At 40.7% G+C, this 245,998-nt stretch overlaps 11 protein-coding genes and 2 long non-coding RNA genes across 31 annotated transcripts; 10 read left to right on the top strand and 3 right to left on the bottom strand.

The window, feature by feature from the left end:
- The first annotated feature begins 1,170 nt into the window (after positions 1 to 1,170).
- Positions 1,171 to 12,451, top strand: kcmf1 (potassium channel modulatory factor 1). The gene is made up of 7 exons (XM_037752136.1): positions 1,171 to 1,379; positions 4,818 to 4,985; positions 5,529 to 5,668; positions 8,446 to 8,547; positions 8,660 to 8,843; positions 9,618 to 9,912; positions 10,846 to 12,451. Exons 1-7 carry the CDS (start codon positions 1,364 to 1,366, stop codon positions 11,108 to 11,110), a joined length of 1,170 nt encoding a protein of 389 aa, XP_037608064.1. The 5' UTR covers positions 1,171 to 1,363; the 3' UTR covers positions 11,111 to 12,451.
- Positions 12,452 to 18,397: 5,946 nt separating this feature from the next.
- On the bottom strand, positions 18,398 to 38,037 carry ntrk2b (neurotrophic tyrosine kinase, receptor, type 2b). Of its 4 annotated transcripts, none has more exons than XM_037753619.1 (18): positions 37,824 to 38,037; positions 34,494 to 34,568; positions 34,331 to 34,402; positions 34,176 to 34,244; positions 33,949 to 34,100; positions 33,635 to 33,771; positions 30,594 to 30,726; positions 29,804 to 30,103; positions 29,694 to 29,711; positions 29,558 to 29,566; positions 27,790 to 27,824; positions 27,331 to 27,430; positions 26,039 to 26,227; positions 25,225 to 25,355; positions 24,928 to 25,100; positions 23,131 to 23,371; positions 20,078 to 20,236; positions 18,398 to 18,982 (listed from the first exon to the last, which is right to left on the bottom strand). In XM_037753619.1, the coding sequence occupies exons 1-18, from the start codon at positions 38,033 to 38,035 to the stop codon at positions 18,797 to 18,799; spliced, it is 2,391 nt and encodes a 796-aa protein (XP_037609547.1). In that variant the 5' UTR covers positions 38,036 to 38,037; the 3' UTR covers positions 18,398 to 18,796. The 4 variants fall into 4 exon arrangements, with proteins under 4 accessions (XP_037609547.1, XP_037609549.1, XP_037609550.1 ...); XM_037753621.1 differs by having other exon boundaries at positions 29,694 to 29,708; XM_037753622.1 differs by lacking the exon at positions 29,558 to 29,566.
- LOC119478707 lies at positions 20,254 to 38,286 on the top strand. 2 transcript variants are annotated; one of them, XR_005204487.1, is made up of 5 exons: positions 20,254 to 20,726; positions 23,209 to 23,418; positions 25,035 to 25,129; positions 37,864 to 38,040; positions 38,167 to 38,286. It is a non-coding gene; the product is annotated as an uncharacterized LOC119478707 (long non-coding RNA). The 2 variants fall into 2 exon arrangements; XR_005204486.1 differs by lacking the exon at positions 38,167 to 38,286 and having other exon boundaries at positions 37,864 to 38,064.
- A 4,870-nt stretch (positions 38,287 to 43,156) lies between these two features.
- Positions 43,157 to 63,082, top strand: hnrpkl (heterogeneous nuclear ribonucleoprotein K, like). Of its 5 annotated transcripts, none has more exons than XR_005204307.1 (16): positions 43,157 to 43,270; positions 46,115 to 46,221; positions 48,182 to 48,279; positions 48,406 to 48,462; positions 49,283 to 49,326; positions 51,505 to 51,577; positions 53,347 to 53,460; positions 53,621 to 53,749; positions 54,462 to 54,769; positions 56,352 to 56,405; positions 56,723 to 56,762; positions 58,823 to 58,838; positions 60,594 to 60,626; positions 60,742 to 60,809; positions 60,910 to 61,173; positions 62,783 to 63,082. XR_005204307.1 is itself a non-coding variant. In XM_037751849.1 (16 exons), the coding sequence occupies exons 2-16, from the start codon at positions 46,164 to 46,166 to the stop codon at positions 62,811 to 62,813; spliced, it is 1,287 nt and encodes a 428-aa protein (XP_037607777.1). In that variant the 5' UTR covers positions 43,157 to 43,270; positions 46,115 to 46,163; the 3' UTR covers positions 62,814 to 63,082. The 5 variants fall into 5 exon arrangements, 4 of the variants coding, with proteins under 4 accessions (XP_037607777.1, XP_037607775.1, XP_037607778.1 ...); XM_037751849.1 differs by having other exon boundaries at positions 53,353 to 53,460; positions 60,910 to 61,079; XM_037751847.1 differs by having other exon boundaries at positions 60,910 to 61,079.
- Positions 63,083 to 65,011: 1,929 nt separating this feature from the next.
- On the top strand, positions 65,012 to 81,326 carry LOC119477746 (guanine nucleotide-binding protein G(q) subunit alpha-like). Of its 2 annotated transcripts, none has more exons than XM_037751852.1 (8): positions 65,012 to 65,229; positions 65,598 to 65,738; positions 70,539 to 70,723; positions 74,195 to 74,349; positions 74,631 to 74,759; positions 76,706 to 76,835; positions 77,325 to 77,478; positions 79,887 to 81,326. In XM_037751852.1, exons 2-8 carry the CDS (start codon positions 65,603 to 65,605, stop codon positions 80,075 to 80,077), a joined length of 1,080 nt encoding a protein of 359 aa, XP_037607780.1. In that variant the 5' UTR covers positions 65,012 to 65,229; positions 65,598 to 65,602; the 3' UTR covers positions 80,078 to 81,326. The 2 variants fall into 2 exon arrangements, with proteins under 2 accessions (XP_037607780.1, XP_037607779.1); XM_037751851.1 differs by having other exon boundaries at positions 65,018 to 65,420.
- A 2,404-nt stretch (positions 81,327 to 83,730) lies between these two features.
- Positions 83,731 to 92,571, top strand: LOC119477747 (guanine nucleotide-binding protein subunit alpha-14-like). The gene is made up of 7 exons (XM_037751853.1): positions 83,731 to 84,047; positions 88,408 to 88,592; positions 89,682 to 89,836; positions 90,024 to 90,152; positions 90,648 to 90,777; positions 90,881 to 91,034; positions 91,159 to 92,571. Exons 1-7 carry the CDS (start codon positions 83,927 to 83,929, stop codon positions 91,347 to 91,349), a joined length of 1,065 nt encoding a protein of 354 aa, XP_037607781.1. The 5' UTR covers positions 83,731 to 83,926; the 3' UTR covers positions 91,350 to 92,571.
- Positions 92,572 to 92,998: 427 nt separating this feature from the next.
- On the top strand, positions 92,999 to 107,816 carry prune2 (prune homolog 2 with BCH domain). Of its 3 annotated transcripts, XR_005204308.1 has the most exons (12): positions 93,004 to 93,587; positions 96,138 to 96,204; positions 96,320 to 96,520; positions 96,847 to 97,023; positions 100,100 to 100,202; positions 104,109 to 104,240; positions 104,384 to 104,470; positions 105,042 to 105,140; positions 105,254 to 105,292; positions 105,756 to 105,806; positions 105,932 to 106,061; positions 107,683 to 107,816. XR_005204308.1 is itself a non-coding variant. In XM_037751856.1 (11 exons), exons 2-11 carry the CDS (start codon positions 96,150 to 96,152, stop codon positions 105,963 to 105,965), a joined length of 975 nt encoding a protein of 324 aa, XP_037607784.1. In that variant the 5' UTR covers positions 92,999 to 93,587; positions 96,138 to 96,149; the 3' UTR covers positions 105,966 to 106,973. The 3 variants fall into 3 exon arrangements, 2 of the variants coding, with proteins under 2 accessions (XP_037607784.1, XP_037607783.1); XM_037751856.1 differs by lacking the exon at positions 107,683 to 107,816 and having other exon boundaries at positions 92,999 to 93,587; positions 105,935 to 106,973; XM_037751855.1 differs by lacking the exon at positions 107,683 to 107,816 and having other exon boundaries at positions 93,005 to 93,587; positions 105,932 to 106,973.
- pcsk5a (proprotein convertase subtilisin/kexin type 5a) lies at positions 107,098 to 136,205 on the bottom strand. The gene is made up of 36 exons (XM_037751846.1): positions 135,738 to 136,205; positions 132,948 to 133,052; positions 132,166 to 132,339; positions 131,880 to 132,023; positions 131,507 to 131,583; positions 131,170 to 131,258; positions 130,907 to 131,079; positions 130,528 to 130,734; positions 128,400 to 128,500; positions 128,175 to 128,278; positions 127,715 to 127,835; positions 127,298 to 127,486; positions 125,847 to 125,983; positions 125,583 to 125,705; positions 125,308 to 125,410; positions 124,840 to 125,030; positions 123,820 to 123,904; positions 123,267 to 123,370; positions 122,644 to 122,782; positions 122,307 to 122,422; positions 121,844 to 121,946; positions 120,721 to 120,857; positions 120,431 to 120,631; positions 120,225 to 120,293; positions 119,695 to 119,838; positions 117,728 to 117,928; positions 115,843 to 115,926; positions 115,511 to 115,709; positions 114,182 to 114,396; positions 113,680 to 113,922; positions 112,199 to 112,429; positions 111,915 to 112,092; positions 111,048 to 111,265; positions 110,435 to 110,535; positions 109,916 to 110,123; positions 107,098 to 108,268 (listed from the first exon to the last, which is right to left on the bottom strand). The coding sequence occupies exons 1-36, from the start codon at positions 135,882 to 135,884 to the stop codon at positions 107,811 to 107,813; spliced, it is 5,619 nt and encodes a 1,872-aa protein (XP_037607774.1). The 5' UTR covers positions 135,885 to 136,205; the 3' UTR covers positions 107,098 to 107,810.
- A 4,945-nt stretch (positions 136,206 to 141,150) lies between these two features.
- On the top strand, positions 141,151 to 162,578 carry LOC119478293. Its single transcript, XR_005204414.1, has 3 exons — positions 141,151 to 141,161; positions 153,591 to 153,605; positions 162,486 to 162,578. It is a non-coding gene; the product is annotated as an uncharacterized LOC119478293 (long non-coding RNA).
- On the bottom strand, positions 147,516 to 204,100 carry LOC119478291 (proline-rich protein 36). 6 transcript variants are annotated; one of them, XM_037752932.1, is made up of 6 exons: positions 203,962 to 204,100; positions 203,259 to 203,370; positions 196,107 to 196,315; positions 175,323 to 179,093; positions 171,165 to 171,239; positions 147,516 to 147,870 (listed from the first exon to the last, which is right to left on the bottom strand). In XM_037752932.1, exons 4-6 carry the CDS (start codon positions 178,262 to 178,264, stop codon positions 147,681 to 147,683), a joined length of 3,207 nt encoding a protein of 1,068 aa, XP_037608860.1. In that variant the 5' UTR covers positions 178,265 to 179,093; positions 196,107 to 196,315; positions 203,259 to 203,370; positions 203,962 to 204,100; the 3' UTR covers positions 147,516 to 147,680. The 6 variants fall into 6 exon arrangements, with proteins under 6 accessions (XP_037608860.1, XP_037608859.1, XP_037608861.1 ...); XM_037752931.1 differs by having other exon boundaries at positions 196,107 to 196,244; XM_037752933.1 differs by lacking the exon at positions 196,107 to 196,315.
- Positions 198,779 to 208,163, top strand: zgc:73226 (uncharacterized protein LOC402792 homolog). The gene is made up of 6 exons (XM_037752936.1): positions 198,779 to 199,012; positions 204,033 to 204,183; positions 204,418 to 204,499; positions 205,046 to 205,119; positions 206,483 to 206,629; positions 207,424 to 208,163. Exons 1-6 carry the CDS (start codon positions 198,970 to 198,972, stop codon positions 207,470 to 207,472), a joined length of 546 nt encoding a protein of 181 aa, XP_037608864.1. The 5' UTR covers positions 198,779 to 198,969; the 3' UTR covers positions 207,473 to 208,163.
- Positions 208,164 to 216,176: 8,013 nt separating this feature from the next.
- thbs4b (thrombospondin 4b) lies at positions 216,177 to 234,949 on the top strand. Its single transcript, XM_037753347.1, has 22 exons — positions 216,177 to 216,479; positions 220,822 to 221,019; positions 222,255 to 222,505; positions 222,593 to 222,695; positions 222,844 to 222,926; positions 223,041 to 223,092; positions 223,197 to 223,348; positions 224,784 to 224,921; positions 225,138 to 225,215; positions 225,335 to 225,487; positions 225,571 to 225,675; positions 225,760 to 225,867; positions 226,768 to 226,927; positions 229,020 to 229,138; positions 229,894 to 229,946; positions 230,040 to 230,233; positions 231,609 to 231,787; positions 232,013 to 232,061; positions 232,142 to 232,338; positions 232,499 to 232,671; positions 233,768 to 233,907; positions 234,186 to 234,949. The coding sequence occupies exons 1-22, from the start codon at positions 216,401 to 216,403 to the stop codon at positions 234,242 to 234,244; spliced, it is 2,823 nt and encodes a 940-aa protein (XP_037609275.1). The 5' UTR covers positions 216,177 to 216,400; the 3' UTR covers positions 234,245 to 234,949.
- Positions 234,950 to 235,189: 240 nt separating this feature from the next.
- Positions 235,190 to 243,890, top strand: LOC119478532 (urea transporter 1-like). 3 transcript variants are annotated; one of them, XM_037753349.1, is made up of 10 exons: positions 235,190 to 235,391; positions 239,615 to 239,731; positions 239,832 to 240,021; positions 240,198 to 240,326; positions 241,231 to 241,360; positions 241,445 to 241,513; positions 241,632 to 241,779; positions 242,010 to 242,144; positions 242,766 to 242,815; positions 242,921 to 243,890. In XM_037753349.1, exons 2-10 carry the CDS (start codon positions 239,620 to 239,622, stop codon positions 243,155 to 243,157), a joined length of 1,200 nt encoding a protein of 399 aa, XP_037609277.1. In that variant the 5' UTR covers positions 235,190 to 235,391; positions 239,615 to 239,619; the 3' UTR covers positions 243,158 to 243,890. The 3 variants fall into 3 exon arrangements, with proteins under 3 accessions (XP_037609277.1, XP_037609278.1, XP_037609276.1); XM_037753350.1 differs by lacking the exon at positions 235,190 to 235,391 and adding an exon at positions 238,977 to 239,414; XM_037753348.1 differs by lacking the exon at positions 235,190 to 235,391 and having other exon boundaries at positions 238,977 to 239,731.
- Positions 243,891 to 245,998: the final 2,108 nt, after the last annotated feature.

The following is a 245,998-nucleotide window of genomic DNA, read 5'->3' as shown; positions in this document are numbered from 1 at the left end:
TGTTTATTTAATTTATTTATTTATCTATTTATTTATATTTATTTTTGTACACTTGTTTTTTTTTTCAGTGCCCTCTGGGTATTGCCATGGGTGGGTTGGATATCTATCAGTCCAAACATGTTTGTGCAATGGATTGTCAAAGTTGTAAAAAACAAAATTCAGAAATGAACTCTGTTTAAAAAAGTTCTGAAGTCTCTACACTGGCTGCCTGTCTCTCAGAGAATTGATTTCAAAATACTGCTGCTGGTTTACAAAGCACTAAATGGTTTAGGGCCAAAATACATTTCTGATCTTCTGCTGTGTTATGAACCATCCAGACCTCTCAGGTCATCTGGATCAGGTCTGCTTAGTGTCCCCAGAGTCACAACTAAACATGCAGAAGAAGCATTCAGTTTTTATGCACCAAATATCTGGAACAAGCTCCCAGAAAACTGCAGGACCAACTCCAACTCTCACTTCTTTTAAAACAAAGCTTAAAACTTTCCTGTTTGCGGGTGCCTTTTATTCTGACACTGCACTATAACTTTTACTCTTTTGAGTTTTATGCAATTTTAGCTTCTATCCTAGCTTTTATTTTTAGCTTGTTTTTATTTTCTAATCTTTAATGTTTTAATGTTTTTATAACTGTTTTAATTATTTCTTAATGTTCTTTTGCATTTTGTCGCAATGTTCTTGAATGTTTCTGTAAAGCACTTTGAATTGCCCTGTTGTTGAAATGTGCTCTACAAATAAAGCTGCCTTGCCTTGCCTTGCCTTACTGTACACATGCACACATCAGAATCAGAATCAGAATCAGAAAGGTGTTTATTGCCAGGTGTAAGGGGTATACACGAGGAATTTTCTTTGGCTTTGTTGGTGCGAGACAAATAGTATAATAACAAGAATTAAATAAAACGTTAGAATAAAATAAGAATAAAAATGTACCACACACAAACATATAGATATCCTTCCTTTTATGTGTAGAGCAATGGGGGAACAAAAAGAAAAAAAACAAAAAGAAAATAAATGAGTAAAATATATATATATAATACAGTATATATATGTATACACATATATATTAATGAAGTATGTAGTATTTATTTGGTGAGATTCCTGCGAGGCAACAATAAGGGCACTAAACCCCACACACACAGTGACTTCATGTCTGAGTGTCGCCTCCTAGTGGTCAACACAGAGAGATATAGCGACTCTCTCTGGGAGGGGAAGCAGAACAAACTGTAAGCTGCTGCTGGAGGATCCATCTTTGCTCGAAAAAGAGGCGAGGGGTGAAGGCTTTTAATTCTCCAGTTTACTACCTAACATACTGTATTAAGTGAACCACGCTGGGGAGCCCTCGGAGGGGCTGTTTGCCGCTGTTTGTAGGATGTCCCGACATGAGGGTGAGTTGATAAACAAGATCCAGCACACAGCGCCTTGCTTACATTACCTGAGCACAACTAAGCTAACTATGCTAAGTGCTTATTTTCGCGGCTTGTTTTCAGGCTTATCTTAACACACACATGTTTACTGTCTTTATCTCTATCTAATATATATCTCTCATATCCTCTAATGTTGATATAAACGGGTTAAACTTCACCTGCTCGCAATGATACGGCAACATTGCGGAGCCGTTGCTAGGTGCTAGCTGCTAGGTTACCTTGCGTTAGCTTGGGGCTAGCTAGTTAGCACGCTAACACTAGCTAGCCAGCATGCTAACATAAGGAGCAGCTGCCACTTAATGATGCTTGTACTGACTCTCATAACCACATTAGTTGTACTCTATGACTGTACTCTATGTCTTTTGCTTACATGTTAGGTTAGGTGTTATTTGAAAGCTCTAAATGTGAGTGTCTGGTCACATAACCCTACTGTTGTTAGCTAATGCACTGTCATCAAGAAGAAAGTCCTGTGAGGCCTCAGACCATAAAGCAATCATTAAGGTAGCTTAGCTGGCTGGCAGGCTACTAGGCAGCTAGGGTTAGGTTACTGTTATGTATAAGTGTAAACAAGATGTGGAGGGTAAATTCGGCTCACTTTATTCTCAATAATAATGTTAGTTTTAGTGTGTTATCCTGTTTTAATCACATCAAAAGTTGGTGTTCTACAATGCAAACATGAGCACAATACAGTAAGATAGCCCCAGTAGGACCATGGGTAACTAACTTGTTAAGTTACTGTATGTATAAGTGTAAACAAGATGTGGAGGGTAAATTCGGCTCACTATATTCTCAATAATAATGTTAGTTTTAGTGTGTTATCCTTGTTTTAATCACATCAAAAGTTCTACAATGCAAACATGAGCACAATATACAGTAAGATATCCCCAATAGGACCATAGGTAATGCTTAACTAACTTGCTTTAGGACAACAAAGGTTAAATTGTCCTATTGTGGGCACTCTGTGTCAGTCAAAATACCTTGTGCAAGGGTAAATTTGGCTCATTTATTCTAATAATAATGTTAGTTTTAGTGTGTTATCCTGTTTTAATCACATCAAAAGTTCTACAATGCAAACATGAGCACAATACAGTAAGATAGCCCCAATAGGACCATGGGGGTAATACTTAACTAACTTGTTAAGTTACTGTTATGTATAAGTGTAAACAAGATGTGGAGGGTAAATTCGGCTCACTTTATTCTCAATAATAATGTTAGTTTTAGTGTGTTATCCTTGTTTTAATCACATCAAAAGTTCTACAATGCAAACATGAGCACAATATACAGTAAGATATCCCCAATAGGACCATAGGTAATGCTTAACTAAATGCTTTACCTTGTTAAAAGTAGGACAACAAAGGTGTCCTATTGTGGGCACTCTGTGTCAGTCAAAATACCTTGTGCAAGGGTAAGTTCGGCTCATTTATTCTCAATAATAATGTTAGTTGTAGTGTGTTATCCTGTTTTAATCACATCAAAAGTTGGTGTTCTACAATGCAAGCATGAGCACAATACAGTAAGATAGCCCCAATAGGACCATGGGTAACTAACTTGTTAAGTTACTGTATGTATAAGTGTAAACAAGATGTGGAGGGTAAATTCGGCTCACTTTATTCTCAACATAATGTTAGTTTTAGCAAGGCCATCCAGTATGTTATCCTGTTTAATCACATCAAAAGTTCTACAATGCAAACATGAGCACAATACAGTAAGATAGCCCCAATAGGACCATGGGTAATGCTTAACCAACTTGTTTTACCTTGTTATAAGTAGGACAACAAATGTAACTGGTTAAATTGTCCTATAGTGGGCACAGTCAAAATACCTTGTGCAAGTCGAAGAAGGTGTTTTTTTTTCCCCCCAGGTGGTAATAATACCTCTGTTTTTTTGTCAGCCTCTGTAAATCTTGCTGTGGTGTGGCCAACCTTTAACACATACAGCTGATATCTGCACATTTCTCAGTTGATTTGTTTGTTCAGGCCTGGGTTTGGTCAATAAATATCTCTTTTATATTTTTAAGCTTTTTGTTGCAAGATGCCAGATCAGTCTCAACAAAGGAAATTTTTCCACAATACTTGCATACCTACTATCAAAAGCTTGCCAAATAAGGAGTTTTTTCCCCCTTCAGAGGAAATGTCAGATAGGCAGGAGTTGGAATAATGTGTGTAATGATAACTATGATGTGTCATAGAAAATAACTGGTTGTGTCTGCAGAGTAGTGAGCCAATGCTTGGATAGTTCTTCACTGTAATCACGTTGTAAAGAGAGTGGACAAGTAGATGCAGTAGTATTTGATATAATGACTTGTGAATAGTAATAAGCTATTTGGAGAATATAGAAACGGCTGACATTTTGTCTGCTGTCTGGCTCCACTTTACTTTCTCTTGACTCTCTCTAATTTGATTCATGTAGACCTAGATAAATACAAAATGCAATATGCTACCTGAAATATGTGGACAGTGCTACAAATGAGTAACAAAAGCTGTAATGAAAGCTGGGGCTGTGACCAAAGAAATTCTTAGTCGACTAACACTCATACGATTTTGTCGACAAATCGATGAGATGATTTAATCAGTAGATCTGTAAAACTGAGTTTTACCGAAGATGTGCTCATAAGTTTCTTGGAAATAAGTCATTCAGCATGAAAAACGTAGGGCTGTCCCGAATACTCTTATTTGGGTTTCGAAACTTTGGTGAGAAATATTCGAAGTTATTCGAAGCTTCGCGGCGCAGCGCAGTAGGCTGACATGTTCTCCTGTCTGTCTCCATCTCCCCCATTTCAGTGCCGCTGCCACACTACTGTACAAACACGCACCTCTACACACAACAAACAGCGATATCGTCTGAAAATAACTAATAGTAATTATTGTTGAATATGAATAATGAATAATGTTGAGGGATTATTCCTTATTTCGTGAGCTATTTGGGGATTTATACTTTATTATTACACTTATATAAAAAGAAAAGCATTCAAATACTGATTTGGAGGTCGATTACCATGGCAATGGTCAAAAATTCGAAGCATTCGGGTCAGCCCTAGAAAAAAAGCATAAAAATCGACTAAAGAAATCTTAGTCGCCTACGAGCAAAATGATCGATAAGTCGACTAAGAGGCGGCCGCCTTAATGAAAACAGCCTCCAGATGTTTAATGGATGTGGCATGCCTCTGAGTTGTTGCTTTGAGATCTTGCATGTGAATTTCACTGGAATGCCAGAGTTCATTGCTGGCACTTGTGGGTTGGTGCCACTCCAAAACACATGCTCATGTAAGTGAGACTGGCCTGCAGATAGAGAGATTGCTTTCCCACTGTCAGACCTGCAGACGCAGTTATATAAGGAATTTGTAACTTTATTGTCAGGTCCACAATATTTGACTTTACATTCCTGTTTTCTCTGTTGCAGGTGTGAGCTGTGATGCGTGTTTAAAAGGGAACTTTAGAGGAAGACGGTTCAAGTGTTTAATTTGCTACGACTACGACCTGTGCGCATCGTGCTACGAGAGCGGAGCCACAACAACAAGACACACCACAGAGCACCCCATGCAGTGTATATTAACCAGGGTAGACTATGGTAAGAGCCTGCCTGAAAGCCCAGACAGAAACTTGTGCGGCTTACTGATCATACACAAACTCATCATACCTGTGTCATGCCATGATAATCATGTTTTATCCAACTCCTTCAAAATTACGTTCCTATACAACTAAACTCCATTCTCAATTACGTTTCGAGGGAAACATATTTTCTCCCGGATTACAGCCATAGTTTTAAACCGTTTTGAACACGTGGTTAACGTTGTAAACAAAACAAAAAGGCAAGAAAACTACTTTGTTAGGTTGAGTAACAAAACATCATGGGTTGGCTTAAAATGACTACGCAAGTGAACGTTGATTTTTAGTTTCACACAGGGCAGGAACAGCGGCCTTGTTTGCAGTTTAGTTGTATGGGAACATAACTTTTAGAAGACAGGCCTGATTTTATGACTTACAAATTATTCATTGTACATGATTAATGTAATATATTGAGTGTACTTTTGTACTGAGGCTATTTTATTTGCATTAATGATTAAAATATCGATTGACAATAACGGTTGCTCTGTTTACTTTCCTCTTGCAGACTTGTATTATGGAGGAGACACTTTTTCAGTAGAGCAACCCCAGTCATTCACATGTCCTTACTGTGGCAAGATGGGCTACACAGAGACGTCCCTACAGGAGCATGTCACCTCCGAACATGCAGAGACTTCCACAGAGGTGGTGAGTATACTGCACACATTAAGGGATTGTGGCACTGCTTTTAAACTCTCATTGACCCTTCGCTAAGCCCCGCCCCACAGTGCTACTCCGTCAAGCAATTAGAGCTACCATAGAGCCACACTGTCACTAACTGCACTCCCTGCTTAAATATTATCTAATTTTTGGGAAAAGCGATTTCAGAGAGAAGCAGACAGAAGGGTCTACAATATGCATTTAGAGGACATATCAGGATGTCAAATTGATTCAGCAACAAAAACAGGTTAAAAAGATAAAGATAGAAGCTAAATCTTACAGATCACAGTGTAAAAGTGAACCACCACCATCACGATCGAGACAGAAGACAGTGAAATTAAGGAACAACACTGTTCCAGTAAAGCTGGGTAGGTCTTTATTCACTGTTACCATCATTACAAAACAGAAGCAGCATGTGTATACATTCAGTATACCTTCAGTAGCTACCGTAGCATAGTGCTACCACTAGTTAATGATGTGCTAACGCACTCTGCTAATGTTAGATCCACAGTTTTTTATGTTGAAACGTAATGTTTTAGAAACATATATCTCCTTCCAACCTCTTTTGGTAATGAGTATCACTATTACACAACGCTTAAACATGACTAACTCGAAATCCACAAAACATCTGCAACGATTGCATGAGAGTCCATGGAGCACAGCTGTATAGTTGTACCCTGGTCGAAGCTGGCTGATGCTACACTATGATTGACCAGTCTGCGTTTGAGGGGCGGGACTTAGCAAAGGGTCAATTGTATGTATTGGTCATCAATAATGTGTCAATACTTTCAAAATGTTGTCTTTGTTGCTGTAGACAGCTCCAGCAGCATAGTTTACCTCTGCCATCCACTGACGTACTTTTGTATTGAAGTCATTACATGCAGGGATGATTGTTTTTTTTTCTACTCTCGTCTGTTGGCATGACTACAATTCAGTCTGCTGTTGCTGTTGAGCGCTGCACTTCAGTCAGCTAAAATGACTTCCCAGAATGTACAAGCAGAGGACATTTATGGATTACTTGTTGTCAGAGAAGGATTTTTATGAGTGTTGTCCACTGCCGAGTTAAAATGAGCAAAGGCAAGGCAGAGGGTCAGACAGCTGCTGACAGTGCTGACATCGTCCTGGCTGGCCAGCAGGTAGTCTGTCGGACATCGGCAGTGATGGGATAGGGGAAGAGACTCTTGTAGTCCACAGGTAGAGCCATCTAGTAGTAGTAGTAGTAGTAGTAGTAGTAGTAGTAGTAGTAGTAGTAGTAGTAGTAGTAGTAGTAGTAGTAGTAGTAGTAGTAGTAGTAGTAGTAGTAGTAGTAGTAGTAGGCTGGCGTTATTCTATACTTCTCTTATTATAAACAAAATCCATGAAAAGATCAAAATCAACAATTATTCTATCTCCCAATACCCTGTCTATGCATGCAGCCCTAATGCCATTTGTTCCTAATGAAGATGTAAATATTTTAAAACTTTAACTTTTTAGGAAAGCTAAGTCATTTCCTAGAACAGCTGAGCACTGTAGTTTTTTTTTTTTTTTTTTTAGCAAATGTCACTCAAACATTAAGAAATGGAGCTTTTGTTTGGGACTATTTTTAGCTGTGGATTAATTTGGTGCACTAATGAGTATTTACAGCAGTAGGATGGTGTATGTGGGAGTACAGTGGCCGTGTCCATCATAATGAAGAAACGCGTCACCCAGTGCAACAATGTGGTTCATTGATGTGTTTTTAATAGTTTTTAGACAACAATGGAGCTCTATGGCACAGTGGAGTAAGATATATTCACTCATTGACGATAAGGAAAATGTAGAACAATGCTATCCTTGTCTTTTAGATCATTTTTCATAGATGAACGAAAAGAAAAAAACAGCAGTCAAAGGGGAAGTGTAGCTGTGTTTGTATACGGCAATTAATGTACAGGGTGTTTGCTGGGGTTTTACATTGATAATGTGATGCACAATAGACACTGGTGTGTACAGTACGTGCTCTGATACAGACAAGAGAATGTGATGTGTAGTAATTCCCTTAATGGACTCATTTGTGGTGACATTTTCTGTATGAATAACATTTTATGGTCTGCCATGCAGTGTGTGCAGACTGCACAGTAGTACTGCCTCTACACCTTTTTTCAGTGTGCTTGATTTAAAACGATTATTTTCATAATCTGCCCTTTATTTTCTCCGTGAATTGTTTTGTCTATAAAAGGTCATAAAACAATTTTAAAAATCCTGTCATAACTTCCCACAGGCCACGATCATGTATTCAGATGGCTTGTTTTAATTGTCCAACAGTCCAAATTAACCCAAAGGTATTCAGTTTACTATCATATATGACAATGAAAAGTATCAAAGAAGCTGGAACAAGGGAATGTTTGGTTGGTCCATTTCAGAGATTTTTTCATTTTTCATTTTCAACCACAGTTAAATGATATTACTACTTACACAAAAGAGACAAGGGGATATACTGTACCATCTTTAGGACATTCTTCAGTCAAAACTGCTCAACCGATAAACATGTCCTCATTGTACATGGGACAATCTGCTCACACTGGTACATTAAACATTTACTCATGACCACCCATTCAGTCTTAAAGGGGAACTCCACTCCCGGCAGTTTAAACTTTTAGTAAGTACAGTATGTACAATATCTGCTCTCAGTCGTGACACTTGTTATGTTGCTTTGTACTTGTTTCATTGTGAGTTTTTTGACCCAATTAAATTTAGTTCAGGAAAAGAACAGTCTTGTTAAACAGAAACCTCTCACTCTCTGGTTTCAGATCTGTCCAATATGTGCTGCCTTGCCAGGAGGGGACCCCAACCACGTCACAGATGACTTTACAGCTCACCTGACACTTGAACACAGAGCGCCAAGAGATTTAATATCCTTTCTGTGTGTCCACATCAAGATATGTTTACATATATTGTTTAAAAAATGTTGATACCATACATTGTGTCACATAACTGCATTTAACCTTAACAGTGCTTGTTCACGATGAGTCCAGCAGTGTTCGACATGTACGCAGGATGTTCCACCCTGGAAGAGGACTGGGCGGTCCCAGAGCACGACGGACAAATATGCACTTTACTAGCGGCTCCACGGGGGGACTCTCATCCTCCTCATCACAGAGCTCCACTTACACCCCCAGTAACCGAGAAGCAATGGACCCAATCGCAGGTGAGAGTCTGCAGATTATACTCTTCACTCACAAGTAGAGTTGGTATCTCAAAATAAGTTGAGAACAGTACAAAGCAAAATGTATACTTCCATAAAAATAATCTACATTTTAAGATCTCTCATATTTAGAAAAATCTGAAAATATATCAATCAAACTAGGGATGCACCGGTCCAGATAGCGATACCTGGGCTTAGGGTATCGGCCGATACCGAGCACCAAGCCGATAAGTGTTTAGATTAAGCAATAAGCTGTATGCCTCACTGTGTGGAAGTGACTGGGATCATTCTTTTATGTGTATGGCAACAACAGGTCTGACTTAAACATTACTTTCTTAACTTTTTAAAACAAAATGTAACAGACAAATACATAGATATAAATTTACTGAATTGTTATTTATTATTAAAATAATAAATTGTACACCAGCAATTTAGTAAAAAAAAAAAAACTTCAAAATTAAAAGTGTAAACCGTTTTAATGCAGCAACAAATTGTTTAAAACTTACACAGGAATTAAAAATTCCAGTATGTATATTGTATATAAATATAGAATTGAATAGATCGGCCCCATTGTCACCGATATCCGATCCAGCTATTTGAGTCAGTATCGGTCCGATATTGATATCGGTATCGTTGCATCCCTAAACCAAACCCATAATGACTCCTCATGTTGGTAACTTGCTTGCTTTGTCTCTGTCCTTCATATCTTCTTACAGGTATCTTACACTGACTAATTTAGAAACCGCAAACCGTGACGCCTGTTTTTGTCCCCTGCAGAGTTGTTGTCTCAGCTGTCAGGCGTGCGGCGTGCGGCGGGGGGCCAAATAAACTCATCAGGGCCTTCAGCCTCGCAGCTCCAGCAGCTCCAGATGCAACTGCAGCTGGAGCGGCAGCAGGCTCAGGCGGCGCGGCAGCAAGTGGAGACGGGCCGCCACGCGACACGGCGCGGCAACAACCCGGGAAACTCCGGCACCGCCATCCCTCCACCCAACGCAGCAACTGCCAACACCGCCGCTGTGGGTGAAAACAATCCCTCATCCTCGTCCCACAGCTCCCAGTTCCTATTAGCACGGTGAGTGTGGCCAGTTGCTGTTGATGTTGGCTCGATAATGAATGGTTTTATATCAGCTAATGTGCTTTACTGTTCTTTTGACCATTAATTTTGCCTTCACGAAGTTTTGTAGTGACAAATGTTCAAACAGGACAAATAGATCATTTATTGGGGACTATTTCAGCTGCAGATTTAGTGTGCTAGCGAGTGTTTACGACAGCAGGACAGTGTTTGTGGGAATGACTCAAAATAAACTGCAGTGTGTTCATCATAATGAAGCATTCTCACTGATGTGGTTTTAATAGTTTTTGGACAAGAATAGAGGTCCAAGTCTCAAAGAAATAAGATTAAAAAAATAAAATCTTTTCATTGGATTTGTTGACAATAAGAAAAATATAAAATATCAACCATCTCAGGGCGCTTTCAGAAGCCAACATTCAGTTTGTTTTAATCGAACTCCGATGCGGTTGGTTTGGGCAGTTGTGAACGCAGTAATCGTACTCTGGCGAGGACCAAAACAACTGTTCCAAGGCTGCCTTAGAGAGGTGTTTCCAAGCATTGAGGACATAATCCGACCCAATTGCAGGAAGTGAACCAAACCGCAGGGGATTACAAGCTGCCTGTGTGGACATTTGTTGAGATGGACACAGGTAAATGTCAGGGTAACATGAGTGGGAGAGGACTGACCTGGACTTCTGCAGAAGTCTGATGTTTGCTTGACATCTTGGCCAAAGAGAACACAGAATATGCTAAATAAAGTCCACAATAAAAGTGACATCTATAAAGTCATTAGAGATAAACTGGAGGAGAAGGGATTCCTGCCCACAGTAGATCAGTGCCGAATCAAAGTGAAACCAGACCAGACCAGCTTATGTTCCCTTTCTATTTATAATAGAAAACATTTTAACTGTACAAGTGTATCATCTGAATGTATCTAAATCTATTTTTCTCCAGGTTGAATGAACCTAAGATGTCCGAAGCGGAGCGGCAGTTTCTAGAAGGAGAGCGCGCCGACCGCAGCCTGTTTGTCCAGGAGCTGCTCCTGTCCACGCTGATGCACGAAGAGAGCTCTTCCTCCGACGAGGAGGAGCGCCGAGACTTCGCCGACTTCGGAGCCATGGGCTGCGTGGATATCATGCCTTTAGATGTGGCGCTGGAGAACCTCCAGCTTAGAGAGCGCAGCTCTACGGGGAAGGAGCCTCCGCCGCCTCCTCTTTGATGTCCGAGCATCAAGCAGACTGTGTCCTCTCTGCTGCAACTGTCAGTGATGGACAGCAAAACAGCAGCAGTCCTCCCTGGCCTCACCCTCCTTTCCTCCCTCCTCCATTTTCTGAGTTTGTTTTTGGTGATTGTAATTTCAGGCCTGTCACCATTTTTGTTACATTGTAAACAAAAATAAATGAGAGCAAGTGGGATAAATGTGCGAGTGCGCAATAGCAACTGAGTGAGCGAGCGAGAGAAGAGAAATATATAAATATATATATATAAAATATATATGAAGTTGATAATCAATCCACATACCGTTTCTTTTTCTTTATCAGGTAAATGTTGCAGGCAGCTGTGGCAGACCTTTTGCTTCCTGTGACATGCAAACGGCTCTCCGTATAAATACTCCACATTCAAAAAGTCAAGAGGGCATAGGCTCCTCTGATGAAGCTGCTGTGTGTGTTTATGACTATTAATAAATAAAAAGTGCTTGGATGGGTTACCATAACTACTGCATGCAGTTATTTGCAGCGTGCATGACTTTTAATGACCCTGTCATTAAAACTTTTTAAAAAATATCCCAAAGCTTTCAACTGTTTTTAAATGGCTATTTCAAACATGGTTAAAAATTTGAGTAGTTTTCAAAAACTGACATGCAGAAATTTAAATCTTAACAATCTTATTTTGTTAGGTTTTCTTTTGAATGAGTCGATATAATGAAGAGAGTTGGGATTCTGCAGTATAGCTTTTGAAGACATGCTGCGATGTGTCTCCAGAACGCCTTTTTCTCTGTGACGACTACATGCATCAGATGAATACTAGGAACAGAAGAAAAGAGTTTCCTAGATGTTTATGTTTAGTGATAAGCTGTTTAGGCACAGTATACTTTATAATTTATAGATAAGTACAGACGCCCAACTACAGTATGTCCATCGCTCCTCCACACTAGTTTCTGGCGTTCACTCTGCTAATGTACAGGCCCAGAGTCAGACCACATGCTTTAGATGGCTTGTATGAGTTTCTTTGCTAAATAACAGGAGCTTGAGACTTTCCCACACTGCAGTTTTGTTTCTTTTTTAAAAGAAGGCATTCTTTATTTCTTCTGCTAAGGGTTAGCACTTTCTATTTATTCATGTTTTGTTTTTTTCTGATTCTTCTGATTTGAGCCTTGATATGAATCGTGCCACCTTCATGCCTATACTTTTACCCCTCTGTGTAAAAATACAATGAGATGTATATTGAATTTGTGCGTTAACTTTCATAATGGTTCTAAGACATGGGCGGACGTTTTTTTTTTAAAATGTAAAAAATTTAGAATACAATAAATATAAACTGCGCACAGCTTTTGATGAAACCAAGAGACCCGTCACACGTTTGCACGTTTTGTTGTTGTTGTGATTCCACAGATGTTTGTGTTCAGTCCGGCACAATTTCATGACAGTCTGTTGGTACATAAACTTGGAAACGTTTGCAACTATTCAGCCTTTAACATACTTGTATAAATAGTTTATAACACACTATAATGTAGTTGTACGTAGGGCTGCCCCTCACGGTCGATTAGTCCACTAAGATTTCTTTAGTCGATTAGTCGTTTTTTATGCTTTTTTCATGCTGAATGACTTATTTTCAAGAAACTTCTGAGAACATCTCTGGTAAACACAAGATTTAAAATGGTGCTTTTGTGTGATTTTTATTTTATTTTATGTTTTTTGTGGAGAATCTCCGTCGATTAAATCAACTAATCGATTAGTCGAGTGTTAGCAAGGAGAGTGTAAGCAGAGATAAATGTTTATTAATGTGTTTGTCTGTGTCATAATGAATGACAATATAGTAAAACAAGTGTACAAATATAAAAGGAGAAGTCATTTGTTGACAAATGCTGCACATTAATCAACTCTTTTATGACATATATCTGATTACAACTATATTATAATGTGTTATAAACCTTTTATTAAATGTTAATTTACTGCTTATATGTATGAAAGCAGACGCTAAGTCAGAATGATCAAATTAGAAAAGCCATAAATGTACTCAGTTGAGAATTATTCAGTCTTTTTGGTTATTAATAATAATTCATTTTATTTGGTGGCGCCTTTCAGGATACGACAAACAGATAAAACAGCAAAATGTGACATGTAACATAACATGTTAAGGAAGCACACAGAAAAGATGGACACTACAGTGAATAGGCCAGTTCAAACTGGTTAGTAGTGGTGTTGATGAATGGGTTATATTATTTATTATAATTTATTCTTCCTGCAGCAGACAGACAGACAGACTGAAGCCTCCCTCAGAGCGTCAGTAGGTGATCCCTTCATGAAAGACGGGAGATTAATCTGTTAAGGAAGACGCCCTTGATGGACCGACGGGCCCAGCAGCAACTGTCCCACCAGTCTGAGTGTGGAGCTCCTCACCAGTAACATCAAACCACACAGAGGTAGGTCACATAGCTTCATTATTCAGTCTGTAAACTTGTGTTTGTGTGTCGACTGACGATATAACACCACAGAAATACACCTTAGCACAATATACAGTTAAATAGCTGCTGCCAATGTTTGTCCTTGTGTGTGTGTGTGTGAGAGAGAGAGAGAGAGAGAGGTCAGCTGTTCTCGTCACTCCTCAGTAGTTATTGTTAGAAACAAATGGTGCCCATGAGATACCTTTCACAACACATGTTAGTTCCTTTTAAAGTAGCCCAACCCCCCCCAACCAAACGCCAAACAGACTGACTGTCAATCATCTTAACAGATAATCTGCCAGTGTGGTGGAAAGTTATTAGTCTTTTTGAATGCTGATTGTTGTTGAATGGGATTGTTTTATAAAATACTGCCCTCTGATTGGACGCTCAGCCAAATCCTGCAAAATGTAACACATGAAAAGTCAAATTAAAAAATGTTATTTGGAAAGACGACAGATTAAATCTACAAATTGACCCCCAAAGGGTCACAATACAAGTTAAATTAGAGGGGTTTAATTTGTATTATCTTTATCAGTGCAGTGTAGTTTATAAACTTAATGTGTTTTTTAATGTCAAATCTTAATCTGTAAAATAACTGATATATATGTTGTGTAAAAAGTTCAATATGTAGTGGAGAAAATAAGGCATCAACTCGCGATTATTTTCATTAAATTAAAAAAACATCAGTAAAGTACTAAAGTAAAGTGCAAGTATATGTGTAATCAAAATAAGGCTGCAACTAACGATTATTTTCATTGTTGATTAATCTGTTGATTATATTCTCCATTAATCGATTAGTTGTTTGGTCTATAAAATATAAAAAAATGTTGATCAGTGTTTCACAAAACTCAAGACGAAGTCCTCAAATGTCTTGTTTTGTCCACAACTCAAAGATATTCAGTTTACTGTCATAGAGGAGTAAAGAAACCAGAAAATATTCTCATATAAGAAGCTGGAATCAGAGAATTTTTTACGTTTTTCTTTAAAAAATACTCAAACCGATTACTCGATTATTAAAATAGTTAATTTAATAGTTGCCAACTAAGAGGCCACAAGCCAAAAAGTTGGAAACCACTGGTTTTATTCTTAACAATGCAGTGTGGTTTATAAGCTTAATGTGAATCTTAATATGTAAAATAACTGTCAGATATATGTTGTGTAAAAAGTACAATATGTAGTCGAGTAGAAGTATAATGTAGGATAAAATAGAGATACTACTAGTGTAGCGACTGCTATCAATCAAAAAGCAGCTAAGAGGCTAAGTACTGGGCTCTTTACTGTTACGCGTAATACAAATCCATACTTAAATCCATATGTTTTTGACTGTTTATTAAATTAAAAGAATAAGCAACAACTGTTATGGATAAATTAAAGTAGATAGAATAGAGTAAATGGAAAATATCCTAGCCAAACCCTCTTTGTCTAAAACCCCGCGGTCCAGGTGTAGAGGTAAAATAAAGTGAAACCGCACCCCTGTACCAATAACCGGAAGTCATACTAACCAAAAGAACAAGTATATGTGTAATCGAAAGGTTCCATTGCTGAGCTAAGCTAGCCGGCTGCAAATTCTACTACCAAACTTTGAAAAGAGACACAAAGAGTCGCGAGGACACGAAGCGTATTGTAAGACATACCACCTTTATTAAATGCACAGTATCACAAGGAACATTTCCATTAATTGTGGATAAGCTACTCACATGATGCACAAAGCATTGAATTGATTGATAGAACTGGCTGATTAAAGCAGGATTAAATCTGCCAGGAGAGCACACACACACGCACACACTCACAAACACACACTCTTGCATACAAGATGTATGTGCCAACGCACACACACCATCTCAGAGACATTAGTCACACACAAACACATACACACTCTCTTTGTATTCACACAGTAAGTAAAATTTGTTATCTGCACAGGAATGAAAACTGTAATCTTTTTTTTTTTTCATTTACCATATATTTACAAAAAAATCATTACCACCCCCCCGCCCCACCCCTCAAGATAGATTACATTCAAAAAAGGTCCCGACCCTTCTAGATTACATTCAAAATAATATACTATTCATGATGCAAAGTCACAGTTATTCATCTGAAAGAGGATCAAAATAGGCTACAGTCAGTCAGAGGTTGAGTGGTGGGGTTGGCCAGGAGGCGACCTTTGACCTCCTCGCCATCGGCCACACGTCTGCTGGGACGCCTGTCAGCTAGGAGAGATCCCGATGTTGAATCAGATCCAGAGTCTATGGTCCTCCTGCAGACAGACGGCGTCTCCAGCAGCCTCTGTGTGAGCTCCCCATCACAGTGGAGAGGAAAGACAAGATCGTTTTTCTTTTTTTTTTTTTTTTCTTCAGAGAAAAAAAACACATTGTTCAAATAAAGTCCTCCGCAGATCAAAAAAGTTGCCAAAAAAGGATTGTATTCTCACTGGTATTATGAACGAGCACAAAGAAATCATACAATGTAGCACAAATAAAATTGTATTTACATATAGTATGTATTGCCAGTGGCCCATAACACTTCAATAGATGTCACACAGTTTTTGACATGATACCTGCTTAAAACAGATTATACTATTAAACGTAGCCTACTATTGATATAGACAAATATCAGAGCTGTACAGAATGGACAGCGATTTATGTACAGCAGACACGTGACTATTATACAGAACTGACAAATAAAAACATAGAGGGACACTGACTCATTTAAGGACGAGTTGCCTCAGTTGAGGGTGAAATGTTCTATTTGTTATTAAGTGCAGTTGAGGTCGAGGCGGAGAGAGCGGACAGCCGCTCGGGTTGTGCATTAGGGGGTTAAGTAACGCTACAAAGTGCACTTAACATAACTTCTTGTCTCAGCAAAGAGCCTTACTGCGTTATGCCTCCATATGGAAATACATAACGGTTATTATGAAGGAGTTGTTTTTGCAAAGATTAATACATTATGTACTAAACACTTGGACCACCAGCTTTAATATTTTTTTTTTTTAATCTCAAACCGAACAATTGAAGATAATTTGGAAAATGAACGACAAGATCAAGCAGACTATACAAATGTGCTTTAGCGATGCCCAAAGTGAGGAGCTGTATCAGTCACCACCCGGCTGACTGGGGCCGCTCAGAGACATGAAAGCACCCCGGGGACACTTTGAGGGCAGTCAGACTCTTAATTAATCCTTTTTGCCGTGGCCTCTTAGCCCACTATGTTGAATTAAAGATTACATCTTCAAAGTACGCTCTTGTAATGTAAATAAATTACAAATAAACAAGTAGCAATTTCTATACGTACAAAAAACAAAGTGCTGAAAACAAATAAATCCTCAATATATTCATCAGTGCACAGTAAACTGCATCAAAATGCAAAAACGTCAATGCCTCTTAGAAATTAATCTTCTCTTATCAAACCATACTCTCATCAACAGCCTCTGAAGATGCATACAAAAGCACATCACTTACAGATATGGGCCACCGAACAACAAAGATTTGCTAAATGACTGCTGGTGAATGAAAAAAAATAAAAGCAAAACTGTGCTCATCTTTTTTCTTTTTTTTTTTTTTTGAGCTCAACACCGCCGAGTCCTCATTCTCTGTGCTTTAGATACATCAAATGAAATGAGTAGAGCACTCCAACAACGTTTAAAACACCACTTTGTAAATATAGATGACCTCGTGTGTGGGTATTTACATAAAATATGACAAATGATGATGGCATTATTGAGAAAATAAACGGTGTAAAATGCGGTATGCCCTTGTGTTTTACAACCTCGACATTGATTTTACATCAGGAAGTCCTTCAGTGGACTTGAGTAGGTTATATATAACAGACACAGGCATCTATGAGAGTCTATATGGGTTTCACGCTGTTTCTTAAACGTACATGTATAATAATAATAATACACATGTATGATGTAAAGAAAGTCATAGTTTAGTATGTCGAAAAAAAGTAATAAAAAAGTCATAGTATTTTGAACAAAAAAATAAATAAGTCATAGTATAGTATATCGAAAAATAATTAAAAAAGTCATAGTATAGTATGTCAAAAAAATAATAAAATAGTATAGTATGTCTAAAAAAATAATTTAAAAAGTCATAGTATTGTATGTCGAAAAAAATAATGAAAATAGTCATAGTATAGTATGTCGAAAAAAAATATTAAAAAAGTCATAGTATTGTATGTCGAAAAAATAATAAAATAATGAAAATAGTCATAGTATCGTATGTCGAAAAAAAATATTAAAAAAGTCATAGTATTGTATGTCGAAAAAATAATAAAATAATGAAAATAGTCATAGTATCGTATGTCGAAAAAAAATATTAAAAAAGTCATAGTATTGTATGTCGAAAAAATAATAAAATAATGAAAATAGTCATAGTATCGTATGTCGAAAGAAAATATTAAAAAAGTCATAGTACTGTACGTCGAAAAAATTATAAAATAATAAAATAGTCATAGTATAGTATGTCGAAAAAGGTAAAAACATCATGGTATTGTATGTTGAAAAAAGTCATAGTATAATATGTCGAAAAAAAAAGATTAAAAAAAGTCATAGTATTTCAGTAAAAACACTGATTGAAATCAACAGCTTGGTATGAAAACACAGTCGACATTTAAACAAATTTTAAAATAGTCTGTGACATATAAAAGAAAAAGCTTCAGCTGTACTTGATTATTTTTTTTTATCTTCCTGCAGAATATGTGTTGAAAGAAGAGAAAGCTCTATCTACAAAGTTGTGTCCACACACTGTCCATTATGGAGACACATTATTTTCCCTTTCATTCCCAGCACATACAGGAGATTATTTAATACGATCAATGTAGACAGAGTAACCCGGTAATCAATGGTTCTGACTATCGGGTTTCATTTATTTTTATGCCTTTCACATATAGGAGGAGTGTTGATGGTTTTTGGATAAAGTTACATAATCCTGTATGCATTTTGGTTTCCATTTGTGAAACATGCCTCAGTAACGTCCGCAAATGAGTAAAGAAAAGAAAAGCAAAAAACAAAAATCACTCAAAATTTAAGGCTTTTTCTCAATGTAATGAGGACACGGACGATAGCATTTACAGGAACATTTACAGCCAGGTACTGTACACACACACACACACACACTCACACAGTCGCACGTACAACCTTCACTTCTTCCTTTCCTCTCCGTCTCCTCATGTATCCACAAGCACTCATCCCAAGCCCCAGCTCACACACATGCACGCAAAAGTACATACAAGAAGACGGGTGCATCAGCCCAGTATGTCCAGGTACACAGGCGAGGCCTTGGCGAGGCTCTGGAGCATGCTGTGGATCTCCTTGATGTTGAGCCTCATGTAGGGCTCCCTCTGCCAGCAGCCCAGCATCAGGTCGTACACCTCTTTAGGACAGGTACGGGGCCGCTGCAGCACGCGGCCCTGCGTGATGCACTCGATCACCTGCAGGATACAGGAGGGACAATACATGGTTTGTCTGCTGTTTGGCGTTCAAATGAAAGCAGTGCTCTCCAGATGTTGCTAATGAAGTGAAACATTCGGTGGGTTGAGGGGTGCCCTGGTGGTCTTAGGGTTAAGGTGCCGACCATGAACCACAATGTCCCCAATTCATGTCCAGCCAGGGGTCATCTCTCCATGGTCACTATCTCATAAATGCCCCTCCCCAAAAAAAATATATATATTCATTAATTTTTTTTTTATTATTTACAGAAGAACACTGAGATAAAATTAAGGAAAAAAACATAATTTTTCTAAAAAATCTTAATTGGAAAAAGGGATCTGAAAACAGTACCATGTATAAAAAAATACTTTATTAATATGTTTTTATATATTTAAGCAACTTAATATTGCTATTCCATGAAGTTGGGAGAGTCAGAAGATTAAAAACAGAATGGTCAAAATCCCCAAAAAACACTGTATACTACATTTCCCACAATGCAACCAACAGTGCATTTCGCATTCATGTCATATCGGAGTTATGGTAATTACGAGTTTCTGACTTGTACATAGTGTTGACATCAATATCCAAGTCATGATTACGACTCGGGAAGTCAGATTTTTCGGAAAGTTTTGATAGATGCAAGTTGACACTTACTGATATAAAACAAAACAAATATGGATGCCTCGCATCAGCCAAAGACCGTCATTCAATATAATTAAATCAAAATGTCATGAATTTATTACAACTTTATATTACTTCATCTGTTACTTCAACTATTATAGATATAGATATCAGTTTTTCCAGTAACATTTACAGTCAAACTTTGAATCTTTAGTTTAAATAGTTAAACGTTTTGATTGGTCCGAGTGCTGGACTTCATTCCCATCATCTATTGGGCCTGTGGTTTGGTGATAGTTGCAAAACTGAAAAACAACTTTAGACTTCTGCTATCACAAGACAACCAGTAGAAAAGCCTCAGTGTTTAAGAGTATAGATCATGAATAGGTGTAATTTAAAGTGTCTCTGACCTCTGAGAGCATTGTCTGACTGAGTGCTAGCGTTGACTAAAGTATCTGCAGACCTCGTGTGACTCTGACCTCATTGTTGGAGAGCTGGTACCAGGGCTGCTTGCCGTAGGTGAAGATCTCCCACAGCACCACGCCGAGGCTCCACACATCACTCTCTGTGGTGAACCGCCGGTACATGATGCTCTCTGGGGGCATCCAGCGGATCGGCAGCATCGTATGACCGCCCACCTGCAGAGAGTAGAGAGAGAGAACAGTCTCCATTTGAAAACCAACACCATAAGGCCTGCTGAAGAGTTAAAAGCTGCTGGTTAGACTTCATTGCTTTATTGGGATATTTTTAGCCAAGCTTGTGGTCCGGCTCTCTGGATGGCAAAGTCTGTTGGTCGTTCCACCACTTTGATCGGAAATATTTCCAAAACTATTGAATGTATTGCCATGAAATTTGGTACAGACATTGATGGTGCCCAGAGGATAAATTCTAATGTCTTTGATGTGTCATGAGGACTGTTCTTTCTTTGTTATAGCTGGCCCCTGCTCACTTCCCTTCAGGCAATGTACTCTACTCCCCAGACTTGCCATCCTCAACCCATCCACTAGATGCCCTCAGACTTTCTTGCCAGTCCCGGTCACCTGACATCCCCTCCCACCTACAACACATGTTCCCACTTTCCTCATCAGCCCTGCAGATATATACCAGCACATTTCCATTTGTTCTAAAGTAAGTGCTCCAGCCGTTCTTTAAATGCCTGCTTGGTTTTACTGACTCCTGCCTGTTTCTCGATTAAAAAGTAAAGACAATCTTTTATGTTTGTCTGCTTGGTCTACAATCCAGGGGCCAGTTGCATAAAAATAGACTTAGCCTTTAGTCTTTAATGTAACTTTAAGTCAGACTTGCTAGAGACACTTCAATGTATCTGTTACATAAAGCTTCCCTATGACGGACTAATGGAAGACTGACTTAGATAGCCTGTTGCACAATGCATTATGGGTGAAATAAGACTCTTCACAGAAGAGTAAAAGTGGCGGATACAACAGCGACACCACACCAAGTAGGCTATTGGAGAACATAACAGAAAAGGTAGTTATAAATCTATGGTCGTTAAACCATTAAATGTATTTATGAGCAATTCAAGACTATGGTAACGTTACAAGAATCTCCAAAAAGTAATGGCTAAACAGTTGTAATAATTAGCAAAGTCAGCCAGAGGGAGAGGTGTCTAACTCTCCTACCTCAAATTAAGTCAGTCTGAATATTTATGCAACAGACAGGCTTAATAACACTAGTCTAACCTGATGATCTAAGACCAGTCTAAGGCCAAGACTAGTCTTAAACTAAGTTTATGCAACTGGTCCCGTTGCTTTTCAGTCCAAACCTGTGATCACCAAGTCATTACATTGTGATTCTCTGTCTTTTATCCTTCAGCCACCGTGAGGTTGACATTTGTGGTTGTGAGTGACGTACCTTGACAACTATTTGATGGCTTGTTGGGAAATTTGTTATTAAAGATATTCAAGGTCCATATAGAGGATGCATTCTAATAAGTTTTGTTGATCCTCCACTTTTCATTAGGCCCTTTTGTTTATTACCAAATACCTGCAAAACTAATGACAACCCCATCACCATCAGCTGTGGCCTACTTTGTGTTTAGAGCCGATTAGTGAACATGGTAATCATATATCTGCTAAACACCAGCATGTCAACATTATTATAAGGGTTTCAGCTCAAAGCACGGCTGTGACTCTGTACATCCCATTATACAGAGAGGTGTTTCTTTTATTTAACATACCGTTATTGATTTAAACTGGGTGAGTGTCAGTATAACAGTTCAACAGCACCGCAAACTGCATCCTCCAAAATGATCATACAGTTGAACACCTCTCTAAAACAGTTTCAACATTATAACCTTCATGAACTGTTGCGTTAGACTGCATTAGCTTTAGCTAGGTGTACCTAATAAACTGGCAACTGGAGTGTATTTCTTTTTTTTTTTTAATGTGAGCAATTAAGTTTAGTCACACTGGCATTCCTGAAACACGGCTGTTATTACATCAAAACCTTTTATCCAGCCAGCGTCTTCCCGTCTTCTTCCATCAGATATTTCCTGTCTACTAAATGCATTTCCTCCCCTCACTGTCTCCTCTTTTATCTAATCACCATCCTTTCACGTTCATCACCTCACCTACTTACTGTAAACTCACATGCACCATCACACCGTCATACATGATACTCTTTATGACCGGCAGATCCACAAAGGTGCACGGGTGTAATTCTAGTTTTATTCACCACTAAACTAAATGTGAGTTTTTTTATGTAGTTTTATATTCCTGGTTGATATAATTTATTGTATCACATGATTCCTTTTGATTTGCAAATTGACAGCAGCATTATAACAGATGAGACAGCCTCATATTGTTAGCTGTGTCTTGCTTACTATTTGTTATTTTGATAAAAAACGTTTGATATCAGGAGTTGATGACAGGCCCTCTTTATGGTGATCTTATCTGATGCAGGGAAATGCATCTGGGAGATATTTTGTTGTGTTTAGATTTCTGACTCGGGCAGCAGAGGGCACTGTGGGATTCAAGCTGTGATTTGAGACAGAAAGGATGAGGGAATAAAATGCATCCATCTGTTCCTCAACATGACAAATTGTAGTCTTTTCTTATTTGCCTGTATTGTAGCGTCTTACAACAAAGTGCAATCTTCTTATCAGACCGTATACTGTACCAGAACTCCTCTATGGTTGAATATAATGCCGTTCATGTAGAGTGAAAGGACGTATTAACTCCTTGCCCAGTTAAAAAGAAAAACTGCCAATGCATTTTTGCACTGTTGGCCCTTATTACCATGGAAACAGTAATTTTATGCAGATTATAGAATTTGCATTTAAATGGTATTAAAAATAGATAAAATACCTCTGGTTAAAATTGTCATTTCTGCAGCTACACAGTTATTTCAGGCCAAAACTGGAATAAAAGTCTAATTACATATTTGAGACTGTGCGTATGTGGCTACATTTCCATATTTCTGTGTATATATCAGAGGGTTGTGTGTGTGTGTGTGTGTGTGTGAGTAAGAGACTGAGGGCAAGAAGAGGTGAGAAATAATCAAAAATACTCACTCTGTAGTAGTCTGTGCTGTAAACGTCTCTGGACATGCCAAAGTCTCCTATCTTGACCAGCAGGTTTTCTCCTACCAGGCAGTTCCTGGTTGCCAAGTCTCTGTGGACAAAGTGCTGGGAGGCCAGGTAGACCATGCCAGCAGCAATCTGTTGGGCAATGTGCAGCATCTGGGACTGGGTGAGTTCCACCAGGATACTGTGTTGACCGTCTGCCATTAGCACTGCATCAGGACCGTGGGACCTGCACACAGAAACACTCCATCAGAGCTTCAATCAATGAATGACCAGGTTAGAAAATACAATGCCAAATATTCACATTTGAGAAACTGGAACAACTGAATTTTTGTCAATTTTGCACCAAAAAAAAAAGAGACTTATACAATCAATTAACTATCAGAATTGTTCATTCCAGCTGTGTACTCAAAAGATTTCTAGATTACTTCACCAGATGGGATTATCTGTTGTTGGCTAATCCAATTGATTAAATACCTACTGAATATCGGAATTATGCAATCTGAATAAAAGCCATAAAGCAGGCCTACTTATTTACCAGTGGACACATTTTTTTTATCAACTCACAGCTGTACCTTCAATGCACATTGGACAATTAAAGGAATATTTCTGACACATTGGAATATGTAAGGGATAATGTACAGCGAACTGGTCATTGTTGTGAAATAAACCTTGACAGGGCGATGCGGAACGTGAAGCCCTGAAGGGGTTTATTTCAAAACAATGACCCGCTAGCTGTACATTATCTCACTTATTACACGGCTAGTTACTTAAGAAATCAATAATTTCACACAAAAACGGTCCGCCAGAGTCCGACTTCAGAACTGCGCCCATAGCAACGATCTACTATAAAGAAATAACAGACCATAGAACGCCGTGATTGACCAATCAGAGTCGAGTATTCAACAAAGCCGTGTAATAAATATACTTATTTGCTCTCTTGCTGAGAAAAAGGGGAGTAAATTGTTACCACTCTCATGTCTGTACGCTAAATATGAAGCTACAGCCAGGAGGCAGTTAGCTTAGCTTAGCATAAAGACTGGAAGCAGAGGGAAACAGCTAGCCTGGCTCTGTCCTAGGGTAACAAAAACTAACACACTAAATCTTGTTTGTTTAATCCGTACAAAAACCAAAGTGTAAAGCCGACAAATTGTGGTTTTATGGTAGATTATGTGCTGGACTATCTCTTGACAGAGAGCAGTGACTTCCTGGAGTCTTTACTGGTTGCCTGGAAGTCACTGCTCCCAGCCAAGAAATAATCTGGCACATAATCCCCGTAAAAATCACAACTCGTCGTTTTTACATTACATTTCATTCTTTGTACGAATTAAAAGAAGATATAAAGTATTAATTAGTGAGACATTTTTTTTTCTTAATCTTTGTAGAAAGCCATGCTCGCTGTTTCCAGTCTTTATGCTAAGCTAAGCTAATTAGCTGCTAGCTGTAGCCTCATATTGAACGCTCAGACATGAGAGTGGTATCGATCTTCACGTCTAAGGGCCTTTACACACCGGCAGCGGTTGGAAAGCGGTTGTATTTTTTCGAACTGTTGCTTTTGTCATGAATACTTTCATAACATTTGGGAATATTACGTCGCGGCAGACAACGTAATTTATTTCCGGAACAAGGCAGATTTTCTGAGCTTTCGCACTGCGACCGATCACATTGTGCGGAACGGGTTGAGTTGCGCTTATATTTATGAAACAACAACGCGGAGGCTCCATAGTCCGAAACTTAAAATATAAAAAAAAAAAAAAAATGCTGAGATAGTCAAAATGATCCTACCTTAAGAACTTGTTTAGGTCACCATGTTTCATGTATTCAAACACCATGATGAGCGGGTCGCTCTCTACACACACGCCGTAGAAAGTGACAATGTGTTCATGTTGCAGGTTGGTGAGGAGCTCGGCCTCTCTGTAGAAATCTGCTCGGCCGCTCTCGTTGGCCTCTTTCAGCGTCTGACGAAAGGCAAAGACACAAAGACGAGGTGAGGAGCACTATGTAGAACGTACATCTAGTCAATAGAGTTCACTAACTGAATGACAAGTTGATTATTTAAGCGAACGGCTTCCTGATCTGTACCTTGACTGCCACATGGAGCTTCTCCTGGTCTGGTGTCAGGTTGTAGCACTCGGCGAGAAACACCTTCCCAAAGGCTCCCTCTCCCAGCTCCCGCTTCAGTACAATGTTGTGTCTCTTGATGTGCTGGACAACTTAAATGCAGAACAGGACAAATCACTGTCAAAGTCACGAGTGCGTCTTGATTATTCAGTGGGAGTTTAGGTGATTTTTAGTCAGGAATAATTCAGTCACAGTTATGCAGGTCAAATAAGTTTGGGGCTTGAAGGAACTGGCCTAATAAATCCAACAGGCTGCAACTAAAGAATATTTTCATTATTGATTTGTTTGATTTAGCAATGAATAAATTGGTCTATAAAATTTCATAAAATAGTCAAAATAATGCTCCTCATTATCTCCCAGAGAACAAAACTGAAAGATATTCAATATACAGTCAAATAAAATTGACAAAATCAGCAAATCTACACATTTGAAAGGCTAGATCTATCAAATGCTTGACATTTTTGCTTGATTAATGACAAATAATTATCAAAATTGTTGATTCAACCAAGCACTGATTAAGATTCCCTAAAGTATAATAAACCACATGCATGTGTGTGTGAGAGAAATAAAAACATTCAGGTTCTGCTGAGTTGAGCCTTCTGGAAACAAGCTTGTGTTTCTGAACTAACCGTCCAGTTGCCCCGCAGAGCAGGAGTCACTATCACAATGCAGCAGGATGCTGATAATAAATATGGCATCCGGCTCTGACCCCTGCATGGATTTATCAGAAAAGGTCCGGGTTACAGGCCATTTGTCGAGCGAGGCGGTAACTCACACGTGTCAGATTTCAGCATGCTGCCGGAGTTGCGGAAGTACTGTGGGTTCTCAATGACAGGAATCTTTGTCATCCCAATGATCACTGCGTCTGGACCCATCTCCGAGGACGACGGGGTGTTGTTGCCATTGGAGACGTGATGAAGAGGGCTGGCAGAGTCATCGTCATTACTGATTACTGAGGAGGAGCCTAGGGAGCCACAGAGGTGGCGGAGGAGGAGGAGGTGGAGAGGAAAGAGAGGCAGGAGAAGAGTGAAGAGTAAGGATGACATGTGGAGAGAAGAAAGGAAATAGTGGTCATAGAGGAGGAGGAGCGTTGGCGGGAGAAAAGAGATAGAATGACTTGTAAATACAAGTTGTACATAATGACAAAAATATATCACAAGATCAGATGTCATCCTAAATTAACATGAGACCAAAGCAGGACTTACAAATTCCTATAGTCATTTTTATACCAATATAGTGGAAACAGAAATGAGCTTTGAATGAACGCTAATTTTAACCCCTCTGTTTAAAAGTAGTATATAATCACTTAACAACACACTATAATGTAGTTGTAAGCAGATCTAAGGACATTTTAAGTGTTTATTAATAATATAAATCCTCTTATGAAAAGCATCCATAACTCTGTAAACAGTTGCTTGATGAATGATATGTTGTCATGAGTTTTGACCACATTTATAAACACCTGCCTGTGAATGATTTGTACATGTGTGTATATACAGTTAATGAATGCTTTTTTTACGTGCAATCATACAGCTACGTTATGTAAGGGATAATGTACAGAGAGCCGGTCAGTGTTGTGAAATAAACCCTGACAGGGCAAGGCGGCGGAGGGATCTTGCATCGCCCTGAAAGGATTTATTTCATAATAATGACCTGCTAGCTGTACATTATCCTGCTTATTACATGGCTACTTACTTAAGAAATCAATAAGTTGACACAAAAACGGTCCGCCAGAGTTCGAGATCAGAACTGCGCCCATAGCAACGGTCTGTTATACATAGCAACGGTCTGCTATAAAGAAATAACAGACCTTAGAATGCCGTGATTGCGTTTATGTAACGTTATCAACTGTTTACACATCAGTTATCGATGCTTCATTAGAGGATTTATAATTGTAAAATAAAAAACACTATGCATCAAAATAATCTAGGCTTTAAAATGTCCTTGTATTTAACTACAACATGCTAAGTTACAGTGTGTTAAAAAACATGTATTAACTCTGGGCAAGATATTGAATAGGTGTATTTCCCAAAATGTCGAACTATTCCTTTAAGAAAATTAGTTCACCTTTAATGCCAAACTTGGAGTTTCTTCCATATTTCAAAATGATCACCATCAGAACGCAGCCAGTCAAGGCAACTCCCGCGATTCCCACAACTACATACACCTGGGAAGACAAAAAAAAACAAGATTGTTTGAAACATAATTTTCAACAAAAAACATATGGCATGCTTTTAGACCAGCGGTTCCCAACATGCGGGGCAGCAAACTAAATGTGAGGAGTCATGAGATTATGTACATGATAGGAAAGCAGAAAAATAAAATATATATATTTATTTTCTGACACTTTCCTTTAATCTTTGTTTTTTTCATTTCAAGATGATTTTCTGACCTTTTTAACAACAATTCAAACAAAACGGTGAAGCAGGCTAATGAGTGAAGCATAATTTGTTTTAAGGGGTCACCAGCCAAAAGGAAAATGAGAGCGGCTGCTTTCAAGGGTGAGGACCAATGAGCATCACTTACTGCAACACTGTCGTCCAGCGGAGGGAGTGGAGGGTCTGAAAAAAATGAAAATGCTTGTCAGAACATTTGAAAATAATAACAATTAAAGCTGCGAGCAGCGATGAACGGGCCCTCGCACCTCCCCGCGCGTCGGGGGTGCTGGCGGGTCACCGACTGACGCGGCCAGGCACAGTGAAACCGAAACTCTGATGAGCGCCATGACGCCTGCCACAAAACTCTACGACAAACGGTTCACGAGTTATGAAAGGTGGCGTGGCTAATGTGTAGGGGGCGGGGATAACCTTCACCAATGAAACAGGAACTCTCTGTTGAGTGATATGACACCTCCCACAAGACTCTATGACAAACGGTTCATGAGTTATGAAAGGGGGCGTAGCTATGAGTATATTTTTTCGTGTTAATGTCCTCAGGCCTGGACCACCATCATGCCTGAGAAATCTGGGGCAGATCGGACTATGTACAGTTCAGTTACAACAACTTCCTGTTTCATGGCGAATAGCTCAAAATGGCCGCCATGCCACCGTCAGGTCGTTCAGTGAAAACTCACCAACTTTTCACCCTCAAGGTCTTAAGATGGTCCTGACCAAATTTCAAGTTAATCTCATTAAATCTGTAGGAGGAATTCGTTAAAGTACACGACCTATAAAACGCTAAAAATTGGCAAAAATCGCACAATAAATTCAAGATGGCTGACTTCCTGTTGAGTTTTGGGCATACCTCCAAGAGGCTTTTTTGTGCGTCTCCACATGTTACATCTGTCTGCCAAATTTCATACATGTAGGTGAAACCGGAGCGCGTGGCTAATTTTTTGCTAGCGAGCCCTTTTGCAGCAGCCGAGCCAGAGACCCTTAAAATATAAATTTTTTCACCGCGTCTGATAAGTGTGCCAAGTTTAACAACTTTTGGGGCATGTTAAGGTCGTCAAAAAGGCAATTCATCCGAGAGAAAAAGAAAAAGAAAAAGAATAATAATTTCTACAGTTTCAATAGGGCCTTCGCTGGTCCGACGTTGTCGGTGCTCAGGCCCTAACTATTAAAGGGACTGTTTGTAACTTTTTAAGCTTATAAATGTACCAGGTCTGGACACATGCGCGCTCGCGTGTGGCTGGAGTCACTGCTCCTCTGCCTGCCTGCCTTCACTCAGATAGCGCGTGCATCTCGCGTACTCGCTCCACCTCTAGACGTGAACGCGTGCTCACTCCACACTGCAGAAGATTAGCTCTGAGAATATCTAGTGAATGTACAGTGGACGTTTGTGCAGAAATAACTGCTGCAGCTCCTCCAGACTAACAGAGGTTTCCCGTGTCTTGTGAAGTGACGGGGCTCCGCAGAGAGAAACGTTATCGTCTCCGACCGGGTGCCGGTGTCTCCCTGTTCACTCCGGCTGCAGGCGGAGACGATAACGTTGCTCGTTGCGGAGCCCCGCTGCCTCAGAGCCCCGGCACCGACGCTGAAGCGGGAAAAGCCAACACTAGGATCAGCAGTGATTCATGGAGAGACCTTCGTCTGATCAGCTAACATTACTGCCAAGCAGGTGAAATATAGAGTGATATTGTGGTTTTAACTGATGTGTGTCGCCTCACTGTTTTGAGCGATGCTCGTTCAGGTATATTTAGAGCGAGCGAGCAAGCGCGAGCCCGACGCTGACTTTCGTTGACTTAACGGCCACAGGTGTCGCTGTTAATAAGCATTTCTGAAAGTTACAAATAGTCCCTTTAAGTGCAAGCAATGCTGACTGTTATATAATGTGTAACCCTTCAAACACCTACCAGTGGTGTCTGGGAAGAAGCATGATGCAGTCCATAGGAGGAGAAACAGATCATGAAAGAGTTCATATGAACTAGTTATTATCAAGCTAATAAATATAACGATTGTTGTTTTTTATAAAGCTGAATCATTACTCACAGTCGTAGGTGGGATCTTCTGAAAAGAAGGAAAAAAAGTATTGTTCGCAGTCAACTTCATAAACAGAAACGTGTTGACTTGGTACTGAATGTACTCCTGTGAAAAGGCACCTGTTTGGTTGAAATCCATGAACTGGGCGGAGACTGTCTTCTCGTCCCAGCCGTACTTGTTCTTCGCCACCAGCCTGTACACGCCGTTGTGGATGTGCGTGGGGTTGACCAACTGCAGGCAGCCGTGGTACACGCTCAGGATGGACTCGTGGATCATGGTGCGGATGAAGTCCTGCTCCAGGAGAGCCACGTCCCCGTGGTACCACTGCAGCTCGGGCTTGGGGTTCCCCGTCATGCTGAAGGGGATGCACCAGTGGTGGTCCTGCACGGGCTCCAGCAGCTGCTGGATGGTGGGGGCAACTGACACGGAGGCAACAGTAGAGGAAGAGTAATAACGGGATGATAGGAAATCAACACCAGGAGTAAACGCCAGTAGGAAGAGCAACATTTATGGGCTCAGAGGGGAGATGCAGTCGGGAGATGAAAATTGTGGGGGGGAAGAGAAGAGAGACAACATTTAAACGCTGACATCAGGAAAACGTGGAAGAGGAGAATGAAGAGAAATGTGGCACTGAACAAGCAGAGGAGTGTGGTCATGAGGAGCTTCACAGGAGGAAGAGTTACGGACAGGAAACACGGAGAGTCAATAAGATTTGCCAAGAGACAGTAATGATAACAAACTGAGGAGCCTTGTGTTTCCACTGGAAAAAAAACAAGGTTTAGAAGAAAGCGTTTAAAAGTTCATGAGAGGAAATTAGACAAGCTTACCGATAATAAATACAATCTCTAAAGATGCATGCAGTTTGTTAACATTTACAGTCTATAATAAGAGAAACGTAAGAGTCCTTACAGAGAATATTGAGCTCAAGGGTGGCCTCGGTCTGACCGACAATGTTCTCAGCGCTGCATATGATCACCTTGCCATTATCATCAGGAGACAGGTCTGACAGGGTGATGCTGCTCTCCGTATCCGAAGGATCAATCTGTAAACAACATCATTATTTCATTATATGCCCTATGTTTATGTAACATTGGTGCGATGCTGATCTCTAGTACATGTACAATAACCAGCTGTGACTGTACAGTGTATTCTCATCAGTTGTAACACCACATATTGCAGCTGACAATAAGGCTAGTCATATTTTCTATTCTTGTTAGACTAACTGTGCGTTCCAATACCCATAATACCATACTATTTAGTATGCCAGAAAAAAAATGTAGTATGTCCCAATACATAGTATGTTAAATGCAGTATGGCAAAAATACCAGGATGTCCTACTAAATCCGATCGCATTTTGCAGTATGCAAACCAGCCAGGGGCCGGCTTGAGGCTTAGGCCATATAGGCGGTCGCCTAGGGCACCACCTTCTGGGGGGCGCTGGTCAACCTCTAAAAAAATAAATAAATAATAATAATAATTTCTTTAACAATGCCGGTGGGTCCCCTTCGTCATTTTCTACATTGAGGTAACAAATGAACAAATAAAGAAAGAAAGAAATACACTTGAAACTCTGAAACTCTCTTTCTCACACTTTGTTATCTGGCTCCAAATCTGAATTTTGACTAGGGCATCAAAAAGGTTAGAGCCGGCCCTGAAGCCAGCATGCTTTTCTGGCTATTCTGACCCACAATCCTCCTCCGCAGCGGATATATGAGCAAGAGGGCCAAAGTTCAAGGTGCAATGTTATGATGAAGTAGTAATGGTGCCTTCAAATGGGGTCGTGTTTACCGTGTTCACCAGAAGAGTCCATATGAACGCCCTCCTCTTGTGGTATTCACGACCTTGTAAGTGGAAAGTTTCTGAAAGCTTTGAGTTCACGAGTTGTGACGTGTTTGTTGACGTTGACGGAAGTTCATTTTTCGGTGCATAATAGGTTAATATATTGTAATTTTAGTCGTATACTGTTTTTCTTTGTAATTATATATTATCTCTGAGGAAAATGTTGATATTCCCAACAGCCTCATCTTTTTCCTCTGTCATTATGCCTTTGCATTTCCTACGTTATGTTACCCACTTGCTAGCTTGCCTAATTGTTAGCCTCTGTGGCTTCTAGACGCCGACAGTAACGTTAATATTGCCGTTGCTTAGCAGCGGTGTTCTAACAACTTAACCACTTGAACGCCAAGGATTTGTGTACACGACTTCCCCTGTTGTAAACACAAGCTCACGAGTTTCATTTCAAGACACCATATGTCCCAATTGTATGCATACTGCATGCAACAGTCCGTACTTTGTACTGGCAGCTGCAGTATGTACTAAAAGTAAAAAGAAAAAGTATGTGATTTTTAACGTAGCCTCTATTTTTCTTATTATCAACAAGACCAACAATGTGTTAGTCCGTCTCTCAATGCTTTCCTATGCTGTGGCTCTCAGCCCTGAGTCCATTGGTTCCTGGTGACCATGTGAATCTTCACAGGAACCAATAGTTCCATTTGAGCACAAACATATGGTTTCATTTCATTACAATCATCGCTGATGTGTTTTTAATAGTTGTCAACAACAATGGAGCTCTATGAGAAGAAGAAGAAGCAATTCGATATTCGTTTTTTTCATGGGATTTGTTGATGATTAGAAAAATATAGAATCAAGCCTAACTTTTAGGGCTGTCCTCGACCAAAGAAATTCTTAGTCGACTTATGATTATGATTTTGTCGACTAATCGATTAGTATTTCACAATGAAATATCCAACTGATTAAAGGCTTTTTAACTTTTTACTAGAAGATCGCCTTATACCTTTCATTCTTTTGTCAACGTTTGTGTTCCCTACCAAACAGCACCTTCATTACACTTAGGGATGCACCAATCTGACTTTTTCAGTCCCGATACGATACCGATACCTGGGCTTTAGGTATCGGCACGATGCCAAGTACCGATCCGATACCTGTGTTTAATCAATCAGCTGTATGCCTTGCATTTTTTTTATGTGTAAAGCAATATCAGGCTTGATTTAAACATTGCTTTACTAACTTTGTAAAACAAAATGCAACAAAAAAATACATAGATATAACTTTACTGAATTATTTATTATTAAAATAATAAATAAGGCGCCCCCCGGTAGCTCACCTGGTAGAGTGGACGCCCATGTACTAAGTCTGAGTCCTCACCGCAGCGGCCAAGGGTTCAAATCCGACCTGTGGCCCTTTGCTGCATGTCATCCCCCGTCTCTCTCCCTTTCATGTCTATACTATCACTATCAAATACAGGCAAAAAGCCCCCCCCAAAAAAAACGTTATTTCGTCAAAACGTACACGGGAATTAAATTCCAGTATATAATGTATATAGTATATAAATATATAACTGAATTGAATAGATCTGCCCCATTGTCACCGATCCAGCTATTTGAGTCAGTGTCGACTCGATATCCGATCCGGTATGGGATCGGTAGCTATCGGTATCGGTGCACCCCTAATTACACTTGTTTGAACTTCCGAGCACTCCAGACGTTTTCTCTTTTTTTATTCCATTAGTTGATTTAATCAACATATCTGTAAAACTGAGTTTCTCCACAAAGAATCACACAAAAGCACCGCTTTAAATCTTGTGTTTACCAGAGATGTGCTCATATGTTTCTTGGAAATAAGTCCTTCAGCATGAAGAAAACGTAAAAAAAATGACTAATCGACTAAAGAAATCTTAGTCGACTAAGATCACAACGACCTATTAGTCAAATAATCGACTAAGAGGGGCCCTACTAACTTGAGTCCAAGTCTCAAGCCTACAGCTCTACCGTGACCTTCATGTCGTTCACTGCTTTGAAGCTTCATTGGAGCTCATCTCATAAGTAGTATTTTCAAAAAAACGACTCCTCATGTTGTCCACTCCACTCAAAGAGTACAACCTGAGTGGTGGACCTGTAGCAAAGGTTTAAACAGGAAGCTGTGTGGCTCACCTCGTGGTGGGTAGAGAGCCAATCGAGGTTCCACAGGATCTCAGGAGGAGGGGAGCCTGAGGCGCTGCACACTGCTTTGACATCACTCCCCTGCATCTCCGTCACGGTGCTCGGGGTGACCTCTACTGTGGGAATCACTGCGATGAGAAATGAGCAAACAGCCAAATTAAACATCCGACCAGAACTTTTACATCGATTGATTTTGTTTACAGATTTATTTCCGTCTTTCCTGTCTCCCAAGAAGCGATCAGCTCTCTAACCGTTCAATATCAGATACCCAGTGCTGCTTATTATAACGTATGGTTTCACATTACCACAGTCTGTTGGGGTGAGTGTGGCAAAGTACTGTGGCGCTCCTCTCTCGTCTATGCACGTCAGCTCCGGACTGTCGGCTTCTTCGAGGAGCCTCAGTTTGATCCACAAGTTCTCACAAACACAGTCCAGAGGGTTACCGGACAGCAGGAGCCTGGAAACAAAAACATACTACATGAGGAACTAAAAAAAAACTAAGAGATGCACTGACACTTTTCTGTACACTTACGGGAACGTTGCGTTAAAGTTCTGAAATGTTCTCCATGACAGCGTCGATAGGTTATTGTCTCTGAGATTTCTAAAAGGGAAAACAAAAATAACAATCACAATCCAAACAAGGCTACTCACGTGAACATCGATGACACAACTAAAGAGGCTTCTTACACATATTGGAGTCTCGTATTGTTGAAAAATGCATCTGATGATATAGACGTCAATCTCGTCTTCATCACTGTTCTGTTGTGAGGTTAAAATGTCGAGTTATCAGGTAATCTACAACGAGTTATACATTGTGATTCCATGTGAAGACATACTGTATGATACTTACAGGTTTCTGAGGTTGATGTAGTGCCTCAGACTGTTGTCAGTGATGTCAAACAGTCTGTTTTGATTCATAATGTATCTGTGAACGAACAGGAAAGAAAAACCTGTTAGGACACACGTGTTCATTTAATGTAAGTAGATACTGGTGGTCAGCTAAATAACTTGATCTGAGACTAGTATGTTTGTATGTGTGTGTCACAATGACCGTGTGAAACAAGAGAATCAGTTGTGTGTGTGTTTTTAGGAAACTAAATCTGACATAGTCAGCTAAATGTGATATACACTGTCATTTTCCTTTGCCGAGGGAATTTGGTCTGTAGCACTTTTGATTGTCGATATAATGTGAAACAGTACAACAGCATGTGTTTGCACACTGGCAGTATGTTGAAACTTTTGCATTGTTGTGATATTGTTGATATTATTAATGTTATTGTAAAAGCAGAAGTTTTATGAAATATTTTAAGTCGGTGGAATCTTTTTTTTTTTTCCTAATATATAAATGAAAGGTATATCATTGAGGAGTTTGAGTAATAAATGAAAAAGAGTTCATTACAATTAAATATCAACATATTGCTGAAGTAAACAAACCTTTCACAGCATCAGAAAAGATTAATAACTGAGATTTAGTTGTGTTTAAAAACCTGCGAATCAACTTCAGAATAACTGCAGGTTGTTTTAAATGTTGTTGGGGAGACACTTTAGTTTACATGTGATTTTAACAACACAAAGCTGCAATACATTACATGTTAAAGTATCTTCTACGATCTAAAGGGATTGTGCTGCTTGCTTCAGGAGTTTTGTCACAAAAAGGGGCTTTGTATATAAATATATATATATACCCATCATGAATATATAACCTCTGAAATCAGTATGATCAGCTTTATGCATTTTACAAAGAAAGATTGCATTTAGATTTTGATGAATCTTATAAATGTAACTTAAACAATTGTTAAAATTGTAATTTTAATTGATTTAGCTGTGAAAAACTTCTAGAAAAATATGTAAAAATATTCCTTAGAGGAGGGATGGACACAATCTTTACAGGTTAGTATAAAACTTTTTTATGATAGTGTATTACTATGTTTCGGTAGTGACACATTTTGGGAGAAGAAAAACATTCCAATCCAGTCTGAAAATACAATAACAAAATTGACTGTACTTTCATTACACTGTTAAGAATTCCCCAGTAAAATAAAAGTAAAGAACTGACAGAAGGTTTGCCTTTATGTTACTGTAAAATTAACATTATTATACTGTCGCTGAAATTTACAGCTTTGTGCTGTTAATGAAAAATACTGTTTGAACTGTTTTTTTTAATTAATTTCACAGTATTTTACAGTTTATTTACTGTTTAAAGATACATTATATAGCTGTTTTTCACCTTTCTTTTACATTATCTTTCTGATTTGTTTTAATGCACTATTTAGGTTGTATTTTTTGGCACTTGATAGGAAAAAGGCTATAATAGACTTGTTGACACTTTTCCCAAAATGTCTGTCAAACCATAACAACATGTGAGTGAAGAACAGAGCACTGTTTTTTAGCAATAACAGGTTAATACTGTTGAAATCCTGCTGTAAATTAACAGCAATTCTTTACAGTGTATATATGTATACCCTCGATATGGTACAATATATATATGGACAAAGTTTTGGGAAGAAAAGATACAAATTTCTAAATGTTTACAACTCTGACTTTGCACCAATTCGGGCCCATATATGTGACACCTAGTTCCAGTCAATCAGAAAAGATTAACAACTGAGATTTAGTTGTGTTTAAAAACCTGTGAATCAATTTCAGAATGACTGCAGGGTTGTTTTAAATGTTGTTGGGGAGACACTTTTACACGTTTACATGTGATTTTAACAACACAAAACTGCAATATATTACATGTTAAAGTATCTTCTATACGATCTAAAGGGATTGTGCTGCTTGCTTCAGGAGTTTTGTCACAAAAGGTTTGCTTTGTTAGGATTTGTTTTTTAAATTCATGGTTAGATTTTGAGAAGGTGCAGCTGTCATTGAAATGTTCTATTATTGAAATATGATACTTCACATGTCATTTATTTGCCAAAGCTGCACAAGATATCCCTTTAAGGGCTTTAAGGCTGCTACAAGACTTCCATTTGTAAAATGAAGAAAACATCATTATGTTTTGTAGACGCCTATAATATTCCTGAAGGGTATATATTTATTTTTTTATTATAAAACATAAAACATTTGTGTTTGTAATATTTCCAAGGCATAAGGCATGTTATGAGTTAATATTAAGCAATAAGGTTGAGGGAATATGATATAACCTTGCAAACAAAACACTGTGGTCACTACCGAAACAGTGCAGTCACTACCGAAACAATGGGTATTTTGTAAAAAATAAGGTATATTGAGTCATCAACTAAAATGTTATGATACTGATTGGTTAAATGTATGTTCAATTTAATCAATCCTTCCCTCTGAAATCAATATGATCAGCATTTTACAAAGAAAGATTGCATTTAGATTTTGATGAATCTTATAAATGTAACTTAAAAAAATTTTAAAATTGTAATTTTAATTGATTAAGCTGTGTAAAACTTCTAGAAAAATATGTAAATGTGTATTTTTTTTTGCATATATATATATATATATATGACACCTATAGTTCCAGTCTGTCTGCCTCAGTAAAACTCAGTCAGTCTCCTCTCCATCCATTCTGGTGCCATGCAGTTGTACACTTGTGCAGGGTTGTAGCAGGTACACTTCGACACAAGCCTACACACTGACGCAGATACAGAGCTGTGGGCAGCCTAGTATACAACCGATGTGATCTCGTGTGTAATCTGGCAACAATGTGCTCTTTTTTTTTTTAGGTGTTGAAATGTTGGAGGTTATATATGATATCACACCGACGCCCAAAAAAAGATGAGCAGCTCAGAGAGAGAGAGAGGAGGCTGCAGTCAGGCCTCAACATTTTACTCCATCACTATACCTCTGGAGCTGTTTTGTAAAAAGGAAACACCGACTAATCCAAATAAGCCTGACGCGCACTCTCACCACCATTACGCACACACACACACGCGCGCACATATATACTACATGATCTGACAAACCCAATGGTTATAAGGGAGAAAAAAAAACATATTTTGTGTGTTGACATGCAGAAGGCAGATCTTTATTGATCTAAGAGAAATAAGATCAGGCCTGTTATTATTATTAATATGATCACCTTAATTATGATCCTAATCCTATAGCCCTTGGGTATTATTATTGCGACCTATAGGTAGTTCTTTTTACGCATTGCATCCTATAATAAGTTCTGTTCTTGCACGACTCATTTTTTTTCATTCCCACTTACATCTCGGTGATGTTTTCCATGTCTTCTAACGCGAGGACAGGGAAATCCTCGATCCCCGGTGCAGAATCAATACAAACAATCCTTGAGATGCTGCAAGTGCAGGATGCTGGGCAAGCATCGCTGAATCTCCACAGCCCCATCATGAGAAAAAAAACCCAAAACAATCCAAGAAGACGAGCCATGCCATATTCCCCCGCGCTGGAGTCCATCATCGCAGGTCCAGTAGAAATCCCCCCAACCACCACCAACCAAAAAAAAAAAAACAGAATCAAAATTGTAAAGATTTTTCCTCCCTTCGCTTGCTTTTATCTGGCAGAGTTAATCCTTTTTTTCGACTCTGCAGGAAAAAGGAGACGTCGATGAGGAATGCGCAGAAGAGCCCTGCACGGTTTTTAATATCAAGATGCCATGGACTGGCCTTCTCTGTCTCCGCAGAGCTGCTATCACACTACTGCATATCGATGTCGTGAAGCAAAGGTGTCAAGTGGTCCTGATGCTGCTGCTGCTGCTGCTGCTGTCTCACTCCTCCTCTCTATCTGGGCACACACAGACTGGTCGCCTCTGCCTTCCTTGTAAAAACAAATATGAAGGTGTTCCAGATGTTTAGAGAGATCAATAGGCAGGAGCGATTCCTCATATATGCGTGGTGGTGTGTGGTGGTGATGGGGAGGGAAATATAAGAGCGACTGCACAGTGGAGTAAAGGATGCGTGGTGATGCTGCTGCGTGTGTGTGTAGAGGAGGAAGGCTCTACCTGCATGCGTCTATCGATTATCACCGAGGACGAGCACTGGGGATCTGGTTTATCATAGACGGGATGATGGTTGTGATCATACATCCTGGAGATGTATTCATGACTAATTGTATTTATAGGAATTTTTTTTTTTTTTTCTCTATACAATAAAACCTAAAACATCACATGCTGCAGCCTCTGCACGAGCATCCAGCTGTGTGGGTCAAATGCACAACAACAATATGGATGTAAACTCTTGTGTTGTAGTTGCTCTGAAGCCATGCATTGGATGAAAGCAGCGCTTCTTTTTTTTTCTCCCCCCCCCCCACACACCAACACTGTTGTACGGTTGGCCATTAGGCCTATAGTGTGACGTACGGTTGACGCACTAGACGGGGTGCATCTATGAAAAATAATTACCTATACTATGTCTGCAAGCTTCAAATGGGTCTCACTCCAATCACTGGTCAGTGTGCGATACAGGTGCAAGATAAATGATGATATTAATAAAAAATGCAATATTAAAAAAAAATCTATATATTCCTGATAAAAAAAAGCATTTTGTCAGAAATAATGTATTTTTTCTATTAAGTTTGGCACAACAGAATATATATATACAGTATATATATATATATAATATAATAAAATATAATAATAAATAATAATAAAATTATATAATAATAATATAATATAATAATAAAAATATAATAAAATAAAAATATAATATATATATATATATATATATATAAATATAATATAGATATATTTATTATTATTTTTTATATTTATTTTCTTTGTAGTACTGGCATAATTTGATTAAAGTTTAATAAACCCTGACCTTTTAAATATATTTTAATTGCTCAACAATATTTAGGGGCTAACCTGCAAGTATGTTGGTGTCCACTCACTAATGTAAATATTAATAATATATACATAATTTAGACATTAATTGGTCAGTGTGCGATACAGGAGCACGATACAAATAATATTAATAAAAATGCTATATTAAAAAAATATCTCTATATATTCCTGATAAAAAAGCATTTTGTCAGAAATAATGTATTTTTTCTATTAAGTTTGGCATATACTATATATATATATATATATATATATCATTTTTTATATTTATTTTCTTTGTAGTACTGGCATAATTTGATTCAAGTTTAATAAATCCTGACTTTTTTAATATATTTTAATTTCTCAACAATATTTAACCTGCAAGTATGTTGGTGTCCACTCACCAATGTAAACATTAATAATATATACATCATTTAGACATTAATTGCAACATTGGCCTACTGTTGTTCTTTTTTACCTTTAATGCCCCAATTAAACATCACATAAATCCTTTATTTTTCAGTCCTTAGTGCTCAACATCAAGGTAATAACATGTTTCAAAATGATCAAATGAAATCTGTTTACCAGTGGATTCCTAAATTTCACTCATAATGAGGAGGCATACTCAGCTAGGACACATGATCTATGACACAGCCTGGATGGTTAGTGTCGCTATGGTGACTTGCTTTTTACAAATAGCGCTGACAATGTCAAGTGTCGCTATGGTTGCAGATGAAAATATGTACGCAGGCTTTTTTTTTTATGAGAAACATCAAGAACTGAATTATATCTGTCTCCATGGTAACCTCAGAGTATAGGAGAGGGAAGAGAGCTCTTTATTTTGCAATAGATCCTTGCCTATATCTGAAGGAGCATGACAACACTACGAGAAAAAAGGGATGTTTAAAATAGTGTGGACACAAGTCAGGCTCCTGATTTGCATTAAATGGGCAGTGAGGTGGCGGCTTCAGCTGCTGATGTCAGACTAGTGCATCTATATCTCATGGCCTTATCATGTTAGCACTGCAGGAAAGTGAATCAAGTTGCACTTAGAAAAGCAGATTTGTACATCTGTGTGTTTGTGTCTTGTGAATTCAAAGCATCTTTTTAAACTTTCTATTTCTTGTAGCCTATAGATGACGTTCTTAACTTTGAGGTGCAACATGAGTTTGAACTTTGCCTTGCACATGCAGAAAGAAGAGTTGCATGTTTAACGCTCTGAGAACCAATAGATCTTCCTCCTCTTGTGCATTTAGTTCGGTGCCACTTCATCCATCTCTACTCCTACCTCTTCTTGAACCAGCTGGTGGCAGACTTGTCTTGAACCAGTGATGCAGCTGTGACTCAGCCCACTGATCTACATCCTGTACTATCCACACTGTATCTCAGTGTATGCATAGATTATCAACAGTGTGCGCACTGTTGCACTGCTATGTCTTATCTGAGTGAATACAAACAATAGCTCTGTTTCGGATGTAATCAACACAACATTTTTGACCCATCTAGGAAAAAAAAACAAGATCAAACTCGCCTCCAATGGAGATCCAGCATAATTATTGTGAGGATGAAATAAGCCTGGTGATTGGACAGTGTCAAAGAGAACTGAAAAACGGACATTGATGCAATTCAGGAGGCCCCCATAAGAGGAGAAGGCCAGATAATAGCCCTGATAAGTCCCAGAAACAGGATGAGAAAAGCCCAGAGGAATCTGGATGCCTCCAATACCTGACCTGTCATCACCAAGGGGAGATCCACGGCTCAGCGAAAGGGAGGAATCACAGCAGGAAAACAACAGCAAGAAGAGATGGAAGTTAGATAGAAAAAGCGATTCTTAAAAGTAGTATAAGAAATAAATATGATAATAATCATTGAATGTGTATATAGGAATAGAAATGTTTGATTTATCAACCGATCCGACTGTCGACTAGGCAAGGTATGCAACATAGATGTTGGTCATTAGGGGCCTACTATGCCAACATTGTAAAAAAGTGAAAGTGGCACTTAAAAGCAACACGTTCTAGCTTGTTTTAAAACTGAATAAAACGTCCCGTTTTGAACACAAACAAAAAGGCTTCTTTAAATTAAGGCAACAAAACTACAACTTCTTTAGGTTTAGGCAAAAAAAAAAACACTTGGTTAAGTTTAGGGAAAAACATCGTGTTTTGGATTGAAATGACCACGAACACAAAGACAACTACACATTCTTGGTTTTCATACGGGATGCAAACTCCGGTTTCCTGGGTGAAAACCCTCACGCTGTCTATACTACAGCGCCTGACTTCCGCTTCTGCTCCTGTCATAATAACTACGGTCGATAGAGGTCGCTGTTTTGTTCTTTTCTACCTCCTTTCAGTGATCTACCATGTGAATAGATGATAAAACATACTAGAGGGTGTAGTAAGCCCTTATTGACCCACATCTATGGGGCTTATAGCGGCTGATAACGCCTATTTAACACAAACTACACGGAAGCACCAAAACCGCAAAGTTATATCTATAAGCCAGTCTTGCAGTGTTGGCCACTGTCTGAGGACGCAGGGGAGACCGTAGCTTTGGTCTCCAGGGCCGGAGTCTCTGCTCCTCTGCTCCTCTGCCTGCCTGCTTTCACTCACACACTGCGCTCGTTCTCGCTATTTCGCTCCACTCTCACGTTTATGCGCGCACGCTACACACTGTAGGAGACTTCGTAGCTCTGAGAATATCTAGTAAATGTACAGTGGACGTTTGTGCAGAAATAACTGCTGCAGCTCCTCCAGACCAACAGAGGTTTCCCGTGTCTTGTGAAGTGACGGGGCTCTGCAGCGAGAAATGTTATCGCCTCTGACCAAAACTCCGGTGTCTCCCCTGTTCCTTCCGACCGCGGTCGGGAGGCTGAGGCAGGAAAAGCCAACACTAGGATCAGCAGTGATTCATGGAGAGACCGTCGTCTGGTCAGCTAACATTACTGCCAAGCAGGTGAAATATAGAGTGATATTGTGGTTTTAGCTGACGTGTGTCGCCTCACTGTTTTGATTTTGGAGCGATGCTCGTTCATGTCTATGTAGAGCGAGCACAAGCGCGAACCCGACGCTGACTTTCTTTGACTTAACGGCCACGGGTGTCGCTATTAACAAGCATTTCTGATTCTTACAAACAGTCCCTTTAAAGCAACTGGGTCTGAAAACAGAGCCATGAGGAGGTACAGAAGTCTAGTTTTCTCTCAGAACACTTGAATTACAATATGCTGAAAGGTTATTATGGAATTTTTTTTCTGCCTACTGCAGATTAAATCAGACTTAATTTTGTAACTTTGAATGAACTTCATGCTGTACTCAAAACTGGTTAGATTTATGGTCATTTGTAGCATTAATAATAATAATAATAATAAATTGGACTTATATAGTGCCTTTCAGAAACCCAAGGACGCTTTACAAAGAAGGGCACACAAAATCATACTAATAAATAAAACAGAGGAGAAACTATAGCTAAGTAATTAAAAGAGTGATGTGTAGGAAGTGGGACCCACCTGTGGAATTCAAAGGAGCCCCTATGTATACTAGCCTGACAGTCTATACTCAGGGCAATAAAAACCCTTTTTCTTATAGTGGTTGGTTAGATAGTAATGAGGGTGTCAGCCGAGGGGGGCGGGGTTAAGAGGAGGTGCTGCCTGCGAGCCTAAACTTGGGACAAAAATACCCTAAATCCTTAAGGGGTGAGTTTGATAAACTCCTCAGCGTTGCTCGAGTTACATCAATTCCTCTCTGTGAATGTAATCTGTGTTAACCCCGCCCGCCCGTGCTGTCTTGGAAGTATAACTAAACAAACCACCGAGCTGTGTGTGTCTTCTCTCCATGCTGAAACCGTGGAGCACCGCAGTGAACGTGGCTGCTTTGCTGCAGGTTTGTGTGTTTTTCTAACTGTTAAATATTGTTGTCAGCTCTGTATTTAGCCTGTTTGTTAGCTATGGTTTGTATAAACATAGCTGACATTTACAAGGATAGCTGTGTTGTCCCATGTTAGTGAATGTTGCACTGTAATAGCTGGTCTGGTTGACACGCCTAGATCAAAACACACCTAGCTTAGCAGAGCTGGTAGCTCAGCAAAGTCATGACAACTTAGCAGAAGAAGATAGCTAACTTCTGACACAGCTCAGCTGACTAACACCCTTTTCTCTTTTGTGTTGTGCAGTTTCCTTTTTTGTGCAGTAGCTGTTTTGCATTTGTCTCCCTTTTACCTCCACCTAAATGCTTTCTGCACAAACTGCTTATTGTGTTTAACAATAATGCACCTATATGTGTTTTAATAACCTTTATGCATGGTAGTAGCTGCAAATGCTCTTGAGAATTAATTAAATGCAGTGCTGCTATTTCTTTAGCTATGTAGGCGTTGATCAGCATCTCCATGTAATTTAGCAAAGGCCTCAGTACAGTGAGGGATGCATGCAAGAAAAGTCCAACCTGCTTTTGCACATTGGGCATTTGTTTATTTGTTTATTTATTTTTGCACAATTTAAGACTATACAACATAAAAAAAAGAATAATATACAGTGCAGGAAGAGGCAAAAAAAAAACACTGGGCTTATCTGAAGCCTCCACCTAGAGACAAGATTAATATAAAGAAATAATATGACTACATAATAGTGATAACAAAACAATTAGGACAAGATATATATAATAACAATAACAATACAGTAAATATATAAAAAAGACAAATGTGTGTGTGTGTGTGTGTGTGTGTGTTGCATGGAAGTGTATGGTTAGTGTTTGTGAGGAGGATATTGATTTAAATATCTATAAAGACTTCTGGGAAATTGTAACCAAACAACATTGTGAGTGGGGAAAAATAAAAATGTTTTTTTTTTTTTTTACATTTATTCTTTGATACTGCAATATATTGTTATTAATTGTTTTTTATTTGTTTGTTTGTTTTATTGACACAACAGACATTGATTACTTCTTTATTGTTTTCTTCCATTTACCTGCATGTTCTTTCTAAATATCTATATATTGTAATTTGCTTAATGAATTGTATATATGTATATATTTTTTTTAATTTTTTAATTTTTATTTATTATTGAATTGACGCTTTTTGACGCAATATTGTTCACCTGACAGTCATGCCAATAAAGCAAATTGAATTGAATTGAATTGAATTGAATTGAATTGAGTGATGCTTGCAGAAGTCCAACCTGCTTTTTGCAGTGTTTAACTAGCATCAGTGGGCATTGCACGTAGGTGGGCTGCATAGGTACAGTAAGAGTTCATCTGAGACTATATTTAAAATGTTCAGTCCTAGATTTTGACTGCTGAACTACCCAGACAACATTCATGCTGCTGCATGCATACTTGACTTGTGATTTCATATGATTTGTCTTTTCACACTTTTCAGCTATTTTCAGAATTAGAGCAGAATTACTTACATAATAATGGTTTCTCTTTTCAACTTCTAATTTTCTGCTTTTCCTCATTTTATGTGGTAGTAGACCGAATATGTATTGGGTTTTAGACTGTTTGTTAGACAAAACAAGACATTTTTGAAGACATCACATGGACATTAAGGGTGTAAATCACGTTTCATCACGATACAATGTTATATAGATTTATTTGGACAATGATACGATATTTGCATATATTTCTATTCAATCCAAATCAGGGGCCTGCGATCGATACAAGACAATATCATATTCCCGATTTAAAGGGACTGTTTGTAAGAATCAGAAATGCTTGTTAACAGCGACACCTGTGGCTGTTAAGTAAACGAAAGTCAGCGTCGGGCTCGCGCTTGTGCTCGCTCTACATAGACATGAACGAGCATCGCTCAACACAGTGAGGCGACACACGTCAGCTAAAAGCATCTCACATAGCATATCACTCTATATTTCACCTGCTTAGCTGACAAGACGAAGGTCTTTCCATGAATCAATGCTGATCCTAGTGTTGGCTTCTGTGTAGTTTGTGTTGGAGTCTGAGTCTGAACAGCGTAGCCACACGCGAGCGCGCATGGGACACCGACCCGGTTTGATTTATACGTGTAAGAAGTTACAAACAGTCCCTTTTTAAAACAATCAGTTACATTTATATCAACACAAATATATGATTTGATTATTTTATTGCTGGGCTCCTTCAGATATTTAAATGAAAAAAACAATTTGTTCTTTTTAATAAAAAGCATAAAAACAGACCTGTTTGTTCACTATAAAGTGCCACATTTCACATGTTTAAGCAGTGAATGTTTAGGAATGAGGTGAGCTTCGATGGAAATGGTGACCCAGACATGCCATGGGAATTTAAAAAATAATTTTAAAAATGATGACTACTGAACACGCAGTGATATCCATCTGAGAATAATAACCAATGATGTGGGATTATTTCTTATTTCATGGGCTATTTTAGGATTTTTACAATATTATATACTTATATATAAAAAAATTCAAAAAAATAAAAAAGCATTCGAATAGTGACTTGTAGGTTGAATACAATGGCAACGGTTGAAGCTTCAAAGCATTTTGGTCAGCCCTACATCGATCCATATCGTTAAACCCCAAATGAACATGGAAACATGTGGGAACGGGACATTTTGCACTATTTTCTTATGTATTATTGGCCAAATCATTAATCAATTACTTCAGAAAATGATTGGCAGACTAACTGATCTGTAATCAGAAATATTTGATTAGATGTATCATTGCTTGTTCCGTATATGTAGCCCGGCTGATTGTATTATTGCCGTCCCCTCTCTTTTAGCAGATCCAGGGAGAGGAGCCTGTTTGCATTCCACTGCAGGTGCAAAACGATGGAGGTGAAACTCGATCAGCAGGACGAAGATATCTCATTCAGCACTGACACTAATGGTAAAATCACACACATCTTCATTTTGATCAGCCATGTGTGACCATAATGTAAACTGCATGAATTAAGTCATGCATTTAGTAGAGAATGAATTGAAATACAGTGTGAAATACGGTGTGTAGATGTACGGGGCTAATTAGTTCGCTCAAGGGAGGACAAAAGAAAAAACTGAACATTTCTGGCTGGCACTACATAGCATGTGGACATGTCAGATGGTTGAGGGACTCTCCTGTCCAAGATACTGCTGTTCGGTGGGCCCTGAGCAGATCTGCCCGTGTTTTAATCCAGGAAGGGTACATGGTGGTGCTGGACATAGTCCAGGATACAGTTGGCTGCTGAATGAAACCCATTCTTGGGGTGGAACATACTGTAGCACGGTCCGCCATGTATTCATATTTTTGTCACTTCTATTAACCCTTCAGTTGATGTGGCTACTAGTAATGATAATTTGGCTCATTTTATTTCTAAATATTATGGCGGCGTAGTCCTAAATTTTAGCCACCATGTGTTTTATAGGAGATGGAAGCAATATTTTGTTATTAGAAAATTAGATAAATCCTGGTGAATCATGGAAAGGTTTGAAGAATCAAAGATTGCTGTCTTTTATACTGCCATATAGGGCTGTGCATTGTAAGGTAAAGTATCATGATACAGGGATAACGATTCCATATAGTGCGATATACACTCTCCGGCCACTTTATTAGGTACACCTTGCTAGTACCGGGTGTTCTTTTGCTGCTGTAGCCCATCTGCTTCAAGGTTCGACGTGTTGTGCGTTCAGAGATGGTATTCTGCATACCTTGGTTGTAACGAGTGGTTGTTTGAGTTACTGTTGCCTTTCTATCATCTCGAACCACTCTGCCCATTCTCCTCTGACCTCTGACATCAACAAGGCATTTTCGTCCACACAACTGTCGCTCACTGGATATTTTTTCTTTTTTGGACCATTCTCTGTAAACCCTAGAGATGGTTGTGTGTGAAAATCCCAGTAGATCAGCAGTTTTTGAAATACTCAGACCAGCCCGTCTGGCACCAACAACCACGCCACGATCAAAGTCACTTAAATCCCCTTTCTTCCCCATTCTGATGCTCGGTTTGAACTTCAGCAAGTCGTCTTCACCACGTCTAGATGCCTAAATGCATGTGATTGGCTGATTAGCTATTTGTGTTAACAAGCAATTGAACAGGTGTGCCTAATAAAGTGGCCGGTGAGTGTATATGACGATACTGTAAGCAAGGCGATATATTGCGATTTTTTTTTTTTAAATCTGATTTTAGGAAAACGGTCATAAAGACACACCATATGTATAAAATCGTAGTAAATAAAAGTCACTATTTGAAAATGCTACTCTGGGGACTAACATCATCACACATGAATACAGTTGGACTCATTGGATCTACAAGAGTCTCAGCTTTACAGCGATACCCAATTTATGCAATCCCAAGACTGTTTAAGGACCCCAGTATGCAGAAATATTCAAATACACCATTTTAGAAACACATTTCTACTATATGCAAAAATCTACATGGATTTCGCCCAAAACTGCATGTGATTATCATAAAGTGGGCATGTCTGTAAAGGGAGACTTGTGGGTACCCATAGAACCCATTTTCATTCACATATATTGAGGTCAGAGGTCAAGGGACCCCTTTGAAAATGGACATGCCTGTTTTTCCTCGCCAAAAGTTAGCGCAAGTTTGGAGCTTTTTTTAGCCTCCTTTGTGACATGCAAGTATGACATGGTTGGTACCAATGGATTCCTTAGGTTTTCTAGTTTCATATGATGTCAATACCTATTAAGCGATACTCGCATATCGATATTTTCTTACACCTCTACTGCCATACTGGGGTGCCAGAGTTGAAAATTGTCAAATTCTACAGAGTGGCGTTAAAGTTATTACGTCTCTTCATCCAAATTGACTTCCTGGCTCAGATTTAACCTGAATTGTCTTCCCTCTCAGGTAAACGCCCAGCTGAGGACATGGACGAAGAGCAGGCCTTCAAACGTTCTCGCAACGCTGACGAGATGGTGGAGCTGCGTGTGCTGCTTCAGAGCAAAGTAAAGACTCATTCACACAGTGGGCCGCGTTAGTTGTCGGGCCACACTGCTGTTCCTCCACCACCCCCCCCCCACATTGATCAAAGCGATTATTACTTCTAAGGAAAACCTTCTTTTTCTTCACAGAATGCCGGCGCTGTTATCGGAAAGGGTGGCAAGAACATAAAAGCCTTACGCACAGACGTGAGTAAACGGATAAAATGCGGCTAACCCTTCTGCAGCTGTGGAGCACATTTAGTTGGGTAATAAAATTAAAAGGATCCAGACCTAAATTCCAATTAAGTCAACCCCCCGTATTCAGTGGATTCCCACAGAAACAATCCCAATTTCTTTCCGTCAGGATCAAGAATTGACATGCACTGTTAGTCAAAGATCAGTTTTTCTAAAACGATGAAACCAAGTAGGCTCATGTGGACAGAGAAGGAAGGTCCTTGTTAGACAGATCAGTTGGATTTCCAGTCCTCTTGTGAGTTTCAACCTGATTCCCTTACAGTGTTGAAGCTATGTTTGACCTTGAAGTGACAACGGGTGCCTGAAAGCCTGAGTGGATATTCAGGGACGTAAATCTCCAGACTGTTTTTTTTTTTAATCTTTGTCCAGGTCACTTCCTGTTCTTCTTCACTCACCACAGTTTCAAGTCTCTCATTTCACTTTTGGGACAACGTGTAGCGTGTATTCAATTAAAAATGTATTCCTTCTCCCCCCTCTTCCCTTCTCCTTTACTTTGTTGTTTTTATTTTTGGCCACCTTCCTCCGTTGCCCATGTACTGGATCGACATGCCCCTCCTGCGTTGCCCACCTTGACGTTGGCCCAACCTCCGCCCGCCCCTGAACGCCCGCCCGCCCGCCCGCCCACCTGACACTCCCGGGTTGGCCCCGCCCATAAACCGTGCCCCTCCTTAAATGGGCACCTAACTTGTGATTGATTGCCCCTGCCCAATGCCAACCTCCTCCACCACAACCACCACCACAACCACCACCACCACCACCTCGGCCCATGCAGTACAATGCCAGTGTATCAGTCCCAGACAGCAGTGGCCCAGAGCGGTATGTCCCACCAGTTATTGCCTCACTGCCTGATTAGAACAGTGAAACACTATGTCTTTGATAACCTGCCTTCTGTTTCATTTTTTTATATACATGACAGTATACTCCCCCCCCCCCACCCTCCCCCCAAACACCCCCCTGCTCCACTTGTAAGACACGTGTATTGTTCCTTTTGATTTTTATGTCCATTTTAAGCATCTCCATTGAGTTGGACTTTTTTGTCATTACAGTTTATTGTCCATGCAGCAAACCACTGACAACCCACTACCAAGTAGTTAATGGTTAGCAGCACCGCAGCTGTTGGATGTTGTTTTTCCTTGCTGTGATGTTTAATTTTACCATGAAAACTTGTGGACATCTTTTTTCTCGCTCTGTCCTCTGTGGCCCACCTGGCCCCCCCTTCCTCCACCTCCCTCCCCCACTGTTGTCAGCATCACTGTCCATGATTTCTGAGAGAGCACTGGCTCTTGCCTGGAGGCTCTGTCCCCCACTCTTGTCACTCATTAATGTTGTGTCTAGGGCTGTCAATCGATTAAAACATTTAATCGGGATTAATCGCTAATTAATCGCACATTTTTTGTCTGTTCAAAATGTACCTTTAAGGGAGATTTGTCAAGTATTTAATACTCTTATCAACATGGGAGTGGGCAAATATGCTTGCTTTATGAAAATGTATGTATATATTTATTATTGTAAATCAATTAAAAACACAAAACAATGACAAATATTGTCCAGAAACCCTCACAGGTACTGCATTTAGCATAAAAAATATGCTCAAATCATAACATGGTAAACTGCAGCCCAACAGGCAACAACAGCTGTAGTGTGTCAAGTGTGCTGACTTGACTATGACTTGCCCAAAACTGCATGCGATTATCATAAAGTGGGCATGACTGTAAAGGGGAGACTTGTGGGTACCCATAGAACCCATTTTCATTCACATATCTTGAGGGCAGAGGTCAAGTTACCCCTTTTTGAAAATGCCCATGCCAGTTTTTCCTCGCCAAAATTTAGCTCAAGTTTGAAGCATTATTTAGCCTCCTTCACGACAAGCTTGTATGACATGGTTTTCTAGTTTCATATGATGCCAGAATCTTCACTCTAGCTTCTAATCCGAGCCCACTACAACCTCAAAATCACAAGTTGCGTTAAAGATAATAGTAGAGATAACTTTGACATCCCTAGTAATTATACTTAATACAGAACCCTTTGAAAATGGCTAGGCCAGTTTTTCCTCACCAAAATTTAGCGAAGGTTGTGAGTGTTACTTAGCCTTCTTCGCAACCACCTAGCATGACATGGTTTGTACCGAGGATTCTTTAGGTTTTGTAGTTTCACATGATGCCAATATCTTCACTCTAGCATTAAAACTGTGTGAAAGAAATTAGTGGCGTTAAAACAAATTTGCGTTATCGCATTAACTTTGACAGCCCTAGTTGTCTTTATTTCATTGTGCTGCATCCCTTCTGTTAAATTTCTCTCAGGCTACACCGGATCAGAGCTGCCTGCCAAACCTTTCATAACTCTCCCCTCCCCCCCAACCCCTCCACCCCTGCTCCTGTCCTGTACCACAGAGTAGATGGTAACCACTCACATTTCCTTCCCCACCTCAACCCCTCTGCTCTGTAACTCTTCGTCTCCTCCTCACCTCAGCCCCAAGCCTCCCCCACCTCTCCCCTCCTCCACAACCCCTGGTCACAATGAGAAGGTGTGCTGGTGGCGCAATTGTAATGGCGAGCTTATGTTTGAGTTTGTTACGTTCCTTTTCCCCAACTTGCTGGTGGTGGGATGGTATTAGAAGATCTCTCTCCTTCTCTCTCTCTCTCTCTCTCTCTCTCACCCCTCCCCCCCAACTCTGTGTGGCCAGTCTCACGTTAATTTGAGCCGCTCTGAAGCTGCCCATCCTCCCAAGGCTTCTCTTATTTTGAAAATAATTTTAGATTGAGTGCATGTCAGCTTCTTATTTAATCAGTCTAGTGTTGGGGAAAAGTTATAATTGTGCGTAGTATGCAGCAGTCTTCATTTTTCCTTTTTGTATTTTGAAACCTCTCGTATGTTGCTGTTTACTGGACTGCTTCTCACGTGTTGTTTTTTTTTTGTCGAGGTTTTGCTTTGTGTTCTACTTTTTGTCCCCTTTGTAATGCCTTGCTTCCTTTTGACTAAAATGCCTCCTGACAGGATCTTGAGTGTGAACGCCAGCATCGACACCATTGGAGAGATTCTGCTGAAAATCATACCAACTCTAGAGGAGGTGAGCCACTATGTTAATTATGTGTACGTGAACAGAGGGCGGTTCAGGATGGTTAATGACATTGCCTGTAGGAATAAACAGAATTGTAAAAGTAGCTTTTTATAAAACTAGTAACCGTTTTATAAAAATAACTTTTTTTAATCATATTTGCTACAATTCTACCCACTGCTGCTTTAAAGGTACCCTGTGTGAAGCACACGCACAAGGACCTGAGAGCAAAGTTAGAAGCACTATTCGCATCCTTCTTTGGTTTTGAGCTCTTCCACTCTGACGTAGCGATGCGCCAACAAAGGCAGAGAAGATGAAGTAGTCTGCTAGCTTGAAAACATGGATGCAGAGTTAATTTCGTTAACGACACCTATGATGAAGTGTTCGTAAACAACCTTTTTTTTTTTTTTCCCATGACTAAGATGAGAAGACACCGACGTCATTAAACACTAATGGTGATGATATCAAACATGCAATATCGTTGATGAAAAAGAGCAGATTAAAATGTAGTTTAAAAAATAAAAACTTTACCAAAAGTTTGTGACTTTTGGGTTGTGTCGGGTTCGGGCGGTTGATTAAGGCATATTTAGGCAGTGTGGATGGGCTCTCATAACGGGCCGGGTGGGTGCGACTCACCGACCACACAGCACAGTCAGGAGGACTCGGAGTAGTAAAGCTGCATTCCTAATAATTCAACCTGTGTTTTTCATCAAATAATGATTATGAAGTTTTACTAAAATGACAAAATGATTGGTTTTGGCAAGACTAGATTGACTGAAATGTTCAATATAATCTGATGACTAAAACAGAACATTTTGTCTAAAACATTTTGAGTTGTCGACTAAAACTATGAAGGAAAAAAATGACTAAAATGTGACTAAAATCAATAAGCATTTTCGTCTTAAGACCAAGACTAAATCTAAAATAGCTGCCAAAATTATTACTGCATGGATCTAAACAATGCATGTATATATTAAAAAATGGCTTTGCAAATGTTTTAGAGTATAAACTGCTCCACAGAACAGATGCTGCATGCTCTGCAGTCCGTCATGATGAGAAAGGCAGCCCTGTCTCCTAAAAATTACATTCCCATACGATGAAACTGCATTGTGAGTTATGTTTCGAAGGAAACATATTTTCTTGTTTGTTTTTGACATATCACAAATATGTTTGTAATGATAATCCATGGAAGTCCGTATAGGGAGGAGGTCAGGGTGATGAATGGGTCAAACACAGAACTTCCATCCAGGAGGCTGCTGTTAATGTCCCGTGTGAAACCAGGTCAAAGTTGAATTATAGTTTTTCTTACGTAACTTCCGGACGCCAGTTACGTAACAATCGTACTTATTTTACGTAATAAACATACTTTACAGTTTTTCCTTGCTAAAATTTAGCGTCATTTTGGAGCGTCATTTAGCCTCCTTCGCGACAAGCTAGTATGACATGGTTGGTACTGATGGGTTCCTTAAGTTTTCTAGTTGTCTGAGCCTGCTACAACCTAAAAATCACAAGTTGCGTAAAAGAAATGAGTTTGCGTTAATGCGTTATCGCGTTTACTTTTACAGCCCTAATCTATACTTCTCCCATTCAAAGTGTTTTAACAGCACATATCATAAGCTTGTAATGAATTTCCAAGTTATTATCTCTTGTACAGACATTCATTTAGGATGGTCATCGTTGTTGTTTTTTTTTCCACATTTCCAATATAGAGTAAATGAATCGACGTTGGGAAGAGTTTCAGGCCCTACTGACATCACTGATCTAGCTTTGTGTTTCTCTAGTACCAGCATTACAGTGGGATTGATTTTGACTCTGAGCTTCGCCTGCTGATCCATCAGAGTTTGGCAGGGGGCATCATCGGGGTAAAAGGTGCCAAGATAAAGGAGCTGAGAGAGGTAGGACAGAGTCCAGATTAGCAGCAGCCTCGCCGTGATGCTCTGCACCAACAGTTGGCCTGGAGATGAATTTTTATTATCATCATTGGTTTTTTTTTGTGGCAATAATGACATTACATACATGTATGAAAAGAGAACTTTTCGTGTCTCCGTGCACTAGAACACCCAGACCACCATCAAGCTGTTCCAGGAGTGCTGTCCACACTCCACTGACAGAGTGGTCTTGGTGGGAGGAAAGCCAGAACGAGTCGTTGAATGTATAAAAGTGATCCTGGAGCTGGTGTCAGAGGTGAGTTTACATCTCTGAGATCTGCTGAAAGCCTCAACACACTTTATACAGTCATGTAGTTATAAGACTAGACGCTGAAGTCCAGAATTTTAACTTGATTTATCTTCTTTTTTTTTTTTTTTTTAAGATTTCTTTTTATAAGCGAAAGACTTATTTTACAATTCAATTCCAACGTGTATCAACATTTCTCTTTTATTTTTAAAACAAATATTGAAACCAGAAAAGTAAAATAACAAAAGAAATGAATAATTATAGAAAAAATGTGGTAATTATATATTATTGATAATGAACATTCCCTTGTAGCAAATATAATTTAACTGCATAATAATAATAATTATAATAATAATAATAATAATAATAATAATAATAATTATTATTATTATTATAATGAGTAAATAAAAATATAAGATACATTCATAGTAACGATTGAAATAATAAAAAAATGAATAGAAAATAAAAAAAACATGTTAAAAAAAAAATGTATATAAATAATAAACATATATCTAGTACACATACATGTTTATAATATGAATGCGTCGGTAGCAATCATGGTTTGAAGAAATCATAATAGTAGAAAACAAAACTGAATAAAATTATTATATATCTTACTTAAAATGTTCAGAATAGAAAAGTTGATGTGCTTTACAGCTAATTTCAACAGTTATTTCAGAACAGAGCAGCCTTTTACAATCTTTTCTCTTTCATTTTGCAGGCGCCAATCAAAGGTCGTGCTCAGCCTTATGACCCTAATTTCTACGATGAGACCTACGACTACGGCGGTTTCACCATGTTATTCGAGGAGAGAGGAAGACGACCGATCGGCGGCTTCCCCATTCGCGTGCGTGGGGGCTTTGAGCGCATGCCCCCCGTTCGCGGCAACCGACCCATGCCTCCCTCCAGAAGGGACTACGACGACATAAGCCCCCGTCGGGGTCCTCCGCCGCCGCTGAGCAGAGGTGGACGAGGGGGCAGCCGAGCACGTAATCTGCCTCTTCCCCCGCCACCGCCGCCAAGAGGAGGGTGAGGAGGGGCCTACTAACTGTGGATGCTTTCACACTCTAACCTGTTTGGTTTGTTAAAGCTGCAGTGGGTAGAAATGGAGCACGCATGATTAAAAACAGTTATTTTTATAAAACGGTCACTATATCCTGACGGTAGTGCATGAGACAGTTAATCTGAAAAAAATCATGTTCTTCTGTGTCCTCCGGTGCTCCTAATGGCATCTGCAAGATTTCACAGACCGGAGAAAAACAATCACTCAGAGCTGATCTGGAGTCTGCCTCTGACTCTGACCAAACGGTCAAACTAGGCAGCGCTGATCAAATATGAATCAATATTCTGTTACGGTGATGCTTATTTCTCGCTTCAAATGTTTTCAGAAACATCTTGTAGTGTACTGTTTAGCTGTAAAATGAGAAAGTTTGTGACCCGGAAGCCATGTTGAGATCTGTTGAGGAAATACCAAGCACCGCCCACCAGCCGGAGCACAGCCAATAGGAACGCTCCCTCTCTGAAGTGGCCTGTGATTTGTCAAAATCTTCCGCCACGGAAAAGCCTGAAAGCAGAGCCTTTTTCTTCCCATTATTGTGGGTTTGTCATTGATGATCTACAAGGTTCAGTTGCAGTTTCGACTAATAATGCTCATAATCAGTTATTTTTTGTCTGTGACACCAGATAAGATAAATATTCTCAAAAGGCGCATGCATGATTTTTTCCTTCAGTCACCAGAATTTGATTTCCCCACGTGGATCCATGTAGCGATTAGTGGTGCAACGGTTCAACAAGCCCACATTTGTACTGTTCGGTTTATTTTGCACATTGGGGAGAATAAAAACATAACCATTTCTAATGTGTTTGGACTCCAAAATATATAAATAGATAAACTGATTGGTTGATAGTAATGAATGATGTTTCTATACTATATGAAGCCATAATACTGATTTTTTTTTTTAGATGAAATAAGGCATGCTACTTAATAGTCAAGTAGGTCTATGTTCAGATAAATGCCTCTTCTATGTCTCTGGCACCTCATCAAATAATTAGCGGGCCTGTATTTAATAGTGTTGCAACGGTTCAACAAGCCCACAGTTTGGTTTGTACGTCATTGAACGTTTTTTGTTTTTTTATGGTCTGGTTTCGCAGCCCTAGTAGCGATGCAGGATGCCAGTTGCCAAAACTGTCCGATCGATGAGTTACCAGTCAGTCCAAATGACTTCATGCTCACAGCACTTGGTTAGTTTGTAAAACTTCTGTGTGAATATGAACTGTACCAATAGGGCTGCCCTCTCTTAGTTCATAAGTCGACTAAGATTTCTTGTGGATTCTTTATGCTTTTTTCATGCTGAATGTTGAAGAAACTTTTGAGCACATCTCCGGTAAACACAAGATTTAAAGTGCCGCTTTTGTGTGATTCTTTGTGGAGAAAAACTACAGAATCGTATGAGTGTTAGTCAAGTGTTAGTTAATTTCTTTAGTCAAGAACAGCCCTAAATCGGACCAGAACTAAAAGGCAAAAAATTATTATTTTTTTTATTCCATTGTTTAAACACAATTTTATATTTTATTTATCCAACACACTTTCCTTGTCTGTCGTTGTTTGCAGGGGAGACCGGTTCTCACATGGCAGCTATCACGGCAGCATGGACGACAGACAAAGGTGAATACGGAGCAGATTGTCAATAATTAAATGTTTGTCAAAAGCAGAGCGACAGAGATGAGTGTAAGTTGCTCGGTAGCAGAATGTCAACCCACCAGGCCTGATTCAGAGTCTGATCACAGGTCATCTGTACAGTCTGCATGTCCTTTCACACTCACAGCTTTCTAAATACCAATCTAACAGCGCTGACCTGCTTCATACAGAATCACTATCTGATTTATTGCCAAGTAGGTTTTCACATACAAGGAGTTTGGTGGATGCTGTAAGTGTCCTCTATGGTAGAGAAACTATATTAATGCCTACCTTTGTGTCTGCAGTGACAGAAGAGGCCGAGGAGGAGACCGTTATGACAGCATGGTGAGTGCCGTCTGTGTTTACAGGTGCTGCTTCATGCTAGGCTGTACGGTTGTGTGTAGTAGCTGTGAATTATGTTTCAGACGAGGTGATTGGAATTGCTTTTTCTGAGTGTAGTACAAGCACGGAGGCATGGACACTGTGCTGCTTTTTTTCACTGTGTATGCACACTGATCTAGGCCTGTTGTTGCCTGGCAACAGTTGTCTCCGTGGTTACCACAGAGCAGCCGAGTACGTAGTCCAGAGATCCACCGGGCTAGCAAATGAACTTGAGCTGCAACCAAAGCAATTCCTGAACAGGCTTCCTTCAAGCAAATGGTTTCAATAAGAAGGTGAAGAATACATTTGATTAAATAAACGCAGATAAATTCCTGAGATTTTTAGAACAGCATAAATATCAGACATGTAGCCTCACTTTTAAAGACCATTTTTCTTATCAAAATACAAATGAATTTCAGCAGTGAGAGCCTCGAGAGAGGAAACACACGATAAGCTTCTTTTATTATCTAAGGCTATCTTCTTATCACTGTTGTACTAATCTAAAAGCTTAATAAAGACAACATCTGGTTTACTGTTAAAGTGATTACATGCTCAAATAACTTCATTTTTATTTAGTTATGGTGTGACCTTGCTCTAATTTCCACTGCTCTGTTAACAGTTTTAATAGTCAATGGCTTTATGGGGTTAAGGTAAACTATCACTGTGCTTTTAAATGTCCTAAATATGAGCAATTAATTATTAGTTTAAATTATCATGGTTCACTATATTCTAAATTACTACATAAGTTTTAATATTATGAAGTCCAGATGTCTGAATTGCCACCGGTGACTACTTTAATGTGAAATAGTTCCATGACGAATCGTTCTTTTACAACCTTCATCTTTACATTGTACATTATTTTATTTGTTTTTGGTGTCCGTCTGTGCGTACTTCTGTACGTCCCATCCTCGCGAACGTGATATCTCAGGAACACCTGGAGGGAATTATTTCAAATTTGGCATAAACGTCCACTTGGACTCAAGGATGACCTGATTACATTTTGGTGGTCAAAGGTCACTGTGACTTCACAAAACAAAGTGTTTGGCCATATCTCATGAATTCATGTGCTAACACAAATGTCTAATAGGAATAGAAACTCATGCAGGATTAAATTCATTCATTATTCATTATCCGTAACAGCTTATCCTATTCAGGGTCTGTGGGGGGGGGGGGGGTGCTGGAGCCGATCCCAGCTGACATTGGGCGAAGGCGGGGTACACCCTGGCCAGGTCGCCAGACTATCACAGGGCAGGCAACCATTCACGTCCACACCTACAGGCAATTTAGAGTCATGGGGAGAACATGCAAACTCCACACAGAAGGGCCCCAATTGTAAAATATAAAACTTGCATACCAGCTATAAAAAAAATAAAAATAAAAATGCAGTCCTAACACTTATTGCCTGCAAGTGGCAAAACTGAAGAAGCTTTTCCTGTCCTTGCCTGTAGATGGCACACCAACATGTTTACATCAGGTGTTGCCAGTCTTGCTCATGCCAACAGATTGAACATGTTGGACTCGAAGTGCAGGTATAACTGCTGACGCTTTCAGGTGCTTTGCCAGGTCAGCCAAGCCATCGTCACATTATCACCATTACATTATTGCTGAAACACCCTTACATTGTCAGCTTTATCTTATTCAAATGAATGATCCCAGAAACACTTGTTGTCTCAGGGTGGATCCCAGAGTTGCTTCAGATTGTTTCAGTGGCCTGCAGGCCTCTGATTTCTAACCAATAATGTACCTTTCAGATAAAGTGGAATGGAATATTTGAAGCATGAATGTCACTGACAAAATGTGCAGGGACTACTTAATGCTGTGGAATCAGCACAGACTCAGAACCTGGCTGAATCCTGTTCTGGATACTAAATGATCCTCCCAGTACTGACCAGGATACTCCTAATATCATGTGGTGCTGGTTTATTTTTAAAGCTTCTGGTAGCACACTGTCATTATTACGTCATTAAAACAGTTTTATGTTTACCTTTTTTTTTTTTTTTATCCAATCGATCCTGAAAATGCAGAGTGGAGGTGGATATGGTGAGTGTTGATATTTGTTATTTCATCAAAAGAAAATAAACTTGGGTCTAATTACTATAGCTTCGACCACCATTTCTTTCAGACGTGTTATGTACAGTAGGGGCAACCACATACAGTAGTCTGTGTCATTGATTATCAAGTCAACAGTTGGATCATACACTCAGTGTCCTCTTTATTAGGTACACCTGTACAGTCAATTGCAGTCCAATACAACAGCCTTGACATAACATCTATCCTCACGAAGCTCATAATGTTCTGCTTTTGGTAACATTGTTGTAAATGTTTAAATTCAACCGCATGTTTATTACTGAGGTCATAGATAAGCTGCTGTTGTAGTGGACTACATTATATGATATCCACCCTATTTACATACATAAGGTATGCAGCTTTATAAATGAGACCAAATAAATGCATTTAGGCGGCGTTAACAGGCTCTCGTTTTTTCCCTCTCATTAGTAAAACAAACGATCTTTGAATTAACTTAAAACTTTTTTTTTTTATTTCTTTTTACTTTTTTTATGTTTTTTTTGGTTTTCACTTATTGTTGTTAGTATTGGTGTTATTTATTTATATGTATGTATAGATGTGTTTATGTACAGAATATGTGTATTTAAGAGTAGCTATATGTATTACCACCTAGCCTCATTCAATGCCACTCACATACACACACACACACACACACACACACACACACACATTCTTCACTCTGCTTTTGTCCCCTTGTTTTGTTTTTGTTCTTTGTTATTTGTCTTTCTCTATATAATATCTCTTGGTTTTTATATGTCCCTGCACTTGTCTTCACCTGTTTTGTAATAATTTTATCACACCATGAAAACAAACAGAATGTATGCTAGCCTTTATTATTACACGGCTACAGTTTATTTCTTTATAGCAGACCGTTGCTATGGGAACAGTTCTGATGTCGGAGGTTTATTTCACAACAATGACCGGCTCGCTGTACGTTATCCCTTGCGTATTCGATTCAGTGTTATCGGTAGGCTACAATTATCAGAACAATGCGAACATTCAGGCTCACTCATGTGGCTCAAAGGTGAACTGCAGATAATAAATGCTAAATAGAAGACTGGAAGGAATTCTGTTATAAAATCTCCCGACCCGGTCTTTGGGAATCACTGATCCAATACAGCTGTTCTGTTTCTAATATTCTGCCCACCTCATGTATGTAAGGACAAAAAGACTGTAGAGGTGTACCTAAGTGTATAATCTAAACCATTTAAAACACAAAAGTAAATCTTAAAGTTAATACCAAAATTGTGATTGCCTCTTTTTTATGCAAAACTGACTTCCTATTTCAGTTTTGACTTACTGCACATACAGTATTTATACTACGTAATGGGTGATTATAACAGACATTTCATTGAATGTTATTTTCTAGATGCATGTTTTGTAGTATTGGGTTAAACTGACATTTGTTTAAAACATTTTAAATAGAAAAAGTTGATTTAATGAATGAACTGTAATGCTCAGTTTAAACCTGTCTGGTTGCCTGATCATGTTGCTCGTGTCCTTTTAAACTCTATTGTTAAGCCGTGGCAGCAGGTTATGACACGTCACCACACCCTAGGATTTAAATCAAAGAATAAACATAATTTTCCTGTTTGTTAGAGCACACAGTGGGGAGACCTATATGTCTTTTGCTGTATTGCTTATTGGCTATCACTCTGCCTCTTGTCTTTGTCCCTGTGGTGTATTTTCATTTTTCACTTTCTTGTTTCCTTTCCAATGTTTTCAAAGACAACAATTCTTCCTGGGAGCACTTTCAGTCTGGTGAGTGGGGATGGATTATTCACACTGTCTTGTTTCCTAACCTAAAGGGTTTCTTCCTGTTGCATGCTTTAGTTAAAGGCAAATTTAAATGTTCTTTTCTCACCTCTGACTTTAGGTGGTAGAAGCTCATACAGTGACATCGGAGGCCCAGTCATCACAACACAAGTCACCATCCCAAAAGATGTAAGTAAGACATCTTATTCGCTCTCAAAAAAACAAAAACGTGACTCAGAAAAGACATTTTCGCTCCATTTCCTATCGTCCTGTTGTGGTTGTTTTGCAGCTGGCTGGCTCCATCATCGGTAAGGGCGGCCAGAGGATCAAGCAGATCCGCCACGAGTCAGGGGCATCCATCAAGATTGATGAACCACTAGAGGGCTCTGAGGACCGCATCATCACCATCACAGGAACACAGGACCAGATCCAGAACGCCCAGTACCTGCTGCAGAACAGGCATGTGCTCCGGTGACTCCATCAGAGAGCTCATCTCATTGGAGCAGTGTGGGCTCCACTCATGGCCTGCGTGCTTGTCCACCACTGTTTGGAAGTAAACAGTTTTTTAGTTGCTGCGTTTTAATAGCTTTGACTTAACTTTATTGTCACAGCCAGGTGAAACATACACACACTTAATCATAAAATACATAAAACGTATAATAACCCTTTTGCTGTTATGTTAATTGTACTATTATTACGACTACTTCCTATGTTTTTGGAGCAGAAGTTGACCAATATCAGTAACAAAAACATGCTAATTTAGAGCTGAAACTAATTCCTTTTGATAATTGATTTCTCTTTTTAATCATCTGTTAAGCAAAAATGGCAAAATATTTTTTCAGCTTCTCAAATGTGAGGATGTGAAGAATGAAAATAACCACTAGCCTCAGCTTAATTTTATTAAACTTAAGTGCAAACCTGACAGAAATAAGTGTCTTACCACTTCAGATAAATTTCCAAATTCTGCACATTATGCCAGAACATAAAGGTGTTGAGGTTTTTTTTCTTACACCAGTATTTCATCTTGAAGAGCTTTTCAGTTCACAGACATCTCCCTTCCCCCCCATCACTAAATGGCTAAGCTGGTCTCAGCAGTCATACTGCTTCTTGCAGACATAATTTATTTCCAGCCTTGACTTTGGCATACTTTTTATACCTTACAATTGTGCTCCACATGAAAAATGTCTGACAGTTTGCAGCATTAACAGCTCCTGACCCATGGCACGTTCCTGTTCAAATAAATGTTCTTAAAGGGATAGTTCGGGTGTTTTGAAGTGGGGTTGTATGAGGTACTTATCAATAGTCAGTGTATTACCTACAGTAGATGGCGGTTGGCACGGCCCCTAGTTTGGAGAAACAGACCGGATGAAGAAAAGCAAAGTACTGCTGTGGACGGTGCCGGCAGCAAAACATATTTTATCCACCTAAAAGAAATGCTCACCTAAAAAAAATCAAAATCAGTTTAAGTGTACGCTATATTTAGAATAGTTTCACCGGTTTACCTTGCCGTCAGACAGCCCGTTCCGACAGGAAACTGAAGCTGTTGTATCCATCTATGCTCACGCCAAAGCCACCAGACTCCATGGAAAAAAACTGTAATTTTTCCTCGCAGAACACAGGAGTTGCTGGTCTACCTGCTGCCTCAATCGGTTAGTTTGTTTGTGGTTAGTTTGGATTCACCAAAAGTCACACAATAGCACAAACTAACCGATCAAGGCAGCGGTAGACCAGCAACCCCCTGTTTTCTGCGATGTAAAATTACAGTTTTTTTCCATGGAGTCTAGTGGCTTTGGCGTGAGCATAGATGGATACAACAGCTTCAGTTTCCTGTTGGAACGGGCTGTCTGATGGCGAGGTAAACCGGCGAAAATATTCTAAATATAGCGTACACTTAAACTGATATAGATTTGTTTAGGTGGGCCTTTCTTTTAGGTGGCTAAAACATGTTTTGCTGCCGTCCCCGTCCACAGCAGTACATTGCATTGCTTCCGTGTAGTAACTCCTGTCTGCTTCTCCAAGCTGGAGGCGTGCTGACCGTCATTTAGTGTAGGTAATACACTGACTATGGATAAGTACCTCATACAACCCCACTTCAAGACACCCGAACTATCCCTTTAATATTATCACGTAATGCCCTAACCTCTATCTGTCTCTTGTTTCAGTGTGAGGCAGTACTCTGGTCGGTTCTTCTAGGACGAACGAGGGACGTGAAGAAGACGAGTGAAGCCATGCTGCCATACTGTTTCCTCCTTCTATTCAGAGCCTACATTCCTCTGCTTTGCCTCCTCCTCTCAGTATCACACACTACACCATCTATCTATACATATTTTCTTTTTTTTTGAGGAAAAATCTTAAGCTGGTCAAACAGCAAACAAGGTGTCAACAACATGTTTCTGTGCTGGTGTAGTTATTTTGAAGGAGATTTTTGTGCCGTCATTGGAGTAAACTCATCTGTGTGTTGGTGTTGTGAGCCGCCCTGGGTCCTTATCTCCTTATCTCCCTCATTTCAGTACAGCATGCAGAATGTAATCTTTTTGTAAGGAACATTATGTGAGTTTTAGTTTGTTTTACCCGCCCTCAGCACACTCTCTAAATGAAGATGCATGGTCTCAGAATGGTTAAAGAACCATTAACTTTAATTTTTCACAACATCCAATATCCTTTCCCACTGTCAAATTAAGTGCTTTCTTTTTCTTTTTTTTTTATTCAAATTGTGGCAGAGAGTTAGATGAGAAGATTGATACCCTGAAAGTGGACTTTGATATAGTTCAACAGAGTCAGGCTAGCTGTTTCCATCTGTTTTCGAGCACTGCAGTACGCCAGAAATGGAAAAATCCTATTTCCCCAAAAAATGTCACACTTCTTCTTTAAGTTGGGATAAATGTGCCAGTGTGATATTGCAAAGAGAACATTTTAAGATTTTTTTTGTTTTTCATAGAAAGACTGTATAAAGTATGTGTGTGTATATATTTACATAGAAACAGTAATTTCATGAGTGGTTAGATTAGGTTAGTTAGGCCCAGAACACTTTCTACTTTCTTGGAAGGAGATGGCGCCATAAGACAGGTTTGGTAATACTTTTTTGTTCTTTCTCTTTCTGTTGTTATTTGATTTATTTTCTGCCACTCATGACTCGCTATAGTGCAGCCTTAATATCTGATCTCTTTTGATCCATTTAATCTTGCATAAGTGTTTTTCATTTTGACAGGTTGGAAGCATTTTTAAAGTTTTTTTTTTTTTTAAAGGCTTTCTTAAAGGGGACCTATTATGCTTTTTCCCTTTAGTGTGTTATAGAGAGGCAAAGTCCCGCCCCCTCCGGTAGACCTCATGGGACCTTATTTTAAGGTCCCATGGTGGTCCACTGGAAGAGGCGGGACTTGGGCTCTCTATAAAGATTTTTGTGCATATTAAAGGTCTGCAATGTTACAAAGCCCTCTCCGGTCGTTGATCCCAACTTTCGTAGTGGCCAAACGACGGTACTGCAACTTCCGTGGCCGTCACGTGATGCCATTGGGCCCAAAAATACTTTTTCCCATAGACTTACATTGGGAAAGAGACGTCTGTAACTCAGCGGATAATTTTTTTTTAGGTAAATAAACTCCCCAGTACGAACACTCTAATAGCCCTTATTTAAATCATTAGGTTTTAATAGTTGTAAACCCACTAATAGCCGAATCCAGAGTAATTTCCCTTCCTCCGTTCATGTGAATGAGACCCAGACCGAGGGCTGGAGCGCAAGCCGTGACGATGGCGTGACGTTGGGACCCCGTGACCGAGCGGACGCTACTCCGCATGTTCCATGTGCCCTAGATCTGGGTACTTTTCCAGACGGAAGTCGAGCCATTTTGTCTTCATGCGCCACTGAGCAACTTTCATAAGAACTAACGGGGCCCCCGCCTCCAACGCTGTATCCAGTTCTCTTAAATACATCCATGGTTTAGAGCGGAGCTGGAGCGGAGTCTGAAGAGTTTGGTTCGGTTGACCAATCGGAGCACAGACTGGGCGCAGGAGCTCAAACAGAGCGTTTCAGACAGGAGGTGCTGCAACACATGAGAAAAATAGTGTTTTTTTGAACATTAAATCATGTAAACATGCTCAAGTAGAAACCCCAAATACAAATATGCACCTTAAAAAAAAAAAGCACAATAGGTCCCCTTTAAGATGAGCAAACAGCTGTGTGAGTCTATGAGCGGTTGGTCATATTATATCTGTATCTCATATCTGCAGGTGTTTAGTAAATAAAGTGTCTCAGCTCAAAAAATGTCTTTTTATTTTTTATTTTTCCATCAGAGGGATAAGAAATGTCTTGTGGATGTAGGTCTGATTTGGTTTCCAGTGAAATGTGTGTCAGCCCTGTCACATGCATCCGTAGTTAACTAGTTAACACCGGAAATTAGTTTCCCATAATGTAATAGTGGTGGTGAAAGCCCACACGGTTTCCCATCAGAGCACTGCCCTCTCTGCTCTGTCACATGGTGCACTTATACTGTTGGTTTCCATCCAGGACTACAGAGGACGGGACAAACAAACCATCAGGACGCAAAAAGGAAGATATAACACCGAGATTCACCTTTTGTTTTTACAGAAAAGACAAACAGACAACCTTGCATTGAGCTTTCTTTTCTTTGCCCTCTCTGTGGATGCTTATTGTCCAGGTTATTGTGTTGTTTTGTTGCGCTATGAAGTGAAACTCCGCCATATTCAGCCCACCACGCCCGCAGCGCAGTGAAAACACTCTCTCGGGCTTCTTTAAGTTGTTGCACAAACTTCATTTCCTCTTCACACAAGGAGAGGAACAAGGTAATATATTCAAACACCCTGGAGACTTCCTTAATTTTACATTTGTTAAACCTCGTTTCCAGCTCAGGAGGACATGTTTTGCGTGGATTCTGGAGTTAATGGAAATATACTGACTTTTGTCTTTTTTATATCCTGTTTAAACCACCTATGTGTGTCCGTGTGCTGTGTTTTGTCCAGGAGGAATGACTCTGAGCTCGGTGGGAGCTTGCTGCCTCAGCCCGGAGGCCAAAGAGGCTCGAAGGATCAACGATGAGATTGAGAGGCAGCTCCGCCGGGACAAGAAGGACTCCAGACGGGAATTCAAGCTCCTTCTGCTCGGTAAGAGACAGGAAATATACTCTGTAATACTTTTTACTTTACTCCTTTAAACAGTAGTGGAAGAAGTATTCAGATTTGCTACTTATTTAGTAGTATACTCCTGTAAAAATACTGCATTTTACTCAGAATTAAAGATTTACCAAAAAGTATCAAAAGTATAATAGTATAATAAAGTATAATAGTATAGTTATATCATTTTAGATTTTGTTATTGGATTAATACCAGTGTTGGGAAGGTTAGTTTAGAAATGTAATCAGATTACTAGTTACCCTGTTTGAAATGTAACTATTTCAATTACTTCATCAAAGTAACTTATTTCATTTGATTACTTTTCCAACAAATGATTTAAGCTTAAAAACTTTTTTACCAGAAATAAAATTTAATGTAACCTCCTTTGTAATCACCAACATTTTGATTAGTAACTGTAATTTGAATTACAGATTTTTTCCTAGTAACTGTAACAATTACTTTTATTTTGTAATTTAAATACATAACTCTGGTACATGTAGGTAAGTAAAGCTTTATCTATATAGCACCTTTTAAAACACACCGTTACAAAGTGCTTCACACACAAGAAGAAACATCAAACAATGAAAAAAAACAAGGACAAATTAGAATATGACACAGAAACGATGAGAAACAGATCAAACAAAAACAAACAAACACACATGTGGATGAGGCCTATAGAAAGGCAACGTAGAGCTGCAACGATTAATCGATTAGTTGTCAATTATTAAATTAATCACCAACATTTTGATTAGTTACTGTAATTTAATTACATATTTTTCTTAGTAACTGTCACTGATTACAATTACTTTTATTTTGAAATTTAATTACGTAACTCTGGTACATGTAGAGCTGAGACGATTAATCGATTAGTTGTCAATTATTAAATTAATCACCAATATTTTGATTAGTTACTGTAATTTAATTACATATTTTTTCCTAGTAACTGTAACAATTACTTTTATTTTGTAATTTAAATACATAACTCTGGTACATGTAAGTAAGTAAAGCTTTATCTATATAGCACCTTTTAAAACACACCGTTACAAAGTGCTTCACACACAAGAAGAAACATCAAACAATGGAAAAAAACAAGGACAAATTAGAATATGACACACAGAAACGATGAGAAACAGATCAAACAAAAACAAACAAACACACATGTGGATGAGGCCTATAAAAAGGCAACGTAGAGCTGCAACGATTAATCGATTAGTTGTCAATTATTAAATTAATCGCCAACATTTTGATTAGTTACTGTAATTTAATTACATATTTTTCTTAGTAACTGTCACTGATTACAGTTACTTTTATTTTGAAATTTAATTACGTAACTCTGGTACATGTAGAGCTGAGACGATTTATCGATTAGTTGTCAATTATTAAATTAATCACCAATATTTTGATTAGTAACTGTAATTTAATTACATATTTTTCGTAGTAAATGTAACTGATTACAATTACTTTTATTTTTGTAATTTAATTACATAACTCTGGTACATGTAGTTTGTATTAATTGTAATTGTATATTTCTATCGTGTGGTAACAATACTTCCATATTCTACAGTAGGCCATGTATGATAGAAATTAATTAAAGCTCCTCACAATAATTAAATAAATATACGTACAAATACTTAACTTAATTGGCCTTGAAAATACTTGAGTACGTTATGATGCATTTGTGGTTGTATATGAACAGCTAATGTGTAAACATGATGCAGCTATGTCTTTTCACAGTACCCCCCCACCACAGAAAGCTCTTCAGCAATATCACAGTGGGTCGAAATAATAATTAATATTATTATAACCAGTAGTGTAAGAATCACAATGTATTATCAGCGAAATGTACTGAAAACAATTAAAAGTTAAGGTACTCATGCAGGAAAATGTTCCACGTGAGAGTTATTGAATATATTATTACATTATTATTACTTATGCATTTATGTGCCAGTTGCATTTTGCTCTTGTAACTGGTTTAGGTGGAGCGAATTAAAAAAAAAAAAGTTAGCGTTTGATAGTTTTATCTGTAAAAATGCATCATATCTTCATCTGTTACTATAACTACAGCTGTCAGATAAATGTATTGGAGTAAAAGTACTATGTTTTTGTCTGCAAAATACACACCACACACCAGTCCCAACTGGTACATACATGTATGATAGCTGTATCATCTTGGGTGGCCACATTTTATATACGGATGTCTCAGCAATCTGTGACTAACTTTAAGGTGTGAGTTGGTCACGTTGGTTATTATAATTCTGCTTTCTGAAATGATTGACTCCTACTGAATGTGTAACCACTCGTTTAGGTTCAAAGGTCATATAATATAGCTATGAGAGCCGGCTGTCAATCACTCGCGAACTCCGACCAAACGGTCAAACTAGGCAGCGCTGATCAAATATGAATCAATATTCTGTTACGTTAATGCCTATTTCTCGCCTCAAATGTTTTCGGAATCATCTTGTAGTGCTCGGTTTAGCTGTAAAATTAGAAAGTTTGTAACGCCGCCGCCATTGTGAAATCTGGTGAAGGAACGCCAAGTTATGGTCACATGGCCGGAGCACAGCCAATAGGAACGCTCTCTCTCAATGAAATGACCTGTGATTGGTCAAAGTCTCCCGTCATGGAGCTAGATTTTTTAAAGCCTGAAAACAGAGCCATGAGGAGGTGCAGAAGTCTAGTTTTCTCTCTGAACACTTGAATTACAATATGCTGAAAGGTTATTATGGGATTTTTGCCCAGTGATGCCAAAAATATACTGCCTACTGAAGCTTTAAAATTTTAAAATGACACGACTTTCGTCTTCAAACCGTTGCTTTCATGTCAACTGTTTCAGCTACAGGGGGAAATGCTGCAACTTCTTCTAGTTCATCTTTTTACAGGCAGTCACTGTGAGATGACAAAATACTGTTTGTAAAATTTGACTCAAAGAATAAACATAAGACCCACAGGGCCCAAGGACAAGATAAAACCCAGACTATAGTTATTAATGTGCAGTAAGTCCAAGATTGCACAGGTGTGAGACGTGAAAGGACTTAACACACAGTACAGGCTGGTGATATTCTGTATTATCGTCAACAAATCTCACGAAAAGATCGAAAACGGCAAGAAATAGATCCTGCTTACAGTTCCGTGTATTGCCTCCGTAGCTCGATGTATCTTATTTCTCTGTGTCGTAGCCCTCCATTATTGTGTATGGCACTCTGCACTCTCTCCTCTGCTTTGGCACAGTGGTGCTTTGAGCTAAATACTAACGTCAGCATGCTAACATGGCTACAATGACGATGCTAAAATGCTGATGTCTAGCAGTTATCATATTACAAATGGTTATCCTAGTTTACATTTGATAATTAGACATGTACCCTCGGTGAAAAATGTTGGCCTTAAAAGCCCAAATGTGGTTCCTCTGGCATATTCTAATGCCACTATTCAATCATATACAATTATCTTAATCATTGCATATTGCCTGCCTGATTGGAAACATGTAGAGAATTTATTGTACAGGAGAATAAGGCTTCTTGTGCGTTTTAGTCCACCCAGTCTGTACAAAGCTATTAATAATTATGGGTGGCATCTTTCCTCTCCTTTTCTTCTCTATTGATATAATCCACACCCATGGGCAGGTATGATTTAAGAATGAACATTCACTTTGTTAGACACAAAACTGAACACAAATGTGAACCATGGATAAAATACATGATGTGGACAAAACATATTATATACTTGATCATAAATATTACTATAGGAAGTTCCATTACATCATAATTTATGTTTAAAACGTGATTTAGGGAATCTGACATTAGATTATAGATCAGCGGGTGTGGTGATTATTAAATCAGCCAGTCACATCACTGCTGTGAAACAGCTGAGCCAATCGCAGTTAAACGTGATAATGACAGCTCAGCAAACAGAGAGCTTCACCTCAGGAAATGTCCGTTTGGTTCAGAGCGTCGCGACATGAACACACACCACCTCAACAAATCTGCACCCAAAGACGGATGGAGGAGGATTTTCCATCAGGTAGTAACCGATAGAGAGATAAAGAAATTGATTTGGTGAAACCGTGTATCTGAGCTCGTATATGGTCACATAGTTTAGTAAATAATGTGACACAACAGCAGCTCTACTCAGAGCTCCCTCCGGATGTCTGAGCTCCTCACCCTATCTCTAAAGCTGAGCCCAGCCACCCTATGAAGGAAGCTAATTTTGGCTGCTTGTATATGCAACCTCATTCTTTCGGTCACTACCCAAAGCTCATGACCATAGGTGAGGGTTGGAACGTAGATGGACTGGTAAATCGAGAGCTTTTCCTTCCAGCTCAGCTCCCTCTTAACCACAACGGTCTGGTACAGCGCCCGCATAACTGCAGAGGCCGCACCGAACCGCCTGTACATCTCCCGCTTCATTTTACCCTCACTTGTGAACAAGACCCCGAGATACTTGAACTCCCTCGCTTGGGGCAGTGACTTACTCTCCACCGGTTTCCGGCAGAGAACCATGGCCTCAGACTTGGAAATACTGACTCTCATCCCGACCGCTTCACACTCGGCTGCAAACCACCCTAGTGTGTGCTGAAGGTAACGGTCGGATGATGCCAACAGAACCACATCATCTGCATAGAGCAATCAATTCTGAGGGTCCCCAAACCGGACTCTCTCCTCTTGAACAAAACCACTTTATTTTTTTAATTTGGGAGGATACTTGGCGTTGGTGGGGCAGGCAGAGCATTCGGGTGCCCATGCCTAGAACCAATTTCGGCGTGTACAGTAATGTTATGTATCTGTTGGTGTTTAGGAACTGGTGAAAGTGGGAAGAGCACTTTCATCAAGCAGATGCGGATCATCCATGGCCGTGGATACTCTGAGGAGGACAAGAGAGGCTTCACCAGACTGGTCTACCAGAACATCTTCACCGCCGTGCAGGCCATGATCCAGGCCATGAACACATTACAGATCCCCTACAAGTATGAGCACAACAAGGTAGACCAGACTCTTTGTTTCTTTGTCCTTTCTTTGCTGCTTCACAGCGACAGATTGAGAAAGAGCTTTTACCACACGCTGTCCAACAGAAGCATGGTTTACTGTGTCGGGCGCTGACAGAGCCTGCAGTGTGTATTAGGCTGAAGTACTTCTGGTAATTTGCAACGGTGTTTAGTTTTGCAATCCGGCTGCCAGACAGAGTTTTGTCTCCTTACAGAGCAGGCTTGTTTTTTGGAAAGTACACATGATGTTAGACCGCAGGCATGTAAAGACACGCAGGTACTCCTGAGCCAAACACAAGTAAGAGACAAAAGAGGACAGAGAATAATCACACAGGAATCTGTTCCTGTCATACAACCGGCAGGAGATTATTAATCACACGATTATGCTACATTAGTTAAAGTTCCAGGTAAGGATGAGAAGAGTCCACTTCCTGTGTCCTGTCATGTGGCTGTCGTGGACCTTTGGCAGCATTAACCAAGTCTGAGTCAGCACGTGGATTATAAGTTGTTTTCTTTTCCTCTGATTCTGAGTGAAGGTGATGTTCTGTACAAGCTCACAGGATGACACTGTTGGTCACTGAGCATGCAGATAATAGCACTGAGTGGCCGTAGGTCAGAGAGATCAAGAAGTGACCGTTCACTAACTAAACTGTCCACTGAAACACTAGAGGGCTTTTAATTTGAAGCGGATGCAAGAAGTGTTGAGTTTGTATTAACAGCATGATACGGTAACAAATATTTAACAGGGAGCAGATCGGTCTCTAATAGAGGCCTGCTTTAAGGGTGTCGCAATAACTGTGATATTTAAAAATTAAATATTGATATCATGTTAATAATACACATATGGTAATATCGCACTATAAACTAAGTTAAAGACGATTTTGACTGATAACATCATTATTTACTTTTTTCTTTTTTTTAAATTTTCTATGGATATCATGATAATATCGTTATTGGCCACGATAATTGTGTCGTCAAAATTTGATATTGTGAAAGCCTGCTACTATGGCCTGGTAATTTAAAGGACCAGTGTGTAACATTAGGGGGATCTATTGGCAGAAATGGAATGTAATATTAATAAGTATGTTTTCTTTCATGTATAATGTTTTAGGACTCATTCCTGCACCACTCTATTGGCATCTCTATTAGCAACAGTAACTAAGGGGGGCGGGGCTTAGCAAACGGTTAGTCGGATGCATTGAATATCTGTCAGGGCTGCACGGTGGTGCAGTGGTTAGCACTGCCGCATCACAGCAAGAGGGTCGCAGGTTCAAACCCAGCTTGGGGCCCTTCTGTGTGGCGTTTGCATGTTCTACCCTCGCATGTTCTCTAGTTTCCTCCCACAGTCCAAAGACTCTAAAGGTGTGAATGTGAGTGTGAATGGTTGTCTGTCTCTATGTGTCAGCCCTGGGAAAGTCCAGGGTGTACCCCGCCTTCGCCCGATGTCAGCTGGGATCGGCTCCAGCCCCCCCGCGACCCTGAATAGAATAAGCGGTTACGGATAATGGATGGAATATTTGTCGGAAGTAAGAGTGAACTTTTAGTAAATTGCTAAGAGTTTTTTGATTGATCTCAGGAGGTCAGAGAAAGGATTGGAAAAAAAAGTTAAAAAAACACAGACTGGCAGAGCAGCTTCTAAAGATCCCTTTAAATGTGTCCCATCATTTCTCCAAAGAGAAGAGTGGGAGTATGAAAGTGCTGAAGCAGGAGCCATGAAATCAATTTTAAAAGATGCACAAAAAGGGAAATGCTTTTGAAGGTATGGCTTCTCCCAGAAATGTAAAAAAAAAAAAAAAGTAACTAAAAATAAACTTCTCAGGTTGTTTTGAACACAACAAACAATCTCTGGTACCAGTTCCAGCCAAACAACAGAAAAACAGGAAAATGAAGTCTTACTACTTTTATTTTATTAAGTGTAGACAGCAAACAGCTCTTCAGATTGTATCGGTTTTATTGGAGTTAATAGTGGTGTAATGAAGTGGTCAAACCCATTTACAGTGCGTAAAGGTGTATTTCATAACATTGGAGTTTACCACAGTAATGCAGCAATTGCAGTGTGTCTGTGAAAGCACCTTGTACAATAAGTCTGTTTATTGATGCAAAGTTCCTCCTCCTTCCTCCCATGCTGATGATGATGACGATGCCAAAGTCCCCGGCAGCAGCAGCAGCAGCAGCAGCAGCAGCTGAGAGTTAACAGACTTGGAGTAATCGTTCACCCATAAATGACCATAAAAGTAGTCCAAACAGCTTGTGCAGATCTTTACGAGGGGTTTTCTGGCTGAACGATGAAGCAGTCAGGGAAATATTTATTATTAATCTCAGACATAAATTAGGGCAGAAAGGGTAAAATAGAGAGATTGGGAAGAAAACACAGGTTTACAAACCCAGAAGAACACAAAGCAGCATTTGTTTAGTTCTTTGAGTCTATGAATGCATATGAAAGAAAGAAAAAAAATAGCTGCAATAACAGTCGAGGCAGGGAGAGAAAATAGTTGTGTGCGTTACATCGCTGCTTGTGTTAAATGAATAGAGCCGCCATCAGAGAAGACAGTCAAAACGTTAGTCTTCAACAACCAATCGGAGCTGATCTGGAGTCTGCCGTCTCTGAGCAGCTGTCAATCACTCGCGAACTCCGACCAAACGGTCAAACTAGGCAGCGCTGATCAAATATGAATCAATATTCTGTAACTGTAATGCCTATTTCTCTCCTCAAATGTTTTCAGAAACATCTTGTAGTGTACTATTTAGCTGTAAAATTAGAAAGTTTGTGACGTTTGTTGAGATCTGTTGAGGAAATACTAAGCACCGCCCACCAGCCGGAGCGCAGCCAATAGGAACGCTCAATAGGAACGGTCTCTCTCTGAAATTACCTGTGATTGGCCAAAGTCTCCCGTCACGGGCTAGATTTTCGAAAGCCTGAAAACAGAGCCATGAGGAGGTGCAGAAGTCTAATTTTCTCTCAGAACACTTGAATTACAATATGCTGAAAGGTTATTATGGAATTATTGCCCAATGATGCCAAAAACATTCTGTCTACTGCAGGTTTAACTCTAGTCTGTTGGCTCAGAAATATCAAAATGCCACATTTGCTTACTTGTTATGGAAGTAGACCTTCCTAGTTTCAATCAGAGTTGGTAAATAAGGTATTATGTCTGCAACTTGTTGGACAGTGTTAGTGTAACATTAGTGGTACCAATCAGGTTCTGAATTACAGAGCATCCTGTTTAAAGCCATGAGGGTCAGCCTTTACCACCTATGACAACTGATACTGAGATCAGAGTGAAAAGATGTGGCACTGGTTGTAAGATGATTTTCACACTATAAGGGTATAGATGGGCATAAAGGTCTTTTTTTTCCCTGACTAATGAAATTACATTACCAATGCACAAGAACATAAACATGACATTATGTTTATGTATATTTGTTCTGAAAGTGTCTCTAATTTCAGCGTTGTCATTCTGTTGTTCAGGCCAACGCCAGTATTGTCCGTGGGGTCGATGTGGAGAGGGTCACGACATTAACGAACCCTTACGTGGACGCCATCAAATGCCTGTGGAGTGACCCGGGGATTCAGGAGTGTTACCATCGTAAGAGGGAATACCAGCTCTCAGACTCGGCCAAATAGTGAGTGTAAACAGAAGCGAAGAACTGCTCAGACGTTGCCAAATAGTTTCCATTGTTTCATCTGCTAGTTTAGTCTGTTTTAATTCGCTCAGAAGGCTCAGCGGTTATTCCATTTAAGGTTGTTGACAAGAGGCTTAAAAGCAAAGAAACACCATTTAAATTCTCACTTATAGTGAAGTGGCTGGAACAGAAACATAAATATTTTACAACAAATGTCTCCTCTGTCCTTTTTCCTGGTTCTAAATCACTCTATCCGACTGGGTGTCCTCCTGTGTTAATAGCTATCTGAATGACTTGGACCGAATTGCTGAAGCTACTTATCTGCCAACCCAGCAGGATGTCCTGAGGGTCAGGGTGCCCACAACAGGTATTATAGAGTACCCCTTTGACCTGGAGGATGTGGTCTTCAGGTGAGTGTTTGACATCCTTGTTTGCTTAGTCATAGTGAATATTCGCATGCTGATGTTAGTGTTTCGCTCAAAGCACCACTCACAGAGCTGCTATCATGGCCGTCTTGTTTCCTCTGACGAGACTAAAGAGCGTTGTTGTGGAAGTAGAGACACTAGGAAGCCATTACGTCTTGTTAGTCTTTAACAGTCTTGTTTGAGCACAGCTGGACCTCGTTTCATCATTAATTATCAGAGGTCCGTGGTCTTGTTTTGCCCGTTTGTACTGTCGTCTCTCGAGTTTCATTAGCTCTGTGAAATCAGGCCGGTTTTGGAAGTTGGTTTTAATGAATTGCATTACATTACTTTTGAAAGCAGCAACTTGTTTGTCATGGGGATGGACCAGGCATGTTAGCTAATGACAATAATACTGATGAAACTAGGCAATACGTTGATATATAATGATGACAGGGGTGGGGCCAAGTCATTGGTTTGCAGGTCACAAGTAAAGTCTCAAGTCTTTGCACTCACGTCCCAGGTAAAGTCACAAGTCAAGTCACAAGTCAAGACAGACAAGACACAAGTCAAGACTGACAAGTCACAAGTCAAGTCCCAAGTCAAGACTGACAAGTCACAAGTCAAGACACAAGTCAAGACTGACAAGTCCCAAGTCAAGACTGACAAGTCCAAGGTCAAGTCCCAAGTCAAGACTGACGAGTCATAAGTCAAGACTGACAAGTCACAAGTCTAGACTGACAAGTCCCCAATCAAGTCCCAAGTCAAGACTGACAAGTTACAAGTCAAGTCCCAAGTCAAGACTGACAAGTTACAAGTCAAGTCCCAAGTCAAGACTGACAAGTTACAAGTCAAGTCCCAAGTCAAGACTGACGAGTCACAAGTCAAGACTGACAAGTCTCAACTCAAGATTGACAAGTCCCAACTCAAGTCTAACAAGTCCCAAGTCAAGTCTAACAAGTCCCAAGTCAAGACTGACAAGTCCCAAGTCAAGACTGACAAGTCACAGGTCAAGTGCTAAGTCAAGACTGTCAAGACACAAGTCAAGACTAACAAGTCCCAAATCAAGCCCCAAGTCAAGACTGACAAGGCATAAGACAAGACTTACAAGTCCCAAGTCAAGACTGACAAGTCCCAAGTTAAGACTGACAAGTCCCAAGTCAAGACTGACAAGTCCCAAGTCAAGACTGACGAGTCCCAAGTCAAGTCCCAAGTCAAGACTGACGAGTCCCAAGTCAAGTCCCAAGTCAAGACTGACGAGTCCCAAGTCAAGTCCCAAGTCAAGACTTGACCACTGCAGAGTTTTTGTACACCAACTAAATTATCTTTGGTATCATTATTTCCAGGTTAGTTCTTCATGGTTTGCTCCTGCATATTGATTGGATGATGTCGGGTCGGTTCAAACAAAGTGGATCTGGGGAGTTAAGAGTCTACTTGCTGGGAATGAATTGCGTTAACGTTAGTTGATTAAGGAAATGAATTGATTTGCAGCACACTTTTTAAATAAACATACTTTTAATCTTTGGGCTTCGGGGGAATGCATCAAGTATTTTCAAGTCAAAAGGCTCAAGTCCAAGTGAAGTCACGAATCACAGGTGTTAAAGTCCAGGTCAAGTCTAAAGTCATCAAATTTGTGACTTTAATACACTCTGAATGTTTATATTGTGATATTAGACTAGATATAATTTGGAATGTTGGTGTTGATGCTCAAATGCTGCAGTAGAGTTAACTAGTGCAACCTTGTGAACTTATTACACTGTTAGGAGTCAAAAGTCAGTCGTCATCATGTCTTCATTACTCAATTCTCAAAAACCTCTCATCATATTATCTAAATTAAGCGAATTAATGATCTAATTAATAACTTCAGCCCAGCCTTAAATACAAATAATAAAACGGTCTTTGAAATTGGTAATATGATGATTTATTTTTAATGGTGATTGAACCTGTGGCTGCAGGATGGTGGATGTGGGTGGCCAGCGGTCGGAGAGGAGGAAATGGATTCACTGTTTCGAGGAAGTCACCTCCATCATGTTCCTGGTGGCGCTCAGCGAGTACGATCAGGTCCTTGTTGAGTCCGTCAATGAGGTGAGATGTGGGCTGCTGCCTGCAAAATAACCTGTAACAGTTACAAGCTGATCTCTTCCTATATATCTTGTTAGACTGTATATGGGGAATAAAGGGGCTCACTTTGGGATAGTCAAGAAAATCACTGGGAGGGACACAAGAGACATTGTTTCTTTTGTTTCAGGCCAAACCTGTTAGGTGGAGATGATGACCTAGATTTCTACAGAGTCCAGCACTAGTCTGCTTTCTCTATCTCTCTCTCCCTCTAAACTTCATCTGGATCGTCCTTTGTGGCAGTGCACATAGTTGACCTGCAGGGGGAGCTCTTTAGTCGCTCTGTTCAGCAGAGTGCACCACTCAGAGAGGCTTGTTCACTTGATGAGATTACAGCCAATAGAATTTGCTCACACAGACAATCCCTGCTGAAGTACTGCTGTCTAATACTCCACTACTGATTCCCATATTTCTGCTCATGCTTGGATGTTTTTTCTGTCATGTGTTTTTTCAAAGAACCGCATGGAGGAAAGCATGGCCTTGTTTCGCACAATCATAAACTACAAGTGGTTCGAGTCGTCCTCGGTCATGTTGTTCCTCAACAAGATAGACTTACTGGAGGAGAAAATCATGCACTCGCACTTGGTCGACTACTTCCCTGAATATGATGGTAAGAGGAAAAAAGAAATATCAGAAATGCAGCTGAGCATAATGTTACCTAGGTTTTGAATGCAACATGATAGTGTCTTAAAAGAAGAAATAAGACAGTCTTCCTTGTACAGATGAAAAGTTGAATTCATGAGCAATGAAACACAAAAAACTGTCCAGTGCGACTAAACATTTTCACTGGTCGCACCGGTGCAGATCTGTCTCTGTGTGTGCATTTTAGTGTTGTCAAATATATCGAAGTATCAATACAAATCAGTGGTGGATGAAGTACCTTAAAGGCTCACTCTGTAAAAGTACAGATATCTAACCAGAAAATGACTTTAGTAGAAGTTAAAGTCACCAATAGAATATCACTTAAGTGTTTGATATTTACCTTTCTTAAGTATCAAAAGTCATTTTCTGATATTAAATGTTCTTAAGTATTGAAAGTAAAATTACAAGTAAATGTTAATAAAAAACCAAGCAAGTCAGAATTTTGAGATTTATGAAGTTTATGGGGCGGTCACACATCCGCAAAAAATTATATTCACCTCCCGTTCACTCCCATTCTACGCGCGTGAAAGTGTGAAAAAACATTTGCTTCCAGTTGCGAAGCAAATTTGCATCTTTGCATTCGAAAAGCAGTTCAATTTGGTGAACTTTCAGTTCGAAAATCGCCTCGGTAGGCGATGGTCACTCGCCTGCATTCGCGCATGTGTGACCGCACCTTAAATATGGAGGCTACTTTACACTTGAAGAAAAACAAGGTCTGCACAACTTAAAGGATTTAAAGAACAAAGTAGCATCTGACATGCTGCCTGCCTGGACTTGAGTGGAAATCAAAACTTAACTACGGCTTTGAGAGCACTTTGTTTGCACTCATCATGTGAATGATGTAACTTGCAAGCTAGGACCACTGATTCACCAAACCTGCTTGCTTCCAATAGTAACAAGATGTTGACAGAAGTATAAAAACTTAAGTAAAGTACAGATACTCCCAAAAAATACTAAAGTACACTACTGATACATATCGATGCTGGGCATTTAAAACGGTTTCAATACTCATTTTCCAAAGTATTGATACAAGTGTACCAGCTGCGCTTTCTGCTCTCTCTTCTCCCTGACAGTGAGTTGACACACACTGCTATTTATCTTTTAGTAAAAATCTAAAATGTTATGCCCCCAATGTTGTGTCAATTTCCCCTGTCATCTTGAAAAATGGTATTGAATATCGATATTTGTTCAAGGTATTGTATCGAAGTTACAAATTCCAGTATTGTGACAACACTAACGTGTAGCGTTAGTAATTCCAGTAATTCAGAATGAAGAGAACTAGCGTTTTTTGTCAAGAAAAATGCTGCAGTGCCTGTTACACCTGTCCGCGACATCATCGGTGTCAAAGGTGACCGCTCCTCCACCTGTCTACTCAGTCCCAGGTAAGATACCTGACCCAACATCTTCGGCGAAGATGAAATTTGCACCTAAAGGAAAAAGTTAGGCGCACCAGTGCAACCAATGTAAAAAGTCAGTCTGGAGCCCTGACTCTCTTGCTTAATTCAATACACTCCTGGTTTTGCTGCTACAGCCCACCATGGTCTGGTATGACCGGGAGCTTATATTGGCTAATGTTAGCCAACTTTAAATATTCATGTGTAACTGACTTACTGAGTCAGTTCTTGTTTTGGCATGTCACAGATAGACATTTCAATGTTTTTTTTATCAATACAGGTAAACACACTGAGACGTTGTTGTTGTTGTTTCTGCTTGTGGTCCCGTTCTATTCGCTCTCACTCATGTTGCCTAATGGTGATGTCTTTTCTTTTTAAGCCTCCGCCGTGGCCGGAGGAATTATGTTTTCAGGGTTGTCAGTACGTACGTCTGTCCCATTCATCTCAGGAAGGCCTGCAGGGAATTTCATTACATTTGGCACAAACATCCACTTGGACCCAAGAATCATTAGATTTTGGTGGTCAAAGGTCACGGTGACCTCACAAAATACATTTTTGGTCATAACTCAAGAATTCATATGGTAATTTGACTGGTTGGTAGAGGCAAACAACCACGAGGTGGTAATTCTAGTTTTTATTTTTGGACAATTATTTAATATGAGCTGACTCAGTAATGTCTGTTGTGGAGCAATGTACGTTTATCTAGAAAGTTAGCTAACCATCATAAGCTACTGGTCATACCAGATTAAGTACAGCTATAGCAGCATGTATTGCATCGATCAAGGATGTGAGTTGTTGTTTTGAATTCAACTTTTCATTTTAAAGTTTGCAAGTTTGTGTCCTCTTTTTTTAAAAGTTACAGTCTCAAATGTTCTGCAATCATTTTCTATCCCAGCACTAGCCTGTCTTGTATTCTTGAGCTTTTATACTGAAAACACTTGTGACTTTCATGCTGTGTGTGCCCTCTGTCTCTCTCTACCAGGTCCCCAGCGGGACGTCAAAGCAGGAAAAGACTTCATCTTGGATATGTTTGTCAGTCTCAACCCAAACGAGAAAAAAATCATCTACTCCCACTTCACCTGTGCCACAGACACAGACAACATTCGGTTTGTGTTCAGAGCGGTGAAGGACCACATCTTGCAAATCAACCTGGAAGTCTACAACTTGGTTTAAAGTGGTAGTGTTGCTGCTGTAATTCAATCGGCTTTGTACAGCTGGCAGTCCGGAGAGCTCTGCAGTGATTCAGTTTTGCCTCACACTGCTGCTGAACACTATAATCCACAACAGGAAATTGAGAAGCTACAGAGCTTGTCGCCAAATGACTGTACTACTGATGTATTTCAAATTTCCCCGTTAGGCTCTTTGAAAGTGGATGTCTCCAGCTATAATGAAGTGTGTCCTGACAATTAAAGTGCTGCCTTAGTGAGCAGTCTATTATAGCATGCACTCTGAAATTTATGGAGCTCTTTTGCGAAACGTTTTTTCGAGCAGTAACTGTATAAATGCACATGGATGAATTGAGAGGGAAAAAAGTTCTTCAGTGGCCTCAAAAGCCTCCGAGGACTTGTAACGTACCAGGTCTCTCCTTCAGGGAATCTGTGGAAGTGAGTGTAGACTAACTGCAATGCAGCACCTCACATCACTAACCCAAGTTGGTCATAATTTATTATTTTTTTTTAACTGTTTTAAATACTCTAAACGCTTAGTCTTTGTCTTGACTTAATGGGAAACAAGTGATAATTAACACTAATGACACATTTACTCGCTATTTGTGCTGATATTCTGTTTGTGTGTAACTCACTTAGTCGGGTGTTATCATTTCCACAACCTCATTTCAAGTTTCATAAGACTTTGTGCACTGGTACGTATTTGTCTGTGATGGCATTATTCCGTCTTAAACCACTTTTTTTGAGCACAGCATTCATATATTTTATGTAACACATTATTTTGTCAAAGCTGTAGAATGAAGTGTTCATGCAGTTCAGGGACTATTTGATTTATGTAGTTTTCTCGCCTAAAAATCATTTGCTAAAATGTCTATAGAGCTTGATTCATATTGTAAATATCACGGTACATTACTGGTACACATTTTCCACCTTTGCTCGCGTCAAGGTCAGTGTTGAAAGGCTAACTGCTGAAGAGAGAACGGTTATGTTAAATAATCTCCGAGGTATTAAACTAGTGCATTCTTGATCTTTTTTTTTCACACGCTGTTCAAGGGTATCAAATGCATGAATAAATAGCTAATGAGAGCATAACCACGGCACTAATGTTTACACAACCCTTTTCATCTCGTTAGAAATAATTACAGCCTAATCCGAGCGCTTTAATTTATGGTTAGATTTCACTGTCACTGCGATCTCTTAATGCAGTCTTAGTGTTTTTAATGTGATTGGATAAATAAACAGACATTTGCTGCTCAGTTTTTTCAGTCTTTGTGTTTACAACCCAGCTCCAGCAGCTCACTGTTTGTTTAGCATTCGAGTTGTTTGTCTTCTTGGCTTCTCTGTCGGCTCATCTGGAGCGGTGTTGGTCCTGAAATCCTCCCCTGTGATACATCCATCTGGCTGGAGGCTCCAGCAGTGCTTCTGTTAGGGGTCCATAGTTTTATTGTTGTACACTGGGATATACAGTGTAGCAGAGAACCTCTAGTTTAGCATATGGCACTAGAAAACTGTACATTATTAATAGTTACATTATTTATTCAGTGTAATACAGGAGTGGCAAATAAACAACATTATAGTATGAAATAATATCAATAAATAGCTGTTATGTGTAACTTCAAATCGCCTACAGCCTCGCACAGATTATAAGACTATGGGCCCCTGGACACAGACATGTAAAAGGCCCCAACTCCTCCTGCATAGGAGCAAGACCCCCAGACTACAGGTGACACAAAATGACCAAACGAGTACAACCAACATGTGTCTCTTTGTAGTTGTTTTGTGTCTCTTTTTAGTCATTTTGCATTTATTTGTGGTCGTTTTTTGTCTCTTTGTGGTCGGTTGATTGACAAGAAATGTTAACACTTCATACAGAGGTTGATGCCAGTGGGCAACCTCAGGGTCTGAAAAGTGAAGCCAATGCTGAAGTGTCTTAAACTTGCATTCTTTCTAACAGCCAGCAGGGGGCGACTCCTCTGGTTGCAAAAAGAAGTCTGATTGTATAGAAGTCTATGAGAAAATGAGCAATAACTTAATATATTGTAATTTTAGTCGTATATTGTTTTTCTTTGTTATTACAAAATATCTTTGAGGAAAATGTTGACATTCCCATCTGCCTCATCTTTTTCCTCTGTCATTATGACTTTGCATTTCCTGCATTATGTTACCTACCTTACTAGCTTGCTAAATATTTAGCCTCTGTGGCTTCTGACCACTTGAACGCCACGCATACCATGTGCACGACTCACAAGCTCATGAGTTTCGTTTGAAGGCAGCATACCACAAGAAGGGGGCGTGGTTCATATGGACTCTGCTATTGAGTTGCATGATGGGAAATGCAGGAGCAAGTGTTTTTGGATCTTTACCATGGATGTATTAAGAGAACTGGATACAGCATTGGAGGCGGGGCCCCGTTCATTCCTATGAAAGTTGCTCGTTGGTGCATGAAGACGAAATGGCTCGACTTCCGCCTGGAAAAGTACCCGGCTCTTGGGCACATGGAACATGCGCAGTAGCGTCCGCTCGGTCACATGACTCTGTCACGGGGGTCCCAACGTCACGCTGTCGTCACGGCTTGCGCTCCAGCCTCGGTCTGGGTCTCATTCACATGAACGAAGGACGGGAAATAACTCTGGATTCAGTTATTAGTGCATTTTACAACTTTTAGGACCTAATGATTTAAATAAGGGCTGTTAGAGCGTTCGTACTGGGGAGTTTAATTACCTAAGAAAAAATTGTCCGCTGAGTTACAGACGTCTCTTTCCCAGTGTAAGTCTATGGGAAAAAAGTCTTTTTGGGCCCAATGGCATCACTTGATGGACACGGAAGTTGCAGTACCGTCGTTTGGCCACTACGAAAATTGGGATCAACAACTGGTGCTCCTCCTGGGGGCTTGGCTCTACCTAGCTTTGTTTGAGGGCGCGCCAAGCTAGCCATTATGCAAATATGTTACTTGGTGACATCACCACGTTACAGAAGAAAAGGCAGAACTTCAAGCAGGCGTTTCAGGCAGTTCAGGAGCAGCGTTTCTGTGGGAGAGAGTAACTAACTTTGGCGTGGACTTTGGGCTCTGTAACTTTGCAGACCTTTTATATGCAAAAAAATCTTTATCCCGTTTGAATTGCTCCATGAATCACACACATGATGTTTGTCAATTTAAAACAAATTTTTAAGTCAAGGAAATCGCAGTTTGTTGTCTCAAAAAGTCTTTTTGTGCCCAATGGCATCACGTGACGGACACGGAAGTTGCAGCACCGCCATTTGGCCACTACGAAAGTTGGCATCAACGACCGGCTCTCTTCCTGAGGGCTTGATATTTACCCATACTAGGGACTAAAAGTCAAGATATCTTGGCCTCTGCTGCTTCGATTTTGACGATTACTTTTAATAACTCTCTCTTGTGAGCTCCCCGACTTTATGGAAGTGCAATAAAAAATTGCTGGATTATCCCTTTAATCTCACTTGTATGTATTGGTCCATGAATGGAACCATTAGGCATTTAATGTAGACTAAGAGAGATGTTGTAGGTACAATGCACCTGGCTGTTCCCCCTCCTGTACTCCTCCTCTATATGTTGGGGACAGAGTTTTCCTTTCATGGCCCAGTGGGAGTCCTGAGCAGCTGTAAGCAGATATACAGGAGCCGTCTACAACCGCAGCCTGTCCGCCCAGAGCACCGCCTCCCCTCAGGATTGTGGAATGCACCTGAACTGGATCCTACACGAGGAAGAGATACACCTGTTCCGGGACATAATAAGTTTCCTTGGCAGCAGCAGGTCCGAGGAGATAAATAACCATTAACCCATCCATTTCTAAACTAAATCCCTGTCTAGGAGAAGCAGCTCTGTGACTTCACAACAATGGACGAGTGCTGCCTGCCTGCTGAGAGAGTGGAGAAACTGAGAGTTCACAAAGAAATAGAGAGACAACTTCGTCGAGATAAGAGAGACTCTCACAGGGAGCTGAAGCTGCTACTGTTAGGTGAGAGACAATTATAACTTCCACACGTTTTTATTGCCACCCTAAATGATTGCATATCATTAACTATACCACATGCTCACCTTCTGAGACACACACTCACAAATGTATATTCAAATGTGGATAATACCATTTAAATGTAGCTCACAATGTGACTTAATAGGCTGTTATACATTTCATGTTACATTTTAGGTGAATATAATTTATTTTTTTACCTAAAAAGTGTCTAAGTTGAACACTTTTTAAAAAAAAAAACATTTTTCTTATATTTTCCAGAAATGTGCCTGTAAAGGTAGAAGTGACTGTGATGTGGATTAATCCAGTTATCACTGTGATTTATGTTAAAATAAAACAGTTGTAGTTGGTTTGTGATGGAGCCTGCATGACTTATATTGGAGTTAAGAAGCTGTTACGAAAAAATATTTGATGTATTGGTTAATATATTTTTTTTAAACACAAAACATTTTTAATAACAATACTTTATTTTTTATTTTTTTAAAGAATTGTGACCACATTATGCAGCCTACTGAGTGGGACATTTTACAACAGAGCTCTGAGCTGATTTTAAACTTAAATTTAAACTTTCACCATCATAGTAGGGCTACAACTAACAATTATTTTCATTGTTGATTAATCTGTTGATTAATCGATTAGTTGTTTGGTCTATAAAATGTCATAAAATGGTGAGGAATGTTGAACAGTGTTTCCCAAAAGCCCAAGATGACGTCATCAAATGTCTTGTTTTGTCCAAAGATATTCAGTTTACTGTCATAGAGGAGTAAAGAAAGCAGAAAATATTCACATTTAACAAGCTGGAATCAGAGAATTTAAATTTTGACTCAAATAATGACTCAAACCGATTAATCCATTATCAAAATAGTTGGCAATTACTTTAATAGTTGACATGATTTATATTGGAGTTCAGAAGCTGTCTTTGTTATTCAAGAGTTAAAAAGATATTTTGTATATTGGCATTTAACAACAATGTTTTGGTCTATAAAATGTCAGAAAATAGGGGGAAAAAAATTGTTTTTGTGTTTCCCAAAGCCCAAGATGATGTCCTCAACTCAAAGATATTCAGTTTACTGTCATAGAGGAGTAAAGAAAACAGAAAATATTCACTTTAAAAAGCTGGAATCAAAGAATTTAGATTTTTTTTTTTCTTAAGTGTCTCAAACCGATTAATCGACGATCAAAATAGTTGGCGATTAATTTAATAGTTGACAACTAATTGATTAATTGTTGCGGCTCTACATCTTAGTCAGTTTTCCAATTTTTTTTAGTTGCAATCTCTGCTGTTTAAAATCCTCTACGACATCCGCTCACCTCTGTCCTGCTGTACAGACTAGAGGCGACTGGTCAAAGCCCCACCAGCTAAAGTATATTTATTTAGTGGTACTGAGTAACTTAGAAATTCATATAATTCTTCATTAATGCATAAATCCCTCGGTTGCTGCTGTTATTTATCTTTATTCTACAAGTTTAGGTCAGTGGCTGGATGGAATAGTTTTAAAATGGTCTGTTAATCTCATTCAGCTTTGTGGATAGCCTCACACCCGCAATGTCAAGTGCCCGGAGCGTGGGAAAAAACAACAACAGGCATGCTCAAAGAATTTGGCAGTGAAAGCGGGTGGCATTAATTTGAAGCCATGTGGAGCTGATTAGGGTGTTGCCCTGCTGCCATCTAACTGGCTGTTTTCCAAGTGCTGTTCTCATTTGCTCGTAGATGGTGGAAGTTATTTAGTTCTTTTAAAGAAGACAGTAACTGCGCTCACAATGAGGGATGTGGATTTTCTTCTACAGCACAAATGTCAAAGTCTGCCAGCTGAACAAAAACGTGAGATTAAACACATCTGTGCCCACCAGCTACAGGATATTGTTATTACCCACACCGCTGGTAATAAATAAACAGATTTAAAGGAATACTTCACCCACAAAATAACCATTAGTATATCAGTTACTTCTTGAAGAAAACCTTTTCTCGCATACCTCCATAGTGGAGGCTGAAAATGGAGTAAATCCTTGATGAATTGAAGTAAATGGAGGCCAAGTTTAACAAAAACTATATCAAAACATCTGTTGCATTGGAGCTCAAAGGCACCTGACTTGAGGTGAGTCCACCACTTTGGCCCAGACTGAAATATCTCAAACTTTTGGATGGATCATGGTCCCCAGACGATGACATTTCTGGTTTTGGTGAAATGTCTTAACAACTATTGAAGTCATTTTTTTTTCTCTGGAGAACCACTCCCTGTTAAAGGAATACTTCACCCACAAAATGACTAAGACTATATCAATTACTCACCACGTGTTACCTTGAATTCTTTTCTCACATGCCTCCGCGGTGAACGGAGAATAAGAAAACGGAGTAAAACCTTGACGAATTGAAGTAAATGGAGACCAAAAAAACATGTGTTTACACATTCTCAAACAACTCACGCAGTATAATTAAAGTCTTGTTTATCCAGTTGTATGCTCACTACTTCCCAAACACATGCATTTTTCTCTAAAATATTTAAAACACTTCGTCCACTACCGTGTCACGCACGGATCTTGCAGCAGTAAGATTTTGGCGAAAATGCATATGTTTGGGAAGTATACTGAGCATAAGACTGCATAAACAAGACTCGGATTATACTGCAAGAGTTGTGTGAGAGTTTGTTAATGGCTTTTTGACATAGTTGTTAAATCTGGCCTCTATTTACTTGAATTCATCAAGACTTTTCTCTGTTTTTTGACTCTTTGTTTTTGATATACCGATGGTCATTTTGTGGGTGAGGTATTCCTTAGACATGGAGTGGTTCTCCAGGCAAAAACTGGATTGACAATCCGTTCAATATTTGTTCAGACATTTCATTAAAACCAGAAATGCCATCGCCTGGGGTTCACCCAAAAGTTAGAGATATTTCAGTCTGGGCCAAAGTGGTGGACTGACCACAAGTTAGGTGAGACTGAGCTCCAACGCGTTAGGTTGAGCTGACAAATCCAGCAAATACAAAAGTATGTAGATAGATAGCAAGGCTCTGGTATGTGTTTTTGATTGCACTGTGCCTTTCTAAAGAAGTTACAGGTTACCTTCTGCATTCTTCAAATAGTTGGTGAAGCCCTGCTTCGTGTGCTGTTGTTTTGTTGCTTTTGTCTGAATTGTACATATGCAAAATACATTTAACAGGCAAGTTATAGTGCAGGACATATAAAAAGAGAATAAATGTGTCATTCAGTGCAGCAGAGCCACATTTTGACAACTATGATGATGAGTGAACACCAGTCATATGAAATATATCACAGCTTCACATGAGGTCTGCTTTTGCTCCCGGAACTATCAAAACAGCCCACTTACAAGAGCTTGACTGTTGGAAACAATGCATGAAGGACTTTGTTTAAAGGTCAGCGCTAATTTAAACTTCAACTTGAGTTTGGAGATTGGAATATCCTCCTTTTTTTAAAGGTCAGTGTAATGGTTAACATTTTTAGGCGTTTTAGGAGCTTAGCAGGCTCTCTTATCGAGAGTAATTTATAACCAGACGGCAGGCAGCTGCTGTTTCGCTCAAGGGCACATTGCTGTTGATTGACTTGCACGGATCAAACACAGACCTTCAGTGTACCTTTTTTTATTAATTCATATTGTGTACGTAGTCTTTTTTTGTTTTTTTTTGTTTGTTTTTTTAAGAGCTGTCCTCAACCAAAGAAATTCTAAGTCGACTAATCGATTAGTTGATTTAAGCGACAGATCTTTAAAACGGAGTTTCTTCACAAAAAATCACCTCTTTAAATCTGTTGTTTGCCAGAGATGTGTTCATAAGTTTCTTGGAAATTAGGTCAAATCAGCATGAAAAAAACATTTAAAAAAATGACTAATCAGCTAAAGAAATCTTAAATCTTACTAATCGACTAAGAGGGGGCAGCCTTTATATTTTGGTCCACTGTGTTTTAATCATTTGATGTGTTTGTTCTTCATCGGTTTTATGTTGTTTAGTGCAAATACATAGAACATAAAAACGAGTATATAAGCGTGTTTACAATGGGATGTTTTTATAGAAACACATGAAAGGTTGGCAGCTTGCATACACCTGAAGAAACCAAGTAGATATGCACCCACCAACTCACGTACACATACTCGCATCTATAGCCTGGGAAAAAACTATAAAAATCTATGAAATTTTAACTTATGAAAATTGTCTTGCATTCTTAAGAATACAGCCTTTTTTGTTGTTGTTTTGTTGCCGAAATCCTGTTAAGCTGCAACTGATTGATGTTCAGATGATTTTTCTTTTCTTTTTTTTTAGTGCTTGTCCTATTTCTGGCATTGCTTTGATCTTATTCCATTTTTCATCCTTCGGTCTCATTCATCTGGTTTGCCTAGGGACTGGTGAAAGTGGGAAGAGCACTTTCATCAAACAGATGAGGATCATCCATGGCAATGGATACAGTGAAGTTGACAGGAAAGGTTTCACCCGCCTAGTGTTTCAGAACATCATCACAGCCATCCAGGCGCTGATCCACGCCATGAAGACTCTACGGATCGACTACATCGATGACCAGAACATTGTGAGGAAAAAAAAAAGACTACCTTCTGTTTTATGTAGCATCCAATAAAGTGTGTCACTTACAGGTTAAAGGAACAGTGTGTAACATTTCGGGGGATCTATTAGCAGAAATGGAATATAATATTCATGACTGTGTTTTCATTAGTGTACAATCACCTGAAACTGATTGATGAGAATGTCTTTAGTTTTGCAGGTCATGAACCAAACCAAATTTTGACCTGGTGCTCGAGGGACATTAACGGGATAGTTTGGGTGTTTTTGAAGTGGGGTTGTATGAGGTACTTATCCACAGTCAGTGTATTACCTACATTAGATGACGGTCGGCACGCCCCCAGCTTGGGGAAACAGATAGGCGCACCGGAGCAAAGCAATATACTGCTGTGACGACAGAAAAACGTATTTTAGCCACCTAAAAGAAAGGGTCACCCAAAAAACTTGATATCCATTTAAATGTACGTTATAATTACAATATTTTCCGGCGAGGAACTGAACTGAAAGTGAAACGTATCTATACTGTTTTTTGCCATCTGAGCCTGCTGACTTTGGCGAGAGCATAGAGAAGTCTCACTTTCAGTTCAGAAAGGAGAAGGAAAGGGCTGTCTGACTGCAAGATAAAGCAGTTAAAATATTTTAAATATAGCGTATACTTAAATGGATATTAATTTTCAAACTGGTGGCGTGCCGACCGTCATCTATTGTAAGTAATACACCTACTATGGATAAGCAACCCATACAACCCCTCTTCAAAACACCCAAACTATCCCTTTAAAACATTTCACTCAAAACCACAAATGTCAACCTCATGGTGGCGCTGGAGGAAAAGTCAGGTGATCACCAAAGTCATTAGTATTCATATTTTGGGGACCGCGAATGTCTGTACAAAATTTCATATCAATCGATCCAATAGTTATTGAGATATCTCAGTCTTTTACCACATCAGTTTCTGTTTATTTCCCCAAAAATCCACCTAGTTGTAGATGGATTTCTGTTGCAGTTGTCATCCTCCTAATGGTTTATTAATAGGTCAGTCAAAGATTGAAAGTTTGTGTTTAGAATAATCCCCTGTGGTTGTCTTGTGTGTGTGTGTCAGAGCCACGCACAGAAGCTGTGCCAAATAGAGGGAGACAGGGTGTCCACTATTGAGGCTTGGCAGGTGGACGCCATTAGGCGAGTGTGGAACGACCACGGTGTTCAAAGATGCTACGACCGCAGGAGGGAATTCCAGTTATCGGACTCTGCCAAATAGTAAGACTTTTATATAAACCCAAGGCTCAACCAAAGCTTTTGCAGTGCTTCATGTTGCATTCATCAAATCAAATTCAAGAGTGTGGATTCATACTGATAAAACTTATTAATGTGCAAATTTCTGTTTGAACATCTCTTTTATCCAGTCAGGATATTAAATGTGGATGCATTGTTGTCAACTTTTCAGTTACATGAGTGACTTGGACAGAATCACAGCCCAGTTATACATCCCCACCCTGCAGGACATCTTGAGGGTCCGAGTCCCCACCACGGGCATCATAGAGTACCCCTTTGACCTTTCAAAAGTCATCTTCAGGTAGGCTATTCTACATTTATTACCTGCTACAGTCAAAAATATAAGGAAAATTTAGAAATTTTGTAAAAATGTGACAACTATGACAACACACAAAGAAGAATTGTATCTCTGATTTGGTTTTTATCACCCAGCATCGACTTCAAATCCTTCCAGGTTTCTGATGATGTTTTATACGACGGAGTATTAAGGCCACATTGAGGGGGGAAAAAAATCGGAGATTTCGAGAATAAAGTTATAACATTACGAGAAAAAAGTCGTAATATTCGGACTTTTTTCTTGTAAAGTTACGACTTTATTCTCGTAATATTACAACTTTTTTACTGTTTCCAGTATTCATGCTAAGCTAAGCTCTAGCTTCATTGTTAACATCTTCTCATCTAACTCTTGGTAAAAAAGTATATCTCTCAAATTAGCAAACTATTCCTTTAACAGTCTAGGAACTTTTATATTTAATTCAATCACTGGTCGTGTGTGTGTGTGTGTATGTGTGTGTAGGATGGTGGATGTGGGTGGTCAGCGTTCAGAGAGGAAGAAATGGATCCACTGTTTTGAGAATGTCACTTCCATCATATTTCTGGCGGCCCTCAGCGAGTACGATCAAGTCCTTTACGAGAGCGAGAATGACGTAAGCTCAAAACCTTTCAGTGTGCTTCAAAACTCTGATTTGATTATTTATTAAAAACGACTATTATTTCCATGAATTAGACTTTTCTCACCTCCTCCTTCAGAATCGACTGCGAGAGAGCCTCGCCTTGTTTAAGACCATCCTCTCGTACCCGTGGTTCCAAGAGTCCTCCACCATCCTCTTCCTCAACAAAACAGACCTGCTAGAGGAGAAAATCCTCAAGTCTCATTTGGCGACCTACTTCCCGGCCTTCACTGGTAATCACCATTTTATTTGAGTGTCTGTTTGAGTACTCTGAGTAGAGCTGATCACTATTAAGTGATCTATCAGAATTTAACTTTCTCAAAAAACTCTTGATTTTGACCACCTTCGCCTCCGCAGGCCCTCAGCATGATGCTAAATCTGCGAGACAGTTCATCTTGCAAATGTACCAGGAGAAGCACAGCGGGCATCCCAAGTCCCTTTACAAACACTACACCTGTGCCACGGACACGGACAACATCCGGGTCGTCTTCAAAGCCGTCAAAGATACACTCTTCAAAGAGAACCTCGAGAAGTTCAACCTCGGATAAGGAGGACAAAGTGATGGTTTCACTTTTCAGGAACAAGGAGCCTGGTTAAACAGTAACATGTTTTATGGACTTTTTTATCTGTTATTTGCTGTCCGTTGCAGCCTGTTCAAAGACTTCGAAGAGAGGCAGCGGTGTCAGGTAAGGGACCTTTATCTCAGCTCTGTAACACAGACAGTTTGCACCATTTCACCAAGTGGTAGAAAAGCATATTTTCTATTGCTACAGGAGAGAAATGGTCAACTGTAATGTCAGTTAAAGGTGCTATTGATAACATTGATAACATTCAGCCACTAGATGTTACGTTCTGCCTCCTAAATTTTTTATTATTGTTGTTCGGACGATTAAGCTAATGGTGCCTTCGTGTTTACCGAGTTCGCGAGAAGAGTCCAACAGTAACGTCGATATTGCCATTGCTTAGCAGCGGTGTTCTCACGACTTGACCACTTGAACGCCAAGCTTTTGTGTACACGACTTCTCATGTTGTAAACACAAGCTCACGAGTTTCATTTGAAGGCACAATAAGACAGCTAATATGTTCTAACGTCAGTTGTCTAGGTAAATATTCACTTATTCTGCAGCCTGATGGAGACACCAGTGTCAGTGCGGCTAGGCATGGCAGAGGCAGCCTCCTTTTTAACACTATTTATCCATTTTTCCCACTCTTAACTGGCAACTACATCACTGACGACACAAAGATACCACGTGACACCAACGTTGTTATGATATTGGCTCACAAGCCTTGTTAGAAGTGGGAACCGAATATCGGATATCTTTCACAGAGATAAACAAAACATTCATTTTGGACCCGCCAAAGTTTTTTTTTTAAATGATGAATTCAAAATCAGAATATTTTTTAAGCCATAATTTTAAAGATAATTCTAAAAGCTCTGTGGCTGTATTATTATTTTTTAGAAAATATTCGTCCACATAAAAATGTTATCAATAGGACCTTTAATGGTACTGAACTGTCACTGAGGTGTTCCCTTAATACCATTGCTGTTTTATAGACAATTAGTAAATGGTATCAAACTGGTTCGACGAAGTCTCATCTACTAAGAATGCAACTCAGCCTGCCTTACAGCTCTGGGAGGAGGAAGTGAAACAATAGCCTGCAGGGAACTAGAGTGCCTTCGTTTATATTTATGCTTTTTATGTGTGCAACATGTAGCCTATGAAATCACCTTTCACTAAAATGTAAATATAAAAAATGCAATTTTCAAAAATAACTGTTCCGTATCTGTCTTGTCACTTTGCACAGAACATTTTATTGACATTAAAAAATAAGTATATGAGAAACAAAACAGAAATTTCCCAATCCATCTCGTGATGTATGACAGCAGCTGCTTGGCGCTGATTAACCAAAAGCTGTTTTTGGACCGTGTCTGCCGTATGCTGGAGCTCCAGGCGTGGTCACACTGATTGGCATGCTGTGAACAACCTTTGTACTAAAAACAATGGTCAACAATGTGCAAAGGTCTGACAGGCTGGTCTTCCTGTCTTGCTGTTGGGACTGAACAGTGGTAAGTGAAACGAGTCGAGTTCGACCTGTGGAGAGAACAAAACCTGTTTCCACATGGAAGGAGAGTCTGTATAGGTACTGTTGATTTTATCTGCTTTGTGGCTACGGTATACAGTAGTGTGCTTGTTTAAGGGTTGAAAAGTTCAGTGCTAATATAGAGTATAAAAGGACACATTTGAAGTTAAGGGGAATGGTAAGCATCAGATATTTGCTTTGGATCCGTCTCTATTTTCTTCCCAGCATGTGGTAAAGTGTGTGAATATTATCAGCACACGAAGCTGGCAATGTTCTCGTTTCTGATTATTGCTTTTTTTGTACCCTAAGGGCTAATATAATGTTGTAGCTGCACAGTCAGCCTCACAAATCTCCTGTCAGGCATTAACAGCAGCCCACATTACTGGTAGTAATAACACAACGGCGCCTACACCAGTTTATCCCCTCCAGTCGACGATAATAATGACACACAAACATCTCCTATATCTCCATTCAGTTGCACTGCCTGAGGAAGCTGCTGTGCAGGGAGCTGTTATAGCAGGTGATCGTCCTTATTTGGTAATGGCCCAGATCATGTGACCACAAAATGGTGGAAGCTGTGAGCTGTTTGTAAGCTGAGCATCTCCACCAAGAGGCTGGGAGAAAAAGGAAACAGGCAGGGAACTTGGAAGTGCATCCATGCACTGAGACGCAAGAGGACACGAGATACCCGAGCCCCAGCAGTGGTGAGTAGACGGCTTCTTATTCTGTGAAAGATAAAAAGAAGAGAATATGTTCTTGTATTTCTGTTTTTTTTTCCTCACAGCCAGCAGACAGGAAGCGAGAGTGAGGGAGGGGCTGCTGTCATCAGCACTGTGCTGTGGAAGTGGATCTGAAGCAGCTCAGCATCCTCCATAGAGGATGCACATAACAGCTGATGCTAATTTTGTCATTCTGCAGTGTAGGAGCTTGTGCCATTGTGTGTTTGTTATCTCAGTGTGTGTGTGCACGTACTGTACATGTTTCTGGGAATCGTCAGCGTGATGTCATCCGTACAGGAGACAACCATTCAGCATTTTGTTTCTGTTGCAGCTGTTAATACAATCCCATCTTCCTTGTTCCAGGCAGAATCTCCCAGAAGGAACAAGGATGTTTTTTTTCTTTTTCATGCGAATGAGCGCACGTGACTCACTGTGAATTTGCATCTATGCCCAATCTGTGCTCATGCGAGCGTGCAGTCATTCGATTTGAATCAGCACTAGGAAAAGACAGCGAGGAGGGGGAATGGGCTTGTCATGATGTAACAATCCCCCTCCTCCTCCTCCTCCTCCTCCTCCTCCTCCTCTTCCTCACCCTTCAGCATCCTCCCCCTCCTCCAGTTTGAATGGGAGGATTATTCACAGGGGAAGATGACCTTTAACCTCAAAATCTTTCTCATTTCCCTCATCCCTTCCTCTCTTTTCTCCCCTTACCACCTTACCAGTCTGATCCACACCATGTGTTAACACATGCTGGTGTTTGAGGGCTTCTTGTGCTAATACTTTGTAGTATAGCCCAACTGATGCTGGACTTCTTGAGATACTGATATTGATATCTGATTACGATATATTGGCTGATGGTAATCTTTCAACATTGGCTACGTTTACATGCTCAAAATATTCTGTTTTTTTGCCCTTCTGAAAAAGAAAATCTGTTTACATGACTAATAAAATTTTATATTCCACTAGTAATACCCGTGTACATGCAGCTGTGCCGGTGGCGGGCTCGTTCGACCGTGCAAACACAGCCGCCGTCTTTCATTCCTTCAACCACCTTCTTAAAAAGGTCGGCGTTGTGATATTTGCGCTTATCCAAAAACCTGTAGATATGTGGTCAAATATTGTCTTTTCTTTTGGGCATGCATCTCTGCAAACTGTCGGCTAGTTGGTTTGTGTACAACGCACAGAGCTGGCCGTAAATAGGCAAGAGGCCGTGTGTCGCAAACGGCTGTAAAACCCCAAATTGAGACGCATATTCCAAATGTGCTGTATACATGTCCAAAGAATTCTCCTAAAACCTGAATAACATCGGCTTATCCCACATGTCTTTTATTGGAAAATGCTCCAATCAGAATAAGAACTATTTCAGAATATCCCAACGGAATATGCTGTTTACATGACACCGTATCTAATTCACAGTATTGTCATATTCAGAATAATAGTGTGCATGTAAACATAGCCAATGATGTTGATACGGATCTCTTAGATTTGTCTCTTAAAGAATTATGATCAAGATTCATACTAGGCAGCACATTATGCGGCTGATTAAACTTACCATCTCTCTCTGGTGACACTGTTTTCTAAATTACCTCAAACCCAGTTAGATAACGCTATTGGCAATAAACTAATATTGGCCCATTTGTCGGTCTAGCTCAATTTTGGGTTCCAAGCAATATTTAAGAAAGTAGTTTTCAGTGGTGGAGGAAGTATTCAGATCCTTGACTTAAAGGACCAGATGGCATAAATGGAATATAGTATTAATAAGTATGTTTTCTTTAGTGTGTAATCACGTGAAATTAAGAATCGTTGTGTTTTCGTTACCTTAGAATGAACCGTTTATATCTACATACGGACCGGGTTCTCTTCACGGAGCCGGCCGCCATGTTTCTACAGTAGCCCAGAACAGACAAACCAAACACTGGCTCTAGATAGACTAGCACCTTGGTAAAAGTAAGAAATACTGTAATATAAAAATACGCCATTACCAGTAAAAATCATGCATTGAAAATTCCACTGAAGTAAAATGTATGTAAGTATTATCAGCTAAATGTATTTATCAAAAATCAAAAGTTAAAGTACTCGAAAAGCATAAAATGGCCCCTTTAAGTATAATACTATTATATATTAGATGATTGTATTATTATTACATTAATGTGTAAGTAGCTATTTTAAGTATTTTATACTGCTGAGACGTTTAATCTGTAACAATGCATCATAATTTATAGGTTTATCATGTGTTGTATATGTAAAATCTTAATCTGTAAAGTAACTTGTGACTAAAGATATCAAATAAATGTAATGTAGTAGGAGTCATAATAAGTAATAGTCGTAAAAAGCAGTGGTTCTCAACCTTTTCCAGGCGCGAACGCCCAGAATAACTAGGTCGGTGTTCACGAACAAACTCAATAAAATCTTTTCGGCGGCAAATTATAACGCTGATTCAGATTAGAGGAATAACAGGTGATGCATTCCACAATAGTCTGGATGCTCTCCAGGTTTGTTGTATCATATTTAATAACTGTAATCATCTTCTCACAGGTCCTCCTGGGGATGGACCTGGCATCAGAGAGTAAAATGAACTCTGAGAGTGCCGAAGGCAGACCAGGTGAGTCAACCAATGCTCCGATTCAAAGCAAACCAACCGTTATTCAAAAAGAAACGTACAAAACCCACGATGATTGAGGTGTTTTTATGTACTGTGTTTTTTGTTGTTGTTGTAGTCCCTCCTACCTCTCTACCCCTGCAAGGAGGTCCCAGCCAAAGGAAAAAGCTATCTGCCCCTCGCATCAGCCTATCGCTGGACCAGAGCGAGGACGACTTGGGGGAGACACCAGATGATCTCGACATTAACGTGGACGACCTGGACACTCCTGATGAGGGGGATTACCTCGACTACACGGACCATGAAATGGACTGGGAAGGTGGGTCAGTCAGGATGCAAACAATCTTTTCTTGTGCTGTCACGGTTGTTTATTTTAATCACAGCAACTTTATAACTGATGTTATGTTTTATGGTATGTTTCTCCACACCACCAAGGTTGACTATGGATTTTCAATCTCTTTTTCACAGAAGGAAAAGCACAAATAAATAACATTTTTGATTGCTGAATTCTGTGTACCTGCTTCAGTTTCAGGGCCACACTGTCATGGCTTACTGGGACACTTGAACACAACACAGTCATCTCTAATGTTGTTAGTAAAACCTGTGCCTGCTGTATAACACAGTATTGTTCTTTTCTCCTATCAGACCCCAATCCAGCCAATAGGAGCGGGACAAATGAGCCTTACAATCCCATCCCGACGTACAGCGCTGAGGAGGAGCGCCAGGACGGCAAACTATGGAGGACGGTCGTCATCGGGGAGCAGGAGCACCGCATCAACATGAAGATCATTGAGCCCTACATGAGAGTCATCTCCCACGGAGGTGAGACTATTAAAGAGCATCATAACTACTAATATTATGTCCATTTTCAACATTACCTATTAGTATTAACAGAAGCAAATATTTTTCAATTACTCAATACTGACCAAGAAATCATTATTAAGTGGTGTACATCATCTGAAAGCTGTGAATCTGAAGATTAATTTGAGATGCAGCTCAGCACTTTGTGTCAAGTTTTTCTAGTCATAAATCTGTAATAAACATTAATTAATTAATTCAGTATATAAGAGTTTAGAACATTATAATGGAAGTGTATTATGTTCATCCCCATGCTCTATTATGTCTCATAAATTATTACAGCAATTTTTGGGTTGATAACATTTGTTACACAGATTTGGTGCTAAATTTAACATTTTTTTTCCACTCGAGAATTGATAAAAATGATCAATAATCTCTCCAAAATACCACAATAAGACACCAAGACCTTGAAGAACACCATAGAGAAAGCCATGCTGTGATTTGGTATCAAAAACCTTTGACTTTTGGAGATTTCTGCAAGAATTGCATTTTCCAGCAATTGGATGGCGAGCACTTCAGTTGTGTAAACTGCTCAGAAACCCCCTTATTGTCAGTCTAGCTAGGAAACCCATCCATCCTCTGAATGCTCTAGGTATCTAGTTTGTGGCTGTAAAGTTTCATGAGGCTGTGATTATCCTAGAGGTCACCACAGGTCATTTTATATAGTGAGGTTAAATTTTAAAAAATGGTCTCACTACATTGAAATGGCTACTATGGGGACTAACATCACCACACATGTATACAGTTGGGCTCATTGCAGACAATTACAGACACCAAAAACTGTTGCAATGCACAAGTATGTGAGTGTTGTTTAAAGATAGACCTGAAAATAAATGCGAACCTTTCCTTAAATACTCTTCCTACAATACCCAATAGTCATTGCAAGTTCTATTAATCGTAAGTCAGTGATGCTGGCACAAAGAAACAGAAGTAAACAACCAGTCTGATTGAAAACATCTAGAACTGGCCGCATCGATTCAACAGAATAAATACGGGGACTCATTGTTTGAGCACAGTAAACATTTTCAGTTCACAGCAGGCCTGAATATCTGATTCCAGAAGTAACAGCATCTTATAAAAGACCTAATCTCTGCTCTACAGTATCACAAGCAGCTATTGTTTTCAAGCTGGCTTCCGCCACTTCTCGGCTAACGAGATGGCACAATGATGTCTCATTTTGGAAATGCTTCATGTTACCTTGGAGGCCGGCCAACCAAATAAATGAGGAAATGCAGGCTGTAGCTGAAGCCAGCTGATGAGTATGACATCATCCAGCGGCCATCTGAGGGAACTCTCCACAAAACAACACAAGGTGGAAAATTCCACATGTCCTCTGCACATTAGAACAATAGGATTCAGGTTGAAAAGGAGCAAAGTAGCCACTTGATGATGATATAACTTGTGTGTTTGATGATGGGTGGCTGCTGCTGGTGCAGTTGTTTCCATACGAAAATGATGGGAATATGTTGGACAGCGCTCTCCACAACTGCAACTAACAATTATTTTCTTTAACGATTAATCCGTCATTAACTTTCTCGATTTATTGATTAGTCCATAAAATGTCAGAAAATAAAATAAAAGCCGCAAATCCTCACATCGGAAATGCTAAAACCAAAACATTTGTTGGCATTTTTGCTTGAAAAATGTATTGATTATTAAAATAGTCGCTGGTTATTTTTCTGTCAATCGAATAATTTACTAATCATTTCAGCTCTACAAAACACCAAGGGACTTGGGGAGCGTTGAAGCTTTTCTCATGATCGCCCAACCCTTCCTAAAACACTTTAAAGTGACAATCCGTAAGATTTCAGTCCTGGTTGATTTGGCGACACCCTGTTTACTGGTGGCAACAGCAAATGTGGTTTAATACTACAGGTCACAGAATACTGTGGGCAGCAAAACAAACTTTTGGCTTTTTAGTAAAGAAGTCAGGAAATCATTTCCATCATTCTGTAGTCAACTGCGATGACGGCACGAGTCTGTGAACAGTGAAAATAGTTGGTGACCTCGCTGAGAAGTTGTATATGTGCAGCCTGTCGCCTGCAGCTCTTCATCTAACAGCTCACTGCAGCTGCTATTTCTAGTTCCATTACTCCTTGTACTCCATAATATTGATTCATATCTGATCAGCGCGGCCTAGTTTGACCGTTTGGTCGAAGTTCGCGAGTGATTGACAGCCGGCTCTCATAGAGGGCAGCTGGCCAGCCGACCTCAGATCAGCTCTTACTGCTTGTTTTCCTCCGGTATGTGAAATCTTGTAGATGCCGTTAGGAGCACCTGAGGACACAGAGGCACATGATTTTGTTCCAGGTTACCTGCTTCATGTACTACCTTTACTTCTGAGTTTTATAAAAATAACGTTTTTTAAATCATATTTGCTCCAATCTCGCCTACTTCAGACATTTATTTAAATGAAAATGTTCGAGATTATTACTTTAAATGACCTTTTCTTTTAATTTGTCGCCCTGTATGTAGCTGCATTAAGTCTGCTGGGGGAGCTGGGTCTTAAATTGAGGCCGGACACAGAGTCACGCCATATTGGTTTCACAGGCAGAGGCCCCATCTCTGTCTTTCCTTTCTGTGGGGCCCTTTAAAACCCCGGGGTTTACACCCTGGTAAGCCTGTGCCTTAAGTAAGTACTGGCCATTGGTGGAAATCTGACCCCTAATAGCAGGTAGTGCATTTCCTCCCCACTGTGCTGTGGGCTTAAGTGAAACCCAGCCGTCCCATGGAAACAGAGACGTCTGTCACTGGAAATATCACAAGATCTGTCATTCAGATAAAAGACCCTCTGTCTGAGTGACACCAAATCTGGCGATGAATGGGTTGGTGAATAAAAGGAAATTATCTGAAAAGTAGTGAGAGGAAAGGGGACAGAGAGACAGTCAGACAAAAGAGACACAGATTGGCAGATAAATTGAACAAAAAAAGAGGAAAATAAGGGAGCAATCAAATTATGAAAACTATGCTAATTAAGGCTCTCAGCAGCAATTGAACAAGGTCAACTTAACTCTTATTATTTTAATGTGTTTTTATCAAGGCTACTATAGCAACGGAGTGAATGCCATCATAGTGTTTGCTGCCTGCTTCCTGCCAGACAGCGACAGCGAGGACTACCATGAGATAATGGAGAACCTCTTCCTGTGAGTTTCACACTGCACTGACGCACACACACACTTTCAACCAGTCGTTTATTTTTAACATGTTATACACTGACCCACTTTTTAAGTTTTGTAGAGAAATGTTAGTTATTGCTCTTTGCTCATTTGGTTTTTAGCCAAGCTATTGATGGTCCACCACTTTGGTCCCGACTCAACAAGACTAAACAACACCAGCTAACATTACATAATATGTAGGGGTGTCTGAAAATATCGGAAAAATCGAATATCGCGATATTATGTTTTGTGATACTGTATCGATTATCAAAAACACTATAGATTTTTAATTAATAGTTTGCATGCAAAGATGAACTCAGTCAATACTTAATTTCATTTTCAAAGAGATGCGTCCTCTCCGTATGTGTCCTCTCAAAGTAGTGCTATGATGTTGGATGTTACAGAGACTGTGATAAATGTAATTGCAGATCTCACTGTTTTTAGTTTATGCATATGATGGTGTGTTCTTTATACTAGGACGGTTTTCCTAAAAATAGATAATATCAATATATCGCCTTAATTACATTACATATCGCAATATATTGAATCGTGACCCCTGTATCACGACACGTATCGTATCACCAGATTTTTGCCAATACACAGCCCTAACAGCACGCTGATGTTTAGCAAGTATAATGTTTACTATGTTCACCATCTTAGTTTAGTGTGCATGCTAACATGTGCTAATTAGCACTAAACACAATGCAGCTGATGGGAATCTCATTAGTTTTGCAGGTATTTGGTCTAAAACCAAAATAGAAATTTTGACCTGATGATGTGCTAGATCAGTGGTTCTCAAACTATTCGAGTTGCGACCCTCCAGAATAATCAGTTTAGTGTTCGCAACCCCAACGCCTGGCGTAAACGGGCCTCTACGGACCTCCTGCTGTTTTTGAGTGATTATTGTGAATGTTCTTATTAATAAATGTAGGATATATAATATAATGCTTTGTTTGGGATGACAGTTCTGTTTAGTTTTAACAGCTAGCACCTAGGCATTGTCCAATGTGTGACTTCTTCTCTCTGTATGAAATTTCATGGCAATCCATCCAATAGTTGTTGAGACATTTCACTCAAAACCATTAATGTCAGCCTCTTGGTGGAGCTACAAAGAAGTCAGGGGATAACCTGAGTTGGATTTATCCTCTGGGGACCATGAATGTCTGCACAAATACATCTAGTAAATGTTGAGGTATTTCAGTCTGAACAAACTGACAGACCTATATTGCCATCCCTAGAGCCATGCTGCTATCGGATGGATAGCAGTGAAATGATGTGCTGCCATTCATGGTCCCCAGAGGACAAAGCCATTGCTTTGGTGGCAATCCTTTGAGATTTGAGGCCTGAATATCTGAATCCAGAAGTAATATTATAAAAGTCATATTTCCTGGTCTACTGTATCACAATCAGTTATTGTTTTTGAGCTGGCTTCTGAAACTTCTCAGTTTCTCTTCATTCATCCTCTGGGGACCATGAATGTCTGTACAATTTGAAATTTTGTGTAGTCATTCATGGTCCCCAGAGGACAAAGCCATTGCTTTGGTGATCCTTTGAGATTTCATCCAGCGACATCAGGTTGACTTTGTTGATGTTTAGTCTCCATATGGTACAGATATCTAAGTACCTGCAACAACTAAATGATTCTCTATAAATAGTATTTAGTAGTGTTATAGTACTTGACATTGGTCTTGGTCTTGAGACCAGTCCCAAGACCACTTTTTGAAGGTCTCGTCTCGGAATCAAAAAGCATTTTTACTCGGTCTTGGACAAAGAGGACCACAACAGCGGGGATATCACTAAACTGCCTGTTTATTGTCTGATTTATTTGTTAACAGCATTATTGCTCATAGGAAACAAAGAAAACTTCACATTTGCAATGCTGTTTGATTATTTTATCAAGACGATTTCATGGTACACTTATACATACACACATATACAGTAAATGGCAATAAAAGAGGTGAATGAAGAGGAATCTTCATTGGTTTTCTGTGGCTGTTTTTATGGAAATGTGGATCATTCAGATCAATTTGAAGAGAGCCGATGGTTTGCATGTTCCACATTTTATCTTAAGTGTGTCATGCAGTGTAGGACCCGCACTGGCCTGGTCTTGGTCTTGACTCGGCCTTAACTTGGTCTTGGTCTGGACTTGGTCTCAACCCCTCAAAGTCTTGGTCTTGACCCAGTCTCGCCCTGCCTTGGTCTTGAACCCTCAAAGTCTTGGTCTTGACCCAGTCTCGCCCTGCCTTGGTCTTGACCCCTCAAAGGCTTGGTCTTGACCCAGTCTCGCCCTGTCTTGGTCTTGGTGTTGACTTGGTCTCAACCCCTCAAAGATTTGGTCTTGTCTCTGTCTTGATAAACTCTGGTCCTGGTCGGGTCTTGGTCTTGAATCGGTCTTACCTTGCCTTGGTCTTGACTTGGTCTCAACCCCTCAAAGTCTTGGTCTTGACCCAGTCTCGCCCTGCCTTGATCTTGGTCTTGACTTGGTCTCAACCCCTCAAAGACTTGGTCTTGTCTCTGTCTTGATAAACTCTGGTCCTGGCCATGACTTGGTGTTGGTTTAGGTGGTCTTGACTCAAACGCTGGTATTTTGCATATTGAGGATGCTACTTAATTCTTTAAATAAGCCACGGCTCCTCTGCACAAGGAAAACTCTCCAAATAAAGTGACAGAAATAAAGTGATAGTCTAGCTTGTTTGTGGAGGCCTCCCATGTTGATGCCTTCACTGTGGTGCTGGCACACTTGCATTTCATGCTTGGACAGTGTGATTGGGATCCCACAGGCTGTTCTGTGGAAGATATTGAGTAAGCTGGCATATCTGAGAGTTTTGGATAGAAATGAAAGGAGGTAAACCATAGCGTCTGCACTTTGTGATGCCAGATGGCTCGAGGTCTGAATCCTCTCGAGGAGGAGTTAACTATAGCCGAGAGGTGAATGGTATGCAGCTTGATGTCAGTGGGAGATGATCACAATAGTCACGAAACAGAGTGGATCAGCGGTGTTGATTTGTAAGCTGGAGAATGACATTGGATCAGAAGGAGAGGAGAGTCGGAGGGGGACCAAAGTCATTGAAGTTAGAGGAGTTATTGAGGAAACTGGAGAGGACTGTGTTAGCTGAGGATATTGTCAACTATTTTCAAAGGAGATGACAAAGTTCCCTGCTGACTGAGAGGAGGTGGGGTGGTGGGATTTCAGGAGAGAAATGAGAAAGAGATAACAGTTTTCAGAGTATTGGATTTTATAAAGGTAGAAAGTCAGGGATGGATGCAAGAGAATGAAAAAAGAAGAAATTCAAAGCAAAACAGCTCATCCATAGAGCAACATTCGTACCAATTTCTCATAGCTGACATCAGAGAAGAGACATTTCTTAAAATGCGGCCAGTTTTTCAAACCGAGCAAGACGGTATAGGTCTCCTATTATTTCGTCATATTGTTGGCATTCAGAGTCACAAAACATGGTTCTACTGCATCTCTTGCATTTCACCATTTTGACATACGTAATGTTAAAGATAGTGACGTTTCTTTTGGGCTGTTACAGTGGCAAACTTGGGAGAGTTGCAAGAGGCATGATGTTGTGATGGCAGCATGATGTACATTTTTTTAGACAGCTTTAGTTACTAGTTATTTTGCATATTCAGATTAATAGAAAATAAATCAACCAATACATTATGATGTATTATCACAGGTTAAGTTACGCAGCAGTATACAAAGTACTTCACCTTTACCAGCTGCAACATTAAAGTGAGATATTAAATTACCTATATCGGGATAGAACATTTCACCCATTTAAGTACAATTTTTGGGTCAATTATACTCTTATTCCAGAAGATAATGGTAAATATCCCTAGGGTAGAAGTCAAGGTCAAGCTTTTAATTATGTGTGTGTTTGTCTTCAGCTATGTGATCAGCACACTGGAGCTGATGGTGGCAGAGGACTACATGATTGTGTACCTGAATGGAGCCACGCCCCACAGAAGAATGCCTGGCCTTGGCTGGTTGAAGAAATGCTATCAGATGATTGACAGAAGGTCTGCTTTGTTCACTTACATGATCTTGTGAAAGATAACAGCAGCATGACTTGTGATGATGATTTGTATCTCACCTGAATGAAAATGAAAATGCAACATGGACATAAATATACTTAACATGTGATATATTTTGTTGTTTTCAGGCTCAGGAAGAATTTGAAATCCTTCATTATTCTCCATCCATCATGGTTTATCAGGACCATTCTAGCCATAACCAAGCCCTTCATCAGGTAACAATGATCCTATTTTTATTCTAGGGACTGCAGTGTTAGTCAGTCAGTCGACAACTGTTAGATGGATTGCCATGAAAAGTTGTGCAGACAATTTTTTTTATAACCTACTATACTATAACTCTTTAATTACTTTTTTGACATACTATAGTATAACTTTTTATGACATTCTATATTTTGACTTTTTTGACTTCTGACATACTATATTATGACTTATGGCATACTATACTATGACTTTTGACGACTTATGACATACTATACTTCGGCTTTTTTGACATACTGTAGTATAACTTTTTATGAGATACTATACTATAAGTTTTTAATTACTTTTTTAACATACTATACTATGACTGTTTTACAACATACTACTGTAACCTTTATAATGACACTTTTGTGACAAACTTTACTATGCCTTTTTTTTACAATATACTATAGTATGAGTTTTTTCTTTAAACTTTAATGACATACTATGATTTATGACATAATCGAATTCTTCTGATGCCAAACCGGTTATATTCACTGTGTTTTTGTGTATGTGTGTGTGTGTACGTACATGTTGCTCTTGTCACAGCACCAAGTTCAGCAGTAAGATTAGGTATGTGAACAGTTTGGACGAACTGCAGGAATCCATCCCCATGGACTGCATCCAGATCCCAGAGTGCATCATTAGGTGAGTCCCTCCTAACCCCCCAAACACTGCAACACCCCCACCCCTCCTCCAAGCCTGAGTTGTCTTATTAAATGACTTTATATTCATCTTGTCATTTGAACTCTCACCTCTAGACTTGACAAGGAACTGAAGGTAGCAGCAGAGAACTCAAAGTAAGTATAGACTCTCCTGGCTCTCATTACTTGCCTCTGCGGAGGCAGTGGCCTCTGCCTCGGTTTTATCCTTGGCTGGAGCGCTCATTTATCAGATGGCTCACTTTTAGATCACAGAGGCTCTTCTGCTGGATGAGGACCAATTGGATTTGGCTATGGTTGCAATTACAGGAAGGACGGAGGAAAAAAAAAATTTGCTAAAAATGCTAAATGCATCGCTTTCATCTCATTTATCATTACAGTAAAATAAATGAGCCCGGCCTTATTGCAAAGTGATCTATTACACTGATAATAAATGTTGGAACGACACTGTAGAATTCACACGCTATTCTCTGGCTGATTAATTGTGCATATAATCATGAGTTGCATGTCTTCAAATTCACCAAATACCAGTGAATTACAACATTTCACAACAATAAATTCTGCTCTAACAACCACTCTATTTTTTTTTGTTTCATTCAAGACGGAATAGTTTTCTGCTGGGACCGGAGCCAACAGCAGTAGGCAGAACAGAGTAAGTCCTCTAAGACGTTTAAGTTCACACATGGAAGAGAAATGGCCTTGTGTCAGCAGTCTGTCACCCGTACATAAACATACCCGTTTTTAATGTCTCTGTTTTTGTTCTCTCGTCTTCCCCAGCAGACCAGATGCAGCCGGTGCCAGCAGCTCTTAAACCCAAACATCCTAAATGGATGGGTCACCTCAATGTTCTGAAGTCACTGTTGTATTGTACGGGTGAAGCTGGAAAACAAAGTCAAGGCTTGTTAAGGTAACGTGTGTGTGTGTGTGTGTGTGTTTGCCAATTAGACACTGGAGTTTAAAATGAAAAAAACAACTTGCAATAGTTCCTGTTAAAACTCAAGAGTTAGATCTCATTCTTTATGACTGCTGTAGTATCTACTGTACCTTTACACCTGCAAAACCAGAGAACTATATAGTCAAGTGTGATGCTTGGCAGCACCTACAGAGTAGCATTGTCGTTCACGGTAGGGTAGGAAAAGCAATTACACACCAGACAGTGCACTGCGCAAATCCATTTGTAGAGTCTATAGTGTTGTAGTTGTGTGCATGAGAAGCAGTGAAGCAATAATATCACCCTTTACTGGTCACACACTCTCAGTATTTCAGATAAAGAGGCGACTTGTGTGTCAGCAATCTACAATAAAAGCACATGGTGTGGCCAAAAAAAAACCTTGTGCCATAGATGACCAACTACTGCATTTAAGCAATCCACTCCTCTGTCTTAATACTTGTTCTAAAACTAGAAAAAAAATCTACAAATAGATATTTGAACTTTATAGAGTTTATCTGAAACCAAGGAGGATAAAGTTAAACATGAAACCAAGTTATAAGTGCAATGTGAGAGCATGTATTTTTAGCTCTGCAAATGTGTGTGTGAGTGTGTTTTCAATCTGTTTGTCAGATACATAAACTGGAAATCATCCCTGGAGCTTCTCCTGAATCATCAGGAAGAAACCTCAGAGTGAATAAAAGATGGGATTTCTGTAAAGCACAATATCTTCTATGTGTGTGTGTGTGTGTTTGTGCATCAGTGCATGTCCCCTCATAGATAACCAATTGTCCTCTTACCCATGAGTCTTCTTCTATGGTGTGTTGAGGATGTGCAAGGAAATGATGGATCACTGTCTAGTAATTCAATAAAAATGGACTGAAGTCTGAATGTTGTTTTCAGTCGTCATTTTCAATCGTGTTTTGTCAGTTGGACTTTGATTCGTCGCATAGCAATTAGTTAGTTTCCGCCCTGTGAAGCCATAACTTACTCTTTAGTACATCTGCATTTTTTCCAAGTCTTTATTTGAACAGAACACAATATAGAAAAAGCTAAAGAAAGACCATGATCAATCAAATTTAAAATCCTAATCCAACACCACAACAATTAAAAAGATGAATAATATGATTAAAGGTGCTAAATGCGAGATTGGGAGCATTTCTATTGCCTCAACATGGCGGCGGCTCGCTGCTAACAACACTGCTAACAGAGCTGATTGTAATTTTTAAATCGTCTTAAACCATGAATTCTAATTAATTGATCAAATCGGTTTATCGCCCGACTCTACTTCATTCTCTGCTCAGGTAGACATTACTGCTGTATATCTTTACATAGCAAATAGTTGTTTGCTGCTATATTAATGCTCTGGCTCTCGTATAGAGCACCTTTTAATTAAACTGTCAAAACTAGTAAATGCCTATGTTATATATGGGGGAAGTCATCATACTCCAAACAAATTCCAGAAATCCAAGTTGTAATTATGTAAAAAGTCCTTAAGAATGCAAAACATAGAATTATTCAGCAGCACATTTTGTGAATGGATAGCAGTTGTAAAAATGTATCTCATTATAAATTGCTTCTCATGTCTCATTTGGTTCAGCTCCTATTCAGTGAAGGATAAATGGGTCTGTCCCTCAGGGCAGGAGGAGATAAACAGTACAGAGGAAGGAGAGACAGAAAGAGAAGGAATCCAGAAGAGAAATGTTTCTTTTGAGAAATTCTTATACTTCACCGGAACGTGTAGCTCTCATCATCATACTCCAACTCATCCTCGTTGTCGTCTCCCAGCTGTCCATACCGGAACTTCCTGTACACGGTGCCATCCTGGCCCATGTAAACAATGTCCTCATCATCATCATCATCGTCATCATCATCATCCTTATTCCCTGTGCGACGTTCAGCAATGTCAACCAACCGGCCGCCGGAGGAGTTGGCGTGGCTGCTATAAGACGCAGAGGAAGCAGAGCTGTAGCCGCCTCCGAATCCCCTGCCGGAGCCCAGCTTCTCATAGCCACGGGGAGTAATGTCTGGGGGCGCTCTCTTGGAGCGGGAGTGCCTGATGATGAAGACGACAGCCACCAGTCCAAGCACCAACAGTATAGAGGCGATGATGAAGATTGCCAGGTTGCCTCCATCCTGCTCCTCCTCATTTCTGAACGCCAAGTTGGTGCTCAGGACACACTCTCCTAGAAACCCATATATAGTAGATAGCGAAATAAAAATAATAGAAAAACTCATAAAAAGTGAGAGTAAATTATGTCATAAGTCATTTTATAGTAAGTCGATAAAGTAAAAAAAGTCATATAGTGTGTCGACAAAAAGAAAAAAAAAAGTTATAGTATTGTATGTAAAAAAAGTCATAGTTTAGAATGATGAAAAAAAGGTCATAGTATAGTTTATCGAAAAAAGAGTAATAAGTCAAAGTATAGTATGTAAAAAAAAGCCATCAAAAAAATAGTAAAAAAGTGATAGTATAGTATGTCTTTAAAAAAGTCATATAGTATGTTGAAAAAAAGTCATAGTAAAGGATGTAAAAAAAAAAAGTCATAGTATAGTACTACGAAAAAAAAGTCATAGTATATCGAAAAAAAAGTACAAGAAAGTCATAGTATACTGTGTCGAAAAAAAAAAAGTAATTTTGTAATATGTTGAAAAAAAGAGAAAGAAAAGTCATGGTATAGTGTGTTGACAAAAGTTATAGTATAGTATGTCGTAAAAAAGTCATTGTATATTATATTTTATTAACTTATCTGCTGTCCCTCTACCGACCTCTTTTTGTCAGTTTTACTGATCTGTGCTTGACATAACATTTTGGATGTTGTCTGTGTGTTTGTGATGGGGAAAGGTGTGAATGAATTGCCGTTTTTGGAATCAATAAAGTTGTCTGAATCTGAATATGTCAAAAAAAAGAGTAAAAAATAGTCCTAGTATATAGTATGTCTCACAGTATAATGTGTCGAAAAAAAAGTCATAGTATGTCGAAAAAAAAGTAAAGAAAGTCGTATTATAGTTTATCGAAAAAAAAGTCATAGTATAGTGTGTCGGAAAAAAAGAGAAAAAAGTCACGGTAATGTGTGTCAAAAAAAGTCATAGTATAGAACTTTGAAAAAAAAAGTCATAGTATAGTATGTAAAAAAAGTCACAGTATAGTATATCAAAAAAAAGTCATAGTATAGTATTTCGTAAAAAAGGTAAAAAAAAGTCATAGTATAGTATGTAGAAAAAAGTCACAGTATAGTATGTTGAAAATAAGGTAGAAAAAAGTCATAGTATAGTATGTCGAAAAAAGTCACAGTATAGTATGTCGAAAATAAGGTAGAAAAAAGTCATAGTATAGTATGTCGAAAAAAAGTCATAATTTAATATCTCGAAAAAAGATTTAGAAAAAGTCACAGTATAGTATGGAAAAAAAAGTATGTCGAAAAAAAGGTTAAAAAAAGTCATAGTATAGTATGTCTAAAAAAAAGTCATAATTTAGTATGTTGAAAAAAAGTCATAGTATACTATGTCAAATAAGTCATAGCTTAGTACCTCGAAAAAAAAGTAAAAAAAAGTCATAGTATAGAACTTAAAAAAAATTCATAGTATGTCAAAAAACGTTACAAAAAAATCATAGCATAGTATATTGAAAAATGTCACAAAAATTGTAGTATAGCATGTTGAAAAATGTCATACAAAAGTCATAGTATACCATCAGAAAAGATAAAAGTATTTTGAATGTCAGCGTTAACAAAGTTCAGAAAAAGAGTTCCAGAAAATAAACACTTGACACCCCGTCATGTGCCTCTCCATCCTCCTCCGTTATCTTTCAATAAGCAAGACCTACAGCCTACCTCGAGTCTCAGTGCAGTTACAACAGTCCTTCTGCGTTGTGTCCGCATCCTCATCCTCCTCTTCATCCTCCTCATGGCGGCAACAAAGCAGGCAGCGCCCTCCAGCCTCTAAGATGGCCTGAGTGGGACACATGGTGCAGTTGGCCGGACCAGGACCCCGACACTCCATACAAGAGCCATCACAGCGTTCACAAACGTGACCTGAACGCTGATGAGACGGGAGAAAGGACTGATATTGACAAGACTACAGACCAAAACTCTCCAAAGATATGCAAAACTTTCATTTCTAAAAAGGACTGAATATCGGTGATGCACTGCCTTTCAGCTTAAATCAATTAATATGCATCTACCTGCCAGACACTTTCAGTCAGTTGCCTCACAGCATTTTGAACACAGTAATAATTTTCAGTCTGCTGTTTGAGATTTCTCCTGGTGCAGTAATAAGGCAGTCTGAATTACATTATAAGAACTTTTTATATATAAAAAGTTAATATTTGTGAAATTAAAAAGTGTGGTTACCGTTATTACAGGAAACAGGCCGATTTTGCACATGGACTCACAGATGCCATCTGAGAGCAGGTATCCCGGGTAGCACGAGTCACAGGACAGGGAATCTTTTCCTGCAGATACATGACAAGTTAGTCTGGGAATATTTTGTATTTTTATTATTGTCAACAAATCCCAAGAATATATCAAAACCAACAATGAATTGATCCTACCAACAAGTATTGTGTAGCCAAAGCCTGATATAAATTCATCTGGGCCATATTGATAAGAGTATTAAATACTTGACGAATCTCCCTTTAATTAAATTTTGAATAGATAAAAAATTAATTTGCGAGTAATCGCGATTAACTATGGACAATCATGCGATTAATCACAATTCAATATTTTAATTGACTGACAGCCGTAATGAAGTTGTTCAGGATATTCTTTTAAGATGAATGTCCCTTTTGTACGATATACAGTGCACATGAACCTGTACTGTATATAACATTACTATGGTCTATACACAGCACAGTCCAAGCAGTCCACCACTTTCACATCTGCAGTCCGTGGAGAATTAGCAGCATCAATATCTCATCACCTACATCTGCATGATATCAAATTACTGCTGAGTGGACACTCATACCTGAGCATGCTCTGCAGCTGGCGTGGCAGGGCTCGCAGGTCCTGTGCGCAGCGTCGTGGTAGTGTCCCTGAGGGCACGAGGGGAGGCAACGGCCTTCTTTCCGCAAGTAGATGAGACCCGGAGGGCAGCTCAGGCAGCTGTCCTCCTCGCCCCCGATACACTCGCCGCAACTCGCATCACACTTCTCACACATCCTTGAGTCTGTGTTTCCATAGTGACTATCGGATAGATGGTGAGAAAGTTATGATAGATTAGATTCAATTAAAAAGTGATGAGATTAGAGTTGTGTTTGTCCTCAAAGGAAATTCCTCACAGCTACTCAGTCACATACAGCTGTACACAACCACAAGTACTCAGACATGACATAGACCGAGACACCGTGACAGAGGGAACGCAGCCATAACAAAACACTTCAAACCACTGCTGAGGAGAGCGAGACACACGTTCTGCATTATAAATTCAAAGTGATATTTTCTTTTTTTTTTGTATATGCTTCTCTATGAAGTTCTGAAAGTGTGTAGGGTGGCAGAGGAATAAAAAGCCTTTGGATCCCTTTTGTGTTTTCTCTCGAGTATTTAACTGCACCTCAATTTACCGGCACATTAATTTAACTCTCTCAATCACCACACCCCAAATAAAATCAAGTCTAATTAGCATTTTACAGGCCACATGAAGGGCTATTTAAATCTCAGGCTAAATTAGCCTCCATCTCTAAACTGCGGCCCTGTCCAGCTAACTGAAGAAAAGCAACGGTTTGCTCTCCACAATGACATTATGTGACAATCTTTTATTAATGACAACACTGTGTGACCGCACTTTAATGTAATGGATGAGTGACACAGCTGGACGGTGAGCAGGTTAAACTACCTGTGCTGGCAGGTCTCCACACACTCTTTGCCCTCTCGAAATAGGTGGGTTTTACAGAAGAGACACTCGTGGCTGTGCTTTCCAACGCAGGACTGACAGGAAGGGTGGCAAGGTTCACATTTCTGCCACGACTCACCCTCATAGTAACCCGTGGGGCATTCATCCACACAGGTGCCATCTGTGCCAACAAAACACACATGATCATAGAGTTAAAACAAACAAGTCACAGATGCCTGAAGAGCTTTCCAGCAGATTTCAGAGAGCAAAGACCAAAGTGGACTCACTGAGCAAGAGATGTCTCTGGTTGCAGCTCAGGCAGTGAGTTTTGCCGGGACCTGAACACCGGTGGCAGTATTTGTGACACGGATGGCATTCCTCGTCCTGGTCTGCGTACTGGTAAGGCGAGCAATTGTTGGTTGATGGCACACAATGTCCGTGGCCCTCTAGCCTGTGACCCTCTCTGCAGCTGGTGCAGGAGCCGGCGTGGAGGCAGGTAAGGCATGATGCATCGCAGTCTGGAAATACAAGTAACTAGAATTACCGCCTCGCGGTTGTACACCTCCGCCAGCCAGTCAAGTTGCAGTTTACATCCATGTCTTTCCAAAATATCATCACTTCAACATTTTATTCTATCAGACATGTGTGTAAAATTGTCATAGTTAGCATATGAATTCTTGAGTTGTGGCCAATAAAGTGTTTTGTGAGGTCTGTGAGGAGGTCACAGTTGATCACCAAAATCTAATCACTTCATCCTTGAGTCCAACTGGACGTTTGTGCCAAATTTTAAGGAATTCACTCAAGGTGTTCCCGAGATATCGCGAGAATGGAACGGACGTGAGGTCACAGTGACCTTGACCTTTGACCACCATAATCTAACCAGTTCATCCTTGAGTCCAAGTGGATGTTTGTGCCTAATTTGAAGAATTTCCCTACAGGTGTTCCTGAGATATTGAGAATTAAGAGTGGCATGGGCGGACGGACGGACAACCGGAAAACATAATAAAAGTGGCCAGGGGCACAGCTGTCGCCGGTGCAGAGGCATAAAAACGTAACTGAGTCAAAGGATAATATCACACCTACGACTTGATATCTATCTGATATATAGTTGATTTGATAATAAAACATTATTAGGTCAAAGATGTGAATTATTCATTATTTTTCTGTAGTAATACACTTTATCTGATCTGGTTTGTGATCTGTGAAAACATTTTCTGCTGCCTGTTTTTCCACTTCAGATGAAAATAAACATTAAGAATCCCCCTCTGTCCATTGTGCAGTGCAGCAATGCACTTCCTTTTAAACGTCTTACTGCTGGCAGCTACTTTATGTAGCAACAAAAGTGGGCATCGCCTACAACATTTTCCTGGGAGAAACACACCATTCTCTGTGTTTTTGAATAACAAAACCAGAGTGCGTCTATCTCTAGGGAACTGTCTTTGGCATCGCTGTTCTGTTTTCAAGGTTTGACAGCTGCCTGTTAGCTCAAACTAAAATAGCAACGCTTTTCAGACGGCTAAAGTCAGGAAACACACTCACAGGCATAGTAGAGAATATAATTGAGAGAAATGCATGAAGGACGCTACACAGGACAGAAAATATTGCATCAGTGTTTTATGAGAAATGGAGCATCTCTGACTTTGTCATACCCAAACGGCAGGAGCTCTGAATATATAAATGTATAACATTAACAAAATAAATGGGTTTTGATCAGAGGAGTGCATCCATGCAACATCTCAAATTAGTTGCTGTCTGTTTTCTGTTGTACCTTTACATTCTTCTGTGATAGCGTCTCTATAGGTATGGGAGGGGCAGGCTGCCAGGCACGCTCCGTTGTACAGAGTGGCCTCGGGGTCCGTACAGCCATCACAGTCGTTGTTGTTCGGGCCGTCACACAAAGCGCAGTCAGGGTGGCAACGCAAACACTCCCTTTGCTCTTTGTCCTCAAAGAACCTCTCGGGACAGTCCGGCACACACAGACCCTCGTGGAGGAAGTGATGCTCCTCACAGCCTGCATAAAGAACATGGAAGAACTATTTAGTACAGGAAACTATACTAAGTACCCTAAAGTCTTGGAGAGGCATGTCAGGCATGGGTTTCACTCACTTTCAAAAAAACGACAAGACATGAATGAAAAATAGACTTGAGACAGATGAGTCAAATGTTGTCATTATGACGAGCACACTCACTTGATCACAGTAGATTAAATACAATGTCTGAATTGAGCATTAACAGCTGAATAAGTCCCGGTTTGCATTGTGTTTCAGTACCTGTGCATTGCCCTAGCGGGTTGCACTCCTGGCAGGCTGAGGGGCAGTGTTGGCACTCCCTGTCCCGGACAATGTGCGCCGGAGGACACTCCTCCACACACTGGTGCTTGTGTAGGAGGAGAGGTTCTTCACAGCTGAGGCAGTGGGTGGCGTTCTTCCCACAGGACGCACAGCCTGCTGCACAGCTACGACACACCTGACCTGCAGGGTAACCCCTGTGAGAACGCAAAACAGACGTCAGCAGACACACATGCAAAGACACAAGTAGGGCTGCCCCGTCTTACGGCAGGGCCACACTGGGTACATGAGCAGCGTGTGGCGGCTACCTTGCTGAACTACTGCGTCTCTTACGCGTGTGGTGTCCACACTGGCAGTGTCTCTGCTGCTGCCAGCTCTTTCTTTCTACATAGATTTTGCCTTTCATAATAGCCATTTCATTTCATTATAAATGTCATTTATATTTAAGACAGTACAAGATTAAGACGTGTGTGCTCATTTGTTATATAATCCACATTAAAAGCCTATACTTCAGATTTGCATCCTCGTCCATATCAGTTCAACCAGGCTGCATAACGGACATAAATTAGACGTATCACTAAACAGATGCATTACTTTCATATTCCAACTTAAGACCATGGCAAGTATAAACATTGATGTTGTATAAAGTCTCTTAATTAACTGATTAGTTTTCCTTGTAATATGTGTCAAGTTGGACTGCATATATTTGTATTTTTTCACTATGAGAAAAAACTGAAAGATGCTGTCATAATGTGTGTGCTTGCTGCTGCCGGGTAAACAAGATGACTGACATTTTGCTCTGCCCTTTGCTTCAGTCTACAGACGACTACTAATAATTCATCCAGACGATCATGTAGTACTTAAGTGTTGCTAAAAAAAAAAAAAGCAAGTAGTAAAAAGTAAAATAAAAATAAAGAGCCTCATGGCCAAAAAGTTCAAATAGTCGTCTCAGCGCTAATGGAGCTTCAACGACCTCGTCAGCAAGGACGGGATATTCTTTCAAACTCAAGGATGTCACAAGTTAATGGCACATAAACATCAAGTAGGAAACGTCAGAATCACGGCCAGCAAATACGTCTCCTGACATTTTATTTTTGGCTCTTCAGAGCTCATGCCTCAAACATCTGGCCTGATGTTCAAAAGATGCGATTTCAACATGATTTTGCCAGCAGGGTTAAATCCTCACCGTACTTCCAAACTGAGAATAATCAATTTCCAGATAGAGCTGCAGCACACTCATGTCCCAGTATGTAAAAAAAGCATGCACATACCTCCATAAATCAATTCATATTGATGTGATTGACCACCGACCTGACACACTGCTGGACACACTGTCCAGCCTGCAGGTATAATTGAGCTTTGCGAGTGCTCTGACAGCGGCTGCAGTGCTGAGCGTCGACACACTGCAAACAGCCTGGAGGGCAGGCCTCACACACACCGCTCAGCCGACTGGCAAAGAACCCCCCCGGACACTTTGACACACATGTTTGCTGTGTGGTCAGAAACCGCCCTGGAGGAGGAAGAACGAGTAAACATCATCACTGCGCTGCAAAACAGTTGGATACGCTGCGGTGTTACCACGAAAATATTAAACTACTGCTGCAGGTCTGAAAACATCTAATCTACGTGTGTGACTGACAGACCTTTTGCACATTTTGTACACTGGTTCTTCTCCTCTCCAGAGCAGGACTCACAGGATGGGTGGCAGTCCTCGCACTCTCCGTCATCTGGAGGGGAAACAACACAGTGAACAGGATGGAGCCACAGAGGGAAACCTATCTCTGCTCCAGGACTATTATGGTACAAATCAGTATCCTGACTAACAGGTGGTGCCCATCTGTCAGATAGTGGTAAGCAATGTTGTTAGCGACTCGCAGTATAAGGCGGGAAACAGAGGTTGCTAAATATCAACATTTTGAGAAAGACACTTATGAGCTTTCTTGTCAAGAGTAAGATGAGAACATTGATACCAACTTATCTATGTCTGTATGCTAAATATGAAGCTAGATCCAGCAGGTGATTATCTTAGCTTATCATAAAGCAGAGGCGTGGACTCGACTTGTGACTTCACTCCGACTTGAGCCTTTTGACTTGAAAATACTTGATACCTTCCCCCCAAAGATTATACAGTATGTTATTTAAAAAGTGTGTCAACATAGACGATCAACTGCTCGGTAGCGGAGGTAACTCCAACAGTGTCGGAGATGTTGGGTTTATTTACTTTTTGAGAGATCCTTTATTGATTTTGTTTGTGGGGGGAAAAAGCTGAACTGAACTAACTGAATTTCTCTCTTTTGCTGTTTATTGCTGAATCCCAGAAAAGTGTTTTTGTTGAACTCTGGACTCTTTCTTTTTGGTGAATATTATTGGGACTCGCATTTGATTACCTTACACTTCAGATCCACTTTGTTTGAACCAATCCAACAGCATCCAATCAAGTTGCAGGAGGAAACCATGAAGACATAACGTTACATTACTGAGTGCCAGTTACTTTGGCTCTCTAAAATGACATTACATTTGGTGAAGAGAGCATTAGGACTTGTTTAGGACTTGCCTTGCGACTTGCAAAACAATGACTTGGCATGGCATAAAGACTGGAAACGGGGGGAAACAGCTAGCCTGGCTCTGTCCAAAGTTTAAAAAAATCCAACCAACACCTCTAAATTGTACTCATCAACACATACTTTTTGATGTCTGGCGTAGAAAGCTGCTATATAAATATTACAGAAATCTGAACATGGCAAGCTTTTGTTTTACTGGGGTTCTGTGCACTAACTACTTCTTGGCTGGGTGCAGTGACTTCCGCAAGTCCAATCTTTAACTTCGGACATGGCTTGCAATTTCCCCCTGCTTTCAGTCTTTGTGCTAAGCTGAGCTAATTGCCTGCTGGCTGTGGCTTCATATTTAATGTAGTGATGTTAATCCTCTCATCTAACTCCCCGCAAGAAAGCATGTTTCCCAAAATGTCTTACAAGAACAGCATTTAGAAAAAACAACAACTAAGATTAGTACTTAAATCCACTCTTCACAACCTTAATCATCTGGTGAATACACAAAATCACAATTGCATTCTGCATCACTGTGCTATTCCACATTTTGCATAAAGGTTTGAGGCTTTAATCTAAGGCTTTGCTGAGATTCAAAGTTTAAGAATAACTTTACTTCTGTGTGTTCATTTTCAACCTTTGTATTAACCTATGTACTTTCCTCAGAGTTACTTTAGTTCCTATAATTAAGATGTCTTGCCTCGCACTAATTACCATATGTTGTTTAAAGGTCTGTCCAACTAATTCTTGGGGGGAACTAAATGTTCAGCATATACAATCAATTATTTCAAAGTCCGTATCTGGCCGACGTTCAGTAGTTCTGCCTGTTTCGAGTACTTAAGTTGGTACGGGATTCAGGGACGGTGGCACACAGACCAATTACCCTCCAAGATTTCTTTTCTGCCCCTGTGAAAGTGCCCAAATCCCTGATTCATTATGAACAGACAGTTGGATTAGTGGAATACATAAGTATTAGTCTCACCGCTGCGAAAGGTCTTAATGGGACAGACCTCATGGTCAGACACACACTCTCCGCTTTCTAGCATCTTCCCGTCCTCACAGGACAGACAGTCATCGGTCTCCGGGCCGCCACATGTCGCACAGTCTGAGTGACACTCCTCACAGTCGTTGGTGTCTTCGTCGCCATATGAACCATCGGGACACACTGAAACACAACTCCCCTCTGGGAAAAAGTAGGAGACGTTTCTCTGTTATTTGAAATCTATATTGTATGTAACCCACATAGCAGGGCAAATTCACTATTTCAGGTACTTGTACTTTACATAAAGGGGAACTCTGCAAACTTTACACAAAGTCTATTTATAGGTCGTGTGTCAAAACCCAGTTTTAATACCTTTAATAGATCGGTTGATATCAAACTTACAGGGTGCATGCTTTTAAAAAAGTGTGTAATCAAAACTAACTTTGGTGGGTAGATTTGGGAAGCACAGCTATTTTTTTGAATGCGGGTTAATCTGACCAGGGCTATACTAACTATACTACTAATCACTTTGGGAGATTAATATTTGAAAACGAGCGATCACCTTGTGAAATACGATGCATTGTCAGACATCGAATTACCCGACATGAAGTTGTATAGGAAGTAGATACAATTAGCTCGACCTGCCGTAACATTTAAATGCTGCATCAGTTCTAATAAAACAATAATATATATATAATATGGTCAGTATGGTAAACTGAGAGGGGACAAAATCTTCTATCAAAATTAGGTAATTTCTTATCTCGATAACGATATATATCACGATATAGCATGTTTTCTGTTAAATCAATACATAAATAGTGTATATGAAATAACCACATTGTAAAACCTATTTTTGTATACTCCTGTCTGAATTAAATACTTGACAAATGAAAAGCACTGAGTTTTTTTTCTAATTTAATTAAGAACTTTAGTGCAGAATGAACATAACTCTTTCAGTGAAATTAGCCTAACTGTGCTGTGTATTGATGAATCCATGACGCTGTCCGTGGTGCTGAAGTAGCAGACCGATTTGTAGTTCTCTCTGAGTCCCAGCCTTCTGTCAGTTTGGTCTTGGATCTATAATATTCTCTAAACTATATAGGTACTATATATAGCCTATTGAATATAGTATACATAATAATATAACATAAGGGGCCTTTGTGCATATTGATCACTTTTAATACCTCTGTATTTTTACTTAAATTCAGGACATCCCAATGTGTAGGATCTGGCAGTATCTGGTGGTGAGGTTGCAGATTGCAACCACCTGAAGCCTCTCCCGTGTGCCAAGCGTGTTAAATAACTATGGGGGCCGATGCAAACACACGAATGACCCTCTCCAGAGCCAGTTGTTGTAAGAGTAGAGTGCTTAGAGTGTGTGGCTACGTAGGAAGTGAGTGGTGAAGCCAGAGAGATAGCGAGTAACGTTATCGACTCCGGCCCAAGCAGGAAAAGTTAACAGTGTTTGGTTTGTCCGTTCTGGGCTTTAATGTAGAAACATGGTGGTGCAACATGGCGGACTCCATGAAGAGGACCCGCTCCCTATGTAGATATGAACGGCTCATTCTAAGGGACATATTGTACTTTCTTACTACTTTTTTTCACTACATGTATCCGACAGCTATAATTACTAATTTAGTTACTTTACAGATTAAGATTTTACATACCAAACATGTGATTATAAAATATGATGCACTGTTTTAAATTAAACTACCCAACAGTACTATATGCAATTAAAAAACAACTACAACAGTAAAATGCTACATACACATTAATGCATCAGTAATAATAATTCAACATATAATATACAAAAGTATAACACTCACATTTTAAGTAACACTTTTACTTGCAATGGAGTGTTTTTATATTGTAGTATTGATGTTTTAAGTAAAGGATTTGAATACTTTCTCCTCCACTGAATACACTGCTTCATGCCTTCATGTCTTGACCAAGTGGGGCAGTTGTACCTGATAAGAAGAGGTCGGTCTCACACCAGTAGCACTGATGTTCATCACAGCTCACACAGCTGTCATCACATGGAACGCAGGTCATCTCCTTTTCCATGCCGTATGTCTTAGCCGGGCAGTTTTTTGTAGCAGCCATCCTGAAAACTGATAATAAAAGCAGCAGTCTATACCGGCGGTTTTGCCTCTCACACACACACAAAACCACTCCACTCGCACAGCAAAAAAAGAGCTCTTTTCATTCTAGTATAGAAGTGAACTGAAAGGCGTAGCGAGTGCAGAGAGACGAGATCACACATGGCGACAGTGAGGCACACAGCCTTACTTGTAAAAGCCCTCAGTGCAGGAAAGGCAATGCCTGGGGTTATCTGTTGAAAGCAGACAAAAAGCTCAGCTCTCCTTTTAAACAGGAACTACCGGGAGAAAACCCTTGAACATGGTCGGCAACACGCTGACGAGGAGAACTCCCGTCTCCCGTAGGCAGCGCTCATTTTTGGGAAAAACTTTAGTATGGCTTCTGAGCTGTGACTTACACAAGACGCACTTCCTGCAGCCCTCCTCGCAGGCCATGCAGTCGTCGTAATCTGGATCCTCCACCTCCCCTGAGAGAAAAAGGAAAAGAGGGTGAGACAGCGAAGGGGACAGGTGTGAGACGATACTTTTCCAAGGTCATCTTTGACCTTGTAGCATGACGGATATGAGAAAACCAGCTCATAAATAACGCCGTGACCTTGTTTACCTTCTCCACACTCCAGCTTCGCACACACTCCATCAGAGACGTAGTAGGACGAGTTACACACGAGGCAGTGGGTGGGGTTGTTGCAGAGGCGGCAGTGGTCCAAGCAGGGCTCACAGCTCCTCTCCTTGGTGTGGTAGAAGGCCTCGGGACAGGCGTCCACACACAGGCCTCCATACAGGTAACGCTCCAGTCCAAACTTATCTGGAGGACAAACAGCAAAATCATGTGTGATGTTTAACTTCCTAGTCATGAATTTGGATTTTGTTTCGATTTACTTGTTCAGTCCTCACCAGTGTCACAGCTGGTACAGTTGGCCGGCCCTGCATCCACACAGGTGGCACAGGTGTGGTCACACAGGTGACACTGGCCACCTGACTGGTACTTGCCCTTTGAACACTCCACCACGCAGTGGCCCACATCCAGAGCCCTGTGGCCGACAACAACATACAAACCAGTTTTTCAGCAGCAACACCACAAAATCAGCAGATATGAATGATGAGCTGAACTCATTTTACATCCCAGCATGCAACATATGTCAGAGTTACACAGATGAAGCTGAGCGTGTTGACACAGGGAGGGGTGGGGATGGTTTAAATTGGGAGGCAATGAGGGATTTTTAGACTGATGATGATTATTTGAAAATCTAATTTCTGATATACAATCGATCTGCTGATGAGCAACATATCAGCAACACTAACACTGTATACAGTCAATTACTCTCATTTGTATTACATTGTTCATTGGTTAAATTTTCTTCTGACAACTGACCACAAACGGCACATTTTATGCCTTATTCATATTCAATTCAATCCAATCAATTAAAATGCTATTCCACTATTTTTACATTAATCAATAAATTCTTTAATCTATGAAATGTCAAAAAAACTGTGAAAAAATGCCGCAATTTCCCAGAACCCAACGTGACTTCTTCAGATGCTTTGTTTGTTGGACCAAAAGAACAAAAACTACAGATATCCAGTTTACAATTATTAGAAAAGCAGAAAATCTCTCCCTCCTGAGAAGCGAGAACCAGAGCCTGTTTGACATTTGTCTTTTACTAATTGTGCTTGAAAAATTACTGAAGCGATTTATCAATTATCATAATAGTTGCCTATTATTTTCCTTTCAATTGACTCATCAATTAAGTGACTGATGTTTTCAGCTGTGCATCATTTTCTTAGACATTCTGTTTAAAATTAGAGAAGACTCTGGCTTTAATAACACACACAATTAATGTTCTGTTTTACAGAATTTGTCAGCATCTTGCTCACTTTGATTGTTACCAACACATTTGTGAAATATGATTATTTGCTACTCTACATCCTGGTGAAGCACCGTTTTTCACTCAGAGAAACAGTGGGATGTATTAATTTCCCCTCTGACCCTGAATCTAAAAAGTCAAGACCAACTCACCGTGAAGAAACACAGCTGATGCAGTCTTCTGTTTGCGGCCCCGTGCACTTCAGACACGTTGCATCACACGCGTGGCACTCTCCGTCACCGTCCTGGTACTCTCCTGATAGATATGCAGCAAGAGAACGGTGCTGACTCAGACATGAATAACCATCTGAGGCGTAGATACCAAAGGACCCAAGCCACACATACAGCACGCCAAACAGCTCCATGCTAAACACTTTTTATTTTCTAAACACGGCTGACTTATGGTTGACTCAGAATGAAGATATTACATTGTAAATATACATATATAGATATAAAATGCCCATAAAACAGCCTTTATGCTCTCAAACATTAGCAGCTGTTGTGTATATATATAAAATTGTATTTAAGAAGTTAGAGAAGTAAGAACTAAATGTGTGTCACTTTCTCCAGCAGCAGTGAGCCAACACGTAATAGAGGAAGAAGATGGTTGACTGACCGTCTGTGCACACAGTGTTAACAACACACGCTCCCTCCTGCAGGCTGTGACCGCTGGAACAGCTGTTGCAGTTCCCCCGGCTCGGCGCCACACAGGTGAGACAGCTGGCGTCACACCTGAGGAGGAGAGCACCGAGACTGAACACACAAACGCACATATTGCCCACAAAAAAAACACAGAGGAATAAAAACAAACTACACCCATACAGGCACACAACTACAAACAGCATGAAAACGAGCACAAACACACACACACACAGGAGCCAAGCACCAGAATAAGGCCTGCCATCAGCAGATAAACAAACCACCCACACCTGAACACACACCAGTGAGCTCACCTCCTACATATCCTGTGCCCATCAGCTATCTCTGGGTTTGGCTCTGTGGCGTAGAAGCCAGCACTGCAGGAGGACACACACCTCCACTCCTCCATCAAGTAGCCTTCTGCACAATGGTTGCATGCCGCAACACCTGCACCTGATGTCGCATGACGCAGGAACAAATATGTTTTCAAAAGGATAAAAGACACAGAAGAGTACTGCAAACAATACCATGGCATGTATTTTAAAGAGGACCTATTATTCTTTTGTGCTTTTTCCCTTTAGTGTGTTATGTAGTTTTTTGTGAATGTAAACGATCTGCAAAGTTACAAAGCACAAAGCTTAAAATGTTCAATTATAACAGCATGTGGCAGAGTTTGATGCAGCTGACCAATCAGAGCAGACTATGCTTTTCGGGAGGGGGGGCAGGAGCTCAAACAGAGTGTTTTAGACAGAGGGTGAAAAGAGGTGCTGCAGCACAGCCGGTTTGAGAAGAAATATTGAACATTAAATCATGTAAACATTTTCTAGTAGAAAACCCAAAACACCAGTATGCACCTGAAAATAAGCATAACAGGTCCTCTTTAATGCCATTTAAAGATGTTCTCATACAGTTCATGACCCTTGACCTGTCCTCTCACCTGCACAGGTAGCGCAGGCCTTATGACAGGGCTTGCATGTGCCTTCCTGTTGGTCGTGGTAGAATCCCGCCGTGCAGCTCCGCTGGCACCGGTTCCCCTGCAGACTGGAGAGGGCGGAGAGAGCATGTGGCACCGTGACACACACAACCAATCATGTGATACCGTGAAGATGAATCATTGCCTTTTAGACTGTAGACTCAGTTTTCCAACCCACAGTACACCACCACAAGTACTTGACAAACTGAGTCAGTGAACACAGTAATCCGGAAACTTCTAACTCAACAATATGGTGACTTTGACAGGGAAGTTTTGTTTTCTTGGGATGATACTGCCAAATGGAAACCATTAAGAAACATTTTTCTTTTTGAGCTGTGTGTGGAAAGGGAAGGAAAACACATTCTTTTGTTAAAAACATTATAGTATTTTGTAATTGTTATGATGCTGCAGAGGGTGTGTGTGTGCACAGGGAGAATCAGTATTCTCAGCAGCTGGAAGAGAAGGAGCCGTGTTTACCGAGCAGTTAATTCAAGCATCATCGGAGAATTTGTCTCACCTTGTGTCTGGTTTGCATTCTGTGCAGATGCTGTAGGAGGTGCACTTCAAGCAGTTTTCACTGCACTTTCTGCACATATTTGCATCTGTGGGGAAATCAGACAATACACATGGAATGCACATCAGAGCGATTAATCAATCTTACTCACAAACCCCTCAACTGCAGTTACATCAACTGACTATTCATTAGCAGGCTCGTATGCAGCTGTTTTCCACACAGCTCTTCTGTAAGCCACAAATCCTTAAAAGTTCACCGGAGGATGCTCCTTCTGTATTGTTAAGTATAATTACTAGGGATGTCATAGTTATCTCTTTAACTCATTTCTTTGTTGTGATTTTTAGGTTGTAGCGGGCTCAGATTAAAAGCTAGAGTGAAGATTCTGGCATCATATGAAACTAGAAAACCATGTCATACTAGCTTGTCGTGAAGGAGGCTAAATAACACTTCAAACTTGAGCTAAATTTTGGAGAGGAAAAACTGTTATGGCCATTTTCAAAGGGGTGCCTTGACCTCTGACCTCAAGATATGTGAATGAAAATGGGTTCTATGGGTACCCACGAGTCTCCCCTTTAAAGACATGCCCACTTTATGATAATCCCATGCAGTTTGGGGCAAGTCATAGTCAAGTCAGCACACTGACACACTGACAGCTGTTGTTGTCTGTTGGTCTGCAGTTTGCCATGTTATGATTTGAGCATATTTTTTTATGCTAAATGCAGTACCTGTGAGGGTTTATGGACAATATTTGTCATTGTTTTCTGTTGTTAATTGATTTCCAGTAATAAACATTTGCATAAAGCAGCATATTTGTCCACTCCCATGTTGATAAGAGTATTAAATACTTGACAAGTCTCCATTTAAGGTACATTTTGAACAGAAAAAATGTGCGATTAATTTGCGATTAATCACAATTAACTATGGACAATCATGCGATTAATCGCAATTAAATATTTTAATTGATTGACAGCCCTAATAATTACAAAAACATGTGACAACACACAATTCATAAAAGCGTCTAACCGTGGTCGAGGTAGTAGTTATCCCCACAGGTGGCCATGCAGGTATTGGTCCCCTCAGTTAGATGATGACCAGGTTGACAGGAAGCGCACTGGTCACTGCGACTCCCGGTGCAGCTCTCGCAGGAGGAGTAGCACCTCTTACAACGCCGGCGGTCGCCCCAGAATCCCCTGGGACACTCTGATACACACATCCTATTGAATGGACACGGACCAAAGCACATAGAGGACAAGAGGTGTAACTCTCTAAATGAGAGGGAGTGGAGAAAATGACTGTCTGGGTTCATTTTCACCATCATATTGTGGCAACTATTTGTGTTAAGAATTTCACTTAATATACAAACATGTGGACTAAATAACAGATGATTCTTTTTATTTGCAATATGTGTGAGCTATATGCTCTGCAGCAACAGCATCACCACATACTGTACACTGCATTCTGGATCTACAAACGCTGTGTAATCATGCTAACCTTGTGTTGTTCTTGAACTTGAGAAAAAAGTTCAAACACGTGACACACTGCTGCGGGCTGGGCCCCTCACAACCATCGTCACTGCATTCTGGGTCGCAGGGTCCTGGAAGGGCAAATACTCGCAAAGTCACTGCACCATTATGGCAACAACAGAGAAGTTATTCAGATTGCTGATATTTACATTTAAAAAACGACCTAAACTAACATAACATGCTGTCTGAGAGGTCTGAGCTACAACATGGGGCAGCTTGATACCAGCTGAGTACATGACTCACCACTGTATTCTTCAGTGAGGTCACTCTCCATCGGCATCTCAGCCGATCGGGCTCGCACACGATGCCTGGGATACGGCGGCTCCGCGGTGCCATATATCACCAGGGACCACTCCTTTAGCGTCCCTATGAAACAACAGAGGAGCAGGAAGAGAGCGGGATGAGAGGCCTGTCCCGGGAGGCCTGCACTGTATTTTAGCTGCTGTTCTAGTTGAACTTCGATGTATGTTTCATAATACTGTGATGTTACAAAGAGGAAGAGCAGACCTAGTTTAGTGTTGTCTCTCTTCAGAGAGGAAGTATCCTGGATGTTCAAAGTCCATTCCCCCGCTGCCTGCTCCCCCCAGCTGTGAGTTGTCATCAATTCCCACCTCTGAAATCCCTCGATGGAGTCGTCGAGAGGCCTACAAATCAAAACATTACATAATCGCCATAATACTACCACTACTGCTAATTCTACTACTACCACTACTGCTGCTAATTCTACTACTACCACTACTGCTGCTAATTCTACTACTACCACCACTACTGCTGCTAATTCTACTACTACCACTACTGCTGCTAATTCTACTACTACCACTACTGCTGCTAATTCTACTACTACTGCTGCTAATTCTACTACTACCACTACTGCTGCTAATTCTATTACTACCACTACTGCTGCCAATTCTACTACTACTGCTGCTTCTAATACTACTATTACTTTTAATACTACTACTGCTGCTGCTAATACAACTACTACTGCTTTTAATACTACTACTACTGCCTTTAATAGTACTATTACTGCAGCTTAAACTAATACTATTGCTGCTAATTCTACTACTAACACTACTGCTGCCAATTCTACTACTACTGCTAATACTAGTATTATTGCTTCTAATACTACTGCTGCTAATACTACTACTATTGCTTTTAATACTACTACTTCTGCAGCTGCTTCTAATACTACTACTATCGCTTTTAATACTACTACTGCTGCTGCTAATACAACTACTACTGCTTTCAATACTACTACTACCTTTAATAGTACTATTACTGCAGCTGCTAAAACTAATACTATTGCTTTTAATAGTACTACTAGTGCTGCTGCTAATACAACTACTACTGCTGCTAATTCTACTACTAATAGGCTACTGCTGCTAATATTACTACTGCTAATACTACTACTACTGCTAATAATATACTACTGCTGCTGCTATTGGGGCTGCTGCTGCTAATTCTATTACTGCTACAACAACTATTACTACTACCATTAGGCTACTATTACTACGACTACATTCATTGTTGATATAAAATATTGATTAGAGCAGCTTCAAACAGAGTACTTGAGTAAATGTGCATATTTAAATCACAGAGTTATCAGTCTGTCTTGTTGCTATATATGCTGTATTTTTGACATTGCAGTTTGTGGAAAGTAAGAAACTGCTTTTAGTTGAAAATTGACAGAAATTAATTTTGCTCAGATTCCAGTTCCCTGAAACACCATATGAGCACGACTCCAGTAGTGTTTGCCAAAAATCCCATTTTTTCCCCCCCTCTAATGTGACAAGGTGCCAAAGTGAAGAATTTAGCACTGTGGCGAATTATGCTCTGCTTTAAACAAAAAATGTTGCTCATGCATCACAGTAAATGTAGAAACCATGAGGTGGGGCTATAAGGAAGAGGGCTGTTAATATTTCCCACACGTTCTGCCCGTGATTGAGCATTGCTCTAGTTACCTGTTAGCCAGCAGCTGCGACACGGTGCCTGAAGGTGACGTGAGAGTAATGGAAAGGTCGCCGCGACGACTGTGAGTGATGGTAACACGGACGACGACATGCTCCACATAAACAACGTGCTGCAGGGGCTCGCCGGAGCAGCCTGTACTCTCACACACGGACGTCAGCGCCAAGCCGGGATGAATAGTTCTGTCATGAGACGGAGACAGAGAGAGAATAAAGACACGTAGTGAGTGGCAGAGATAAGAGAGGAAGCAAGAAAGTTACAAGGAAAGGGAAATGAAAGTGTATGAAAAATGTAAGAGAAATCCATGCGAGAACGCAGACAGGAATAGATAAAAGGGTGATAAAAGCGGAGGAATCAAGGGAAGCCCCGACTCAAAGCGGCGGTGTCTTGCGGTGCAGTTGGTGTGATACCTGCTCAGCTGGATGGGAGCCTCCTCCACACACTTGTGCTGTGAGGGGACTCGTTTCCAACGCTCGGCCTCCTTCACCATGGCCTCAGCATCCAGCAGGCCAAAGCCATACAGGTGGCTCACTGACACAAACACACACACATATATATAGCACATTAGCTGGGGCATAAAAGGCGCTGCAGCTTATAAAAAACCATCACGCACTCCTGGGACTTTGTAGGCGTTTATTACTGTTCTGCTCACAGTATCTCATTAGTTTGTATACTCGCTGCTTGATAGTTTCCCTAAAAAGAGCTGAGAGAACAGTTACCAAAAAATATGCTTATCAAGCTTATCTTATTAATAATAAGTTTTGAGAAGATTCAAAAGACATTATGTACTGATTCATATTTGTCCAAACTACTTGCTAATACTGAAATCTGTTGGAAATTAGAAATTTAGTAGAAGTCCAGTGGGATCACCTTTGTATCCAGCTCCATTAACGCGCCAGTCAGGAGCAAGAAGATGATGAGATTTTGATGTTCGGACAATAATGTGCTGCACATCCCTCCAGGTTAGAAAAGGGCTGAGAAAAGGTCAAAACATCATGCTCTTATTGCCCGATCAAACCAATTAACGGTGCATGAATGTATGGATTGTGTGTGTGTGTGTGTGTGTGTGTGTGTGTGTGTGGGAGAGCTGCTTACTTGGCGTTCAAAGTGAGAGCGATGACGCCTGCAGCCATGGAGGAGGAGAGCGAGGTCTCTGGTTTAGCCCGGCTGCAGCTCTGCCGTGGACCCAGCGTCACCTGTCGAGGACACCAGATCCTTTTAGCTGTTCAATATTTAACAGAGTTCACCTGGCGTTACACAGAACTGTGCTTTTCTTCTGTGCTCGATGGCCTTAATGGAGCAGACTTACATGAGTTTTGGGCTATATACTGCAGCAACCATTAGATGCTATATTTGACAACCATACAGCTGTACCTTATTGTATGTACCATATTTTATGACATCATCACTAAATTAAATTGACATTTGTTACAAGCTGGTTTAAGTCTCAGGGACATGTGAGATCACTCAGAGACAAAACCAACACTGGTTTATTAAACTAATTGGAAAAACGTAGATTAAGCTGATGGGGTTTGGAAATGATTATTGCCAGGAATGCATGACTGTGTTGTTGGCATGTTGTCAGGTGTGCTAACAAAGAGATCCTGCAGAAGGAAAAGCCCTCGGTAAGCCCGAGGCCAGAGGAGCAGCTCTCAGTGTTCACCCAATTTACTCTAATGAGCCACCCAACTCTGTTTACCAATGACCCCTGCAAATCACATGAAGGGAGAGGTGAATCTGCCATCCTACACCCTCTGACTCCAAATTTATATAAATAAAACATTTTTTTTTCACCTGACAGAGATACTGCTTTAATAAATATGTTGAGTCAATTTATTTTTTTATTTGTTTCATTGATATGTTTCCCAAAAGCACTGCTCCTACACTACACGTAATTACATACTGTATAATTACAGTCTTTCTTCCTGGTGGGTTGCCGTGCAAAACAAAGATTACTGCCAATCAATCAGGTAAAAAAAAAAGTGATAAGTAGGTAATTATGTATTCCATTGAGGAATATCTCTTCCAACTTTAAGAAGCTTGTCATTTACCCATATTGTCTATGCCGTCATGCTACTGTAGGCCTCTTGAGTCATTGGCTTTCAGGATGTTTACAAAGGTTCCTACTGTATAATTAGACACGCTGCAACTGCTGGGGTACGTTACAATGCAGCTCCTCTTATGGTTTTCAGAGCAAATGAACTATAGGCTCCAAAAATACTCTGCGCCTGTTGAAGTGAATGGGAAAAAAAGCAACATTCCACATGAGATTATAAACCCCATAACCTTATAATATAGAGTCTAACTAGCCAATTTAACCTCTTATTGTGTCTAATTTCAAAGTTATTGTTGTACCAGAAAGAAAGTTCATAGAGAGTGTCTGGGGAGTATTTGCTTGATTGACAGGTGTCTCAGACTATCACACTCAACTGCAGAAGCCCCAAACACTGCTCCACAGAAACTGTGTATTTTGTGGCTTTAAGCAGCTGGATTGTTAAATCCAACAACAGACGTCCCTTAAAGTTCAACCAAAGTTACAAATATCATCATCAAAAATGATTCAAGCGATTTTCAGATTTTGTTGTCTTTGTAAATATATCAGTAAAAATATCCTCCAGCCTCACAGGTACTGCATTTAACATAAAAAATATGCTCAAATCATAACATGGCAAACTCAAGCCCAACAGGCAACAACAGCTGGTGGGCAAGTGGACATGTCTGTAAAGGGGAGACTCGTGGGTTCACATATCTTGAGGTCAGAGGTCAAGGGACCACTTTGAAAATGGCCATGCCAGTTTTTCCTCAACAAAATTTAGCACAAGTTTGGAGCGTCATTTACCCTCATTCGTGACAAGCTAGTTTTACATATGATACCAGTATCTTCACTCTAGTGTTAAAACTAAGCCGCTACAACTTAAAAATCTCAAGTTGCGTTAATGTGCTAAAGAAATTAGTGGTGTTAAATCTAATTTGCATTAACTTTGACAGCCTTAGAGAAAACGCTTTCTTTCTAAAATCTGAGATTAATTACAGTAAAGCAATGTGCAGATTGTGCTTGTAACTGGTGACTGAGATGGAGCAGTGTTATTTAGTCGTTTAGATGAAGTGAATACCACAACACAAACGTCCTCCTATTCAGACCCATCTCAGCACATCACGGCCCTTTCGGTACTTAACAATCGCACTGAAGGTGTCTCTTATGTTACGCACAGCCTCTACTCACCATCTCCTCTGTCTCCCCTCCAGTGGAAGCTGCCGCGAGTGTGGAGGAGCACTGCTCCAGGTAGTCTGGCTGGCTTCCACGTCGAGTGCTGCTGCTGATAGAGATAGTGTAGATACTGCTGCTGTAGCCGTCACAGGAGCAGTGGTCACCTCTTCGCCCTCCGTTTCCCGACGCCCAGACAAAAACAGAGCCCCTCCCGTGCCGGCCCTGAGATTAATCGGGGGAGCAGACAGAGGGGACTAATTTATTAATGATATTTACACATTGATAAGGAGAAAAAAAGATACGCCCTTGAAGTAAATATACAGCCGCAGGTAGGACACAGACATAAACAAACACACAAACACATGCAGCCTTTCTCACACACAAACTCGCTCACTGTTTTGATGCCATTCTGTAAAGCGAGACGAGTTAGAGGCCCGGGTCCCTCCAACGTGGCGCCGTCATCTTCTGGCCCCCAACTAGCTAAGTAGATATCAATATACTGCGGTCTGAAGCTCAGTGATTGGGCCTCCACAATGTCTGTCACATCTCCATCCAGCATACGGATGCCTACAGATGGAGATAATGTTTGAATATACAAAACTTTGTCCTCCAGAAGTCCTTCAGCATTCCAGCTTCACACCGCCACTTGGAACTCACCGCCTATCCGCGCGTGGAAAGAGACTCCAACCGTGCAAAGGGAGTTATTTGCAGCCGCGGCAACCATCCCCGCACACTGTGTCCCATGGCTTCAGAGAAAGGAGGAGAACATCAGAACATCAGGTTAGATGCATATGCATGAGGAGAAGACGGGCTATTTCCGTTACATCAAACCAGTGAGAGGACAGAATTCAGACTGGGGGATTTGCATATCCATATATGCATGTAATTACCGAAACATGGGAAGAAAAGCGTGCATTAATTAAAGTTGGAATTACGACGGAGGAAAAACTGCAAAACAGGTGCAAAGGGAAATCTAAGAATAAGAAGTACTCACTAGTTAGAGGCGTTGTTGGAATAATTGGGAGAAGGGTCTTCGTCTTGTCCGTTCACATCGTAACTGGCGAGAGGATCCTGAATCACATGGATAGTAAGCAGCAGCACATTATGAGACGCCGGCGGCTATCTGTCTCTGTTTCATCAGACAAATCACAAAGAGCATTATTCACCAGTCCGCTCCACAGTTAAGTGGATCAGACGTTTAATGTCCATTCCAATACTCTTGGCCGGCCTTTCCCAACCTTTGGCCCGAAAGCTCTGCCTGCAATATCTGTCTCAGCTCTGCGCTCTTACACTAAGAGCTCTGCCAAATAGCTTATGATTAATGCCCCCCCCTTCCCGAGAACAGCGTCCCATCCCAGGGCACTTACATAATTTGGCTTCAGATCCGGATGCTCTCTCTCAATGCCATCATCTAGGACAGACACCACCACACCCTTCCCAGTATACCCTCTCCTCCAGGCCCCCGCAATGTTCATGCGAGACTGGCAGCCTTTGGACTCATCACTGCAGTGCTGTGGAGCAAATAGTGGGACATTCAATTTAGCCCCTGGGAGTAAAGAATAAATCAGGGTCTATTCTAGGCTCTGTCTGTCTGGGTTTATGTGTCCGTATTTCAGACTTTAGCTCAGTAAAAGGAAAATAAATCTGACTCACAGTGTACCACAGGCTGCTCCACGCTGACTCGTTGTAGGGCAGCGTCTGGGTGCGGTCGGACTGAGGATGAGCAGTGGGAAGGTGTTTGGTCTTTGTGTCGATGGAGTAGACGTGACTGGCTCTGGAGCTCCTCTTTGCTCTTATCAGGACCACCTGCTGTTGGAGCCATTCCACCTTAAAAAGGAACACGCAGGGCGCAAATGTAGACAGATATATAGCTGCATGGCTCAGCCTCAGTGGGGTGGTAGGTCACCGAAATATCTCAGAATCTATTGTATTGATTGTCATGAAATTTGGTTCACACACACTCAGGATGAATTGTAATAACTTTGGTGATCACTTAACTTTTGATCCAGATCATCACAGAATTTTTAATTTGTCCAGTGTTTTGGTTTATGACCAAATACCTGCACAATTAACAACATTCAGCCTCAGCTGTACTTTGTGTTTAGCATTAATTAGCAAATGCTAAACTAAGATGGTTAACATGGCAAGCATTATACCTGCTAAACAGCAGCTGTTGCATTGGCTCTAAGAGACCTGTTACAGTAGCATGGCTGTAGATCTGACTGTTTTATTATGACCCTGTTTGGCATTTTATTCCCCTGTTAATGACTCTTGACATCTTGAGGGTTTTGTGCATGTGATGATGTGAGGAGATGAGTGTGTAGACGGGGCCAGCACATGAACATGTGTGTGCTCATGTGTTTGGAGGGAGGGAGGGAGGGAACATGCTGCTGATTAATAATCCAGCAGAGTCTCCTCATATCCCATTACTATACCTTGGTCTCCTTGGCGACGCTAACAGACACCTCTTTGTTGGACACGGTGGACCTCTTCGCCGTCTCGTGGTGGCGAAAACTGTAATAACTCTTCAGGCTTCCAATCTGGTGAAGCAGACATTAAATCCTGTAAATTAATTTGTTTTCAGGTGGAGGCGTGTTGCTCGTCCTGCTCTGTCACTGACTGTACTAAACAGCTGTTAAATTATGAAGCGGCCTTCACTGGGTTTCATTAAGGCGGCTACCTTACACCTGTGATAGTTTTTCAGGCAACCTGAGACACCAGCCACACTGCTGCTCATGTGTGTGTGTGTCCATAATGCCATGACGTAAACACATTTTTTTTTAATATATAAGAAAAGGAAGTCTGGTTTAATATAAAAAGTGTCATAAGTTGACTATTTTCTGTGACTGACAAGAATAAATGATGGTCCTAATTTCCTCCCTGAGGGTTCTGTTGTGTTTCTGACCTCAGTAATATAAAAGTATCAGAGGGTCTTCCTGGTTCATATCACCCGGAGAGAAACATGGACCCAAGACCTGCAACTTTCATTACAGCACATCTCCCCAGGGAGAACATGTGTTGAATTTTATGGGCCTGGCCTCTATACCTCGCTCTGTTTTATTTATTTGCTTTATTATTTATTGATTCGGTTTTTATTGGGTCATTCTGTGGCTATATTGACCTCTCAGGTTTGATTGATTTCTGTTTTTGTTTATTATTATTATTTCTTTAGTAGTAAATGAGTTTCTGACTGAAATGGCAATAACGTGCTGGATCTTTGAGGTTTAACTGTTTGGATAATTAATTTTATATGGTCAGGGGGGGGTTAGAATAATGAAATGAAGGCAAGAGGTGAGAGAATAAAATGTGATTTATTTTTTTTTTATTTGGCAGCTTGGTATCCCTCTCACACCGACCAACATCCCGGCAGGCTAGTAATGTAGATGAGCAGCTGCTGACTTCTGATATAAAAAGTTCTCCAGGACTCCTCCAAAGTAAAAACTTCCAGTCCTACTGTAATAATAATTGGGCTAATATTTTAACTTCATTCTGCAGTACTTTAGCGGCAGTTTAGTACTACCTCTACCAGTTAGGCTTATTACATTTTTATCATTTTAAGTAGCTCTAAAAATTAAATTAAACATAACTCTAGTTTCTGCCAAGCAGATGGCAGACAATGAATGTATTACATCTATAGAAAATAGCTTGTCCCTGTTGCTATAAGATACCTTAATTAGTAAGGACAGACACTTTTTGAAGCCAGCATGCTACCTCAGCTCACAGCATTTAATATCCATTTATTCAACCTTGATTCAGTCCTCACCATCGAGTACCTGCTGCTGCTGCCTCTATTGTGCATTGTGTTTTTTCTGTAAATATGTTTTAATATACTCTTTTTAATAACAGATTTTTGCACATGCAAACCAAAGACAGATTTCTGCCTTTTGCATAAGGATGCACCAGTGTTTTATTAATAATCTGTATGCCTCACTGTGTGGAAGTGACTGGGATCATTCTGTTAAGTGTAATGCACTGTCACAACTGGAGTTGTCTTAAACATTGCTTTCTTCCTAACTTTGTAAAACAAAATGTAACAAATGAATACATAGATATAAATTTACTGAATTGTTAATTATTATTAAAATAATAAATTGTACACCAGTAACCTTGTGATAAAAAAAATCTTCAAAATTAACAAGATTTACAAATTTTGCATTTTTTAATGCAGCAAGAAATTGGTCAAAACTTAAACAGGAATTACAGTATATAATTTATATAGTATATTAATATAGAATTTAATTAAATAGATTGGCCCTGTTGTCAACGATACCCGATCCAGCTATTTCAGTCAGTATCAGATCGATATCTGATCCGGAATCGGTGCATCCCTGGTTTTGCACATCAAAAAAGTAGACAATAAAGTATTCTATTCTACTCATTTATTGCACTTAATCTAATAAAAATAAAAATGTAATTTTTAATTACAATTCCAGTTGGATATTTGCAATAATATTGTTTTATATGACATTACAGATGGCTAAATAGGGCTCTGTTAACCTGTGATTAAATATATATTGAATACTAATCTTACAATTATTAAGTAGTGGTGAGTTAGAGAAGTTTTTTTTTTTAAGATTTATGACAATATTCTCAGCAACAATCATTAAATTGTACACTGGATTTAGTCTAGATGTGTTTGTGTCATTATTTGTGCTGTAGTGTGAATGTGATGAGGCCTGGAGCTGGTTGACTGAGAGGCCTCACACACACACACACTACAGCAGCCATTCACATCAACACACTGACAGACCTGAGGAATTAAACACTTTAAGAAGAAGATTAAAAACTACTAACACAATGTTGTTTGGTTACGATTTCCCAGAAGTCTTTATAGATATTTAAATCAATATCCTCCTCAAAAACACTAACCATACACTTCCTTGCAACACACACACTTGTCTTTTTTGATATATTAACTGTATATGTTATTGTTGTTTTTATATATATATATCTTGTCCTAATTGTTTGTTATCTCTATTATGTAGTCATGTTATTTCTTTATATTAATCTTGTCTCTAAAGGAGGAGGCTTCAGATAAGCCCAGTGTTTTTTTTTTGCCTCTTCACTTTATATAATTCATTTATTTTTTTGTTATGTTGTATAGTCTTAAATTGTGCAAAACAAATAAACAAATAAACAAAATTAAAAAAAAGACAACAATTGAGATCAAGACTGCGCATGCTCAGTGTGTCTTAGTTGGATGTTGGATGTTGGAAGACACTCACCTGACCCATATTAGTGAATCCATATTTCTGTGCTATCCTGTCCACAGACTGTCGGTCTCCTCTGACTCTCATCGCCCAGTCGTTGGTGTAGATGGTCGCATTACAGAAGTGGAGCAGAGTCCACAGCACCACAACAACACGCAGCATGACTGCACAGAAACCTTCTCTCCTCTAACTAGACGGAGACCTACAGGTGTGCGTCACGCGCCGTCCCTGCACACCTGCACACTGATGAGCTTCTGCCTGCCGAAAGTGCTTCTCATTGCCGGAATTTGACGTCCACTGTCGTGAAAAAGAAAACATCAGGTGTTGTGCAGGATCAGGAAGGATGTTGTCAAGTCTCCCCTTCATTGAGAACAAGCAAGATATCAAGTGACTGCTTCAACATGGGAGCCACGGATCAGATGTCCTTTATGTCCTTTATGTGGCTGCCTGCAGCCCAAAATGTCCTTATGTTGCAGCTTGTTAGAGTTTTAATTAAATAAACCGTCTTTTTCCTCATTAATTGTCCTTGTTAGTGACTGTAAAAACATTTTGCAGCATGGTTAAAAAGTGGGCAAAAAAAAAACAACCCAACAACTAATAGATAGCCTACTGCAAATTACAATAAAAATCTTTATAGGCCTCAATAATTTAATCATAATTTAAATTGACAAAGCAGCATAAAATGTATAGACTACATTAATAATATTGATTCAACATGTTTTTCAATAGAACCATCACATTATTAGCCCCCATCACATTACCTAGTGATATAGTTTTGTTTATCCTCTTGAGTCATTGGTGTACATGGTCCAAAATTATTTGTTTTCATAAATATAACAAAATCCAAACTGTTGCACTAGCCTACATATTTAGAATCATTAGAATCACTAGTTTATTTTTGTTTATAGCTTATTTTGTATATTGTATATTGGTAGAATTTAAATTTTTTTATTCTTAATTTATTCTAATGTTTTTATCTATTCTTTTGTTATTACACTGTTTAACTTGCACCAACAAAACCAAATCAATTTCCTAGTGTATACCTCTTACACCTGGCAATAAACACGATTCTGATTCTAGTGGAAAGTAACTAAATACATTTACCTACTGCAAGTACTGTACTTAAAGGGACAGTGTGTAGGATTTGGTGGCATCTAGTGGTGTGGTTGCAGATTGCAACCAACTGAGTACACCTCCGCTCACTCCTCCCTTTCCAAGACTGTGGTAACGAGAGCCGCCATGTCCAAAACCTTGGTAACGCTGTTCGCCTCGCTCAGAGGCCATCCATACCATAATAACACCACTTCAGAAGCAACGTTACGTTACCGCAGTTTCACAAGCTTGTCGGAGAACCTTCAGGTAACGTAAAAACGTGAAAGGCTCTCTCTAGAGCCAGTGTTTGGTTTGTCCATTCTAGGCTGCTGTAGAAACTTGGCAGAGCAACATGGCGGACTCCATGAAGAGGACCCGCTCCCTATGTAGATTTGAAGGGCTCATTCTAAGCTAATAAAAAAACGATTCGTAGTTTCAGGTGATTATACACTAATGAAAACATTCTGCTAATAGATCCCCAAAAATGTAACACACTGTTCCTTTAAGTACAGTTTTGAAGTAGGCTACTTGAGTATTTCCATTTTTATCTAAGCTATACTTCTACTCCACCACATTTCAGAGGAAAATATTCTACTTTCAACTCCACTACCTTTCCGTAAGAGAAGTAGCCTAGCTATACACATTGTTTAAGATTAATCAAATAGTTTTCATCTTGTGACCCCTCAAAAAAGAGCCATGTCTAGTTGAGGCGCCTTGTCACATGTTTCAGATGTCTATGAGTTGTAAGCATTTCCATCAAAAATGTATTTCCTATCTAAATTTCTCAGATGGTTTCATTTAACAGTTTGAGGCCCAATGAGTACTTTTGATACTTAAGGTACATTTTGATAATAATACTTCCATACTTTTTCTTGATTTTGAATGCAGGACTTTAATGGAGTATTTTTAGATGGTATTGAAACTTTTACTTAAGTAAACAATCTGAGTATGTCTTCCATCACTAGAGCACAACATTAGTATGAAAAGGTCACAATGGACTGATATTAATGATCTCTGTGTCATCATCAATACTCCGTCTCACAACGCTGTGTACTCAGTATTGAAGTATTTGAGCTATAACACCCTGCACATTCATTTTTCACCTCCTTTCTCCTGCGTGAACAAACCCTTATCATTTTGTGAAAAAGAGGAAAACAGCACTAAAGCATCTGTGGAGTGGCTGCTTTGTCTGCTGTAATATGAACCACATACATAATGATGTCTAAACTGATTGTATGGTCTGTGTGATTTCAGTATTAAAAAAAAGCTTTATCCTGAACCCAGAGGATGTGTTCAGGATTTTGGAGGAAAAAATATTTGAAAATAATATTTCCCCTGGAGGCAATGGAATATTTTTGTTGTATTATTTTTTGGCCACATGCCTTTCCCCTTGGCACCGCAGCAGTCTGTGCATTGTGAAGCGATATCCCTGCATTTAAAAAATCCACTGCTTTAACTGGGTCAATCTGAAGCAATCAGAAAAAAAAACTCCTTCATGGTGCGTAAGAAGACCATCACGATATTCTTAAATATTAATGTTGCAATTCTACACAGATGGGAAAGACTAGAAACTTGAGTTGTGATAATTTGCAGTTAGTGAATTGAGAAATCATTATATGTGTTGGATTATAATAATACAAATCTGTGGGTTGTTGACTGCTGCATTAACATTAATAATATAGTATTTTAAAGGAATAGTTCCATAGATTACAACTCTCATAAATCTTCTCATCTAACTTTCACAAAATGTTGAGTTCAATATTTTATATTAGTGCCCATACAGTATATTTTTCAAACTTTTTTTATTAGATATTTGAATAGTTTTTTTTTTACATCTATTTTGATACAAAGTCTGGCACAGGACAAGTCGCTGCTTTTATTTCCCACAACATCAAAACAGCCATTAAGAGGCTGATGCCTACAACTCCTCTTAATTAGAAGGGGATCCTCTGGACAACATGCATCATATTATATGAACCCCATCTACCTGCCACACACATAACCGGTCTCCACTGGCATCATTATATGACTAATGCTGTGGCATTAATTGGAATTACTGCCCCGGAAGAATTCCATTAGTAACATAACAGTAATGTGTACTGATGATCATTTTCACCAGGCTCGGTCTAACAGTTCTTCTTGAATAATCACACACAAAGATTCAGCTAAAATTAACAAACTGGGACATGTTGCATCACATTTTCTGGTAATCCCTAAATTTTCTATCAACTCCAGCCATTTGCATTTTCTCCATGTAATACAGTGGTAGCTGTAAACATTCAATATTAAGCTATACTCTGGCACTGGATGAGAAGTTAAAACTGGATTTCTCTGTAGCACGCTACAATATGAAGAGATGAAACAGAGCTCTGCAGCTTTGTAGATCATAAAATGGATTGCATTTAGTTCACCTCCTCCTCAAGTTTCTCCTCCACTTTCTCCTCACAACTGTTTTTCACTAATAACTCTAAGCAAAACAAGTTGTTGTTTACCAATACGCACTTTTTTTGCACCAGATTTTGAGAAATAATTTATTTATATGTATTTGTTTACAGATAATTCTCCTAAAAAGGCGCTAGAACTGATCATCAATCAAAGATAATGCAAGTAATAATAAGATAATGTTGAGTTTAAAGGTTCATTGGAAATGGTGGATTGAATATTATGTCAACATAAACATTTTTATATCAAAACTATCATGTCTCTATCAAGGAAATTAAAGGTGATTATTGGCTGAGTTCATTATAATGCATACTAAAATTATTATAGAAAGCGTGATAACCAATTAAATCATAATTTATTATTTGCAGGATGATTTGAATTAATACTAGTACTAGTCTGGAGAAGTTTTTTTATCAGGTAATGTTCGAAAAAGCAGGATATTGATTGCTAAGACCACTTCGGAGCTGTAACAGAAGACCTTCAGGTAAATGCAAGCAGCGACCCCAATAACAATAGAGTGCTCCAAGATGACATATTTTTGTAGGCCGACCAGGAAGTTAGCATCTCCCTGGTTCCCTCGACAAAAAGTTAATGGGATTGTTTCATTGGGTTTTCGATTATTGCAGAAAATAAACTCTGGGGCAAACACACATTTATGAGACTTTTACACATTTTGTTCAGTAAGATAATCTCCACAACTGAACACCACTTTTATGATTTTTGAAGCGTGAATGCAATCGGCAGAAGTAAAAAGCTAATGTTAGGCTATGAACGAACTACATCATGGTCGCATCAGCGCGAGTATACACAACGAGGCTGTAAAGGAGGACAAGTCGGCGTGATGACGTTTAGTAGTCTCATTTAGCCACTTGTTAGCAAACGCCTTTTTAAAGACACATAAAGGCTTCACAATTCACGAGTGGGGTATTGATGTATTTTATATCGTAGAACAACAACAAATCTCTTCAGCTTGTGTTAACCACAGACCTTATTTCAGGCATCTAACTAAAAACCAATTAAAAAACCCTGTTGACTTTCAAGAGAGGGAACCAGAAGTGCTAAATTGATAACTCTTTTCCAGGTTTTAGGACTCATTCCTGCAGCATTCTATTCAGGTCCATCACAGGCAGCCAAGGATCTCTATATGAACCACTGATCTGAAAGAAAATCAGCAATTCTTGGATGAGCTGTCTGTTGTGGATAAAAAAAAAATGAAGAGCCTAAAAGAAGAATGACTCATAGAACACTTCTAATTAAAAGGATAAATGTACAATACAACCGGAGAAAAAGTTTCAAAATGTTAATAATAAATCTGTCTGTTGCCAATTCATGGCAAGTTCTGAATAGGAAAAAAATCTGCATGAAAATAGTCTCCCCAAGCGTCCTGCTCGGAAACCAACCTGTCAGAATATAAAGTCATGTTCAATGTCCACTGTGACCTTGAACGGTAAATTACAAAGAACAGGTTCATGATGCAATATGCTCTCACAGTCTTTATCATCTGCTCCACAACGGAGTAGAAAACAAACTAGCTGAAGAAAACAAAGGAAAAACACCTCTCGGCAAAGCAGTCACAGGACTTTGAAGTTATCTAACGCGTCTTCAGAGAGACTGACTTTGATGTTCAGAAAACTCCTCTCAAACAGTGACACATTCCCCTGAAAATAATTGTCAAACGTGTTCCTGAGCACATCGACTGCCCCGCAGGCAGCACAGCCATGAACTCTTTATTCTTTGTTCACATTTTTTTTTACTGTTTTATAAACTCTTATTGTTTGGCAACATGAGTTTTGTTGCTTGACATGTCATGGTAAGTAGTTCACATTTTGAAGCTGTGAATACTGCCAGTGGATTTCTTTTATTTCTATTGTTTATGAGCTGTGAGATCTTTTACTTGTGTTTGGGGTCAGTGATTAACCCACGCAGTATATGTGGACTTAAACAAATTCTCACCAGCCTCCAAATGATGAGAGGCAGACTGAAAAACAGCCCTGTGTTCAGACAACACAAGGGACTGCTGCGTTGGTGGGGGTGATGTTGTGTCTGGTACTGTTGAGATGATAAAATAGGATGCAAGAAGACCAGTTTGAGTAACAGAAACATGAATTTAAAGTGGAAATGAAATGTTCAACCAAGTTAAGCTGGTTTACTAAAGGGATTTCCACTCTAATGATCTATTATATAAAAAACATGACAAATGTTAACGTTTAAGAGTAAAACGAACATCTATTTCATCTTTCCTGCAGCTTTTGTGGCAATTACGCAGCAGTCTATCCTGTGACATTACAAGGTTGGTTGGCTCGGCTGAGTTACACAGATACAATGGTATAGAGACCATGAAAGACAAAGACTGAGGAGACGCAGGACTGAAGAAAAAATATATTTATACAAATTATACAAATATAAAAGACCCCCGGGCACGTTTGCCCACGTGCAACTTGGAGACTCATGTTTCAGCCTTAGGATTAAAGCTGAAGTAGGCGAGATTGGAGCAAACATGATTAAAAAAAAAAAAAATTTTTATAAAACGATCGCTATATCGTGACAATAGTACATCAAACAGGTAACCTGGAAAAAAAGCAGGTGCCTCTGTGTCCTCCGGTGTCCTCCGGTGCTCCTAACGGCATCTGCAAGATTTCACAGAGCGGAGGAAAACAAGCAGTCAGAGCTGCTGTCCAATCTGCTGACTATGAGAGCAAGCTGTCAATCACTTGCGAACTCTGACCAAACGGTCAAACTAGGCAGCGCTGATCAAATATGAATCAATATTCTGTTACGTTAATGCCTATTTCTCATTTCAAATGTTTTCAGAATCATCTTTTAGCGCACGGTTTAGCTGTAAAATGAGAACGTTTGCGACCTGGCAGCCATGATGAGATCTCTTGAAGGAACGCCAAGCCTCGGTCACAAGTCTCCCATCACGGCTAGATTTTTTAAAGCCTGAAAACAGAGCCATGAGGAGGTGCAGAAGTCTAGTTTTCTCTCAGAACACTTGAATTACAATATGCTGAAAGGTTATTATGGGATTTTTGCTAAATGATGACAAAAATATACTGCCTACTGCAGGTTAAACTGATGTATGAGTGAACTTAACAGTGTACACACCATGATGCTGCTCACATATCGTAACCAAAACATTTAACACAAGTCATTAAAAGTGATGGAACGAGCACACAGTCAAAACTTTACTCACAGCTGTTGATGTTCCTCCGAAGTCCCATCTATGAGAGGTTCCTCGGATTCTTCTGAACCTCTTCCAACATCTCTGGTTTGAATTCAGTCTGGGCCCTTGTCGAATAGCATCCCACTCTTCCTTAAAATCTTCTCAATGTGTGTGTGTGTGTCTACTCTGAAGTTTTCTGTGGAGGCAAAATGTCCAAAACTAATCAAAACTTATACAACTTATTGACAAATTCAGCACTCTGGATTTTTTTCTCCTGCCAGAGAGCTCTTTTCATGTGTGCCATCTGGTCGTGTGTCTTGCTTCGTATGGAGAACCGCGGTGTCGCAGGTCTGCAGTGTTTCCGTCCTTCTCAGACGAGCCACCATGTATTTACATTTCATTGCCCATTTTTGCATCAGTGATCAGAAGTGGCAGGGGAGAATTTAGCTCATATTTTATTAAACCAATCTGCAGCTATCGCAGTTGACTCAGAAACTTGGCAGGTCGTCTTCAAATGGGCACTTTTTAATTCATTATTTACACATTTACACACACACAGTGCTGCAGTGCTACACATTTAGATATGACCGCTGTGTGTGTGTGTGATTCCTCTGAAATCTAGAGAGCCGAGCCAGAGGATACGCCCAGGCATTGTGTGTGTGTGTATGTGTGTGTATTTTTAATTTGGATCCCCTGGTCCACATTCAATCCATATTTTTCTTTTATTTGGTCACTAATGAGGCTCCTATCTCGGTTCAAAGAAAAGAAAATTCTTTCAAGTATCATTGCAACTTTAGGGGCTTGTTTATCGGCATCATTATTAAGTCATTGAGAAAAGATTATGTTGCATCATTTATTGCAGTGATTCTCAAAGTGGGGTCCGGGGACCCCCCAGGGGTCCGTGGCACTCTGTCAGGGGGTCCGTGAAATAATTTCCTATAACTTATAATATTGTTTTATATCATTAAAAAGTGCACATCTCCAGATGGGGACCATTTGTGCCAATAAAACAAGCATATTGTGTCCATTAAGACTTGAAACTTGGCTTGGACCTGCAAAAAATGTCTGCTTTTTAGTTCATGTATACTGTAACTTATAGGACTTAGCCAATGATTTATGTATTACATAAAGAGACTTGCTCCTTTTGCTATTTGACTTGATGATTTGTGATGAGATTTAAAAAAAAAATAATAAAATGTGTTGTTCTTGCATGCCTCTACGGTGAACGTATAATCCAAAAACTTGATGAATTGAAGTAAATTCATATCGAAACATCCTTTTACAAACTCTCACAAACTTAAATAGGCTACTCTATCAAAAAGTAAGCATAACTTCAAGCCAAGTATTCTTTTCTCTACGCTATAAGGTAAGAATACTCTTTATTTAACTCTCATAAACTTTTCTGAATACTTGTCAGTATAAGCCAAGTATACTTAAGTATACTGATATCTCTGATAAGTACATAAAAAGTAAACTGGAAGTATACTCTCTTATTTTAAGTTCAAAAGAAGTATATTAATAGCACACTTGATTAAACTTAATTTTGGTAAGGGTTACTCCCACCCACATTAGCTTTGGGCCAACAGAAACTCTGATATGATTGTGACACATCAGGTCAATCTGTCATGAATCAGTCACTTCACTCAGGGCGCAACCAACCGTTCCTGCTGCTTCTTATAGCTTAGCCTATTAGCCAGCTAGCCAGCTGGTGAGCATGGAGAAATAGGCTATGTGAGTCAGTCCATATTGTCAAAGGACACTAAGCCCAACCTAGCTAAATTGAGAAAATATGACAACAGATATATGGAGCGACAGCGACAGGAGACTAAAATGCGTCATGTGTCTTCAGGTGTTAACGAACGAAGCCATGAGCCTCTGTATCCTCCGGTGTCTTCCAGTGCTCCTAATGGCATCTGCAATATTTCACAAACCAGAGGAAAACAACCAATCAGAGCCGATGTGGAGTCTTGCCGTCTCTGAGCAGCTGTCAATCACTCTCAAACTCCGATCAAACGGTCAAACTAGGCAGCGCTGATCAAATATGAATCAATATTCTGTTACTGTAATGCCTATTTCTCACCTCAAATGTTTTCAGATACATCTTGTAGCGTACTGTTTAGCTGTAAAATGAGAACGTTTGGCAGCCATGTTGAGATCAGTTGAGGAAATACCAAGCACCGCCCACCAGCCGGAGCACAGCCAATAGGAACGCTCTCTCTCTCTCTGACCTGTGATTGGCCAAAGTCTCCCGTCACGGGCTAGATATTCTAAAGCCTGAAAACAGAGCCATGAGGAGGTGCAGAAGTCTAGTTTTCTCTCAGAACACCTGAATTACAATGTGCTGAAAGGTAATTATGGATTTTTTGCACAATGATGCCAACAACTTTCTGCCTACTGAAGCTTTAATCTAACTTATAATTAAGAGGGGGGTCCCTGGCCCTAAAAGATTTGAGAACCCCTGCTTTATTGTATTCAGCCTTCAAATAGTATGTGCTGGACGCGTGGACAGGTTGCGTCTCCAGCACCTTCCCGATCTGACTGACTGTAAAATGACCTCTTTAGTTGTAATGTGGTAAAGTGAAACATAATATCTCTATAGCAGCCTAAGCTCAATGACTCATGCAGTATTAGCTTTGCTGCTTCCTCTCAGCATGCAGAGGCAGTTGTAGTTGTTTTCACATGCCCATTATGCACGCTTGTTGATGCCTCAAGACATGGGTATTTCTTTTTTCTCCTTCATTTCAAGTCGACTGATGTTGCGCCGAATTGCGTGAGCCAACTTTGACCCTTGATGTTTCTTTGAAGAGGCCCTCTAAATGTTCTCTCTCTTCTCTCCGGAGCGCCATAATGACCACACAGCCCATTTACCTGATGTGTCAGTGTGACACACCGGCAGCCCGCCTTGCTTTCCATGTAAAGCCTTTCTCCCTTTTGTGTGTGCCAGCATTCTTGAATAGCACTGCAGCATTGCTGACAAAATAGTTACCTACCTCACCACACAATCCGTACACGCACGCGCACACACACGCACACACACACATACTAACACACACACACTTCTTTTCTCTTTATGGATTCAAAGCCAGTCTTCTCTGGCTCCTTTGTTCCCCACTCCAGGCTGGGCTCAGATCCTCTCTGCTCTCTGTAAGCCCGCTCTGCTCTGTCATCAGGATTACAGGCTGTGCTGTAGCAGATTAATGACTGACAACTCTACACTCCTCTCAGCATCGCGCGGCACACACTGAGCTACTAGGAGCGAGCGTGTGTGCCTGGTTGCGAGGGAGAGAGGAACAACTGCGGGGGAGATAATGCATTGTGTTGGTCGGAGAACAATATGTTAGCTCTGTGTGTGTGTGTGAAGTGTGTGGTGATGCGGTTTGTGTGTAAATGTGTTATTTTCAAGCGGCGGTACGTGCAGCACAAGCTTTTCAACTTCTACACTTCAGTGCAGCACAGCAGGACACACAGTTAAATTGAGGGCCTCTGCTGAGGTTCATGTTGCGTGCTCACGTGTACATATGCATGGTTGTGTACTGGTGTTTTCAGAGCCCTGAAAGAAAAAGTGGCAGCTACAAGTCCAGTACATAAAGGACTGTGGACATATTCCTTCCAATAACTCTACCCAACAAAAACAAAACGAACTGCTTTGTTTGAGGCAAAGTGGGAGCTGGCAGCGGTCGTACAAATCCAAACAAGCAGGCAAACAAACTGAGAGCGAACACTTTCCGAAGTTTGGAATAAATTAGGCCAGGATCTCATACCACCTCAGAGCCTCATAGAAGCAGCTTATGTGTGTCATGAATTACTAAGTAGTAATATTTGGGGCTTCTCACAGCCATCAAACAGCTGAGGCTTAATTTCCTGAGACTTGCCCTGAAGTGTCCAGGAAAGTGGGCTGTCTGAGCCGCCATCTGAGGACTGAGAGGCGACCGCTCTCTGCATCTTCGAAATGTATAACATGTTTCTGTTTTGCCATCATTTATATCCTTGTGTCCTAAAAGTGACTAATAGAATGGCTAATAATAATAGCCAGTGGTGGACAGTAATTGAGTACATTTACTAGATCACTTAAAAGGTGCTAAATGCGGGAGCATTTCTATTGCCTCCACAAGGCTCTCAAAATGGTTATGGCATACGGCCTTATCGGCTGTAACCACCGTACGATTTCAGTGCAGAGCGGTGGCCGTGAGCTAGCCAGTCACATGCAGCAAACAACTATTTGCTACGCACTTTCTTGACTTGCAAAATTATCTTTTAAATTGACCAACGTGTGATTTACGGCGCAATTCAATCAGAATCAAAAAAGTATTTATCTCTTGCTGTTGACTACCATTCATATTTTTTCTGAAATAAGGTCCCGTGGATTCCACTGGAAGGGGCGGGACTTCGCCTCTATAGGTTAGAAATACCTTACTGTATATACAGTAAAGCATTTAAAACTGCTCCACTGCAGCTACAGTAGCACCTGTTGAACCTAGAATGAAAACACACACAACCAGCTGTGGTAAAATATTTTTATAGAGCAGTAATCCATATCTGAAATATAGCTTCCAAGCAGAATAGCTCTGAACTCACTCGATTTCTCAATTTATATATTATGCCTTTTTTTGTAAATATGTCAATTGTTTATGTATGCGTATGTGTGTATGTGCGTGTAGACATGTGTAGTAGTTTGTTTATCAATTACAGTATATTAAAAGTTTTAAATACAGGTCATAATAATTCTTTTTAAATGTCTCTGGATATAAAAGCTGGTGTTCTGACCCTCATTAGTCCATTAATGAAGATGAATCCTCTCTCTTTGTTTTTCTCTCTTTGCCTATAAACTTTATTCATTTCATCTTTTATAAATATTCTCCCTCCTCTCTGCTGTATTGCCTCTTGTACGGTGCCCCTTTGCCCCGTTCCACCGCTATATATTCTCTTTATATCTCCTAATTGCTTCCTAAGTGTGAGTCATATTGTGGACTGAACTTTTGCTTTTATTTGACTTCAGCACTTTTACTTCCCTGCACCAGTATCAAACCTGTAAGTGCTGAAGAGGCATTTTAAGAGCAGCAACAACATGTGCGCCCCAGTCAACCCATTCTCATCAACTCCAACGGTAACATCATCATAGCCTTTGTAACCCGTTCTCCTCCCACAGTTTCATGTTTGCATTTTAATTCTCCAGTTGAAACCTCCATAGTTTATCATTTTGTAGTTTTTTTTCACGCAGTGCATTGTAGTATCAAAGTGTCTTTTTCTCCAACCTCTAGAACTCAGAGGAACCAGAAGCATTTCTTCCTGTTCTTCTTGGTGGTGGCAGGGGGTCGCACCTGCTGAGGGGAGTCTTGTTGGTCGGGCGTGGAGGGCTGGGGAGTCGGCGTCTGTGGCGAGCCCTCCGGAGGGTCGCCCACCTTCCATGTGCGAACCACCTGCCCTTCCTGCAGGCGAAAGTCATGCTCTACACTAGAAAGAGAAAGAGAGAGACAAGGCGGGGAAAATGTCAGTTATGTGTGTTAAAGCTGCAACGATTAATCCATTAGTTGTCAAATATTTAATTAATCGCTTACTATTTTGATAATCGATTAAACCTGCAGTAAGCAGAATATTTTTGGCATCACCAGGCAAAAATCCCTTAATAACCTTTCAGCATATTGTAATTCATGTGTTCTTAGAGAAAACTAGACTTCTGCACCTCCTCATGGCTCCGTTTTATAAGAAAAACTTTTTTAATCATAGTTGCTCCATTTCTACCCACTGCTGCTTTAATTGGTTTGAGTGGTTTTTGTTTTAAGAAAAAAAGTCTAAATCACTGATTCCAGCTTCTTAAATGTGAATATTTTCTGGTTTCTTTACTCCTCTATGACAGTAAACTGAATATCTTTGAGTTGTGGACAAAAAAACACAGATGTTTTCTGACATTTTATAAACCAAACAACTAATCGATTAATCAAGAAAATAGTCAACAGTGTAATTAACAATAGAAATAATTATTATTTGCAATACTGTTCTCATATTATCAGAATCAGAAATACTTTATTGATCCCCGGGGGGATATTGGGACGTTACAGTTCCTCTTACCCTATATAAACATAAGACAATTTAAGAAATATTGAAATAAAGGAGTAAGTAACATGCAAATTATGTACATAATACTACAATATACTATAACACAGTAAATAATAAAAAATATGAATAAGAATTGAGAATATACAACACTGATTTTTCACCATTTTCTGACATTTTATAGACCACACAACTAACTTAAAATAATCAACAGATTAATCGACAATGAAAATAATCGTTAGTTGAAGCCATAATGTGCGTTTAAACTTGCAATAACTGATTTGACTGACTTAGCTCTGGTTTTGGTCTCTACCAGAAATATCTGTCCGCTCCACTATGTTCACCCGTGAGTCTCTACCTGTGTCTCTCTGCTGTTCGGTGCTGAGCAGGTAGAGTACTGTGGCTTTTTAGAGCTTTTTTTTTCTGAAAACGATGAGCTGAAACTCGTTATAAAGCTCCATAAAGCCGAGGGGAACTGCAGATTCAAGTGATATTTCCCTGTAGACTCATCACTACGAGAAGCCCCTTTCATATAGTCACATTGTTGTTATAAAAAAAATCAATTAAAGCCACTTTAAACATTGCAGAAATAAGGAGTAATAACAAGAGCGCGCACAAAATACAAGAAAGAACTAGAGTGAAAAGCATGAAAGAGAAGCAGTGAAGACTCCCGCATCTGCCACCTTCTAGTAGACAATAATGAAGCTGTTGACAAAGTGAATCAAGGGCTAAAATGCTGAGTATCACAGAAGCGTTGCAGCACCAGGAGGGATCCCAGGACTGCAGTTGACACACACACCAAACGAAAAGTCAGCAAGGTGCATTGTCAGTAACATGACAGTATAGCTCAGGAGCTTCGGCGCCGAAATGAGATGTGAACTCTGATGCACCTCTGCAGAAGCTATAGGTAAATGTAAGCAATAATAAATGAATGCATCTGCAATAAACGTATAAGGACAATATTTGCTCAGAGAATTACTTTTGTCAGCAGTTACATGTTGGGTAAGCTTTCCCCCCTCGTGAACTGATTCTTTTCCCCCTCTTTTCTTTTTTTATTCATTTTTCTTTGCTGCTATTCTTGCTTATTATGCAGTGGCCTAGTTAGCTGGTGTTTCTCATCACAGCACAGATGCTGGAAATAAAGAGGACTCCCTCGGTTGAGGAGTGCTGCAGAGGAAGCGAGAAGGACTGAGCTCAGCAGCAGCAGCAGTAGGGCCTGGAGTTTTTTAGGCAACAAACAATGAGGGCTCCCACATTCATATCCATCTGGCTTCATCGCTCCCACTCCCTCAGTCACTCAACCACTTCACTCTGGATGTCCACTGGTATTCTAATGCACAAAATAAACAAATGAAACATCAAACTCCAGACAGGAGCACAGTGCAGGCATCGGGCACGGACAGTAAACAGTGAATAAGTGAGTGGGTACAAAGAGCAGCGGAGAGGATTTCTTTCCTCCGCAATATTTACTGCAGGTTGGAAAAAAGAGCCACTTTAACTAAACCTCTCTGTGGCAGATGGGACCGATTCACAGCTGGAAACAAACCTCCAAACCTGCGTAAAATGTGGCACTAGTCAGTAGGAAAGTCTCTGCTGCTCTACCGGCCTGAAATGAACAGAGTAAATAAAGTACTCCACGTCTTCACAGCCTCCCTATTTGTGCCACCGTACAGCTCAGCTCCCTATAGAGCTCCCCAGTGGCCCCCGCCTAGCGTCCGCTGTGTTCCCTCTTTGTGAAAATGAATAGCCCCGGTCCACGGCGCTGCCACAGCGGCGCTGTAGGGAGCTGTCCACCCTCAACCTTAATTATCTGCACACTGAGCCCACAAACTGTGGCAGGCAGGAAACCGTGAACCTAACACAGTATTTTCCGCTGCTCCTCTTTCGTCCTCACATCTTTTTTTGGCTATATAGGCTGATCCCTACCTCAGGGCCTGCCTGAGGGTAAATTACAGTAGGTGTGTTTTACAGAAGATGCAGGCCATAATTCACTAGTAGAGTGTCAGAGCTGTGGTTTATGCAGTTTGAGGCTCCGAGTGTGGGAGAGAATGATGGTGCTTGTGTTGACCTGAGCTTATAGGTGGCAGCTTCAACTAAAGTTGAAAGAAAAGTGTTTTCACAGTAGTTTCACAGTAAATGTGTTTACCTCATGGTCTGTAATAAAAACCATATAGCCTTGAAAAAAAGCGCACCTCACTGTGCAGAAGGAAGTATGCACAGAGTTTGACACTAGGGGCACTTTCACATGTCCTGTAGTACTGTGGACCCGCAGATACACCTACTTCCCCCTAGCGTCAGTTTTGGACGTGTCAGGGATGGCGTGTCGGTTTACGCTAGTTACATGCATACATGCTCTTTTCAAAATAAACTTCCATCGTAGCTTTACTTAGTATTTAGTTTTACTGATTCAACAAAACTACCTGGTTAGGTTTAGGCAACAAAAGCTTAGAAAAGAGGTGGTTGGGGTTAAAATAAGTATATTTGTTACATGAAATAATTAAGCTTGTTAAGTAACTGGCGTTAGTAAAGTAGGCTACGGAAGTTACATTACAAAGCTACGGTAAAATAAGTCAACATTAACATGGATTCACAGGGACATGAACAATGGTCTCCTGGGTGAAACCAAGCCCCCAGGAAGAGCGCAAGTCGTTGATGCCAATTTTCATAGTGACCAAACGGCGGTACTACAACTTCTGTGTCCGTCATGCGACGTGCCATTGGGCCCAAAAATACTTTTCCCCATAAACTTACATTGGGAAAGAGACACCTGTAACTCAGCGGATAATTTATTTTGAGGTGAATCAACTTCCCAGTATGAACACTTGAATAGATTTAACGTTAAGAACGTTTAACAAGTTAATTGAACTTTTTTTGTGGAAGAGCCATATATAGAGTATTTGTGTATGTCTTAAAACATGTCTGGATGGGATCGTTCCCTCTGAGTCTTGGTGACAATGACCTCAGAGTTTCAGTTTGAGGATCAAAGTGACTCCAAAGTCAACCACACATCAGCTGGAAAAGTTAATATATCTTGCTGTAAAACATGTGTCAGTATCACTATCCATTCCCACTGTGTGACCTTATTTGGTGCACGTCATTCCATCCTTAGAGATTTACTGTATAAATCTACTCTTTTTTTTTAATCATTCAATTTGGGAGACAGCGACCTTGCCCAAGAGCACTACCCCAGCGCATCTCTAGAGGGGATTGAATCAGCAGATTTGTAGTTAACAAATCATTTGCCTGGAATTCAAGGTTATTCACAAATGCCAATTTAAAACAATTAGAGTAAATTAGCATTTGATTCATCTAAATTATATAAAGTATATATTGCTGTCTATACTGTAGCTTTTACTACAGTCACACACAGTATAGTGTGCTGGAGGTCAGAATAAAGAGGGAGATACGAGAATTTTCTATACATGAGGATGTCAGGTGCAGTCAGAGATGTTACAGGCTGAAAATGTGACAAGCTGAAAATAATATTCTAAAACAGTATTTTAAAATAATAGAAGCATAGAGGTTGAGCAGGGCTTCATCTCTTTTTCATCCCTCCATCTATAAAACATTCATACAACAGCACCAGCAGGAGATCATCCTCTGTGCTTTTGCTGAGTGGTGGAGGAGAGACTTTCAGTAGAAATATAGCCGTGCAAAGGCAATCAACTCGAAATATCTTTGCAATTTTCTCTCCTAAAGGTTGAATATTCGTTTAAAAAAAAAGAAAAAGAGAGAGAACTTTTCATTTCAGCAGGAATTACATGAGCAGTCATTCTCTGTAGAGAGCAGTGTTCATCTGTGATGAGGTACCACGCCCACAAATGTATACGCCAACACACAATAAAACAGATAAATGTGCATGTGTGCATGTAGACACTCCACACACACACCACCTAGTGTAACCCCCCCAATATCAACACACACACACCGACACACACAACGACAACAACCTTCCTATTACTACTCAGGAGAACAGGCTGTCCCCAGAGGAATTACACTCTCCTCTGACTATTATTCTGAGGTGGTCCTACCAGCTGCTTGGCTGTCACACAGCGTCCCAGATTGTGGTCTGCCTTTAAACAGCCTTCTTCGATACTGGCATTGACAATCAGACTGGGAGTGTGATGTAAACAAATGTTTTTTGTGTATGTTTGAATCTAAAATTTCAGTCTTAAGATGGTAATTTATCCAACCCCGTGTGATTTCGTTCAGGCTATCTATTTTAATAAAATCTAAAGTATGATACTGAGCGCTTCAGAATAAAGTTCTTCCTCAAATACTGATTCCTGCACTGCCTCAGTACTGTATGTGTTTGTCTATTCACTGCATATATTTTCACTGTGTGATCCAAACTGAATTCTATTAATTAGCTGCAGGTTTGGCCGCAGTGCAAGCCTATTTTTTTTTTTATTGCGCTCGAGGCAAAAGGCAAGGTTTATAATGCCTTAAAGGAAAAGTAGAGGTGACAGGAGGGTGGACAGCATTGATCAGTACCGTAGAAGTCATTCAAGGCAGTCAGTTGAAGTCTGTGTCAAGCAGAAACTCTGTTTAGAAATATTGGACAGTAAGGGCAATTGTATTTTGCAGGCCTAGATTTTGGACAAGCAATTAGACCTGAATAAAACTCCTCACAAAGAGTTAAGAGCACCACTTGAAAAAACAAGGCTGAGAGTTTACAGGCATGCTAAAAGCTCTGAAAGGCTTTATTAAATGTTAAAGTAAGCTCACAATGCTAACATGGTGTTTAGTAGGTAAGGTTTACCACGTTAACCATCTTACTTTAGAGTGTTAGCAAGATATTACAATGAATCTTGAAGGGACCATGAATATCTGTACCAATCGGTGATCTACCTGAAAAGTGAAGCCAATGCTGAAATGCCTTAAACTTGCATTATTTTTAATAGCCAGCATCGGGCGACTCCTCTGGTTGCAAAAAGAAGTCTGATTGTATAGCAGTCTATGAGAAAATGAGCCTACTTCTCACTTGATTTATTACCTCAGTACACATTGTAAACATGAGTTTATGGTCTCAATCGCTAGTTTCAAGTCTTCTTCAATACAGCATGATGTTCATTTAGTAAATGATGGTCCCATTTAGAGTCGAATAGACCATAAAGCAGGGGATGTTTTAGGGTGTGGCTACCTTGTGAATGACAGGTTGCTACCATGGCGTGTGTTTTTCGTCTTACAACTTTAACCATTTCACAATTGGTCTCCAAAAAATGTCTTCTTCAGCGTTCGGTTGTGCTTAGCTCCACCCCTCAAAGTCAGTTCTGGGTGCAAAAAGCCAAGATGGCAGCAGCCAAAAACCAAGAGGGCGGCGGCCAAAAAGTAAGATGGCGACAGACAGACAAAAAAAAGATTGGGGCGCCCAAAAAACAAGACCGGGACAACCAAAGACCAATATGGGGACAACCAAAAACCAAGATGGGGACAACCAAAAACCAAGTTGGTGACGTCCAAAAACCAAGATGGGGACAACAAAAAACCAAGTTGGGGACAACCAAAAGCCAAGATGGCGAAAGCCAAAAACCAAGATGGGGACAACCAAAAACCAAGTTGGTGACGTCCAAAAACCAAGATGGGGACAACCAAAAACCAAGATGGGGACAACCAAAAACCAAGTTGGGGACAACCAAAAAACAAGATGGTGACAGCCAAAAACCAAGATGGCGAAAGCCAAAAACCAAGATGGGGACAACCAAAAACCAAGATGGGGACAACCAAAAGCCAAGATGGTGAAAGCCAAAAACCAAGATGGGGACAACCAAAAGCCAAGATTGCGAAAGCCAAAAACCAAGATGGGGACAACCAAAAACCAAGATGCTGACGGCCAAAAACCCAAATGGCGACGGTCAACATGCCGAACTTGAGGCTTCAAAACGGCAGTCCACAAACCAATGGGTGAAGTCATGGTGACTACGTCCACTTCTTATATACAGTCTATGGTACCAAATGTCATGATAATCCATCCAATTGTTGTTGAGATATTTTACTCAAAACCACAAATGTCAACCTCACGGTGGCGGTAGGGGAATAGTTGGGCGATCACTAAACTCTGTAGGATTCATCCTCTGGGAACCATGACTGTGTACAAAATTTCACATCAATCCATCCAACAGATGTTGAGATATTTCAGTCAGAATGGAAGTGATGAATCGACAGACAGACTGCATGGCTGAAAAACTGTCTGAAGACAATGAGTCATTTTCAATGTGTTCAGTGTTGGAACAGTGTCTGATATCTGGAAATAATGCAATTAAATCAGGATCTCAGGATGACAGGCTTAAAAACTAAGTATGAGCTCCAGATAATTAAGTTGTGATCATGAGAAATTGTCTTACATCTAAAGTTAATGAGATAATTAAGGTGTGATCTCAAGCCAGACACCCAGACAGCTAGTCTACAAGTTGTGTTGTCAGGTTCTCTTTATTGGCTGATGGCTTGAACTGATTGTGATTGAAAGAGGGTCTGTCTCAGTGTAACCAGAGCTGGAAAACAGTAACCTTGCCACACCTCCATTAAAAAAAAAGATATACAGAAGGCTTCACTAACAAGATAGTAGACTCGGGCAAGAACCAATAGAAATCGATGTCGGCAAAGTATAATTTCAGTTTGTATCGCTGGGAGGAGATTGTGTGACTGAGCAAGAAAAGAAAGACACTGACACTGTAAACATGACAAACACCTCAGGGACACGTCATTATATGATTTATGCTATCCACGTAGGGTTTGACTATGCGATATAATTTATGTTAATCAGAAATGCTAAAAGCTTAAATGCACATCACCAGCAGTCAGATCACATTACACGAAAACGCCTCTCAGCATAAGACAGAACAATATGTCGTATTGAAACTATGTTTTCTGGGATACAAATTCGGCCTTTTTCAAGGTCAATACATTTGGCTTTATAACTAAGTGCTGAAGTGCTTGGCAGCCATTCAGAATAAACAAAGGGAAACCTGTATTTTAAATAACCTTGTATAGCTTTAATGTTACTGTCTCTCCTTCCATCTCTGTCCTCTCGCTAGCATGTTTTTCCATTGTGTGATTATGAATGCCCAATATTTACATTTTCATAGCAATTACCCACATAGATTTTACTAATGTGACCTTATTAGCGACCTCTGGCACTTTCCCCAGAGCTTTGTTTTTCAAAAATCAACAGCACAGCCATTCCCAGCGAGAGAGAGAGAGAGAGAGAGAGTGCAGACTCTCACCTTGTTTGTATTTCTCTCCGTGCATAAATAACATAAAATGTTGTTTATTGAAGAGACCAGATGAAGAACCTGGGAGATTTAAGATCAGAGAAAGTCCTCTGCATCAAATAGCTTCGTAAATAAAGAGCAAGCGAGGTTAAGATTGATTACTGAGGAAGCATAAGCTAGGGATGAGGAAATAAAAGCAGATGCAGGCCAGGAGCTTACAGTCCCATCAGAGGTAGCCTGTACCAGCTTAAGACTTGACCCGCTATTGTGGTCTAACATGCAGTGCTTTGTTTACTCTGTAGAGCTTGTTTTACCATGGGAAGACGCTGTACAAAATGTATAAACGAGACAAGTTTGCACTGAACCAGCAGCCAAATGCGAGGCTGGTAGCATCCAGGATCTGCTGCAGTGGGGTAAAAGCTGTTCACTGTGAATTCACACTCATTACTTTTGGGAGTTCACCGTGCGTGCATGCTGCTATCACATCATTGTGTCTGTCAGAAGCTGCTATGAGCGACCTGATTATTAAATGTAGCATAACAGAGGGAGTGGTAGGTGAGATGTAGAGCGGTGACAACAGAAGTGTGAGATAAAGAGTGAGAAAATGAAATAAAGTGATGGTAACGTATTTCTTAAGCCTGCAATTATTGATTTTTTGGCCACTTGGGGGCAGTAGAAACACGCTGTAAACACAACATTGACATATTATCACCTTTTAAAGCAATAATTTGGGGAAATATTTGCTTTCTGGTGGAGAGTTAGCTAACAAGATACCACTCTCCTGTCTGTATGGTAAATATGAAGCAAGAGCCAGCAGCAACAGGGGATGTGTGCCAGACTATTTCTTGGATAGGTGCTGTGAGTCTCTAGTGGTTGCCTGGCAAACCGGTGACAACAAGACTACAGGAAGTCACTTGCTTGGGTCCAGACCTTTGAATCCACCCGCTCCACCGAGTTCGAGTTCACCAACTCGTCTGGCATCGTGACATGAAATTGTGTTTTCTCGGTTGGAAAAGCAATCAAACCAATGAACGCTGCGGGGGGACTAAAGAATAGCCAATCAGCTGCCAATCTGTTGTCAAGCTGTTGTGAAGCGTTGTCATGCTGTGCGCCATAGACAACATCGTAGTTTGTTTTTACTTCGCCCTGCTCCACTGTTAAAACCAGGCGGATACATTGGTCTCTGATGATTTGTTAGGAAAATCTGTTAGAGTGAATTGCAATTGAGAACCCATGAAAATCTGTTAAAGTGGAAGCAATGTTACAGTGAAAATGGAGTTGACAATTCTGTCTGATATCAGGCAAGGATGTCACTGCTTCTGGTGAAGAATAGCTCGGTATATAATTGTCTTTTTTTTTGTACAGATTGAACAAACAAGATAAAATGTGTTGATTTGTGATCTAGAGATGTTGGCATGCTAGCTGTTTTCCCCTGTTTCCAGTCTTTTTGCTAAGCTAACCGGTTGCCGGACATAGCATTATATTGAACAGGCAGACATGAGGGATGTCGGTGATGTTGGTTGTGACAATGTTTCACGGTGCTGGCTATTTGTGTTTATTTTGCTTGTATTTGCAATTACCTATTGTATTTATACCCACGATCTATCTATTTACAGTAGTGTTGTTGATTTAATAATTGATCCCGAATTTCAGCATTTCTATTATTGTATCTTGTAAATGGGACCACTGTTGTTTTTTCCCAAAGTACGAAAAATTCAGTGCCACCCCTCCTTTAATGTACCTTAAATAAATGTAAGCATTTGTATTCTTATTGTCTTACCTATTGCTTGATGCAAAAACCAATTGCCCTCCGGGAAAAAAATAAAGTTGAAAGTTGAAGAGTGGTGTTGATCTTCTCATCTAACTCCCCGCCAGAAAGTGAAAAAGTGTATTACCCAAAATCTTTAACTATAGTGTAATGACCTTGTTTGCAAACGGTTGAGACACAGAGCAACATTAGCATTCATTTGGAGTCGTGTTTCTGGCCACCTGATGAATATCAGTCCAGTAATCACTATGCTTTTGGCTCTGTTTTGGTCTCCACCCACTCCTTCGGGAATTATCTGTCTCTTTAGCTGCACTATGTTCACCAGCTGGTTGCTAACTGCGTCTGTCGGCTGTTTGGAGCTGAGCAGGTAGAGTTCAGTGGGTTTTTAGACCTTTTTTTTTTTAGCTAAAAACCTGTTGAGGCCGAACACAACTCCATGAGAGCAGTGAGAGTGAACCAAACAGTCAAATTGCAGGACGGGAAATCAACGAGATGAAAATGTTTGTACAGCTGAGGGCAACTGCAGGGTTGGGCGGTAGTGCCGGGTCTGCAGTTTGCCTTGCTTCTCAGCCACTGAGTAGGAAAGTTTGAGCTACTGTAGCATGGTTAACCTGTTATTGTGGGCCACGAACTGCTGAACCTGCAATTGCAATTCAGTCTAACTGTAAGTCTGCAGTTTCACAGTTTCAGTGCAGTTGGACTCCAGTCAGTGTAGATCTGAGTTGATAATAGCTGTGTGCTGGTATTGAGGAAATTGGACCAAAACTTAGTGTTCGGCCTCCCGGAGCTGTTGTGGGCCAAATTTAGTGCAACATATGTTATGAGGTGTGCTTACCCAGTCTGTCCGAACATTCAAGCCAGGATTTTTCCTAAGCGCCCGCCCACAGTGGATATTTATCCGACGCTCAGCGATGGGTAGACACTAAAGTACTGCAGAGTTTTTGTACTGTTCAAAAGTCACCTGGATGTATACCATGGTAAATGAACTGAACAGTAAGTCAGCTAAGGTGAATTAAAATGGAAAAGGTGATGGCTGGTTGCACGCAGTGGCTGTTTGTGCTCAGCACCACTGAGGTATTGAGTGATAGCTGCTGAAGCGGAAGGCTCTGATGGATGAGTGGCTGTTGAGGAGATCTGAGAGAGAGAGAGAGAGAGGTCTGACGGCAGGGTGGCAGCTTGCCACCTGAAAAAAACAACAACTAGCAGTTAGGATCCATCTTTATCTCTGTCGCACCCATTCAGAAACACACACTAACATATGGACGCTCTCCTCATATAGTTTTCTTTGCGTGAAAGAGGTGTGTTTTTCTGGTTTCAGCTCTCTTGCATTTGGAGGTGGGATGGATGAGGACAGTCTCGAGGGGTAATGAAGATTTAGGGCTGAGGTGAGCTGTGGGGGGGATCGTTTGAAGACGTGTGCAGAGATGCAGAAAATAGGGAGCAGATTAACACCAATGTTTATCTCCTCTTTCTTTTCCTTTGTTTTTCCTTGAGAGGTCAAAACTATATGACTGACATATCTAACAGAATAGCAGTTTGTTTTGTTCAGATTTGTTTCGTTGCCTCTGACAAGACATGTAGGTTTTGTAATCTTTAAAAGCAGCTTGGTTTAAGTTGTATCCAAAAGATTCATAGATCATTAGGTAAAGAAAAAATGTGTGTGTACATATACGTACTGTATATATATATAGTATAAAAGTGCAGTAAGATCTGGCGGCATCTAGTGGTGAGGCGAACTACAGTGGCCGATGCAAAAACGTGAAAACATGAATATGTGAATGTCCCTCTCTAGAGCCAGTGTTTAGTTTGTCCGTTCTGGGCTACTGTAGAAACACGGTGGCCGGCTACGTTAAGAGCTAATGTTGAATTATTTTACTGTAGTTTGTTATGTAACTTCCGTACTTTACTAACACCAGCTACGTAACAAACATAGTTATTTTACGTAATAAACATACTTATTTTAACCCAAACAATGATATTTTCCTAAACCTAAGCAAATAGTTTTATTGCGTAAGTAAACCTACATTGGAAGTTTATTTTGAAAAGAGACTGTATGCATGTAATGAGCAGAAACTGAAACGCTGTCCCTGACACATTCACATACACGCTAGAGGGGTACCTAGTAGGGGTGGAAATCACCAGATGCACAACGATACGATATTATCACGATACTTAAGTCACGATACGATCTTATTGAGCTTTTAGACATTTTACGATATGCTGAGTATTGGGATAATATACATATTGTGATATACTGCGATTTATTACCTTTTTTCAACTGCAAACTTGTCAACATCTGTTTTATAAATCTGTTCATCGTTTTCATTCACATATCTGGAGGTCAGAGGTCAAGAGATCCCTTTGAAAATGGCCATGCCAGTTTTTCCTTGCCAAAAGTTAGTGTAACTTTGGAGAGTTATTTATCGCTCTTCCCAACAAGCTAACATGACATTGTTGGTACCAATGGATTCCTTAGGTTTTCTAGTTTCATATGATGCCAGTATCTTCACTGTATAGCTTTAAGACTGAGCCTGAAACTTGACGTCCGTGTATCGATACAATATTGCCACTCAAAATATTGTGATACAATGCTGTATTGATTTGTTCCCCCACTCCCAGTACCTATCATCATAGTTTGAAACATAGTGCCACTGACCAAGCGTTGGCTATTTACATGTTTACCTGCAGACGAGGTGGGACGACATAAACTAATTGATTTAGAGCATACCCCTTCTTAATGCAGAAGAGATTTCTTACAATCTGGCAACCAAAAAAATGCTTATAAGGATCTAGGAAGCATTAGGAAAATGATTTATTAACCATTAATGAACGCGTTAGCATTCAGCATTTAATATCTCATCTATCGATCATCTCTGGTAATGACATAAGCTCGGTGCCAAAGCAGGGAGAAGATTGAGAGTGGGTGCTAGTGGAAGAGCTTTAGGGAGCTAATTTAGCTGTGGGTGTGATTCTAACGTGATTAGTATTTATATGACACATCATCCACATTAGGCAGTGCTTCGCTGTTCCACATGCCACTCTTGATCTTCCTCTCTCCTCCCCGTTCAAAGACATGGCACAATGGTGATGGGCACCATCTGGCACTCATTGTTGGCACGAGTTGGGCTCTTTGATTATTGCCAAAAAGCATGAACAAGGATTGTCGCTCTCCTTCTTCTCTTGGTGTGTCTCCCTCTCTCCCTGTGTTTCACACCTAGCCCTATATCTGTCACTTCTTCACACAAACAAACTCCTGGGTGGACGGATACACATTTGTAGGGACATGTAAGAATTTTACGGTTTCACATCTCCAGTGAATGGTCTGAGACTAATGTGTTTTTTCTAGATGTATGTACTGCTAACACTTCGCATGCCTGTTTTTTTTTTTTGTAACTGTCGTGCTGTCAGCAGAGACTATATGGAACAAATAATACTCTTCATTTCTATTTTCTTGTTTTCGTGCTGTGAAAATCCTGCGCTCCTGCTGGCTGAGCATTTCCTCTGAGTTCTTTCATATGAATGAGATGTGATGCCTTCGGTGTATTTTCTCCCCTCTCCCCTGTGAGGTGCCTGTTGCTCCGCGGCTCAGCCCTGAAGTAAAGATGGATTACTGCAGAAGAACTGCCTGCCCTGCCCTTTACACATTTCACACACACCACTTCTCCATTATCATCCACGGGGGAAGCGCACACACATACACACACACACACACACACACACACACACACACACACACAGGTCTGAAAGCTCTGACAGGGTTGTTAGCGAAAGGTCAGAGTCAAGAATCTGACAAATCTTTCTTTAGAGAAACGGAAACCTCTCATATCCAGTTAAACTGAAAACACACCAGCTCTTATTTTCCCGTCTTGTTGTCTTTCAGTCGGTTTTATACGTATCTCTGTCTCTCTCTGTCTACTCTCTGTCTCTATTATTGGTTTAAGATACACAGCAAGGAGGAAATCTGTTCGTGTCCGGATCAATTTCCTGTCAGATATGGACAACCTGGTGATTTGAAATATCAGAGAGAAGTAAATCCTGGCTCTGCAGTCTGCAGATTATCCTGATGTTGCCTGGCTGAAGGGACTTAACCTCAGGGTTCAATAAGTGTACCATTGACTGAGCTGGGTAGCTTTTCTTGCGATTGGCATTTTATTGAATTTTTGAAAGACAGAAATATACACAAACATAAAAAAAAAGAGTAAAGGACAATATATAGTACATAAATAACTTAAAATAGAGGACAAAGCATTAACTACTAAAAAGACAAATTAAAACACTAAAATAAAAGTAGAAAAGAAGCTAGGTAGTTTTTGATTATTTGATTTATAAAGTTTATTTTCTTTCTTTAAAGCTGCAGTGGATAGAAATGGAGCAAATATGATTAAAAAAACATGCACCTTTATAAAACGGTCACTATATCCTGACAGTAGTGCATGAGACAGGTAATCGGAAAAAAACAAACATGTGCCTCTGTGGTCAAATTTCATGTAGGTACATGTATGTATACAGTATGACGAATGTAAGAAAGTTTTTAAGCCAGTCGTCTAATCACAGTGGAAGAAGGGGCGGGACAAATACCACAAAGACCAACCGTCACATCCTACATGTAGCTATAAGTGCTGAACTGAACAACAACAACAACAGAAGAGCTAATTTTTTATTTAATATCATGAACTCACATAGTCCGGCGGGTCCGTCCTCTCTCTCTACGTGCTTCAACCTTCCCTTCTCTACCTTGTGCCGACATTTTTTACTTCGCTTTGGTGGACACAGGCCCCTTAGGATGTGAATCCTAGTCTCCAAATGTCAAAGACCCGCACTTAGTTTCTACGCCCACCATCCACCCCGACAACCTCTTCATGAATCATGTAGCGCTTCCTACTCTTGAAAAAAGTGTTGCTGGGGAACATAATCCAGCCAGCAATTTTGCTACAAAGAGTTTTCCTATAAAACATAATTAGAAGAACAATTGTCTGTCTGCTCTTTGGTGCTGAGCAGGTATAGTATACAGTATATAGTTGTTGTTGTTTTTTTAGCTTCCTCACCTAAAGCAGCAGTGCGTAGAAATGGAGCAAGTATGATTAAAAAAAGTTATTTTTATAAAACGGTCACTATATCCTGATAGTAGTGGATGAGACAGATAATCTGAAAAAAATCATGTTCCTCTGTGTCCTCCGGTGCTCCTGATGGCATCTGCAAGATTTCACAGACCGGAGGAAAACAACCAATCAGAGCTGATCTGGAGTCTGCCGTCTCTGAGCAGCTGTCAATCACTCTCAAACTCCGATCAAACGGTCAAACTAGGCAGCGCTGATCAAATATGAATCAATATTCTGTTACTGCAATGCCTATTTCTCTCCTCAAATGTTTTCAGAAACATCTTGTAGTGTACTGTTTAGCTGTAAAATGAGAAAGGTTGTGACCCGGCAGCCAGGTTGAGATCAGTTGAGGAAATATCAAGCACCGCCCACCAGCCGGAGCACAGCCATTAGGAGCGCTCTCTCTCTCTCTCTCTCTGAAATGACCTGTGATTGGCCAAAGTCTCCCGTCACGGGAGATTTTTTAAAGCCTAAAAACAGAGCCATGAGGATGTACAGAAGTCTAGTTTTCTCTCAGAACACTTGAATTACAATATGCTGAAAGGTTATTATTGATTTTGTTGGCAGAATAGTCCAATATGAGCATCATTTCTACTGATACAGGGTAGTCTGATTTTTAAGTTCCTTTTTAAAATTCATATTATGTCTTTGTCTTTTCCACACAAACACACACATGTTTCTGTCACTGTAATAAATATACTCTGTCCTGTTTCTTCTTTCCGTCTCTTTTGCTTTGCTGCTTCTTCAAATACAGATGCACTCTCCCTCGCCTCCTTTCTCTTAACCTCTGTATTTTCCCGGGATTTCATTTTATATTCTATTCAGTCAGGTCATTTCACTGCCTGTTATGATAATGGCAGAGTACTGTCAATGTTTAATGAATGGCTGGAGGCTGGATACAGGTTCAGAAACATCCTTGTGACCGTGAACATGAGACGTTCATCTATAATTTGCTCACACGTCACTGTGTTTCAGAGGAGCTCAGCTGAATGTGCCCACACCCATGCAGGCAGAGCTTTATTTGGATTATTATTTGATATTTAAGTTTCTGCTCATTTGCACACTGTAGTGCAGATGTTGGTTTCCCTGAATAAACTGTGCACAGAAACACCTCAGGTTCTGCTTCATTTGGCGGTGGAAGGGAAAGCAAAGCTGTAAGCAGCTGCCGAGGCAATCTTTCCTCCTCACCACCTCTCTGACGCTCCTCTCACCCCTCTTTCCTGCTGCTCCTACACACCCAATCCAGGGCTGTGAGTTTGCACCACTTCTCCTCATCCCCATTTAGGTGTGAAATGTATTTATATTCAAAGCGCAGAAAAACGGAGAAAAGGGGGGAGAGAGCGGAGGAAGTGACACAAGCAATCTAGTGGAAAAGGCGCCTCTTTCTGATGTCTGTGAAGCAGCGTATTCCTCTGGATAAAACCAGGACAATGAGGAGCTGTCAGTAGCTATGGGCCAGTGTTGGGACCATGTGGAGAGTATTTGAATTGGACTGCTATGCCCTTCTGGGCCACATGAGAAAGTGAATCAAAGGCGGTGAAAGGAAAAGTGAGCCCAAGCTGAGGAGTAGCACTCTGGAGACCGGGAAGTAGACAGAAGCACATTATAGAGGGCAGGAGTAGTGTGAATGAGGGCTCCATGCACCACAGCCCACAGCTCTTAACACCGACATGACTGACAGCAAAGACACTGTACATTGTTCTTACTAGAATCTCAACTTTAGAGTACGACTTCTCCATATTCCCTTGACTCAGACGCATAAAAACTACATGTTATTTCCCCACTCGCTGTAACGTAATCAGTTATTTCTAAGGCTGTGTAATTAATCGAATTTCAATTACGATTTGGGCTAATTATGGAAACAAGATAATCGACATAAAACGATTATTGTGCCACATTCCATTTCGCTCTCGTTTTGTCTTGTGTTATAGATTCAGCGCACCACTTTCCTTTACAGCTGTTCGCTTTCGCTCCGCCAAAAAACCTATATCACCAGGAACTGAAAGTCAATTGTTCGTTCGATTGCAATGTCAGCGCCCAACATCGAAGCTAGGCTTCTGCCATTTTGGACTGAAAGCAACTACGCCAGTAAAACGTCCGCCAAAAAAGTGCCTTACAAAAGTAAAACCAAATTATTTCTACTCTGTTGTCATATTCTACTGAAATGACCTGCGCTGAACAGTAAAATATTATAAATATAATAAGCATTTTCAGTCTAAAATGGCGGAAGCAGCTGTTGTAAAAAAAAACACCGGACATTAGTTTCTTTGCTTCTATACTCTTTGGCCCCGCTCGGCGGCTCAGGGACGGACGCTCGGTGTGGGAGGATCTCCTCGTTGGGACGGAGCTCCGTGCTCCCGGCGTGACAGTCCACCAGGACGGACTGTCCTCAGTGCGGCGATGTCGGCAACCCACTCGACCCGTCTTGAAACATGGACCCCGTCTCGTTTACCACGCTTTGTGGGTGTGTTTTTTTGTTCCACATCATCACCATTCATATATATTAGGGCTCTCAAATTTAACGCAAATTCATTTTAAGGCCACTAATTTCTTTAACGCATTAACGCAACTTGCGAATTTTATGTTCTACGGACTCAGTTTTAAAGCTAGAGTGAAGACTAGAAAACCTAAAGAATCCCTTGGTATCAACCATGTCATACTAGCTTGCATAAAGCAGCATATTTGCCCACCCAAGAGTAGTAATACTACATTTTGAACAGATAAAAAATGTACGATTAATTTGCGATTAATCGTGATTAACTATTTTAATAGCCCTGATACACAAACAATTTCTTTTTTATGATTAAATCCTTTACAAATTGTGCACAAAGTTCTTCATACTGTATATCTAGCCTCTTAATTTTGCTCTCAATGTGCACCAGATTTATGCATTTGACTTTAAAATAAATCAAAATGCTCTTCCTAAATGCACGATGTTTCCAAAGTCAATAATCATGTTAAATAATCATGATCTCAGTGTTGACCAAAATAATCTTGGTTATGAGTTTTGCCATAACTGAGCATCCCTAGTTAATTCCCTGTGAAACTTATCAGCCTACAGCCTGTTTAACTATGCAAAACATGCAGCGCTGCTCCATCATGGGGCTCTATCGGACAAACGTGTCTGGCAGCCATCCTCCACCCACACTGAGCCAACGGTGAGATGTCTCCAGGTCTCCTTTAACACTATTATTACTTTTTAAAATCTTTTAAAGCCGCTGTGATTCATTTTTAATGTGGATGAATATTTCACGGCACACTGGAGTTTGTAAAAAAAAAAAAAGAAAAAAGGAAAGAGGCAGAGAAAGTGAATGAGGGATACACGGTGAGAGAAAAAGCTAGAGATATTGAGATGCATGAAGAGTCATCCCAATTTCCCTCCCCGTGCCCAGAGTCTCTTATGCTCCACCAACTCACTCTCTGGTCTATCGCAATCGAAGGACAGCGTGCGAGTATCCGGCCCCGTCGTGCGATGTTGTGTCAGTGGAGATGTGTGTCAGGAAGCGCTGATTCATGATGGGTGTGTGGGGAGAATGGCGAGTGATGAGTTGTTTCTGTAGGCGCTGTCACAAAATGTTCGTCTCAATGGATCAGTCTGCGGCCTTCGTCCTACGAGTCTCGGAGACTCGGCGGAGGAATCCTCCAGCCTACCGCCGCCGCGCCTGGCGCCGCATATGCATATCACTGATGTGAAGAGGCATTCATTGACAAATAAGATGCTTAAAAGAGTCACCACAGACTGTGAATGAGAGAGAAAACAATACGAGTGTGAAACGAGGCCACAGTACAGATATCAAACAAGCGTGAGTGGCATCCCCGCAGATAAGCACGACAGAGAGAAAGAGCAAGAATGCTTCCTCAGCAAGCCTTTTCTCAATTATCTGCTGTTCAGCGAAGGCGATGACGGATTGTGTTTTGAAAAAAAGAAAGTGAGCGGACTCGTAGTTTAGCTGAAAACGTATGGTCCGGAGAGTCATTAATCCATCTCGGAGTAGCAGCCCATCCAGCTCCTCCAGCGAAATGCGTGATGGAGCAGCAGACAGAGCAGCAGCAGAGATAAAGCAGCCGAGCACAGATCTGATTAGGCTGCCGTCTCCGCCAACAACAGCTCCTTGTTAGACCTCGCTACTTTGTTCCATACAGCACATTCGCCATTAGCAAAAAAGACACAACACAACTCCACTCACTAATTAACACTCCGGCACGGCCACACAATCACACTCACGTATTTACATGCAGTTAATGTGCCACTGGTGCTGGATAAATAACATCATGCATTATTCTTCATGTAATGTGAGACCCTTAAAAACCAGAACAAATGAAGCGCTTATTTATGAGTCTTGGTTGGGTACAAAATGTTCAAAATGTTATATTTACATTTGCATGCTTAAAGTGTCATTAGCATTTTTTATATAAGCTCTGCCCTGAAAGATGTCCCGGGTAACGGGAGAAACAAAGCTGTGTGCAAAGACACACTTAAACACACATGTATCATATTGGCTTTAGTTTTTGTTAGACTTTTATTATTTTATTTTAAAGAAATGTGTTTCCTGTTACACGCTTGATCTATTGTTAATATGAAAATATTGATTATAGTAGCTTTAAAGTACCGCTGGGTGATATTAGATTGACTCGGGTCAATTTTTTAGTGGGCGAGGACAAATTTTCTTGCATGAAAACGATTTTCATTTTTCTACATATATTGCAGTCTTAGCTTTTCAGCTAGATTGATACTGCCATGTGATGTGCTGAGCTGTGCTTTTCTTTGAGGGCTAAGACTTCTTCAAGAGGCTCTTTAATTGATGGAATCTGTCCTGTCAGATTTTATGGCTTTTCCATCACTCACTCCGTTCCGGGCTTCACTTTATCTTTTTTTTTTTTTTTCCCTCCAACACCTTCTTCTCTATCACTGCCAAATTTTCCTTTTAGACTCAGCTCAACTTGAGCCTCAAAGAAAAGAAAATCTCCTCCCCTTTTAAAGCAGGAAAATCCTCTTGTCACGCATGAAAGAAGCATGTCGACTTGAGAGGTAGATTGAGCGATAAGTCCTCATCTGACCATAAAACAGAGGCTAGGGATGTAATATTTCACTTTCTCATCATCTGTATTTCTTATTCCCTTTCTTCAAGATGAGGAACTATCGCTGCATCACGCAGACATTCCTGAGCAGTAACCCTCACTGTAATATCTTTAAAGACGAGGCTGTATTTAGTTTCTGAATGAATCACTTTCTTTATGGGCTTCTTCTCCCTCTGTTCTTTCTCTCTTTTTCCATTTTCTAAATCTCAGATCTTTTCTTACAGATCTTTTATCCTCAACTGTCTTTCTTCTCGTCCTCCCCCACTGTCTTTCATCTTCTCTGTTTTCTTGATTGAGGAGGTTTGCATACACACTATAAATAAATTACGGAGAATAACCAGATTAGACTGAATCATTTATGTGGTGTACAGTAATTTAAACTTCAGCAATAATATAATTTGTTTGACAATCAGGTTAGTGTCGAGGATGTGTTGTAGCTACAGGAAACACCTTATTAGCGCTACAGAATCATAAATAATAAATGAGTGAGTAGGAGAGTGTGCACAATCAAATCACTGAAAGCAATCAGTCTACGGTGTATACACGCCACATTTCACAGCTCCAGTCCACAATTAAAAAGACTGATGATGAATGTTGGCCTATTAATTGGGTTATGCTTCCTCAGATTGATGACATAATTTGACATAACCCCTCTGAGGTGTTTACATGAGAGTTTTAATAAGCAGAGTACTGTCGAAACCCTATAACACCATTTGTTTCTGCAGACATCTACATCATCAACAAGATCAACAATTACAAACCAATGGCAGACAATCTGGCAATCTCTTGTTAACTGCCCTCTAGAGGATTATCAGTGTAACGCAGGAAGTAGAGGATCGTTGGCTACGTTTTAAATCGCATACTATTTCAGATGGCGCGTGAGCTCCGAGCACGCACAAAGTTATTTATACTCAACGCGTTTTTCTTTGCAGTATTCTCCGAAAGGCCAGAGTGCGTACTAACAAAATATTCTGTGAAGAAGCAAGACTACGAGTGTTAACTGCAAAAAACACCATAAACCAAACTCCAGGATGCCGAGGAGGACTTGTAATTAACTGTAAACTCATATCTCATATTCATGGACATACTTCATCACCTTTACAATCCCTAATAAAGAAAGGAGTCAAGTATTAAAGGTATTATAATGAAACCAAGGTTGAAAGGTTTAATATGCTGTAGGCAAAATAGAGATCTCTTGCTTTTAAAAAAATTTTAAAATTAATTGGCCGTCTTTCTAATTCATTATTTTACTTTATTTTGTGGTTAGACTGTGTGTATCAAATATGATACAGTAGGAGGTGCATTTTGCATTTTATAAGGTTTTTATGATTTTAAAAAGGTCAAAGACTCTTTTAATTATAGTGACGAATAGAATAGCATATAACGCAATATATAGTAATTAGACTGTCAAAATGAATGTGATAATAACGCATTAATGCAAATTCGTTTTAACGTCGCTAATTTCTTTATCATAATAATGCAATCAATCTTCCCGAGGTTGTAGCGGGCTCATATGAAACAAGAAAATCTAAGGAACCCATTGGTACCAACCATGTCATGCTACCATGTCGGGAAATAAGTTAAATAACGCTCCAAACTTACGCTAAATTTTGGCGCGAAAAATCATGTTAAGTCATGGTCATTTTCAAAGGGGTCCCTTGACATCTGACCTCAAGATATGTGAATGAAAATGTGTTCTATGGGTACCCACGAGTCTCCCCTTTACAGACATGCCCACTTTATGATAATCACATGCAGTTTTGGGGCAAGTCATAGTCAAGTCAGCACACTGACACACTGACAGCTGTTGTTGCCTGTTGGGCTGCAGTTTGCCATGTTATGATTTGAGCATATTTTTTATGCTAAATGCAGTACCTGTGAGGGTTTCTGGACAATATTTGTCATTGTTTTGTGTTGTTAATTGATTTACAAAAATAAATATATATAATATAAAGGTAATATGAATATTTTTCACATTATAATTTCTTTCATAATATGCTGCTGTATGATACTTTACTGCCAGTTCATCACGTAGAATACAGCGGTAGAGATTGAAGGTGACATTTGGAAATCATCGTTGGACCAACATGATGTCAATCTTGTATTCTTCTGGTTGGTGATTGGACATCATTTTAGGTGTTTTGGCCAATCACAGATAAGCATAAACAAAACATATTGTATTGATAGAAGAGGTCCCGCCCCAAGGGAGGACGGCACCAGCTCGTCCTCCATTGTCCCAACCACCACTTTCTTGCCTGCCCTGCAGGTCTCGCTGTTGAAGCATTTAAATTCAAATTTCAATAATAGATTTTTTCCATTAGGTAATGATTCATTTCAACCTATTACTCTTTTTTATATTTTGATATTCCTCTTGCCTTCTAAAAAATAGAGAAGGAGCAACCTCCTCTGCCTCCATGGACTAGCCTCCATTGTATATAGTATATACATGTAAATAATATCATATATATGTAAAATATTATTAAATATTGTAAAAAAAAAAAAAACTAAATAAATAAAATATAAAATGTTTATACATTTTTCAATAAAAACCCCAACTGAGATAAATAAATTGCATCAAAAGCTGAATGTATAACATATGATACAGAAAAACATATATTGCGAATTAAAATTGCATAATGTAATGAATAATATTATTTTTTATTCTGTCAAAAGGTTCAATAAACACCTCAATAAAAATAAAAAATATAGAGAGAATTTTCTGATACTTATTTCATGTGTCAGGCTTTACAGGTTTAATCCGGTGATAATAAAATGATATTTGTGCATGTAAGCACTCCGAATGTCATCCTCTCTCTCTCCACTATTTCTTTCTCCTCTCCCTCTGCGAGATTTGCTTCTTCCACTAATAACCCCGTCTTTCTTTTCTCTTTTTTCAATTTTGACATTTCCAACTAAGAGACAGGGATTTCAATTTCATAGCAATCCACACTTTTCTTTTTGCCTTTCTTCACCCTCCTGTAAAGTGTGAAATCCTGTTTGTTAATTGATTGATTTCAATTCAAATCTCGGAGCGGAATGATTATGCAGTAACTCTGCGTGCGTATGTGTGTGTTTGTGCATTTGACACTGTGTGCATCTGTGTGTGTAAACGAGAGATAAGGAGAGTCGAAAAATGAGAAGAGCAGGGGAGGAGGAGGAGGAGGGAGGAAACCAAGTGGGCACACCGGTGCACGATCTGTGTTGATGTTCACCTCATTAAATCTGAGAGGGAGAGTGTGTGTGCGATAAGTCTTAATAAATAATAAGCTGTGTTAAGTGATCAAACCTGCAGTGTGGCGGTGTTGTGGTTGCGATGAGTGGCCATACTCAAAGTGCTGCAGCCGGCTGTGCTGTCACACAGAGCAGAACCACAATCCTACCGAGCCATAACACTCAACTCCCAAAACTGACGTGATGCAAAATGACAGCGTGATGCACAGAACTGTGAGAGACACGCACTGCGCTCTCGGTGCTCACATGTAAAAACAAGCGATGAATATGCAGAAATCTTCACATTCACAGGAGGACTGATCGTACCTGTAGATGATGCAGGCGCAGTCCCTGCAGGTCCCACAGTTCTCAATGTCCTGTCCGGTTCGGTATGAATGTCTTCTGTTGAAAAGCACGGAGATGACATATCAGGGGTAAAAGAGTGATGGTTTGCGTGTGTGTGTTTGTGTGAGAACATATTCAGGTTATGGTTTCCCTTGTTGAAACTAATTTCTGGCACACACACACACACACATACACACGCACACATGCCTGCAAATACACCAATCTAATCCTCTCTGAAATCACCCCTGATCATTTTTTAATGAACGATACCCCTTCCAACAGGCGCAGGCTGTTACGTAAACCATGAGTCACGATATCACTCCAGGCATAAAACAATGCTTATGAGGTAAAAGTCAAGTCTGCACGCATTAGACTTAGCCCTATCACTGAATTCTTATACTGGAACACGCAGATATATGTCACTTTATGAGACAGAAATGCCGTGCAGTCACATGTTCAAATGTCTGCAAAGCATAGTGTTGGCATTAGTGTTCAGAGATTTGGATTACGCTGCTCAGATATCAGTCAAGCCTCTCCATGGATCCACATCCATCCATCTATCTCGTCCTATCCAAGAGTTCTCCCGTCCCCACTTCATCATGTACTATTTTGGTTGCGATAAGGCGGGGGGGAAATTACTAAGCAGCTTACAATGTAGGAAGCAGATTAATTAAAGACTTGATGAGAATGGTAAAGGGTTTACACTAAGAGGCATAGCGCATCTGAAGCCACCAACATGATGACAGCCAAACGCTGATTTCTATCTATCCCCGCCTGCTACATGCATACATACATACATGCATGAGGAAAGAGCTGCTGCGAAATGGGTGCAACTGAGCTCCCAAGGCGCTCCCTGTGGTCTGACATGACAGAAATTCTCCAGCATATCAAGAGATCGAGAGTTGAATGACTGACATGAGACTTCATAAAAATAACTACAGATGCTCCCTCTTCCCTACTGCGTTGTGTTCAATCTGGTATTCCTTTTCCTCTGTCTGTTTTAGCCACATCTTCTGTGTTTTCTCAGTCTTACCAAATTTAGCATTGTGTTCCGTTCACGCGGCTTTGTCGCCAAAGTATTTACAATGCTTACAATGCTGGGATTGGCTATAAATAGAGGGAGCTGCATCACAGCGAAGCTTAGGCACAACAACCATCTATCTGTAATATTCACGGTACATGATGCAGCGAGGTTATTACCGCTGGGTTGTGGATATTCCCTTTCTGAAGAATATTCTGTCTACAACGACCCACTTGTCTACTCCACTCCAAGAGAGAGAAGACAATCTTTTAGTGCAAAGCTATGATCACATTATAATGTCTGTGTACTCCTCCTTTGTTTTTTTGTGTGAAGAGAAACCGATTCTCAGTTGAGAAATTAACTGTCTGGGAATAAAACAGCAGGCGCTTAGGCTGCATGCTGACATTTACTTTCCAGGTCTCCAAAATACCAGGCACTCATAATTTACGTAGTCCCACTCCTCTCTCCTTCCGTCTCTATCTACCTATTCAGTAAGGGTTAACAGAAGACTGAATGTTAAAGTTGGCCACAGATTAACAGATGGCTTTTCACACTACACTTGGCCGTGGGCTGAGAGCCCCAGTTAGCCCTGGGTTTACAGCTCCGTTAGCCTACGGCTTCCAGTCATTTCACATTTACAGCTTCCAACGTGGGATAGCTCCTCTTTTGGCCCACGGCTTTCACACAACATTTAAACCCAGACAAACCCCTTTCAAAACCCTTGGGCTATGCAACATTTCACAGTGCTGTTAGCGCTACTTTTGAACACCACCTTGGACATAAGTTGCGAAAAACAAAACTGTGATCCTGGGTCATCTACTGTACGATGTTAAACTCTAAAGTTTATAACCTTTCATATGTGAGATGTGATGTGAAAGTTGACCCAGGAATAGTCGTACCAAAGTTAACCTCATACTAAACCCCACTTTTCAAGGTTAGCACCAGAAACACATGGCTAAGATCCTTTTGTGTGAACAGAGTCGTGCAGGGATGACGTATCTTGCAGGCCAACCAGGAAGTTAGCATCACCCTGGGTTCCCTCGACAAAAAGTCAATAGGATTTTTCCATTGGGTTTTGGATTATTGAAGAAAATAAGCTCTGTGGCAAACACAAGTTTATAATATTTACATGTTTTGTTCCGTAAAATAATCTCCACAAATGAAAACCACTTTTATGATTTCTGAAGTGTGAATGCAATCGCCAGAAGTAAAAAGCGAACGCTAGGCTATAAACGAACTACACCACGGTCACATGAACGCGAGTATACACAGCGAGGCTGTAAAGGAGGACAAGTCGGCGTGATGACGTTTAGTAGTCTAATTTAGCCACTTGTTAGCAGCTGTCTTTTTTAAGACACATAAAAGCTTCAAAATTCACGAGTGGGATATTTACTGACGTATTTTATATCGCAGAGCAAAACTAAGGCTGTCCGAATACCTTTTTTTGGGCTTCAAAGCTTCGGTGAGAAATGCCACTGCCGCACAACTGTACATGCACGTGCCTCTAACAAATAACAAACAGCAATATCCGTCTGAAAATAACTGATAATAATTCATGTTGAATATGAATAACGAATAATGTGGGATTTTTCCTTATTTCATGGGCTATTTAGATTATACTTATATTAAAAAACAAAAACAAAGGATTTGAATACTGATTTGGAGGTCGATTATCATGTCAATGGTCGAAGCATTCAGGTCAGCCCTAAACAAAATGTGAAAATCTCGTCAACTTGTGTTAACCACAGACCTTATTTCAGCCATCCAACTAAAACAACATTCAAAAAACCCATTGACTTCTAGACGAGGGAACAGGAAGTGCTAAAATGCTCATTTCCGGGTTTTAGGACTCATTCCTGTAGCACTCTATTGAGTTTAGAACAGTTCTCGCATCAATTCAGTGAAGATAGCTCTGGTTTCATTGTCAAAATGTTGTGTCATGGTTACCATGTGCCTAAATTGTGGCAGTGAGCCCTGGAAGACATTTCAGTCTTCAACATTCTTGGAAAACAACCCAGCATTAAAACAACACAAGAGGCTGCATTGGTGTGGGTGTGTTGTTTCAGGTACTGGTGAGACAATGACAATACAATTTGCAGGCTGCTCTAATACACCATTCATAGCAATACCTATGAAAAGTAATGCACTATAATTTGTATATCCCACAAAATCAATTCGTATGTAATCCACGTAATCGTGAAGTAGAAGTAGAAAGTATAAATTATAAAGAGTGACAAACGCTGCGTAGGGAGGAGGTCTGGGTGGATTGGTGGGTCAAAAAACACCAGCCCTTCGCCCAGGAGAATGCTGTTCTTGTCCTGTTTGAAACCAGAAGTCAACATTCACTTGTCATGTAACTTCTGTACTTAAGTTACGCCACTTTCGGAGTCTTATTTTAACCCAAACCACGATCTTTTCCCAAACCTATCTAAATAGTTTTGTTGCGGAAACCTGAACAACTTGTTTCCTGTGAAGACGGAAGTTTATTTTGAAAACTGACTGACTGTATGTATGTAACGTGTTGCTGGACAATTGTAGGAAAACGCACATAATTTGTTTTGGAAGATATCATACGAACCGTTGTATGAGGATACATTGCCATTTCAGTAGTAGATCAATGAATTTGAAGGCTTCAGAGGCCAAAAAACACTGAACAGCATATATCTTTTATCATGGTGATTGCATGGTAAATGGTAAAAAAGTAACCTACCATGTAACTGCACTTATTTGATTGGCCACCGCAGATCCTAGCCGGGTGACATTGCATTGCAACACTGCATTTTTTTTAGGTTTCTGCACCCTTAGCACTCTTGGCACCTCAACTGTGTCGGTGGGTTGGCCAAAATCGGTCTAAATGTGGCCTTAGGTCAGCTCCGGGCTAATTAAATTCAAGTGTGAAAAGCCTTCAGAGCATCTAATAATGTCAGTAGTTGGATGATCTTAGAGTAATAAGAGAAGCATGCTGTTATGTAATGTGATATGTATTACGACCTGACAAAGGTTGGATTGAGCTCAAAACACTCTTGATTAAAATAGATTGTGGTATGGAGTCAGTGTGCAGGCATTAGCTTTTAATTCCTACACTGTAAACTGCCGACCAAAATGAAATATTGCCTCACCCGTCTCTCTCGGCTTCCTTCTTCTCAAGGTCTTGAATGACATCCAGCAGGACCTTAATGGTGTTCTGGCTGGTCTCCAGGACCCCCTCCAGGCTGTGGAGCTGGGTCTGCAGGTTACGAATATCATGCAAGGGTCCGTTGGGGCCCAGGAGCTTTTCTGTCACCCTGGATGGGTCCAGTTTACACCTGGCCCCAGACACCAGCCCTCCCAGAATTTCCTGGACCTGTCTCAGTGTGTCAGCCTGGGTGGCAGTCAGGGGCCCAGCTATAGGCCGCTCCCCAGAAGCACAGCAGCCCCTGGCTCCAGAGCAACCCTGCTGGTTTGGAGGGAGAGTGTGTTGGCTGTTGGGGGTGTTGGGCCTGGCGTTGGGTCCTGAGCAGAGCATTTTGTGTAGCGCCCCAAGCTGAGCCTGGGCTGAGCTGAGACAGCTGGACTTAAAACAGGCCTTGGCAGGAGAGGAGGAGGACTGCTTCTCCCCCTTCATCACAGCAACTGGCGGAGTTTGAGCTCTGTGCTTCAGAGAGCTGGCTCTCTCACAGAGCTTGGGTGAGTCTGTACATTTTATATCTTCCTTTTTCCCCTTCTCCTCATCTTTATCTTTCTTGCCGGCCCTGCTGTCTGCCCTGAGCATGGGTGTTCGGATTGCAGGACCTGGTGGATCGCTTCCCGTTTTGCGTGGTGTGTAAGGTGGAGGCGGCGGGGGAGGAGGTGGAAGTCGAATGCCCCTCTTATCCTGAGCGTTGTAGGGCGCCTGAGAGGGGGGCGTGTACGGCGGTGCAGCACGAAATGTGGAAGAATAAAGAGGAACAGCTTTAGTTGGTGTCGCACACAGTTGTGCAATTGGAAGAGTGGACGCATGTGTTATCACAAGCGGAGGCGGAGAAGTGCAAGATTTTAATTTGGGTACCGGGGAGGAGTAGGGGGTTATGCCTGTGTTGGCAGAAGAGGTATTTTGCAGAGCTTGACATGGGATGTTGCAATGAGACACAGTTTGTATGAGAGTGGCATAAGAAGGTGACGTAGAGTTTGGGAGAGGGACGTGGGGACTAATTGAATGGGTGGTGGAGTAATATGATATGGAGGTGCATGACAGGGCAGTTTGAGTTACAAATGTGCATGGTGTAGCGTTTGATGCATTGTGTGGCGGCTGATGTGTTACGCTTGGGGCAGTGGTCGGATGTCTGATGGGCTCAGAGGGAGTTATATTGGGGGTTACTGTTGGGGTAGGGGTGGGACAGGTCGGGGGAGCTGATGATACTATGCTTGGGATAGGGGAGGTGCAGTTTTGGATGGGGCATGATGGTGCAGTTGAGGGAGGACTGGAGCAGACAACAGCTGCGCTAGGGGTTGTTGGTGGCGACACGACAGTATAATAGGGGATAGGGTGTTGGACAACAGTAGGTGCAGAAGTGGAGCAAGGAATGGACAGCGCTATGGGTGGAGGTGGGGTGGTGCAAGCTGGCTTGGCTGGAGAGAAGCAAGGTGGTGTAGCGCAGTGTTCAGGGGTCTGTGTAGGTGGCGGAGAGGTACAGTAAGGCACAGTAGTTATTTGGGTGTTGGGAGGGTCTTGAGTCACAGTTGGAGAAACAGGACTCTCAGATTGAATTTGCATTGAGCTCAGTGATATTGTCAGAGATGGGGAAGCACAGGGGCTGCATGTTTGTGTCTGGGTGGTGCAAGGTTCAGGATTTGGAGGAGGGTGACAGTCTGTTTGTATTTGAGTGGTACACTGTTCAGCATTTGGAGGTAGGGTTGGACGAGAGTTGGTTGTTTGAATTGGAGTTGTGCGTTGTTTGTCACTCGAAGGTGGAGATTTATGTTGACTCTCAGTTTGACTTTGGGCGGTGCAGTACTTCGAATTTTCAGGGGCGGAAGGGCTCTCAGTTTGAACTTGAGTGGTACAGAGTTTGGTATTGGAGGGTGGCGGGGATGGACTGGGGCTTTCAGTCTGAGTGGGAGTGGTGCAGTAGTGCACCTCCTTTCCGGGATCGCTTGTTGTCCTGTTCAGACGCTTCCTCCTCCTGACCAGTGGAGTGGGAGTGCTGCTTCCCTGACGCTTGGGGCCATCTCGACAGGATACAGCGGAGCAGTGAAATGGCTCAGTGTTGTGAAGCACTGAAGGGGGACAGCTGTGCCTGTTTTTTACCACACTAACAGCTGATTTAATGTCTGTCCTGGAGGCTTTAGACCTCCGTTCCACCACAGCTCGGTCCCCAGGCCCAGGCCCAGGCGGACCGTTCTGATCCTTGGAACCAGGCACCAACACGTGGTTGTGCGTAAGGTACTCATCTTGAGAGTCATGTTCGTCATCCCCATCCATGCCCACCGAGTCCCCGAGGCTGTGGCTACGTGTGTGGGTGGAAGAGAGGGACGGGGGCTTTTTCAGGCATGGGGAGGTCTGGATGGCTGTGCTGGTGCTCGTACTGGGCCTGCGTGTCATTGGCAAGGTCAGGGAGTTAGTCTGTGGTGGTGCCCAGCATCGACGCGTAGGACCCGGCGTCAACGGATGAGGAGGGGCCCTGGCTAAGAAAGCAGCCACCACCTCTATAGTACTTGCCATGTCCCCACGCACAGCCCCCACCACAGAGGTTTGGCCAGGTAGACTCTGAGTCCGTAGCCCATCCCTGTCAGTCCATGGCTTGGGGGACCTGCTGCTGTGTTTGCGAAGAGGATGTGGGCTGTCACATTCTGTGGCAGGCCTCTGATGGCTATTGTTTTCTCCCGTTCCACTGTTGCCACTGCTGCTGCTGCCATCCTCCAGGTCTTTAAAGCGGACCTGGTGGGTACGATTGCGGCGCCGCTTGAGGCGGCTCTCGATGTCTGGGGAGTCTCGATTGAGCAGCACAGAGCGTACAGTCATTGTCCCGGGCAACTTGTCCGCCAAAGTGCTCTTGCCGTTGGTTTGGCCCGTGAGCATGTGGTTGGGCTCTTTGCTCACCATTTCTCTTGTGTCTCTCGCTCCCCCAACATCCACAGGCTCTGCAGGCAGTTTGATGTTGTGAAGGCCTAGTTGTGTCAGTGCTTCAACAAGGAAAGTGATCTCCCCTTTACTATATATTCATTATAACAGTGAGAGATCTGTACAATTGATTGACTGAGTTCCAGTTTCATCACAGAACAGACTTTATAAGATAGGATTGTGTGCAGCTGCTCGGGTTATCTCAAATATATACAACAAGGGCTTCCTTTGCAACTAAGATTGTCCTCTAGAAAGGATGGATTACCATAATCACAGTTCAAGGTGTAGTAATATTAAGCACAGCAAGTAAAAATTAAGTGTAGATCACTGTGATAAATGCTTACCTCTTTGGGTTAGCATTTATCTTACCCTCGTACAAAAATAAATATATGCAGCATTAAATACTCTTTAAAATGAGAGAAGTGATGCTCTCCCATGTCTTCTGAAGTTGTGCACTTTTGCTTCTTATTTCTCTTTAACTTTCTAAGGGGACAAACTCTTGATGAGGCCGGAGAGGTCACCGGCAAATAAGCAGGGAGGAAGAAAATGCAGCCTGTCCATCCTTTCTGTGTCCATCACATTGGCTTGTCTACTTGGCAGCCCCTCCTTCTCCGCCTGCTTTTTCCCCTGGGCCCTCAGGAGATTGGATGGCCAAAGTATGGGATGGGCCTGCGTACTTCCCCATAATGGCCTATCTGTTTCAACTCTTCTTTTTCGCTCTCCTTCCGTTCCTTTTGATTTGATCACTCTTTTCTCTTCTCAGTTCTTCTCTCAGTGACTCATTCTCTCATGGTTGAAGACCATGGAATTCCTGAAGAGAGCAGAAAGACAGAGAGAGAAATGAAAGGAGTGAGAGACTGTAATTGTTCCCATATTATTGCATTTGCATTGAAACACAATGCGCTTGCTCCTAGGGATAATGACGGAGATGTGAAATAGACAGCTATTTTAAAAATGCATGAGAGCAGGGTCAACACGGAACGGAAAAAGAAGACATCAATTCAGAAAAAGTAATGAAAGGACGTAGGTGGCAAAAGAAAAACTGAGTATAGGAAAAACACAAGGTATATCATCAGCACTAGAAGACTATCCACAAAAAACAAGTGAAAAGAGATTGTAATTAAGGTCTATTCACATTGGCTGAAGGGGATACTTATGTTTATGTGTATTTGATTCCATTTATTTTATATCTAACTAGTGCAGTGCCCATTCAGAACAGGCTGATAACTTGGCCCTGAGAAGTTCTGCTTGCTGCGTTGTCGAGAACCGCGGTATGGCTGCTTGTACCCGCCAAGTATGAAGTTAATTGGATGGACAGTTCTCAAGATATGTAAAGGGCAGTCACAAATACATACACAGACAGACAGACAGAGAATGATTCCTTTATGGTACATGTCTATAGGCTCTGTCCTTTCCACGCTTCACCAATCATTGTCTATGTAAGAAGCCGTGCAATGCATTTTGGTGGCGTGGCAGCGCGATTCGAGAGACGAGCCGTCACGTTAGCCGCTCCTCATTTGCATAAAGTTGAGGTCTAGGCTACTTTATGCAAATCAGGGGTGTCCGGCGTGACCCGCCGCATCTGGAAACTCCCTAGAAACTTTTAAACTACCAGTTGTCGATCCAAAATAAAGACAGATTCAGCAACTGCATGGCTTATTTCTTGCATAAAATGTTTTCCCAAACACATTTCAGTGAACTATTTTCATGATATAAGAGAAGAAAGTTTCCAAACGAGCCACAATGTTGGTTCCGGTTTGAAAACTGAGAGTAGCAGCCCATGACAGAAAGCGTTCGTCCAATAACGTGCCTAGTGCCTTGTGTCTAGTGGCAGCCCATCAAGTGTCCAATGCTGGGAAGCGAGGCAATCCTTCGCGATAAAAAATGCCCCTATGGAAATGTACCATTCTAGTTAGATGATGCTGCTACAGCGCCACCTATTGCCCAAATAGCACCATGAACACTAAGACATCATATCTACACATGTCCACCAAATGTGGTGCCAATAGCACAAAACATTCAGGAGATATGACATTTTTTGTAACATAATTCAGAGATGTTCTGTACAAAGATTTGGTGACAATTGCTCAAAATTTGTATGAGGAGTAGCAAAAAAATCTGATTTACACAAAATTAAAAATGGCGGAAAATAAGTCTCAATGCAAATGGGTGTGGCTTATATGGATAATTTGTCTTAACCCACAAAATCCAGGAAAAAGGGGTTGCGATTGAAATTAAATACTTACATACTATTTAGTACGCTAAGACAGTATGTGAGATTTTTTATAATGTCCGAAACCTTAGTATGAAGCCAACAGCTCTATAATGTCAATAACGCTTCAATTTAAATGCAAGTATAATATTTCACTTTGCTAAGTGTAATATATATATAGAGTGCTACAGGAATGAGTCCTAAAACCCAGATATGAGTTAACATTTTAGCACTTCCGGTTCCCTCGTCTGGAAATCAGTGGGTTTTTAGTTAGATGCCTGGAATAAGGTCTGTGGTTAACACAAGCTTAAGAGATTTTAACATTTTGTTCTACGACATAAAATACATCTTTAAATATCCCACTCGTAAATTTTGAAGCTTTTTACGTGTCTTAAAAAAGGCGGTTGCTAACAAGTGGCTAAATGAGACTACAAAACGCCATCACACCGACTCGTCCGCCTTTACAGCCTCATTTCATCACTTTACACTCGCGTTCATGCAACCGTGGTGTACTATGTTTATAGCTGAACGTTAACTGGCGATTGCATTCACGCTTCAAAAATCATAAAAGTGGTGTTCATTTATGGAGATTATCTTTCTGAACAAAATGTGTAAGTCATAAACATTTGTTCACCACAGAGCTTATTTTCTGCAATAAACCAAAATCCAATGGAAAAATCCCGTTGGCGTATTGTCGAGGGAACCTTCTTCCTGGTTGGTCTACAAAAATACGTCATCCCTGGAGCACTCTATTTAAAGACTTTGATTCTCACAAACAGTCGTTTTGGTCACATGAAGTTGGTACGGGTTGCCATAGTTACATGTCTCCAACCGGCAAGGATGCTCTCAGGAAATAACGACGTAAATTACTGCTCAGTGTGTCCGAAAAGATACATATTACTGTTTATTCACACAAACGTATGTTGAATGATAGTACAAATATTTCGGACAAAGCCAGAATTTAGCTTTTGAGACTTTTGGTTCAAAAGTTACAGGCCAAGATGTAAAGTTTGTTGTTATAGTGCCACCATTTGACCAAGTTGCACCACATTGGACACTGCACTCCCCTGGGTCCTGAGCAATACACCAACACCAATACACCCACCAAATGTGAAGTTGATTGGATGAGCGTTTTTTGAGATATGCGAATAACACTCAGAGGGACAGACAGACAGTGATTCCTTGCTTTAGATATCTGTGTTTTGTACGTATGCATGCTCTAACATTATTATTAAAAGTAGCTGTATTGTGGTAGCAGCAGCTCTAGTGGTATTCAGTTTTATTCCTGCTCACGGGCGCACAGTGTGACTGTTATTCCTCATATCCGTGTGTCTTACAGATTTTTCTTTTCCTCCATGTTTAACAGTCTGTGGCCCTGTTATCAGTCGTTGATGATCTGCCATGGTGACATCCTTTCTGATTCATCTGGTCACTGTGTGACAGCCTGTCTGCCTCGCTGTATTTAGTAGTATGTTCTCGTCACACCGATTCTGCGGCCTGTTTTTGACGATCTACGGCCTTGATACGTATATATATCACTTCCACTTCCTGTCTGCCACTGGCAGTCGGGCGTGATGCTGTCGTTTGCCTTACACGATCTATGGATCTGTGCCTTGTTATCTCCTTGTGATAGCCCCCGACGCTGACAGGCCCGGGCTAATTCTGTCTGGCCGTTACTCTGCTCCCTCTCTTTTGGGAGGGGTAATTAGTGACTCCTTCACAGCTCCCAGGTTATTTAGGGAGAGAGATACCCGAGGGGCTGCCACTTTTATTTACGTCCACTGTTTTCTTTCTCTTTCTTTTCTCCGGCTCTGAAGAGGGGGATCTTTGTCACAGCCGCGCCCCCACCGTCAACCCCTTTAAAAAACATGGTTATTAGGATTAATTATGATTAAAGTCACAGCTGACAGAGCCTTGAGGGGAAATATCAACCATACACACTCAGATGTTTTAATGGATTTAGAAACAAACCACGGGATTCCTTCTCATTTTACTTTCTTATCACTGCAGTGTATACAGATGAGCTGCTTGGGATTCACACAGATAGTGCATGAAGGAGGACTGAATCCTGATCTACAGCGGCTAAAAAACAATTTATCTATAGCATGTGATTGATCTAAACTGTCCATTTGACCTTGCTGATTGTCTCCCTGGATAAAATCACATTTTCACTCCTCCTATTTTTTCATTAGTATCCCATTTCACTCCGGCCGTCAGTCTTTCTACCCATTTCTTGTAAAAAGCACTCTACTTTAAACATTCACCCTGACAGATTGTACTCGGAGTTTCATCCACCAGTCGCAGGACCATTACCCTTACTCATTCTATGGGGTGTCATCCTCATCCTACCCTCTTTCTATCTTTCTTCAGTCTCTCCTTTTTCTTTTTTTTCCACAACTGTCATTTGTTTCTTTCCTCCTTCCTCCACCACAACTGCCTCTTTTTTGTCTCACATCTTTCCCTCCTCGACACCGTTCCTCCCTCTCGGACCGCAAACTACCTTCGGATCAAAATTTACGCCGACAGTTTAATGAATCCGGCCCTCCTTAATGCTGCATGGGCTCACTCCTGTGGCTGAGGCCGGCTCTTTCCCAACATGTGACATTTTCATGTTGAGCTTTATTGGCACACAAGAGATAAATCACCAGGCGGGAGGAGGAAGGTGTGCGGCGGCATAATGCCAGCGAGGGTCATAACTCTTTTCGGTTATTATTTAAGATTTACCACAGCCGCCTAGCTGCCTACCTCTCTGAGAAGGCTTTGCTGTGAGCATAGGCTTCTTCCCTGTGTGTGTTGTTTTATGACTGTGCATGCGTGTGTGTGTGATGATAATGCTAAGGTCACATCTGATCTCCCTGTGCTGAGCCGCGCCGACTCGGAGAAACATATCAGATGCATTCAAAACACAAGAAGCAAGAGTCTGGTTGCGCAGATCTAATAATATTCTTTGCGGGATGTTGAAAATTGCATCCGTGCCAATAACACACCTTTGGGTCTCGCTGTGCCGAGGAGGTGGAAGGTGCCGTGGATTGAATTGTTATGTAAAGGCATGTCAGATTGGATTGTCTAGGCACGCTTAAATTTGTCAGACAGGACTGAGTAAAGAGGAGGCACAGAGAGGAAGAGGAAGGAGAGGAGGTAGACATGCTTGGTTATATTTAGAGATGCTATGAGACACGTACCAAACTGAGAGGAGTAGGAATCTGAATAAGTAGGAGGGAGGAGAGGCAGACAGGCGGAGGTAGGGGGAGCAGGAGGGAACAACCCCTGGCAGCAGAGGAAATGTCATGGTTAGGGTTCAGTGAAGTGGTAAATCAGGAGCATCAGCGTGTCAGGGCATTTAAGGGGGAACTGGAGAGGAACTAAGAAAAGCTATATGATCAGTTATTGGCCCTGCGAGCAAAAGGAAGGGTAAGAGTTATACCTGTGCTCTGTCAGAGGGATTTAAAACACAGTCCGCTCACAGAACAGATGTAAAAGTGCAGGAGCATTTGTGGTGTTTGCATTCATGTCCAAAGAGATCTCAAATTCAGGAACAACTCCTTGAGAGTTGCCCGTAGATGAATATTTTGTTAGGTAAGCGTTGTGTGCAGCACAGCTGCTCGAACGGGGAAATGTTCCGTTTTATTTGACACAATAAAACCAGCAAGAACATTAAAAAATGCAGATGCAAGCGCCATAAAGGACTTTGTGGGCAACAAAGATTTGTATGTAAACTGATCCACATGCATTCATAAGCAATGCCAAAGCAGAAGTCAACCACAACTTAGCTTAAAAAAAACAATCTTTCATAGCTGATACCCAGAGCTGGAAACAGTGTTACTGATGCAGCCGCCTCTGACTGATGAAATCTTAAGCCTGATCATGCTTAACAGCAAATTAAATTACACAAACAAACACAAATTAAATTACGATTCTTAATTCATTATATACCCGAGGCAACACAGTGAACACCAGCATTGTTATTCATGTCAGACTTTGTGTAATACCGTAGCAGCAAGATGTAAATGCTGGTTTGTTTGTTCATGACAGTGCACTGGCATTCAGCTTGGCCCGTTACAGTCAGCCGTCACAGCGAGCCATATTTCACCAATCACTTGCTGCAGTGCAACTATTAAATAATCTGGATCTACTAACAGAAAGCTTAGAAGGAGTTTTTTTTTTTTCCTTCATCGAAAGTTATCGCACGTGGTAATCACCACGGCTGAGTGTTGAAGCAAACATGGAGGTGCCAAAAGGTGCTCTTGAGAGATGATGCCAGACATAGTTACTGTTGCTACTAGCTGGTCAACACTGTGAAGCCTTAAGCAACTAAAGAGACAGATATTTCCCTCGGAAGTTGGTGGAGACCAAAACAGAGCTAAAAGAGAACAAATGTTGGACTTACATTCATCAGATGGCCACAAACATGACTCTAAATGAATGATAATGTTGTGAATGTAAGCTGTAAGCTGGATGTGTAAATAAGCCACTATTTGCTAGTACGTTCGCCAAATTAACTTAAAAGTTAATGATATGTTTATGATATGTCAACGTTGTTTTGACGGCTAGGTTCTGCTGCTCCCAAAAAAGTCAGTTATTGCAGGTTTAAGAACAATAACAGAGCTGCTTCTCATGGCCGATACCGATCCAATAACAGATCATTTCCAGGGCTGTCAATCGATTAAAATATTTAATTGCAAATTAATTTATTATTGGAAATCAATTAACACAAAACAATGACAAATATTGTATCATAAAGTGGGCCTGTCTGTACAGGGGAGACTCGTGGGTACCCATAGAACCCATTTTCATTCATATATCTTGAGGTCAGAGGTCAAGGGACCCCTTTGAAAATGGCCATGACAGTTTTTTTCTCGCCAAAATGTAGCGCAAGTTTGGAGCGTTATTTAAACTCCTTCGCAACGAGCTAGTATGACATGGTTGGTACCGATGGATTCTAAAACTGAGCACACTACAACCTCTGAAATATCGATTGTGTTTATGCGTTAAAGAAATAAGTGGCGATAAGAGTTAATTTGCTTTAACGGGTTATTATCGTGTTAACTTTGACAGCCCTAATAATTTCAAATTTTTGAATTTTAAAAAGAAGTTCATAACCTGTAGTTTATTATGCACACCTGAGGGTAAGAAAGACTAAGATGTAGTGAGCAAAGATGGATGATTTAATATTCCGTAGCTCTCATCTAACCAAATCGAAGTGATATCAACAAAAACAAAGAACAGTTTGGACTCTTCAAATTGATTTTATCTCGTAAAGTTCATCAAAAAAACTTGTGTTGCAAGTTGCAATCGTGTTTGTGGTGCATAGGTTTTACGGCGGATGACGCAACCACCCCATTTAACAGCACCTACATGTTCTGGTGGTGGGAGGAAACCGGAGAACCCGGAGGAAACGAACACAGGGAGAACATGCACTCCACGCAGAAGAAGCCCTGTCTGGACCGGGAATCGAACCCCCGACCTTCTTAGGTCTTATTCTGCCCAACTTTACTGTTAGGAATGTGAAAACTTTGATGCTCAGTATCTCAGGACTCAACGAGACACTCTCCCTAACTTTGTCTGTATTTGTAGGTTTGCGTCATTTCAATACTCTGCTGTAATGCTCTTCATTCATGTAACAGCGCAGGATGCAAATATTTCAAGGTTAAACATCACAAATAAAAACAAATGTCAGCTTGCAAAGTCACCGTCCAGCTCATCACTTAGGAAGACAGCGCCGCCACCCTACTTGTTCCAGTTTCTTTGAAGGGTGGCCGGATTACTTCTAACTTTTAGAGTGCAAGTGCCAGAAATGATTTGTTCCATCTGTCCTCTTTTGACCAAAATCCTCTGCCTAATATGAAATCCCTATATGTAGGCCAATGGATTGTGATAAGCATACTTAGCCAACTGTGAGCAAATGTGAGGATGTTTGAGGTATCTGTGAAAGAAAGCCACGAGCAAACATTGTTGTCTTTCTTGCACGTGTTCTGCAGCCTAATTGTTGTTTTCTCTGGCTGGTTAGTTCTTTGTCTCTATGCCACAGGATTCAGAGAGGTTAAATCTTCTAAAGGTCTCTGTATGAAAAATCAGCAGCCAAACAGAACAAGCGGCTTGACTGACGTGTCCGGTGCACAGCTGCACGCTACATGTAGGTACATACAGCGCACTCCGCTCCCTGGGGGTTACTCTCTGCTGGGCTGTCGTGCTGCAGTGTCCCTGTCCAAACTAATGTCCCAAGAGTACATCATAGTGCGTTACCTATAAAGCCAAGCTGCTGTCAGTCCAACGGAAACACCTGGCCAGCAGACAGACGGATTCACGTGGGGAAAGTAAAAGACAGTAAAAGTTTAAGAGAGGGGTACATTAACTTCTCTTGGGTAAAGAGAGAGAAAATTAAGTGGTATAGAGACAGAAGACAGATTTATAAGCAACGTGAGAAAAGGATTAAATGGTAGACAGGAGAGTGGAAGCTGGGAGATGGAGATAGCTGACCCCTTAAAACACACTGATGAGATCAGATAAAAGGGAAATACAGTGTATAGTGTAGAGCAGAGGGAGTGAGAAAGACAAGAGCAAAGAGTTGTGCGACGACAGACAGGATTAACAGCACAGCATTTCCTCACACGGCGAATGTGTGTGTGTGTGTGTGTGTGCACCTGTGCGTGGTGATGAGTGCATGCATGTATGAGAGAGTGCATGTGCAATTACATTTGTATCATGCGTGTCAATGACAAGACTGCTGTGAGATAAGTTAATCGAGAATGATGTAAATGCATAATGTAAAAGCACATCAGTGTTATTGAAATGCATTAAAAATGTCACGCATTACTTGAAAATTAGTATGCATTGGACTTTGCTTAGATACACACACGCACACAGGAGATCCATACAAATGGAATTCCCTCGCTCAGTGCCTCCTCCTCCTCCTCAAACTTTCTGCGTATACCCCCCCTATATACACACACACACACACACACACACACACACACACACACACACAGTCCTGCTCATGACAAATATGCAATGAAAGCACGCTGCTGGAATCTGCAAAGCTACATCACTGACAGACCAATCTAAGCTCCTCACTCTTTAAAGCTCCTCATAAAGCTGCACAATCTCAGAAAATAACTCCCACACCTGCAGTAAAGCAAATCCCAGCATCCAAAAACACACACACATCCCATTTCACACATACACACACACACACGCACACACGCTATGAACACACCCCCATTGTCAGAATAAATACGTGCACGTACACACACACACACCTGCCGAACACATCAACAAAATGTACGCACGCACGTGTGTGCACGCGTGCAAGGACGTACACAGCAGAATGTTAAAAAAACAGCCAGAAGTAAAAAAGATGCAAACTGCACAAAATCCAAACAGACACTTGTTTGTGGTGTTTTTAAAATCTGTCCTCAGCTCTGATCTTCCTCACTTGCTTATCTCTATGGTGATGCTGAGAGAAGGCTGATGGGGGAGATTGCTGTACTATCTTCCATCAGGACACAGAACTGAGTCACACATACCACATCTCTCTCTTCCTGTCTCCCCTCTTGTGTTCTCCCACAAAACGCTCGCTCCTCTTCTCCGCTATTCCTTCACGTCTCTTCAGCCCATTCTTCCATCCCTCTGGCGTTCATGTTTGCTCTTATTCCCACCTCTCTGTCACTGCCGCTCGGTGAGCTTCACACCGTTTCCTCTCCTCTGTGTAGAGTCCATCTGCTCCTCTCTCTCTCGTCTCCCTCTCCTCCTCACCTCGCCTCTTTCTCCTTCCCTCTCTGCTTATTCTATCTCACTCTCCTCTTCTTCTGTGGATTCATGCCTTTCACGTGGGAACCTTTTTATCCATCCCTCGGAGCTCTGGGCTCCGCTGTGCCTACCTAGCTGTCTGAGCTGTGCCTGTGCTGTGAGTGGAAGTGAACGGACAGGAGGGGGAGCAAGAAGACAAGAGTGAGCAAACAGGCAGTTATCCTCTCAGATGCTCCTCTCAGTTCCCCCTGTCTTGCTCCTTTTTCCTCTCTCCCCCTTTCTCTCTGCGTCTCTCCATCATGACCTCCTCTCCGTGTCGCCATGCAAGCCCCTGTATATGCAAAGGGAGGGGAGGGAGAGTAGGAGGCAGTCGGAGGTGGAGCTAGTGACTCGGTCTAATTAAAAAGCAGAGTATGTACAGCTGCAGAGAGCAAAGAGGGAGACAGCGAGGGGAGGAGAGGGGAGGAGAGAGGGGAGCAAAGTGATCCAGGGGGCGGAACCGAGGGACAGGGAGGGAAGAAGCAGTCAGTAGGGGGTGGAAATGAGGGGCACGGGGTGGTTAAGAGGGGGGCGATGGCAGAGAGCAGCTAGTAGTGTGAGGTGGGGAAAAGGAAAGAGCCGACAGGACACCAAGGTCAGCTGGAGAGGAATGCAGAAAGGTCACGCATAGAGAGAAGGGGGGAGAGAAGGAGGGAGAAGGAGATAGGAACAGACAGGTAGAATTATTCTACAGATATCTCCCATATGAGCGGGGGCAGAGGCGGGGAACCGTGACCAGCAGGATAATAGAGACACATGGACAATGGCCCTCTGAAGCAGAGGCAGATCCACAGTCGTCGAAGGTTAAACCGCTCCAGTGTTTTCAGGCCTTTGCTAAATTAACATGTGCTGTGCATGCAAATTAAAAGGGTAAAACACCATCTGTATTCAATGAATCGCATATTTTTGCTTCTTCCGTCGGAAGTTCTGAGCATGTTTCTTTGTGTTCAGTCTTCACGAATACAACAAATTGATTTTTTTTCTTATTGTTCAACATCGACCCCATCATCATCAGTGCGCTTGGCTGTTGTCACCTGAGGCTGGTTAGTAGAAACCGCTCTATACGGTGGAGATGGAGAGATAAAGTCTACACCTACATGCCTCAAGGGCTGAGGCATCTCATCCCATTTTATCAGCTCTGATCACTTATCTTGTCCCATCTCCTCTCTCTATCAGGCTCACATTAACATCCTAGTGAATCTTGTTTTTACATCTCTCAGATGTTCTACTTTTAGACCTCATTTCTGGGAATCGTCATTTGAACGGATTTCAGATGCAATTTCATGGAAAGAGCACAATTACTCCCACGGAATTTACAGTAATAGGAGTAAAATGGACATGATGCATAATGGGATATACTTATGGAATACATGGAGCATACATATGAATATAAAGTCATTAAAATATCCCATAACCAGTACACACACACCTATCCAGGAACACAGTGATTGAAATAAATCTTGTTTTGATGAGAAAAGTTAGTTTTTATGAGATATGCTAATTGCAGCCGATTAGATAGGCGTTATCAGTCGCTATAAGCACCATAAATGTGGGTCAATAGGGGCCCACTACACCCACTAGCGACCTCCAGCGACCATAGTAATTATGACAGGAGCAGAGGTGGAAGTCATAATTAGTGCTGTAGTATAGACAGTATGAAACTCCATATAGGGTGGAGGTCAGGGACAATGGATGGGACACAAAACACCAGAGTTCACATCCCGTGTGAAACCAACAATGTGTAGTTGATATTGTGTTCGTAGTTATGTTAATCCAAAACACAACGTTTATCCCTAAACTGATCAAAGTTTTTTTTTTTGCCTAAACCTAAAGAAGTTGTAGTTTGTTGCCTAAACCGAAAGAGCTGAAGTTGAACCCATTTTCATTCACATATCTTGAAGTCAGAGGCCAAGGGATCCCTTTGAAAATGGCCATGACAGTTTTTAAAACTGAGCCTACTAATACCTTAAAAATTGCAAGTTGCGTTAATGCGTTAAAGAAATTAGTGTTGTTAAAATGAATTTGCGTTAACGCGTTATTATCGTGTTAACTTTGACAGCCCTCATTTTTTGTCATGGCAGGGCTCAACAATAAAGGCTGTTACATACAGCGGCCATTTTTTTGTCACGAGTAGTTTCACATAGAACACAAATATTATGCAGCGAAAAAGCAATGTAATTTTTTAGGAAGTCGATTTCTGAAATTTCCCGACGCAAATAAAGGCATTAACCAATCACGTTGTGCGGAACCGGTTAAGTTGCGCATATATTTATGAATCAACAACACGGTGGCTTTATAGTCCAAACCAGGACAGCAAACTTTATTACTCCTTTCAACCTCGACAAAGGCAGCGAAGACTAAATCCACTACTACCGTTCTGTCCTTTCACAATAAAAGCCCTAGACATATATAATAGATATTTGCAGGCCAACATTTCGCATTTTCGTGTCTTTTATTCAACATGCCCCCGGTGTGTAAAGGCCTTAAGGATTGCCCGCTTGCCTGGGGCAAGTAAAATGCCATGTCGGGCAAGTAAATCTAGCAACTCACTTGCCCAATAAAAAAACCTGTGTTTTATCCAGCGACTCCTGGTCTTTTTATCAGCCGGGAAGAGAAAGAACGAGCGAGACCCGTTGCTGGTGTGAGTACATCCCAGTAGGAAACACACAGGCATCGTGGCTTCAGACTGACTGATTGATTGATGCAGATCTAAAGCAGGATTACTTTGATAAATAAAACATTAATGTAAAACATGGACTAATATGAAAACTAATATCTGTTGTGCCAACGTACCCAGATAACTGAGGAACAGGCCCCAGGATCTGCACCTGCAGCTGGGTTGAAGCAGAGTGACGCACTGGCTGAAGGGGTGTTCAGGGTCGTGAGCCGCACCGAGAGCTCCGCTTTGCACGGCTGCAGCGACTTTGACGTCTATGACGAGTTGAAAGCCGAGTGATGTTTGTGGCTGTTGGAGACTGTCAGCGTGGCGAAGCAGCAGATGGAGGATAATGAAAGGAGGACAGACTCTATGAGGCTCCTAAACAGGCGGAGCAGTCTATCGGCTACAGAGAGGACCTTGAGTTTACAGACGACAAAGAGCTTCTGCTGGCAGGGTTTATAGGTGGTGTTTAGTTTATCATCCATTATATTTTGACGACGTTTGAAGCTCTCCTCCATCTTAGCTGTCCCGCTGGTGATTATAGTGGAGTTGTGAGAGGGTCAAGGCATCTTTGAAGAGCTAAAAAACTGTTCTTTATAGTTGAAGAGACTTTCAGGCACAGACACAGAAGCTGTCTGCATGTATGCTTTGTGAGATGAAACAAAAATGACATTGCTAATAGGCCACAATAGACAAAAAATTACTTACTGCTGCATATTGTTGCCATCTAGTAAAAAAAAAACATGCATTTCCAAATTTGAATTGTGATTTGTTTTAGATAAACTGAAGGGTCAAGTGTTCCTTTATGGGTTGAGTACCGTTCCTACTTCTCAGGCTAAATAAGACCCAATGGATTATCTGAAAAATGCATTGTTAAAAAATGCGTACAGATGTTCATGGTCCCAAAAAGATGAAACCTATTACTTTGGTGATCCTCTGACTTTTCATCTAGCGCCATCATCAGGTCAGAGTTTTAATTTGTCCAATACTTTGGTTTGTTAACCAAATAAAGCGCTTTGTCGTCTGTCAAACTAATGACATTCCCATCAGCCTCGGCTGGACTTTGTGTTTAGTGCTAATGTCAGCATGCTAACATGCTAAACTAAGATGGCGACCATGGTAACCTATACCTAAATTACTAACTAACTAAATTCTAAGTAACTGAATTACACCTGTAGCCTATAGCATCATCATGTTAGCGTAGTGGTGTTAGCATTTTGTCAGAGAGTCATAAGGAAAAGACAACCATGGTGCTAACAGAATCTGACTGAACTTACACTGGGCGTCATTATGCGATGGTGAATGTTATTGACATGCATCACTCTAAATGTTGCTGCCACAAGGAATTGTGGGGCGGCATTGTCTCCTTTCCTTTCGTAAAGTATGGTCCAGTGTACCCACGGATGTACTATAAGAACTGTAAGAATTGCTCGCCAGGCTCATACGGCAAAAAAGTTTTCTAGCTTCCGGGTTTACTTCTGTGGTTTACTTCTTCACTGAATATGCGCAGTAGTGTTTCTCCCGCTGGCCCCGCCCGTGAGCTCCCGTTCGGCCTATAGACTTTACATTGTGATGACATCACAGTTTTTTAAAATGCTTTTCTCGCCTCGAGGAAAGTTTTACATATGTAAAACCTCCCTGGATCAAAAATCCATAATATAAGGAGTGATAATCATCGAACGTGTTTGCAGTTCGAGGTGTCCTGTCAACAGTTTTACAGGCGTTTCTTTTCCAATGGTGGTCTATGGGGAAAATGCTTTTTGGGCCACAGGAGGATTTTTCACTGCAATACCGTGAGCTGCCATTGGAAAAACTTGGAAGCAAGGCTGAGCAGCGGCACTGTATCCAGGTCTTATTATACATCCATGAGTGCACCCTATGCTAAAGGAGATAAGAAAGGAAGCATTGAAGCATCTTTCATTAGCATTCAGAGAATTCAACCAGCTCATATCATGGCTGCCATTCAAGCCTCTTTCCCACTGGACTTAAAACCCACTTTCATTCCCAGGACATATAACTCTGCAGTAGTCATGGGTATTTATCGGCTCCAGCTCCGATTGGCAGTGATGGAAACATGACACCCGGGTGGACATGCTAATTTTCGCCCCTTTTCTGGTGCTATGCTCTGTGACGAACGTTGAACTGAATATATAATCAATCAAATCAACAGGGATTTGGACAATTATTATAACTGATTCACATACAAAACATACAGTTAATATGCTCTCCTCAAAGCCACCAGACTCCAGTCAGACAACAGTAATTTTACTGCTGATCATCGAAACACACTTCATTCAAACTTGACAAAAACAAAATAAAACTCCTCAAAACCATCACCTGTGTTCCAACAATCACCAACTCTGGTTTGAGAGTTTGAAAGAGAGACTGAATAAGTAACAAGCAGTAAACACTGTAACATTTTCACTATTTACTAACCCTAGGACCGTTAGCAGGGTTAATAAACGGTGCCACCGGTGCATCCATGACGTTGAACGTGACACACCAGAGAAAAAGAAACAGAAAGGCCAGAGCAACGACACCATATTTGCAATGGGAACGGAGTCTATCGCCTATGTTTAGTGGGGTTTCCCGTGTTAAAAAAAAAAAGCATATAAGCACTAATTTTGGTGGAAAAGGGGTATTAGATATTTCTAGGTGAATTCACTGTTAGGAACCTTCCTAAGAAAAAAAACACCAGCCTGTGTCTGTCTATACACCTACAGCCCTAGTACAGTCTCTCAGAGCTGCTGCGTGGCTGTAAAGTCTTGTTATCCTACAAATCAACCTGTCATATAACAATGTGTCTAGGACAAATCATAGCTGTTGTTTTAGATGTCTTTTCCTCTCTGTATCTCTTCCTCTCTCTCTTTCTCTGGCTTTGTGTTGTCCACATGAGTCAGTTACCATCCTCTCAGGGTGAGCCCAGGAACTGTAATTATTATTTGTCAAGCTAATCCAAAAGCTCCCTGCATATACAGCCAATCAGATGTTTTTTTTTTTCACAGTGCCCACAGAGCCACCAAAAGAACACCACTAGTTTCACTGGCACTCATTAATCAGCCCCTGAGCCTGACTGGCTATAAAAAAAGTGAATTTTAAGCAGATCCTTTAATGTAGACTCAGATCAAGTCATCAATCACAGCCTAATACAAGGTTGTAGGATAGGGGACGTGCCTAATGGCGAGATCTAACTGTGGCCATTACCTGAAAAGGTTTTATTATTTCGCTATCTCAGTTTGGAGCATGATGGATGAACGAGGTGGGCAGTCATTTGCCGGACCTGACTACAGCTGGCGTCTCTCTCTTTGATCTGAGCCGAGGTCCAGGACATTGTCAAAGATCTTAAGCTCCTTTGATGGATGAGGGAACTTTTTTCTGCTTTGTTTCTGGGCCGAATAATGACTTTCCGTGTCCGTCCTCTTGTCTCGAAACAAGGCTGGAGGTCAGAAGAGAAATGCTGCTTGGCAACATAATAAATGGGCGAGAAGATAGACTGTGAAAGCAGAGAGATTTCTGGCTGCTGCTATGCACCAGGAGGCACCGACAATACATTACATCAGTCTTAATGCTCGGTCTCCTCGTCTACCTCAAATAAGTCTTAGAAAGTGATTACAAAAAAAGTTGTAGTTAAATCAGTATGGAGCTGTATAACATGAAAGTTTTATAATTTTGATGTTAGTAGATAAAATTGCCTCAGGACAAGTCAGAGCTTTGTGGTCGCTCTCTCCACCAGGTGGTGATGTTGTTCTTAAAGTGTTACATTACAAAACACTTTCCAAATGATTCAGGAAAGAAAAAAATCCCTCAAATGTTCATTTCACCCTCATGGTTTTTGTGTTTACTGAAATGTTGATTATTAATAAGTAATTGGAGTAAAGGGGTTAAAACATCATGAGAGTATAGTGTGTTATGTTTCTGTTTGCTCTTGGCTACATCACTGAAATCCATCTCCGAGTCTGTGCGCTGCTGATGTCACTGATGCCAAGCGTCTTAAAGGAATGCCACAGAAATAGATGAATCATTGGGGCCTTACGGCTCATTCGATACAGACACGAAAGGGGAAATCTAAAAACACATACTTGATCTAATTCATTAAAAAAATAGTTTAAATATAGCAGCACTGAGTTCTCACATGTTCTCCAGGTATATATGATGCTGCAGCAACCATGAACATCCTGATCTGCTCTGGTCCGTTTCATTTGATGTTTTTAAGGCACACATCAAAGGGTCCTCTCCAGCCTATATGCAGCTTGGCAAAGATTAAAAAGGGAGTGCTTTTTAAAAAATAGATATTTTTTTAGATTTTGGCAATAACTGTAAAGGTGCTACGTGCAAGATTGGGAACATTTCTATTGCCTCCGTACAGCTCTCAACATGGTGACAGCTGAGCCAGCGGCTCGTAGCTAAAGGTGTTTCCACAACAGCAAATGGCCAAAATGATAATCACGATAATTTTGATCAATATCGAGATCACGATTAGTTATCGCAATTATTAACTGATTTTAGGAACAAATAAATATTTTTATTTCACTTTTATATTTAAATAAACAGAGCACTGCTTTCACTTCCATGTGGTGCTACATTCCTGCTAATGTCCAAATCTTTGCATCAAAATAAGACTGTTCCTTATTCACAGTGCATGTCCTAGAAGACATACGGGTTGACCCGCGGGTCAGGCGAGTTGGGGTGAGCTTACTAGGAGATATTGCGGGTTTGGGTAGGCGGGTCAAAAAGTAATAAAGCAGCTCTCCGAGTAAGTTACGCTGAATTCACACCGGGAAGCAGCGAAGTGCGGCTCGCCATAATAATGACGTTTTTCTGCGGTCGGGAGGTGTGTTCATGTGTTTCAGGCGGGAAGATATTCGAGTCAAACGGCCGCAGGCTGCAGCTTGCCAAGCTCAGGAGCGGCCGCCGCAGCTTTTTATAGACATTGTTCTCTAGCTACAAACTGTTCCCTACCTACTGTATGAGGAAAGATGATGTCTAATTTTACTGCACAAATTTATGGGAAGAAGAAGAAAAGTCAAAGGAAATACAGTATCTGTATGTCATGGCTGGTACGAGCAATAGGACCCAAATTCAGACAGCTAGGCAGACTGATTCAGTTCAGGGATTTATGGCCAAAGTGAAGGTATATAGTATACATAAATATATTTATATAGGCTTACATGGCAGGCAGGGTCAGCTCTTTGAAGACAGTCCAAACAGGCAAACAAATCCAGAGGGGACATACAGGAAATCCAAAGTGCAAAAGATCAGGCAGAGGTTCACAACAGGCAGGTACCAAGTTCCAGACTCCAGGTTTCCTGATGAGGAAAGGGGGAACAGGTGAGCAGGTGGGCGAGGAAGGTCAGGTGACTTGAACTCGAGGGAGTGGCTGGACGGGATAGGAGATAAAGTCAGAGGGAGATGAAATATTAATGTTTTAGTCACCCTGCCTGCGGTGCCGCCATCAGACCAGAATTTCTACTTCTACGGGGGAAAAAAACCAAACAATTTACCCTTTCATTTAAAAATAAATGAAATGAATCCGCTCTTTTCAAATTAAAAATGCTTTGACTATTGCTTTTTACTCCGTGTTACAGGAAGGTGAGTGATTCTGTACTTTAACACCACACACTTATGATTAAGTCACATGTGCAAAACAGTTAATCAAGTTTTTGGTTTATATTTATTAATTTTTTTTTTTAAATTGGCATGGGAGTTTTTCATGTCCCCCAAACAGTTAAATGTGACCATAATTTATCAGATTTTTTTTTTTTTTTTAAATGATTGTGCTGCAAAAGAAGTGGTGCTTATAATATTAGAAATTATGCAATAACAAGTTGCAAGACAAATATTATGTAATTTGATCTGTTGGAGATGTTCAGGGCTGTAGTTGTTATTGAGGACACTGTGAATAACATTGACATTCTGAGAATTTCAAACTGTTGCTTCATCAAATGAGTGGAACAGGTTACTGGCTGATGTATAGTTAGATATTTATTTAGTTCATTGGATAGACACGCTAAGGGACCAGTAACCATTTTGAAAAAATAAAATCCATGAATTAACAATTTATTAACATTTATAATTCATAAGAAATAGAAAGTGTGAAAGTATATTTTTGATGAATCGCCAACATCTGTAAGTACTTTAATACCAAATAGAGAGGATACACACCAGCCAGAGGGATTGTTTTAAACCTGGAAAATTATTTATTAATCATCAATAAAGCCGCTAGTTAACATTACTACTCTACTATTCTGATTCTGATAAACTCTTTATAAAGGAAGGATCTTTAATCCTCTTGAACCCGAGTGCCCCGCTACCATCCCTAACCTTGTCATTATGAAAGCGACTCCACAGATTCCAACGGTTTTTATGTTATTTTGTTATCAAAAGTTGTGTTTGAGGGCACAGCAACGCTGCTAATGGCTACTCCAATGTCTCTGCCTCTTTGAGTATTCATTTGCATCTCACTGTATAAAGATGGACGACAGTCGAGGCAAAACATCTGGATCGCTCCCTGGTGGCTGGCTGCTATATAGGTCATAGATCCCGCCTCCTCCGTGTTAGTGGATGGGACATGGGCCGAAATAAAAAGTCATAGCACATGTCAAATAGAATTTTCCCAAAAACGGTTTCTGTCATTTTAGGTAGTTTTTATCATGTATGTTCAAGTGCTAATTTTTCTATTAAGTTTGGTTTTTAAATTTTTAGGTTGTAGCGGGCTCAGTTTAAAGCTAGAGTGAAGATACTGGTATCGTATGTAACTAGAAAACCTAAAGAATCCATTGCGAAGAAGGCTAAATAATGCTCCAAACATGCGCTAAATTTTGGCAAGGAAAAACTGCCATGGCCATTTTCAAAGGGGTCCCTTGACCTCTGACCTCAAGATATGTGAATGTAAATGGGTTCTATGGGTACCCACGAGTCTCCCCTTTACAGACATGCCCACTTTATGATAATCACATGCAGTTTGGGGCAAGTCATAGTCAAGTCAGCACACTGACACACTGACAGCTGTTGTTGCCTGTTGGGCTGCAGTTTGCCATGTTATGATTTGAGCATATTTTTCATGCTAAATGCAGTACCTGTGAGGGTTTCTGGACAATATTTATCATTGTTTTGTGTTGTTAATTGATTTACAATAATAAATATATATATACATTTGCATAAAGCAAGCATATTTGCCGACTCCCATTTGATAAAGGTATTAAATACTCAACAAATTTTGAACAGATAAAAAATGCGATTAATTTGCCATCACGATTAACTATGGACAATCATGTGATTAATTATGATTAAATATTTTAATCGATTGACAGCCCTAATATATAATGATGCAGAAATCTCACAAGTGTTACCTTTATGATGATGGCAAGATTATTCAAATAGACCTTGTAGTTGCAGAGATATTCATTTTGGGCATTTCATTTTCAAGCGGGGGCCCGAGCCAGAGGCCTATAAGGTTCGACATGACCTGACTTCATCTCTCCAATTTTATAATAAATTATGTTAACATCATTAACAGTGAGCTAAGAGAGCAATTGTATGTGATATGTACAAGTTAAAATGTAGTTTCATGTCAAATTTGCATTACAAAAAATGTATTAAAGTATTAGATTACATAATCATTTTATGGATAACTTTTAATTAATACAAAAATTCACATTTTATTTTAAAAAGGTGGTTAAGGGACTATTTTTATGGCACACATGCGCTGCTGCGTCATGCAGCTTGTTGTCAGTGTGGCTTTTTACCTGCTGAGCTCTTATCTTGTTTTGTTTACCTCTTCCCGCCTGACACGTGGGAGAGGGAGGAGGAGGGAGGAGGGAGGAGGGAGGAAGAGAGGAGGAGGAGGAGGGAGGATTAGCACAGCGTCGGTGCCTGGTGTCCTTTTTAGATCACAACAAACACAAGAGTGATTGAGAGAAAAGCGAACCAGGCAGAAACCCATTTGCACCTGCTCGTCCTCAGCCAGTGTCAGCATCTCTTCGAGCTCTCTCTCTCTCTCTCTCTCCATCCACACACACCCCGGCATTCAGCATGTCTCAGTCCGGCTCACAGACACCAGAGGACGGACTCTACGGTGAGTGATGGTGCTACATGGACCAGGCCGTTTGTTTATGCTGTTATATCATCACATGTATTTATTTGCTTTTACAGCCATGATGATGCTGCTGTGTGTGTGTGTGTGTGTGTGTGTATGTGTGTGTGTGTGTGTGTACAGACCGATTTCCCAAATACATGGTGGGTAAACAATGAAAGCTCTGAGCCCATTCACATCTCCTCTCATCAGAATGACAGCAGGTGTGAGAGAGGATGCCACAGAGAGAAGAAGGCTTTGCCAGTGGATCTGGCATTGTTGTTGCCACCACACTGTCATTGTGTAAACGGATTCCCTGACTCACCTGTTTGGATCTCTGTAAGCCAATTAAGATGTGGAGATGTCCTGACGCTTATAGCTCCACTGTGCTGAATGCTTGGCACATAGGATGCTGCGTAACAATGTTATTTATGGGGAGCAGGAAACTAAGGGACTGTATGGAAATGTATGATGGAGGGTTGAGCCTTATGTTTGACTTTTTAAAAAGTAAAAACAGGGTTATCATCATATCATCTTCAAACGCTTATCCAGGGTCGGGTCGCGGGTTATCAATACTGATATTTGGGATTTTTAAAAAGTCTGACAGTATTTCTTTAAAAAATAGGAATACATAATATCAACAATCAATCTCAATACAGATCCTTTAGATTTTTAAAGGGGAACTACACCCATTTTCCAAAGTCATACATGTTATTCCTATGGTCTAAGACAGTCCACATGAATAACTCTCCCCCAAATCCAAAAACTAGAATGCTAAAATTCAAACTTGTCTTAAAAAAGGCTAAAAAGTGGCTAAATGAGACTACACAACATCATCAGGCCGACTGGTCCTCCTTTACAGCCTCGTTGTGTATACTCGCGCTCATGTGACAGTGGTGTAGTTTGTTAATAGCCTAACGTTAGCTTTTTACTTCTGACGATTGCATTCACGCTTGAAAAATCATAAAAGTGGTGTTCATTTGTGGAGATTATCTTGCTGAACGAAACATGTAAGTATCATAAATGTGTGTTTGCCACAGAGCTTATTTTCTACAATAATCCAAAACCTGATGGAAAGATCCCATTGGCTTTTAGTCGAGGGAACCAGGGAGATACTAACTTCCTGGTTCCTGGTTGGTCTACAAAAATACGTCATTCCTGGAGCACTCTGTTACCTCAAATGTAGTTTGCCATTTCTGTAAAGCAGTTTATTTTTATTTATCAGCTGACATACACACAGATACCGATATATCTACAATAAGGTAGTAAGGCTGATATATTTGGCCAATATTACTGGCCTACATCTGTTAACAATTTTTGCTTTGAACGACCCCCCGTTGACTTTGTAAAATTTGTAACACCCAGTTAAATATGTCAATGGAACAATAATTTTTATTAGGGCTGTCAATCGATTAAAACATTTAATAACGATTAATTGTAAATTAATCCCACATCTGTACCCGAGGGAGTTTTGTCAACTATTTAATACTCCTATCAACATGGGAGTGGACAAATATGCTGCTTTATGCAAATGTATGTATATAATTATTATTGGAAATCGATTAACAACACAAAACAATGACAAATATTGTCCAGAAACCCTCACAGGTACTGCATTTAGCATAAAAAATATGCTCAAATCATAACATTGCAAACTGCAGCCCAACAGGCAACAACAGCTGTCAGTGTGTCAGTGTGCTGACTTGACTATGACTTGCCACAAACTGCATGTGATTATCATAAAGTGGGCATGTCTGTAAAGGGAGAGACTCGTGGGTACCCATAGAACCCATTTTCATTCTCATATCTGGAGGTCAGAGGTCAAGGGACCCTTTGAAAATGGCCATGCCAGTTTTTCCTCGCCAAAATTGAATGCAAGCGTAATTTCGCGACAAGCTATGACATGGTTGGTATCAAAGGATTCCTTAGTTTTTCTAGTTTCATATGATGCCGGTATCTTTAGCTTCAAGACTGAGCCCGCAGTGACTTAAAAATCTCAAGTTGCGTTAATGCGTTGTTATGGCGTTAACTTTGACAGGCCTAAAAGGTGAAACGAAATATAAATCTAAAGACCCTCCCCTCCTCTGCGACTCCCCTCCCTTCAGCAAAGACAAAGAAGACACAACCCTCCCCTTTATAATTTCTGTACGGTCCCTAAACTGGAAGCAGATATTCACAGGAAATCAAACATGAGCCTGTTGTGCTGCAGTTCATTGAATCTTTTGAACATCCAGCTCTTGTCCACATTACATAATGCTGATTTGGCAGGCACAGATATGAATGTGTACAGGATTGCTCCATAGAAACTGATTTAGTGCTGCAGAATGGCGACAGATAGATAAGTCAGGCAACAAGGCAGTTGTTATGTCATAGCTCCCCTCTGTAAAAAAAAAAAAAATAACTGGGGCAATGGCACAGTTTCCCCGCTCTGCCCTCCCTCCCTCCCCCCTCCAGCTCTGTGCCCACTCATATCTCTACCCCCTCTGCTGCTGTTTGTGTGATTACAGAGCATCAAAACCCGGGTAAAGTGAGGATTAGAGAGATCAGATGCGAGCGAAGGATGCTTTGGTAGGCAGATGAGGTGTTGATATTTTGTAAATGGTGCCTATGTCATAGAGGGATACAGGCAGCATGACAACAAGGGGAGGAAGGGAGAGGGTGAGTGGCTAATCTCTAACAGAAATAAGATCTTACGTAAGCAAGCATGCTGTCAGCCTGAGTTAGCCCTGCCCTACTGTTTGGCTGTGGGTGTGTGTGCACTGCACACACATACATACACCAGTGTGCATGTGTAAATCTCTTCCTGCTCATGTACCCAATGAACCGCTGTGTCCATTCATTCATTCATTCATTCATTCATAGGCTGTGTTGTCTTTCCACAACTCATTGATAGACAGAAACAGACTTTGGCTTTCACTCTTTGAGTCGGAGTGTGTTTTTGTACATGACGTGTAACACAAACACTGATGTCCATCTTGCGTTCAGCGTCTCTCGCTGGTCATCTAACGTCACATCAGGACATCCTTCACAGGTCACCATATGTCAGCACACAACAACACACACCTGTCCACACCTAAACTGTAACATTTTAGAAGGAAATAATAGTATTGCGAATACTGCAAAAACACAGAGTCTTACCGAGTATAATTGTCTAATTACTATTGTCAAAATATCTCATAAATTAAGACAAAATCACCTAACAAGTAGCATTTCAGTGAGATATAGGGACTAGTTTTCAGACATTGCATCTTGAATATCTTAAGTGATAAAATACTGAGCATTTTAGGCTTATTATCTTATTATGACACACAATACTTCCTAATACTAGTGAAACATACCTCAAAATGAGATTTCCCCAGCTAATTTCAAGATCTCTCTTTATCTTGAAAGGCCTAAATATTACATCTTATTACATCTTAAGAAATAACATTTATTTTTTTACAATTAACACTTGAAATGATGAAGGCACTTGCAAATGACAAGGTAGTACAAGAACAAAGGTGTTTCATTTTTACCTCTTTACTTAAGATTTCATTAAAACAAAAATGTTTTCCTTCTTTACAAAATGAACCGAAACACTGACAACGTCTCGTGTAGATAACAATGACAATAAACATGAACCAAAATTGAAATCATACCCTCTAAATTGAAATCTAACACTAATTACGAACCTTGTATAATAGATAGTCAATGCTGATTTATTTATTTCAGGAAATTTTACCAAGGGAATTTTCACTCGTTCTATTGGCAGATTTTTTTTTCTTATTACTATTGAAAACACCTCGTATTCATTTTTTTAAAACTTATTTTTAGAGTGTCTTTTTTCGAGGGTTCCTTATATGTATCATTCTTTTAGTGAATTGTGAATTAATTATTTAAAACATTTTGGCGTGTCCAAAATTTATGTTTTGTTTATCTCTATTAAAATTATCTGACGTTTGGTTCCTACTTCTAACAAGGCTTGTGAGTCAAAAGTAAAACAACGCTGGTATCACGTGGTATCTCTGGGTCGTCAGTTAGTGTGCAAAAACACGGATAAATGGCTGAGATTGACGGTAAGTGCCTGGCAACGACTTGTTGTGAAGTAAATGCAACGGAACAGGGAGGGAGAATGTGACATCTAGTGGCTGAATATTATCAGTGTTATCAACAGCACCTTTAATGCCCTGTACTAATGTCTTGTCATTTATTCCCAGTGACAGCAGAGTGTGTAGTGAAACAAAATGTGACTTGATGTAGGTTTGTTTACCTTCTTTAACGACTCCTGTCTGGCTCGTTACAGTCACTGGTTCACAACCTGGGGGTCCCGACCCCACCAGGGGTCACCAAAGCTTCATGGGGGGTCGCTAGGCCTTCATGATCTTAAGGGGTGAAAGACAACTTTAAAAATATATATATACAGTTGGCCTATATCTCAGCATGTCATTCATTTATATGAAGGAATCTAAACTAAATTGTTATTTTTAAAGTTTGAATTATTATTTAAGATCTAAACTTAAAAATTAGAAAAGAACGCAGTTAAAACAACCAAAGAACTAATAGATGACCAAGCGTCAGGGAGAAGAAAACACTACATTTGTCAGAAAAAAGAAGCCTATTAAGTATGTATGATTGTTAAAAATAAAAAAAATACATAATATAGACAGACATTTAAATCAAAAGTTCCTAAAAAATAACAGGATTTATCTGATGCAATATTCACAGGAAATAATCTGCTGCAAATCACTCATTTTACACAAACTTCCTGCAGTTATTGTGTTCACTATTTGTGTTCACTGAGCAGTTTATAAGTTGTTCTGAACTGTTGATGTTATGCATTGAATATAATATGAAATATTCATAAAATATGTCACTTAGTCAGGCGTCGTCAGCGTACTCAATAATAGAACAAAAGGTCCCTTAAGGACAAAGGTTGGGAACAACTTGTGTAACATATATGCATGAAGCCCCACCTCTGTCTGCCTCCTCGCCGTCTGCCTGAGCGTCATCACAACGTCTGCTGCACGTATTGTTTCCTCATCAGGCTCCTGGGTCGAGCTGGAGGAGCTGATCGCAGCCGTGAGCCGCAGGGAGAGTCTGACAGGGCCGCAGGACAGCATCTCCTCCACCCTGCAGGGGGAGCTCGAGAGGATCCTTCTGGAGGCACAGCTGGAGTGTGAGAGGAGTAGAGACAGGTTGGTTTCTCTGGGTTTTGTCTTTGTTTGGGGAGTTTGAGCTGCACAGTGAGGTGTGAGAATAATCTGCACAGTAATGAGTTTTATTCTGTGCTCAGTGGAACTTTGCTTGTTTTTTCCACAATATGTGTGTGTTTACTTTCTCTGTGTTTGTGTGTTTTAACAGAACTTGCAGTTTGTCTGTATCTTGGTAGTACACCCATGTTGTAAATGTCTGTTTGTTGTTGTCCACAGTCCTCCACAGGTGGGGACTCCACAGTCCACCGGTTCCCCAAGACCCACTAGTGAGCAGGACAGCGACTGTATCACCATACAGGTATTCATTCCTAACACCGACATCGGATAACGTCATCCTCCCTTTTGTAATGTTCAATGCAAAACAGATAAATCAGAAAAATACACATTTGTTGTGAAAGGACGTTACAGGTGGTTTATTTTTAAAGCTCATTAAACCAAATACTCTACACTTTCCATTCATCTTATTTGACATTATTGCTGACCACATACCACAGCACAGAGAACCTATATTTATACCGATTTCCTACTTTCTAGCCACTCAATTCCATTTATTTCAGTAGTTTAAAAAATTGCTTGCAGAGACATTAAACTTGCTTAAGATCATCTATCTTATGGAAGTTTTTCTGTTTTATTGATCTGTTTTTGAGCAGTTGCTTCTTGCAAAATGGTTTGTTGATTGAGATTTCCCCCCCAAAGATTTACAAGATTAAAACTCAAGATGTAAGTTGGTATCAGTAGGTGTCTCAGTAGGTTAATGTCACCGTCTCTGTCCTGATTTTCTCTACCGGGTCTCCTCTTCTTTTTCTACTGTTGCACATCATCTGATCCTTTGTGCGTGTTGCAGGAGGAAGCTGAGCGGCGAGTGGACACTGACTGGGTGTGGGATTGGTCCAGTAGACCTGAAAATATGCCACCAAAGTAAGACCAGCTCTTTTAAAGTCATTAATTTTCTTTTATATTACTACATCCTTAAGTTGTTAGAGTACTTGTAAGCACTTGAGAAGGTGTATAGGTGTTAAACGGTTTAAAAGGAATAGTACTTTCTTGTTGAGAGTTATGGTCTTTGCACACCAAGTCTGTATTTTTCATGAGTTTTTTTAATCTGTTTTAAAAAAATATTATGCACAGAAACCTTGCATACTGATGCATTTTATTATTTTAGCCTATTTGTTGCTAAAATTCGCAGTACAAGACAAAACTGAAATAATTACGTGGGTGCGATTGGACAGTGTTAGTCCCAAACGGGGCTAATGAATGAATTACATTAGCAAGAAGCAAGCGTTTAGCTGCCTGGAGCACAATCACTACTGTCTAATCTTTCCTACATCCTTTGTTTTGTGACCATTCCCGATTCCAAGCTGTTCTGCAATCCCCTGTCACGATCTATCTTTAAATTCCACATCATTTTATGTTTTTCATCATAAAGTGCTTTGTTCTGGGAGACAAAGTTAATGTATATCAGATGTCATTTTGGATGAAGACATTTTGCACATACGGTGGCTCTGAGTGGTCAAACAACCCTCTTTTGCCTTAGGATGGATGTGAAAAGAATGCAGAAAATCAAACCTATTCTGAAAACTTTAATGACGGACGAAAGTTTCTGAATCTAAACATTATTGACACAATGTGAGGTCGTATTTATTTTTATAACGTGCGACAATTTGGCACAAATAATACAGACTTTTTGTGCAAAGGCCTTTGGACGAGAAGATTAATACCTCTCTCATGTCTGTGCATTAAGTAAGGAGCTGGAGGCAGGAGGCTATTAGCATAGCTTAGCATAAAGAGTGAAAGCAGGGGGTAACTGCTAGCCTATAGCTCTCTCTGCTTACCAGAACCTCTAAAGCTCACTAATTAGCATGTTGTATCTAGTTTGTTAATCCGTACACAAACAGAAACATAAAAACAACAGTTTTGTGGTTTTATGGGGAGCCGTGTGCTCTAACTATTTCCTGACGCGTGTCGTCAACCGTGTCTCTTCAGTTTAACTTTGACAGCATGTTCCAACGCTGTCTTAAATTTTGTTTACGGATTATACCTTAGAGTGTTGAGAAGCACATGAATCACCCTCATTTTCATTTACACCGCCGCACTTGACATTTAATCTTCTGCAATACAATAAGTCTATTTGACAGGTAGCAGCTCTTAATGGTCTCTCAGTACTTCGCTACCTGTCTCGCATTCTCAGTCTGCTCTCTGGTGTTCTCATTATCTCTGTTTGTTTGTTGCTTTTGCTTTTCTATCCTCCCTTTTGCCCGGCATCTCTACACTTTCTCTGCAGAGAGTTTGTGTTTCAGCACCCGAAGCAGCAGAGCTCCCTCAGCGTGAGGAAGACAGAGGTGATGAAGAGAGGGCTCTTCTCCTCCGATGTTCTCCTCATCCTCGTTCCCTCTCTGCTGGCTTCACACCTGCTCACAATTGGAGTCGGGTGAGACACACAAACACACTAACTTTAAGGACAGGTCCATTATTTTTGAGTTTTTGAGGTTTTTATATCATTCTGTAGCTTCCCAGTGGTGTTCCTTATGTATTCAAATCTGAACATTCATATTTTGGTTGAAGTGTGTTTTAGCGTCAGTGCATTAACGTTACATAAAGTAACTTCAATGGTGGTCAGCATGCTCCCAGTTTGGAGAAGCAGGAGCACCGACACGGAAGCTAAGCAATGTACTGCTGCTGTGTGGACGCCACGTTAGTTCAGATCTGCAAGTCACACAATAACACAAACAAACTAACCGATCGATGCAGCGGTAGACCAGCAACTGCCCAGTTCTGAGAGGTAAAATAAGTGTTTTTGTGAATGGAGTCTGGACGGCTTCAGTTCCCTGTTGTAAAGGGCTGTCTGACGGCGAGGTAAAGCTGTGAAAATATTCTAAATATAGCGTACACTTCAACTGATATTGATTTTTTTAGATGGCTAAAATGCATTTTTCTGTTGCTCCCATCTACAGCCGCTTTACCTCGCCGTCAGACAGGCCTTTCCGACGGGGAGCTGTAGCAGCTATATCACAGTCTTAAAGCCACCAGACTCCATTCACAAAAACACTTATTTTACCCCGAAGAACACATGTTTGTGATATTGTGTGACTTCTGGATCCGATGTGGCGTCTACATAGCAGTACAATTTCACCTTGCAGTAGCTTGACCGACCTGCTGAAGCTAAGCTATGATTGGATAACTGACGGGTTTAGAAAATAATCAATCTCTGCTTTCTCTTTTTAGGATCTACATAGGAAAGCGATTGGCCGCTTCTACGACTAGCACGCTGTGACGTCGGCTGTAGCCCAGTGCCCCCATTCGCTAACAGTCTGGCCAGTAAGGTCAGACTGTTAGCGTACTAATCTGCCTCCTTCCCTCTTCGTCACGGGGCAACCTTAGGACCCTGCCCGTCTGCACCTCTGTCTCTCCGTTCATCTGTCTACCCAGCAGCACTCTGCCAGTCTGTCTCTCTGTCAGTCTGTGCATGTCGTAGAGCCCGGAGAGCGGATAGATGCCGACCAATGAGTCACGCTGAGGTCACTTTTACTCTCCCGGAGAGTAACGCTGATCTCAACCAGCTAAAGCATAATCAGAGAGCAGAGATTGCCCAGATACAAGAGAAAGGAGAGAAAGAGACCAGCTAGAACAATAAATCCCTTTGATAGGAGGAGATGAAAAACGGTTATTTGGGAACAGTGTGTTCGGATGAAATGAGAAAGATAATATGTGGTAGCCTCGCCACCCAACCTGCAGAAAAAGCAAAATGTCTGTCATTTGTCAAAAGTAATGACCCTCTGTAACACTGAGCTGCTGAAAGTGGTTCTTCCTGCTCTGATGGTGTATCTAATGTAGAGAGTTTTAGTTGGCTGAGTGAACGTAGGAGTGGCTCTGGTTGTGCTTTTTGTCCCGTAAACCAATTAAATATTTGACCTCCGACAAAGACAATCATGATCCCATTAAACTTCACTCCTCAAAACCTTTAATGTGCCTCTTGGGTCTTTTATTCTTCTCCTCAAGTCTCATCCTGGCGCATAAATGGTCATCTCATTTAATAAATGCATGGAAAGTGAAGCGTTTTTTTGTCGGCAAAGCACAACGTTTTGCTGTATTAAAGGTACAGTGTGTAGGATTTGGTGACATCTAGTGGTGTGGTTGCAGATTGCAACCAACTAAGTACACTTTGACAACCTATTGTGTTGTTGAAAACCTGTAAATGAACCACAGCCATCTGTTTAAAATGTATTTATTTTTCCATATGACGTAAATCACTGAAAGTGATTTTTCCTGATGAACTCTTATAGTGTTTTTTATACCTGATGTTTACCAGCAATGACTGTTCCTCTCGTGCATAACATGACATCACACCAGTCTGTCTCTTTCCATCTGCCTTTGTCATTCCTTACCTCACATAAGTCTTTTTTTTAACAAGCTGCTGCTTTGACCAGTCAAGGATTTGACATTTTATTGGTTTCCCATAAACCGGAAAGCCGTTTCCTCTTAACATCTCATGAAAATAGCTGGCCTGGATTTAGCTTGAGAAGCACACTGAGGTTTCGCTGTGCTGCCTTGAACATAAACGTGCCCATTTGTTGTCCAGCCCGACCAAACCCAACGGGTTTATCAGCCATTAGCGGCGTGTTTGATGTGAGGCGTCCTGCTGAGCTCATTAAGCTACTTCTAGACGCAGCGAGCTGACGGTGCAATTACAAGTCTATGTTGGTAGAGCACACAAGCACCTGGTTTCCATTCAGACACATCAACACCTAACACACCCACGCGTAAACTATGCCTAGTTACTAATGCATGTTTCGGCATCACCTTTACACAACAAGGAACAACAGGAAGTACTTTGTCGGTAGGTGAAATGTCAGGGCATAATGACAGAGGAAAAAGATGAGGCTGTTGGTAATATCAGCATTTTCCTCAGACATATTATACAATTACGAAGAAAAGCAATATACGACTAAAATTACAAAATAGTCACTTATTACGTACCAAAAATTAACTTCCATGGCCTCCGCCATTTCTGACAAAGTCAACAAACACGTCACAACTCGTGAAATCTGAGCTTTCAGAAACTTTCCACTTACGAGGTTGTGAATACCACAAGAAGGGGGCGTTCATATGGACTCTTCTGATGAACACGGTAAACACCAGCCCATTTGAAGGCACCAATGGCACCTTTAAGCTTTATCTCCAGCAGCCACCTGTAACCATGGTAACTGTACACAAAGATGGTGACAGCTGTAGACGTTGTTGACTAAAAACAGACCAACAATAATCAACTGAATGTTCAATTGTTTCTTGCCCCGTCAGATGACATTATAGCTTTGTGGCTGTGTTCCCAGATCTCAGCAACTGCTTTGAAATTAAAGGAAAAGCTATGAAAGTAGACCTGAATTATTCTTTGAGCTGTGAATTTAGGCCTGTTGATTGTCCCTGATTCAACCCCCCAAACCGTTATCCTCAGCTTGGGGCAAACAGGCAGTCACAGGTGGCACAGGCTGCTGTAAATCACCATGTTCTCACACACTTATTGCCCCTGTTGCTGTGAACCTGGTGATTACTTCACAGCAGGGGACTGTGTTAAGATCTGTTGACCCTGTAATGTTCTCCCTGAAAAAAAGGGCACAATTACTACAGCGAACAGACTTAAATGCCACATGTGATTTTTTCCAGTGAAACAGCAGACTTCCTGATACAGGAGGAATACGGTGATCAGCAGGAGTCTGAGCATTTGGTGTTTACGAAAGAGTTTGTAACTGTTGAAGGTAGAGGAAACTGATGCAAAATGCGGAATAACTGTTCATTTCCTGGACTCCACTCTCTCTGGGAAATGCATTATCTTACTGCTCCTATACTGCTAGACAGGAAACAGAGTCCTGTTTCAAAGAGTTGGGATGTAAGAAAAAAGTTCACTTAAGTTGGCACGGCGTCCGTGCTTTAACATTCAAACAAGGTCACTAATTTGAACCTCCATCTCAAGTAACTTCACTTTAACACATGTAAGCCCACTTCCCCCTCAGGGACCACTTATTATAAGGAATAGTATGTTATAAATCCACATAACAGAATGATGTACTCCCACTCAGACACATAATAATACCCCTACACAAGTAAAGAAACTTTTTTGTTCTTAAATAGTTGCACTCATGCCGAATAAATACATCCATCTCCAATATTTGATGTCTGCTTCAATGAATACAGAATTAATGTTTGAAGGAGGAGATCACCGAGTCTCCTCAGATGTGATTTGACATTCAATATGAACAATGGATGCCCTGCCGGAAACATTTTCAGACGGAGATTCTTGCATTTTTCATACTCTGTGCCACTCTTGAGAACACTGCATCAATTAGACGCTGTCTGAACAAATGACCCAGTGTGCTCTCTCCCACTATGTGCTGTTTCCCACCGTATGGCGTCCCTTTCTAGCCCAGACACGCTGGGTCTCAACGTGCCAGAACTATGAAGGATTAATGAGAGCACCTGGAGTAAGACTCAATGGAGCACAATGCAGCGCTGTTCGTGCTGTGTAAACAAGCTGCTCAGAAAAGTGTAGGTGTGTTTTGTCCTCACATCCTGAAGCAATTGTTTGATACATGTTTTTCTATGTAGAATCCTTGTTGTTGTTGAGCCGAGTAAAATGGGAGGAGAGGAGAGGAAACGAGACTAATGCTGTCAGTATGCTTCCTCAGAACTCCTTCCTCCTCCTCCTTCTGTCCGACGTCAGAATTAGGGGGACTGTGTCCAACCATTTCTGTAACTTCCCGAAACCGACATTCACACCCACTTTACACCTTTAAAAAAAGAAGTTTGAGTTTTTTAACTCTCTCTAGCTTGTTTTTTTTTTCATTCTTGACACGACTATTTCTGCCACTTTTTGTGTGACAACCCCTCTCTCTCTCTCTCTCTCTCTGTATGGTGGCCTGCTATTCACTCTGCCTTCAAATGTGGCTGTTCGGAACAACTATAAACACTTTCTAATGTGGTCAGACAACACATCGTACTAAATAGGTCTTATCATAACCTGTCCCCAAGAGTCTATAGCCATGCTGGCAAGTTCCTTAAAGGTACAGTGTAGAATTTGGCGGCATCTAGTGGTTAAGTTGCAGATTGCAACCAACTGAAGCTTCTCCCGTGTGCCAAGCGTGTTGGAGAACTACGGTGGCCGATGCAAAAACGCGAAAGGCTTTATCTAGAGCCAGTGATTGGTCCGTGAAGAGGACTCACTCCATATGTAGATATAAACTGCTCATTCTAAGGTAACGAAAACACAATGATTTTTATTTTCAGGTGATTATACACTAAAGAAAACATACTTCTTAATATTATATCCATTTCCATCTAGAGCCAGTTGTTTTAAGAGTAGCGTAGGTCATTTGGAGCAGAGACAGTGTGTGTGTGAACAATGGAAGTGAGTGGTGAAGCAAGAGAGAGAGAGCAGCGACGACGGAAGCGAGTAACGTTATCGACACCGACCTAAGCCATTCTGAGCTACTTCAGAAACACGACGGTGCACCATGGCGGACTCTGTGAAGACCCACTCCAGACATAAATGGCTCATTCTAAGGTAATGAAAACACAATGATTCTTATTATCAGGTGATTATACACTAAAGAAAACATACTTATTAATATTATATTCCCTTTCTGCCAATAGATCCCCCTAAATGTTACACACTGTTCCTTTAAGGCAGTAATTGCTTTGAGCTAAAAGATACTGTTAGTATTGCTCGCATTCTCACTGGACAATGTATGCATCTTAGTTTAGCAGGTTTGCTAACATTGGCTAATTAGCACTAAACACAAAGTACAGCTGAGGCTGATGGGAATCTCATTAGTTTTGCCGGTTTTTAGTCATAAACCACAGTATTGGAAGAATTGGAAAAAACAAGGGATCACCAAAGTTATTACAATTCATCCTGAGAGAAAACACAAATGTCTGTCCCAAATTTAGTGGGAATCCATCCAAAACTTGTCAAGGCCTTTCACACAAAACCTCATTCTCACGCTAGAGGAAAAGTCAGGGGATCACTATAGCCATTAGGATTCAACCTCTGGGGAAGATGAATGTCTGTACACAATTTCACGGCAATCCATCCAACAGTTGTTGAGTTATTTCAGTCTGGATCCAAGAGGTGATCCGACATTGCCATCCCTAGAGCCATGCTGCTAGCGTGACTAAAAAAAAAAGTCAAAGGAGAGAAAGAGTAAGGTCAGAAAAATAGGAAAAGGTTGCATTGATGTGAAAAAAGAGAGCTGCATGGCTGACTAGGTGTCAAGTATCTAGAGTGATTTACAGCGGTCTCCATCTACAGTATGAGGTGTGTAGGTGTAGGTGAGACATGCATTGAGATTGACTGAGTGAGTGTGAACACATCCAGCTGGTGAGAGTGACTGAAGGAGCAGCTGGATCGTCTGAGACGGTCTGAGAGTGAACTCACAGTTTACACATGGCAAAACCATCAGTCGCGACTTCAACCGGCGGCTTTGCGGGGGCCTTCATTACGTAGCGAGACACTGAAACCACATTGTTATTTTAGAAACGATACGTTCCCCCGATCGCACCGAGGCTATTCTGAGAATACCTTTGTGTGCCTATCATCAATCTTCTAGCGTAATAGCCATGTTTTTCCAAGAAGGGTGTCGGGGCTTATGTTACAGCCTCCACAACTGAGATCATTTTGAGTGATTTTACAGACAGATGTGAAGGCGGATGATTCGGTCAGGTAAATGGAATTGAAAGGCTTCATTCGTTTCCTGTTTCCAAAGTTGGTTTTCTAAGGCTTACAAAAATCCAGTTTTTTTATACACAAACCAGACTAAAGGACACACCGGGGGTGTGATGAATAAACACCACAAAAATGCAAGATATTCGCCAAATATTACATGCCTCTGGCTTTTATTGCGAAAGGTAAGAAAAGAAGAAGTGGATCTGGTATGCACCGCCCTTTTCAAGGTTGAAAGGAGTAATAAAGTTTGCAGTCTTTCTCGTAGACTTCTATACAGTCAGACTTCTTTTTGCAACCAGAGGAGTCGCCCCCTGCTGGCTGTTAGAAAGAATGCAAGTTTAAGGCACTTCAGCATTGAATTCACTTTTCAGAACCGGAGTTGCTCATTGGTTCGGAGTACAGAGCATCAGGGTTGTTGTTTTATAAAAACAGGTGCAACTCAACCCGGTACGAAAGCTCAGAAAAATCAACCTTGTTACGGAAAAAAAATGTTGCCGCTTTTACGCCACGTAATATTTACATTGTGCGAAAGTATTTCTAACAAAAACAACAGTTCAAAAAATATATATGGACGTGCAAATTAATCACACGAAAAAAAAAACGCCCTAAAGGTAAAGGTCTTAATAGTTAAACTCACATTCAGCTTAAACAAATAAGTTTGCATCAATTTGGTTTGAATACCTCAAGGCCAAATAAATCTATAATTGTAATGAGCATTGCCTCATTTCTAAAGATGTCGTGTTCCATATCAGTTTGGAATAAGTTTTTCTGATTAATTTTGGATCTATAACATTTTGATGTATAATTTGTATTCATGCCCTCTCTGCTGCGTCAGACGATTCCAGGAAACTCGACAGCTTTATCCACCATGACACACCAATTTGGCTCAAGAGTTTGCAGTCTAAATATGCTGCAGGATGTGGGTCCATTTATTAAGCCTCTGCCTTGAGTTCAGAGTCACAGACTGTCTAATACCAAAAATTCAGGCAATTTAATGCTGTAATTTGGGGTTTGGAGTGAGTCCCCTTCGACCAGACAGGGTGGAGGTTTTGATAGATGCTGCAGATTTAATGAGGTGTTGGATCAGACCTCTCTGACTTGCTGACTGGCCGCTGTTACATAACTTGATCAGGTAAGACAGTGCAGAGCTTGTAAGACACTGCGTCCCACAGCGTAATGAGCTCTTAAGCACTGAGCGCCGGAGCAAGGAGACTTATGGTCACCTCCAGCTGTGGTTAGCTGTGTTGTAAAAGCCTATCCATTCCTCAAACACGAGGGCACTGATGTAAGTCGCTTTATGAAAGAACTTCTTGTTAGGAGGAACCTTTATGTGGTGAATGTAATTATTGTCTTTAATACTGGGACATAAAACCTTTTTACTCACACATTCTACATCCGTAAATCATTTTTCAATTATGCCAGAAAATGTCATTGAAGAGACAAATTATATGTTTCTGTGTACCATTTCTGTTATATATTTTATGTGTACCAAGAGAATAAAATGGTGTAGAAGTAAGAAAGGGCAAATACTGGCAGTGACAGCGAGTAAAACTACTCTTAGTAGTATGCTAACATTTCTGCACAGTATACCATCGACGAATAAATCCAAGGAGTTCCATAAATGATCCTAGTCCACAGACTGACAGGTGACTTGTTGATTTTGGCGACTGTCATCCTGCATCATCAGGACCCACGTAGGGAAATCAAATTCCAGTATTTGGTGTCACAAAGCTCACGAAGAAATAACTGATTATAAGCATTATTAGTATTATTAGACGGCAATACTTCCTCAGATTACAACAAAACGTCCTCCTTTGTGTAGCTATTAATGTGCCACATGCTTCCTATTATGCACCTTTAATCCTTCTTGTTTCTGACCTTTATCTTGTTTTCTTTTTCGGTTCAAAGGTTTTGAAAAATGCTAACAGCCAGACCTCCGCTGAGAGCGCAAACAGCCCCTTACTGTCTTTTTATGCTGCATGAAACCACTGCTTCAGGTCGGCCAATGCATATTACTCATTGGTAACACAGCACATTTAGTAGTCATTGTGGGTACAGCAATGCTATAATCTTTTGTGTCCGCTGCCAACGAAGCATACGAAGAGAAGCTGAGTTACGAGTGTGAACGTCAGAGTCTCAGGATTCGCTCATTCTGGTATCACGAATAAAAATAGTCCGGAGATGGTGTCAGAGACATTTGGGTTTTGGTTTTATCTCCCAGCCAGCTGCACCGTTCACTGTCTGACCTCATCAACCGCAGCATGATGTGACTCAGCCCAGGTCCTCCAGCAGACCCATGTGGTCTGGTCCTGACCGCAGCTGCCGACTATGCATGGAGGTCTGTGGGGCTTTCTTGTGATCCAGAACCCAAACGCCTGTAAAGGCTCACTCTGGAAACCAATCAGATGGCAGATAAAACTCTGGGTGTCCTGTTGCCGATTGGATGGAGTCCATATCGGTACACAAAAACATACCGGAGCAGCGGTGTGCAGACTAACCACAAGGAACACCTGCGGTAGACGTATGGAAACTATGACTCATTTGCTGCTGTTTGTTGCTATAGATACGGGTGTTTACACTTTTAAGTGGGAACATCATCTGGCAGCCACTGAAACTTGGCTTTTTATTGAATTAGTGCAACATCATTACAGATTCAGTTTGTTTTTTCTGCTCAATCACGGAATAGGGCTTAAAAATGAGATGCAACACGCAAAGAGGAACGGAAAAACAAACATCATTAAGACTCAAGCCTCCTCGTCTCTGCCAAATGTGGCAACTCGCGTGGTGCCAGACTTGCTGACGACCTGGAGGCCGTGTGAGCCAGCGGCCTGTCTGAAACTCTGTTGGCCGGGTTAACGCGGCTTGTTAAGGCGCGGGCTCCAGAGCGCTCATTTCCTGACTTTGCCCGGGGACGGAGGGGGGAAACGAGGGCACGACGGGGAAGGTGTCACATCTGATCCCTGGGAGGAAAGTGAAAGAATCTCTCTGTGTCTCAGATGTGTGAAATTAATACTCAAAGTCTAATTACTGGAAGTGTTCAGTCTAAAAATATTCTGGGCTCAATTGGAGTCGAAACATGACTTCAGTGGCCAAACATGGGTTTCCTAAACTGCATCATTAGCTCCTCATGTACAGCACATTTGTGTAACAGCCTGTGGGAATTGGTAGCAGCCAGTAGGAGCCAATGCAAAGAGTTCCTCCAGGTCACTCCTTCTCTGCATGGGGCCGTCTGAGGAAGCTTTTAAAAGCAGGTTCTGGACCTGATGCTCCTCCCTCAGTGTGCGATCTTCACATCCACACACCAAAATCAGACAGAAAAACAGTCAGCAGCTCCTACCATGACAGCCTTGTCTCACGTCTGATTCAAAAAGGAGGCACGGATGCAAACGCACCACTCACAGTAGGAGCAGACATACGGGAAACCGCTACTGTGTCACATACTGATAACAGAGAAACTGCTGATCTGGGACCAGCTGGAAGGACAAAATGGGTGTGTGGACGGCCCTGATTCTGGCCTCGCAGCTGCTATTAAAGCTGAGCTTACACGTGGAAGCCCAGGCATTAGGTGAGTGTTATTTGAAGTGTTTTTAATTTGCTTTTCATATCAATTATTTAAATGTCATTGATTGGCGATAACAGCTATGGTTGCTGCTGGGGATGACAACAGTTCATGAAAGGAAATAATCTTTTTAGGTGTTTAAATGTTAACACACGCACAAAGAGAAGATGTCTTTGATTTCATTTGAATGCCGCCTCTTTCTGACATCCTGGCTGTGATGTAATCCTCCACTTTCATTATCTGTCAAGAAAGATTTAATGGCTCCACCACTGGGTATTTTAACACACTATGTATGAGTCCAATGCATAATGGATAAAGCAGACACTGTGAAAGAGAATATCATATGCATACCCAAAGAACACAAAGGATTAGACGCGGTGCATGATACTCACTGAGGTACGAATAAAATGCTAAATATCCCCGTCAGTTCCAGAAGGGATGAGGCAGGCGAATGCATTTGTGTGTTTATGACAGGAGGTAGACAAAGATAAAGAATAAAAGTTGAAGTAAAGTCACCCTGCTTTTCATATCTATCCAGCTAGATCTGCTTGATTACTTCAGCCCCGGGAGGTTCAGCTTTCTGGCTCGTATTAATTCAAACAAAGTCCCAGCTAGGTCACACACATGGGAACAATCAGAGGCGATCTGGGCGCAATATTGAACTTCAAGTCACACATACGCACAAACTCTCCTCTCCCTCTCTCTCTCTCTCACAGTCACAAAAATGTGTTCAAGGTCACACACAAACCGGCGCTGCAGACGACATGTAGAAATATTGATGTTGATAGTTTATCAGCTTCTTTACAAATCACTCCAGTGATAGATGGCATACCTTTCATGCACCCATTAATCCCCACAATCTTTGGGCCATAGCCGCCTGATGTTATGTATAAAACAAGTCCAGTTTAATGGAGTTCATCGTCTATCATTTCCCTTGCAAATGACTCATTGTCTGCATGACTGGAATTGTTCAAAAGCAGAGAGATCAATTTAAAGCTGTAAGACTTTAGTAGCACAAAGCAGCCGCGCTATCTCTGTAAAGGGGTTATTGATCAATAAGAGTGTCTCAAGGATGACTTCACCGGGAGCTGAGATTACCGGAATTCGAAACTCACTTTCTACTCTGGGCACAAAGACTCCTTTCCCAGGGACAAAGCTTTAAAGCAGCTTTAATCGATATTTCTATAATAACAATGTATTAAATGACAATGTGAAAGGAGTCGCTCATTGTTGTTTTGAACCAAACAGAGAATTATCAGCCAAATCTGCAGCTCCACTAGGCTTTACAGAGCTTTATAGTGAGTTTCAGCTCATTGTTTAGCTGTGCAGCTGCAATTTTACTGGTTTATTTCACTCTCACTGCTCTCATAGTGTTCTCATACAACAGTTCGTGTGATATCTTGCGAAAAAGTTATCCCTCCCTTTTCAATCGTTTTCCTATGAATGTCCAGCAACACGTGTCAGCTAAAAGACAGGGAATATTGGGCCAACTCAGTCTGAGGACATGAGGACGCATTTCAGGCTTTTCGCGTGTCATTTGTATACCATGCAACAAAACTACCGTAACATCCACAGGTTTAGGCAACAAAACCACTTAGTTAGGTATAGGAAAAACATCATAGTTGGGCTTAAAAATAAGTACGTAAACTAAGTAAAATAGGGAAACAACGTAGCATAAGTATGGAAAACACGTCACAAACGTCACTAAAAACACATCACAAATGTCACTTACAAAACAAAATACCGATCTCGAACACCGGCCTCCTGGTTAAAAGTCCTGTGTTTGTTGCACCCATCCACCCCCCCCTGCCTGCACGCCATAAGCGGTCTTTCTCACTTTTTATTCTACGTCACTAACTCTGATCATAGCATATTTACGCAGAGCGTTTACATTGCAATCAGTACAGACTTCATGGCGTGCAAATGACACGCCAAATGCAAGAAAGACGTTATCGCAAATGCCTTGCACATAATCTTGGCATGCATTCACTTTTTCACGTGAATGGCCTGATTGGACTTCATCATGTGATCAGAAACACAACTCCAAATGAATGATTACGTTGCTCCGTGATGATATGTTTTCTTCACAACTTGTTTTTTGCTGCTCCTAATGCTGGGTACACACTACACGAGAATCAAGCTGACTTTGAGACCGATTTCCTTCCTCCGCACAACGGTCAACAAAGCCCAGATGTTTTAGATGCTTCTAAAGATTAGCTTTCCAGATATTCCTGTGGTGTGAGGTATTTTAAGAGTGTTTTAAGAGGTTTCAAATCGTAAATATTAAACACTTTTTAAAACCAAGGTGACGGAAGGACAACCACTGTCGTCATGGCGGCCGCGGCTAATGCATGAGCTAATGCAAAACATGAAACATTGAAGTAGTAGTAAGATGGAGCTCAGAAATGGAGGACCAACTGGTCGATGACAAGTGTTTATTAAACATGTCTCCATGACTTCTATTTTTTCAGTACAATGTAGTGCAAAAACTAACATCGTCAATTCTTTCTGTCCGTCGTCAGCCATGTTTGTTTACACTAAAGTAAAGTTTGTGAACTAAAGTTTGATCGCAAGATATTTTGCGAGATTTCCGTTTTTTTTAGTCGGGACTCTTGTTCATGAATCAATCTCTCAGTGTGTGTGTGTGCTGTTTTGGACAAATCGCTGCTCTCCACACACAATAGGAACAAAACTGTTACATTTATCATAACATGTCATTATGTGTGAGCTCTCATATTTTCAACATCTGTTAAGATTTTAAAAATCTTCTAGTGTAGGGCAGCCTTTAGTGGCCAAAAAAATCAGTTAATGGAGGTTTAAGTGTTTCTGTCTCAAGTTAAATGGAACTGCAAGCATAATATTATTATTACAATATTTATTTACATGATCTTTAATGGATCTGTGTTTATATTAGGCAGTTTACTCATGGCTAAATGTGGAAACGTGACTTCATTGTTTATGTTAATTGCATGCTGATGTTGATTATGTAATTCCGTCATCATTACTAATGGTTGACTACCTCTAAACAGGAAAGTACAATGAATCACAGCTTCCCGCATGCAAGGCCCTCCGATGTGAAGTATTTGTTAAGCAGTAAAATGAAGAATGCCGACCATTTGTACACTTTATAGCACCCTGTAGCCGTGATAGATTTATATGCTGGTGTTAAGGAGAGGACAAGACACCGGATTACTTTATGGCTTTCAGCTGAACTAGTTTTATGAAGCTTGAAATCGGAGGTTAATCGGGGGGTGAAATGAGGCACTTTCTCAGGATGGTGTACGACGACCCTGACCCCCACAAAGCCCTCTGTCCACAAGATTTATGAACAGCGGGGCCTGTGTGCTTTATGTGTGCCTTTGTAGTGTTACAGTAAAAACATGCACTGAGGTTCATTTGTTCTCTTTGTTGTTTTGTTCATTTTTGGACTTTTGTCAATTTAATGGACCGATGAGTCACATTGAGTCAAAAACAGATCTATTTATTCAGGTGATCTTAGCAATCATGAATACAAAAGATTGGTGAAAGGGATGTTGACAACACTATGTAGCCTTAGCAGGCATTTTCAGTGGCTGTAGTCACATTTAACTGCAACATTTCTAAAGCCCCCGTGTTTTGCTTAAACGTGACGGAGGAAACACGAGGAGAGAGTTAAAAGAAAAAAAAAGGAGAGACCTCATCTGGGGATCATGCTTTGCAATCTTGGCTGACGACGGCCAATCTCTGGGAGCATTTGGGAGCAATTTTGCTCCCTCATGACTGTGGGCCTTGCAGACTGCTTTCAGGGTGCTTGTGTATTCATGATGCGTGCAGATGGTGGACTAGAGATTCACCGCACATCCTCTCGTGGGCAGCCCAGCTCCCAAGTCACTTTATTAAAGGAGGACTCTAACCATGAGTGTACAGCGTCCCTGTGGCTTTTCACACCCACTAAGTCAGTAGATATGTCTAAAGCCTGCCATACCTCTGACAGGGAGAACAATGTGGCTGAAAATGAGAGCTCACATTTTATCTGCCGAGCAGCTTTTGGTGTAGATCTAACAAAAAGAATAACACCATACATCTAACCGTCACAGCACATAACTCTGATTTGCTTCAAAATCCACATCTTTCTGATTTCTCTGAGCCAACTCAGCCTGCCAGGTTTGTGCTGACTGATTGACACAGCGCGTCTCGCAAGAGCAACAAACACTGGGTCAACATCATCATCTTCTCCTCGTCGACTCAGGATGTGTTTACTCAGGGATCGGAGCGGCTGCTGGTTGTAAATATTCATATCTCATCATTCCATTACTCATGTGCATTACCGCCTCTCTCTCTCTCTCTCTCATCCCATCCCTGTCAACAGTCTATGATCTGCTCACCTCGCCTGATTGCCTGCCAGACCTGCTGCAGGGGGGTCTGGTGGAGCAAGGGGTGAAGGAGGCTTTCATCCTGACCTCCTTCAAGTTGCAGCCCAGGACCGGAACCAGTGTGTTTACTCTGTACAACCCCAGGGACAACAGCAAATACTTCGAGTTCACTGTGATGGGGAAGCTCAATAGAGGTAGGAGACCATGAAAGAGGCTCTGGTTCAGTTTCAAACTGCACTCATCAACAGGTTTATTTCACAACAATGACCCGCTAGCTGTACATTATCCCGCTTATTACACGGATACTTACTTAAGAAATCAATAATTTTACTCAAAAATGGTCATCCAGAGTCCAACATCAGAACTGCGTCCATAGCAACGGTTTGCTATACATAGCAACGGTCATCTATAAAGAAATAACAGACTGTAGAACGCAGTGATTAACCAATCAGAATCAAAGCCGTGTAATAATAATGATGAACCCACAGAGAATCATCACAAGACTCTGTAGTTCCTCACAATTCTGTGGAGCATTTTAGCATTTTGGGGGGTTTTACAGGTATTACTTTGCAAATGTAAGCATGCTTACATGCTAAATTAAGTTGTCACTGTGGGGTCATTCCTATGTTCCCCCAACCCATTCTCATTCCCAACTCGTCACATACAGACGCTTGGTCAGGACCTCTTAGCGTCTCTTGGGTTTCGGCAACAAAACTACTTGGTTAGGTTTAGGAAAAGATCGGGGTTTGAGCTAAAATAAGTATGTTTTTGACAACCTGGGAATGAGAACGGGCCGATTCCCCAGCTCTATATAGCCAACATGTTCTCATCCCAACTCGTCACATACTGACGCCTTGTCAGACCCTTCGGCGTCACTTTTCGGTCTCAGTAAACACGTGCTTAATGTTGTGAATTAAACAAAAACACTTGCTTAGGAGTAGGGAACAAGACCATTTAGTTAGGTTTAAGAAAAAAACAACGTGGTTGGGATTCAAATTACTACGTTTTTACAGTGCATATGTGACGAACGAACAGCTGATTGTAAAGTGAAACGTGATGCACGGGACATGAACAGCGGTCTCCTGGATGAAAGCCATGCGTTTGTTGGGCGTTGAACGTAGGGCCCTGGGAAAATGAGTCCCTGACAACATAAAACCTATTGAAAAGTTTACTTAATGTGTGTTAACAAAATATTGAACTGGGGAACATAGATACATGGATACACTCCCATCACTGTCACCGTGTTAGCATGCAGATGTTACCATTTTGCTCAAAGCAAAGCTGTGCATAAGTAGCAAGGCAGTAGACTTAGTCTTGTTGTAATTTGGATGAATCACCCGTTTACAGTAAATCCCTCCTCCTCTATTTCTCGTTATTATCTCTTCCTTGCTACCACTGCTTCCTCTTCCCCTGCTCTGTCCTCTCACAGCTGTGTTACGCTACCTGCGGAGTGACAAGAGGATGAGCTCAGTAACCTTCAACAACCTGGTGCTGGCAGACGGCCAACAACACCGACTGTTGTTCCACCTGAAGGGGATGCAGCAGCAGGGGCCGGGCGGGGTGGAGCTGCATCTGGACTGCAAACTGGTGGAGACGGTCAGGGATCTCCCTGCTGCCTTCCAGGGTCTGCCAGCAGGCTACGGTACGGTGGACCTGAAGACCATGCAAGCCAGAGACCAGGTGACCCACAGTATATCCATACAATAATGAATATGGATCTGGAGGTTTCCAAATGGCTTATTTGTCTTATTTGTTTTATTCTAACAGGAGAGTTTGGACGAGCTCAAACTGGTGGTTGGGGACACGTTTGAGAATGTTGCCTCATTACAAGACTGCCATTTCCAACAAAGAGACTCCGTCCAAACTCTGGGTAAGCAAACATCCACAGAGACGACCAAATGTGTCTCAGGAAAACAATCCTAGCGTTAGGAAAACAACAGTCAGTGTTTGTCAGAGCAGGCTCAGAGAATCCCCCACCTCTGCTTCAGTTTAACTAAATAACAGTCCCTTTCTCTTAGGGGTCAACACGAAGCAGCTGTCCAATCAAATGCTGGAGTTAACGAAGGTGATAAATGACCTGAAAGACGTCCTCATTCAGCAGGTGACTACCACTAACAGCTCCTCTGAGGCCACTTAATCCCTGCTTCCTCCTCCCTCACCTCCCCAACAGCGCGCCTGACTGCATATAAACTTGTTTATGTTTGACCTTTTCTAGGTCAAAGAGACCTCATTTCTCAGAAACACCATCTCAGAGTGTCAGGCCTGCGGTAAGATCACGCCCTATAACTGTCATGACACTCCCCAGTTGATGCTTAATGAATACTATTAGATTGTTTAAAAATGAAATGTGTTTTTCTTCTGTTGTTTAAAGGTCTGGGTGGTACCGAGGTGGTGAAACCAAGGTGTGGCCAAGGTGTCTGTTTCCGTGATAATATGTGTATAGAGACAGCGGATGGTGTCGAGTGTGGACCGTGTCCGGATGGGTACACCGGGGATGGTTTCAACTGTGATGATGTGGACGAGGTAAGGCTCAGTGTGTTTCTTTACTTCTGCTCTTGTGAGAATCAATTGGAGTTGAATTCTAGGGCTATAAATGGTTAAGATTATAGGTTAAAACCTTTTGAACCCGAATGTACCCGTATCACAACTAACACCAGATTAGGACATGTTAAACATGTAGCAACATATTCATCTTGCATACCCAACGGGAAGAAGCCACTTCCATTCTTACCACAACGAAACACAATTCCAACAACAAGCAACCAAATGAGCACACAGCAAAAACATGCGGTGCATGGTGGTAGTGATTTTGCTACTTCATGCAACCGGAACAAACAATATGTAATTATGAAAGCTAAGACTCCACAGATACCAATGAAGTCGTATCACTCTACGGCCAAAACTCACTGAGCCAGCAGCCGAAGAAGAGAAAAATAAACTTCACTTCATACATCCAGATAACATTAAAAGTCTACAGCTTCATTAGGCGGAAATTAAATCTTTCATTTATGCTGTGTTCCAATCTTCATTTACATATACCCAGTAACATATATACTGATGCTTAAATCTCACAAGTGTTACCTTTATTATGATACCAAGATTATTCAGATAGACCTTGTAGTTGCAGAAATACACTCTATTCATTTTGAACATGTCGTTTTTGAACCTATACAGACAAAAAAAATCCTATGTACTCTATATTTATTGCATATTTTGTATTCTGGTTTTGGATCCAAATGAAACACATTGCAAACTAACTAGCTTGTTAAATCCACCCGTACCTCCAGTGTACAATTAAAGGTAGATGGCAGATGGGGTTCAACAGCCAACATCCATTGTGTGTTAACCCAATTTGATACCAAAAAGATAATTAGCCATGTACAGTAATGGAAGGGTGGGTAATGTGCAAATTATGTTCAATTCCAATGAGGTAAGTGTGGGCCTGAGGCTGTTGTTCTGCTCACAAGATGTGTATATTTCCAAACAAAAACTTTGCCATTGTGCAGACAAACAAGTAAACTGGGCCTGCGGTTGGTATTGTTTGTTTTGGATGCTCTGTTTTAAATTATTTTGGGGTATTTGCTTTTATTCAAACGTAGGCAGCAGAGAGCTGACAGGAAATTAGTTGAGACATAAAATGAAACTTCAAAGAAGCTAATATGGTATGATGGGGTTCAGGAATGAAAGCCACAGGTAAAAAGGTACAAGTTTGGGAATTCAGTTAAAGTTATGGCATGACTGTTAATGAGGTCCTCATGAGGATGGAAGTACAAGGATGTGTGTGTGTCTTGTCGTGTTTGCACTGACCCCTTTTTATGAGGACTGGCCCCTTCAGCATTCTCTTTTTTGCATGAGCAAAAGTGTCATCAAACCTAAAAGCTTTTTGGGGAGAAGCCCCGTGAGAAGCACATACATTTTTCAGCTTCAACAGAGCTCGTGTCCTCTTTCCTTCCTGCAGTGCCAGTTTAACCCCTGCTTCCCTGGAGTGAAGTGCGTGAACACCGCCCCGGGCTTCCGCTGTGACGTCTGTCCGCTGGGCTACAGCGGCCTGGCGGTGGAGGGCGTGGGCATTTTGTTCGCCCAGACCAACAAACAGGTAAAAGAGTGGATAGAATATGGAGGACAAAATGAGACTAGAATAAAAAAAAGGCCTTGCTGACCCACATCTATGAGTCTTATAGCTACTGATAACGCACATTTAATGGCCTGATAACAGATTAATCTAATTTGAAATCAGAAAAAAAGGATATAATGTAAATTGTCATAAAAACAAAACTTTGGATGAGTTCACATCTTACATTCATTAATTCAGGTCTGTGACGACGTTGACGAATGCAAAGGACCAGACAACGGAGGCTGCACTGCAAACTCAGCCTGTCACAACTCTGTGGTAAGTCCACCGTAGAATATCATCCCAACGCTACACACATGGCTACACTCATGTAGGACAATTATTTCATTTGTGTGGCTGCCCAAAGAAACCAGATGTCCTCGTTCGTTCCGGCACAGGGCTCTTACCACTGCGGCAGCTGTAAGACAGGTTTCACAGGAGATCAGGTGAAGGGCTGTAAGCCGGTGTCGAGCTGCAGCAACAGCCTGACCAACCCCTGCGATATCAACGCCCTGTGTAACGTAGAGAGGGACGGGTCGGTCCATTGTCAGGTATTTCACACCTGCACACAAATGATACTGCACATAAGCACAACTCCATATACATGCTATCTGAGTTTCCTTTGTCTCGTCAGTGTGGAATTGGCTGGGCCGGTAACGGATACCTGTGTGGGAAGGACACCGACATCGACGGATACCCAGATGACAAACTCAAATGCAAAGATCCGATCTGTAAAAAGGTAACCGAGGTGTAAATTGTCAGCAAATGCAACTTAAATGCTGTGATAGTCTGGCCTTTTTTTAACTGTAACATCTCTTCACAGGATAACTGCATGTACGTTCCTAACTCCGGTCAAGAGGACGCCGACAGAGACGGTCATGGAGACGCCTGTGACGACGACGCAGATGGTGACGGTATACCGAACGAGCAGGTCGGTGGAAATATTTTAACAAATGCATACGAGCACACAACGGCTGCAACTGCTGATTGTTTCCAATCCCTATGTTCATCTGTTGATCATTTTCTAGATTAATCGTTTAGTCTATAAAAGTCAGAAGATAGTGAAACATGTACATCGCAGTTTCCTTAAAGGTGCAGTGTGTAGGATTTGGCAACATCTAGTGGTGAGGTTGCAGATTGCAACCAATTGACTCGTCTCCCGTGTACCAAGCGTGTAGGAGAACTACGGCGGCCGACACGAAACTGTGAAAATGCGAATGTCCCTACGTAGAGCGAGTGTTTAATTTGTCCATTCTGGGCTACTGTAGAAACATGGCACGTGAATGGAAAAATGGAGCCATAAAATGGATTTGAATTGAAAAATGGAGTGATAAATTATCGAGTGAGTTGTGATGAAAACAGAGCCATGTTCATTTTCTTACATCTTACATTCATCATTCACAACACAAAATTGCCCCTTTGTCATTTAAGGAAAGTGGCCTCAAGGGTGGAAGTAACCAAATGAATGTATGAATTAATAATGGAAGTGATGTAATGTATGTGAATTGAAAAATAGACGGATAAATTGTCAATTGATTATTAGATAAACCCCATGATGTCTTCAAATTGCTTGTTTTGTCCAACCACCAGCCTAAAACCCAAAGATGTTTAATTTACAATTAGGGTTGTAACGATATGAGATTTTTAGACTACGATAACCGTCTCAGAAAATATCACGGTTTCACAATATCACAGTATACGGTATTACACTATTATTATATTATTATTAGTAGTAGACAGTTTTTTAATCCATAAAAAAACACATGGAGCCTACACACAAGCTTGTCCACTGAAAATAAATACACTAACATAAATACATGTGCTGTCTTAGGACAACTGCTGGTTGAAGCCCAACGTGGACCAGAAGAACAGCGATAAGGACAGCCACGGTGACGCCTGTGATAACTGCCGCATGGTGGAGAACCCCGATCAGAGGGACACCGACAGCGACGGCAGAGGGGACGCCTGTGACGATGACATGGACGGAGACGGTATGGAGATAAATTACATCACCAACACTGATGCTCAGGCTTATATAACCAGCACTGAAGGCTCTCACTGTTATGACTTATTACTCTGTTCTCTCCTTCACATTGCCACCCCTGCTCTTACATTAAATTACAGACACATTTTACAGTACACGTCTCTCTAAATCATATTATAGGGGACTGTGTAGTAGTGTGGATGTTTTTATAAGCCACCTGAGGCATAAGAAACAGCACTGCAGAAAAAAAGAAAAGAAAAAGAAAGTGAAGGCCAACAGCAGTGTGACCCCTGAGCGAACACAAGCTTTGATCATTCACCAGCATGATTACACCTCAAAACCCCCACAGGAGAGAAAGACAGTTTTCCCTCCGTCGCTGCTGCTTGCCCTTTATGTGTTTGTGGTGCTGCTGCTGCCTCCCTGCGATGAATAAAAAATAGAATCTGAACACTAACTGGTGGTCGCCTACATAGCAAATACAACAGTGCAACCCAGTGGTGGAGTTACAAATAACAAGCCATGTAATTATTCAGTTGATCAAACGGCAGTCTCAATTTCTCTATGCATTCATTAATCATATAGAAATTCACTGATTGACTGTGTGAGACATCTCTTTGATTGTTTTTAGAGATCGAAAATTCAAAATACATCAAATCGATTAGGTAAACATCCCATGATGTATCCGTGTGATCATCATTCCATATTTGGTAATAATTTCATTGGGCAGTAACATGGTTTCTTTTCATATCAATTTATGTTTACATTACTTATCTTATATTTATGTATGTTAATTAGGGCTGTCAGTTGATTGAAAAACTAAATCACGCATGATTGTCCATAGTTGATCATGATTATGGGCAAATATGCTGTTTTATGCAAATGTGGGTATATTTTTTATTATTGGAAATCACATAACACAAAACAATGACAGATATTGTCCAGAAACCCTCACAGGTACTGCATTTAGCATTAAGAAATATGCTCAAATTATAACATGGCAAACTGCAGCCCAACAGGCAACAACAGCTGTCAGTGTGTCAGTGTGCTGACTTGACTATGACTTGCCCCAAACTGCATGTGATTATCATAAAGTGGGCATGTCTGTGGACATATCTTGAGGTCAGAGGTCAAGGGACCACTTTGCAATGTAGTGTAAGTTTGGAGCGTTATTTATCCTCCTTCATGACAAGTATGATATGGTTGGTACCAATGGATTCCTTAGGTTTCTCTGGTTTCATATGATGCCAGTATCTTCCCTCCAGCTTTAAAACTGAGCCCGCTACAACTTAAAAACTGCAAGTTGCGTTAATGCATTAAAGAAATTTGCTGCATTTAAACAAATTATTTGTGTTAACGCGTTATTATTGCGTTGACTTTGACAGCCTTGATGTTGATATTCAAGCCCCATATTTTAACGTGCATTATTTTATGTGTTTGATTGTCATTTTGCTTTAACTTGTGTGATTTCCTTTTTTCATATATACATTTTTAAATGAGCATTGTTGAAGGGAACCTGAGACCCAAGATTATCATTGCCAACAACTGCTTGCAGAAATTGTTGTGCATATGATGAATAAAGAAACTGCAGCTAACAATTCTTTTCACGATAAACAATCTGCCGATTATTCTCTCCATTAATCGACTGGTCTATAAAACGACAAAGAAAATAGTGAAGAATGTCCTAAAGCCCAAGGTGATGTCTTCAAATAGCTCGTTTTGTCCAAAAGCCCAAATATATTCAATTAACTATCATATAAGAGAAAGAAATGAAGCAAATCTCCACAATTAAGAAGCTGGAACTAAAGATTTTTGGGCATTTATGGTGGGAAAATAATTGTGATTAATTATCAAAATTGTTGATCGACTAATTGTCGTAGCTCTAATTTGAAAAGTCAATTTGTAATCATAAAAAATGTACTTATATTCTTTGTGAGAGTCCAGAATAAGTGACAATGAAAACCGTATTTATTCTACTACAGTAATTATTTGTTGTCTGTACCTGCACTCATACATGACAATGATCGATATTCACTGCTGAGAAGGAGTCAGACTGACTGCTGAATAACACCAACCATCTTCTCTTGTTGATTTGTGAGCAGGCCTGAAGAACTTTTTGGATAACTGTCAGCGTGTCCAGAACAGAGACCAGCTGGACCGGGATGGAGACGGAGTGGGAGACGCCTGCGACAGCTGCCCCGACACCCCCAACTCAAACCAGGTCAGTCAGAGCCAGACACATGGATGGATAGATGGAATTTTTGGGTCCTTGTACTGTAATTGAGTATTTCCACTTTATTCTAACTTATACTTATATTCCACTACATTTCAGAGGGTAATATTGTACGGCTGCAACTAATGATTATTTTCATTGTCTATTAATCTGTTGATTATTTTCTTGATTAGTCGATTAGTTTTGTCTATAAAATGTCAGAAAATTGTGAAAAATGGTAAAAACATGACGTCCTTAAATGTCTTGTTTTGTCCACAACTCAAAGATATTCAGTTTACTGTCATAGAGGAGTAAAGAAACCAGAAAATATTCACATTTAAGAAGCTGCAATCAGAGAATTTAAACATTTTTCTTAAAAAAAAAATACTCAGACAGATTAATTGTTGCAGCTCTAAAATATTGTACTTTTTACTTCACTACATTTATTTGGCAGCTAAAGTTACTAGTTACTTTTGAGGTCAAGATTTTACATAAAAATATATGATAAGCTTAGGTAAAAGTGTCCAATATTTAACAAAAAAGCAAATATTAGAGAAAAGTCTGGAAAATGAATACAAATTTGCGTAATTTTTTTCTTCTTTACACTCGTATTAGTCATCTCACGGCCCCCCAGATTTACTGAAAAAGGATTTTAAATGCTGGACCTTTACTTGTAATGGAGTTGTTAAATTGGTACTTTTACGACATTAAAAGGATCAGAGTACTTCATGGTGCTTTTAGTGAACTCTCTGCTCTTGTTTCAGTCTGATGTTGACAACGACCTGGTTGGAGACTCCTGCGACACAAACCAAGACAGGTAAATAATATTGTCAGTCTCTCTGTTGTGTTCTTCTACTGTTGTACTACAAGCCTTTATTCACGTCATGTGATCGTGTCACTTCCCCTGTAGTGATGGCGACGGTCACCAGGATACCAAGGATAATTGCCCGTTCGTGATAAACAGCTCCCAGCTGGACACTGACAAAGACGGTCTGGGTGACGAGTGTGACGACGACGACGACAACGATGGGATCCCTGACAGCATACCACCCGGACCAGACAACTGCCGGCTGGTACCAAACCCTGACCAGATTGACGACAACAGTGAGTCTCACAAATACAGAGCACCTCTTCATCTACCACTCATAGTTCACAGTAATGTTCAGATATGATTGTTGAGATCTTTGGCAGGAAACCAGCAGATGAATTCATCATTTCATCTCCACATCCAACTGTTCCGGACCTTTACATGCAATTTTGGGCCCCGGTTTCACACCCACACAGATCAAACTAAAGCAACCCCGAGCACATTAAGCGCCAGTTATGTTGGGTAAAAGTCTGCAGCCATTTGTGACTCATTGTCAGGTTAGTTGTGTAAAATAAAATGGGCTCTAAAGTCGATGGGACTGGAGTGTCAATTAAAAATCAAGTGAGGCAAAGTTTTTGTCGACAGTTAAAGGGGACATATCACGCTCATTTCCAGGTTCATACTTGTATTTTGGGTTTCTACTAGAACATGTTTACATGCTTTAATGCTTAAAAACACATTATTTTCTCATCGTGTGTGTCTGGATATAGTCCAGTCTGCTCTGATGGTGCACCTTCTTTTCAAGCTGTGGACGATATATTCTAATGAGCGTGCATGTGACATAGGAAGGGGAGCCAAATCTGAATGGCTTGTTGAAGCCCACAACAGCCCACAAAAAAAATAATATGTCCCCTTTAAGTGATACAAAGTGGAGCCAACAGTTTGGAATATACCAAAAAAAATGTATTTACCTGTTTTAAAATGTAATCAAGATGCCCACAAGACATTCACGCATTTGCCAAATTGAGCATAACTAGCACAACATCAAGCTTTTATGCTTAGAACCACAGTCTGTGACCTTTTTTGATGTTTTTTGTTGACATTCACAGTCTTAATAGTGTATCATTATGCGTATCAACGTTTTTCCTTCCATTTAATAATCCATATCTTCAGACAGATTCAGAGCTGCACTTGACATACGACAAGAAACAAACACTAGCGAATGTGCTCAAGACACTACCATACAAATACAGCATTTGTGATTCTGAAAGCGCACTCACACAGCAGGGTGCAGACTAGAGTGAGCTTCAATATAATCCATCTGAATTAAACAAATGCAACATGCCGCCTTGTTCTTTTGCTAAAATGTGAATAGCCTCTTAAGAAAAGACAGATATGGGATGTTTTATATTCAGGCCTTGCAGCTCTGCAGGGCTTTTTGACATTTTTGAGAAAAGCCGGTCTAAAATCTCCTCATTGTGACAAAGCAGGAAACACACTGGTTTTAAAAAAGGGACTGAAAGGAGCTGATCACTTTGCATAATTGATGCGACACAATCTTTGCTAGTGTGTGTGTGTAATCCAAACACTTGTACCTTAATCATGAAGCAATAATTCACCGTCCTTCTTACTTTAATTTAAGTATAAATCCCCCTCTCTGTTGTCCCTCAGATGATGGAGTTGGAGACGTGTGTGAGTCTGACTTCGACCAGGACAAAATCATTGACAGGATTGACAACTGTCCCGAGAATGCTGAGGTGACCTTGACTGACTTCAGGGCCTATCAGACGGTGGTGCTGGACCCTGAAGGCGACGCACAGATTGACCCCAACTGGGTTGTTTTGAACCAGGTGAGATTACCGAGTGCTGAAACTTCCCTCTTCATAAACAGTGGCTACAAGTTAAAGCAGCTATAAGCAATATTTTCTATAATAGCAATGGATCAAATGACAACCGTAGACTGTATAGAAGAAGTGGACGTGGTCATTGGTTTGTGGTGTGCCATTTTGAAGCCTCGAGTAATGAATTCGTTTAATCAGACTTCCTTTATTAACAACTCTCTCTTTCTCACACAGGGAATGGAAATTGTTCAGACCATGAATAGTGACCCAGGACTCGCCGTTGGTAAGACGTATTTCCTACAGTCACTAAAATACTCAATGTTCTCGAGAAAAACACTCACCGATTAAACTTTCTGTTGTCAGGTTACACTGCTTTCAGCGGAGTGGACTTTGAGGGCACGTTTCACGTAAATACAGTGACTGACGACGACTACGCCGGCTTCATCTTTGGCTACCAGGACTCGTCCTCCTTCTACGTGGTGATGTGGAAGCAGACTGAACAGACCTACTGGCAGGCGACACCCTTCAGAGCTGTGGCCGAGCCCGGCATCCAGCTTAAGGTGAAAAGCACAAGTCATGTCTCAGATCCCCAGGCAGCAGATTCACGCTCATCCTATTTTTATCCCCCAACATATTTTCCACATTTCTGCCTTTTCTCTTGTCTGTCTACTTCCACATCCCCCTCATCACTTCTCTCTGTTATCTGTCGCTCTTCATCAGGCTGTGAAGTCTAGATCTGGCCCCGGGGAGCACTTGAGAAACTCGCTGTGGCACACGGGGGACACCAACGACCAGGTGCGTCTGCTGTGGAAGGACCCCAGAAATGTGGGCTGGAAGGACAAGGTGTCCTACCGTTGGTACCTGCAGCATCGCCCACAGGTTGGATACATCAGGTACGACAAAACGTTTCCTAGATATTCGGCATATTGTATATAATATTTGTCTGTTCAATGTGAATCTACAGCAGCCGGTGAGCTTAGTTTAGCATAAAGACTGGAAACCGAGGGAAACAGTTAGCCTGTCTCTGTCTGAAGGTAACAAAATACAGCTACCAAAGCTCAATAATTAACACGCATCTTGCTTACTGTAACTTATTGTATCTTGTTTAGGGATGTCACAAGAACGATTACTTCAGTACCAAGTCAATGCCAAAATTCTGAAAACGTAATGGTACTCGTTTTTCTACAGTAGGTTACCGTAGTTACCGTCAGGGCTCGAGTCTAACAGTGTCCCATCATTGATAGAAAACATGTTTGGGACGCAGTGAACTCACTATCGACGCATCCAGGTGATGCACCCCAATATTCCCCTGATGATGCTACACTGTGAACAACAAATCTGTGTTGAAATCGGCAGGACGAGAGCTTGTTAACGCTATCCGTTAGCACCGTGCAGGACTGTGCTGCTTACCGGCTGCTAAAAGCTTAAAAGTTAACTCGCTCTCGTGCTGCCGACTTCAACATGGAGGTACCAATGATTTACATTATGATGCATTCAGGCTCTAATCAGTAAAAATAGTATTGGGCCAAGGTAAATTCTAACGTTATCATGATGTGTTCAAATGCAATCTTGTAAAAATGTATTTTTTTGTACAGAATTGGTATTTAAAAACAACAATTTACGGGGTATTATGTGCAGGATTTATTTCTCCAATAACTTCCTGGAATCTCAACGGTGACTATAAAACTCCAGGAAGGTCATTTTTTACCCTTTATCTTATGTTAAGTTTAAAGAAACTAGATATTAGGGAGATTTAGAGGTTCTGGTGGGCATTTTTTTCAACCTTTGGACGGAGTCAGGCTAGCTGTTTCCCCCTGTTTCCACTCATTATGCTAAGCTAAGCTAACTGCCTGCTGGCTTCAAGTACATGAGAGTGGTATCAATCTTCTCATTTAACTCTCGGTAAGAAAGTGAATAAGCGTATTTCCCCAAAGTGTTGCGAGTGGAACACACAATAGAGATTTTAAACAAATCTTGTGTTTTGTTTAGGGCGCGGTTTTATGAAGGAACTGAGCTGGTGGCAGACTCCGGTGTGACTATTGACACGACCATGAGAGGAGGACGACTCGGCGTGTTCTGTTTCTCTCAAGAAAACATCATCTGGTCCAATTTGAAATACCGCTGCAATGGTAAGGAAGAAACACTCAATCACAAATCCACATATTTCATTCGTTTTTTTAATATTTTGAATTAATGTAATTGCATGCACTTGGAACACTTGTTTTTTTTGCTTTTGGTTTTTAATTCCTAACCTTTTTATTATGCCCTATATAACTTATCTGAAAAGTGGGACAGTAATACTAACTTAGATTTGATGTTGCTGTTGCATAAACAAGACTACAGCTGTGAACAGAGTTGGTTTAGATTCTGAGCTCGTCTCATGATACCTGACTTCTCACTTCCACAGACACCATCCCAGAGGACTTCCAGGAGTTCAGCACTCAGCACGGTGTTGACTCGCTCTAAAGTCGAGATGAAAACACGACTAAAGACTGCTTCTGTGTGTGAATGTGTGAGTGTGTGTGTGTGTGTGTGTGTGTGTTTTTTTTGTCTGTCTGTATATCTGTGTATTGATGTGTACAGTTTCAGTGCATATATGACCACAATCTTCGTACTGTATGTGCATATTATCATGCCTGTTTCATTTTCCCAATTATGTCTTCCTGTTTATCTCTTAAAGACTCCAGGAGAGCATTTTTTGCTGAACATATTAAGTTATGTTGATTTTTACTGAACATGATGCATCGTGACATAAGAATAAAAGAAATATAAGTAACATAAGATAACAGAATGCAACATAGCATATGGTTTATAATGGATAGTTTCCCATATATTTTCAAAATAAAGGGACCATCGTTATAAAAACTGTATTTTTTAGCTTATAGAACACGTTCAAACAACTGGAAGGAAAGTTATTGCTTTGGATCAACCTCATACTGATGTTCCCAACATTTTGATCACAAACAGGTTGTATTTGTTTAACTATCAGTGTGGTACTTTTACTCCTTTTGTGGAGAGGAGACCAAGTTTTGTGTGACTCTAATTTCAGACTGTGCCTCGTCTCACCAGCGTAACCATGTCTTCTCTTTCCATCATTTGGTCCTTAACATCTTGATCATTTCATATCTATGTAGTCACGAACCTGGTCAAAATAAAGGGCTTTAAAGTACATTGATGTTTACATGTTTTGATGATTAGCTGTGATCATATAGCCACACATACTGTGCATGCATAACAAAAACAAACCACTTGAATACATGGAAATGACCTCTCGTAACAATCCCCTACTTCCACATTAGATTTGCTCAGAGGGTGATACTCTAGAAACAAAGGCCTCTGTTTAGCTCGAGCAGGAAATACTTCCCTAATAAGAACATTCTTATCCCTGATTAGCTGCGGAGATGAATAGAGAGACTTTGGTCTGCTTCAGGCAGGGGTCGTCCACTAAAGAGCCAACGATGAGAGTTTTTTAAGGTTTTAATATAGACAATTAGAGGCTACGGAACATCATGCAGACTCCTTTACATGTGGCTTTTTTAATCAAGTATGTATGCCTTCTTATGAACTAAGCTGGTAGATAACAGAGCTGTGATTTATCTTCAACTCAGAGAAGGTAAGACATTTATTGTAATATGTATTATATAAGAAGTTAAAGGGGACACATCATGCTCATTTTCAGGTTCATACTTGTATTTTGGGTTTCTAATAGAACATGTTTACATGCTTTAATGTTAAAAAAAACAACTGTATTATTAATTATTTTTCTCATACTGTCTGTCTGAATATACTTGTATTCGTCTTCTGTCTGAAATGCTCCGTTTTAGCGCCTATCTCTTTAAGACCCCTTCCTGAAAAAGGCCTATCTGCTCTGATTGGCTTGCGAGAAAAATATGGTGCGCCTTTGCAAAGGTAGTTCCTAAGCATATGCTGCGTCTCAATTTGCATACTATCGTACTTACACTTGCTATCTTGAGTGCATAAGTGTGTTCACACTGAGAAGTATGGCAAAATGCAGCACTGATTTTTAACTTAAATTACCTACTGGTTGATGGATGTATTGGTTGATTGATTTGATATGAAGATGGATGTTCTCATTTTATCTTTTATTGGAGAATTAAACCCAGAGTTTGGCTGGACTTTGTAAAACTCAGACCATTAGCCAAGGTGCTGCCATCACTCAACAAGCTATCCTAATGAATAAGCACCGACCCTGCACCTGATATTAAAGAGGGAAGTGAGTGACAATCTGCAGTACTGAGAGAGAAAGAAATAAACTCCCAAGGGCCTTATCAAAATGCAAAAAGCAGAGGAAACAACACAAAACAATAATCAAGAAATACAGATTTGCAAAGCCATAACAACCTGATGGTTTGAAGATAACAGTGCCCTGGTCTGAACTACCTCTGGACACGGTTAGATAACAGGTGATTGTTTTATATTTGATCGCACATTCAATCACAAAAGTTACTGCAGAGTTGAGTTCAGCAGCTTCCATATTTGTTGATTCTTAAGAAGTATTGTGGCACAGAGAAAAAGAGGCTCCAAACAGAGCTGAGAGATCAAGAGGTTCAGCGCTCACTCAACAACAGAAACACAGCATGGCTTTCATGCCGAGAACTGGGATCGGGGATGTTGACGGTAACGGTGGGAAGCTCTTCGGGAAATCTGCTTTGATCGCTCCTTCAAAAAAAATATATTTAAATTGAAAGTATAGAAAACGATGTGGCGAACTGACAGTGAAGTTTAGAGTTTAGCTCACACTTCTCTGTTGGAATTTTTTCCACCCGAGGGAGGAAAAGGAATCATGTTCACTTGGTTTGTGTGCAGGGAGGCGACAATAAGATCGGGGAAGAGTGGTTGACATTAAATGACAATATTAGTTTACTGAAAAACCTGTTTTGTATAATTTCCTGTGCTAAAATGCAGAGATGAAAAGAGTGCTAGAATACGCAAGTAAAATTACTACTAATTAACTAGAATGTCCAAAATGTCATCACTTCATCATTTTATCCTGTTAGACATTTGTGAAATTGGCATAATTGGCATAAGAAATCTTGAGTAATGGCCAAAAAATTTGTTTTGTGAGGTCACAGTGACCTTTGACCACCAAATTCTAATCAGTTCATCCTTGAGTCCAAGTGGACGTTTGTGCCAGATTTAAAGATATTCCCTCCAGGCGTTCCTGAGATATCCGGAGGCATAAAAGGTAAAGGTAGGTCAGTTAAAGGGTAACTTTGGTATTTTTCAACCTGGACCCTATTTCCCCATGTTTTGTGTCAAACTGACTACTGGGGACAACCATTTCTGGAATTGGTCCAGTATTGAGGGATAACGCTGTAGACGGCAGCCGCGAAACGAGCTGCGAGGGCAAGTGAGCGGCGTCAAAGTAATGTGACGTTCATAGACTTATATAGGTATACAGTAGATATAAGATGTGGACGTAGTCAACGTGCAATCACCCACTGGTTTGTGGACTGAAGCCTTGAGTTCGACATTTTGGCCTCTGTCATCTTGGATTTTGGTCATTGCCATCTTGGCTTTTTGCAACCAGAAGTGACACGAGAGGGTGGAGCTAAGTACAACCGAACGCTGAATAAGACATTTTTAGGCAACAAAAAACACGTTATAATTACCTTTGATGAACTGAAAACACGCTGTGAAAGGGTTAAAGTTTTAAGACAAAAACACGGACACATTCTTGACCGGACAACGCCGTGGTAGCGACCTGTCAACCACCAGGTAGCCCCGCCCTAAAGCATCCCTGCTTTATGGTCTATTTGACTCTAAATGGGACCATAATTTACTAAATGAACATCATGCTGTATTGAAGAAGACTTGAAACTAGCGATTGAGACCATAAACTCATGTATACAATGTTTACTGAGGTAATAAATCAAGTGAGAAGTAGGCTCATTTTCTCATAGACTTCTATACAATCAGACTTCTTTTTGCAACCAGAGGAGTCGCCCCCTGCTGGCTGTTAGAAAGAATGCAAGTTAAAGGCACTTCAGCATTGGCTTCACTTTTCAGACCACTGGTTACGTCCACTAAAAGTGCTTGTTTTTGCCACCGACAAGCTCAGATTGTTATTTTAAGTGTCGGACCCTAAAGAGAAATTAAAAAAATGTCTTACCTTCTGCTTGATCCGGTCTGTTCGTTATCGTGTCCAAGTCCAAGAAGAAGTGAAATCTGAATATCCATATACTTCAGCTCAAGGGCGGCCATCTAATTCCAAGAGCTCATCCACATTATCGAAATCATCTAAATATTCAGCCGTGACACTGAAAATAACCAGTGGACAACTCAGCATCTCTGTCCCAGTATAACCAGTCCACTAGGCCTCTCTGTCCCAGTATAACCAGTCCAATACGCTTCTCTGTCCCACTGCGTTCCTCAAAGTTTTCAAACATTTCATTGAGCTGAAGGAGGTCTCTTTAGTCAGAACAGGCCTCTCTCTAACAGCAGACATTTTGACTAACAATGGCTCTGTTCAATTCAAGTGTTCCAGGTGAGAGTGACAGTGAGTAAACATGCACCAGGTAACCTGAAACATCCAGCAGCTAAATGGAATCCAGCCATCATTCATTTATTATTTACACCTGGTGCTTTTCCTACTGCTTTTCCTACTGTTCTGCTGTTTAGGCCTCACTGAAGGTAAGAGCTCCTCGGTGAAGCCGTGAGACACACACTGTTACAGCCTCTGTCTGCTCTCATATGAAGGCTCATCTGTCGCCATATCATGCCATATGCCGGTTTTACGCACGACGCAGTGTGTTCCTGGCGCATACCTGGGAATAACTTCATGTAGTCTCGCGCGTCTTGCTGACTATCTCATATTTGCAGCTCATTCAGGGAACACAGGGAGAGAGGGAGGAGGTGAAGACAGCAGGGCAGCAGGCAGTAACAAAGTCTGCTGCTGCATTCAATAGAGAGAACTCTAATTGCTCTATAAGATATACAGTAGGGGAGACCGGGGATGGTTTAAAGTGATGGGAAATCAGGCTCTTTTTAGTGAGCCAGATCATTTGGCTCAGTTCACCAAAGAAGAGCCGGCTCTTTCGGCTCCCAAACGGCTCTTCGTTTTACTACTTCTGCATTTTATAATTCAGCCAAATTTAGCGCAGTTTTGACCTATGATTAGTATGTGTGCACATATATCACTTAAATTATTCAATATAATTATACTAAACCTTATCATTTCCAGAATACCGTAATTTTACATGCTGCTTCGTTTCCGACTGTCACTCATCTTGTCTGTTATTCGCACACCGCACTCCTCTCTCTCTTTCTCTCCTCCTCTCCCTCCTGCTATGTACCTGTACACCGTCAGCGCAGTCACAGTCAGTGCATGGAGTGCCCGTGCGGCGGAGAAGATCATCCTATCATTCGGCCTTGAATTAATAATTTTTTTAAAAACGGCTCTTGGACGGGGGCCGGCTCCTATTGTTCACTTAAAAGGGCCGGCTCTTTGAAGATTGCCGGATGATCCGGGTACTTTATCACTCGGCAGTCGAGCCATTTTGGCATCATGCGCCACTGAGCAACTCATAGGAATGAACGGGGGCCGCCTCCAACGCTGTATCCAGTTCTTTTTATACATCCATGCTGTGCACCTGTTGGTGACACACAAACTTGGGTGCGTTTGATTTGGGTCACTCAGCGTGCCGGGTGGTGCATCAACAATAGATCACTGCTTAATTATGCAAACTTTTTTGCAAACAACTTTTTCGTGTGACTTAGTCCAATTTATGATAAAAAAAAAACAATATTTAACAGTTACGAGAGTAAATGTAATACCGCTGCTAAAATGACAACTGTGATCAACTCTAATGACAGAAAGTATGGACAACAGCTACCAGCCTCCACACGAAGAACCTCCAGCTCGTTCCTTTCTCGTCAGAGGTGTTGGGCTTTTCACCGGGGACATGCATCTCTGTGGACAGTGGGTGAAAAGTAGGTGATGAGCTTATAGAATTTCACATGGGTTCAGTTTAAGCCTTTTTTTTTGTAATTTAGACAATGAGAAATCAAAAACACTACGCTTCAATGACAGGACAGGCTGTGGTAATCCAGCTGCTGGACTGGATTTTCCGAGGGGTGGCCCAGGTCATGTTCGTCAACAACCCTCTCAGTGGGCTCCTCATCACGGCCGGCCTCTTCCTGCAGAACCCTTGGTGGGCTCTGAACGGTCTGCTGGGTACCTTTGTCTCCACTGGGTCTGCCATATTGCTGGGACAAAACAGGTTAGATAGCATCTCCTTATCCTTATCTGACTTCATCTTTAAAAAAAACTTCCTACCATTAAGTCATTATCCACTTCTGTTCCCTGGGGCTACACTTGCTTTAGCTCTCACACTGAGCTATTTTCATTCTGTTTCTTGTTTAAGTGTGTTTTGCACATCTGTCACATTCACTGCAGGGAGGCCATATCAGCGGGTTTATATGGCTACAATGGAACGTTGGTCGGCATACTGATGGCTGTTTTCTCCGCCAGAGGAAGCTGGTACTGGTGGCTGTTATTGCCAAATATGTTCATGTCCATGTTGTGGTAAGTGTTCTCTTGAAATGCATTTGATTGCACACACTTTACCACCTGGGCTGAAATGACAACTGACTAATTAAAGGAACAGTGTGTAGCATTTTGGGGGATCTGTTGGCAGAAAGGGAACATAATATTAACAAGTATGTTTTCTTTGTTGTATATCATCAGCAAAAAATATGAGTCAATGTTTTTGTTACCTTAGAATGAGTCGTTTATATCTACATACAGAGCCGGCCGCCATGTTTCTACAGTAGCCCAGAACGGATAAACCAAACACTGGCTCTAGATAAGGACATTCGCGTTTTCGCGTTTTCGCGTTGGTCATGTATCGGAGACCGATGCATGGGGAACCCCTCTTGCGTTACTTTTTGACAGACCACAGACGGCGTGTCAATATACGCTTGTTACATGCATTGTGTCCTTTCAAAATAAACTTCCGTTTTCACAGGAAGTTAGGTTTAGGCAACACAACCACTTAGGTAGGGTAATGAAACGGTTGGAGTTGACGTGACAAAATAAGTTACTTTTAATAACTTAAATTACTTTTAGTTTCACACGCGACACGAACAGCGGTATCCTGGTTGAAAGTCGGCAGTATTTGACGAGTTAGGATTGTTGCAATCTGCAACCTCACTGTCGTCAGATCCTACACACTGCACCTTTTTTTTACGAGTTGGTTGAAAACGTCATTTCCAACTGACTCATTTTAAAACCAGAATCCTGAATTTCCAGACATTTTGTCTCGTAAAAAGACAATTTTTCCAGTAGAAATGGATCGTTTCATGAGCCATAAACTAGCACAAGAGTTCAAGTTCTAAACATGATCAATCTAGGTGGGATCATAATGTCAGCATGTTATAGTTCTGCCTTTCCGCCCAATCAGTAATTCATTTCCTGCTTCTGTTCACAGCCCGGTGGTCTCAAGTGCTTTGTCCTCAGTTGCCAGTAAATGGGACGTGCCGATCTTCACCCTGCCCTTTAATATTTTGGTGTGTCTACATGTTGCAGCTACAGGAGCCAATCACCCTTACTTTCCAGCGGTACGGTACAGCCCTGCTATACAAACACACGTGCACATACACAGTGCTTAATGAAAATGTAACCTACTTTTTCTTCAATTTCAGGTGGATATGCGGCCAAATGACCATCTGCACCGTCCTAATGGCTCCATGGAAAGCCTCGATATCTCTCAAGTATAACAGGATTTTTTTAAATTTAAAATTTCCACACAATAAAGTGGCTATATTGCACTTATGTCATCATTTTTTTAATTGTTTAAAATGTAAGTAAATGGAGGCTTTCTATTTGCAGCTATTCCTGTCAGTGCCAGTTGGTGTTGGCCAGGTGTATGGCTGCGACAGTCCTTGGACAGGAGGTCTCATCCTTCTGGCCCTGCTGCTTTCCTCACCAACTATCTGTTTCCATGCCATGTGGGGCTCTGCTGCTGGCATGCTGTCTGGTAAAAAGATTCTCCCATTTGCATAGAAATACGCATAATGTGTCTGCTGAGGCTACAGCGGGAGCTGTGGCTCTTCGAAGGGCACCAGAATGAGTCATGTTTTCTCAAATAATGCTGTATAGCCTGTCTGTGTGTTGACTTTGAGTTTTCAAATTTGACACAATTGTTTGCTGTTTAATAATGAATCTCATGGTGAATATTGAGCTCGTCTCTGATGTGTGGTGGTGCAGGATTTGCTCTCGCAGCTCCTCACAAGGACATTTACTCGGGGCTGTGGGGATATAACAGCGCTCTGTCCTGCATTGCCATCGGAGGGGTCTTCTATGTCCTAACATGGCAAACCCATCTACTGGCTCTAATATGTGGTAAGATTGACCAACAGCATTATTACTGTCCTCCTTCAGGTAGCCGCACAGAAAATGCTTTTCATTGAAAAATTAGGGCTGTCAATCAATTAAAATATTTAATTGCGATTAATCACATGATTGTCCATAGTTAATCGTGATTAATTGAAAATGAATCACATTTTTATCTGTTCAAAATGTACCTTAAAGGGAGATTTGTCAATTATTTAATACTCTTATCAGCATGGGAGTGGGCAAATATGCCCAACAGGCAACAACAGCTGTCAGTGTGTCAGTGTGCTGACTTGACTATGACTTGCCCCAAACTGCATGTGGTTATCATAAAGTGGGCGTGTCTGTAAAGGGGAGACTCGTGGGTACCCATAGAACCCATTTTCATTCACATATCTTGAGGTCAGAGGTCAAGGGAAGGGACCCCTTTGAAAATGGCCATGCCAGTTTTTCCTCGCCAAAATTTAGCGTAGGTTTGGAGCGTTATTTAGCCTCCTTCCCGACTAGTACTAGAAGCTAGTATGACATGGTTGGTACCAACAAATTCCTGAGGTTTTTCTAGTTTCATATGATGCCAGGATCTTCACTCTAGCTTTATCATCATTATAGCTTTGAAATGTTTCCTTCCAGCACTTTTCTGCGCATACATGACTGCAGCGATCTCCAAACTGATGTCTGTGGTAAGTAAGAAACTTTCCTCGCAAGTCAAACTCTATAATCTGAACACCCAAATATCCCTCATATCATGTGTCACGCTCCCCCTCTCCTATGACATCCCCTTTCAGCTCGCATTACCGGCCTGCACGTGGCCTTTCTGCCTGTCCACTCTCATCTTCCTCCTCATTTCCACTGAGATCACAGCCATCTGCAGACTGCCTCTGTCTGCGGTCTCCTACCCCGAGGAGAACCGGCGCTACCGGAGACAATTAAAGGCCTCGGAGGAAGCTCAGCATAGTCAGCAGAGCAGTGGCCAAGAAGAGGCCATGCTGAAGGATGGAGGGCCAGTCGGTAGTGGATCATAGGGGGGGCTGCAGTGGATCTGAGATGCTCTAACCTCTCCGAGTGTTAAATATAAGTATGTTTATATACAGTCTTGGTATTCTTATATAAAATGGCTGGCATTGTAGTGAGAAATATTTTCTAAATGGCAAACATTTTTTTATGCAGTGTAGCTCTTCTAAACAGCAGAGGGCAGCACTTCCCAAGGAAACACTGACTTTTCATTGTACCTGTTTACAGTATCTTTACTGTTATGATGTTTCACAGTTTTTCTGTGATTGTGCTTTACAGTACAATACTGCAACTGTGTTTTAAATGTAAATATACTATGTATAGCCTACTATTATACACTGTAAGAGCCATGTTGTATTATTTACAGTTTTTTGTATTTGATTCTCATTGCAGAAGTACATTGTGTTGTGCCATTGCAAATGTTTAATAAGCATTAGAAGGTAATTAGTCATGTCGTAGAATGGGCTTTAATGCATTTTATGTGTGTTTTGCCGTATTGAGACTTGTGCTCCTCCAGTCTAGTCCTGCTGTTGAACAGTTTGGACGTGTCCCTTTAAGTTTGATTAGTGCAAGTTGGGCTTCGATGGAGCAGGATGGGGAGCAACTGTTTTTCTGACCGCAGATTATAGACTGTATTTCAGTTATTTTCAGCAGAATTGGTCAGTGTTTGATAGTCCATCGTTGCATATGGATATAGTTTTGTTTATTTTTCCCGTTACAGAATAAACTACTTTTCGCTCACAATACAAGCCTCATAATTGGATAGGTGACCAAGGAGAGTGAGTGTCTGCAGAAGGCACGTGGAAGCTGCACATGGTAGTCTACATGAGTCAGAACCCTTTACATCCTGCAAGAAGTGGCGAGGACGGTTCATAACAAGCTGCCACTGCTATACACTATATTCACTAATAATGATTACTGCATGTTTAAACAGTTTTACTGTATTTAATATAAGAATATTTGACTGTAAACTAATTTCATAAAAGAGGTATTAGTTTGAGTACAGTGAATAAAACAGGTTGTATTGTCAACAAATTTGTACAGATTAAAGGGACTATTTGTAACTTTGTACGCGCATAAATGTAGCGGGTCGTCACACATGCGCGCTCGCATATGCGCGTTCGCCTGTAGCCGCTGTACCCTCCTCCTCTGCCTGCTCGCCTTCACTCAGACAGCTCAGCTCGCTCCACCTCTAGACGTGAACGCGCGCTCACTCCACACTGCAGAAGAGTTAGTTTAGCTCTGAGAATATCTGGTGAATGTACAGGGGACGTTTGTGCAGAAATAACTGCTGCAGCTCCTCCAGACCAACAGAGGTTTTCCGTGTCTTGTGAAGTGACGGAGCTCTACATAGATTTACGTTGTCTTCTCGTTACCGACCGGGTGCCGGTGTCTCCAGGGAGACATGCTGCAGAGCTCCGCTGCCTCAGCCTGCACTTAGGCAGGAAAAGCCAACACTAGGATCAGATCTAAATCATGTTCATGGAGAGACCTTTGTCTGGTCAGCTAACATTACTGCCAAGCAGCTGAAATATAGAGTGATATTGTGGTTTTAGCTGACTTGTGTCGCCTCACTGTTTTGAGTGATGCTCGTTCAGGTATATTTAGAGCGAGCAAGCGCGAGCCCGACGCTGACTTTCGTTGATTTCATGGCCACAGGTGTCGCTGTTGAGAAGCATTTCTGAAAGTTACAAATAGTCCCTTTAAATAAACGCAGTAAAAAAAAAAGCATTTAAGACAGTGGCTTTAAGGAATAACCACACATACACCAACATGAGCACATGTGCATCATTTAAATGCCATAAACTAGCAAAAACAATAACAACATTAACCTCCATCCAAGGTGGTATGATGGTGGGATCCATCTTGTGGTAGCTAAGCTGTAAAGAAATAGAGGGACAATGTGAGTAGTCATGAGATGATCAGGGGGTTATGTTTAAATCAACAGGTAGCCTAGCAAATTAAAGGACCAATATATGTAATATATCTACTGTAATAAATGATAAAATGACCATGATACTGTAAGTCATCAGAGATTAAGGAAACATGCTAAATTGCAATACTGGCTTCTCTGACAACAATGCCCGTATGTTCTCCATTAAAACTTCCATTACGGTCCGGATCGTCTGTTTTTATTTTGGTCGGTGTGATCCCGTCCACTGTCCATTTCGACCGTGGCCATATATGTAACAAATCGGCGTACAAACAGCCATGGAAGCAAGCTAACGAACTGGACCAACACAGATAACAACATTAGATTCTACCAGACCTAAAAAGCCTCAACACATCTCTCTGTTGTCCGTGTGCAGCTGGTTATCAAGGCAGCGAGTATTTGAGACACACAGCCGGTGAAGTGATTCTGACTACTGCTGGCCAGAGGTTGTGTCTAGAAGGTAACCCTCAAATTGTGAAAACTAGATTATTTTTTTAAAGCCTGAAAACAGAGCCATAAGGAGGTGCAGAAGTCTAGTTTTCCCTACATTAAAATATGCTGAAAGGTTATTATGGAATTTTTGCCCAATGATGCCAAAAATCATTCTGCTTACCGCAGCTTTAATGTGGTCCCCAGGTAGATTACCTGGTTGCTATGGCACCAACTAATGGGGATCATTAATAAAATAAAATCAGATGTCAGCATAACATTAAAATTAGCAAAAGCAATAATGTCAGTAATTATAGCAGTAGTGGTAATAGCACAAGTAACTACAGTATCAGTTAAAAACAATGCAAGTAGTAACAAGATTAGTGGTTTCAGTAGTCGCATGTAAATCTAATACTGAGGAAATACACAGCACATTTGAATGTAGGAATGTGATTATGTATATCAGCTTTGTCTGCAATAATATACATTA

This window comes from Sebastes umbrosus, chromosome 19 (genome assembly GCF_015220745.1).
Source record: "Sebastes umbrosus isolate fSebUmb1 chromosome 19, fSebUmb1.pri, whole genome shotgun sequence".
Classification (NCBI taxonomy): domain Eukaryota; kingdom Metazoa; phylum Chordata; class Actinopteri; order Perciformes; family Sebastidae; genus Sebastes; species Sebastes umbrosus.
The sequence above is the reverse complement of the archived record's forward strand: the minus strand, read 5'-3'. Positions and strand labels throughout refer to the sequence as shown.

Excerpts from the sequence above, each read along its gene's own strand:
- kcmf1 (XM_037752136.1), top strand. Across the intron at positions 4,986-5,528 it reads ATTAACCAGGGTAGACTATG|ACTTGTATTATGGAGGAGAC; the intron begins GTAAGAGCCTGC and ends TTCCTCTTGCAG. Across the intron at positions 8,844-9,617 it reads AGCAATGGACCCAATCGCAG|AGTTGTTGTCTCAGCTGTCA; the intron begins GTGAGAGTCTGC and ends TGTCCCCTGCAG.
- ntrk2b (XM_037753619.1), bottom strand. The coding sequence starts at position 38,035 with ATGATGGACTCCAGCGCGGGGGAATATGGCATGGCTCGTCTTCTTGGA. Across the intron at positions 34,245-34,330 it reads AATACGAGACTCCAATATGT|AAATCTCAGAGACAATAACC; the intron begins GTAAGAAGCCTC and ends TTTCCCTTTTAG. Across the intron at positions 26,228-27,330 it reads CTCCAAGTTTGGCATTAAAG|GCTCCTCCTCAGTAATCAGT; the intron begins GTGAACTAATTT and ends GTGGCTCCCTAG.
- hnrpkl (XM_037751847.1), top strand. The coding sequence starts at position 46,164 with ATGGAGGTGAAACTCGATCAGCAGGACGAAGATATCTCATTCAGCACT. Across the intron at positions 48,463-49,282 it reads TAAAAGCCTTACGCACAGAC|TACAATGCCAGTGTATCAGT; the intron begins GTGAGTAAACGG and ends CGGCCCATGCAG. Across the intron at positions 54,770-56,351 it reads CCACCGCCGCCAAGAGGAGG|GGGAGACCGGTTCTCACATG; the intron begins GTGAGGAGGGGC and ends CGTTGTTTGCAG.
- LOC119477746 (XM_037751852.1), top strand. The coding sequence starts at position 65,603 with ATGACTCTGAGCTCGGTGGGAGCTTGCTGCCTCAGCCCGGAGGCCAAA. Across the intron at positions 70,724-74,194 it reads ACAAGTATGAGCACAACAAG|GCCAACGCCAGTATTGTCCG; the intron begins GTAGACCAGACT and ends TCTGTTGTTCAG. Across the intron at positions 74,350-74,630 it reads CTCTCAGACTCGGCCAAATA|CTATCTGAATGACTTGGACC; the intron begins GTGAGTGTAAAC and ends CTGTGTTAATAG.
- LOC119477747 (XM_037751853.1), top strand. The coding sequence starts at position 83,927 with ATGGACGAGTGCTGCCTGCCTGCTGAGAGAGTGGAGAAACTGAGAGTT. Across the intron at positions 84,048-88,407 it reads GCTGAAGCTGCTACTGTTAG|GGACTGGTGAAAGTGGGAAG; the intron begins GTGAGAGACAAT and ends TGGTTTGCCTAG. Across the intron at positions 88,593-89,681 it reads ACATCGATGACCAGAACATT|AGCCACGCACAGAAGCTGTG; the intron begins GTGAGGAAAAAA and ends TGTGTGTGTCAG.
- prune2 (XM_037751855.1), top strand. The coding sequence starts at position 96,150 with ATGGACCTGGCATCAGAGAGTAAAATGAACTCTGAGAGTGCCGAAGGC. Across the intron at positions 105,141-105,253 it reads ATCCCAGAGTGCATCATTAG|ACTTGACAAGGAACTGAAGG; the intron begins GTGAGTCCCTCC and ends TCTCACCTCTAG. Across the intron at positions 105,807-105,931 it reads ACAGCAGTAGGCAGAACAGA|CAGACCAGATGCAGCCGGTG; the intron begins GTAAGTCCTCTA and ends CGTCTTCCCCAG.
- pcsk5a (XM_037751846.1), bottom strand. The coding sequence starts at position 135,884 with ATGCTGCGTGTTGTTGTGGTGCTGTGGACTCTGCTCCACTTCTGTAAT. Across the intron at positions 130,735-130,906 it reads TACAGAATGGCATCAAAACA|GGCCGGCACGGGAGGGGCTC; the intron begins GTGAGCGAGTTT and ends GATTAATCTCAG. Across the intron at positions 128,501-130,527 it reads GAGGGGAGACAGAGGAGATG|GTGACGCTGGGTCCACGGCA; the intron begins GTGAGTAGAGGC and ends TGTCCTCGACAG.
- LOC119478291 (XM_037752932.1), bottom strand. The coding sequence starts at position 178,264 with ATGGTGAGCAAAGAGCCCAACCACATGCTCACGGGCCAAACCAACGGC. Across the intron at positions 171,240-175,322 it reads AAGGAAGCCGAGAGAGACGG|AAGACATTCATACCGAACCG; the intron begins GTGAGGCAATAT and ends GCTTTTCAACAG. Across the intron at positions 147,871-171,164 it reads TGCGCCTGCATCATCTACAG|TGTAGAGCATGACTTTCGCC; the intron begins GTACGATCAGTC and ends TTCTCTTTCTAG.
- zgc:73226 (XM_037752936.1), top strand. The coding sequence starts at position 198,970 with ATGTCTCAGTCCGGCTCACAGACACCAGAGGACGGACTCTACG. Across the intron at positions 199,013-204,032 it reads ACCAGAGGACGGACTCTACG|GCTCCTGGGTCGAGCTGGAG; the intron begins GTGAGTGATGGT and ends TTTCCTCATCAG. Across the intron at positions 204,184-204,417 it reads TGTGAGAGGAGTAGAGACAG|TCCTCCACAGGTGGGGACTC; the intron begins GTTGGTTTCTCT and ends TGTTGTCCACAG.
- thbs4b (XM_037753347.1), top strand. The coding sequence starts at position 216,401 with ATGGGTGTGTGGACGGCCCTGATTCTGGCCTCGCAGCTGCTATTAAAG. Across the intron at positions 221,020-222,254 it reads GATGGGGAAGCTCAATAGAG|CTGTGTTACGCTACCTGCGG; the intron begins GTAGGAGACCAT and ends GTCCTCTCACAG. Across the intron at positions 229,139-229,893 it reads ACACCCCCAACTCAAACCAG|TCTGATGTTGACAACGACCT; the intron begins GTCAGTCAGAGC and ends CTCTTGTTTCAG.
- LOC119478532 (XM_037753348.1), top strand. The coding sequence starts at position 239,608 with ATGACAGAAAGTATGGACAACAGCTACCAGCCTCCACACGAAGAACCT. Across the intron at positions 239,732-239,831 it reads CTGTGGACAGTGGGTGAAAA|GACAGGCTGTGGTAATCCAG; the intron begins GTAGGTGATGAG and ends CTTCAATGACAG. Across the intron at positions 240,022-240,197 it reads ATATTGCTGGGACAAAACAG|GGAGGCCATATCAGCGGGTT; the intron begins GTTAGATAGCAT and ends CATTCACTGCAG.